The sequence below is a fragment of the Cydia strobilella genome, chromosome 16, assembly GCF_947568885.1.
Source record: "Cydia strobilella chromosome 16, ilCydStro3.1, whole genome shotgun sequence".
Lineage (NCBI taxonomy): Eukaryota > Metazoa > Arthropoda > Insecta > Lepidoptera > Tortricidae > Cydia > Cydia strobilella.
The window spans coordinates 12267117-12510909 of record NC_086056.1 but is presented as its reverse complement, the minus strand read 5'-3'; the positions used below and the strand labels follow the sequence as shown (position 1 = coordinate 12510909).

Sequence of the window (243793 nt, the reverse complement as noted above, 5' to 3'; positions counted from 1 at the left end):
AACTAAACGAATGAAAGTGTTCAAATGATTTTGTTACAACATTATTAAGGATACGTATTCGATTAATTCGTTCAGAATGTCGGTAATTCCGAAAATAAAGCATAAATGCGTCATACTAGTTATATTTTGGAATTCGACATCTACTAATAACGAAACCTGCATACATCTGCGAAGAAATTTAAAGTATATGAAGTCCCCAATCCGCATTGGGCCAGCGCCAACGTGGGGACTATAGCCCCCACTATATATATGGGTCATATATTATCCAGGTTGAATTATTAGTATTATATAAATTGGTAGATTAGGCAATCTTAGTCATTGTCTGTAATTTTTATATCTCGGATATAAAAACAAAGTTTACCTACACTATTTATACTAAGACTTATTACGTAATTGTACCTACTGTATTATTTATTTACTGCATGAGGAAAGATAAAACTATTTCCCGCAAAGCTGTGTTTGCTGTACTGTCTGTAGTATCTTTCTAGACATATTAGAACTAGCTAAATCATATAAAAACTTACGTCTAGTACGCACTAAGCTTGTCGCAAGCCACTTAGGCACCTACTTAGTCTTAGTACTTGTCCCAGTCGCATGATTCAGATATAAAAAATCAGTAACTGTTTTGATTTTTATTTTGATGCGAGCCGATTGGTGCATGCGAAATAAAGTGAGTCGTGCGTGATATTCGCGCCAATCATCAAGACGATCGTCAAGGTTGTGTCAAAACCAGTTCAAAACCATAACAAGTTTTTAAATTAGAATCGGTTCCATTACTTGCGTGTATGTAGGAATAATTCCTATGGCGCCGTGTTGTAATCTTCTTACTCGTACCAACACGAAGAGCCGATTAAGTGAATAAAAGTATTATAGATGCGGGCTTCGCGAACTTTTAAAGCCGTATAATTAAAATGAATGTAGGTACTTTTCATTATGTTGAAATAAATGCATTATCTTTGCTATTGAGGGTTTTCGTAGGTTGATAATGTGCATGGCTAGGTCGTCAGCCACTTGAGAGCAGAGCTCACGACCGTCGCTCTCACTAGCCAGAACAAACTCAGTCGCTGAGGCCGAAACCGGCCGGGACAGGATGATGATGATGATGATGATAAATTGTTACTTGTTAAGTGTTTATAATTTATTCAGTAACTTTCCTCTGCTCGCGAACCGCATATCAGACGTTACAGATGTAGTGCATAATTATTTTCCTTACACGTACGAACATGTCTTGATATTTCAGTCTGGGTACAAAAAGTACTGAGGTTGATTGAAGTAGCATGACAAATACGAACAACGTTTCCGAGAAAATACGAAGGAAAATAATTATGCACTACATTTGTAAACTGTTCGCAACTGTAATGTTCATTTTGTACTCTCGTACTAAATTGCTACTCCATTGCACACCATTAGGCTAGGTTCACACGGCGTAAATTTTTCCCATATACCGTATACGGGATTTTATCGTATATCGTAGTGACAGCATAATTTGTATGGCAACTTTTCGTTCACACGGCTAGACGGCTTGCCCGTATAGACGTCATGTTAACGATTTTCAAAGTTGCCATACAAATTTAGCTGTCACTACGGTACTCAATAAAATCCCGTATACGGAAAAAAGATCCGAAATAAAAATTCTATGTCCTTTTCCAGGTTGTAAGCTGACTGTGTCATCTTTCTCGCGTTGGTCCTGAACTCGCCACAGCTCACGGGAGCCTGGGGCTCGTTTGTACTTATCCCAAGAATTGACATTGGCACTAGTTTTTGCGGAAGCGACTGCCATTTGACCTTCCAACCTAGAGAGCAAAGTATACTTTATTGAGATTAGTCCGGTTTCCTCACGATTTTTTCCTTCACCAAAGTGACTGGTATCAAATGATATATATCGTACATAAAGGTAACGTTCGGATGTCAAACTGGACTGCAGCTGCATTATTTCCTTGAAAAAATGAGTTACAGAATAATCGCGACAGAATTGCGGCGGCGAAAGTTACTCATTTTATCAAGCAGAAGCAACAACGAAGCCGCAACCGCAACGTCACCTTAAGTTCCGATAAACTCGGCATTAGTACAAGCCGGCCGGTATTGAAACCCGCGACCTCCGTATAAAATGCCGCAAGCTCTTGCAGCTAAGCTACCAGCGCTTGTTAACACATAATACATATGTAATTTCTTTTTATTTAAACTTTATTGCGCAAAATATATACAACAAAGTACAAATGGCGGACTTATTATTGTTAGCTTAATAAACTGTATACCAAATCGAAATCCGTCCGGCCGTTTTGGCACATGGACAAAAATCACTCCAAACATACAAACTTTCACATTTCTGACATTAATATGTACGATATTTCATGCTAAGGTAAGGCAAGGGTAAGTTCCCGATTAACGAAAAGGTATTGTTTTAAGAAGAAAAAAGCAAATGTTATAAATTGTTTGTATTAATTTATTTATACAAAAATGCCAGAACATATTATTAGGACCACATCATTGTATGGGACAACTACAACATATCCATATAAAGTCAGTAGGCCGAGCACATGATTGACGCGACAGTATCTCGCCGCGAGATGGACTACCCGTCTTTTACTAACTGTATGAATTAAAGGGGGACGGGTAGTCTATGTCGCAGCGAGATACTCTCGCGCCAATCATGTGCTAGCCCGGCTGTTTCAATGTTAAACTATGTAATAGAATCAACGCAAAATGGAAACGTTTACAAATACTATAGTTACAAAATTAATTCTAGTTTAACATAGCGACGGTAATTTACAATTCGATTTATTTGTAAATAAATTGACAGCAATAGCTTGATCTTATGTTAAACTTTATATAGGTTATATTCGTCTATTAGTTATTTACATTCACACAACCGAGTTTATTAAAATAAATAGTATTTTCTACAAGCGCCAATTATTATTTACAGTTCTCCTAACAATTAATTGTAAATCATCTACTTTGGCTCACAAATGTATAGGCCGAATCTAATATACTTGTTACATTTCAAATATTTAGAAAGAAAATCAAATTTTCATCATCATTTCAACACGAAATGTAACATCGAGATTAAACATACTTAACGTATTTTAAGAAAATATTAATTTTATAATATTTTATTGAAAAGTAACCCCTTAAATATCTTACTCATGGTCAAAATAAATCTTATTAGTAATTATCAGTTTTCAAAACTTGTAATCTTGAAAAGCTAAGACGATACTTAGGCCGTAAAATTATATTAATTAGCACAAAAACAGATTAACGAGAAAAGGCAATCGGTTTAATGCGACTTTTCGTTCGCATTCATAAACGTGAATTAAAAATAAAAATAGCAAAAAACGCATACACACACATATATATACCTATATATAGTATGTGTTATACGAGTAATATTACTCGTATAACACATACTATAACACACGTATGTACGGCTACAAAAATCCACTTTTAAAGGAACATTTATTGTCTTTCATGTTCTATGTCACTCATTATATATTTAATGGTTTTAAGGTGCTTTTGATCAGTCGACATTGTACAAAAAAATATATTATTTCAAGTTTTGTGAATTTTTTGACACCAATAAATTACATAAATTATTCCTGTTAAAGAAATAGTACCATTTATCTCATTATTAAAAATAACAATAATCACTAATGACTTCTTATATTTCGGCATTTTAAAAAAGTTGGTATATAATATAAGTTGTTCGGAATTATCTCAAAGCACCTATAACCTCTGTATAACAGGTTCTCACGTATATGAATACGAACTTCGCAATTACTTAGAATGTCGTTGAATATCAAACATCGTTACAAATTCACGAGAGCTAACGCTGATTCTCTATTAAAATGTTGACATAATAGTTACTTCCCGCGTTGGCTCTTATGAATCGATCTCTAGTTAAACAATAATATTCTACACGCAACTCTCCGGCCCTGGCAAATTCTCTGCTAAAACGTGTTCTCTTCTTCTCGTATTACCTTTCCCTTTACTCCTATGTAAAGTCGAAGTCGCCAAACTACTAGAGCTTAGAGTCGGCCCGCTAAGAGTCAGTGTCTGACTTCCAAACGGCGATCCTATATTGCCATTGGGGCACACAAAGTTGGGGCTCCCGAGAGTGGGGCTGTTAGTAACTACGAAATTAGACCTAAAATTATTAGCTAACGCCGATTGAGCTAGGTTCTGGTTTAGAACGTCTTCCTGTCTACTGCTCGGTACCATGTCGCTGCCGGGTGTAAGCTGTTGATATAAAACAATCTATAAGTATATGAGTGGAGACTTACAACATTTTATGATTAATTAAGTCTATACCACTAATTTATCTATCCCAATTTCATTTTCATGTTATAGCGCGCTGTTTATGGTTTTATGCGATAAACGCAGTGTTGAACGCATGCGATCAACGGAATGCAGGAAAAATTACAATTTACTTACCGCTGCGTTTACCGTTTAAAACAATGTATGGTCATTAGATTATCTGATGTAAAATAGTGTGCGGCAAACGCATGGCGTTTAACGCTGCGTTAATCGCATAAAACAACCGCGCGCTTAAAATAATTAAAACCTAAATATTTTGAGACTTAGGTATGAGTGAAATTACCTGCTGTGGGTGTCCAGAGCTGTCAAGAAGAGCTAAGTCTTCTGCTGAAAATACTGCACCCGCTTTGGTCCACTCTCCTGCAAAACAATGTTCAAGCTAAATTACTCATGTTCCCCGTAGTTCAAATCAAGATATATGGAGTCTAAATCAAAAAACCCGAAATTCAACTTGTAGCTAAGTAAAATCCACACTGGATACTACAACAGTTTATTTGTACCATAAAGTTGCAAACTTATTTACAATATCGAACCTACCGCTTGGTTATACATTATTTACTTATGTATTTTGTTCCAATTTTAACGCATTTGATTCATTCCACGAGAATGTCCCTTACGAAACGCCGTTCTTCTAATAGTTCTGAAAAGGCTGAAAAAATGATATTGGGTTGATTGAATTGGCTGCCATACAAGGCAAAAGCATTTCGTAAAGGCCATTCTCGTGGAATGCCCCATTTTATAAGAATGAGAGTCATATTACGGGTCAATAATTTAAAAAAACAGATTCAAGATACCTTATCGGACTAACTTGTTGAACTAAATTTAGAATTGATATTATTTATTCCTTACCTCGGACTTCTTTTATGCTAGGCCATTCGTCCGCTTCTTCCGCAGTTGGTGGGACGTTTTGGTTTTCACAATCTAGAAAAAAGATGTCATCTGAAATATCAAGGACTTATAATTGTATAATTGTACAGTTGGTACATGAATAATATTCGAAGAGTTAAAAAAATCGGCTTATTATTTGCGATAATGTAACAGGCTTTCGATTGTCCATAAGGGAATTTTTTATTTAACCTTTAGGTATGGTAGTAACATTTTAAAAACAGATATTAGTGTTAACTGTGGGTCGTAAAATCCGGATATATTAACCTTATAACATAACTTAAATTATAATATTTTGGGATCACTTCACTCAAAATCAGGTAATTGAGTTCTAATTTCAGTCGCTGTTCACAGAATGCCGCAATTACTATGACGCCGATGACTAAAAATATAACGTGATTCAATACCTGGGGCATTCAATATGTCCGGCTGTGGCTCCGGCGTCTTTAGCTCGGGCGACGGTTTGATGGTATACGCCACCACGTACCGCCGTCCACCGTCGCTCAGCTCCAACATGTCGCCCGGAGGGTGCTTGTGCGGCGGTCGGGCGCGCCGCCGCCGCGCACAGAGCGCTGCGAAGGCTATGCCGCCGATGGCTAGTGCGGCGCCGAGCGCGGCGGCGACAACAACGCCGAGGGTGATACCGCCCATCGCGCTTTTGCCATCTGGGTAAAGTAGACATGATTGTAGGACACAAAAGACCTTCTTAAATCGCTTGTATGTACTAAATTAGGTGAAGTTAGTATCGCTATTTAGTGATAAGACCGCCTGTTGTCTACCATAGTTTAAATTATATGTTAACTAGCGACCCGCCCCGGCTTCGCACGGGTAGTTCAACTTATTTATACAAAACCTTTATAAATTGTACCTTTATTACCTTCCCCTTGAATCACTATCTCTGTCTATTAAAAAAACCGCATCAAAATCCGTTGCGTAGTTTTAAAGATCTAAGCATATGGACAGACGGACAGACAGCGGAAAGCGACTTTGTTTTATACTATGTAGTGATTATATTGTATGCACTGTTCCAATTAGCAAAGATAGATATAACTATATGGATACAGTCTAAGGAAAAAACGTGCCTCGAAAAACCACGAAAATTTGATTCTCGATCAGAGGGCGCTACTAGCTTTGGCCTACTGTCGTATAGATGGCGTTGACGGTTTCGTTTGTTATTTAACAATTTAAACGCATATAAGTAAAAGAACATGGGTCAAAATCATAGAAATAATTAATGCAAAAAAAAAAAACATTTATCCATATTTAAATACATTTTATCGTATTTTTATAAATCTTCATTTTTAGTTTTAAGGCGTGTCGATAGATGGCAGTGAATTTACTGTGGTTACAAAATCTACTATGACAGTACCGCTCTATCTTATTATATCCTCTTTGCAGTTAGTATTGGTGAGTACTAAATAATATTTGTATTGTATTTTGAACTTTGAGTTCGTCTGCCGCAGGGCCCGCAGGTGATTTTAAGCAAATTTTAACAAACGTACCATCGAGCGCGAAGCTTATATTATTATTAGTGCAACGACATCGAAAGCATATAGCTATTAGATAAAAAGCGTAAACATGTATCAATTACTATATCAAAGCGCCAAAACTACGAACGGATTGTCATAACACGATCAACGCGGCGGAGAGCTAAACACAATCCATCAACACATGTCGGACACGCGCCCCGCGTCGTCGGTCACAGTCACGGGCGACACACGGAACGAATGTCACGTTATTTGCTATGTTATTAAACGATGACGTATGAGCCAATTTTCAGTTAATGAGACCAAAGGTTTTTGAGTTTATATTATTATGTTTTTTGCTCAAATTCTTTTTATCAAACCTTAAATAATTCGTTTATTCGTAAATTTTGAATTAGGTTTTATGTTATTAATGGTGTGATAAAACACAGTAGGGCAACCAATGAGCATCCGATTGCGGATCTTTATAACCGCTAATTTCATAATTTTCCGAATTCAAACAATAAAGCACTATTGCAATTAATTAATTCATAAGCAATTCCTGAGTCTGAACTAATTACTTAAAGCTTTTCGATTACTTTCAATTTAATCCTGACCGTCCGCTGTTTGAAACTTTGCTTTTAGGGCAGCCTACCTACTTCATTATTTCAAAGGGCTTAGGTGTCACATCTGTCACTAAAATATTATATATGTGAGGACGTACTTACTACTCAGCTACTGACCCTCCGGTCAGTAGTAAGTACGTGTTAATTATTGAAACAAATACAGGTTGAAATTACAGTCAAGTGCATGTAGCTTTTACCGTAGGCAATTTTTTAAGTCTTTATACGCTTTTTTACTTAATATGCAGTCCTTGTTTAGTTGTTTGTATATCTAATTTATTGTAATCTTTAAAGACAAATTTAAAAACAAATTTAATTTAATATTGTCTTCGGTTACCGCGATAGTTACTCATGAAATAAAACTATGAAAACGGATTATATCGCGTATATTGAATTTATAATACATCCCGACGTTTCGAACTCTTTACAGCGTTCGTGGTCAACGGGTGACTGAGGAAAAATTACAAAATGCAAAAATACCCACATACTAAAATAATGAACAATCATAGACTACAAACTTTAAGGCTGGTTGTACATGCAAAATCGGTTCATAAGGCTAGTTATACACTATAATTATTTTTCAAGTAAAGATATATATATATATATACGCGATAAAAATAAACTATGCCGGCTCCAACCCTACACCACGGACCCGAGAAGATTTAATTCCCTCCTAAATTGTAGGAGGGTATCCCAATATGGGACCGGCAACAAACTCGGCGGGACACATCTTTTCAAAACATCAGAATGTCCAGCATCATCCAACACTACGGTCTCACAGTCTATGTCTCGCTTGCTCCTTTATCAGGTGGACTACAGGATCCCAAGCTGGTGGTAGAGAAAAGCCATCTTCCCTATTAAAGTTTGGATATTTCTTAATCTCAATGGCCTCGCGCAGCATTCTGGGTATGTAACGCTTCTCCTTGGCAAGAACCAGAGGCTTATCAAACTTGATTGAGTGATTGGCTTTATCCATGACATGCTCACAGACAGCAGACCTAGGTCGACGGTGCTTGACATCAGCTATGTGTTCCTTCACCCGAGTGGAAATGCTCCGTTTCGTCTGCCCGACATATGATAGGCCACACTCACAGTCCAGCCTGTACACTCCTGCAGTCTGTAGAGGGGTATTGCATTTTACAGGCCTCAGGAATTGTGACATCTTCTTCATTGGCTTGAAATATGTTTTTATAGAAGCACGCTTCAAGATGTGGCTGATCCTGTCCGTGACCCCCCTGACAAAAGGCAGAATGGCAGGCCTGCGCTCGACTGTGGGGATCTTAATGTGGGACCTCTGGTTGACCCGCGGTATCCTGAGCTCGTTTGCCTGGAGCGCGCGCCTGGCATGCTGGAGCTCCGCGGCCAGATGCTGGTCATCACATATCCTCTGGGCTCTCTGAAACAAAGATTTGCCTACTGTAACAAGTTGACTGGGATGGTGATGCGATTTGCCATTTAAGTACCTATCAGTATGAGTAGGTTTCCTATACACAGTGCGACCTAGGGTGTTATCAGGATTTCTTTTTACCAATACATCTAAGAAGGGGAGAGAACAGTCTTTTTCCAACTCCATAGTAAATTTTATTTTGCTATGGATGGAATTTAGGTGATCCAAGAAAGTTGAAACACTACTTTTTGGAAGTATAGTAAAAGTGTCATCTACGTATCTTTTAAATATCTTCGGTCGCACAGGAGCCAATGAGAGTGCCCTCTCCTCGAAGTCCTCCATAAAGATGTCAGCGACTACTGGAGACACCGGAGACCCCATGGCCACGCCGTCGACTTGAAGATAGAATTCACCATTCCATAGCAAGTAGGTTGATGTAAGGCAATGTTCCAACAGCTTAGCATATTCCTCTGACATGTTCTGCTCACATAACCTCTTCTTGACAATTTCAATGCAGTCTTGTACCGGTAGGCTTGTAAATAGCGACTGGACGTCAAAACTGACCATGATCTCATCATCAGTCAATGTTAGGTCTTTAATCTCACCGATGAAATGGTAAGAATCCTTTGTATGCGTGCTAGTGTTACCACGTAATGCTGAGAGGGCTCCCGCGAGGTACTGAGCCAATTTATATGTGGGAGCATCTATCTGGCTCACTATGGGACGTAGTGGGGCACTAGGTTTGTGTATTTTTGGCAACCCATGAATGTTGCAAGTTTAGTTCCTGACTGCCCCGTGCCTCCAAAGTTGTATGGGTTGCCAAAAATACACAAACCTGGCACTAGGTTTGTGTATTTTTGGCAACCCATGAATGTTGCAAGTTTAGTTCCTGACTGCCCCGTGCCTCCAAAGTTGTATGGGTTGCCAAAAATACACAAACCTGGCACTAGGTCCCATACAACTTTGGAGGCACGGGGCAGTCAGGAACTAAACTTGCAACATTCATGGGTTGCCAAAAATACACAAACCTAGTGCCCCACTACGTCCCATAGTGAGCCAGATAGATGCTCCCACATATAAATTGGCTCAGTACCTCGCGGGAGCCCTCTCAGCATTACGTGGTAACACTAGCACGCATACAAAGGATTCTTACCATTTCATCGGTGAGATTAAAGACCTAACATTGACTGATGATGAGATCATGGTCAGTTTTGACGTCCAGTCGCTATTTACAAGCCTACCGGTACAAGACTGCATTGAAATTGTCAAGAAGAGGTTATGTGAGCAGAACATGTCAGAGGAATATGCTAAGCTGTTGGAACATTGCCTTACATCTGGCTACTTGCTATGGAATGGTGAATTCTATCTTCAAGTCGACGGCGTGGCCATGGGGTCTCCGGTGTCTCCAGTAGTCGCTGACATCTTTATGGAGGACTTCGAGGAGAGGGCACTCTCATTGGCTCCTGTGCGACCGAAGATATTTAAAAGATACGTAGATGACACTTTTACTATACTTCCAAAAAGTAGTGTTTCAACTTTCTTGGATCACCTAAATTCCATCCATAGCAAAATAAAATTTACTATGGAGTTGGAAAAAGACTGTTCTCTCCCCTTCTTAGATGTATTGGTAAAAAGAAATCCTGATAACACCCTAGGTCGCACTGTGTATAGGAAACCTACTCATACTGATAGGTACTTAAATGGCAAATCGCATCACCATCCCAGTCAACTTGTTACAGTAGGCAAATCTTTGTTTCAGAGAGCCCAGAGGATATGTGATGACCAGCATCTGGCCGCGGAGCTCCAGCATGCCAGGCGCGCGCTCCAGGCAAACGAGCTCAGGATACCGCGGGTCAACCAGAGGTCCCACATTAAGATCCCCACAGTCGAGCGCAGGCCTGCCATTCTGCCTTTTGTCAGGGGGGTCACGGACAGGATCAGCCACATCTTGAAGCGTGCTTCTATAAAAACATATTTCAAGCCAATGAAGAAGATGTCACAATTCCTGAGGCCTGTAAAATGCAATACCCCTCTACAGACTGCAGGAGTGTACAGGCTGGACTGTGAGTGTGGCCTATCATATGTCGGGCAGACGAAACGGAGCATTTCCACTCGGGTGAAGGAACACATAGCTGATGTCAAGCACCGTCGACCTAGGTCTGCTGTCTGTGAGCATGTCATGGATAAAGCCAATCACTCAATCAAGTTTGATAAGCCTCTGGTTCTTGCCAAGGAGAAGCGTTACATACCCAGAATGCTGCGCGAGGCCATTGAGATTAAGAAATATCCAAACTTTAATAGGGAAGATGGCTTTTCTCTACCACCAGCTTGGGATCCTGTAGTCCACCTGATAAAGGAGCAAGCGAGACATAGACTGTGAGACCGTAGTGTTGGATGATGCTGGACATTCTGATGTTTTGAAAAGATGTGTCCCGCCGAGTTTGTTGCCGGTCCCATATTGGGATACCCTCCTACAATTTAGGAGGGAATTAAATCTTCTCGGGTCCGTGGTGTAGGGTTGGAGCCGGCATAGTTTATTTTTATCGCGTATATATATATATCTTTACTTGAAAAATAATTATAGTGTATAACTAGCCTTATGAACCGATTTTGCATGTACAACCAGCCTTAAAGTTTGTAGTCTATGATTGTTCATTATTTTAGTATGTGGGTATTTTTGCATTTTGTAATTTTTCCTCAGTCACCCGTTGACCACGAACGCTGTAAAGAGTTCGAAACGTCGGGATGTATTATAAATTTAATATACGCGATATAATCCGTTTTCATAGTTTTATTTCATAAATTTAATTTAATTTTGTAAATTGTACCTAAGTAATTTGTAGTATTACATACCAAAGTAAGTTCATTAGATTTGCATAAAATTATGTGAAAAGTTGCCAGTTGGTTTTTAACTAGCTATAAACATTCAATTATAAAATTAACTTGCATGATAATATAGTTAGTTCTACATTAATAAATTTCGTTATTTACAAGTTAATAAAAGACTTAAGAAGCACTATCTACCGTTGTAGATAAACAGCGCAAACAATACAGAATGACAACCGCCGCTCCGTACACAATCTCGGTTTTACCTTAATTAATGTTCATATTAAATATTCAAAGGCAGGAAACCGGAACTTGCGTAGTAATTATTATTTAATTTATGCCGGTACTAACTGGAGATTATTTTGAGGGAATTTGGCGTTTGCATTCATCGCAGTAATATGTTTTTTATTACGGATGACCTTTGAAATATAAATAAGGCAATTTTATTTTTTTAATTAACCTATTGGCTATTGTTGTTTAAGTAAATCTTGTCGGTAGAAAAAGGCGCGAAATTCAAATTTTCTATGGGACGATATCCCTTAGCGCCTTTTAAATTTACTAAGTACTGACAGGTTTTGCTTGACCAACTATAGTATCACAGAGATGTTTATGAGACGTCACACCGATACGATAGTCAAGTGACGTTTTTGGTTGAACAAATGTCACCTTTGACACGTCCGTGTCAGTGTGATTTGTCAAAATCAGTATCGTATCGGTGTGACATCTTATAAGCATTGTTCGAATTGGGCCGTAAAAAAAAATGTGTCTGGAGTTTGATAGCTGAAATAGACGTCGTTGTACGAGCCTACCCTATGCCGTAAACTTTAACTGTCAAAAGTGACGTTTGACAATTAAATTACCACAAATAAGCGCCATCTAGTTTAGCTGTTAAACTCGGGGGCACTATTCTTCCTTAGATTTTACACATAATTTACAACCAATAACTATTTTATTTTTTCAATAACTGGAGGAAACGTGGGGAGGCCTTTGCCCAGCAGTGGGACACTAAATTAGGCTAGTAAAAAAACTATTTGATAGTAGGTATGCATACTCTTCTTATTAAGCATGACTCCCAGCCAGAGGGAGGCAGAAATCATGAATTTTCGTTTAATAAGATCCTAGCATTTATATTCATCATCATCACTTAAGAGCTTTGCTCTTGTCGGTTGAGTAATTGCCAGTCCTTTCTTTCCTGAGCCAGTCTTTTGATTTGCTCGTACGATGCATTCTCTTTTACTTGGCTCAGGTATGTGATTCTAGGCTTTCCACTGCCTCTCGTCTTTTCAATTTTTCCTTCCAGGATGTTAAGGAAAAAGTTGTCGTTTCGTATTAGGTGTCCTAACATCTTGCCTCTCCTATTCCTTATGGTATTTAATAAGCTTCGCCTTTCTCCTACCATATTCAAAACCTCTTCATTCGTCTTTCTTTCAGTCCAGCTAATCCTTTCCATCCTCCGCCAACACCACATTTCGAAAGCTTCCAACCTTTTTCTGTCTTTTTGTCTCAGTGTCCACGTCTCACTCGCATACAACGCAATGCTCCAGATAAACACTTTTATCAATCGTTTCTTGGCTTTTTTGGAAATGCGTGCCTTAAGTAGGTCTTTTTTGTTATTGAAGGCTCCTTTAGCCATAGCGATTCTCTGCTTAATGTCTTCGGTGCATCTAGAGTCATTGGTTATCACGCTTCCTAAATATTTGTACTGATTGACTTGTTCTATGGGTGTGTCCTGTAGTATGATGGGTTTGTAAACTTTTGGGCGGTTCGATGCTGTCAGAATGTTTTTTGCAACTGTAAGAGTTTTAGTTTTTTTGCAATTTATTTTAAGTCCGAATTGAATAAAAATTTCATCCATTTTGGAGACTAGTTGCTGTAATTGACTTCGGTTATTGGCAAATGCCGCGATATCGTCCGCAAAACGTATGAAATGAATTTTGTTTCCGTTTACTTTAATTCCTCCTAAATCTGATTCTGTTATAATTTTTATGGCCTGTTCTATGAAAATATTATATTAAAATATTAGCATTTATATTATTTAGCTAATATTAATAGTATGTTATACATAGAACAGCATTTGAGAAGTTGCATAATCTTTGTAGGTAGGTACAGTCACGGACTTTAATTGTTTTGCCATATAGGGTTCACTTTACATTGGACATTTCATACCGTTAGTATTGATAACTAAATTAGCTTGAAACCTAAATGGATCAACAATTAAAGTCAGTGACCGTACGTGTAATGTATTCATATTGAGCACGTACCTGTTTATAAACTTCAGAGGATTCGATACCAGGAAAATGCCATGTGAATATATTCTGACAATATTGAGGTTAATAAAGGAATAGAAAAAGGCGACCTTTTGTTTCAATGCTATACCTCGTTTTTTAGCTTTAGAAAAGACTACACGATCTTGACGAGTCTTTTAATCGCTTTAAAAAAACAGTAACTATTACGTATGAAACCAAAAGAATGTAAGTTAATATATGTTATGCCTTACAATTGTTACATATTTGCTGTGACTTATTTTTCAAAAGTGTTTTTCAATAAAGAGGCAAGTCAAGATCCCGTAATCTTTTTCTAATGCTAAAAAAAACGAGGTATAGTTGGAAAGTATATACGACATTTTGGTACTTGGCTTTTGTACTAAAAATCGTTTCGTAGCAGGCAAATTAGATCGGTATTGTGCGAATTTGGTGCGTACGTGATATAACGACAGGCAAAAAAAACAAAAAAAGAGAGAAATACAGAAGAAAGCAACGCTGAGTTGATTGTTAGCGTTATGTCCGAGAAAAACGGCACAATTTCCCTTACCAGTCCTCCTGGCAGCATCGTTGAACGCGATATTCTCTAGTAAGGTCTTCTCTGACTCCCCCTTGAGGTTCCTCGCGAAGATGAGCAAGTTAAAGGTGGCGCTTTCCATCTCGCCACCGGAAGACAATTGTGATAGGTCCAGCTTGAATGTCACCAGCCCATCTGTTGACAAAGTTGGAATCAAGCTCACAGATATATGATACCTAACGTAGTATATGCAGTAGTCAACATACTTTATTTTTATCGGGGCCAGAGAAACCGTATAAGGAAAATCCGACGTAAATATTTTAGTTAATGTTACGTATGCATTAGTTTTATTTTTGGTATTATCATTTAATTTAGTTTTTAATATCTTTAAGTACATGTCTGTTTATTTTTCCTGCTGTGCGGTACTACCACTTAAAACCGGCCAAGTGCGAGTCGGACTCGCGCACCGAGGGTTCCGTACTTTTTAGTATTTGTTGTTATAGCGGCAACAGAAATACATCATCTGTGAAAATTTCAACTGTCTAACCACGAACTGAACTGTATGTGTCACGGTTCATGAGATACAGCCTGGTGACAGACAGACGGACAGACGGACGGACAGACGGACAGCGGAGTCTTAGTAATAGGGTCCCGTTTTTACCCTTTGAATGAAGCATCTCGAAAATATTCGGGTTTTTAGGGAAGAAATAGATATAAAAAATTTGATAATAGAAATAATAGAAATTATAGGAGCCTATAAATTAATACTATTTAAAGAGCCACATAAAAAAATACCCGTTTTTTGTTTCATAATTCTACATTGTTACCACCTTTTACCGGACCTTATCAGTATTATATTCATTTTTTCTGGTCATATTAAAATATATTTATAGCAAACCAGAGTAAAGAGAAAAGCGTGCAATTTTAGGTAATCGTATCGTGGTAATCGTATCTACCTGGTTTAAGTATAGTTCACCAACTGATTTATAGTTTGTCGGCTATCAAGTTTATAGCCGTTGAAATTGTTATGGCTCCCTATGGAAACTCGTAAACAAAATAACTACCTTTTATACCCTTTTGCTACAAAATGGATGACGCAGATTCTTATTCAATGATGTAAATTTAAACATAATATTTACTCGTATTAAAAACGTCTATTTATCCTCGTTTTTATAAGATTATTAATTTATATGGTATGATCTCTGTGTCTTTCCACTTTGTGCTTGATTGAAATTGGATATTTCACCCTTAAATTAACTAGTTAAACGATATCTCAAAAATTTATTACAAAATATAGATTGAAATTAGAATAACAATTATATCAACACTATGTAAGACCGAGAAACAGGATAATTTGTGAGATGATTGATAGATATTTCTCTTATTATAAAGAATGTGTTCGTCAGCTAAATAACTGTAGATGACCCAACCAAGTAGACTTCAATAACAAACACTAAGGCCCTTCTTGACTTGGTGGTTACTAATCGGCGGGACAAAGTGTTATCTGAAATTGGCACTATACAGACATGTGTTCTATTCCCGTGACCAAAAAATACTGCACTAATTGTGTCGGTGTGTCCTGACAGTTAATAAGGCCCTCCTTGACTTGGTGGTTACTAATCGGTGGGACAAAATGTTATCTTCAATTGGCACTACACAGACGTGTGTTCTATTCCCGTGACCAAAAAAATACTGCACTGATTGTGTCCTTGTGTCATTACCACTAGTATTGAAACAGGCCCTGCTGCTTAAAGAGTCTAAGGCCTCTAGCGTGTATGTCTGCAGCAGTCCATCATCATAGCCGGCTACATAGTGTACGTGCAGCCATCCTCCGTCCGCGCTATTGCCAGTTTGAAGTGATCACTTACTTGAAGTGCACACACAAGCACAATAAATGGTACTCACCTGTGTCATTGACACTAGTATTGAAGAAGGCCCTGCTGCTTAAAGAGTCTAAGGCCTCTAGCGTGTAAGTCTGCAGCAGTCCATCGTCATAGCCGGCTACACAGTGTACGCGCAGCCATCCTCCGTCCGCGCTATTGCCAGTTTGGAGTGATTACTAACTTGAAGTGCACACACAAACACAATAAATGGCACTTACCAGTGTCATTAACACTAGTATTGAAGCGGGCCCTGCCGCTGAGCGGATCCAAGGCCTCCAATAGGAAAGTCTGCGGCAGTCCGCCATCATAGCCGGCCACGCAGCGCACGCGCAGCCAGCCGCCGTCGGCGCTGTTGTTGCCCGTTTGGAGCGAGCAGTTGCGCGGCGCGCTGGGACGCGCTGAGAATGACAGTAGGTATTACTAACAGTACATATGTATGTAGTACAGCCAGTTGCTAAATTGCAGCTCGCTATACATATGATTTTGTAAACGAAGATATAACCCCTAATTCTTAATTTGATGAATAGTTAATGCTAACGGTCTTTTAAACCTATGTCGGTATGTTCAGTCTCTCTTTATGTAAATTCTAACCATTATAACTTTAGCATGCAATAAAAGAGAACATCTTCAAAACTATTGAACCTTACAACGAGTTTCTTCACTTTAACTACCAATTTGTAGCTGCAAGCATTGTTCTCCCGAAAGCACCAAAGTTAACATAAAATAAAAATAAAAATAATCGTAAACACAGAACATGGGTTTCATTCAGATGGCTTACCAAGAATGAGCGAATTGACGGCATGAACTGATCTTTTTCAGCTCTTAGGTAGCCATATTACGCTAAATAAATCGTTAGGTTATAGGTACCTACTAAATGACTTAAAGTATGAGATCAATCCTGCATTTTTAAAATAGATGGCAGTTTCGTACACTTAGGCCAACAAATTGATAAATATTTGTGATTTAGAGTTTGGTTCCTATGTGAAAATCTGAGCATTCTCTCGCGGAGCATAGCTAAGGCTTGAAAAGCACATTATATGAGCGTTTCTTCTTTACACGTCACCAATGTAAGTCCGTCTTAAACTCGAATCTTTCGCTCTCGCACAGCGCAACGTAAAACTTAAAGCGCAGTCAGCAAAGATTTAGACTATTAGACTATTATTACTACACATTCAAGTGGCGATTACTTGAATGTGTAGTAATGAAGTGTGCAACGTAAGCTTAAGTGTGTGGTGGCTGTGGCGTGTTACAATTTAGCGTGTAACTTTTTTTTTTTAATTTATTGAATAAGGAAGCAAATTACAGTTTTTTAGATCATTACAAGACCCATCGTAGGCAAAACCTTATGGAGGTTTGTGTGCCGATGGGGAGTTCGAGAATAACATAAAGAAAAACAATATTATATCCTATATCTTATCATATATCCTATATCATCATAAACTTATAAATGTGGGTGCCATTGTGATTATGAGTGTTTTCTAAAAACAAAACTTTAGTTTGGGCTGCCTCTATGTAGCATGCTTAACATTAAAAAAATATATCCATGAACTTTATACATAAACATATAGGTAACAAGGTTTTATAGTTGTTAACATAACTTATGAACAGTTCGAGGATTAAGTATTTTAGTAAAATTCTTTGTTATTCTGATACATATTTATACAAATAATCAATTTTATGTGTAAATTTTTAAAAGGACCTCAACCTCGATATATTTTTGTGTAGACGGTTTGCGTTCACACACATTAGTATAAGCAAAAACCTATGTAACTCCGTATAAGATGAATACAGTTAAGGAAAAAAACCTGCCTCGGAAATCAAGAAAAAAATATTCTCGTACAGATGGCGCCTACACCTTTGGCCTATTCTCGGCTAGATGGCGTTGACGGTTTCGTTATTTAACAATTTTAACACATAAGAGTCAAAGAACATGGGTCAAAGTCATATAAAAAATATTGAAATAAAAAATCATTTATCCATATATATATTTTTTTAAATATTTTTATACATTTCATTCTTAGTTTTAATCGTGTGTCGGAAAATGGCAGTAAATTTACTGTAACTATAAAATTTACTATGACAGTAACCCTCTATCCTATATATTATCTTTGGTATAAGCGATTATCTTGTTACACGTAGTACTTAGTTAAAATTATTTCCTCAGAGGGATCATGAGTAAGGGGCGACAATTCAATGCGCTACACATATAATAAACGCGCAGATATTAAACTCAGTGCGGAAAGCGGCGAATTTCGTTGCACCGCCGCAGCCGACTCATATTTCCACTTGCAACTGTGACGTGGAGTTATAGAGATGACTATTATCAAAGAAAATGTGGGAAGTATGATTAAAAAATACGGAATTAGCACATTTACTGCTAAATAATTTTAAAAATATTAACTAAGCTTAAAAATAAACCAACAGCGATAAGTTTTTTTCAGAGGATGGTCCACGCGGAAATAATCATTTACAGTACATAAATGGTACTTTAAAGCAGTAGTGCGATAATAAGCTAATTACGCAACTGTCGAAAATATAAAGGGCCATTTATGTAGGTACTGTAAAACGTTGTACGATACATGTGCGAATACGTAATTCGCAACTCGTGTCGACTTAAAACACCCTTTGGTCGTGTTTTGATTTATCGCCACATATTGCGAATTTCCTATTTTTCGCACTTGTATCGTAATGTACTATTATTCTGGCCTGTGGTGAGCTGGGAAGTCACAACCTCTAAGCTGTAGAGAGAGGGTAATATAGACTATATAGAGAACTTTCCATAGGCGGGTGTTTGTGCTTAGGGTCCGAAGTCCGATGAGTTTGTTAGGAGTTTGTGGCTGTGTTTATTACAGCTGATATTTAGTACTCCGTAAGAGTGATGTAGGAGATATATGGTGTTTCATACAAGGTTTCACTATTCGTATAAAAGAGGCTCTACTAACGCCATCTATTAGTTCTTGTGGCACGACGTTGACAGACACGAAGAGACGCCAGAAACCTAACAACCCGATGGACCCGAGTGCTTCAGGGAATCGATCTGGGTATTTGTCTATCGCATGTCTTCGACTACCGAAGTAGGATCTCAAGCAAGGAAAAAACAGGACTGTCAGGTTCGGCTTTAATTGTATATGTACTTAACTGCAGATGCAATGTCACGCCATCACCATGCAGACAGAGAATGAAGGACTTTGGAGCAGGCTATGCGGAACCGAAGGAATTCATAATCCCTGCCCTTGAACTCCATAGAGATGGTCGAAAAAGCTTTTCTAGAGTAAGCTACAGGTACACAAAAGATCCCGATGGGTCGAATGGATGGATGGATGGGTGGGATGGGTGTATGCGCAAGGTCCCCCGAAATAATAACTGCGGAGGAAGTGCAAAACATAATATGTAAGTACCTTGTCTCCCCCTTTGGGAAAACGTCACGTTTTCCCCAGTATCTTTGCGCTAGGAGTTAATTGTTTCCCATCTAGTTACGTAGTCCAGTTATAGTATAAAGGTTCTATAATGGTATAACTAATAAACTGCTTGCTAGCCACATCCAGTTGCTCCGGCGGCCGTGTGCAGTTGAGTTATGAGATTTGGCGTGCGCGACTAAAAGCCGCAGGCCGAAATTAGAAAACGTGCAGCCAATTCAACTCTTGCCTTGTTGATTCAAATGGCTCTCTGACTGGTATTTGTTGCCTACAATCTATTGGCGATTTTAGACAGCAATTTGTGGTCAATTTACCTACTGGCTTTAAAGCATTTGAGTTGAATTGCCATAGAAACCAAAGGAAAGTAGTCGAATTTACAATTAAAATACCTCCCTTCTTATACACATGTGAAGAAAACGATATGTTAAACGAAATAAATACGTTTACGTTGTACGTACGGCACCTTTAATTACATATATCGTCCGCCATTTTGTTTATCGTTTGACGTAAAGACATAAACGGTAGATACCTATTCGGCATACAGGCAATACAGCCACGCTTGAAAATTGTAAAAAATAGCAAGCAACTATAGCGGCAATAAAAGACCTACTAGATAACACTTTCAAAACGACATAAAAAGTACCTAAATTGTAAATAAGTTATTATTAGGATAGGATTAGCAAAAACTACCTAACATAGATAAGTAGGTTTTACTGTACTTAACTAACAAATATGGACTGTAACTTGGTCTGAAATAAATATATATTGATGGATTGTTTGATAAACTATTGTTTTTTTAAAATAAATTATTTAAAATAAATTATAAATAAAATTCAAAGTAAAGTATTTTTTAAAAGTAAATTCATTACGTGGAGACAGGGTGGATGCGGATACTGCCTTGTGCTTTTCAGTTATAAATATAATTTAATAATGGCTTCTGCTACCAAGGCACTTTGCCAATGTTGAAAACTGTCTATTTCCTATCTGAATGCGTAAAACAACTAAAAGTCCTCACGTAGGTATTTCATGCATAGCAGGACAGGTGCAATGGGAGACTAAGTACTTGCATTGACACAAGTGAATTTAAGTCCACATGCAAAGCTCGGGCGTGCGGTTATTGTACTCAAATAAGAATAGGGCCAGTTTATGTACCTTACACAGTTGAATTTTGATAGAAATTAAACATTTATTAGTATATGTATCTATCTATATATCGTTTCGTTTAGTAACAGAGGTCGAATTGAACGAATCGCCAACCGGTAAAAAACCCTTCCTGAAAAGATCTTTAAGGATAAATGTGATCTGGATGTCTTGTCGAGTGAATGGAGGAAAAAACGGTCTCACATTTTTTTAACTCCCAATCGTTAATTTATTTAGTATGGGTTATGGTCGGCAACAAATAACCCGACCAATCAGCGTTTCAACTGCAAATCTTTTGCAGTCGGCATCCGAATGTCACCTTCAAACTATTATCACCTAACAAAAGCATAAAAGGATAGTTACCAGCGGGAACAATTTGGAAGACACATGCGTGAATCTGTTTGCCAACGCCGTTGGTGCCGCGGCAACTAAGCGTGCCGTAGTCGCGCTCGCTCTGCGGCTTGTAGCTTAGCTCGCTCGTGCTGCCGTTGGCTGTGCCTGATAATTAAAATACATTCGTATTAGGGGACGAACTTATATAACTTGACCTAGTCCGATGCAATGGTTAATTGTTACAAAAAGGAGTAATGCTGCTGTTTTAACTCTCGTGCTTATAGCTTGAAGCAGAAGATAAGCAAGTAAAAGGTTTTAAATCTAAAGCGTGGTATCTTGTGTATTGCGAGGGTTTTATGGCACAAAAGGCAAATAAATTTTGCTGTTGAGTAGTAAAACAACCTTTTTCACCTCACCACCCGCGAGGAAAATATTAAATATAAAGTATTATATTACAAATCGAATTTAAATTAATTATTCGAAAACACCAAACAGATGTTTCGTCGTTCAAAATCATCGCTTAAAAAACCAATCTGCCAGTTTAGCTGAAGAAACAACATAAAATTGTTCTTTATGTTGTGGTTAAAAAGCATTTTTTTATAATTGAGACAATGAAGAAAAATGTTATATCACTTTATTTGCTAAAACTAAATGCAATCAACAAAAACAAACATAGATAATAAAACTTAACCTATGGGTAAAAAAATTGGCCTAAATCGCCGTCAACGGGCAAGGTATCCAGAAGGCTGGCCGTATTTCCACGCTGTGCGAAATATTAGTGGCCAGCCCTCTGGTCACTCGGGGCCTCTATTAGGCGCGTCGACATATCTTTATATGTATAGCCGACGCGCACTTGGCCCCCATGGCCCCAAGGTTTCAACGCCAAACGCCGCAAACATGTAGCTGGTTCAAAAACACCTGAAAAACAAAGTGACTAACGTCTTGATAATAAAGGCTTCATTCAGATATTTGTGAACACCTTGACAGCTCCTAGATATCTGATGGCGACTGTACAAGGAAACCTTTGTAGGGATACACGTACCAAACTTGGTAGGCGACACGTCGAGGCTCTCGCCGCTGTTGTTGAACTGCCAGAAGAAGGTGACATCGGGCGGGTTCGCGGTGACTGAACACCGCACTCGTAACGCTTCGTCCATCTGCGCTCCTAGTACTTGAGGCGACGGGTGGGCGCATACTGGGGCATCTGATAAAGAAAATAAATTATTTGAAATGGTATTGATGATTATTTAGAAATAGGCAGGACTTAATTATTAATATAGATGTCCTTTAAAAATAAGAAAATTGCGTGACGAAATATAAAAACAAGTAATTTAGAAGGTAGATTGTTAATTTAATAAAACGTAGTACCTATTGCATATAAATAAATATTATAGGACATCCTTACCCAGATTGACTACCCACGGTAAGCCCAAGGAGGCTTGTGTTATGGGTACTCAGACAACGATATATATAATATATAAAATATAAATAATAATTGGAAAATAAATAATGTGACAAGCAAGTGACAGACAGACTTAATGCTACAACAGCTCGCAAAACAGATCATCGCTGATTCGTCGCCTGAACGGATGGCTGAATTAACCTTGGATGATAAATACATACGGAATGTATAGGTACTCTTCTTAAAGCTATAAAACGATTTGCATAAACTACATCGCCCCGGCAGGTAATAAAAAAAGGTTAAACCTGTCGAGCTTGTGTAATAACCGAAGCGTATAAAAGGCAACTCTTGTTTAACGAAAGCTAGCAAGACCTATAAAATATAGAACATAAGTAAACGTACGTTATTTCATAAACTCATATTATTTTATTTTATTATTATCTCACAAAATAACAAGCGCAAAAGCATTCCTGTTTCGAGTAGAGTTTCGTAAAAGGAAAATTACGACGCTCAGATGCATGGCTCGGTTTTCCCAAAGCGACGCGTTTCAATAACAAGAAGGAATGTAATAATTAACACAAAGACAAAGAGAGCCCGAATTCAGTTCGTTAAATCATAACAGAAGTTAGACGATATTATAAATTTTATCGTCAGACCGTTCCCCCTGAAACCGGCGTAGTCGGCGCCGTGATTCATTTATACACTTACAAAACTGCGCTCCCGCCTGCTTTAGATTTTCATTAAACTCTCAAATATTTGCTCACGTAAAAGCAACCCTCCCTACGAAGGATTACTCGAATATGAAAATATATATGTGATTAAGGTAACACCGGCACAGTCTAGCGATCGTGGCGCGAGTAAATCGCTACGAGGTTAAAATTCGTAACTGAGCAATACAAACAAATATTCGCGAGCGGTACAAAGTACGGAAGTGGAACAAACGAAATGAGGTAACAAATAGCAGCAGAACAAAGCGCGCATTTGTCGTCGTTCAGAATGGTCGTGCGCGGTGACGTTGACGGCGTAAATCTTCGCGGCTCCTACGCCCAATGATTGATGCTTACTCACGCGCTCCCGCCGACACTCGGCTCACTCCGCGCCCTAATAGAACTTGCCCTGTTTGTTGCCACATTGATCAGAACTGCCAGTAAATTAATACCAAAGGATAATAGAGCTCGATATTGATTGATGGACTTGCGAGATAGTTCAATATCAACTTGTGATAAAGCAAAACTTGCCTAAGGTACTAAGTTAGCATGAAATAGGTTAGCGCGTCCCTTGAAAGTGTCGTTTTGAATTTAAATTGATAGGCAGCGACCCATTTAGGGACCGTATTGGTCTGTTTAGTAAGTAGAGGTCAGCACGGCGGGACAGAATCAATTACTCCTGTTTACCGAAAAGCGAATTATTCGTATCTCAATATAAATATTCTCCTTTCAACCCGTAGACTTGAGAGAGACTAATCTTTGTTTGGATCTCTTCGAGAATGATTGATACTGCAGTCGGCGAAAGATTTAAGACCCGGTTAAGATGAAACGGAATTTATTAGCACTCTGTAGACAATAGGGAACAAAATATACTCCAATTTTGATCGGAAAAGTAATCTTTGTCTCAATTTACTTATCGGAGACTTAATTTTTAGGGTTCTTCCGGAGTTTGCGCAGTAAATCCCTATTGGTTGTCGCTACGTTTTTTTATTTTATAGATTAACCTAGCCCCAAACTAAGCAAAGCTTGTACTATGGGTGCTAGGCGACGATATACATACCTATAACTTATATAGATAAATACATACTTACATAAATACATTTATATTGGGTGTTTTCTATGTATATAAGTATATAGTCATGGGACTCAGGAACAAATATTTGTGTTCATCACACAAATAAATGCCCTTACCAGGATTCAAACCCAGGACAATCGGCTTCACAGCAGGGTCACTAACCACTAGGCCAGACCGGTCGTCTGACAATTAATAAATATGTAATTGATTTGAAAAATCATGAAACAATAGTTCTTGTACTATGTCGGCCATGACACAAGATTAGTGATATCACGAGCTGCTAAGTAACAATGTAGAATTGTATTCCGTTATTAATATTGCTTCTACTACACACCGGTTAATAAGGTTTACTTTACGTGGCGTCGTTCATTATAGCTTTCACATTTTTATTAAACCCGGCAGAATAAATAATAAATGCATTAATTATAAAAAGGAGTCTTATCTTATTACACTTATTAGGCAAAAAGCAAAAGATTTTTACTTAATTTGCTAAAATAACTTTGGGTATTCGGACTTGCTTCGTTGATTTTATTTCAGCCTCATTATTGTTCCAAAGTTTACAAACTTTGGATGCTTCCTGAAATTAATCGCTTGCATTAAGACGGCAAGTTACTCGGTTTTACTTAATGAGTTGTAAACGTTGCGCCGATCTATCTATCTTGGCAAAACATAGTTATTTTGATAAACTTAAAATTGGTTAAGTACTTACATACTTAGCTAGATGTTAGTCTAGTTTTAGTTCAGGCATTCAAAGTGAGATTCCGGTATGTAGCGAAAATGTGACGTAGAGGCCTAACAACAATGTAAATAGTATTCAGAATTTAAATCTGCCATGACATTGATACGATAATAATCTAAAAATATTACATGTCAACATAACGAAATACATTTATATGGTTAAATCATTGGAAATAGATTATGTTTAGAATTAAAATTACAATAAAATCGTAATGTCCAATAAATTAAAATTACAATTTATACCGATATATAAGTCAAGTGTATAGTCGTGAGTCGTGTCATTGTCTTATTAATTGATATTGATGTGCGCGAGATGCGAAGTGCAAATCGTGGTAAGGTCGTATAATAACAATGGAAAAAAAATTGAGATTTTCAAAAATACTGGAAAGAAAACTAAACCGAATATTGTTGAACTTTCGTGTAGTGGTTAAGCGCTGCAAATGTTATGTAAGGACTTATATCCGTGTACAAATATAAGCTCATTTTGACGATTCCTCTGCAAAAGTTAGGTTAATGTCCTCGTGTCCTCAAAAGTTGCAGGAGATCTATGTAAGTTGGAAAAATCGAATTCAATATACGTGGCGGGCCTGGCAGCGTTCCAATATAAAGAAAGTTAGCGATGTCTTTATACGTTGTTTGTGACATTATTTTCTTAAATATTTTAATGTTTGCGGTTTTGTATTTATATGTAGCAGTTGCTGCAATAACGTTGTAATAATTTACAAGTAGGTACTTGGTACATTTTGATACTTTAAACTTGGAATACGTGACACCACAAAATGATGATAATTCGAACATCTTAAACTTGATTACACGTATCGTAAAGTAGTCAAAATTTAATGAAAAATGGTTATATTAAGATTTCATTAACACTACTGAAGAGTATCAGGCAGCCAATATAAATTATTGGCTTGATACTCTTCAGTAGTGTTAATGTTAATAAAAGTTTATATGTTTCTAAATCAAAATATGAAATAATCAGATCATTAGACTTATATTAACCGGGATATAGACCGTGATTACCTTTTGTATTATTTGTGAGCTTCCACAAAAAACCAAAACAAAAAATACAAAACACAAAACAAAACAATAATACAAAAGGTAATCACGGTCTATATCCCGGTCAATATAAGTCTAGTGAAACTAACCTTGAATCATTAAAAACTCTAATCAGATCATGAAATCAAAAATCGGCATCACGGCGTTGGTCGATACCGGTATCCGAAAAAAATACTGGAACGGTACGTAGGTATTTAGATTTAACAATTCAGGTGTATGACTTTGCGAGGTATATCTTATGACACGACTCGTACTGCATTTCGTGTGCGCCAATAAGCGCGAGTGATCATATGATATCAATATCAAAACTATAACAGATTTTAATAACTGAACTCTTACCGCTTCTGGTAATAGATAGTGATGTAAATACTGCCACGGAAATAATGTTTAGTTCTATTAAAGACGGGATACAAGTTGATAACGTCAACAATTTTTAACACTAAAACCAACTCCCTCACAGAAATATCAAACCAACGGTCCTATGGTTTAAGCTATGCTCACACTGTATGCTAAGATGCGTGGGCTGGCTGGGCGTCTCGCCGAGCGAGTTGGCGGCACGGCAGTTGTAGTCACCTCCGTGGTCGCGCGTCACCTTCTGCAGGACCAGAGATTTGGTGCTCACGATCACACCCGATGTCAGGTTGTGGACCACTGGCTTGTCCTGGGTACAAGAACAGAAACTAATCATCTTCGCCGGTGTCGATCCAAGCTACTGGCCATAAATCGTTTAAATCGAAGTATAAAGAAAAGTGTTCTTTCTGTGTAGGCTTGTACCTACTTTAACCTACGCTGTTTAACTTAAGTATTTTGGGCAGACGCCTTATGTTAATCGTTTGTGTTTATGGGAAAAGTTTTTGCCAACGTGACACACTTACTTTATCTAGCATATTTAAACTTTAATGTCTGAATTTGAGGAAACTTTTACCTAAGATAAAAGGTGTTTAACTTACATTATGATACCAGGATATCCTATGCTCCCTCGGGTTGGCGCGGACGGAGCACTCAAAGTAGACGTCATCACCCTCCTTGATGTCGTGGGGGTTGAGCGTGCTGCCAAGCGAGAGCGACACCACGGGAGGATCTGTTGGATAAAAACAGTTGAATAAGGTCTCTTGGCTCCTCTACACGACGGGCCATCATATTGGCCACTGTGTGGAGAGCGCAGTGGGTCGGATGGCTTATAGCGCGGCGGAATGGCGATGGGATGGCCACAGTGATGGTGTTTCGTCCACACATCAAAGGTAGTGAGCCAGCGATGGGATATAGTTGCGTTTCAACCATCGCATGGCCATCTCGCTGGTCCAGCGCTGGGTCATCGTGTATAGGAGCCATCACCATTGCATGGCCATTTCACTGGTCCAGTGCTGCATGGGCTATCGAGTAAAGGAGCCATCAAGGACCCTGCATACCGACTGGATGTTTCGTCTAGGTTATTCCGTTGAAGCGCGAAATATAACCTTAAATATTGTTGTTTATTATTTTAATTTACATTTATTTTCTAATTGAGGCCTGGGTCGACAGTGGATCGACTGGATCAGGTTGACAGCGGGTCAAAGCTCGGTAAAGGAACCCTGCTAATGCAAATGTTTTGAGCGTATAAAAAGTTAGTTTTGATTTAAAACTGCCTGGATAAATTATCTAAGTAGGAAAACATTGTTCTAGGGGTTTAAGACTTGTCTAATTAGGATGTTTCCTCGTCTGAAATTAGAAAATTTATAATATCAATATTTTTTTAACGTATTTAAGTACTTAGTATATTCATTGATCAAATATTTATTTTCAAGAAGATCGCAAGTCGTTTGTACACAATAACCAATGAGTCCAATAATAGCAGACGATTTCCATCTTTGGTTTACTGCAGACCACCGGGTGATTTAGTGTACCCACCCCCTGTTGCACAGTGAGTCAAACAATAACATCATAAATCAAATATGTATCACAGTTATTACTCGAGATACGGACATTAGAAAATGGAGTGATCCTGTGTCAACCATCTTACCCTACATACTTATAGTGTGAGACAACATATATGACCAAATCTACTAACAAAAATGAAATACAAAGAAAAGTAAATACGTTGACAACCTATGTGAACACGGCCTTGTAACTCAAGCTGTTTTTATATATAAATGTCTAAGGCTCGGGAACAAATATTTGTTCTCACGGGATCCAAATTTCGGGCACTGAATTCGTTGCCATAACGTTGACACTGATGTCAAATTAACTTAATACGTCAAAATATTATTGATTTGTTTTTTTTTTATCTATTAATCATACATTGTGGAAAAAATGTCCATTATAGGTACGTGCAGGCGATCGTATAATTTTATATTTGGAGCTTACTTTCTTAGTAGAAATACTTGTAATTTAGCATTTTCTCATTTCATGTAGGTATAATATTGTTATGAAGTACCGCGGGAAATCTCACAAACCGGCACAAGCGTTTCATTTGCCAGAAACTTAAGATTAAGAAGATTCATTATAACTTCAAAGACAATTCTGTTCCAAGATTTAATTCATTATTTTCAGCAGACTAAGTTTTAGAAATTCAGTTATTCAGGAGTGTGAAATTATTCATGCATATTATGCCTCACTTATCTTAGTCATCTAGATAATTAGAATGTTATAAGGTCGAGAATGACGCTTACGCTTAAAGATAATAATAATTGACGTATAAGTTAATTGTAAGAACATTGTATTGTCGCTTTCTATGGAGCGACATGTTCACCTCGGTGACAAGCTCGTAAATAAAGACAAAAAAAATATTGACGTGGAAAAAGCAAGCCAGCAAGTACGAAAGAGGCACATTACAAATAAAAACACCGTGACCACTTTTGAGCTGCATATTGGCTGTTAGCGTCAACATGAAGTGTCAAAACGTAAGGTTAACCAGTTTTTCGTTCCATTTGGAGTTGAAACTGCAAACGCTCCATGGGGTCCCAGCGCGAACAAGTAGTTGTTTGCAGAAATCGCGAAGCGTCTGGTTGACGTAAAGTTGGTGACCGAAGAGCTGGCGCCTTCCTCGCACAACGTATCAGCATTGCGATACAGGAAATGCCGCCAGCATCTTTGGTTGGCCTCAAGGGCCTATTTTAGATTTAAGCTAGATATTAATTTCGTTTACGTAATACCACTGCTTGTAGCTTGCAGAAACTTGTATGTTAATAAAGAGGTTTAAAGGTTTAGTCGCACTGTCATAACATCATCAACACATCTCTGTATAAATTCGTTGTCGAAAGTCGTTGCGTTGGGTGAGGGCAACAATACCGATCCTTGTGGAGATCCTTGATGGACACCTTTATCAAGCAACCTGTCGGTTTTTATGCCAAAGCAACTTTTAGAAAAATATCGGAGAAAAAGGAAAGAAAGGAAATGAAAAATTAGTAGAAAAATAGTGAGCTTCATAAAACTTCCTTGCAAAATGTCAAGGGTAGTAGGTACAAACGAATTTCAACGGCAGTTTCAATTTGACATTTGAACAAGTAACAGTCAAAAAATATTTTTGTGACACCTTTTATTGCTGACTATACTTCTTATCATTTGCATGTCTATCAAGAACCTACCTCTCGAGATCTGACTAATGGCCCTAAAATCGATGTGTTTGTGTTTTTGCATCGAGGAGACCCGTTTGCTGCCTTCCGACTGCATCACCAGGTCAGCTGTATGTTAGCATATTATTTTGCCATCGAAATTAAGGAAGTACTCCAACTTTCAAGTGAGTTAAATATAGTATGAATTTTCTCAAATGATTTTTACGCCTCAGACCCTCATCTGTTAAACAAAAGCCGCCGGGTACCCGCCACCCCCGCATGGCCAGCCGCCGGGTAGCGGGCCCAAGCGGTTGAGAGCAAAATTCTGAAACTTGCTCGCAAATACCTGGGTACTGCCAGTAAATCCTCGTGTTACGTCCCGAAAGACGATGAGCCTAAGGGATAAAACATACACCAATGATACCTTTTGGAAAAGACAAGTGAATTATGAAGACTGATAGTCTCCTTACGAAGTTAACATATATTATCTACATCATCTTTCTTGCGATATCCCGGCATTTTGCCACGGCTCATGGGAGCCTGGGGTCCGCTTGACAACTAATCCTAAGAATTGACGTGGGCACTAGTTTTTAAGTAAGCGACTGCCATCTGACCTTCCAAACCAGAGGGGGAACTAGGCCTTGTTAGGATTATTCCGGTTTCCTCACGATGTTTTCCTTCACCGAAAAGCGACTAGTAAAATATCAAATGATATTTCGTACATAAGGTTGCCAGAGCTCAACGAGGGAGTGGAGTGTTAGGGTCGGCAACGCGCGTGTAATATCTCCGGTGTTGCAGGCGTCCATAGGCTACGGTAACTGCTTACCATCAGGCGGGCCGTATGCTTGATTGCCACCGACGTGGTATTAAAAAAAAAAGTTCCGAAAAACTCATTGGTAAGAGCCGGGGTTTGAACCCGCGGCCTACGGATTGAAAGTTGCACGTTCTTACCGCTAGGCTACCAGCATTTTTAACTTATATCTACGTATGTACTGTAAAAAAATGTATGCGTCTTCGATTTCGATTATATAAAAATGACAAGAAATACGACTGTCCTTGGATACCTCGATAACAGTCTACATTAAGTATTTGTCTGTGTACAGAAAGCTTACATATGTAAATAATAAGAAATTGCTTATGTTCATATTGTATTATCTATGTAAGTAAACATGAAGGCGATAACGGAAAATCGAAAAAGGTAGCCACGTGTTTCCACTTTACACGTTGGCTGCCCACCCCACTATAATACACCCACAATATTACTCCCTTAAGATTAGATAAGAGAGAAGAGAAGATAACGTGATCCCGATGCTCATGGCCACACAGAAGATTACGTAATCCCACTCGTGATGCTCATGGCCACACAGAGAAGATCACGTGATCCCACCGGTGATGCTTATGGCCACACAGAAGATTACGTAATCCCACTCGTGATGCTCATGGCCACACAGAGAAGATCACGTGATCCCACCGGTGATGCTCATGGCCACACAGAAGATTACGTAATCCCACTCGTGATCCTCATGGCCACACAGAGAAGAGTACGTGATCCCATCGGTGATGCTCATGGCCACACAGAGAAGATTACGTGATCCCACCGGTGATGCTCATGGCAACCAATGTATTAAGGAAAACGTTTCAGACTATTATCTTCTAAAAAGTAGGTACTTTATAAAGAGAACATCTCTATGGCTACGTAAACTTTATACATAGGTACAAAATTGTTATTTGTGTAAAAGCGAGCGAAATCAGTTTTTGTAATATACTGCAAGTAATGATTTTGCTTCCCAAGTTGAAGTAAAGATCTCCAATTTCACCATTTTGACAAGCAGACCCGTACAAACGATAATACGTTGCGTTATAAGGGAGGAATATTTAGTTTCGTATAGCGTTTTTTTTTTACGATTTTTATTTTGGCTAGTACATACCATATACCATTTTCAGTTCAAATATACTTTATTCACGTAGGTCTAGCAACAAGCACTAATGACTGGTAAGTATTATGTACATATAAGCTAATTATTAGAGCAATTTATTGATGTTAATATTATTCCATAATAATATTGAATTATTATACAGATCAAATTTAAAACTACGAATTTCACAAAATTTTCGTCAAGTATAAAAAAAAGATTATAAAAAATACTAGTCTAGAATGTTGAACTTAGTATTAAATTTGATCTGTATTATTATTATTAAATTCAATATTATTATGGAATAATATTAACATCCTTGATACACTGTCTGTTGTTTATTTATAAATGAAAAACAAGACGGCCTGCAATAAACCGAAGGTTCTTTCACTTTTGCCCGCGAGTCAGTTAATCGCAAACGCATAATAAAACATAAAACGATAGTGTGGTAATTACCGACCGAGGCGCTGAATGAAGGCGGCTGAAAGCGTTTGTTTGCTTCTCTTAAAGTGCAAAGGCAGTTCAGGTGAACACTTATCTGTGGAAGCGGTGACATTTTATTGGCCATTACCGACCTATAACGACGCCGCCCGAAGCGTCGCGACAAATAAACATTTGCGATTCCTGCTTAAATTGTTGCCAAAACGGTTCGCGCCGGGAATTCCCGCTCTAAATGTGTTACGGTTCGTCGGGCAGAAGCAAATAGAATTTATTAAAGTATATTTGGAAATTAATTTCCTTAGTCGTAATAGCTGGCGTGTTCCGTTGTGTCCGAAGTAGAGATCACAAGTTTTTACTAGATGTAGCATATAAGTTCGCGCATCACTCATATTCATACTAAAACAGCATATAGCCTCGTAAGGCCCCCATACGAGGCTATATGATGATATAAGACAAAACTTTCCTATTTTTAATATTAACATTGTTGTATAGTAAATTATGATAAATTTCGTATATTTGAGAAAGATATAAATGAATAAAATGCTACTTTTTGAACCAAATAAAGTACCATTTTATGTAGGTACATTGGGCCTTACGAGGATAGACCGTAAGTATAGAAAAATTCGCTACACTCACCTCACACATACCCAAAAGCTTGCGCACATGACAATGCGCTGGGTTGTACCTATTTAATTTAAGTTACTATGATTTAGACTTTAATATACGCCCCAAAATATCCTTGAAAAAAAATCTGAGAATATTGACGCCTTATCTAATGGGCGGGAATCCACCGTACGAACTGTTCGAATTGACCGCCCCGTTTTCTTTCGTCTTTCGTCAACTTTTACTAATAAGATAAAACAGATGTAAGGAAAACGGCAGCTGCGATAAGCTTCGCTCCGAAATATTAAAATGGACCGGAATAGCGGGTGATGGATAATTAGAAAATTGAATCGAGAAAAATAAACGTAAAAGATTTTCTTAGAAATGATTTTATAATATTAAACTACCGTGGGTAAACTACGAAGGCAAGGTCATATCCTCCCGGTATTTACTGGGTCTATATAAAATACTAAAAATAATATGGGTTTTCGGGGGCGAAAAATCGATCTAGCCTAGGTCTGCTCTAGGAAAACGCGCATTTTTAAGTTTTTATGTTTTCCGAGCAAAGCTTGGTCTCCCAGATATTTATTCTAATAAGTGACTTATTTTATCGCTTTATACTGACTTTCTTCTCTGCACCAATTTTAGTTTCTGTTTGATCCAATGGTTTAATAGTGGAGAATGCCTTAAGGCATTAAGCCCGTCATTTGTACTTTCTTGTGTTGTGCAATAAAGGTTACATGTCGATTATTTTGTTAAACAAAAAGTTTGTTCTCAAACTTTTAGGACGTTCAATTAAATGTCCTATTTAGACAGCCACACAAAGACCAATTTAAGTGCTAACTTCGGTTAGGCCCTATTCGGGCCGCAATAATTATTCTAATAACGTATTTATTTGGGCTTTGGGCTTTGGGCTGTATAGAGGACAAATGTCGAGCACGGGTGGCTTTTAAGCCTTAAGGAGCCGCTGTACATGAAAAAATATTATATTTATGATGAAAACACGTGCTAACAGCATCACTCTTGACTGATTATGGATGGACCTTTTGTCTTTGGTATAAGGTTCACGAATCGTACAAAGAATAAATGTACTGTCAGCCTCAAAAGTAGCGGATCAGATTAATAATAAATATTTGGGGACAATCTTACACAGTTTTTCTTTATACCACGTCGGTGGCAATCAAGCATACGGCCCGCCTGATGGTAAGCAGTTACCGTAGTCTATGGACGCCTGCAACACCAGATATATTACATGCGTTGCCGACCCTTTAAAAACCTGTACACTCCTTTTTTGAAGAACCCCATACTGTAGCCCCTCGGGAAAACCTCGGCAGGGAGCTCATTCCACAGCCGAAGCGTCCGCGGGAGGAAATTCCTCTTAAACCGCACCTGTTTTAGTTACCTACCTGCGGCGCGGGATGAATCAATCCTTTGATACCTATAGAAGTGTCCTACGTCGGCGATCTCGTTGCGAACGCGAACACCGTGAGCCCGCCGCGGAAGTTGTTCGCTTACATAAGACGCAGCGTAAGAGGTTGCGTTGTTCGTTCGTTCGTTGTTCCTAACAAATCGAACAGCAGTCCCACTAAGAAGGACAAAGCCAAATTAATCCTACAAGCCGAGTGACGACCGGAGTCGGTGTAAGCTCCGTCTTTGTCTGCTCTTGACCTACATTTTATTATACAGGATGAAATCTTAGACGTGATCTGAATTAATAATATAAAAAAAATATTTAGGTAAGGAAGGACTCCTTAGAGTCACATGAACCCGCCGCCAAAAAGCCACTCTCGTGCAATCGAAATTACGCTCTCATTTTGAAACGAAATGCTTAAAGTTCATGAAAATTTAGGTAATACATTAGAGTTTTCGTTGCTAAAATCGTTATGTTATCGCTTTAATTTTTATGTATAAGTACAAAATGGCGGTTACCAGTAAAAATGTTTTACTGACACTGGATTGCTACTTATTGTTTAAATTTATAAATTATAGATGAAGTTGACACTTACCTCAATACCTGTTTCAAGTTACCTCTGTATTAGGAGAGTTGAAACAGATCGGATTGATGAAGAAAACAAATGTTTTTAAATAGTTCCAAGTACAATATGGTGTTACTGTTTTGGGTGGTAAATGATTATGAAATTTGCTATCAAATGATACAGACTTCGTAAATCTAGCTTCTAATAAAACAGAGTTATGACCGAAAAAGTAAACTTTGTGTCAACTCTCCTTGATGTCCCCCTACTTACAGTCGCTTCCAAAGTTATCACATGTCAGTCAGTGTCACTGTCACGAATGTAAAAAAATATCTAATTTCCTAGATGGCTTCGCCGCAAGGCATGATGGAAATATTTGCGACGAATAATCTCTCTTTTTTCAACCTTATACATCTGCGAGAGCTACTACTGTCGTGTTTTTCTAAACACCTTGTTATTGGGTATTTCTTCACATTTTAACACTATCTTGAACTGTAACTTATAAAAATTCCACAAACTATATTTTTTTAGATTTAGGGTAATTTGTTTATACGTAGTTAGTTATTAGTATTACGTACATAAATAGTTGAAATTCTGCGCTACCAAATCTCATGTGATAGACACTGGCTCAGTGAATTTGGAAACATTTGTAAGCAAAGGTCCAACTCGTATTAAAAGCTCGTATCAAGAGAACTAAGTTCTCGTAATTAAAGCTGTTAGTGCGACAACACCAACAGTTGACATTCACGCCGAAAACTAAGCCAAAACCTAAACTAGTGGAACTAGCGGTCGCACAAATAGAAAGCTGCACGCTATTTATTTCTATAGAACGTGGTTTGACTATATATTGTTTTGTGTTAGACATTATCCATACTTTTTGACCAGATGAATGGTTCATGATTCAGAATCATTGTCATACCCCAGTTTGACGGGTGCAATTTGGTTTAATGACGTAAGTACAGTAGGCGTATTATGGATAGTTTTATCCACGTGAACGTGATAAAATAACTGTCACTTTTTAACACCGCGGGATAGAAAGTGACCGACACCGTTTTATCACGCTGTCACGTAGACAAGGACAACCCACATGTCCGTTCAGCGGTGGCAGCATGGTTCCATTTTTATCGCCTGTCACTATGCCTGTCACTTTCGCACATATACTTCTTAGAACGTGACAGGCATGGTGATAGGTGATAAAAATGCGGCCGTGGACAGGTGAAACTTACTTTAAATTTAAATTTCGATAAAATGATGACGAGTGATTCGAGTAGGTATTTATTTGCAAAAAATAAGTAGGTACCTACCATAGTTACTTGTATTTATTTGCAAAAAATAAGTAGGTACCTACCATAGTTACTTCAGTGGTATATTTAGGTATATCACAGTTGGTTGCTTATTCTGCTATTTGTCATATACATTTTGTAAGCATGCAATAGAAAATCGCATTGCAACTTCATACAACTTGGTACAGTTTTTGGGTCCTCATTTAGTTAGCATTTAGGGCCGGTACAGACGGACTGCAACTTGTATGGGAACTCGAATCGAATTTTTGTATGGGAACTGCAACCCGACTGTAATTTGTATGGAAACTGCAACCCGACTGCAATTTGTATGGGAACTGCACGCCGACGTCGCAATTGGCGTGCAGTCGGCATGCAGTTCCCATACAATTTCCAGGCAGGTTGCAGTTCCCATACAAATTGCAGTCGGGTTGTAGTCCGTCTATATCGGCCCTTAGGGTTATCCTTAGTGTCCGACGGAAGCATGATTTTTATGCTGAAACCTACCGAAACCGAAAGTTAGGTCGGACCCTACTAAAAAGTACAGTTTCGGCGTGGGCGAAAGGTTCGGCAGTTTTTTGGCCAAAACCAAACCTTTGGCCGTAACATGATTGTTATGCCGAAACCGGAACCGAAATTTCGGTCGGACACTGTTATCCTATATAATTCCGCCTTATATAAAGTTCGTTGCTGCCTTCAGTATGTTGTACCTCGACCACAGAGTAAATTAGACCGAATCAGCTCCAACAAGTCCGATGCGGTTTATCCGTGCGATGGAAAGTTTCGTCGCAGTACAGAATACGCCTAACATCCGTGTTTAGAAACAAAAATTCAATATGTCTAAAAGCCATCTAAATGCGTTCAATTCTCATAGATAGGTACTCTTCGATATGTTCCTTAATAGGAGAAATTCCACAAAGAGAAATCAACAAAATGATGTTTCCAATTACGTCACCACAAGACCTCAATAATTGCAAATAAAACTATATAAAGCAACTTTCATTACAAAATAACACTTGGAAATATTTGGCTACGTAAAATGAAACATATTTTCTAAATACTAAATTTAGTTACAGAAGTTAGCCTTTTGAACTTGATGGGACAACGAAAGATTTATGACTCAAAGAAAACATGTTTTCTAAAGCATTCTTGATTTGCAATGTCGACGAGTAAATTTATAACGAGTAAATTTATTTTGAGATTAGGTTTTTATTTGCTTGCAATGGAAACATTGGACCTATGGACAATCGACACAAAAAAGATCATAAAGGTGTCAGTCCGTTCTTTTCCCAAGGATTAACAATTCGAACGGACACTAATATCAGACTGACATCTAACTGATGTCATTCAAATATCGTGCATTTCGCTTGTACTTTTCCGTACGCGTGTATTGGCGCGGACAAGACGCACGATCCCATAAAACCTTCCAACTATAGGTCAAAAGCTCCCAACTATGGTCCAAAATTAACAGCAATTTATTCGTTCAGGTGAGACTTTTACTGTATTTTTTGTAGTTCTAAGGCAAAGTATGTTTATAAATGAAAGAAAAAGACAGAGTAAACCAAAAGGAACATTGGTATTGATACTTAATTTTTAATACAGTTGCTCAAAAAGTGCTACTTTACGTAGCGTGCGGAAAGTTGGTTTTCGCGAACTAGTGCTTTTTACTTTTCCAATTTTTTTAAGTTTATACTTGTTCCAATTCATGACTACTTATTGATGAGTGTTAATATTAGTTTCCTTTAAACGTCGTAATCAAAAACTTTCATTGAAGTGGGTTCAATAATAATAACACCTAGCTAAAAAAACACCTCTTCATAATGTCAATGTCAATGATGTCACAGAATTAATAATATAAAAGTTTCGAATTCCTTTATTTGTTGTTTGTCTTATTTTTTCGCAACTGTTTTAAAAAAACGTCGTTCGATACACGTGCGGAAATGTCATACTTTCCGCACTAGCATCGAAATGTACTATTTCTTTAGAAGTTGTGGACCATAGTTGCAGTATTGTACTAAAGTTAGGTTTTACGGTAACTAAATAATATGATTCAAATATCGTTCTAATGTCAGTGTACGTTAAAATTGGCCTGTGGCTCTGGCGGTGCAAAGGAGCAACGCAACCATAGCAGATGCGGGTGACTCGTAAGGTGTTTATATTAATTTGATTATTGTATATAAGTAGTATAAGTGTAACTACACTTATACTTATATATAAAACATCGTAAATAAAACTATATTTTTAATAACAAGTAAATATTTTAAAACTTTAAAATATTTACTTGTTATTAAAAATATAGTTTTATTTACGATGTTTTTTATTTATTTCAAAAAAATATTGATATATGCAAAATTCACCGAGACTAAGCTCAGTTTGCCGCATGACTTAGTATCAAAAGTTATACGAAATCCATTACTCCCTGGGAACTAATATCAGACATTAGTCTGAAGGCTTCGTAATATACTTTACGACCAAGTATGATGAGAAACAAATCAATACCTTTGTATATTATCATGTTAAAGTACACACCTAAACTTAAAATAAACCTTTCTAACAGTTACCCGCTCCGCAAATCAAGGCTCGCATTTATGAGCCCGCGGGGGCTCCTTCAAAATAAATAACGGTGGAAATAAAACAAACATTGAAACGTACAAAATACATTTTAATTAGAATCCGGTAGGTGATGCGCGTTCTTACGCAGCTGTGGCAAGCTAAAACTGAGTAGGTATATGAGGGTTACCAATAAATAAATAAAACACATTAAATATTATATTAAAACGGGACACTAATTTATTTTAAGTTGAAATCAACACACTTATTAACGCATGCTCTTGTTGAAGGTCCTCGTTATGAAATGAAACATGTCAAGCAATCTTCTTTTTAACATACGTGAGTGACCCATTTATTAAAACGTATTTCACCTTTTATTGGTGTTTTTTTTACACGTATTGCTTGCTTGACATATATTTAATTGTCGGTGTCTCACGGAGGGTTTGATATAAAAAATATATAATTTTGTATAAACCAAAATACAAAGCAAGTTAGATTTTAATCTTGTGACCTAGATTTTATAAGGGACCGTTGTCGCTTTGTTTAGCTGCGAGAAAAAATGTACACAGAAACTTTTTACAAAAAGCCGGTTCGCATGCGCTGTTCTATGTTTATGTATCCGTTTCAGTGTAAAATATTTGTGTTGTTTAGATTTACGGTGCTAGAATATTTATTTATTTTCGTAATCAAGTCAAAATGCGACAATGTGAAGTTACTTACTTCATTGTGCTTTCGAAAGTGCTTTCTTTTCTCCCTCAATTGCTCCAAGGTTAACTGGAAGAGATCCCTGAAAGGGATAAGTACGCCTTTGTACAAATGATGTTTTTTCTTGTTTTATGTTTCTTTTTGTACAATAAAGAGTTTTGCTGCTACTACTATACATAAATAATAGAATTTAAACTGTCGTGAGACATACTAACATTAAAATAATTATTACGGCATAGGCTCACGTGTTTTAGTCTCTCGCGCGACATGTTTCGGAGAGCCTAATTCTCCTTTCTCAAGTACTATCTAATAGTGCGAGTAGCGTTCACGACGTCCGTGCTTCGCATACTGTGACACGTGAGTCTAAACCGTAATAATCATTTTAATATAAGTACATAAATACTCTAGATGAGATAGAACGCCTATATTTTATTTCTTTATGTTTAAATTTACAGTGTTATGCTCTCTAAAACCTACTTCAAGGACGAGGAGATCGATTAGCCTGATGGATTTTTATGCAGGTATAATTTATTGTCCTACTTAATTAACGAAATTGTACTTAATGCATGTATGCAGAATTATGAATTGGAGTAATTTACCTTTGTCAATTAATTATATCTGACATTATCAGAGATTTGCTGATAGAAAAATGATTCTTTCATATTTACTCATGAAAGTATAATCCGTTTTCATAGATTTATTTCATGAGTAACTATCGCGGTAACCGAAGACAATATTATTTTCATATTTACTGTTAAACGAAATAAAGGTCATATACAAAGGTAATAAAAAACCGGCCAAGTGCGAGTTGCACTCGCGCACGAAGGATTCCGTACCAGTACACAAAAAATCACGTTTGTTGTATGGGAGCTCCACTTAAATATTTATTTTATTATGTGTTTAGTATTTGTTGTTAAAGCAGCAACAAAAATACATCAACTGTGAAAATTTCAACTGTCTAGCTATCACGGTTCATGAGATACAGCCTGGTGGCAGAAGACAGCGGAGTCTTAGTAATAGGGTCCCGTTTTTGCCCTTTGGGTACGGAACCCTAAAAATAACCAAGGGTTCAGTAAAGGTCATACACAAAGGAAAAATTACCGGGGCTGGAATCGAACCAGCGTCCTCCGTTCACATTTACTGTTATTGTAATAATTTTGATTATATTTTAAACATGCATACATAATATCATAATGGTTGTATAGGTACCGGGTTCTGATCTCGCGACGCGCGCCTGCCGACGTAAAATGATGTATTCCGGTTACGCCTCGCGGGACTAATCTCGGTGCTATAAATTATACGTAACATTACGTATATTTGCATCTACGTATAGCATTTTATTCGGCTTTGGCGACACTTGTGTATGTATAGTATTTCTTACTTCGGAATGTTCAAATATTTTTATAATGGGTATCGGGATTAGTGAAAACTCTTATGAAGAAGGCTGAAGACTTTTGAACTTTGAAGTGAAAGCCTATTAGCGAGATATGATATAAAAGGATTATTTAGGGTCAGCTAGGGGTGCATTTGATTATGCGTATTCATGTCAATTTGTTCCAAATGTTTGTTAGACGATATATTGTATATTGTTTTTATCCGATCCAGCATAACGTTGACCCAATATAGCGTGTATTAGAAACGCTGTATGTTAGGTATGAAACTATAAGCATCCACATCTGAAATTTGTATTTTTCTGCTAAATAGGTAAGCCAGTTTTGATACGATTCTTAAACACGACCTTATTGCCAGTGTCCCAGAGGCGTGTAAATATATACTACTGAAACGTTGGCTTGTAAAGATGTGTGTGAACTCGACTCGACCGAGGTGAGTTGTGACAGAGGAGAGTTGTGACATAGTCGAGTCTTTGGAAGCTCGCAAAAGCGCGCGTTTGTTAGTTCAAGTTACTAGCTAACAAACGCGCAATGTTGTGAGCTCGCTAACAGTTAATAGGTTCCAGGAAACGACAATGTCACAACTTTTCTCTGTCACAAGTCACCTCGGTCTCCCCTACCTACCAAAACCAAAATCGACTTGTAGGGGTATAGCATTTGTAGAATAAAATGTGGTGTAATTCATGTACACCTACAATGCGGTGACCTCATGGCCTTCGTAAACGTTTTATAAAGCTTCTCTTGGGTGGCAGTCTATGAATTCACATCTCGTTGTCCCATAAACAACATGTCATTGTTAGTTTGCATCTAGCTTTGATGCTGCCTTTGACTCTGGCAGGGACCAAATTCACAAACGAAATTCATTTGTACCATGCCACTGCCTGGACAATTCTATTTGTGTGGTATCGCATGTGTGTTGGTGTCATAAATGTCATGATGTGCAAAATCGGGACTTAGTTTTATGGCTCCGTATTATTCGCAGATCTACAATGACGGTTATGCTTAAAGATAATAGGAGTGTGTGTGTAACCACTTTTAAGCTTCATAGCGGCTGCTTGAATGTACCAAAACGTAAGGTTAGCGGACTAAAAATACGAAAAACTGTATTCAGGAGATCTTGAAATACTGTTACAAACGGACATCATTTATGCAATCAATACCTACTTAAAATGACACGACATTATTCCGATTTTGGTCGCATTTTTGATATTTAACAGGCAATCTTGTACATTTGTAGACCTGTGGTAATTAAAATCTTCGATAGATGGCGTTGACTAAGCAAGGTGGCGTATATTTTTCGGTACTTGTATTGTCAAAAGAAGTATGTTGTAAAAAAAACATGAGCTTATGATGTTGTTTTTATTGTACTTTTCCAAGGCTCTTAATAAGAGAGGATGCAAGCTAACTAAGTTTATGCAACAAATTAAGAGAATTGTAAAATTAATATGTGACGTTTTCAAGCAAAAGGTACCACATTGTCGCTTGTCGATAAGGTTGATTTCTAATTGAAGCTATATGGAAATAGCGCCTTACTGACAAGCGACAATAAGTAGGTACCGTTTTGATTGAAAATGGCACATATTATCAAGCGGTAACCTTTATGGCAACTACAAACTGTCAGCGCTGTTTTATTTTTAACTAAGTACGTAATTAAAACTGTTGTTTAAATAGTTCACTAGCCCTACCACATTATTACTGAGCAGTTATAATTGTGGGGTAAGCCCACGTTGTGTATTTCGTAAAACTAATGTATACTCCACCGAAATCGAGTCCATAATTTGCTATCGTCTAATATCTAATTATTGAGGTATTGAGCCGGAATGTTCCTTGTTCTAATTAAAGATACGTTGACATTTCCATGTTTAATGTTAATTTCGTCCGTAGTAGAGTTGTGCCGTTCCCGGTAACATTCCCCATTTTGTATGTGGAATGTTACCGAGCGAGAAATTTCCCCGTCCAAAATGGGGAATGTTACCGGGAACGGCACAACTCTAGTCCGTAGTTCGCTCGCCTCCGTTTAACGGTCTTTTTAATAAGTATATTTTGGTTTATTTTAGATCATGTTGTACTTTTACCTCGATCTTTTAATGCCTTTAACTGACTTAATTGAAATTAAAGCGGTGAAGAATTATTTTTAATTTATTTAAAGTAGTAATAGTTAAGTAATAAAAATAGGCATGAGTAATCTTAGTACTGTAATGAGCAGCATCGATTAACAAAGGGAAGCCATATCAACTTCGACATATTTTTGAGAAAAATAACGCTATCGCACAGATTAATAAATAGTTACTACGTAACAGATACATCATTCCGATACAAAAGCGAAAATACCTACGCTATAATAGCCTACAAAATCTTAATAATAATACCTGCTGCTCAGGACGAGAAGAAATGTACCATAAGTACGCGCACAAAGAGTCGAGACTGCCTTGCTCGCCGTGCGAGCCACGTGCCAACGCGTCATCGTAAGAATGCGCTAGGGTTGTATTGTTACTTATGTTATTATTGTAATAAAACGAATGTTGCGAATCAACCATATTTTATATTAGTCAATCAAATATTTAAAAACAACACTTATAATACCTGACTCAAAAAACTCCTTAATTTACGATTTATCTACTTATGTTCAAAGAAATAAATAGTGAAAAATTCATAGATAGATTTAAAATACTACTCATCTTTCTTCGTCTCTCGGAAATGAAAAAACCGGCCAAGTGCGAGTCGGACTCGCCCACCGAGGGTTCCGTACTTTTTAGTATTTGTTGTTATAGCGGCAACAGAAATACATCATCTGTGAAAATTTCAACTGTCTAGCTATCACGGTTCATGAGATACAGCCTGGTGACAGACGGACAGCGGAGTCTTAGTAATAGGGTCCCGTTTTTACCCTTTGGGTACGGAACCCTAAAAAAACGACAAATTTTCTTTTGTTTTTTGACTTTTACACCCATCTACTGCACAATAATTACGTGGTTTCGGCATTTCGAAGCGTAAGCGCGGGAAACGTGCGGTGCGAGCGCTCAGGCGGGCGTTCGGCGGCCCTCTGTCGATTATATCGTCGACGATACACCGAGCGGTAGGCATATAGCACGTGGCCTTGAGCGAGTGAAGGAGGCCTGCTATCGCCTATAACCATTTCAAGATAACATTATACATAAAACTAGTAACCGTCTCGCGATTTAAAAAATAGTGACAGAAACGAGTCTTAAATAAATAATTTAAATTAAGAATAACTCATTTAAAATGTAACAATGCCTAACTAGTGTTTTCTAACGATACCTAAGTTGAAGCCTTGAAATGATAAATCGCAATTGTATGTTGACATAAAAGACACAAAGCGACGCCCACCAGCTTACTCGTATCCTAACGAAAGGGAAATGTACATATTTCTGGGCAACATCCCTAAAAAGACAAGAAGTAATGATATTAAACGTTAGGTGGGGTATATATTTCTCAGCCTATTGTGTTCGCCGGACAAAGGTCCCTTTTTTCTTGTCCGCATCCACTTCCGACCACCCTTTCAACGTACATTCCCACCCTTTTGTCTATCTTCGCATCGCTCGACATTTTCGGTTCCCAGTGATATGCAACGGTACACTGCATAGTTCCGCTCGCACTCTTTATGACTAGCTCTTGCATTTCTTTGTCCGCGTTTCCAAGTTATTGCATTTTCACCTAGTATTCAAGTTGAAGCGATCACGGTACGGCAATAAAAGAGAAATTCTTTTATAAATTTTGCCACGTTTCTCTATATTGCAGCTTCAAGTTTTTATCACAGCATCAAAGAATATCGGGTCATATAAAAATAATTGTCGCTTTATAAGCGGAAGAGTTCTGAGAGGGAGCTAATTTTAGCACGATACTGCAGTTGAAGCTAAAAGACTCACTCACTATGAGATTTAAATGGATATACGTCATTTTTGGTTAGGACGGTAGCTTGGAAAGTGTCGTACGCGGCAGACGCGCTGAGCAAGTGCTAAGTAGCAATGATAATTAAAGTTAACGACCTTACGGATGTGCTAACTGTTCAGGCCCGCACCCCTTTATCGCTTACTGCGCAATATTCGTTCCTAGAATGATGCGACCAGGCACAGATCACTTCTCTACAGACGAAGCATAGTTATAAGATGACTCGCCCTCACCTTTCTTGCTAATCTAAAGGCAAATACCGCTTTTTGCAGTAAGGCTCCGGATAAGTACATGAAATAGTACATCGCTTGCGTTGCGTTTTCTACTTAAATGCGATGTACAGTCAGCATTAATAGTAGAGGATAAAACAAATTGCCAAAAATAGCTGCAGCTACCCTTAATACTCTTATATGTATATGTACACATATTTACAGTTGGCGTACAAAAGTATGTGCCATACTCTGTTTTACTACGGATATTGGGTATATATCTGGTTTTGTAAAGCTATAAGAGAATGGTAATGGTCACATCTATTACTATTGATGACGATGACTCAGAGAGCCGGTTTATTATAACGCGACCGCTTATTTCAGTAGCTACTACGTATACGTGAAAATAATTTACAAATTACGTTTATTTTAAGTTTTAAAAATCCATAAAGGTACAAAAGATTGTGTTTCAATTAGGTGGTGCAACTCGACTTTGCAAGTAGCACTATGTTTAGTGACAGTGAGTTACGTATACCTATATGCTTCATAATCTAGTCTACAGAAGGAAGTCTGCTCCCAAAGAAGTAACGCTAATTCCGTTACGCTCACGGAGTTAGGCAGTTGATTGTCAAAATTATAAAGCAATCAGCGGGCAATTTGCTTTTGGGCACTAGGGGTGAAATTGGATTATGAACTCTTGGAAACAAAAATTGCTTGTAGCTGGAAACTGGCAGTTTGCTATTAGAATCAATAATAGAATTGACATTGATACTTCAAACAAGTCCAGATATAATGTTATATTATGCACATACGGACTACACAGGACAAAATCCGGGCATGCATGATCTGGTATATCTTTTTACCGGATGCACATATTTAAGCGGTTCTTTTATTTTAATAATTTGTAATTATAGTACTATCTACTGAAAATACAACCATATTACAATAATATGGGCTTCTGTAAGTTTTCGCTGAATATATTATTCCATCATACCTTAAATTTTTTGTACCGCGTTTTTTTTTCACTCGTTTCCTGTTACAATGCTACAATTTTATTTACATTTTTATAAGCTGTTGTATGCTCATAAAAATGCGATATTACCAAAAACCTCCTTTTTGAAACTCTTTTCTACTTGAGGTAGCCAGAAAGACTTTCGACTCCAAGACCTGAAAGTCGTTTTTATATGGGAGGCATATTTTTGTGAGTCAAAATTAGAAAAGTTTTAAATATTGTGAAAAGATAATGTTCATTGACTAATGAGTTATAATTTGGCTTGTATAAATAAAAATAATATATTTTTTTATAGCAGAATTAGGTAAAGACTGTCAGAAGACCGTGTACAAAATATATAGGTACTGTGGAATATATAATAGTCTTAGTCACAGACAACCTAATGTTAAATTATTTTTACAGTACATATGGTGCTACTTTCTCGCACTAGTGCGTAAAAGAGCACTTTTCGTGCATATGTCAGAAGTTTAAAGGGCCATATGTACTGTAAAACGTTGTACGATACACGTGCGAATAGGTAGTTCGCAACTCGTGTCGAATTTCCTCTTTTCCGCACTTGTATCGTAAATAACTATTGTAATTTTATTATGTAGTTTGATAACCACAGATTATTAAAAAAAGTGCTGCTTGATAATGCACATTCATTTAAAATATTTACCATATCATGCATGCCCAGATTTTGTCCTGTACAGTCTTTAAAAATATATATTATTATTACGTACTCGTAAGTGCTACTGTCGATTATTTTATAAAATATAACTGGATGCAATAATGTAGGTACACTATGCAATTTTCAGTTTGACAAATAATACGTCAAAAAGTTGTATTGTGTTAATATAATTATAGTAGTATTGTTGATTTTCTTGTCATATTTTTATCATTAATCTAATATACATATAAAAACGCGTCATCGTAAACCTTATCGAAATACACGGAGGTTGATATTACACTATAACCATGCGCGTCTCTTGACGTTTTTGCCGGTCAAAGGGTTAAACTAAAAAGGCTGCATCAATTAATTAATTTACCTCCTTTTTTCTCTTCATGCCAGAACGCAAATTTGATTTATTCATAACTAAATGCTCTAGCAGTCTAGGCCAAAATAAACGATATTCGAATTCAATTAGTTTGTTCCTCGTCTTACTTAAGGCAGCAAAGAAAAATATAAGACCAGTATTAAATTCCGAAAGATTCTTTGACTACAGACAAGTCAGACAACGCATATATTTGTAAAAGCTGAGAAAAGCGTAGGAGTAAACACTAAATTAATGAGACCGCTTTGTTTCGTGCTCATTATTATTCTTAGGTAAACGTGATTGTGAATATCGTGATTGCGCTCAATTTAAATATAAATGCGAAAGTAATTCTGTCGGTCTGTCTGTTACCATTTCATGCTTAAACCGCTTAGCCGATTTAGATAAAATTTGGTGTAGAGATTGTTTGAGGCCCGGGACATAGGACAGTTTTTATCAATACTCATCATCATTCCACGCAGATAAAGTCGCGGGCAGAAGCTAGTGTTTACTTAATACATTTTTACAGTAAGTGGTAGACTTATATACTTTCTTTCAATCCTAATTATAGTACAGGCCAAAAGCATCCAAGACCACTGACGGGGAGCATCGTTAGGGCAGATGGCGGGACGATCTTGACGGATATGATGCCAGTACCTATTCTTCCAATCGCGCGGTGTATAACAGATGCTTTATCGCGTAGATAATAGCGTCTATCATATATTAACTGGACATGTGTCAACGAGGAAGCTAATAAATTGATAATTGATTACGCGCGGGGAGGACGGGCGCCGGGCGCTAGCGAGCGACACGTCGCGCACGTTTCCTCAGTTCTTACACTAAATGCCACCAAAGTGAGGACTTTGTCGTAAGAACTCAGCTCAAGCCTCGGCAAGCCTTTTCTTCCCTTCGGGGTAAAAAAAAATCATATTTAAGGTCTGTGTGACCTTTCGGAGAAGTGGTTATCTGTCAGACCCCAGCGTACTGTAACCTTTATAACGTTTATAGGTTATACTTTGAGAGAACGAAAACTATACATGGTCCTTGTAGGCCAAGTTAAACCAGTACTCACATACGACGTCCAGTTTGAACGAGTCCTCTATACTCTGTCCCGGCAACGCGCTGTTATCGGCCTGGCACTTGAGCTGCGACCCGTCGTCTTCGGGCAGCGGCATGAACTCTATCGTGCTGCTTACCCACGTCTCGTTTTGGGCTTCTACTTTCTAGAAACAAACATAAATGGTGAATTGAATGAAGTTGATGTCGGAGTTCACTTTTATTGGAACTATACAGTCAGTTGGGTGGCACGGTCTATCCCGGTCAATATAAGTCTAGTGAAACTAACCGTGAATCATTCAAAACTCTTATAGGTATACAGTATGGAGAATCAAACGCTTAAGGTCAAATGGGACCTTGTTTTTTCTAGGATATGGCGTAATGGTAAGAGACCGTTCCAGAGTTGTATTTGAGGTAGGTACCTAAAAGAAGTTTCCCGACGGAAGCACTTGCCGAAAACTGACTTTACAAGTTACAAGAGGTATTTTTGTAAGTAACTAACTTAAAAACTAGTTGGCTAGATAAAAATACACAGGACGGAATTCATCTCAGTTTGCAGAAAGGTATGTTTTTGGTGATAAATCTATGTAGACCTTACATTGCCTCTTGTAAACTTCCTATTGTCCTTAAACCAGGTGAGCTGCGCCGCGGGCCGGCTGCCTTCCGACACGCATTTCAGGCTGACGTACCGCTCTGAAGACAGCGTGACTTGCTTGTTCTGTATCTCTACGCGGATCGGCTTCACTGTGAACAAAAGAAACAGTGAACAATACAATAGTAGTCAATATTTAATATCAGGGATAGGTCTACTATGAAAAGAAAACACTTCAATAGATTAAATTGCGTAATGTGACCGTATTTATTTATCTTAACGTCAATTTCCAATTGTCAAGACAAATAGATTAATGCAAAGTTAAGATTTGAAACCCTTTTGAAGCAATACTATTAATCAAACCTGTAAGAAAATCTACAACTTTACAGAAAAATAATAAAAGTATTTCCTAGTTTATACTTATCAAGTTTTCAAAAAAGCTAGTGGTAAATATGAAAATCATTATTCATATAGTAGATACTCAATAACCTCCTATTTCTAGTTAAAAGTAATAAAATTTAACAATATTTAACCAGTTACAAATGTGTTTTAAAATAGTTTAACTTTTATGCGACCAAAAGTGACAGGCAAAATTCCGATTGAAGGTTTCAAAACGTTCATTTAATAGCATAAAAAAGCTCCGGGCAAAGCATCACGATTGCTAGCAAGTCAATAAATGGAACTCGAGTTGAGAGCGCTCAGTCATCTGAATTGTCTATTTGTGCAACAGTTGCATATTGCAGTTACTATATCAATGACTGAAAAAAAAATGGGCTAGTGTGAAACTTTTGCGCTGATTGTAATGTAGGAGCGCTTTATATTTTTTCAACAGTTTTGCACTGTAGCCGTTTAATGTGAATCTAGTTGTGTTCATGTTGTGTATTGGTGCCGGTTGCTTTCATACAAATTCAATCAGATGTTAATAAACGTTTAATAATTACTTAGTAGTTAGAAAGCCTAACAGCCCTTCTGAAACTATCGAGGTTAGTGTTACACTTAAAATGAAAAGAAATGAAAATATTTCAGATTGTTTGTCTCCATTGTTTGTCTATATAGTTAAGACTATGTTAGTAACAAAAATAAATAATATATGCCAATGGTAGTAAAAAATATAATGCTAATTGGATCACACATGCATCGACATCCAATGAGTGATAAGAGGGCTATGAACCCTTTCCGCAATTACATTCAGGAGGGTGTTGGTGCTGCCAACACGCGGTTCCATAGGGGCGCCACCCTCTTTCGAAGCACTGCGTGGGAGCCGACTGTGCTCCACACGGCGAACATCCCTAACGCGCTGCTGCGCCAAGCCAGCCCCAACATGCGTTTACGCATGCCACCTGGCCCGGGGTAACCAGGAGCGATGACGAACTAACCAGTGGTAGGACTACCGTCTAAAACCATCAACGAATGCCAACTCCGCCTTGTAGAGGAGCGCTGCAGGATCACTATCAGCATTCGACTGCGTAAAGCCCCAACCAATCCCTAAAGGCGTTAGGCTCTACCTCAGCTTGATATGTGGCACCTCCAGTAGGACTTCCCTAATAGTTACTAACTCAATTAATCCGGAAAAAAATAGTTTAAATTAATAAAAACTTACGATTCATCTCAAGCCTAACAGTCCTTTCCTTCGGACTGACGAGGTTAGTGTTCGACGCTCGACACTTGAACGTCGTGTTGAGATGACTGCGTTTAATATGCGCTAGTTCTAGCCGGTTGACGACGACGTGTGTGTCGGTCTTCTCGCCGATGTATTGAGGTGTTGGCGCCCCATCGATGAGCCAGAGGACTGTTGGGGCTGGACGGCCTGCGGACAAAATCAGTAAAATCAACTAGTATTCTTTATTGTGCACCATAGCCTAATTATGTTAATAGGCTAAATAAATGACAAATTTTCATTAATGGTATCAATCGATCAGGTTTATTTTTAGGATCAAATGTCTATAATGGACCCATTGCATTAAAGCAATACAAAAGTCAGAAATGATAGTCGTACTTCACTCGCGAAACGCTCCTAACAAAACGATAAGTGAACGTGAAGTCAAGGTCACTGAGAGCTCATCTTAAATGTATGGATAAAATAAAAATAAATGCGTTTTTGTCGGTGAAATATTGCCTTATGTATTAGGTACATGTAAAAAGATGCAAGTCTCGCAACGTCTCATTAATCTTTTTGCAGATAATATATATATATATATATATATATAATAGTCTTGCAAACAAATTAATCAGTAGAGAAAGGTAAAATTCAAAGTGTCTATTATTTTAAATTAATTGCCTTTTTCTAGTGTAAAACAAAGTTTGATACGGATTTAAACTTTCACGATTTTCACACATTAGTATTTAATTTAACATGACTTAATTGCGTATACTTTGTGTGCAAAACGTTCAAGTTGATAAACAAGACTAAGTGCTGGTAGTTCGAAAAATTCGCGCAGCTAGACGGTGATGTGAACTTTACCCACCCTTTACGAAACTTCACGAACGAAAATTAAGGCCAATAATATTCCGAAAACACTTTTTTAAAGTACCTACTGCAGAAGTATTGCGGCTCGATATTACGCCGACTGCATATCTCATCAAAATCGATGTCGCTGCCCGGATTTTATAGATTAGCGGCAGCAATGCAGTCGGCAGCAATGTCGCACCTTGCTGTAGCAGCAACACTGGATGTAGTCTGAATTCGAACGTATTAGATTATTTTAAACCGGGTCACTCACGTATTATTAAGTCGAATAAATAAATAAATAAGTAAATTGGACCGAAACATGTCGAGCTATGCGACTTAATAATACGTGAGTGACCCGGTTTAAAATAATCTAATATGTTTTGAGTCTCACGGGAGTTTTATAGTGAATTCGAACGGTTTAAAGAGTGGTAAGTATATCTCTTAGATAATCCATGCCACATCATATTATAGTATTAAACGATTTTGCAGAGAATTATGGAGTGTGGTGCACTCTCCGGAATAGCAAAACGCTATAAAAGCTCGGGGCACATCAATCACTTTTATAGCAGGAGGGCATTGATGGACGGGCGTTCGGTAATTTACTAAGGATATTATTATGTTTATCGCCTTTGGCTCATACGAATACATTCTAATTTGCCAATTTCTTTTATACTTATGCGCTTTAATTTTCTGGTAGTTTTGAATTACCCATCAGTTGAAAAAAGCGGTTAAAATAAATGATATGACGTTGTGTTCGGTAATTTATGTCCTAGATATGATTAAGTATCTTATTTTATCATATAATATTTTACTTATACTTATATAGGGGCCGTGCGTGTTGGAAGGTCTGCCATCTTGTGGCCTGAATCGGAAACATATACTGCATTGACACTTCACGTCAAAGCAAGTGCTGCCCTCTACAGCTCACGTACGTTTTCTTGTGCAATGTTCTGCCATCTTGTGGGCTACATTGGAAGCTTAAACTTGACATTTACACATTGCGCCAATAAACAGGGGGCTCCTGTGCTGCCCCCTACAGTTCATGCACGCTCCCTATTATGATAAGTAGGTTATATAGGTGACCAAGGGATGAAATTGACAACAATTACTTCATTCATTTCTATATACATTTGACATTAATGTAATTTGTACTGTAATCATATGTTGTGAAATAAATATATCTAATCTAATCTATATTGTAATGTATTGTACTTATTTTAAGTATTAAACGCTTGTAACGACATATACCATGTAATGCACATATTACTTTATGGTGAATAAATGAAAATGAAAGGCACTCATTACTGCCGAGGTAGTTTGGCACTCGAACGCAGTGAGAGAGCTTTACAGCGATATTGTGCGTTTGTGGTCAACGGGTGACTGAGGAAAAACTACAAAGTGCATATATACCCACATATAAAAAATAATGAACCATCATACACTATAAACTTTAAGGCTGATTGTACATGCAAAATCGGTTCATAAGGCTAGTTAATCCGTTTTCATAGTTTTATTTTATGAGTTACTACCGCAGTAACCGAAGACAATATTAAATCCATTTAAAACCAAATTTTAACTGTTTATCTTTAAAAAAAAGAGAAAAAATAGTAGTTGGAATGTTAAATGCTCTAGTGTAGAAACGTATCACTTTCTGCACACTCTTTAGAACAGTAATAACCCTCTTTGACACAAATTGAATAAGCCCTACCAAAACCTCAATAAGGCGTGTGTTGTGGGTACTAGACGAAGACATAATACCGGGTGGGCCCTGTAACACGACCAATTCATTAAAACACAGATTGCACTCTTGAAACTATGACACCTTTTTTCAATATTTAAAAAAAAATTATAAAGTTAAGATTTCCTATTTTCATACAAAATATTGTGTCTTCAACGTACGCCATCATTGTGGTAATGACGTTGCTTGTCACGCTATAAACTTGACAAAATTCGCAATGGATTGCGTCTTAGACTAAACTTTAAAGTAGTCTAAAAATCTAAACACAAGTCATTTCTATAAGTTGCTGAACAAATGTTGGTCAGTTTGAGAAGTGTCTACACTTTAATTATTTGCTTGTTGTAGGCCACACCCGGTATAATAGATATGTCGTGGCCAGATCTTAGTATTAATCATTTCATGATGTGGCAATCACTTCACTTCGTAAACAAGTCAAACCAAACCTAACCTATTCTAAAATGGTATTTCATGAAATGATCAAAATCTATGATCTGGCCACGACAGAGAAATTAAGATAAATAAATACTCAAATCTTATATTGCTCAGCATTCAGCAACAGTAGACGTGCTCATCATAAATAATGAACTTTTTTTACTGGAATTTTAAGAACTACCAACTACATAGGCATCGTCACAACCGGCAAAACTACAAAGGCCGTTATTATATTTGCACAAAACTAAGACTGCATATTCAGGCGTCTGAAAATTATTCCTTTGCACAACTCGGAAGTTTAAACTTAAAACTTAAATCTAAACACTATTAGACATACAGACAGTGCTTATAATTAATTGCAATCCACAGTAGTATCAAAGCAATTGGATATTGACCAGAATATCTGCTTGGAGCTTCGGCGAGATATATTGCGGCCTTCCTTTATGTTGCTGAAACCTAATTCAGAGCAAAATCGAGACCGAATAATAGATTTAGTATGAATTCGTAATGGATCTTAGTGGTCATACACATCCGTTAGTCGGTTAGAAAGCCAAATCCTGCATGAAATTCAGATTTGGTGGTGACTGGATACGAATTGGTAAGTGCGCAATAGTTCCTGCTAACGCTTAACGAAACCTGTAAGCATACATTGAAAATAGGTCATTTCAAACAGTGGCAGCGGCAGCAGATAACAACAAGGTAGGGAAATACAGCGGTCTCGGCGCCGAGTATAATTTTATTCCATTCGGCGTCGAGACCCTTAGTCCGTGGGGTCCTGGCGCTCTGAGTCTCTCCAAATACCTGTCGAAGAGACTCAGAGATGCCACAGGAGACCGAAGTTAGCAGCTTCCTCGCGCAGCGGATTAGTTTAACAATACAACGAGGAAATGCTGCCAGCGTTTTCGGTACTAATATGCCGCAGGGGCCTTTTTTAGAATTATTTTAGATTGATTTAGCCTTATTATCATTTTAGTTTAGGTTGTAATTATAGTTTTAATCATAATGTTTATCGATTTATTTAATTTCTTATAGTGAATTTTCAAACATATTAGGTACATTTTGACATCAAATTGTTGTCATTTTATTATGATTCAACCGTGTATCTCGCTCGCATTGACACGTGTACGGACAAGTATGAGCGAAATGCATTCGCGAATGATAACAAAATGATCTCAAAATGTACCTACGTTTGTTTTTGCCTTCAGATTCAATTTATTCTTATTTGAATAGATTTTTAGATTAATCTGACTAAGCAGATTTGAAGATCGCGCGACAAATTTTGAATTTCAGTTTTATATCTTCTTGGAAGACGTCCAATAAACTCGAATTATTATTTTGATAAATAAAATACAAAAATAATAAAACACATATGATATGATTTTTTACGATTTATAAACTAATGGGGACATCTTCGCATATGAAATACACGGGAAAATTTTATAGCTTACGATAATATGTTGCACCATGTTGCTTAAAAATATTGCTACTGAGGAAAAATATAGCTGCATTAAAACATGTCGCTCTTACATACCAGTAAAATAAACTATAATTAAAATCCTTAAACACTTATTTAGCCTAACCATTAGTCTATCAAGTGTTTAGCATAGCATGAAACCCAGCTGAATTTGCGTAATAGCTAGGTATTATCAGAGCCAAGCTGAATCGTGTAAACATAGCACGAACAAGTTCGGTTGCCCGTGTCCAAGAGACATTCCAATAGCTAACATAGCACCGATTAGTCGAACGTTCAGAAAAGGCATTGTACTAGTAAAACACCACGAAGAAAAACGTCCTTTTATGTACTTCAGATAAAACAAAATAGGTACCTATATTATAATTCTCTGGCACGACCACACACAGCTTGAGATTTTATTTTAATTAAAAAAATGTGTTACGAAATTAAAGAAAATTGATTCGAATTATTGACAGTGTAATTATAACATTTATAACTGAAGCATAAAACTTTTTGTACAAAACCTTACTACATACTCACTTACGGTTCTGAATATTGGGTGTTGAGCAAAAAATATAAAAATTCCTTGTTAGTATTTGAGCGTAAAATACTCGTACTCATTTTCGGAGTGTGATGGAATATGAGAGATGACGAACGGGTTATAACCACGAGCTATACCAAAAGTACAATGAGCCTAACTTCATCAAGGCCATAAAGATCGGACACCTGCGATGGGCAGAGCACGTGTTGCGAATGGATGAGGCCAGAGTACCCAAACGCCTTATAGAAGGCCGACCGGAGAGCCGCAGAGGTAAAAGCAAGCCCAAGCTCAGATGGTTGGACGGCGTTGAATAGGATACCAGAAGCTCAGGAGTGGGTGACAAGTTGGAGAAAGAGCTACGAATAGACCGGACTGGAGAGATTTGCTAAGGCCCACCCGCGACTGTAATTCCTCTGATGATGATAACGGATGGCGAGATACTTAACGTAGTAGTTTCCGAAACGCCATATTATTATGGTGTTATTAATAGACGTCTGTCTAAAAAGCTGTTGATAATAGGGGTTATTACTGCAATGTTCTGCCACCAGAGTGCAGGACTAGCCTTTTTAGTAAACCATAGAGTAACTTATACATACTGTACCTTTAACAGGTTATTGACAAGTTTTCAGAGATAATAAAATATGACATTCATGAACCAAGGCGGTTGGTTTACAGAGGACCTACCGGGAAACGCGAATGCGAAATTTCGCTATCTGCCTCTTTATCGCTCGAATATGCAAGAGTGACAGAGATGTTAGATAAAGATTTTTTTTTGTTTCATGATAGTTTCAGATTGTTGTAGTGGCGCCCTGGCGCCCCCTACGCAGAGTTTCACTTAATATTCCCTATTGCTTATCACTATCTGTCATAGTGTAATTTGTGTTTGATAGAAAGGGATAAATTTTAACAAAGGTGTGCTAGGGTTTATGAATAAGGGGGTTTGCATAGATAGAACAACGTCTACGCGCTAGTACTTTATATTGATCTTTGAACTTGCTTGCGTTTTGGTATCGATCGGAATAACACCTCAGGGCGCGGCTGTGCCATAATTACGTTATCGTGGTCGCGGCACCGCAAAATGTACGTACAGAAGGTCTCTCATGATTTTCAATCGCGATTTAAAAAGAAATACAGAAAACTTCGAAAATACTATAAACAAGAAGGTAAAAAACTTATTTTTTCAAAGATCATAATTTTTATAGCCTATCCAAACTGTAGCCGATTGAATAAAAACACTAGGTAGTTAAAACATTAGAATAAAAACAAAAGCAATTCTTCAAAAAATGCCACGATTTTCAATGCAATTTTTTATGGTTTTCTACTCCGAATCACGAACTCTTTCGATCCTAATAGAAAAAAAATAGTCTAAAGGTATTTTTTCTAATTGACTTAACCATGATTCCATTTACTGTGTAAACATAAACACAAATAAAACAAAATTCATATTTATAAGAAAAACGTACAAAGAAGAAAGTGCCACGAAATGGCCTCATCTCAGCATGTTGCTGGCGACTCCCAGCGCTGATTTATCGATGAGACCATCAGATAACAAAGCAACAAGCCAAAAGAAAAGATACAAAAAAAACAGAAATAAATTACATATAGTGGACAAATGTTAAATAAGAAAATTTATATAGAAAAAAGATGCATCATTACACACATTATCCCAGTAAAATACTTTATCAGTCCACTTATTGCCGCTAATTTGCAACCTTCTGTATTCTACTTTGTAGACGACGACACGACACGACAAAGAGTAATTACAATTTACGAGAACTTTATTAGAAAGCAGCAGAGGCGTAAATTGATTGATCAGACTGCCTAACGTGTCGCACGTTACACTTAACTCGCGGCTGACTTTGCCCCCAACTAGTGTGGGTAGGAACTTTAGTCCTTTGAGTCTGAATTTGTAGAACAGCTCGTTTTTACGAAACAGCGCTTAAAAAACTTCTGAGTCTTTTAAGTCCCGAGTCGAGTCCTTTGTTAAGTTTTTTTTAAGAGCAACTCAAAAGGACTCGAGCCTCCGAATAAAGGCTCCGTCAAAAATTTCATAGGTTTTTTTCTAAATAACAGTAAATAAATTAGACGTTAATAGTATGACGCAAGTGAATGATGAAATGACGGGTGACAGGGATGTATGGAAGAAAAAGACATGCTGCGCCGACCCCAAGTGAATGGGACAAGGGCAAGCGAATGATGATGAGTATGATTTGTGTACCTAAGCCATCAATTTTAGATAAAGACAATGCATTTCGAAATTGTTTGTAAAAAAATCAAGTTCTCTGAAAAGGGCTCGAGTCTCTACAAAAGACTTGGGTCTCTAACAAGTTGAAAACTACTCGAGTTTTGACTTAATTATAAGTCTGAAAACTGAGTCGAGTCTTGAAGCAGAGGACTCAAAGGACTCGTTCTAATCAACACTACCCCCAACCATATTGATCATTCGACGTCAGTTATAATAACTTAGTTTCTTGTTCTTCGAAAACTTTTGTGTACTGTTTCTGCCAGCCACTTAAGGCGTAGTCTACACGATAATTTTAGCTTGTGTTTGTTGATGTTAATTAAGAAAATTTGCGCTTTTTCAGGAGGGGAAAGTTTCAAGTGTTCTTTGCTAAAGTTAGGCGCAATAAGTTGTGTAACTGTGTCACCTTTGTGTACCGTGGCAAGAGGTGTGAAAGTTGAGCATAATACACGAACACGTACCATAAATACAAGTAAATACGAATTATAATTTCTCTGGAAAGCGACGAAAAGGCTTATAAGGCTGGTACTATATCAAGCAAATTTATCCATAATCGCTATATTAAGATTGTTATGCCTTATGGATAATAGTAGTAAGACTTAGTAATCGGTAGTATTTAATAAATCGTTCAATAATTTACTGGCACAGATACTATGTACGTTTTAATTAATGATGATTTGCCAATGTCATTTACAGTTATTATGCATGGTGGGGCATTACAAAATACACTCGAAACTTTTAAGTTTATGGTAGGCAACATTAAAACTATCATTTCTAAGATATGTCGAATACTAAATTTTTGAGCTAAAGTGAGTGGCAGAGTTTCTCATTCGTTTCCTATTTCCATCCACAGATCTCCCAACGGTAAGACATTTTTTGGCATTGTTTTAGTATAAAGTAAAAAAAATTTGATAAAATTAAAATGTCGTTAGATAGTAGTATTATGCAAAAAAAAACGAGGCAAGTGCGAGTCGAACTCGCCCACCAAGGGTTCCGTACTTTTTAGTATCTGTTGTTATAGCCGGCAACAGAAATACATTATCTGTGAAAATTTCAACTGTTACGGTTCATGAGATACAGCCTGGCAGACAGACGGACAGAGGAGAGTTAGTAATATGGTCCCGTTTTTACCCCTTGGGTACGGAACCCTAAAAATGTTATAAAATGCAAACATGATATAAGGCTAGATAACGTTTTGTATGGTATGCATATTCCGTTGTTCGTTTAAATTATTAAAAAAATATTAAAAATCCAAATAGTAAATGCAATAAAATTCAAACATTACATTGACTGGCGTCACGCTTCTAACTAGTAACCAAGAGTTAAGAAGGTAGCTAGGTTTCATCATTCAAACTAAGAGCTGTGTGCTCTTGTCGGTGCAGCGTGAGGAAGTCGTCTCCACCTTGGTCGATCCGAAGCCAGCCCTTTAGTATCCTGGTACGACACGGCCCCTGCATGCTCCTTTACTTGGCTCATATAACTTTTTCTTGGCCTTCCCCTACCTCTCCTTCCGTTTATTTTCCCTTCTATGATTGTCCTGATGAATTGGTTGTGTCGTAGCAGGTGGCCGATCATTTTTCCTTTTCTATTTTTAATAATGTTCTAATTACTTCTCTTTTCCTTCACTCTTTTTAGGACGTCTTCATTGGTAACTTTTTCCGTCCAACTTATTCCTTCCATCCTTCGCCAACACCACATTTCAAATGCCTGTATATATTTTTCATATCTCTTATTTAGCGTCCATGTCCCACATGCGTATAGTGCGATGGACCATATATATGTTTTCATAAATCTCTTTCTTATGTTTAAGGATATACGTGATTTAAATAGGTTTTTCTTCTTATAGAATGTCTGTTTAGCCATTGCAATTCTTGCTTTTATACCTTATTTGGTTATGAGTTAAATTTTACCGTTTTCTTTTAATTAAAGAATATGCTAAAACTTCTTCTTTATCTATGTCTCCATCCCAATGTCGTCTTTTACTAGCCTCTGTGACACACGGTTATTATTCTCGTATTAAAACGATATCTAAACTGAGCTCGTCGCTTATCGCCAGACACCAAGCAACGTATGTAAATAAAATAGCACTTGAATAATAATGCCATTTTTATGACCGGCTGCTTTAAACCAGGGAGTATCTACACAGCCATATGCTGTTTTTCTTGTCTTTGTCAAAATAACTTTTTGAAATCCTTGAAATCCATGACAAGGGTCATAATAGTTATTTACGATACAAGTGCAGAAAAGAGGAAATTCGAAACGAGTGGCGATAAATTAAAACACGACCGCAGGGAGTGTTTTAAATCGACACGAGTTGCGAATTACCTATTCGCACGTTTATCGTACAACGTTTTACAGTACATATGGCCCTTTAAACTTTGGACATATGCACGAAAAGTGCTATTTTACGCACTAGTGCGAGAAAGTAGCACCATATGTACTGTAAAAGTTTTTAAAGGGCCCACTGACTATCAGTCCGCCGGACGATATCGGCCTGTCAGTTGTTGGGAACTGTCAAATTTTTGTTCTAACCGGCAGGCCGATATCATCCGGCGGACTGATAGTCAGTGGGCCCCTTTAGGCTTATTATCTGGTTTAACTCGCGCGCGGCGTGCAGCAGTACGCGACGCGCGATCATCGTGAACGCTACTCACGGACTATTAGTGCTTGCAAATGGAGACCTGGGCTCTCCGACACATGTCACAGCTCATGAGAGCATGGGGTCCGCTTGGCAACTAATCCCAAGAATTGACGTGGGCTAGTGCTTTTACGAAAGCGACTGCCTTCTCAGCTTTCAACCCTGAGGGGAAACTAGGCCTTATTGGGATTAGTCCGGTATTCTCACGATGTTTTCATTCATTGAAAAGCGATTAGTGAATATCAGATATTTCGTACATAAGTTTTGAAAAACTCATTAGAACGAGCCGGGGATTTGAACCCGCGACCTCCGGATTGCAAGTGGCACGCCCTTACCGTTAGGCCACCAGCGCTTGTCTGGACTATAATACCTACGTGAGTTAAACCGTATAATTAGCTAATTGTTAGTATGACTCACGACAGTTAAACTTTAGATTGTTTTAGATTTTTTGCCGATACTCTTCATCGCAAAATCTATTCAACAGATTTATCCAACTTAATACACTTCAATTTATAAAGATATTCACTTCCTCAAAGGGTTAAACAGGATTTGAAGGTTGGTAGGTATGTGGAACATATTATGAGAGTTGATTTGTAAATTCTTAGTTTAAATGTAAGAAAAGTAAACGTACATGAGACATACCTACATATAAACAAAATTATTATAATTAAATTGGCGGATAACCTTTCAAGTGGCATATGTCAATTTGAATTGTTGGAATGTCGATTTTATTTTAATTATTCAAATTTCAAATTTAAATTGTCCGGGCGCCGCTTCCTGCCACTTCGGGATAACAAAACTTCTCCGAAATCACGGGGACAATGCCGTCCTTGAAATGTCGGAGGTAATTACCTATAAACGCTTTCGTAAATAATATTCATGAAAGTTTAAATCAGTGTTGTTACCGTCTATAAATAACCAATTGAATTGTGTTCATTTTCCGAGGCTGATGAATTCAATAAGGGCATAATTGAGGAATTTAATAATCTTGCAAACTGCTTGATATCACGTCAATAAAATTTGTAGCAATTTATCTTAAGGAATTCCGCTATTCGGCTATATAATTTAATGGACCGTTTAAAAGAGCGGAGCGGTCTAAATTCTGTAACCATTAAACACATTCCGGACACGAACGCTAAACTGTATGGGGTAGACGTCTCAGTTCCTGAAATTGCCCTATTTTTAGGCTTCCGTAATCTAAGGGTAAAAACGGGGCCCTATTACTTTGTCGCTCTGTCACCAGGATGTATCTCATGAACCGTGCTAGTTGAAATTTTCACAGATGATGTATTTCTGTTGCCGCTATAACAACAAATACTAAAAAGTACGGAACCCTTGGTGGGTGAGTCCGATTCGCACTTGCCATTTATTAACATAATACTTATTAGTTTTCTGTTTCTCTAAGCGTTATTAATCAACCAGAGAAAATAGGTTATAGGTACTTGTTTGCCTAGTTTTTTATGTCAGCAAAATCCCTTAATTAGAAATTGACGAACAAACAACTCTAGCAAAATCATTCGGAAAGACGCTCGACTTTGAAACTGGAACATTGTTTGTAAACAGAACCTTAGAGTTCTTTTATTAACTTTCCTAATAAGTTCGGAACAGTTCTGGGCTGGCCAAAGTTTCAACTCCAACTTTTACCTTCAGCTTACACGGCCTATAATAATGGAGAAAATTGCTAGTCCGTGAGGGGTGCGGATCACTTAGTTACTAGAATCTAGATGGTTGCGTTGATTTTTTCATTAGATCTGCAAATAAATCCTACTATAACGTTTTATAAATAAAACAAAAATAATACAATAAGTAATTCTGCCTTTATACGTCCCACTGCTGGGCACAGAGTCTCATGCGCGAGAGAGTTTTGGGCTATAGTACCCAATGATGGCCCCACTTCACACACACCCTCTGAATTTCTTTGCTGATGTAAGCAGGTTTCCTCAAGATGTTTTCTTTCACTGAAAAGCTAGTGGTAAATATCACATGGTATTCCGTACAAAAGTTCCGAAAAACTCATTAGTTAGATCCGGATTCAAATACGGACGTTAGGTCCACTCGGCCACCTGCGCTTATTTATAGTGTTCCGTACCCAAAGGGTAAAAACGGGACCCTATTACTAGAGACTCCGGTGTCCGTATGTCTGTCACCAGGCTGTATCTGATGAACCGTGATAGCTAGACAGTTGAAATTTTCACAGATGATGTATTTCTGTTGTCGCTATAACAAATACTAAAAAGTACGGAACCCTCGGTGGGCGAGTCCGACTCGCACGTGCCCGGTTTCTTCTTGTATAAATACCTACTTATAAAAAAATAAAAGTCATGTTTGGCTTGTTTTTGGAAAAGTGGAAAAATTATTAGGGTCTTGAAACATTCTACCACGTCTAGTCTTTGGACTGTCTATAGGAAAATAGTCTATGACCTAAGGTGTAGCTTGTTGTTTTTAGCTTGCCCAGGTCAATACGTAAAGCATACACATCACATGCCAGACTGTGGGCTTAATTGACACAGTAAAATGTTTGAAGACGGCTGTTAAGTCTACACGGTTGTTGTTGAACGGAGGAATTAATTCAACATTCGAAAACGAAAGAAAAACATTGCTGAGTTTGTTTATAATTGTCATTAATATATTTATACACATAGCTACAAAAGTGCATACTGCAATGGAATTCATTTATAAAGTAGGTATGCACTCTTGCAGGTCGCTGTTCATACTGTGAATTAGTTGCTGGGTTACTCGCTAGATGTCTCTTTTTTTACACGCCTCACTTTTAGTTTACCCATAGCTTTTAACGCTGCACAATAAACTGCGGTGCTCCGTAGTCAATCTACGACTCCGATTCCGCTCGGCTCTATTAAAAACAACATTCCATAAAATAATTTTACTTCAATGTAGTAATATAAAAATAATGTTTACTTGGAATACAACGTTGCAAAACTCGCGCTCGTTTCAGTGCTAATGTCCATTTTGGATTGCTATACCACAATGATTAGACTCAGATGTTCTGTAGCAAAACAAATAAAAAAAACATAGTTTATAAAATGTAGCACGTTTATATTTAATTAAGGAAACCGATCTTATAATTATCACTATTTATCACGCACTTTGTAAATGACCGTTTGTTTCTTGTTTCTTAATAAATAAATAAAAATTACTTAGGTACTTACTTTGGCAGGAAGCGAGAGCGAGCAAATCTTATCAAAAAACAAATATAAGTACTATAGAGTATATATCTGGGGGCACGGCCGTGCCCCCGCCAAGACGAGACAAAGGGCAAAAGGCATACGCTTTACACGAGGGACAGATCATAAGTAATGCGATGAAATCAAGGGCCTGACACTCTTTGATAGAGAAAGATAGTCTTATTGCGATTCCTATAAGAGAAAAGAGAAAATAGTGCCATGCTTTCACTTCGTTCACCTTCCTCCTTATCACCGACCGGGTTTTTTTTTCACGGTCGGGTTATGGCAGCAAAGGTAGGCGATGGCGAAATACCGAAATTTATAAGAGTGAAAGAGAAAAAGGATTATGCTGCCATACATTAACTTGTCAATACATGAATATGACTGTCTTTCTCTTACCCCTAGTCGCTCGGTTTCATGTCTATAACTACTATATTATATCTATGGATGAAATGAAAAAGATTTCTGACAACATACAAAAAACAACCTACGTAATTAAGTCGGGTTCATTCTTGCTGGTGGGCTTTGGTGGGGAACAACAAGAATTGTAGTAAGTGTACGGCCGCCATAAAATATATCGGAGCGGTCAAGGTGCTCAAAAATATCTGAACACGCAATCTAACGCCTTGATAATAGAGGCGTGTTCAATATCTGTAAGAACCCTTGGCCGCTTCGATATATCTGATCGTTCCGACGTGACATTTAGAACGTTTTAAAAATAGCCAAAAGTGAACAGTGAAACTATGACAAGGACAAACGATAATAGCGTTTTCTCCGATACTCTTATTGAAAGTTCATATATGAACATCCCGTTCGGACTTGGTATTACAGGGTGGCACAAAAATAGGTTAATTATTTATGTGCATATTGTCGATAATTTTAATAAAGCTTTGCTTTGTGTATCTAAGCCAAAAAGTTATGTTTTGTTTCAGTTATAATATATTGTAGTTTTAATTTCTAATGTAATTATGTTAAATATGTGCAGGTTTTTTGTTAACGTATTGTGGGGTTGCCCGTGTATAGAATACTTGCTTTTAGTTCCAACCACATTCCCCGATTTGTAAGAACACGGATGAACAGAGCCGACCTAAAATTATTTAGCAAAGTCGACCACAGCGCGGCGAGGGATGACAAGCTACTAATCCCTAAGGCTATGCATAATTCCAGCCCGAAACATTAAGCGCTTCGAGGATTAGCAACTGTTTATACGTGAAGATTTTCTCGACTTCGTGTCATTCTACACGTAAATACGTAAACTTAGCGAAAATTCTCCGTACTCATACAACTTGAAAATTACTTCCTTTAGAGCCGTTACGCACTGTCGACTGGTCGCCAGCGACTCAGTCGACGGCAACTGTGACTTTCTATAGTTTGTATAATAGGCGTTTGCGCACTTATTTAGTCGCCGGTCGCTTGGACGACTCGGCGACTCGCTGCGTAGTGGCGACGCACAAGCGACTGCTGGTCGCCGGCGACCACTAGGAACACGGGTTGAAATGGAAGCGTTCACACTGCGAGCAAATGTCGAGACGACAAATTTGTATCCGTCTCTCTCGAACATAGTTGTAAAGAACACAACATGTTAATTTTAGTGTTGCTCGCGCTCGGTTTGGTCTCTTGGCCCTAGTTGCCTATGTTTTTGGTCGCCGAGAGACCGAGTCGCCGGCGACTGGTCGACAGTGCGTTACGGCTCTTAGATGTCGTTATTCTACCGCTGCGTGGAACCACGAACGAAATTCGCTCCAGTTTTATTTTAATGACGCGAGGAAACAATTTTGTATAATTTATACAGCTACGACATAATTTGGCGAATGAAATCGAAAAAGACGAAGCCAGTCAAGGATATAATGTGATATTTCGATTGAAGAAATTTTCAATTTGCGTCGTCCGGGATTGAGCGAGCCCTTTTCAGAATGTTTGCAAATGCGTCGCATTTAGTTTTTGTACATATTTATCTGTTTCAGAGATAATGACGACCTATTTAATGGTAAGACGCAATCATGCGTCTAATTTTGCGTCAGAATCGAGATGTACCCGTACCCTCGTTTCCCGCCCCCGTATCTCGCTCGAGGCAATGGATAACTTTACACCGGGTGCCATTTGGCGCCGATCTCTCACAGCGTGACTTATCGGTAACTTTAAGGGCGATATATCAAAGTAATCGCTTTAATTTCTCATCTCTCACTTGGGAGAGAACTTATGCTTATTCCTTGACTGATACTGTCATGATTTGCGATGATATACAGGTTTGTTGTGATGAGTATCGACAAATTATTAAGCTTCAAAATCTGTTTGCGTAATATTATACAGGTAGTTTGGTGTTGGACTTTCAACGACCCTGTATATTCCCTGGTGCGCGTATAAGAACGCTCAATTGTGTAACGGCACTTATCCTTGAAACTCTCAAGAGCAACAACAAATAAAAGTCTCTTAAACGGGTACTCAAACTTTGCACCTCAATTCAACTTTATATTTACATCATTTTTAGCGTTGCGTACTAAATATTGTACTCGGAACACTTTTGGAATCATTCAGGTTTTATCCGATCACAGTTGTTTTGATCACAACTACAAGTAGGTACAATTGTAATTTAAAGGGGCAAATAATGAATCTCAGAGATAATGAATTTCTAGACAGGTAATTTCGTTGCCGGGCGTCAGACCGTCAACATCTCTTGGGGATGCCTCGTAGAGAGGCGAAACACGTGTCGTGTATTATATTGTATTGTTCTTTTAGTGGTGGTTTGTTGTATTTATTTTTGCGGTGGGTGGAAACATTAATTGCATATAAAAATATGCAAGTAAGTATAACGGGCTAACACTGATTAACTGGTACGTTATCTTTTCGCGGATTAGCAAAGTAATATTTTGGTATTTTTTAAGAGGCAATTCATACAGTTTGGCATGAAAATACGTTGAAGTGTTATTGCTGCGGCATATTGTTGATAATTTAACAAAAGTTTTCGTTTGTACGTTGTACGTATACGTTTTAAACTGAAATAGATATCATACACTAAAGAAAAAGTGACCAAGTCCACCGGTGCCCGAGGCGGGAATCGAACCCGCTCCTTCGGCTTACGCGGCTAACGTCCTGACTACTAAACCAACCGGCCACGGCAGTACCCGTTCCAAATTCTCTGGTATATGCTATCTTTGAAAGGCTAGCCGCCTTTGACCAACCTTTGTGCTTGCATAATACGTTTTGCCTAACTTAAACCATTGCAAACTACAATGCATTGTAGTTTCAAGTTATAATGAAATTTTGTAAAAGACCTGTAAGTCCACATAGGCTACGGTGACTGCTTACCATCAGGTGGGCCGTATGCTTGTTTGCCATCGATATGATATAAAAAAAATTGTCAACATATTGTTGGGCACCTTACATGTAAATTGACAAACAAGATTGTAAATTTCCTGTAAAAACAAAATAGTTAATCAGTCGCACAGAGGGGCTATACAAAAGCTGCAAAGTTTAAAGCATCCCCAAAGCCTCTGGGCCTAGTACCGCGTAATTTTGGCCCAGATGTTCTTTTGCAAATGATTTATTATGAGACGGAAACTCCGCAAACTTCTTTGGCACCGGTATTAAAAATAAAAGTACGAACTCCGCTTTCAAGGATACGACATCGAAATGGCTGCAATATGCTCGGAAATGCGAGTACGTTGAAATTCTGTCCGCAGTTTTAATGGGCTTAGTTTAATTAAATTATTATATAATATGAACATGTTGGTGTTTCGTGTACTTGTATAAGTGTGGCTATATTAAATATGTTAGGATTTTTTAAGTTACTCCCGTCCGTAGTTCAAGGTTAAATGTCTTGTTTTTTATTATTATTTATACTACTTCAGTGGGAAACAAGCATACGGCCCGCCTAATGGTAAGCGGTCACCGTAGCATATGGACGCCTGCAACTTCGTAAATATAATATTAATATGCCTGTTAAACATAATATTAGTATTGTTTTAATTCATATGAATTAAAAACCACATACAATATGTAATTTGAATCATACTAATAATACCTATTTTATGTTTTTGAATACGCCTCTGATACATCGTGAACTATTTCCAAATAATATTACTATAATATTCTACATTTTCCATATATAAGTGATTCACATTCACATTTCGCAGGTGCCTACCGTATTTGGAATTGATGTCGTAAATAGATATTGCAATTTCACGTATTTCTTCCGAACAGCTCGGCGTAGCATTCCTCTCGCCTCGTAGCATACTTCGTAGCTCATTCGAATGTTTCGTAGCACGTCTACGATCGTAGACTACATTGATTTCATAATATGACGTAACGTTACATTCTCTTTTACTTGACGAAGTGGTAGTTTCAAGTAACATTTTTGGATACCATTTTAATCTTATGCGACATATCTCTGCATCATTAGACAAGAAATTCAATTAATGTCCCCTCTTGGTTTCAGTTGTATAGCATTTAAAATAACGCACATAATATACGACTTGACATAATCAGAAATACAGAACCGAATTTAAAGTCCACAAAAAATTACAATAACAAAACACGTTTAATAATAAATCAACGTTTTATACAAAATGTCCGCCGCCCTATTTAAATTGCTCGATATTAATGCTTTTGTAAATGATTTGGTTTGGGTTTGATTAAAAAATTCAGCGAGGCCGGTAGATCATTTTTATCTGTCGAATCGAGGTCGAGGTGTTTATCCCATTGCTTGTTTTTAACACGAGCGATGCGAGTTTCCCAGAAAACTCAATGTACAGTTATCAATGTACAATGGTCAAACCAACCACATAAACGTTAGCCACCTGAGAGCTAACGATCGATCATCGCTCTCACTCGTCAGTACAAACTCAGTTGTTAAATTAAATTAATTAAATTAAGTATCATATATTATTATAAATTTTACTACGCTCTATTAATGAAGGTTATATTTAAAAAAATCAAAATCGTTTCATAGCACTAAACCTACATCTCATTAAATTTTTCGGGTGTATTAAAAATACACACTGCAAACTTCAAAAAAGAAATACTAAAATGAAAAATAAGCTGAGAGATGAAATATAATTCGTAATACGAGTGAGCTCTCGCTGTCCCCGGTTTCACTATGGGATTAGCCAATTGTCTATAACTTTTCGCAGCAAAACTCAAATATCCGGTGCAGAGCTCTCATTGAAAAACTTTTCTGACAGTTGGATTTCTAGGATTTTACGATTTAAAATGGATGTAGAATGTCACACACTCATATTAAGCCTAGAATCGGATTATTTGACTAACTGTTTAACTGTTAAAATATTCTTTTAGTAGGATTATGTGTTTTACAATTTGCAAAATTTTTGTTCTTGCTAGTTCGTAATTTATAAAGTGGCCATGTAATTTTGCGGCTGAGTGTACTCGTTAAGAGAAAAATGGTCGCCTTGCACTAGCAATACTGCAAATTATACTACTGAAATACTGTGACAATAACTTTTTTTCTTATTAGAAAAAGGTAAGGTCTTAAGCAAGGTAAGTCCTCAAACAGCCTGGTGACTCACCTCCTCGTACTTCGCAGACCAGAACAAGTTCATTGCCCTCCTCCAAGGGTCCAACGACGCCCGACACGTCCCGGCCCGATTTGTCGTATAAAATCAGCTGGTGAGGCGGCACTGTAACAAAGAATAGATAGGATTTTATTAAAATATACAAATATCATGTACATTGATGTAGACATTCAGACATAAAAGTTTGACATTTCCAGTAGTTCAAAATAAGTAAATACAAATAACAGTGATTAAACTAAATCTAAACCTAAATTAGCCTGAGGCATTGTTCCCAGGACACTGGCCGCGTTCCCCCTCTGCACAGTGAGGCTGAGCTTCTGCGCAAAAAATGCGCCAGCTCGTAGGTCGCCAGACACCCAGACTAGTTTGGTAGAAATTTCTTTTACTAGTTTTCTGGTGTCTGACATTACATTATTACATTATTATTACATTCATGTACATTAGAAACATTAAGATCTACACACATTAGACCTCCCATACTTATTTAAAGTAAACACAGGATAGTCCCATCCACGTTTACGGCTCATATAGCTATCTAAATTATATATGTGAATAAAAATTGAGTTACAAGGGAAGTTAAAGCAAGAATGGATACGAATGCAATTTAGCAGTGCCGCTTGCGACGTAGTACTTTGAGAATAAAAGAGCGTTTACGTATGGGGAAATGATTCTTATAAGATATAACGAGCTGCAAAAGTACATACCCACTTTATTATAATTTTTTTTTTATTGTAGGTACACAAAAATATTTTCAGGGTTGTTAAGATTAACTTAAATTAAACACAGTTGACAAAATGTACCTGGTATAGAAAAATACAGTCAGGTTACTCTGGTTCCTACACTAGGCTTAGCCTGTCTCGTAGGTAACCCAGACTCGAATGAGTTTAGTTTAGGTATTATATCTTTATTAATATAATTATCTAATGGCGACTGTACAAATACCTACTCATATTAATGTCATTTATAGAAATAACATTCACCTATAAAAATAAATTTACAACGGTAAAAAATACTGTTATTAAATACTAGTCCATTTCTATAAAATGAATAGGCACCGGTATTCTGTAGCTGTTTCAATTATTCCACACAAGTGGTCAGTTTGTTAATATGACACGAAATATTTTGAATTAAACGAGTACTACCACATGTGATCAAAACAAAAGAGCTACAAACTCGCATCGTAAATTAAGAGCCGCTCGCAAACCGAAACATTTCTAGTAATTAAAGCACCTTAGTGACTTTTACTGCAACAAAACAGCAGCCGTAAGGTTCGACCGCAAATTGGAATTACGAGTTTCGGCCCTTTCGGCTATCGGTGGCAGTTCGAATAGCCAGAATGGCCCGCCCGACCGCACGGCTAGTTAGTAGTCATTACATGACCGAACTTCCTCGACGAATCAAAGGCGAATAGCATCCAATTTAAAGGGAATTTCATAGTTGACAGCGTCAATTTTACGCGACATGATGTTTGTTCGCTGTTAACTCGTCCGAGGCAATTTAATTAGAGGTTATTAACTGGTTTTAGTGTTGTTAATTTTGAATTATAATTGAGCATTTAGTATAATTTGTTAATTATTTGTTGGATTGCTCAAAATTTCCCCAATTAACATTATACCAAAGCAGTAAAACTTTACCAAAAAACTCGAATGAGGCTAGTAATAATTACCTTATTAATAAATATACCTAGAGTACTAAAACTATATGTATGTATATATACTATGGAAATATACTCATCATTCGCTTGCCCTCATCCCATTTATTTGGGTCGGCGCAGCATGTCTTTCTCTTCCATATCTCTCTGTCGCCCGTCATCTCATCATTCACTTGCTTTCGTTTCGTAATCATCTCTCACACAGTCCATCCACCGTTCTCACTATGAAATGAAAATGAAAATGAAAATATTTTATTTCATTAATAAAATGTTACATTACAAGGTGGGACTTCATTTTAAATATATTATACCTGTATCAGGAAGCCCCGCTCCTCCGCAGCAACAAGTAATTTTTAGTTTAACAAAAGCAGAAAGAAAACTTAAGCTAATACAATTTTATCTACATTAAATGTGTATGTGTGTGTGTGTGTGTGTGTGTGTGTGTGTGTGTGTGTGTGTGTGTGTGTGTGTGTGTGTGTGTGTGTGTGTGTGTGTGTGTGTGTGTGTGTGTGTGTGTGTGTGTGTGTGTGTGTGTGTGTGTGTGTGTGTGTGTGTGTGTGTGTGTGTGTGTGTGTGTGTGTGTGTGTGTGTGTGTGTGTGTGTGTGTGTGTGGAGAGTGAGTGAGTGTGTGTGTGTGTGTGTAGGTGTATGAGATCGTGTGAGTGCAGGTGGTGAGGTGATGTACTAATCGGCACTTCTTATATATAGGTACTGTAAAGCATAGAACTATGTATCGTACTTTTCTTACACAATAGGTATTTTCTTATACAATAGGAACTGTAAAATGTAAAATGTCATATTTTCTTACTTATTATATTACAACTGATAAGTAGGTACTTTAGAGTTTGAGTTAATATCAACTTTATTTAATATATCAGAGCCTCTGTCTCCTCGTAGTTAAGTATTTTAAGCCACTCGGTTAATATTTTTTTACATTTATATAGTTGTAAATTGTATATATTTAGTATTTTGTTTATTTTATTGTACACATATGCAGATTGCGCTCCAAATTGTCTCTTAGCAAATACAGATTTTGTAGTTGATATGGGGGCAACATTATGTTTTCTTCTACGATTTAGCAGCTGTGGGTTAAATGGTAATGTTTTATGTAGTCTCGTAGTACTATGGAAATGGAAATTATATTATGATAAAGATTTAAAAAATCGTATAAGTATTCGAAATGCTCTGCTCAATAATTAAAAAAAACAAAAAAAAAAAAAACCACTTCGATCGGAATTCACGTCCACGACCTGGGGCCTATTGCAACAGGCCCCAGTTCAACCACCGCTCTAAAAGCTTATGAATACATCCTTAATTTTCCTGTTGTTTTCCCTTAAGGGATATCGCTAGAACCTTTTTCGGCGGTACGGTCAACATAAAACTTTAAACTCTCGCGTTTTGTATACATAATTAATGTCATAACGCGATTAAATCTCATTATTTTACGTTTTTCCGACGAGCTAGGTTGCACTGTGGTCACGGAAGACTCGTCGTGTGGTCGAAATTAAGGTAAAATAATATTACCTTAATGACATTAATTATGGATACAGTCAACACCAATAGTAGCCGATGAAACAATGCGCTAAAAGTATCTGCTCTAAAACTTTTCTAAATATATCTACAGTTCGCATTAGTACTTTTCAGTCTAAACTTGTTCAACTTACAGGTAATTTTTTAACCCTTAGCCCTGACCAGATGTCAATGTTTTTATGGGAGAGCCAAACATTTTTTCGCCATTTCGGGGTTGGTCTAGTTGCTCAGTACCACCTATACAGGGTGACCTTAGCCATTCGACAAACCCTGAAAAAACACGTAGGGTTACTTCTCAGGAATGCTCTAACGTTAATATTTTTTAATTAGAACAAAAGATAAAAATAATAATTTTCAAACAAATATTAATTCCAATGATCAACAACAAAACGTAACATACTGTATTAATCATTGGAAGTGTTTTTGACAACTTGTTCGAAAATGTGCGGCAATGATGACATTTGTCAAAAGTCAGAATCTTATTAATGTCATAAATAAAAAAGATAATCAATAAGGTCGAAGAAGGTTTCATACTATTTATTACCTCAGGAGCTATTAACACATACAGGCTGCTCCAAATAAAAAAATCGTAATTTGTTAATTTCTTCGTAACCGCTACACCGGTTGTTATGATACCTTGTATACTGGTTCTAAATACCCTAATGCATATGTACATTTCGGCTTTGTCCAATGGCTAAGGACAACCTGTATATTCACCTCGCAAAATTTTTCTAAGGTTTGAAAAAGGCCGTTTTTGTTTTGTTTTTATGACATTGGAGGCAAACGAGCTGACGGTAAGCGATTGCTGTTGTCCATAGACACCCGCAACACCGGAGTTGAGCTCTTGGAGAGTCGTAGATAATTTTGCCGCATAGTTTGATCCATTACATTACTTTGCTGACTGTACAGGCGTTCGTATGTTAAATACCGGCGAGTGTATCGCTCGTGGGTCGCACTAAAACTAACATTGTTATATGTGACAAAAGGACAACGCTCATTATGCAAACGTTAATAGAACATTGAATAAGCAGAGAGAGCTTTGCTATTACAACTAGCTATAACGGCGGTTAGTCGAACATTTTGAATGCTTTTCGATTGAGCATCAGCACTCCGTTTCTCCGTATTATCAATTGAAATTATTAGTAGGGGTAAGTAAGCGCCTTGAGTATGCACTTTTGTCTCAGGCGATGATGCTTGGCACGATTGTTCCTTAGGTCAAACAAAGCTGATTTGACTAGACTTATATTGACCGGGATATAGACCGTGATTACCTTTTTTTCGGGAACTCATAAATTATACAAAAGGTAATCACGGTCTATATCCCGGTCAATATAAGTCTAGTGAAACTAACCGTGAATCATTCAAAATTCTAAAGTTGATTTGGCCCGGTAGCCACCAGATCGTACCGTGCATACCCCTCAAAAAGGGAGGGGGAAAGGGTCGGCTCCCCAGGTCCAATCTATGCTATATTTCTTCCTGCTCTTAGCAACTAGGGCAAGTAGTATATCATTTTCATATAATTTAGAGACGAGATATTCATTTTTGAAATAATTATTATACCTTTTCATACAAAAAAATTAAATGTTATGTAATTTTTTGTGACAATTTTGTCTGTTACAATCACAGTGTGGCGATTTGCACTAAACAAAAAAAATGGACAATGTAGCTCATTTATTGACAAATTTCACTTGACACAGCTGTCAAATCATGTTCATAGAAAGATTATAAAGTTCAAATCCTTCAAGCCCTCCTTGATCTGCCACAGCGAGCACAGCGTAGCTAAATCATCCAGCGCACGGAATCATCTACGGTGTTATAACCGTACGTGTTGTTGTATTGATGTATGTACTTATGTGGCTCCGCAAGCCGCGTCAGGTCGCGATGTGTGTGGAGAACAAGTTGCCAGTGCGACTCGTTTACATTGTACAAGCAACATGAACACACAACCAGAGTGGCGCGACGGAAACCTCTCCCGCCCCCACTTTGCGAGACAAGTGGCGTTTATGGCTATCACTTGTAAACGCTTTGTACTACACATACCACGATCCCACAATATAACGTAACAGCCAATTGAATAATGCAACTCACGGGACACAATGGCCAGTGACGTCATCCCTTGAGCAGGGTTCTTTACAAAAAACGTCCCCGAATTGTTATTGGTGAAGCCCGCAGATAATATAGAGTGTTTGGATCCGATTTCTCCGGAAGAAGTTAAATAGTTTTGCGAGCCATTGTCCTGCTTGAGGCTTTTTAGAGCCCAGGATTGGTGTGGATCGAGGATCCCATTTTGGGGTATGCGCATTTATTATCCTTTCTAATTTTATGTTATATAATGTAATTCCTTAATGCCTATACATGTAGAGTACAGCGCAGTGATTTTTCGATATGTGATCATGAAGTGTGTTTTCAATATGGCTCATATTTTTTACGCAATAATGTAACTATTGGGTGTTTTAAGCATTTTACAATACGTTAATATAAAGATTACCTTACTTTGGAACGTACACGCAATAATATTTTTAAAACGTTAAATGTATACCTACGGAAGCGATTAATTGAATGCAAATGTTCGGTGAAATAAAACTATGAAAACGGATTATATCGCGTATATTAAATTTATAATACATTCCGTCGTTTCGAACCCTTTACGGCGTTCATGGTCAACGATGCGGTGGTGGTGGTGGTGTTTCATGTGCAAATGTTTTGATTGATCATATTAATAACGCTGTAAAGGATTACAATAATTTAATTCATTTGACAACTTTGACCGATTTCAATAAATTGTTATTTTTTTCAGACACTGATATATTTAATATAGAACCCTAGGAATTTTCAAATAGAAACTCTAAAAACTTCTAGGAGTAAAAACGTTTAGTCATATTTACTAAATCACTACATACGTGAATGCTTTTAAACCTCCGTATAGTACCTGAACTGGCAAGAGCTCGTTTACAATTTAAAATTCCCTGATAAGCACATGTAGATAGGGGGTATAATAAATTCTCGTGCAGGCAGCTACAACCGAAGTCAAGGTACACAGCGGATTGTAGAGGATGTGAAAAGTTTATGTAATGTTTTTGTAGGTTGAATACAAGAGCAAAGATTATGAGCCTATTTTTATTTATTTATTTATCATTAAGGTTTGCCAACAGGTGTAATAGAAATACAAATGGACTTAAGTAATGAACACAAAAATCATACCAGAGTATTCACCCAAGAGTATAGAGATAGAGTATAGTAGTAGAGAGAGTATTTTGTTAAGAAAGTCTACATTTCAAGGTAATTTACCCTGTTTTTAATGTTCATGCGTATATAGTCGGTGTAAAGCAATGCAGCTGAATAGAATGCTAAGTAGAACATGTAGAAAGAAAAAAGAAAAAGGCCAATCAAAAAACCGCTGCATGACTTTGAACCGCAGATTCGTAATTATGCACTTCTTAAATATCAAAACACTGGTATATGACATATAACAAGCTACTGTAACTAATTAAATAAGAATAAATAAAATGAACATGTTTGTCAACACTTAGCCATTATTCTTACGGGTGATTATATATTTCAGTCATACTGAAAAAGTTGGCGATGTCGAAGTTGGTTCCATAAAAGTTATTATTTTTTTAATATGACTAAGTTGCATATATTATATATTTACTTCAGAAATTATAGGTACTTAAACATTGAGTAAAACACGCACACTATAAAAAAGTAAGTGACCAGAAATTACGTTACTTAATGAGTTTCGCTCCTCACTTAGACCAATACTTTCACGGTACTTATATTATGTTATGTATTAAACACATAAATTTTAGGTCTGTGGTATTAACAGTTGCCCCACATAGCCTAACACTGTAACCCAAGAATGCCAAGATATAACAAAGCTTCAAATAAAAGTTAAATAGACGTTGAAAAAATGGATAGCAAAAAATTAAGTCAAACTCAGTTGGTGACTTGGTTTAATCGGGTAGTAAGTAATTAATTACCTGTGATTACCGTTATTTTAATTGGCACAAAGCAACTCTGCCGAAAAGACGTCTTGCTAATTTCATTATTATTCAATTTGGTTACATTTTATTTTCTCCGGTCTTGTTAAAACATAATTTCGTCGAAATTTTTATCTAAATGAATTGATATTATTATAGAAAAGTTAAAAATAATTTCTAATTACATTTCTTTTAGTCTTTAAAGCTGCCAACAATTCTTTATTAATGAACAAGATGTGGCTTTTCTTCGTGTAATTTGTATTAAGTATTTGTAATAAGAGAGACTTATTTAATTTCCATGACAGATGTGTGATTAATGCGTGACACAAATCTTTTTAATTATTCAAATTCAAAATAATGTCATTATTAAATATGTACATTAAAAACGTAAAAAGGTTGCAATATGAACATGCCCACTGTTGATTATAATGCAATGCTGATATTAAACTAAACAAAACAAGTAAATTGTAACCTTCATGATAATGACTCATGTAAATCTTTCGATAGCTCTGATAAGGTTCACACAACATAAACAGTTCCTTCAACTTGAAAACATAACAATCATAAAAACAGTTAAGTGAAACCATTCATTACATGAAACCAATAAAACATTAAATAACACCAATATGTGTTAAGGGGCCCACTGACTATCAGTCCGCCGGACGATATCGGCCTGTCAGTTAAAACAAAAATTTGACATCCGAACAACTGACAGGGAGATATCGTCCGGCGGACTGATAGTCAGTGGGCGCCTTATGAATAGTCGCAAATAATAATACAATACATTGAAACAAACAATTAATTTGCTAAAGGTAAGACACAAAGTTTAGACACTGGTCGTTTAATTCAAGAATGTTTATAGCCCAACGTAACAACCGCGTAACGTTCTCTACTCCAGGGTGTTTTTCAACAATTTGACCTAACAACCACCGAGCTGGTGGCAAATCAAGCTCTTTTACTTGAACAACATCTCCAAACTTTGGTTCAGGTACAACCTGTGTCCACTTATAAATTTGGATAAAACGTGTAAAATATTCTTGCGACCAACGCCGCCAAAAGTCTTGTAACATTCGCTGTAAAAATTACCATCTTCTTAATTAACTAACTGGCAAATGCTCGTAGTTATGATCAGGAACAGCTAATAAAGAAAAAATGTCCGAGTGTTGAGGACATGGGATCGCCTTGATCTTGGATACATGTCATTGGTCTTGAATTTAGACAGGCCTCAATCTGCGTAAGCACTGTAGTTTTCAAACGTCAGTGTTGAGTTGCCCATTATTCGTTTCAGATGAAATTTACAGGACCCTACACCAGCTTCCAGACCTCCGAAATTGGGCGCTTGTGGTGGAATACAGTGCCACTGTGTTCCGTTTGTAGCCAACCAATCTACGATCTCGGGTAAAAATCTTGATTTTTCTTCGTCTTTTAACTCTCTGGCTGCTCTCACTAATTTGTCCCATTGTCACTGCATAATTCACTGCAATGACCTCGACGTGACACGAACCGCTTCAATGCAGCGAAAAACGCCTGTGAAGTCAAATCGCTCACTGCTTCTATATGAAGGTATAGCACGAGTGGCCATACATACTAATAGACATATGTATCCTTTATAGGATTTATTACCTCGACCTTTTGATACCCGTATATTTATCGGGCCTGCGTAGTCAACGCCTGAATGAAGAAACGCTCTTCTTATTATGTTCACTCTCGGTGTAGCCGCCGTGCAGGTATCGACAACTCAAATAAAACTTCGATTTGAAGTAAACTGATTATATTCTTCCAAGGTACTGCTTTACAAGGGTTACGACTGACGGTTAAAAAGTGTAGAAGTGGTAGTTGTTGTATGGAGGCTGATGAAAGAGTGATCTAGCAAAATTGAACGTTAAAAAAGGTGGTTTAAATTTAGGTGCCTCTAACTGGCCGCGATACAAATTATGCGGAGCGCTCCTATTGGTGCTTTAGAAAAGCTTCCGTATACTAGCCGAGCCCGACGACTGCGTTTAGCTACTGCATGGATAATTTATATAATAAAAGAGTTGCGTTCGCAACACTCGGTGAAGTTAATTGCCCCATCAGTTGAGGTTTGTTTGTTGCTGTGTATCCAATGCAAGAAACACATTTCCAACAATATAATTTAACTATTGATTTAAGACCAATTATGTAATGTTTCTCCCTAATGATGTTTATCATCAGTTGTGCCGCTCCGTGCAGTGTAACCTTGTGTGCATTTCGTATAACGAGTCGTCAACAGCCGAGCGACGCTTTGGTAAAATAATGGCATGCTTCTGGTTTTCATCTAATTCCGCGTAATGCAGCTACCTACCAACTCGGAGCAATTCCGAGTCGTCCAGCTGTGGATTTAGAGTGGTAAGTACTTATACTTTCTTGCTTACTGGTTTTCCTTGCTTAACATCCTTCCACTCCTTAAAGAATACTTGAAATTGACACTTTTTTTCATTATTATTGACGCATCATCAATTTCATTCTTTAGGAGGTACTGATGTATTGGTTGTATTATGTGCCGCTAAAGACCCTGAGTGACATTTGGTAATACCATCTTGAATAATCCTAGCATAAACCTCCGCCCCTAATTAGATATCTATCTTATTCGAAGTGTGATATTCCGGGTAAGCTGTTACGAGTTCTAACTACGGCCATGAGGTGATTGATATAGCAGTTGAAGGTAAGTACCTCGTCACTTTGTCGACGACATACGCTGAAACACGAAACACGCAACCTGGATTGAGACGTGAACTGATATCACCTCCCAAACCTGATATATGTATCTGCCCTGGTTGGTGTGGTTTTCAATCGAAGTAATTGAACTGCTATGAGTGGTGCCAAATATGCAAGAAGAGGCTTCTTGCATATTTGGCAAGACGTGTTGCTTTTGCAGTGTTTTACTGAATGATTGTTACCTAGACAATTATTGTTTGGACAAAGTTACGCTTGTTGTCAAGATCACTGTTAATAAATTATTTACAACTCCTAAGATGGTGATCTTGTTTGCATAAAGTACAAATTTTCTGAGCTACATAACACGTTAATCGAGTTTGTTTTATTTATTTGATTACTGTGAGAATTAAAAGTGCGCTGTTTCTGAACAAAAGTGTTTGATTTTGAATCTAAGAAGTCCAACGAATGGTATTTTGTTTACAAAAACTCTTTCCTCCTCCTAGTATTCCGTATCCTCGTAACACCAAACTAAAAAGTATGTACTAGTTAGGTCACTGTAATTAACTACGTTAATCAAGGCATGCCGCAATCGTTTCTCTACTTCACTATTAGCTAGAAAACCTGTTTGTTTTTTGCAAGTACACTTATAATTCGCCGTTTAACTGGCGCTTAAATAGTGATGTTACGCGGAAAAAATCCCACGTGAACAGCGAGTTGCAAAATCTCATGAACACATTATGAATGGAATTCATTCATAAAGTGGTCATGTCAGTGTGAGTCAACAATGAATATGATAATTATAAGAGTAGTTACGTTAAAATCGTAAATATAATTTTAATAACGTTTTTGTTAAGTTATTATTATTGGGGCGTTCTGGGCCTTGAGTGTCACGTCGACCAAACAGTGATCTATTGTGACGGCCCTTTAAAGCTCATTACTAATGCCCGGTGAATCCAGAAAATTCCAGTTTTTTTTTTTGTTGTTGCTTTATACATCAAATTTGAAGATTTCATTTAATTTTTAATCATTAAATATATAAATACACCCAGTTTTATATATTTTTAGAAACAAAAAATATACGTACATAACATGCTTTGATAGATGAACCTTTAAAATACGAGTATGTTACATTAAACTTATTGCAACCATAATTTTATTTTCGTACTTATCTAAAAATATTCCCAGGCTTAGGTAGGTACTCCCACGGCACATCACTACTTGCAATTTATACGGTCCGGCGTGTAATGTATCTGCGTTGGCGGACGAACATCCGCGGCCTGCAACGTACTTCCGAACGTAATTCTTTCTCAGCCGGCTTTGAGTTAAGCGAAGCAATATGTAACAGTTAAGTGGGTGTAGCTCGCGATCGTAAGTCATGGCGTCGACGCCGCACCAAGGAATCGCACACACCACACACCTATATACGTCATATTGTTTAAACAAGCCAGCTTTATGAGTCAGCTACTTGTGCGTAACTTACTTGAACAAGTTTGCTCGCTTGTTTGATCGATGCTTGTGTAGAATCTAACGCAGCGTACTACGTAGGCGAACAACACGTAAACGCGAAGCGAAGCGATGCGGCGCCGGGTGAATCAATCCTTTGATACTTACAGAAGTGTCGTACGTAATCTCGTTGCGAACGCGAACGCCGTGGGCTCGCTGCGCCGCTTCGCTTCGCGTTTGCGAGTTGTTCGCTTAGGTAAGACGCTACGTAATACGTTGTGAACGCGACCAGAAATGACGACTTGATGAAGAATTGAAAAATAACTTTTATAACGTCTGCTTCACCTTAAGGGGATCCCATGCCCCAATGACCTTCGATTTGAATCCCTTAGTTTTCTAATGTTCTTTGTAGCTTATCATATTAACAGCAACGGATTTTAGCAATATAGTATCCCATATTTACTTCAATGTTCATTGTTTTCGAAATATTTGGCATCAAAGTTGAGCAATGGCCAAAAAAACTGGTTTTCTGACCATAACTTTTGTGTTAATTAGTTTAAAATTAAAACCTTAGACAAATTTTTAGAGACGTCTAAGACGAACCCAAATATGTAGATTTCGTATAAGTAAGATCTTTCACAGCAATCGAGATACGAAAAAAGTGTTTTTTTAGACAATGTTCAGAACAATCATAAATAAATAAGTATTCATTTTTTCACAATCCGGTAGACAAAAGTGGGGATAAAAGATTGAAGAACCGATAGCCGTTTGTCTTATAATTCTATATGTAGTGCAAAAGTAGGAGATACTGATTTAAACTTTCACGATTTTTACTCATTATTATTTACAACAACGGGACTTAATCGCGTAAAATAAGTATTAAACCCACCTCCGACGTTTCGAGGACGGCGTTGTCCCCGTGGTCTCGGAGACCACGTCTCGTGGACCGTGGTCTCGTGGTCGTGGTCGTGGTCTTCTCCGAGACCACGGGGACAACGCCGTCCTCGAAACGTCGGAGGTGGGTTTAATACTTATTTTACGCGATTAAGTCCCGTCGTTGTAAATAATAATGAGTAGGAGATACTATTTAAAACTTGTCAAAAATCGATGAAAACCTCAGGTAGCCCCTTAACGATGGTGATGACGAATTAATTGATAATCACATTTATGATTAAAAATTGAAATATTTTAGCATTCTATTTAGATGATATTTGCGGAATAAATTCTTAAAGATGAAAACGAATTTTTCAAAAGCACTACTGGTTAATATCTTTGTTTTTTATAACATGTAGAATTAATTATGAGTTAGCAATCAATTTTAAACACGACAAGGGTAATTTCTGAGTAATTATTAGAGATTACCCTATAGTATAAATTGTACAGTTTACGTCGACATAAAAAAATATTGCGTCACAACACGATCGCGATAGCAACAGTTACTTTCTCAAAAAAAACACGGTTGCTGTCATGTGGGGATGAGGGCCTACCGCGAATAACGCAAAACGATATTTCGTCATCTGCCTCTCTATCGCACGAATACGGAAGAGCGATAGAGAGACAGATAACGAAATATCGATTTGCGTTTTTCGCGGTAGGCCTCCTGTTTGGGAAATTATCATGCGACGGTTCTCGTTTTCACGAACGTTTTGGTTCTTTAAAAAAATAAAAGAATGGTTTCTTTAGGTAAAATGTGCTAACTTAAGGTTTTAAGGCACTTTCCCTGCAGAGCCCATTATTTTTTCACCCTGTATAACAGATACTATAGATAGATATAGTAGATATACTTAAATACATAGAGAACACCCATAAGTCAGGAAGGAATCTGTGATTGTTTATAAATAAACAAATAAATGCCCTCCAGGATTTGAACCCGGGACATCCTGCTACTGGGCTAGGAAGCCATTATAACATGAATATAATAAACTCATTTCCGCTGAGCCGCGATCAAGATATACGTCAAACTTCAGTGAAAGTAGGCGGCATGAATACAATGGACGATTTAGCGCAAAACCCGAAGTTCCACATATTTCCCTTCCAGTATCTGAAGAATGTCTGAAAAATTATCCTTGAGTCCCAAACGAGCTTGCAAATATTTCAGCGTGCTTCGGCTCAAATATGTTTTCAGTTCAAATTATTAAAATTAATTAAAAATTAGGAATGGCATATATACCTACATTAACACCACTTCTACTTGTTCTTTTTACATTTCGGCACTTAACATTGCCTATTTGAGGAAATAATGTGTAACATTTTATAGCCACTAAATCTTAAAAATTCATAAACAAACTAATACTAAGCTATAGCGATAATAATGTATCATCACATATATAATTATTATCGCATCTAACGACAAGCAAGGTTATCATGTGAAAATAATGAGCAATCATTAAGCGACGATAGAAGTAAAGTATCAGTTTCCTTCATTACGTGAGTTTGGCGCGTCCCATACATAACAGACGGGCCAAGTTGGAGCTCTGAGAAATGTGATTATTTAGGGAACTTTACGAGAACGTCTAAACATGAACTTGGAAACTTAATTGTTGTAATATAATCGGTTTAGCACTCAACTTTGCTTTTATGTTACGATACGACTATGTCCCATGTTGATATCTTGTGTTACTTCATTAACTTTCGTGTTTGTAATACATTTAGCTTCGAAATAGCATTATGATAGACGTTAAGTACTTTATTCGGAGACTAAAAGACCGGATTCTTAAAGATGTTTGTAAAGTTACCTACCTTTCTGATGCTTAGTATTCTAAACACGTATCAAGATACCGCATAAGTTAATCTGCACTTAAAATAACATCAAAGAAAAATAATCTTTTATTTCAAAGTTTTATTTAGACTTTATTATTGTAATATTTTTTGGAAAAAAGCACTTTTTTAAAGCGAACTCATAATTCTCTCGTAGCTTGCGTATCGTCCTTCAAGCTTCAACACCAAGCAAAAAGCCCCTCAGTAAGCCAACGGTTGTTTACGACAAAGCCTTATTGCTCGCTGAAAGCAGGAAGAAAAATAAAAGCAAACATCTGTACTCTCTCACACAATAAAACTTGTCAATTATCGCAATCTCATATCGCGAAACCCTTTCCGACAGCTTCGGAATTCGCGAAAACTTCCGTCCGACGTGGATACGACAAGAATATAAAAAGCAGCCGAGTCCCGACGTGCGGGGAGAACGCTTCGCTGAATTAATAAGTACAACACGAAATTTGAATTTAATGAAACAACTTGGCGGCAAGCAGCTGAGCGGGTATCGATTTTGCTTATAAGAAATGAACTGCTCGATGTACTCGTAAAACGTTCGGATACTCGATTGTGCATTTAAAACGGTACCTTATTGTGGCGCTATTTCAGAGATTTTGATACTGATTTATGAAAATTGTAAGGTATATAATATTCAAGTAGTGACTATATTTGACAGGGACCCCGTTGTTTGACATAATTATTGAAATACATAATGTTACTTATATTTTAAATTAAAATGTGTTTCAAATCTTTACACATGTACTAGAAGCAGTTTATACAGACTACATGCTTAAACACTAATTTACTCGTAAATTTACCGCCCGTGACTGGCTAGTTAAGGTAATTTCATGTTCTACAAATCATATTATTATTAGCTTTACAGAGTATGTTATAAGATTAATGTGAGCCACCGATCCAATTAAGTAAATATTTATTGATATCAAACACTGAATATATCAACGCTTTATAACGTATTTATCATTGACCGAGCGATACGAAGGCAAAAAAAAATTTTCTAAATCAACTGTAATTCGCTTTGTCACTTTTTCTTCAATATATGACATCTCTTACAGTTTATAATTTATATAAGTAGTGTGACTACTTAAAGTTTTTCTAAGTCTGGTTGTTCTCGATTATTGGTTACATTTCTCGTGAAAGTTTGTGAGCCAGTTCGATAAGTATAGGTCCACAGCTCACAAAGCTATTACGTAATACCTTATTACCAATAAATTATGTCTATGTCTATTAGTTTCAGATCAATGACTAGCCCTTTATGGACATTTAATATTATTACATGACTTTAAAGACCCTACAATTTTTCTAAACTCAAAATTGGATCAGCAATTTATCGATACCCTGAACCGTTTGTCGCCAACAACTACGCAACACATAAAAATGGGATAGATACGAAACATGTTAGAAACGCGATAAAACGTTGAGTTCAATAGTTTGTTGAACTGGAGCATCGTACACACTGAAGTGCAAATGGATTAAAAGTGAACAAAAAATTTATTTTGTTTTCATAACCTCTCTCCGTGAATCATGCGTCATTGATTGATACTACTCTTGTTTCCGTTGACTCTTTTGCTTCTAGTTACGAGTATAATATAAATAAAGACAATGAATACACTTGGAGGCGTATTCTGATTGTATTCAGTTTATAAATTTGATCTAGATTTGTTATCCAATATGATTATCTGTCAGTGCCAAAAGTGACATTTTCACTTCTGATTCTACCGATAACAAATGCAGATCAAATTAATAACCTGTTTTTGCAATAAGAATACGCCTCCTGAATGATCTAATGCTTAACATTCCTAGAAGTTTTCTAAATATGAAATGCCTCTTTATTTAAGTAGTTTCTATTATGGCGGCGCTACAGGTTAGACCAGTAAACGTTCGCAGTGTTAATTTTATGTTCGGTATATCAATCTGAAAAAAAAAAACTAACATACTTATCGCAGGAACTGAAATGAAATACTGTGTACTTAACATTAAAAAAAAAACAGGTATAGTCGATCCTTTTTTTTTTCTTTACAACCACATGTAAACCAATACGAGCTCATCCAAACCACAGTAGAAAGGAAGCCTTACGTTTAATGTGGCTATAAATCGCATAGCTCAGACTACAGTTAAAATTATGCCTCCTGAATTATGCATTGACTAACACGGTAGAGGTAGTAAAATACTTGATGGCAACACAGTTAGGTTGAGGCAATTTGTATACAATTTGTGACGGTTTATTACATGACGATGTGGGCTAGGTTGTAGGTTAGTTTCTTTGATAGTCGTGTGTTGAAATTAGGTAACATATAACAAGTTGTTATACTGTTTAAAAAATAATCGAGCGTTGACGGACGAAAACGTCACTGCAAAAAAAATTATACTTTTGTTTCCCAATTTTAAAAGTAGAGAGCGTTTTTGCTAGTCGTTTTGACCCATACATCTCAAGTTTTATTTACAACAGAGTCGTGAAAAAGTGTCAAATTAAGGACAGCTCAGTTTATGAGGTGAAACGGCTCTTGAAAAACTGGCTGACCGGATTGTCGTACGACGAAACGGAGGAGTTACTAAAGTAATTTTACTAAATTGGAACTTGGTTATTAATTATCTACTTTAATTTTAATTCCCCTATGCTTATTTAACCTTTTGTTTGTAGTTAAAAGTTAATAGTAACATGTTTAGTGTTTTGCCGTAAGTATTTCGTAGCCCACATTTAATTATTTCCATTTGTTTTATAATTTTTGTTTTTCTCTTACATGTTTTCCAAAACACTAGTTTTTTTTTTTTTTTTTTTTTCACTTGACTGTTGTGTCAACCGACCTTACCCTATCTGTACCACACCGAGTACTGGCCTCCGCAATACAGGCTTGCCTAGTGCGGGGACCACCGATACCGAGTTTGCATAGCATGTTAAGATAAGTTTCTTACATAGTAAATTAGTGAATAAGTCTGTAAATATAGGTTACTTAATAAGTTTATTGTACCTACTTATCTTAAATAAATATTTTTTCATTTTCATTTTTTTCATACTTTACATGTATTTCTAAACGCATATTTTGTTAACCTCATAAAAGTTTTGACAAAACGGACAAAACATACGATGATCAAAACTTTTTCACAAAAATAAACTAGTGGCGGCAAGGACATGCAATTTAAACTTTTCAACATATTAGTCTATAAAAAGAACACAGCAGGACAGGGTATTTATACATTTACTCGTATTATAATGCTAATTTGTTCTGATAATAAAATTTGATAAGATAAGATTCAGATTTAAAATCTATATATGTAATATGTATTGGTAATTTGAGCACCAAGCACCATCTATCAGGTTTTTAGGATCTGAATGGCGTGCTATTAAATATGACTTAACCTAACCTAAACGAACACAAAAAACGATTTTTTTGCCGAATAAACCTTAGTCAGATTAATTTTTAAATTTTCTGTAAAACTCTTTTACCTAATCACAGACCTACACCAGAGGACTCTAAATCTACAGTGTGACATTTAAACAACATAAATTGTTAGTATTCTATAAATTTACCTACATTTCCATATGTTTCAGAAAGTTTGAGCTTCCTACTTTATTCGCTTGACTGTACAGGGAATTCTAGGAGTTCACGACAAAGTTCGCCTTGTGGCGGGGTAAATTTATTAGGTATATTTTGTGCCTCTAGCTTCCTATGCACTTCTTTAGGTCACGAGCTCACACTGATTTAGATGCTAATTTCAAATTACGTGTGCTGTAGAACTTTTCTTCGGGGTTTAGTATCTCTGCTATCGGTAGCATTCTCAACGACAGTTTGAAACAGTTAGTTATATCTTTCAGAATTGAGGTGCCGTTAGAGATATATAAATAAATGTGGTGTATGAAGTTTATCTAACTAAAAAGTTAAATAAATTATGTTTTAACAAATTCTTACTCTATTTATTAATATATTGTACCTATTTAATAATGTGGTCTCAATTAACAATGGATCTTTTAAGGATTCAAATCATGATAAAATTATATACAAAGTCAAATATGTAAGTATTTTTAAGTAAATTTTATTTAGCTACGCATTAGTTTTATTTTATATTTAGTATTACATTGAATCTAGTAGTAGTATATCTTTAAGTTTTTATTTTGTTAATTGTAATTTATTTATGTAAATAAATGTAAAAATAAATAAATTTATATAGACATGTAAAATATATGTGTTTGGTAAATACCTCATATAGCAACATCATTTATTCTTGCTATAAGTTTATCAACTATTTGTTCAAGCACTATCCTTTGGCCAAGTCATCGTCCCGATCATTGAGTTACGAGAAAAATATGTTTTCGTTCGCAGGATAACACGTTTAAGGCTCTCGCACGGCACTAAAAGCCTCTACACATGGTATCGCCGTACATTATTGTAATAACACCACTCTGGGGCTTCTTTGATGGGACGGCCGTGTGTAACCTCTCATTTTCCTTACCGAAATTCAAAGGAGCGAAATTCAAAGCTTTGTTTTGCATCGCTCGCGCGGCGAAAGCCGTTGAAAGACTGGCTTTTTAGATAAGGTTCGCTTATAAATTTTCAGCATAGGGCAGACATTTTGCGCTAAAGTTTTTCAGTGTGAGAATGTGAGCAGCTGCTCGGTACTGAACATTGCGGGCTTGGGAAAGTTATCTGCGGAACGATTTAACTCGTTAAGTGTGCTTAGTTATAAGTATTTTTGTGTAAAATTTCTGTATTCACACCAATTTTGATGATATTTGGTAAACTCGACGGTGATTTTCCGGAAAATAGTAACTATAGTCGGTCAAACCAAATTGGCAGTAAATAAGAACAAAAAACAAAAAACAAAAAAATATCCTTTTCTTTTGTGTGCTAGTACTAGTGTAAGACAAAGATAGTATGATTCTCTCTGTCTATGTTTGAAATGATACAGTCCTTTGACAAACTATACTTACATTAATATATTATTTTACCTTGCTGCCTTTCAAAATAAATTATTTTACTCTACAGATATGTCAAGTTCTAACATTGTTTTACACGTACACATTTATTTTCTCAATTCGTGATCTAATCTGATTACTTTTCTTTGTATTTTCTCTTTGATATGGACAAAGATAGTTCTTTTTAATAGCATTTTGACATTAATAAGCACACTTATTTTCTATTATTCAATTTAAATATTTAATATTAAATTATTTCAACCAAATAAAAGAAAAGGTTCAGGTCGTATCATACCAGAAGGTTAAGGAGTTGGCTGAGGACCGGACGAGTTGAAGACAACAGAGGGAGAAGACAGAGGGAGAGAGCGTTGGTGGCCTAGCGATAAGAGCGTGCGACTTTCAATCCGGAGGTCGCGGGTTTAAACCCCGAGTCGTACCATCGCCCACACTGTTATCTGTCCATAGGTGGACCTTATGCCTTTTGTAATAAGGTCCACCGATGTACAGTTAAGAGTGTTGCTGTTTGTACCAATGAGTTTTTCGAAACTTATGTATGAAATATCATTTGATATTTACCAGTCGCTTTTCGGTGAACGAAAACATCGTGAGGAAACCGGACTAATCTTAACAAGGCCTAGTTTCCTCTCTGGGTTGTAAGGTCAGATGGCAGTCGCTTTCTTTAGCAAAAACTAGTGTCTCCGCCAATTCTCGGGATTAGTTCCCAAGCGGACACCGGGCTTCTATGAGCCGTGGCAAAAAGCCGGGATAACGCGAGGAAGATGATGATGATTGAATACAGTGATTGGGTTTTGAAATTGTGACTAAAAATACTAATTAAATTCCTAAAGGATTCCAAACGGGTTATTTTAAATTTCCACTGAAAAAATGTAACGGCCTCGACTATTAAAGCAAAATAAAAAGCTGAATTGGAATTTTCAGAATATTTAAGCGGCTGTGTTGAATGTTAATGAAGGTTGTGTCCTTCCTTCGTCACCAGCTAAAAGGGGCTCACACAACGGCTCGGCCAATACATAGCGCGACTGGCGACGGCGGTGGCAGCCACCATAGGTGGGGACGAAAGGTCCGATCGCTGTGTCTTGCTCCAACCTATGGTCACAGAATATATAATAGTACTAGGTACAGAAAATTCACTCCCTAACAAAACGCGTCTATTACGCGCAAGGCGGCGCAAGCGCGTGCAGGTGTCCGTTCCATGGCGGTGTGCGGCAATTACTATGGCAAAACCTCAAAATTGAGGCGGCCGCAGGTACTTGTAGCGACGCGATGAAATCGCGGAGTGAGACACGCCTGCTATGCATATTGCCGCCGCCGCCATCGCCCGTCGCGCAATGTCGTGGCCGAGGCGTAAAATTTTAATAAATTTATAACGATGAGGTTACAATGAATACTTTAAACAAACACTCAGGGAAATTATAGTTTATGGGGTCCGTGAGAAATATGACAGTTGTATTGAGATGTCAAGTTATGCGCCCTTTCTCACACCGTTTAGTAAACAGAAGCTCCGTATTTATTGTTATAAGAAACATTTCTCTGCCGTCAATTTAAGGTGCACTTAAATTTGGTCATACACAAGGTCATAAAGTCAACTTTTTCCGATACTAATAGTTTATTTTATAAAGCTCGAAGCTTTAAACATTTTATAAAGGGTTAGAACACTAGAGTAAGACCAAGATAAGACTGCAACGATTTTGATAGCACGCGCAGTGCTTAGTGCTATTTATACGTTATAATTTCATAGAAGTTTGACGTTTAAAATAACACTTGCACTACGTGTGCTATCAAAATCTTTGCAGATTTTTCGTGGTCTCTCTATTCTATTTGCAAGAAGAGCGCGGGACCGAGCATAGTCAAATAGTTGTGCAGTTCCATGTCAAAGGCAAAGCCTCATTTTAGGTCGCTGAGCCAATAAAGTATTACCTAAGTAAGGAAGAAGATACTTATAAAAAACTTACCGATAACAGACAGCCGTATTTGGAAGTTCCTCGTTGGTGAGTTCTTGAAGTCGACGCGGCAGCGGTAGATGCCTTCGTCATCCAGCTGTACGGTGTCGAGCGTGAGGGCCGCTGGGCGCGCCACCGTCGCGAAATAAGCGCGTGGACCGAACGCGTTCGGGTCGGACCATTGCAGCGCCTTGTTGAAGGAGCGGCCGCGGACGTCGAAACTGGAAAGAGAATACATTATTAGCTATGAAAACAGGCTATATTCAGAAACAGCAACCCCAGATTACATATTTAACTGTGTTGTGTTTTTGATGAATAAGTGTTCTAGACCTTCCGAGTAGGACATGATTTTTTTTATTTTCTCCCGACACGCATCTTACGTCGGATCCCTTTGTTTGACATAATTATTGAAAGTCATAATGTAATCATTAGTCATAATTCTGAAACCGTTAACTTTTCAGTATTTTCGTAAGGTTATCCTATAGATAGGTTAGGTTAGGTTTGTTTTATGGCAATCCTGAAAAGTTACGTGTTTCTGAGAAAAACCAAATTGTGACTAATGAAAATGCGGACAAACAATACATGACTTAAAAGGTTATGGGAAACAATAGAGACCCATCCTACATGTTTAAGGATAACTCACGCTAGGGCCAAGGCGTCCGAAACTCGGACGGATCGGTGATCATGAAATGCTTTCTATAGAAAACTGAAGTTTCGTACGCCTCAGCCCAAACCTGGATCGTCCTAGCGTGAGTCATCCTTTAAAGGGTTGGCAGCGGTATATCAATACCCAAATTTGCAAGCACCCATAAGCTTCCACGGTGCCCGCTTATTATAAGTTAGACCATACAATCGTTTTCCGCCTTTGTGATATAAAATAAAGAAACTTCTGCGCTGTTTACTCTATTTCAATCCACGTAATTATATTTCAAAGCAACGGTGCTTCGAAATATAATTATGTGATTACGGTAATTACGGAATCATCGAGTATTAATTTTAACCGTCAGGTAGGTAATCAACTTTTTCATAGCGGTCACTAACGGTAAGTAATTAAAATCTTAATTTATTAATATTGACTTTTAAATGGCGTTGAGAGAGCTTGTTTCGTTCACGCTAAGCTCATTAAAGTCGGGGTATAATTCTGTGGCCCTAGTGAATAAGGGTACAAGTCTCGGGTAGCGCAGGACCTGGACCTGGTGTAAAAGGGTGTGTTCCACGTAACACTTATGCTATTTTACACCTAAGCTACGCGAGACTTTTCACTAGGTAAAATTCAAACTCAAAATCTCTCTCTCTGCAACTCAAATATGTTAGTAAATGTGACGTGTAAAATTATTATTTTATAAATAAATAAATTGAATTAAATTGAATAGTGCAGTAAGATTTTATTTCTATTGCTGCTTAGCCTTATAATCTACCACTTAATGATCCACCAATGAGATGGATGGACTAGGTCAAAGCTGCAGTGGATGGATTGGCACTCGAGTGTTCCAGCAAGGCAGCCAACATAGACCATAGAAATGGCGGGTATGGAGGCGTGTTGTGAAGCTCCTCACCAACCGCTAAAATGATGTGGTCACTTTGTCAAGAGTAAAACGACAAAGAAGAAGAGAATGATCCGCCCCGAAACAGGCAACACTTTGTTTATATGTATGTTATAACGAAGTGTATGTTCTAAGCCCTATGTTTGATAGCGCGGTAACGTAACGTTATACAAGGTGTGCGTGACACGGAAGCCGCTAGAACTTCGCTAAACTCGCTCCGCCGATCACTTTGTACAACAATGTTAAATATATGTATACATTATTGCCGTGTTTAAAATAAACTGATGTTTAGAATTTTAAAAAGACTGTTCATTAGTCTGCATCGCACGATTTGAACCAACATATTTTACAAGCAGGCCAGAAAATACGTTGTTTTTTTTACTGTGGTATATTTTGTAATGTTAAACCAAGTCGGTATTTTAGTCAGTACCTACCGGGGGTGTCCACAGAACTCGATTACCACCGACTTGACTATTTTATAACCGTGTTAATATAGCCCTAATTTTAAAACACGTACCTAAATGTAATCTGTATCTGATGAGAAACATAAGACTAATTAATTTTCAGGGGTTTTGTTTTCCCCTACCAAAATCTTAAATTTAATTTCCAAGCTCATTGACTACAAATACAAGCAATTCCGTCTAAGTGAATTGCTAATCAAATATATTAGGGAAATTGTGTATAATTCTTGAACTTAAGACTTTATTTATGACAAGGATAGGTACATAATTGGTTTAACGGGAATTGAAATTAAGCGTTGTTGCCTTCTCAGGTAGTAGCTGAAAATGTTGTAAGTATTTTATTTTAACTTTTGCTGCTTTTTTCCGAGGGGCGTCTATTATAAAATGAAGTTATCTTGTTTTTAAGCTTTTAAAAGTATGCAAAATAGAAAAGTGAAAAGAATACCTATATAAAAATAGTGAAGTGTGCGTTGAAGGGTCCACCTAAATATACATAATATGTTTATAATGTACTAATCTATTAGTTTGAAAAATAACACTGGTTAAACACATTTCAGAAAAAGGTCACTTCGGTGTCCAAATTATCAAAAGTTAACGACCCGAGTTCGAATATATCACGTTTTTCTTATTAGTAGTGAAGAAATATCCCGCCTATTAGGGTGCACTTCCAAAATTCTCTTAACTTTGCGATGCGATTGCGATTTTATAAGCATACAACAAAATGTGTATGACCGATAAACATATTAAGCTGCAGAGATAACTGTTTGCAAACAAACAATAAAGAATTCATTTCTGAACGCTTTCATGTAATTCTGTTAACGTTGCCAACACACCATAAAATTATTAAAATCGCATTCAAAAATCAACTCCCTAGGTATTCCTCAATAATCGATGTACAATATTACCCCGGATTCAAAGTAAATCCAGTTCATGGCACCTAGTCCATGTACCAGGACTAACAGTGGGCAGTTGCCCCGCGTGCCCGTACTCCTGCTTGTAATCTGAGGCGCGCGTGAACCACGTCCGGCGTGTTGCGCACTTGTAAATTCGTACTTAAGTGTGACAGGGAGACATCACGTTGAACGTGTTACTTACTTTCTATGCATCTCGCTCGTACTCGCATTAGTACGAGCGAGATTTATAGGAACTATAGGAAGTAAATTACGTAGACGAGACGTTAGCGTATATGTCAGTTTTGACACTGTCCTGGTACGAGTACTGATGTCAGAGTACGTTAAAATTGGCCTGTGTGTCTACACAAGATATATATAATAGGTACTTTCTAATCGAACGTTAACTTGTAAGGATTAACTATTCTTTCAGATAGGTAATCACAGGAACAGCTAATTTACTAAAACCCTTTTCAAACCCCACATCAAATAGAACGTTGAACGCTTATCTTTGAAAAGAGTTAATATCGTACATACTAAACCGTTATACGGGCGGTGGTCATTAATCACTCCGGTGAAGCTATTATTAGGGCAAATGCCGGTAGCTTTAAATATCTACCTCCTATAAAAGCCAGTTATTGGCATCACGTCGGCAACTATGCCATAGTGGTTTTATAACAGTATGTTAACTTTCAGGACAACTGTTATAAAATCTTCATGTGCCAATTGGGCATTTGGTTACCTACTAATAATTTATAACGCCTTTGTCATAAAGGTCCGAATTGAGTAAAACGTTAGATAATAGATATCCTCCGCTACACTGCCGCTGTTGGTTCATTTGCAACTTGACTTGAGGCTAGCGCAGTTATGGCAATTGGCGATTTTGATGAATTATAAATAGAAAATGACACGAATCTACAGGTAAGTAGGACTAAGTAGTACATACAGTAAATAAATATCGAGAAAAGGATGGTACGGCCTAGCCTCTTTGTTTTGCTCGATTTGGCGGGGGCTTTACCGTGCCCCCAGATTTGGGGACATCATCCACAGATCGATCGACCTAGCCCCAAATTGAGAAAAGCTTGTACTATCGGTATTAGGCGACGATATATCTACGTATATATATATGTATATATATAAATACATACCTATAAACATATAAAACAACCATGACTCAGGAACAAATATCTATGTTCATCACACAAACCCGAAACCGAACAAACAAATTCGAATCCGGGACTGTCGGCTTCATAGGCAGAGTCACTACCCACTAGGCCAGATCGGTCGTCAATTTACAAATTACAAAAGTAACATATTTATGGTAGCGAGTATATTTACGATATTGTGTTGAGTTGGCTTAACTTTTTGTTCCTACTACACAATAAATAATATAATTTAGAGCTTTTGTTTAGAGATAACGTACTAACTAGTAAACAGGCAGAAACGTAAGCATACACATTTTATATAACGTACGTAAGTTTGTAAGCATGATAGATACTTAGGTACTTTATTAGTTGTGTATCCAATTGTTACTTTTGTGTATCTTCCTATTTATAGGCAGTGCCGAACAAGCCCTGTTTCTACTTGTTATCAATATCAGTATGTTGTATTTAATGGAACTATGGTCTAATTGCATATCTGCAGTGACTGTTGGTTTCCTAAATAAAAAAAAAAAAAATAGTATGCTCGTCTTTCCTTTAGACATCGCGAAGTTAAGGGAGTCTATTTAAAGCTATTTTTTACGCTGCACCCTTAGAGGCGCGAGATTTTTTATCAGTAAGTAAGTACTTGTGACTCAAATAAGTAAAACAAGATATATATATATGTACCAGGGTCGTAAACTTTTATTGTATTGTCCACAGAAGTGACCTTTTTCTAAAATGTGTTGGACCCTAAACTGTATCTACTGGTTTCCTATTTTCACTGTGACTATTCGTCGCCACTGATTGAGCCACGCGAATCGTATTCGCCCCGCGTTCGACATTTTTCACAAATGCTCGAATAAAAGCGAGAATTTCACAATATTTTTGACAATTTCTATCGCAGACACGTACTAGGTGAATATTTAATTAGTTTTCACCGAAATAAATGTTTGATTCACTGTTCGGTTGTTATGGGTAACTCGAGTGATTGAATCCCCCCAATATACAACACCTGGTAATACTTAATTAAATTGTTTGGTGAAAATCTAATTGAAATCATGCTATAATATTTTGAACGATATAAAACATTGATGAAAAAAAACCTTTTAAATTTTTTACACATTATTATTTGGGCATTTTTATTTTAACTTGTACTTTAAAGCGCAACTTAAGTCGTGTTTCAGTAACGTCTAACCATCACATTCCTGACAAAATGCATGGAATTTGACATTGACTGTCAGTTTTGTGATGATTGCTAACCGGCCGTTTATAGTACACAGTTAAGTGAAAATGCCAATTTACGAAAACGGGACTTAAGCCGTCGACATTGTCTCCGATACCACGGGGGCAATGCCGTCCTCGAAACATCGGAGGTAATTTTAAAACTCAATTGATACGCGATTAACTCCCGTTTTCGTAAATAATAATGAAACACTGATTTTCAACTTATTCATGTTATTCCATTCCTCTCTACTATTTCACTGAATAACGGAAGGCGGAGATATATGTAACTGCTCCTAAACCGGGCTGTTCAAAAGACAGTAGATCAAAAACCAAAGTACCTACTACAGCTGTTTTAAATTGTAGAATTACAAATTGTGGATTACTAGCGAGATTCGAACCTGCTACTTGCTGGTATAAGAATCCGACTATGTATTTGCTCTCGAGCACAGAGCTATCGAAGTTTCTTTCGAAATCATACAATCACTTCCCACTGTTCCTGTTTATTCTTGCTGTGTTGTATTACCTATACTATATGTATACATAATTATTACAATACTAAATAAAAGTGATATTACGAGATGGGCTAAGAATATATATTGAATTCCAAAATCCGTCCGAATTTCAAAACATAATCTCAAAATAAAATAAGTCCCAATCGGATTGGCTGACGCCGGAACCCGGCGATCCGGATCTCCGGCCGGACCACAGTAAATCAATCCGCCATTTTTATCTGCGAATACTCGCTCATATTTCATATTTATCTTGGCATTAGTGCGATCTTGGTCAGGTAAGCCCAGGTGGTTAGTTATATGAAGATGTACGATTGATATGATGCATTATTCAAACGATTGCCCTAACAAATAATGGTTTAGATAGGGAAGGAGACTTTATCCATATTTACACACTAGTGATTTCGTAGTAATCAGATATAGCTTGCAGTGTACATAAAAATAAATTCAGCATTAAATATTGTGAACTGATAGCCAGTTGAAATATAAACGCTGTAGAGCTTTACTTAGAATGGAATTTTTGAAATGTGACCTTAAAAAGTGGTGAAAATGCAGCTATTATTATTTAATTCGGAGGTAAGTTTTAAAACTCGATTATACGCGATTAATTCTCGTTTCTCGTAAATAATAATATGCAAAAATCTTGAAAGTTTAAATCAGTGTTCTACACGGGACGTGAGCGGGCGGCTAAATAGTATGTTACATTAATTGGCCCTTTCTCATCTACCTATTAGCTAAGTTACCAAGAGAGCTTGCATGCATTGGCTGTAGTCCTTATCGTCTGAAGCGACCAGTGTGAGCAAGATCTCCGCTTGCACCTAGTTCTTACGTATTTCAAATCGCACTATACTGGTTACTTGCTTAGTAAGATGGGAATAAGACGACTGCAATATGAGCTGTAGTATTAATTACATGAGCTCAAACTGCGATGGAACTCTGTACAGCTCTAATGAGGAACGCAGCGAATGAAGAAATTTACCTGCGAGTAAATTGCGATGAACTAAGTAGGTACCCACTTTGAACGCTGATGCGTAATTATCAGGCTGTAGATTTATATTTAAACACATACTAGTTCTAGAATAGTTTGTATCAAAATGCACTCCCTAATTTTATTTCCTGTTAACGCCTATTTTATTTTCTGTTATTTAGATAAAATCTATAAACTTATTGACGGAGTTTTTATTAGGATGCTCGAGTCTTTTGTGCACTTGAAAAATACTATATAGGTCTCTACTCGTGACTCAAAAGTTTTTTAAGCGCTGGGTTTGGTACAAACGAGTTGGTTCAAGTTTCTACCAACACTAGGTCTATGATGAACAGTCTACAAACTGATAGGACTCACCTGTATAAAGGTTTCCCGCCTGTAGCCTTGCCGGCTCGAAACCAGAGCACCATGTACACCCGGTCCTCAGCAGCGTCCGGCGCGACGTCGCACGGTAGTGAAGCCGTGCGGCCAAGCACCGCGTCCACATCCACCGTGGATACTGCAACAATTGAAACAGTACATTTAAATAGATGACATAGACTTAAAAAAAGACCAATGCCTTCAGTAGCCGAGAATATACTTTCAAATGACAGATCAAACTATGAAACAAAATAATTTGGGTTGTTCCATTGTTGTAAAGGAAACTGTCTTAATCTACTAAGGTCCGCTAGGATGACGCGCATTAAAATGTGAAGATTAGTGATTATATGATTTATTTCACTAAAAGATAGACTATTCCACAAGAGATTCACGTCCAAATTATTGAAATATATTGCCAGTACAATCAACCCACGGTAGATCATGCTAATGTAATAATTAGGTTTATACCGGGTGTTTCCTGTAACAGGAGCAATAAATTAAACTGGAGGCTGTACGCCTCAAACTGACCAACATTTGTTCAGCAACTTTTTAAAATTATGAAATTTTTAGATTATACCTTTTTCATACTAATTTAATATTATTTTCAATGTACGCTGCCATCTGTGTATTTGACGTTGCTTGTCACCCTTTAAACATAACAAATTTTGCAATACATTGCGTCTTAAAATAAACTTTAAAGTGTAATGAAAATCAAAACACGTTATTTTTAAAAGTTGCTGAACAAATGTTGGTCAGTTTGAGGAGTACAGCCTACAGCTTAATTTAATGCTCCTGTTACAGGAAACACCCGGTATTGTTTAAAATTAAGTCAATATTTTGAGGGTTTACCACAGGATTAGATTTTAATTAATGCCGCATCAGCTGTGAATGTTTAACCATAGGTATGCGGCTTATATTTTAGCAATATTCGTCTGTGGAAGCTGATTAATAATTATTATAAATTTAATTTGTGTACTTGAATGACTTCCATAAATTTATGAAAATAATTAGATATTAGCGACTGAATTTAGTGGGATAATGACTTTTTTTTTAAATGTTAGCTTTTCATTGAATAGGTACCATTGTACGTCCTCACGACAGACAGTTACTGTCTGTAGGTCTGTACCTTGCAAAACTATTTCCATAGTCGTACAAACCAAACTAGACCAATTTTTTATAGATAATTAACACCGAAAATTATTCAGACGCGCAAATCAGTATCATATATCGGAAACAGATTGAATAAGCAACTAAAACTTGAATTTATTGGCCTGGCGGTTCCGCAAGCAAAACAAAATTCATCCACACTTTGCGTGTAGGAGAGGACACTCAAATTTTTTTTTAAATATTTTCTTTGCCACTTTGTCGGCGTGATTGATTTATAAACCCATACCAAATTGCAGCTTTCTAGCACTTATAGTCAGTGAGCCAAGCCACGGACGGATATATAGACTTTAGACAGCTAAACTATAGATAGTTGACTGCGGGACCCTAAAAATATCTGATTGCGCCACAACCAAAATTCGGAAAAGTAAATAAATTGCTCTGGTCATACTTTTGATAGTTTTTGTTACATTTAGTTAAGTAAGACACATAAAAGCATTCTTAATCTTATCAATTACAAAGTTTTTAAGGATCATCATATGAATAACTAGGGCCTTCAATTATAATACGACGCTTCTGACTTTTATAAATCGAATACTCATATATACATTAAATATATTGTACAATACTCATTGAACATACCGAACTAAGTTACGGAGTTAGCTAACCTATTAAACCGCAAAGTCACCGAGTCAAACTAAATACTGTACTCTTAATCCTGCACTAATAACATAAAAAATAATGCTCTAACTACACCTACTCTAACATACCTGGCGAAACTTGCAGTTTTTACTGCTACGAGCTCCTCGAATTGTTTTAAATTAACTAGTTAGCTGCAGAAGTGTGTCGTAAACTTTATAGCACTCTCAAAACTCTACAAGCCATTCGCTCGATACCACGTGCAAGGTTGCCGAGACCAAGTAATCCATCTTTATTAGGTTAGTGTTCACAGGGGTAAATTGAAAATTCCTCCTAAGTATGACTGATGGTGCATATTACTTGCCCCCAACACGACGACAGAGCGAAAAAAAGAAAAAGGGATTATTTTGTGGCGTGAAATGGCGCTTTAATATTACGTCTATTTATATTCATGTCTTTGTTGGGAAAGAAATCTAAAAACCATAACGGTGTAAGACAGAGATATTCACTTAATTCTGTGTTGAGAAACGGAAGTTTGCCGAGACCCGAGTAATGTTTTATGCATACGATTTGGCAAACAAATTAGTTTTTATTTTCTGCAACTGCGCTATAAGAGGTTCTTTGAAGTGTAAGATGCAGTGCGGGAATTTATTCTTGGCGAGTGCATGCATTTTAAGAGGCGCTTTTATGCTGCAAATGAAAGAAATGCGTTTGTGAGTGGTTTGAAATATATGTGGACTCGACGATTTCAGTTTCTTAAAAGAGACAAAAGTAAGTAGCGATTTTCAATGTATATTTTGTCTCATTTTCTATGGTAAGCCCTAAGTAATATTGGGCGATTGACTTGCAGCGCTTAACGCAATGAATTTAAATTCAATTTTTTTGTTGTTAATAGGCACATTAATGTCAATGACACTTTAATGCCTGAAAATAAATCTTAAATTCACTGCGACAATGAAACCAAAGTAATGTTTTGTTAGCAGATGGTTTATAAAATTATATATAATTAGTGCCAGTTGCACCATCCGCACTTGACAGACTGATTAACGTCACCCGGCGCGCCGCTGCGGTTTACTATGAAACTTTCCATATAATAAAATTTTGCGAACTCTTTAACGATGACAAACAGTTTGGTGCAACCGACCCTTAATGTCATTAACGGGTCTAACGCGATAAAATTTCATTATTTTACCTTTTTTCCGACGTTTCAGCTAAGTAAAGTTGCACTAGCTGTGGTCACGGAAGACTGACGTCCCAGCAAAATGTCAATTGAGATATTGGTAAGCAACACTAAACTACCCGACAATATGAAATAAAACTATGAAACGGGTGACATAGTTTTATTTCATGAGTAACTATCGCGGTAACCGAAGACAATACCCGACAATAGTTTATATATATAATATTGAACAATTGTGCCATTTCGTTCACTCGAAAAAGCCCTTTAATAAAGATTTAAAAAAAAAATATTGTGCCATTTTCAACCAAAAGGGTACTTATTGTCGGTTGTCAATAAGGCGCTATTTCCATATAGCTTCAATTCGAAACCAACCCTATCGACAAGCGACAATGTGGTACCTTTTGGTTGAAAACGTCACAATTTATCAATAGAAGACGAATGCGCTAGTAGAAACATCTTTAAATCAAAAATTAAGAAGTTGCTATTGGGTACAAGGCATGTCTAAATAGATAAAATAGATAAATATTGTATATTATTAGATACAACTTACACTGTGTTAATGTGATATAAAAGTATGTATTAACCTTAGTTATTAAATTTAGATTAAGGTACTAACGTTGAAAATGAGTGCATCATTTCGCCGTTAAACGCAAGTTTGGCGAACCCAGTATAAGTTTAAATAGTACCATACTTTTTTGAAAAAAAAAAAAAAAAAAACAAAAAAAATATATATAAATTTAATCGCGTTAGACCCCTTAATGACATTAATTATATGTACAAAACGCTAGAGTTAAGTGTTAAAATAATGTGTTATAGGTATTTGTATACTATATCTTCTTTGCATCACACAAAACAACCGATGGCTTGACAGTAGGGTAAGTTGATTGTAGCAGATAAAACTAATTCATTTTATAACTCCTTGCCTAACTGGTTCGGATCGTGACTCCATTAAAGTCTATCAACGACATTCGGCGTTTCACTTCCGGGTTAAGAATTAGCTTAGCATTTAATAAATTACTTATAGAAATCAACATGGCGGCCTTGGCTCTTTCTAAGAAGGTCTTGCCTCAAACGGACACCAGGCTTATAATCATTTTGAGTTTCCGGGTTGTTGAGGTAGGTATACAAATCTTGAAGTAGCTTGAGTTCAGAGAAAAAATAAATTAGAAAGTATTTCAAGTTTTATCAGTGCGTATATCCTTTCCTTATTTGGGCAAGTTCGCTTTTGTGCACCAATTTCTATAAAACTGTAGGTATAAAGCTTACCTACTTTGAGTTGGTACTTGGTAGCCTAGCGGTAAGGACGTATGACATTCAATCTAGGGTCCCAGCAGGTTCAAACCGCGGCTCTTACTAATAAGTTTCCGGAACTTAACTAATTAATAGGAAACAATCTCAAAATCCAATAAAGATCCAAAAAGAAATGGTTTTCCAATAATTTTATAATGAACCGGAAAGCTTTTAAGGTTTGCAACTATAGATCCTGCAATTTTAACTATAGAACTCTTGTGAGACTCAAACATAATATTAAATTACATATACATACATACATATATAACACAGACATACATTACATATTAAGTACACGGCGCGCTCGCGACCAGTGAAGACGTGTCGTTGCTCCGTGAAGAGGATCCTCATAAATTCAATCGAAACATGTCGAGCTATACGACTTAATAATACGTGAGTGACCCGTTCTAAAATAATTTAATATGTTCTAACCTGCATTTGTCAAGAGCATTTAGTGAATTTTATCCCTATTAACATATAAAGAATCTGCACTCTTATTTAATGCATAGAGTAACTTATACTAGAGCGTTATTGTCATAGTAAATTTTGTAACCCCAGTAAATTCACTGCCATCTGTCGACACAATTTAAAACTAAAAATAAATATTTATAAAAATACGATAAAATGTATTTAAATATGGATAAATGATTTTTTTATTTGCATTAATTATTTTTATATGATTTTGACCCATGTTCTTTCACTGGTATGCGTTAAAATTATAAATAACAAACGAAACAGTCAACGCCCTCTATACGAGTGTAGGCCAAAACTAGTGGCGCCATCTGATCGAGAATCAAATTTTCGTGTTTTTGAGGCACGTTTTTTCCTTAGACTGTATCCATATATTACGGAGTTATATCTATCTTTGTTTAATGCAAGGTGAAATGTAGTTTTCAATGGCCTCGTGCCCCTATTCATTGTTCTTGTGTGTAGTTAAAGCGTACAAGTTAGATACATCCATTCTGCTTTGTGAAACCTACAATAAAAAAAAGGAAAACAGAAATCCCACCTAACGCGACACAACGCCGCGTCGCATTAAGATAAGAGGGAAGAAATGAAATTCCAAATCAGCCCCGCTCCTTTATTCGATGTCACCGCCGCGTTTGACTTAGAATAATTTCACAATAAAGCTGTTCAGACAAGTCGAGTTTCGTCGGTAAATGGCACGCATAATGTATCGGAAATATAAATCATATTAGATTGGGGGTTTGCGTATAATGGTTACGTGTCGTGTCGTGGGGCACTAAAGAATAACGCCTGGTGTCGAACGTGGTCGTGAGTGGTGGGAGCGCGACACGACATGTGTGGCTCGTGGGCCTCGTGGCTCGTGGCTATGCGACCCGCCTAATGACGACCCGGACTACCTTCTTATAAAAATAGACGTATGTGTCACATGTATTCCAGTGACTTAAGACCTTTAGGAATAACACGGTAGTACTCGTATAGTTGGGGTCGACCCGACACAACCTCACGTTCATCTCACTACATTTCGCCGCTCTGATGTCGACGAATTCCAAAAGCTCTATGCACAAATTTTCTATTTCCCTCGACAATTTCGGAGAGTTTTTGTGTCATTCACATAGCAGTGTTTACTTTTTTTTTATTGTTTTCATTATTGTCAAATAAATCGTTTGGGAATTCTTTTGACCCGTCAGTTAACGCCGTGTTGCCCGTCTTAGCGCTTGTTGTGCTTTTGGTCGTACTTTTATGTACTTTTGAATACGTATAAATGCAGATTGCGACATATTCAATTACCTTTGGTTCTGTCGTCGTGTACCACATGAAATAAAATCGAACTAACTTTAAAATATTTTGATTTTATATGAACATAACTATCATAGAAAAATGGATTTTAAAATCTGAATGACGTTCCTTGTGTATTCGTCAGAATAAGCATGAATTGATGTATCTTCTGTACTTACGTTACGTACTGTCATCAGAGAAATAAGTAGGTACCTGCTCATTCTTTACATGGCTAATAATAAGTTGTATGGGAGGTTTGGTAAAGCTTATTATTAGTTATTATGAAACTTTTATTGCGAACTGTCTTAACTAGCTTTTGGAATCTTAATTTAGTTATCGTGTAAGCAAGCTAAGCTTACTTATTCCTCTATGGTACTATAGATTAATAACTTACAAATAAAGTAAAACAAGAACAAAGTAGAACTAACACAATCGGACTGATCTACATATCATTAATTTCGTTCATTCTATCCACACTAGCTTTCGTGAATTCAGCAGTAACAGTTTATGTGAAGGTAAAAATAAACTATCACGTCATAAGCAAGCGGTAACTTGGTCATGGCTTATTTAATGGCCGGGGGCAGTAAATCACGTGAACAACATTATTTCCTATTTCCCTCAAGTACATTGTGAGCAAAGGGTAAGCTGAATTTTTGTACAAATTGCATCGCTTTATTTGCATACTGTCAAGCTATGAAAAATGTTATTATTACTGGCGACATGCAACCCGTGAGAGCATACTTAAACTTCGTAATTAACAAAAGTTACAGTTCAAACGCTTTCACTTAAAAAGGAGTTCGTGCTTTTCGTGTAATGTTATCGTACCTACACTTTGAGTTAACTTGGTTACCTAATTTAAAGTTATGTCTCTTTGGCTTTTTGCGAGTTGGTGGAGGTTAGGAATTCGTGTTAGCTAGTCTAGAATTATTTTAGTTACTTACTTTTTAGGACGGTTTAGTTAAAAAGGGGTTTGGACCTAAACCCATCGAAATGTAGTAGCAAGTTTAATTTTTCGTCTGTTTGAGGATCCTGACCGAAATTTTAATTCATATTTTTGCATTATTTCCGAGAACGATTTTTTTTCCCGTTGCGAGGGAGGTTTTTGGATTATACTGAGCAACTTTTATTATGAGACCAACCCCGAAATCGCGAAAAACATTTAGCTGTTTCATACATTTTGGCTGGTTCATTTTCTATGGGAGGGTTAATTCCTCAACCCACCAACGGAGCGGCAGCTGACGTTCACGAGGGTTCATCATACATAGCCGTTAACCGCTATACGAGTTTTCGCCCGGGAGGCGATGACTGACGAAATTTGCGCCTGGCTCGCGGTCTAATACTGGAGCACAGTATTCAGCCGTAGAATAAACCTGTGCCATTGCCGTGGCAATTTATAGATATAAGTTATTACAACCTTTTTGCTGAAACTAAGCAACGATCTACGACAAGCTTCATACACCCCATCTATCCGCCTAAAGTGGGCTAAAAAAATGCCATCCAACGCGAAAATCCTCCGAGCCCCTTTTGTGAGGCAGGCTAATAAAAAACATCAGCTCCGTAATATAGTCGACAGTTTCCACGCGTTTGGTGATGACAGCATACCTCCGCCGCCAAATTGTTCTACTCTACATATTTGATAGTCATGAAGAAAATTGCTCGATATTAAATGGTAATATCTTTTTAGGGTTTATTAGCTTTATTTGGTTAGATGAGCATACACTGATGCGGTTCGTGTGATCATTAGTCTGTAAAATTGTATAAGGGCAATTTATTGAGTATGTAATATTGTCTTCGGTTACCGCGATAGTTACTCATGAAATAAAACTATGAAAACAGATTATATCGGATATATTAAATTTATAATACAGCCCGACGTTTCAAACCCTTTACAGCGTTCGTGGTCAACGGGTGACTCCGTAACGGGTAATCCGGTTTTATAATTTTATTTTATTAAGTATGATTGATATATGCGATGGTTTAGTGTGAGTTAGGCCCCGTTTTTAAACAGGTTGTGCGTCTATAGCGACCTGATTCAAACTTTAATAAAACGCATTTAACTGATTTGCAAGACCGAAGTGATCCCATAAGTGTTCCGTTTGTCAAAACAACGTTTTGCACGGAACACTAATACATCAAAAATTAGCTCTAGATACGATATGGATCGGATATCAGTGTCAAAAGTGACGTTTCTTCAAACAAAAACGTAACTGATTCTTCAAGGATAATTCTCAAATTCGAATAATATGCAATGCACATAATGCTTCCATATTTTATATGTCACCGTAAAATTGTAAACACTCGTCACCCAACTAGCAAAGTAATACTTTTTTTTTATTCATCATACATCATATCAGCCCTTTATCGCCCACTTCTGAGCATAGGCCTCTCTTCCAGTACGCCACTTGACTTGTCCCGGTCCTGAGCTAATCTCATAATCTGTTTATTTATTTATTAATAAGTATTTACTAATAACGATCTCATAAAGGCATTGTTGTAGACTCTTTTACTAATAACAGCATTGGACAAGCTTTAACATACTCAAGAGCATTAATTTATATATTTTAGTCCCCTATTTTACTAAAAGACAAGCTCACAAAACAGTTACAGGATACTGTTACTAATAGTAATATTTTACAAGCGTAAATACTCTCAAAATCATTTTGTTTTTATTTCACACTCCTATAGTTTGCTACAAGACAAGCGCACAAAACAGTTACAGGATACTGTTACTAATACAAACATTGCACAAGCGCAAATACTCTCAAGATCATATGTTTTTATTTCAGAATCTTCGAGTTCCATACACGATTATCCTTATAAGATACTAATATTATAAGTATTCTATAATAGTATGAAATGAAATGAAATGAAATGAAATGAAATGAAAATTGAATGAAATGTATTTATTTGTCAGAATATGGTACATTGATGTGATCTTAAGTTAGAATTAATGGACCCTTGGTGCCGTATTGGCACATTTGGCGCCTGACAGTTCCGAGAGGCCTATTGCATTACCAGCCAGATTTTTAAGGAACCCACGGCGATAATCTTTGCAGTAAAATATTTCCATCAATATTTGTATGGGCGTCAGAATCCCATTATTTTAAAAACTGATCACCGTCCATTGCATTCCATTTTTGGAAAGAAAAATAGAATTTCCAGAATTTTTATGCTTTTTGTATCTCACATGACCTACTTACCACCCATCTAGTAATGTACAAGCCGAAAATTCAGTTAAAAGTTGTAAAAAACATTCATATTATTTTCAGACAGTAACAAAACAACATGATTCAAATGAAAAATTATTAAGGTTCATTTTTAGGGTTCCGTACCTCAAAAGGAAAAAACGGTACCCTTATAGGATCACTCCTCTGTCTGTCTGTCTCTCTGTCCGTCTGTCACAGCCTATTTTCTACGAAACTACTGGACCAATTAAGTTGAAATTTGGTATACATAATTATGTAAGTTTGTGACCCAAAGACGGACATGAAAACGGAAATGACGGATGCGGATTAAATAAATTAATTTTAAACATCGGGGCCACTTTTGGGGCGTAAATGAGAAAATAAAAAAATAAAAAATTTCAAACTATATCGTGTTATATATCAAATGAAAGAGCTCATTTTGAGAATCTCAAATATTTTTTTTTTATAATTTTAGGATAAACAATTTAGTAGTTATTCAAGAAAATAGGCAAAAAATGACCATCTCCGAAACGACTGGTTCTAAAATTTTGAAAAAAAATACACAAAATAGATCTTTCTTTTTTAGATTACAGGAAAACCTATTAGAAATTGCAGTCAAGCGTGAGTCGGACTTAATTACTTAGTTTTTGATCCGACCCCCAGGGGTTTTTTAAAGACATTTCACTCACGTTTCACATAAAAAATACATTTTTTAAATTGTGTAATGTACGGAACCCTTGGAACGCGAGTCCGACTCGCACTGGGCCGGTTTTTGTATCTCACATGACCTACTTACCACCCGTCTAGTAATGGACAAGCCAAATAATCAGATAAAAGTTGTAAAAAAATTATTCATATTATTTTCAGACAGTAACTTAAAACAACATGATTTAAATGAAAAATTATTAAGGTTCATTTTTGATTACAGGAATACTATCCATTGTGCTACAGGCAAAACTCCAGGGTCATTTATGCTGGGACGTGATTTAAGATGTAGATTAGATTTAGTTAAACCATGTAAGTCAACACGCAATGTTGGGTCAGATAAACAATTAAAGCTAAATCGATGTTTTGAATTGGGCGAAATAGTTTGAGCTGAGGTTTAAAGGTCAGAAAGGTTATTATGTCGATAGCGACAATATTAGATTGTATAGGTAACCGAATGTTTTCTATAAATTTCAGGATAACGATGTTATCGCGAAAAGGCATATCGACCAAATAATTAAATACGTAGGAAATAAGAATCACTCAGAAACTATTGAGCCAATTTTCTTAACGCCGCCTTCTATATTAGACCAACGAACATCCTCAGACCCCATTCTACCGGCCCCTGAAGAATCGCAAGAATTGAGCTCAGGCTCATCTCCTCAGTTGAAGGTTAATGTCGAAACGGAAATAAGGAAGGGGAAGAGAATGATGAGTGGTCGGAGGCGACCGACTAGCCACGGACGCTGTGTCGTCAGGGTCAGGCATGCCTATCGATTGCTCAACAAAAGGTCGCCCAAGGAAAAAGGTTGACTATAAACAATATTTTTAACTTATTTCTTTGTATGTTATAGGTCTGAAAATAATGGTGGAGGAAGGTGGTATTTTGTCTATCTACCCCAATCGTCAGTAATAAACTAGTGTCCAATGAGTACGGTCGTTTGCCTTATCGACACTTAAGCTATACCTATATATAACATTTTTAAAATTATGATAGTTTCATTAATAAGTCTTATGTAATTTCCTAAGTTTTGTTTTTAAGTAATTTTTTAATCACTAATCACAAAACAACTAAGAAAAATGTATAAAACGTACTTATAATACAACTAACAACTTAGAACATTACTAGTGCATTATAAACAAGATTGTTTTAATAACAAACTTATATCTATAATTAATAAGAATATTTGTATTGTCTTCGGTTACCGCGATAGTTACTCATGAAATAAAACTATGAAAACGGATTATATCGCGTATATTGAATTTATAATACATCCCGACGTTTCGAACTCTTTACAGCGTTCGTGGTCAACGGGTGACTGAGGAAAAATTACAAAATGCAAAAATACCCACATACTAAAATAATGAACAATCATAGACTACAAACTTTAAGGCTGGTTGTACATGCAAAATCGGTTCATAAGGCTAGTTATACACTATAATTATTTTTCAAGTAAAGATATATATATATACGCGATAAAAAAAAAAAAAAAAAAAAAACAGACTGCAGGAGTGTACAGGCTGGACTGTGAGTGTGGCCTATCATATGTCGGGCAGACGAAACGGAGCATTTCCACTCGGGTGAAGGAACACATAGCTGATGTCAAGCACCGTCGACCTAGGTCTGCTGTCTGTGAGCATGTCATGGATAAAGCCAATCACTCAATCAAGTTTGATAAGCCTCTGGTTCTTGCCAAGGAGAAGCGTTACATACCCAGAATGCTGCGCGAGGCCATTGAGATTAAGAAATATCCAAACTTTAATAGGGAAGATGGCTTTTCTCTACCACCAGCTTGGGATCCTGTAGTCCACCTGATAAAGGAGCAAGCGAGACATAGACTGTAAGACCGTAGTGTTGGATGATGCTGGACATTCTGATGTTTTGAAAAGATGTGTCCCGCCGAGTTTGTTGCCGGTCCCATATTGGGATACCCTCCTACAATTTAGGAGGGAATTAAATCTTCTCGGGTCCGTGGTGTAGGGTTGGAGCCGGCATAGTTTTTTATCGCGTATATATATATATCTTTACTTGAAAAATAATTATAGTGTATAACTAGCCTTATGAACCGATTTTGCATGTACAACCAGCCTTAAAGTTTGTAGTCTATGATTGTTCATTATTTTAGTATGTGGGTATTTTTGCATTTTGTAATTTTTCCTCAGTCACCCGTTGACCACGAACGCTGTAAAGAGTTCGAAACGTCGGGATGTATTATAAATTCAATATACGCGATATAATCCGTTTTCATAGTTTTATTTCAAGAATATTTGTGTTTAAAAATGTATAGCCTCAAAACATTATAGGAGTAATTGAGCTTCTGTAAGAGTATTATAAGGCTTAGTGACATTCTGCATGTTGATTATAAGATCATTACCTCTATAAGTAAGGAATGCTCCTGTAACTGCGCCCAAATCCAGGTTTGTAGCAAACCACAGGTATTTTATAAGTACAAAAGAAGTAGGCTTAAAGAATACTATAAGTAGGTACCTATTTTGCTAGTTGGTCAGTTTACATTCTCGCTAGTTAAATTATAAACTGATGGTAGGAAGATTACATACTAACCTACATTCGATTTTAAACTTACGGGTGCACAATCTTACGGTGTCACGTACAAATAATTATATAATCGTGTCATGCGCCTCAAGCAATAATAAATCATCTATAAATAAGGCTATGACAATAAATGTCTTTGGTAAATGACCCAGTGCTTATCGCTACCTCATTAGTAGCCACCAGCGACAGAATATATATTATATAGACGATGCTCCTAGTTCATTCTACACACTATAAACTATTTATCAGTAAGTCAGATTTAAATAAGCCATTTAAAAAAATATATACTATAAGTATTGAAACATTACATATAATATTCCAGTAAAGCAGACCACTTAAAGTGTTCCTAGGAGATCCCTTAAGTCCAGTTTACGACTAGCGTGAAACCAAACATTCCAACTACCAACATTTTCACTTACTAAAGTAACTTGCAAGGTTTTAAGAACACTAAAAGACGCTAAGCCCCGTCAGGAGAAGCCAAGGAAAGCTCTTACGTCTCTCGTCCTCTCGATATATCATATTTTTTCCCGGTCTCAAGATATACGAGCGGCGGCTTCGGGCGTGACAGGCTTCTGAGGGTAATATTAATAAAATTATTGTGGAGACACGTCGGGCCTGACCTACCCCGCAATGTGGGAGGCGCAGTGAGGTAAGATTTTGTCAGGTTTGGTAACAATGAAATTATGCCAGGTTTCAAAATGTTTTTAATCCGATTTGAACTTATTAAAGTGTGTATTTTTTTAAACGAATTATTCAAATGTATTTCCCATCATGGAACAATGGTGCTTCGAACATTAGGGAGGCATGCGCGGAGCCAAAGCTGACACGTAGAGGTCCTTTTGACACTATAATGAGATTAAGTTTAGTGGTACACCGAGTGGATACTGCCCTTGCCCTGTCATGGGACGCATGCAGAGGCAGCACCCGCCAGGGTGTAAGGACTATTGAGAGTTGATGGAATCTAAAATAAACTATACTATTGGGTAAGAGCGATGGACAATTTTTTTTAATTTTTTTTTATTGAATAAAAAAACAAATTACAGTTTGGAAATTAATACAAGACCCATCGCAGGCAAAACCTTAAGGAGGTTTGTGTGACGATGGGGAGTTCAAGAATATAAAGAAAAACAATATTATATCCTATACAGGGTGGGCACAGGGATTCCGACAGACTTTAACCGTGGATTCCTGGCAGTGTTACGAAAGAAAATAGTTATTTGTGCAACAAGAGAGGAAAGTTAGTTTTTCTTGCGAGTGTTTATTTTGAGTCCCGAGAAATCGAAAGATTCTATAATTGAATCACGAGCGAAGCGAGTGATTCTAAGGTAGAATCTTGAGCGTAGCGAGGGACTCAAAAACACGAGATGTAAAATAACTTTTCTCTCGTGTTGCACACATAATTTTTCACCTCAGTAGTGAGAACATATTAAAGGTTAAAATGCATTTCGAATTACACAGAATAAACAGAAAAAAAAAGTATTATAATATGTACGATACGATAAGACGAGAGACGAGACCGGACCGGACCGGACTGGACCGGACCGGACCGTACCGTATCGTACCGTACCATACCGTACCGTACCGTACCGTACCGTACCGTACCTTACCGTACCGTACCATAAAAAAAATGTAATAAAAGTATGAAGTTCATGGCCTTCACTAAATTAAAAACCTACATTGTTTCACTCCCTGGAGTGAGGAAAGTCGCACTTTCCTCACTCCAGGGAGTGACGAAAGTAGGCTTGTTCGAGCTGCTGAGGTGAAAATGTTATATCAACATGGGTCTAAAATTGCCTAATTAATTTACTTAATTTCTGGAACAAAATAAATCAATTAACGATAGTACTAACTTGTGAACGTATCTTTAGTTTGAAAGAGTGAAAAAGACAACATGCGACACCAACTTTATAGTCTAGTTTATAGCAGGTGACAGGTAAGTTTACTATTTTTAACACTTCTGCTTTGCATGTGTGATTGTTTGTGTCTTGGTATGTATGATTACGTCACATAAGGGCGTGTTAGCCTTGAGTTTTTTTAACTTCGAAATTACTTAAATAATTGAATATCTCGTAAATTAGGCTTTCTATGGCATTGTTATATTACTTTTTTTTATCCAAATAGGCACTAGAATTCATGGTTAAAGTGTGTCGGAATCCCTGTGCCCACCCTGCCCACCCTGTATATCTTATCTTAAGCAGGATTCTTAGTATACATAGCTTGTCGTTAGTTTTTAATAAGTTCATTTTAATGACTTTTATATGTTTACCATTTAAATAGTTAGCACAAACATCTTCTGGCAGATCATTTAATATTTTAGGTAATATATACATATGTGTATACAGCCTAGTTCCATATATGTTGTTATATTTGGGTATACAATATTTGAAGGGTACACGGAAATAACATGTCTAGTCACCTAAGTAACATTTTGAGTAATCGCGGTTTAAAAATTTGGAACCATGTCAAAATGTATGGTAATAACGTTACCAGGTCTTTTTTAACAAAAAAAAGTTGTGCTATTCCATGCCGCTGTCTTTGTCACATTTCGCAAGAAAGAACGGGAAAGAACATACGCGCCAAGTGTCAATTTTGATCGAATTTTGTCGGTTTATTTTTATTTTAAAAACGTTACCGTACAATATCGAAATTCTAAAGCTATGAAATTACTATTTATGTTAAGATTGTTTTTTCTTCTTCTTTTGTTTATAGTATCACATAATAAATAACCGAGTAAAGTAGGATTAAAAGTCCGAGTTAGAGGTTACTTTGGGAATTAATTGTATCGAGCGAAGATAATATAGTCAAGAAGTACATATATTTTTTCCACGTCTACGAATATCAACGCCTCTTAGAAAACATGATCATATAAGGAGATTTTTCGCCTTCTGGCTCAGGGAACCGCCTTATACAGTGGTAGCAAAATATTTATAACTAATCGTTCATTAAGAGCTCTACATTTTAAGACGAAAATCTCATTTTCCGAAAAAAAGTGACTAGACATGTTCTTTCCATGTACCCTACATCAGAATCAGAATCAGAAAAACATTTATTGCCACAAAAAAAAATACCTTAAGAACTAAGTACAAATATAAATCTTAAATACTAAAAATAGGTACAATTTAATTAGAAATTTAAAACATTTAATATTAAAGATTGGGCAATGGGCTCCAATCTCAGCATATGCGAAGCACTCCAAGTAGAGGGCCTGGCGCTGGTTTTCAGATTGGACCCTACATTTGTTTATTGTCTCTGTAGACTTCTTAGTTTTGTACATTTTTTGTATTCTTTTAGTTTAGTTACATGGTGATATTCTTCTATACGGAGCTATGGAATAAAAAAAATCGGACGCCTGCAATTTTGTATCCGGCAGACGGTGACTCGCCCACGGCATTACGGCCCAGCGACATCTAGGATGGGCTCAAGGGCAACACCGGTGTTAGGGCTGTGGGTAGAGAGGGGTCACTGGACTTTAAACATATAGCCAACTCGCCCTCCAGAACGCAGCTAATTATAATATGTACAGTTTAGTATCATAATATAATTATGTAAAATTATTCTAACATAAATAAATGCATGCTTTCTTTTCCTTCTCTTCTACTAACAATAGAATAAGTCACAAATGTAAACATTTAATTAAGTAAGAATTGAGCGCGGCGCGCCAACAAACTGGTTACTCCAGTTTGGCGCATTTATAGTATATGTGTAACTGTGTAACTGTATTATATGAATAAATTCATTAAAAAAAAAAGTACAGTTGTATTCAACTGTACACAGTAACAAAAGGCATTTGTATCACTTTATGGCAGCTATTTTGACTTGATAGTGAGTTTTTACACAAATATATAAAAATGATAATAAATACAATAATAAAATTATTCAATCCATTACCAAAACTTAAATTATTATACGTCTTTATATTTATTTGAAGACATAACTTCGACTAACTATTCTTATACATATACGAGTAAGTACCTAAATTAGGGTGTCTACTTACCTGCCTTGTCAAGTTGACAGTGCGGAATATACACATAATATAATCTAAAAAAAATAGTGACGCTACTGTTAACATCACCCTGTGCCACACAAAACCCGCACTACTCGCAGTTAGTGAGTAGAGAAACAGCTGCGCACATCATTATTCCAGATCGTTCACTCACTGGGCTGATGTATTTAATTTTATTATCTTTATAGGTAAATACGCCCTCTTACTGCTTATCATTGGATGAACTTACCTATTCATCTTTATGTCCTAACAATTATTTTATGAATCGACTGAACAAGAATCGACTCGATAAAATGATGTACTTTCGTCTAAGGGTGATGGATGGAAAAAATATTGAATCTGAAAGTTGGACATTTATGTTTAAGTTTTGTACCTATATAGTTTAGTTTAAATAAATAATAAATAAATAAATAAATATTATGGGACATTCTTACACAGATTGACTAAGACCCACGGTAAGCCCAAAGAGGCTTGTGTTATGGGTACTCAGACAACGATATATATGAATAATATATAAATACTTAAATATATAGAAAACACCCATGACTCAGGAACCAATATCTGTGCTCATCACACAAATAAATGCCCTTACCGGGATTCGAACCCAGGACCATCGGCTTCAAAGGGAGGGTCACTACCCACTAGGCCAGACCGGTCGTCAAAGTCAAAGTTTTCATGGATAATTAAGTGTAATTTACATTTTATTTATTTCTTTTCTGTCCAGAAACAGTCATCTATAGATATACCGAGTGTTTCCTGTAACAGGAGCATTAAATTAAACTGTAGGCTTTACTCCTCAAACTGACCAACATTAACTTGTTCAGCAACTTTTAAAAATAACTTGTGTTTTGATTTTCATTACACTTTAAAGTTTATTCTAAGACGCAATGTATTGCAAAATTTGTTATGTTTAAAGGGTGACAAGCAACGTCAAACACACAGATGGCAGCGTACATTAAAAATAATATTTAATTAGTATGAAAAAGGTATAAACTAAAAATTTTATAATTTTAAAAAGTTGCTATATAGTTGTATCGCAATGCTGATACGTTGTGCGAGGAAGCCGCCAGCTCTTCGGTTACCAGTTACGTCAATCAGACGTCTTGCGATTTCTGCAAACAACTTGTGCGCGCTGGGCCCCATTTTATTTAGTTGATATCTTTATGATTATTTATTCCTCAAGTAAATATTTAATAGAAGAAAAATTAATAATGTCTTCATTTCGGAACGATTAAATAGAAATAGTCATGTGACTTTTCGTGGCATTTGTCATCTCGATACATTTTTAGGGTTCCGTACTCAAAGAGTAAAAAGTCGTAGTAATAGGGTCCCGCCCTATTACTAAGACTCTGCTGTCCGTCTGTCTGTCCGTCTGTCTGTCACAAGGTATCTCATGAACCGCGATAGCTAGGAAATTTTCACAGATGATGTATTTCTGTTGCCGCTATAACAACAAATACTAAAAAGTACGGAACCCTCGGGCGAGTCCGGGTACTTGTCCGGTTTTTTTTTGTTTGGCTTTTGTATTGCACGACTGTCCCCCCAGAAAGAGTATACGAATAAATATCAAAAGTTTGGGTAATATAGGTATATTACTCGTCGATATGATCTGGACCAACATATTATAATATCTTTTTACGCGATGGCTCCATTTTACATTTGTTTTTGATAGAGGATAAGTATATTTGCGAGGTTTTTAGTCTTACCATCCATATAAGTTTCTTTGGTACGTAGCCAATGGCTAAGATTTTTTTGTGTCTCTTTAAAAGTGCTAAATTTGTAATTTATTTGTAAAACTTCTGCGCGAGAAAGTTTACATATAAATGGCTTTCATAAATAAATTTTAGTTCGTTAACTATATTTTAGTGAGTTTCGAAAACTTTTGCGGCTTAATAAATTTCTATCCAATCGTAATATTAACTTTTAAATCTGCTTACCTACTTATCCTGTTTTTTAATTCTATATATTTGTGGAACAGATTATACCTAATTAAAATTATACCAAAATGGTGGTTTATGTGAGATAATTTTATTTTATAGATCAGCAGTATTACTGTTGCGACATAACTGCCGCGTTGTTCAATAGTAATGCAGCTGCAGGTTACATCTGAATGTCATCTTTATGAGCGTTTAGAACTTCAGCGGAATGACGAGTTCACAATTTGTTTATTTATTTATTATTTTATACTGTATGGCCAGGATGGGCAAGTCGAAGTTACGCATCTATTCAGTTCCTAATATTTTAAAGATATTCAATATCTTGACAGCTTAAGGGACAAATGCAGCCCTCACTATTAGTCATGCCAATCAATCAATCAATCAATGTCTTTATTTTGCATAAAAAGTGGTACATAATAGAAGTAAATAAAATATATTTATAGGTTCTCAAAATTTACTAACATCTGGCATGCAAAATATGGCATCTGGCAGCATGCCAGATGATGGTATTGCATCCTCGGGAGCTCATCAGGCAACTCTTTGTCTTACTCACCATCAGGATTACAATATTGTATACCCAGAGAGTTATAACTGGATTGAGCCATTATTCATACTCGTAGGTGAAACAACCAAAACATTTTTATTACATCGCCGTTCGATGCCGCACCTCGCAATGAATCGTCGAAGCGATCAAATGAAACAAAATGGAACAAACTCAAGTGGGAATCGCGCTCAACCCATTAAACCCGATTGCTTGTCGAAAATGAAAATGGGGAAATATATTTTCGTTTGTTTGGCTCGTTATTCCATGTTTTTTCACTGATTTTTATGCAATCCATCGGGAGCCACGTTTACACCCGACCAATTGCGCACTTTTGATTGGGAGCAGCGATTATGAAATTGGCGTCCGGCGGCGCCTTTGGCTCATAAATCGTTCGCTATTCGATAACTGCTGAAGTTGCTTGACCCGTAGGTAACTAATTATCTACAATAACTTTCTAGGAACTTCGGACAGATAAAAGGAATTTGCTGATTCGGAGTAATTAGTACGTGGGAAGAACTTTCCAAGTTCGATTTCTCGTATGGATGGCTGCGAAAGGAGCAAAAAGAGCGGCCCAATTAAAAAGTGTTCATGCATGGGCGGCTCTATTCGGCTCCAATTTTATTGGAACGATTAATTTTATTGCAAAAATTTCTGGACAGCGGAACGAATGGGAAACGAGTGTCCAACGTGGCTCCGCCGACCTTTTGTGGTTGCGCGATGGATGGGTTTGTTCAGTTCAGAATCTAATCAAAGAGCAGAGAACCGAAAAAGCCCTCGTCACCCAGTTATTGGCCGTGATGAATGAATTTTAAATGTAATTGGAAACTGCTGATGATTGAGCTTGTGTCAACACTAATACGGGGCATGAAATGATACCTAATAACCTACCTGTTGAGAGAAATGTGTACCTAATTGAATAGGGTTTCTTATTTTGTTATCTTGTTAACGTCGGTAACGTTGGATATCTTCACTTGTTCACACTTATTTGTATGTTTTGCACGTGTAAACAATAAGTCGAATTGTTGTGAATTTATTCATGTGTATGAAATTAATTGGTCTATTGTGATATTTTACGTAAGAAATAATAAGATATATATTGTTATTTATGTTTGGCGACGCTTAATTTTCCTTTTGTTATATTTTTGTCGCTTATATAGTTGTTAATGTATATTTACTTAATTGCTGGCATATAATATGATCAAAGTTTGTTTGTTTATTCACGGGAGAATCTTTTATTTAGAGGTCCGCTTAAAATAATTTCTCTTTCAAACCATTTCTTGTTTAATTGTACCCTTTGTACCTACCTACAAAATAAACAAAGTTAAACTATTTTATACATTTTAACGATAACCGCTTGAAGGAGGGTCGAGGGTCTTTAGTCGTATTTCAAACATTCTACATAAAAAATGGAATTAAGTTTAACAACTTGACAACCATCATCACATTAAGCCGCGGCACTTCAGACAGAATTTGCTTTAGTAATTTTATTTGAAACGAAATTACTCGTGGGTTTTGTTACTTCTCGAAAATACTTTGATGTAACATAAAAGGCATACGACAACACGTGCTCATTATGTGATAATTGGTTCGGTTCTCCGAATAATAATATATCGTCTTTTATTGTAGCCTCGGCCAAAAGTACCTATTGAAATTTGTTATATCAATGAACATTGGCATATTTAAGGCAGATTTGCATTTAAATAGTTGTGGAATGAGGTACCTTCTGAGGTGTTTCCCTTGCGCTATGACACGGGGTTCTTCAAAAATCAGGTATTTAGTTTAGTTTTGTAAAAATAAAAATAAAACGGACAAGTGCGAGTCGGACTCGCCCACCGAGGGTTTCGTACTTTTTAGTATTTGTTGTTGTAGCGGCAACAGAAATATATCATCTGTGAAAATTTCAACTGTCTAGCTATCACGGCCTGGTGACAGACAGATGGACAGCGGAGTCTTAGTAATAGGGTCCCGTTTTTACCCTTTGGGTACGGAACCCTAAAAATTGCAGTGAAGACCGACACAGTGCAAGAACTCTCGTACGTTTCGTATTTCCACCTAATTCGTACGATCGTTTGTGTACGAACGTCGCTTAGCCGGGCTAGCACATGATTGGTGCCAATTATGTGCTAGGCCTACAGATACAGTCAGAATGGAAGAGTTTCACTGCTGCTCTACCGAGCTTCTGTAAATGGAGTATGAGTAGAAACGCAAATTAAAAGCGACGAAAGAGCGTGAAAGGGACTTCTATTATAGATGGTTTTCACCACATTGACTTTAATTAAGAAATGGCTACTACTTTCGCAGGTTACATACGACAAAAGAGTGCTTAGTTGTGACTAGAGATGAACTATTTAATTTTGTATAAGTAAGTGGTTGTAATGAATAAATAACTATTATAGGACATTCTTACACAGATTGACTAAGTCCCACAGTAAGCTCAAGAAGGCTTGTGTTGCGGGTACTCAGACAAGGATAAATGTATAATATACAAATACACAAATACATAGAAAACAACTAAGACTCAGAAACAAATATCTGTGCTCATCACACAAATAAATGCCCTTACCGGGATTCGAACCCAGGACCATCGGCTTCACAGGCAGGGTCACTACCCACTACGCCAGACCAGTCGTCAAATGTCGTGTAATAAATGTTATTAAATTATGGATCACATCGCTTCCATTGCGTGTCCATAACATTAAATCTGGAGCTGTGTTGCATACGCATCTTACATGTATCACAGGCATTCCTTTAAAGTTTTTGATAGCCGATGCCGCAGGCGTATGATAGATGTGATAAAGCAAGCGTCATTTTTAGCAGCATGATAGCCGTATCCGCAGGCGTACGATAGATGTGATGAAGTAAGCGTCATTTTTAGCAGCATGATAGCCGTATCTACAGGCGTATGATAGATGTGATAAAGAAAGGGTAATTTTTAGCACCGCGCGATCGAAAGACAGGATACTGTTACTATCACGCCATCACGTACACACTAAAACCATACAGGGATAAGTTCGCCTTTGTTGCATTTAATTTACTCTGTAACTGTGTTTCTCGTGTATTAATTTCTATGTATAATAAAATATAAACATACATACATAAACTAAGGGCCTCTTGCCCCATTCACTAACCTGGGGTTAACCGGTTAAACCTGGAGTTACCATGGTTTTCAGTACAATTTGAAACTCGGTTTACGGTTTAACCGCTTAATCTCGGGTTAGTGGGATGGTGGAAGTGGGCCTAAATAAGTTAATAACTCTTACCCAAGTCTTCGGCATCCTCGCTCCACTCCCCCTCCTGGGCCCAGCAGGCCGCCAGCATCACCAGCAGCTGCAGCCACTTTACCGAACACATAGTTAACTATCTTACATTATGCCTTTAGCAATCACTTCACAGCACAGTCCACACTAAAACCATTATTAGTTTTGCGCGCGACAGTTGCGCCTACCTGTGGGAACAGAATAGTTAATCTTTATTTGTGTTTTTATATCAACTTTATTGCACAAATGAAAAGAAATTCATTTTAAATCGTTACTTAAGACAAGGGTAAAATGAGTTTTTGCCAAAAATATGAGATTTTTTACCCTTGTAGATTAAAGGGTTAACTTAAATTCTGTAATTGGGTCAAAATTATTTTCATTGTCTTGTTTCTGACCACTGTCACGCTTCTATTTTTGTCTTTTATCAATTAAATAAATAAAGTTGAGGGCTGTGGATTATAATTCTCTTGAGAAAAAAATTTACCCCATACAAAAAGCTCTACCCTACATTTTGTGGAAAAAAAAACAAAGAGAAAATAATTTTGACCCAATTACTGTTTTAATTCGCGTTAAACATCAAAGCGTTTCTACGGCGCCATTTTCCTGACAAATGTTGTTACAATTTCGGAAGAGATTGTTTTTGTTATTGATGGGTCGTTTTTTACAGTGATTTAAAGTTGAATGGACTTTTCAGTTCAAACGTGATTTAATAAGGAATGGTGCAAGAAACGGATTTTCAGTAGAGGGTGCTCTCATGAAGGCAAAAGACTGATTATTATATATTTTTTTATACACACATACAGCCATTTATTTAAATTGCACGTTAATTGAAGCGACGCTTAGGTAAATACCCACGCACCCGCAAAATTGTCAGAGAATCGCCTAATCATTATACCCAATAAAATTTAAATTAGTCGTATATTAAATTACGGAAAGTTCTGATTTAATCGTTCTGTGTCGGCATACATGTAAAAGGGTCCCCCCATCCCCTGTCAGAAATATAAAACTTTGACGCTAGCTCCATACACGGGTAAATAATGTTTTTTAATCTGTTCTGGAGCGGCTGACCCTTGTCCCAGAGAATAAAAGTTCCGAGAAAGGTTAGCAACAGTAACAAAAAATTTATTCTTCGATTATGCTGTACAATGTCCGCTCGAATGAAAGGAAAACCGAAAGTTACCACGACGATTTTTGTATACTGTACGGCCATTTATCGTGAGGTGCTCCATAATTTAGTCGGTTGTTAAATTTGTTAGCCTTTTGGTAAAGTAAACGATGGCTCTTTTTAGGGTTCCGTACCCAAAGGGTAAAAACGGGACCCTATTACTAAGACTCCGCTGTCCGTCTGTTCGTCTGTCCATCAGTCCGTCTGTCTGTCTGTCACCAGGCTGTATCTCATGAACCGTGATAACTACAGTTGAAATTTTCACAGATGATGTATTTATTTCTGTTGCCGCTACAACAACAAATACTAAAAAGTAAGGAACCCTCGGTGCGCGAGTCCGACTCGCACTTGGCCGGTTTTTTTGTAAATAATAACACTAGATCTTTACTTATAACTCTATTTTATATTTAATCAGTCATAGAAAATAACTCCTAATATATGTTAACACGTTCAAGGGCACAGCGCCATTCTCGAAACTGCGTGATGCTGATATGACACAGGTAAATCACATACATATTTTCCCGTCTATGGACGGACTGCCACATCGCATTTTCTATAAAAGTTGTGCCACATATTGACAGCTTAGTTTGTATGCATATTCATATAGTTGATAATGGGTAATACAATGTCATATTTCTATCATTCTTACTAAACTATAAAAACTGTAAACGCATAATAGTAAGCGATCTGACCATCGGTATTTAATTTTAACTTGTATATACAACCAACCTTTGCTGAATTGCTAGAACTATCGGTGGTTTATTCTCTGATCCCTATAAGACAGGTTTACCTAGTTTAGGACTAAAGACACTATTTCTAGGCTGTCTAACAATAGAATACTCCTAAAAATGTAATTCTACTATGTAATAAGCTGCATTTTTGATACATAAATAAATCATTTTTCATTTTCATACAAATTGAAGAGGCTCGTGATAAGGCATCTCGTCTATACAGGGTGACCTTAGCCATTAGATAAACCATGAAATCCCACGTAGGGTTACTTCTCAGGAATGCTCTAACGTTAATATTTTTTTTATTATAACAAAAGATAAAAAAATTAATTTTCAAACAAAAATTAATTCCAATGATCGACAACAAAAAGAAACATACTGTATTAATCATTGGCAGTGTTTTTGACAATTTGTTCGAAAATGTGCGGCAATGATGGACATTTGTCAAAAGTCAGAATCTTATTAATGTCATAAAGAAAAAGATAATCGATAAGGTCGAAGAAGGTTTCATAGTATTTATTACCTCAGGAGGTACTGACACATACAGACTGCACCAAAGTAAAAAATCGTAATTTCATGAAATAAAACTATGAAAACGGATTATATCGCGTATATTGAATTTATAATACATCCCGACGTTTCGAACTCTTTACAGCGTTCGTGGTCAACGGGTGACTGAGGAAAAATTACAAAATGCAAAAATACCCACATACTAAAATAATGAACAATCATAGACTACAAACTTTAAGGCTGGTTGTACATGCAAAATCGGTTCATAAGGCTAGTTATACACTATAATTATTTTTCAAGTAAAGATATATATATATACGCGATAAAAATAAACTATGCCGGCTCCAACCCTACACCACGGACCCGAGAAGATTTAATTCCCTCCTAAATTGTAGGAGGGTATCCCAATATGGGACCGGCAACAAACTCGGTATAGTTTTATTTCATGAGTAACTATCGCGGTAACCGAAGACAATATTAAATCGTAATTTGTTAATTTCTTCGTAACCGGTTATTTTGATATTTTGTATACTGATTCTAAATACCCTAATGCATATGTACATTTCGGCTTTGTTCAATGGCTAAGGATACCCTGTATAGTCGTATAAGTGCCATAACGTCCTCAGCCGTGTCGTGCCACAGCATGCGTCAGGGCCATACACTGGTGATGCAAAATGTCGGTAAGTCACTCTGAAGACTTTTCTGTGACACTAGATTTCCTTGTGGTATGCCTAAAACTGCACAAGCTACTCGACTTTATTATAATCCTATGAAAATTCTGTATGTGGACGGGATTGCGGTTTTGTCAAAGTAAAAATCATCGGTGCCATATCACGAGGGTCTTCTTTTACGTATCTCGATGGACTGTCCGTGAACGTGGTAAACAGTGCTAAATACTAGTAAGTCACATTAAATTAGAATAAATCTAATTATATCTAAGTTTAGACGCCATCTTAAAGGGCCCTCTACCAAAATGCACAGCTGATTACCTCCGAGTAGGTGAATTAACGTACGTTGGCATCTGGTCTGCAGCCAATCCGGACGTCTATGTAATGGTCTCGAAAACTATTATAGAGAATAGAGAAGGCCCTTAACGAGAACTTGGTATGGGAACATTGTTACGATCATGCCTATATTGTGCCTCGCTGGCAGGTAAGGAATGCTTTAAGCATCCAACAACGCCTTTACCTCTAGCTATATATGTATAAATAGTATAGGTAGCTACTTCTTCGTACCTAAGTAACTATACACGGTGTTTTTATTAGATTTCATTAACTTCGGGGTATGAATTAGTACATTTAAGGAAATTAAATAGCATAGTAATTTGTCGTAAATTTGTATTAAAAAAATGGTGCATATAGCGTTGTAACATGGGCATTACAATTAACTCGGCCAAACAATCAAAACTATGACATAATCAATGTAGTACTTGCGTTTAGCAGCAAATTTATGAAATCGTAGTAAACACTAATCAATATGTCAACAGGCCTAAGACAAGTGTACAAGCTCGTAAGGGCCTTATCAGATAGAAATAAATGATTGATTATTTTCAAAATGGACTTAATTATTTAGCTCGGGAATGAACTTTTAAAATTAACGGAGCTAGAAAAAACACGTAGTATAATAATGTTCCTGACTAAGTCCTATCGCAAGTACACGTTCGGAATGTTGCACTACTCGTACACCAGTAGGTAACAAATTACCGGGCGTGGTGCAATTTGCGATCTTCCTTTTAAAGAAAAACCCATTTTCTCGGCTACTGCAAAAACTTTTCCAAACCTGCGTCTGTATGTCAATTGAGCTTTATGTGGGTACCTTATATTTTATTGAAAATAAAATAGCCTTTCTCTTATCCGATCGGGTTATTTATTGCACAAGTTTGTTTTTGACCGCCTCACGTACTTTATAGGGCGAACCTTCCTATTCCGAATTGCCAATTGCTATTTGATGTATACTTTATTTTGTAACTTTGCGAACCCATACATATTTCTTTTATTTTCGCCCATTGCGTTTGTGATTTAAGCGGCAAAATATTTTTGATATAGAGGGATTTGATTTTTCAGGCCTAAACTTGTAATTTAAACTCAGACTTTGAATTAAGGTCAAGGTTGTCACCTCTATCCAATTGTCTTTGTTTCTGTACTTGTTTTGTAGTTAAACTTTGTGAGGTGTGCAAATACAATATAATACTCTTTGTATTGTATTGTATTTGTCTCTAAAGGTAATAACACTAATCAATGTGTAAACAGCCCCACTTACCCGTATTGACCTAAAAAACAACGTGATAAAATTAGTTCGTCCAAATTTTTAAGCAAATATATGAACATTGTTAAGTTTATTATTGTAGAAAAATGTGTAATATAAAATAATCGCTTTCATAACCCGAATCACTTATCATTTTCATTTAAACATTCAGAAAGTAATTAAATATTTTTCGCATGCAACAAACTCTACATTTGTCTGCCTTCAAAACTTCTACATATTCAGCCGTATACGTATAAATGTAAACAAAAATAATTCTGAACTAAACCCAAGCAATTAATGATTACCCGGCATTTTGTTTCCCCCACAGACCGCGCCGGAAAAATACCCATATTAATATTAACAAAACAGAGGGCAAGGGAGCTGATTAAGCATTTGCCGACTCACCGATTCCCGAAATCGGCCCGCACGTTTTCAGAGGAATTCAATTTTTGCTCAGATATTCCACGTGGCCAGATATAGTGGGATTATAGATCACTTGCAGTCACTAGATAGAGCAGTTCGAATAACTTTCACTACACACTTGCTCTTTTATAGATACAAGTGCATAATTATTTTCCATCGTATTTTCACGGAAACGTACGAACGGGTCTTGCTATTTCAGTTAGTCTTCGTACAAAAAGTACTGACGTTGACTGAAGTAGCATGCCAATACGAACTTTTCCCAGAAAATGCGATGGAAAACACTTATGCACTACATCTGCATCTATCTACTCATAGATACTTTTATATTGCGGCTGGACTCATGTTCAGTTGGATCCACATTTAAGTAAAATCTGTTTAAATTCAAGATATCAATCAATATTAAGTTAAACACAACTTGGTAGTTGGTTTGTATGAGGTATGGGATGCAACTGAGCATTGTTTTGTTGTTCAAGTTTTCGTGTTGTTCGCCTAATACAGTTTTTCATATTTTCCAGTCCGCTAACCTTTCGTTTTGGTACATTCAACTATTGAGCTCAAAAGTCACGATTTTTCATTTGTATTTAATCTACCTTACTCGTTTCTCATAAAATGTTCATATACGTGATGACTCGTTTTGCACACTAATTATAGTTGGTCAAGCAGATCTTGTCAGTAGAAAAAGGCGGCAAATTTAAAAAAAAATAGGCGCGAAAGGATACCGTCCCATAGAAAATTTGAATTTCGCGCCTTTTTCTACTAACAAGATTTGCTTGACCAACTATAGATAACGTCCTCATTCTAGATTTGTGCTCATCCCAATACATAAAGGATTGTAATTTTGACTATGGCCCCTGAAGTTTTCATATATATTTTCACACTGCGGATTCTCAAGGGAGTAATCTATGAATGGTCCCGATCGATAAAACTACGCCCTGGCAAGGATGGCGTAATATCACAACAGATGTCCACGACGGTTATGTCAACTGAGCGTCCATTCACGAAACTAATAAAAGATTCAGCATTGTCGTTTGCAGAAAGAGGGTTCTTCCAAAGTATTGGCGCCTATTTCAGCCGTAGATACGTAGACGAGGACACAAGTGAAACAACCGGTAGCTAGTTATGCACTGCTTTATTGTCGTATAGGTATCGTGGTGGGCGCAGCCACGCACACATGCAAGCATACGCTAGACGCATATATATCATCCCTCCACCTATTAAACTATTAATATTTTAACCTAATTTCAAATTAACTAGTAATATTTTTTAAAATCTATTTTGGGACGGGGACGCCTCACTCTCCGTGTCTCGCCTGTTGGCGGCCTATTGTCGGATTCTGCCTCATAAAACTCTTCCTCGTCTTCCTCTACGGGGTGAGTATGGCTTGACTCATTCTGGTGAGGCGATGGCAACATCAACGGTTGAGGCGGCGGTGGCGGCGGCGTTGGCGGCGGCGGTGGCGTTGGCGGCGACGGCGTTGGCGGCGTTGGCGGCGGCGGCGGCGGCGGCGGCGGCGGTGGCGGTGGCGGCGGCGGCGGCGGCGGCGACGACGAAATAGAAATTGGCGCAGGCGGTGAGTGCGTAAGTATATCGTGATCGTCATAGTCCCATACATTAGCATCTCCCAGGTAACCTTTATACAATGCTAGTTGGTTTACATGTTTTCGATAACTTATTTGAGAATCCCAGTCTTTAATTAAATACATAACTTTTCCTATTCGCTTTTCTACCGTTCCTTTACTCCACGTAATTTTATTATTGTTTACATTTTTCGTATAGAGTACAAAGGTGCCAATTGCGAATTGTTTCCGGTTAGTTACATTATTATTATCCTGTGAGCACTGAACATCGGGCTTATCAGACTTTGGAGCCGCAGACGAGGGCAGCGGTGAGGGTGGGGATAATAGATCTATACGTGACCTCATTTTACGTCCGTAGACTAATTGCGCGGGGGAGAACCCAGTGGTAGTGTGTTTCGAATTACGGTAATCAAACAAATATTTTAAAAGTTCCATTTTCGCTTGTTTAACGTTACTGCTCGACATAAGACTAGACCGTATTCCTTTTTTAACTATTTTCACATATGATTCGGCTTGGCCGTTGCTTGCAGCATGGTACGGCGGTGACGTGACATGCTTAATTCCATTAAGGATACAAAAAGATTGAAATTCTTGGGAACAAAAAGCTGTGCCATTGTCCGTTACCAAAGTTAGCGGTATACCGAATCTGGACATAAATTCATACAATTTATCGATAGTGGCGGTGGATGTAGTTGTGTTGGCCATGTCGTACACTTCTGGCCACTTGGAAAACGCATCGACCAGCACTAGGTACATTCGACCATTTATTGGGCCGAGGAAGTCGGCATGGACACGACTACAAGCTTCCTTAGGCGGTGTCCACGGAACGGGCTTGACTCGGGCTGGCGCTGGTCGCATCTGTATGCAAATATTGCAAGACCCTATCATTCGTTCTACTGCTTCGTCCACGCCCGGAAACCAAAATCTAGACCTAACCTCCGCCTTAGTCTTCACTATACCTAGATGCGATTTATGGAGCTCCGACAACACTTTTTCACGTAACGTGTCTGGAATTACAACCTTATGACCCCTCATAATGCATCCGTTTTCGTATGATAGCTGTGTTCGACATAAGTGGTAAGGTTTAATTTGTAAATCGTTAACTTTGTTTGGCCATCCCTCCATTATATATTTACGTACCTTAACTAAAATAACGTCATTACTGGTTTCTTTGCATACGTCCGAGAAGGTGACAGGCAGACTACCACTTAGAACGAAATGTACATAAGCGGCGCGATCGCACGGTTCCGCGCCGACATCATCAGCACATTCCTGCGCCGCGCCCCGCGCGCCCGCGCAGGCCGCGCGCTCGTCTGTCGGCGCAGGTGCCGGCGCCGGCGCCGGGAGACTAGCGCGAGACAAAAAATCAGCGCTGTTGTCAGCACTTCGCACATACTCAATGCAATAATTATACGCACTTAAAAATATTGCGTATCTTTGGAGGCGATTTGCTGTCACTTCTGGAATACCCTTATATGGTCCAAAAATCGATACAAGGGGTTTATGGTCTGTGCGAAGGACGAACGGCTCTGATTTTCCATACAAATATTGGTGGAAGCGACGCACACCAAAAATAATAGCAGTAGCTTCCTTTTGAAGCTGTGAGTATCGTGTTTCGGCTACCGACAATGTCCTTGAGGCAAAAGAAATCGGCCTCTCTTGGCCTCCGGGGTCCAGTTGTGATAAAATCGCACCAAGGCCCCGGGGTCCAGCATCGACTGTCAAAAATAGCTTAGCCCCCGGATTGAAGTGAGCCAAAACCTGATCTGATGCCATACATTTTTTTATCTCCATGTAAGCGGTATGGTGTGCATCCTTCCATTGCCATTTAGACCCCTTTTTTAAAAGGTCATAAAGAGGACACAAGATTGACGACGCATTTGGTACAAAGTTCCTGTAATAATTTACTAACCCCAAAAATGATTGGAGCTCGCTAACATTATTCGGAATGGGAGCCTTTACTATCGCTTCGACCTTATCGGGTGACTTATGTAAGCCGTTTTTGTCTATAACATAGCCTAAATAACTAACTTCATCTTTATAGAAATCACACTTTTCTTGTTGTAACGTCAATCCTGCGTCTTGCAACCTATTGAGCACGGCGTTTAACCTGCGCGCGTGCTCGGCGTCGTCGTGGCCCGTGACGAGCACGTCGTCGAGCAAGCACAGCACGCCCTCCATGCCGGCTAGCACGCCCTCCATGGCGCGCTGGAACACGGCCGGCGCGCTGGCGAGACCGAACACCAAACGAGTATACATATATAGTCCCCGAGATGTATTTATGCAAGTGTACGGCTGTGACTCATCATCTAAAACAAATTGGTTGTAAGCCATTGATAAGTCGAGTTTAGTAAATTTAATGCCACCATATAATTTTGCAAATAATTCTTTTGCTGTTGGCAAGGGGTACTGGTCGACTATCAATTGCTTATTTAAAGTAACAGAATAATCTGCACACAGTCGTACACTGCCATTCCGTTTTAACACTGGGACTATTGGCGAAGCATACTCGGCATGGTCTACGGGTTTTAAAATGCCTAATTGTACTAGCCGGTCGATTTCTTTGTTTACCTTATCGCGCATTGCAAATGCGATCGGCCGCGCTTTAATAAAAACCGGTTTCGCGTTATCTTTGAGTCTCAGCCTGACTTTGTGTTTATTGAAACAGCCTAATGAATTTGAAAATAATCTAGGAAATTTTTTTTGTAGCTGTTCAACTGAAGACAATTGGTGACAGTGATTAACTCGTACAAGTTCCAATTGAAAGGCTGATATAAAATCCCTACCTAGAAGAGACACTCCGTCGTCTCGTACGACATGTATGTCTAACGAATGTGTGTAGTCATCGTAGCACACAGGCAACCGCACAACGCCTACACATGCGATGTTATCGCCATTATAAGTAACCAGCCTTCTTCGCAACGGACCCAATGGCACATCTTTAAAGTATAATTTATAAATATTATTTGAAATTACAGTTACGGCGGCACCGGTATCTATCTCAAAATTTAATTTTGATCCGCGAACAGTTACAGTGCCTACCATTGGCTCTCCCCGCAAGGAACGTATAGTAAATACCTCACCATCGTCCCCGAAGTCCTCGTCTCCGGCTCCATTGTCTACGTAATTCACTTTTGATGGACACACCCTACGTAGATGGCCTTTAACGTTACACTTCTTACACACATAATCACTATACTGACACTCCGCGGTCTTGTGGTTGGTATACCCGCATATGGTACACTTAGGCTTTTCTACACGGCTACTCTTTGTAGCGGCCGATCCCTTGGCACTAGCACTGCGTGAAATCTTTAATAGCGGGTCCCGCGCCGCGGCGCCCGCGGCAGATGCGCCAGCTCCGCTCGCGCTGGCGGCGGCAGCTGCACGCGCTGTGCTAACATTCTCGGCGTACTGCACAGCTTTGCTAAGTGTAAGGCCAGCCAAATCTTGCGCGTAGAGCTTTTCTTTTTCGTAACAAGCCCTCATTCCCATAATAAAGCGATCGAGTAGCGTTTCTTCCACATTATTGAAGGCACAAAGCGACGTCAGACCACGAAGTCTCGCGGCCCACTGCGAGTGAGATTCGCCTTCTCGTTGTACCGCTGCGTAGAAATTATGCCTCTCGCTGAACCCAACTTGTTTAGGGTTGAAATGGGTATCCAAACTATTTATGATATCGTCGTAGGGCACCGTTTGTACATCCTTAGGTAAAACCAAATCTGCAGCGAGTCTGTACGTACCCTCCGTGAGTGCACTTAGCAATATAGCTCTCCGCTTTGTTTTAGTCGCGTCTGTCACATCGGTGATGTCGTTTGCCACAAACCACTGTGTCAGGCGACTTTTGTATGTCTTCCACTCCTGTCCATTGTGGTCAAAACTGGTCAAAATTCCAAATAATCCAGTCGACATGTTACTTTTTTTTTTTTTTTAAATGTGGGTATTCGTCGCCACTGTTAGATACGTAGACGAGGACACAAGTGAAACAACCGGTAGCTAGTTATGCACTGCTTTATTGTCGTATAGGTATCGTGGTGGGCGCAGCCACGCACACATGCAAGCATACGCTAGACGCATATATATCAGTTTTGAGGTCAGGCCGGACCTTCTCCATTATTATGTGATATGGTTTTAGGAACATGCATGCTGATGTGATGTAATAGTTATTGAGGGGATCCTTAGTGCGATACTTGTGTAAACTTTTTGAAGAGTATTTTGTTATTTTATTTTATGGTTTTGAGGTCAGGCCGGACCTTCTCCATTATCATGTGATATGGTTTTAGGAACATGCATGCTGATGTGATGTAATAGTTATTGAGTGGATCCTTAGTGCGATACTTGTGTAAACTTTTTGAAGAGTATTTTGTTATTTTATTTTATGGTTTTGAGGTCAGGCCGGACCTTCTCCATTATCATGTGATATGGTTTTAGGAACATGCATGCTGATGTGATGTAAAAGTTATTGAGGGGATCCAGTGCGATACTTGTGTAAACTTTTTGAAGAGTATTTTGTTATTTTATTTTATTTAATAATGTATTTGCTTTTGTGACCGATTTTTTAATATCATTGTGATGAGTTTAGTACGATATAGGTATATTAGGTATTCTATTTTGTGTAGCTCTTTTTAGAAGAGTATATATAGAATACCAGCGGCAAGATTTTCAAAACCATGGACATATTTTGAGTCCCCGGATTTTGATAAAATTTGGTTAAGTTTGAGAGCTCATTCTGGGCGGAATAAACACGAAATCCCAATTGGGACAAAAATAATGTAGGTATGTAATGTTTCGTTGAGTTACGAATTTTCCATACATTTTTGGAACTCAGAGGAAGTACTTTTAGGACATACGGAGAATTTGCGCTTATATTGTACAAAATAGGGAAATTCACCAAATAGAAAAATAAACACAACAAAATTCAAATCAGCCCACAAACGACACATTTCGTAAGAATTCGCTTGCCAAGTCCGTGCAGAGTTAGCTTGGTTTAACTTTGGGTCGTTATTTTTTCTATTTACATTAGATTAGATGATTAGATGATTTATTTCATGAAAGACAATTACATTATAAGTTTGCATTAATGTCAAAAATATTAGAATTTCTATCATGATCGTCAAAATAAAAATGAAAATAACAACAATACTAATGAAATAAAATTATAGCTCCAATAAGGATTGTCAACACAATTAGAATAAGAGTAAGTATGTAAATACTTACAAATCGAAAATATAAGTAAATTTACAATGTCAAAACTTACACTAAACAATATAAAATAAATTAAATTTATTTTATTTTAAAGTGGGCACTTTACACTCGCACTCGTATGTACATGAGTCTAAAGCCTAAAATATAGTAAAAATAAATTACAAAACTTGTTATCAAATCCCATAGTTTGTTAATTACTACGATATACTAATTAGGAATTCAAGCCCCAAAACAGCCGTAAACATAATTTACCTACACGACCGGTTACTAACCGAATCAGATATCTATGCATAAACCATCACTTCGCAAATCGTCGGTCTAGACGACCCTTAGAATTAAACAAGTGTCCCAAGGGCCGAAAAGGCAACATTTCCTATCCTATACCCATACCCTCAGAGTTTTTCCCCTGAAGGCTAATTAGAATAAAAGAGTGTTAAACTTGGTCTTAACTGATGGCCGCATTTGGGCAAAGCTTTTGCAATATCCTTCCCCAAGGGAATACCTCAACTGTTGTGGGTAGCGTTATACATTCTAAATGTCAAATTTATTTGCACGGATATGATGAATTGGCTCAGAGATTGGAACTGAAATTCGCAGTTATTTATTTTTGTTGAAATGTGTCTCGGATTGGTAAATAATTTTTTGGTAAGGCTTTGTTTGAGTTTCGTAAATATATTTTATGAGATGCAGATTGGTAAATAATTCTCAGTGATGGCTCGTACTGAGATTGCTCTGAGGTTATTACAATCCACGATATTTGTTATCAATGACAGAAAACTCATTTTCATTTCATTTTATTTTTGATAATAATATGATCTTGGTTTAATATTAGTCTCGGAGAATATCGACCATATTATGGATTATGATAATCACCTTTAATGGCGATATAATCAAGTATTTAATATCAGCGCTTCGTGACTAATGGCAGTTATCCACAGATTTAATTATTAGACAATAAACATACTGGATTGGCGTCCGCGTACCGGAAGACGAACTGCCGGTAGGCCTCCAACGAGATGGAGTGACGACCTGGTGAAGGTCGCGGGAATTCGGTGGTTGCGAGCGGCACAGGATCGGTCGGAGTGGCGAGCCTTGGGGGAGGCCTATGTCCAGCAGTGGACGTCTATCGGCTGACATGATGATGATGATGATGATGAAACATTACCGCATTAAAATACCACGTGTAGGCTAGGATACCACTGCCCTTGGAGGCTTAACGACCGTAGAAGTCGGCCCTTCAGGATAAGGTTATCACGGAGCCCGTTGCATGCACTAGTTTGAACTGGGAATTCCGATTAGGCACTATCCAACTCTACTGGATCCTATGCGTCCTTCCTCCAACTCGCTGGATGCATAACAAATCAAGATCAGAATTGAAAAATGGAAGATGCCTCTTTTAGAAATATGTTAAAATATTATTTGACATTCTTCTTCAAATATAACCTTCACGAATCACGTAATGTGGGGCTTTTATTTTATTTGACAGAGTAATCTTAGAATACAGTTTGCAATAAAATATGTTAGTGAAATTTTACGTACGATTCGTTTATCTATAATTTATATTTCATTTTACAAAAAAATATACAATAAAGTTATAAACAATACAAATTAATTAGGCAGCTTTCTGGACTAGGCCGTAAAGTAAATCCGTCACCAGCTCATTGAACGGCCAAGGGATTATTTTTATTTCCCGCCCGAGATTTATTTTCCTTAGATTAGCATTCCTCTTATTTATGCTAATGTAATTTTAATGGCGAAGTCTTTTTCGGCTAATTTCATTTTCAAAAAATCTCCAAGGATTTATCCCTTAACGTGGCTTATTAAGTTGTCTTAGATAACGATTTAAGTTTAATAAATTATGAATTATCGTATTGTTTGAATTATATTTGCTTAATAGTTTAATTATGCAAATTGGATTGCGAGTTTGTGTGATTATGAGTTATAATGGGTTGTGATTTTTTTGTGGTTTGGTACCTATATTCTAGAGATTCCTATCAATCCAGTTCGCCGGATCGATACCATTCTGGATCCGCTTTAATTAACCGGATCCAAACCGCATTTTTGGAAACACCCGCACAAGCAAGAGAACATTAAAAAATATAAAAGATCTTGATATGTAAATATGTATGCATCTAAAGTTATTTATTGTACAAAACAGAAATATGGCAGTACAAAGGCGAACTTATCCCTTTAAGGATAAGTCAGGGTAAGTAATGACAACGACTATTTGAACTGATCTGGTTTGCAAATACCTATTCTCTATATCATATTTAGGTTTGCATTACTAAAATAATCTTAAAATAGGTATTTTTTACATCTACCTCTTTTAAGTACTTCAAAGTAATATGACAAATAAAAAAACCTTTTCAAATTTTATATTAATATTATTTTACACAGTCTTATGCAAAAAAGTTCGAGATTAACAAAGCAACATAAGTCAAAAGTCAATCTGTTTCAAATAAAATTGTGGACTGCAAGAAACAAAAACTGTGCACACACGAATATATGCTTCAAACAATTTCATAATGGAAGCACTGTTATAACACAATACGTCTTCATTCCTAACGTAGTATTACAGTGTAAAAAGAACAAAACGCGAAATGTCCCGTCAATTCCCGACACGGAACACAACACGAGTCAACACAGTCACGAAGGCTGTATCGGGAAATCGGATTGAAAGAAATAGTGTGCGGGCCGAAGCTGCATTCAAACTAGGTTTATTTGATTTGACATTAGTTGCAGTTATTTATTGTAGGCAGGAAAGTTAAGGTAAATGATTTCTAATGTAAAGGAAAAATAATATCGTTTATTCTTCAACTCAGGCAATTACAATGCGTTTATGAATCTGGTAAGTGTCAAAAAAAATTGCATGGTCAATACTGCTGTTAAACTTACTATCGGTACACTCATTTTGTACTTTGTCATAGTGACAATAGTATGAGGTATCTATCTACTTTCATATTGATTGTCACTGTGACAAGGTACGAAATGTGTCGGGAATTTAATTCTTTGGCTGTACAATCAGTCCCTGCGCCTAATTTCAGAATCTCGCCGTCGTTACATGACATCAAAACTTAGAAAAAAGTTGTTTTTTAGTTTTACTGGAAATATAGTTGAAGACAACTTGATATAGTCTATGACAGACTGCATCAAAAAAAAAATAGTTTTATGTCTGTGACAGGTAAAAGTTTTGATGTTAAACTATTAAGATCTTTTATATCCTTATTTTATCTTGCTAGCACCAATAACCAAGCACCGATGTCCAGGATAGAGCGAAGTGGAAGGAAAAAACCGGCCAAGTGCGAGTCGGACTCACACACGAAGGGTTCCGTACCATTAACTATAAAAACGGTCACCCATCCAAGTACTGACCCCGCCCGACGTTGCTTAACTTCGGTCAAAAATCACGTTTGTTGTATGGGAGCCCCACTTAAATCTCTATTTTATTCTGTTTTTAGTATTTGTTGTTATAGCGGCAACCGAAATACATGGCCTGGTGACAGACGGACAGACAGACGGACAGCGGAGTCTTAGTAATAGGGTCCCGTTTTTACCCTTTGGGTACGGAACCCTAAAAAGTAGGAAAGCGGACCCCGTCACAGTACGGGACAAAACGCTAGGAGGGTGTTGAAGAGCAGCAATAACCAAGCACAAGCGGAATACACTGAGAGTGAAATCAAACCAATATCGAATCAAGAATAAAATATGGACGTTTGAATGTCACTCCCTGGCGAGGAGAGCGTTGTTGTTGGCGCGTAATTGTCTTCTACTTGTACCGCTACCGTTTTATTGTTAAGTGGTTTGATGTCCATACCTCATTCAAAAACTACAGGGCAGAAATTAATACATACCTATAGAGGACAGTCGGTTTTAACGTACCACTTTTTACTTTTTTATTTATTTTATATTTTTATTTATTTAATAAAATACAGAGTATTCATACAATAATCATAGCATAAACTCAATGATGAGTTTAACTGTGGGGTCATCAGTCTCTAGTTACATATGTACTTAACTTAATTTTATAGTAGTGCAATTACTACAAAATATTGAGGTAGTGTATTTTTAACATAGATTTAAATTTAGACTTCTTATTTTCACATCTTATGGCTTCGGGCAAACTATTAAGCAAATATGGAATTCTTTTCCTTGAACTTGAACTGGTTTGTTGTTTTAGTAAAAAGTGGTACGATGTATTTGATGTGCATATACAATTTCAGTAGCTTGGTTACGTTAAGTATGAATATGAATATTCTGGGATTATAAGATCAGATGGGGTTAGACAAAGACTGGAGCAAGAGTAAAACTTGTAGGGAATCGTCATACTGTTACTCTTGTCTCGAGTAAAATAAACTATGTATGTCTTACGCCATTTGACCTTAGCTGACAGTATCGTCGACTCTCCCCTACCTGGTGAAAACTTAAAGTAAAGTATTTTTGGCAAGAGGTGCATATAAGTGGTTAAATTAAGTTCATGCAATGTGTGGTTCTACAGATAGACATCGCAAAAGGTGACTATCAGCATTCGTATCCATAAGCGTAAGTATATAACATCATAGAAATATAAATATGACATATTTAATTAGCGCGATGCCGCATACCGTGATATAATTTCATTGTTTTTACCTTAAAAATCCGACATCTGAGTTGCAAATGTGTACAAAACGCGAGAGTTTAAAGTCGTGATACAATATAAATATTGCAATGTTTTACAAAAATAATTTATTTAAGTACTTCTTAAGAATAACTACAAATGTATATAAAATAATTTATTTTAAAAGACCTCCGCGAGCTGTACCGGGTGCAAAGGTACCCATCACACTTGTCGCGTTACCACGTTGGATAGTGATGGCCAGTGGAAGTCCCTTTCTAACAAAAGCTGTCAAAAGTAACATCCGCTTTTATTACAAGTTACAAGCTTCTGAGAAACGTGCCCCAGGTACGAACCCGCGCGAGCATCAAAATAGACAAATGAATATCAGCTCAATCTATCACACTTATATAGCTACAGTCTTGTGTCTAGAGTAAAGCAAGCCCAAACACTAAAGACGACGAAACACAAGTCAACACGGAGTCTCTGAGGCAGTATCGGGAAATACGGATTGAAAGAAATTCTATGCGGGCCGCTCTGTGGCGTGTTTGTCGACAATTGTTTTCTATCGCTACTCATGGGCAATCCTGTTTTGTCTTTGTCTTTCAAATATACAATTGTAACATTTTATTCTTATAAATAAGTAAATAACTAATAATTAATAAATTGGCATAATTAATAAATTGGCCACCTAACGCGTACCAACACGTACGAACAAGATGCTTAATGACATGTTTATGTTTGCATTTAGTGAAAGTGATATAAAAACAAGTTCTAAAGCCTAACATATGGTTCTCAGATCAAAATCGGCCTCATGGCATAAATTAACCTTTTTTATTTATGTGGTAAAAATCATTGGTTCAAACCTCAGTCGTGCCGTATAGAACAGAAGAACTCGTCCGAAAAAAACCGAAAAAATGTCTGAAAAAGCCATATCAACCAAGGTTGAATTGAATGTGATACAAAGATATGCGCATACGCAGCTACGCCGTAGCACTGTCATTGCTACGCTCTGTCAAGGCGTAGCGTCAGCAATGCTCTACGGCGTGCCGTAGAATTGTTACAAATCTACGGTGTAGTGCTGGAGCGCATTCAAACTTTAAATAACTTCGGCTAAATTCGTAAACCTCGTAACTCCTAAGGAGTTAGTTAGTTGGTAAGTGCTTCTGGGCTTTTCCGCAAATCGACAACCATTGTGCCTAGTTACTGATGTTTGCAACTTTAGGTATTTTTGGCTGAAATTGCAAATCCCTAGTGTGTAGGTACAATAACGATGTTGACGACTGGTCTGGCCTAGTGGGTAGTGACCCTGCCTGTGAAGCTGATGGTCCTGGGTTCGAATACCGGTAAGGGCATTTATTTGTGTGATGAGCACAGATATTTGTTCCTGAGTCATGGGTGTTGCCTAGCTATGTGTATAAGTATGTATTTATCTATATAAGTATGTATATCGTCGCCTAGCACCCATAGTACAATCTTTGCTTACTTTAATCTGTGTAAGATGCCGCTAATATTTATTTATTCTACAAAAACTAACATGTTCATCAATCAGAAATGTACAAAAATAAATACTTATTTGAATCCAGTACCTAAAGGCCAATTCAAACGCACGTTTGTATAATAAGAAGTTCTCTAAAAAAAACGTTTATTCAAAAATCTTGTTTGCTGGCAGACGAGGCTCCTTTGTTTGTGTTAGCTATTTATATGTAACTTAACTTTATCTTAAACCTAAACTTACCTACTTAACCCATTACTGCATGCTAAAGAAAAGTACCTAATAAAGCTGTTCCTAGAAACTACTTTTTATACTTGACTACCTAGATTCGGCATTTTTTGTACTTAAATTATAATTAAAATAGCAGGGTTCCACTCAGCATACCCGCTTTGATCTACCTATACTGTCATCGTTAGGTATTATATTCTCAGTTCAGTTTTTTTTTAATAATTATGAATTATATTGGTAACTTCATTCCCTCTCTTGCCTAAGCAAAAACAATATCAAGCGGAAAGCGCGTATAAATTGATCTAATATGAATGGAATTGTACGAAGTAGAATGTAGGCCTTGTTCGCTGTCTTAAGTGGTTGATAATGGCCCGTTTCCTGGTTTTGACTTTCATTAATTATCTTTATTTAGGGTGTGTTTTATACACAGCTAGCTAAATTTATACAAATTGAGAAAATGTATAGGGAAGCGAATATTTTAGCATAAAGTAATAAGTAACTTTACTTATTACTATATGCTTTAAATGTTAAACCAAAAAATTACATAAATAAACTAATTTTTCCCCTAAGAACAAATTAAATTATTTTCTATGAAAATATTTTAATTTGTGGTTTTTGGTCATTTTTTCCTTCGTATATAACATTTATTTCAGTTTCAAACTAATTTTTGTTAAAAAATCCAAGTTTTGAGGACAACAAAGGGTCTAAGTTTGATTTCCATGAATATTAACATAATGAAAACAGAACATTACAATTACTATTCGTGTAATTATGTACTTAATAACAATAATTAATTCTTAAGCTCCATGCAAGGTAAGTGGAAACTTAGCAAGGTGCACGGCAGTGCATCGCCAAGTTTGAAACAGCCGTGGGTACCAGACACTTAGCATGTTTGAGTTTGTGGAGTTGTTAGTCAAATCACGCTAAGCAAAACTAAACTAAGCTCTTGTGGACTGAAATGGCCAAGGATAAACTTCGTGAAGTATAAATTAGTTATATCTCCGTAAATTCTAAATTAGTCTTGGACAGTGAAACTTATTGGTGAAGATTATTCGGTTATTCTTTTGTTACGGTTTAAATCTTGCTACAATTAAGGCGGCTAGTGTCGTGGAATATCCCTACATAATTAATTAATTCGAAAGTTACTCTGTCTGTCCTCTTCACGCTTAAACCGCTGAACTGATTAAGATGAAATTTGGTACAGTAATAATTTGAGGCCCGGGAAAGGACATAAGATAGTTTTTGTTAATCATCATCATTATCGTTACACGCAGACGATGTTGCGGGCAGAAGCTAGTTTAAAATAAGTATTTATTTATTTAGTACAGCTTTGATGTCTACCGTTCTCCAATTCTCCCTCAATTGCTCAAAGGTAAACTGGAAGAGATCCCAAAAGGGATAAGTTCGCCTTTGTACAAATGATGTGTTTTTCTCTAGTTTTATGTTTCTTTTTGTACAATAAAGAGTTTTACTACTACTAGTACTAAACCTTATTGCACGATATAAATTTGTACAAATGCCGGACTTAATACTGTAAGGCATTCAAAAATCAATTCTTACGTTACTCCGACTATACGCAACCCCTAGCTATGCCCTCAGGCTTTTGTCGGGATAAGACATAGTCCCTCAAGATCCTTTCCCGAAAAGGCGAGTACCTTTTAATGATATTAAATTATGAAATTTTGTCAATGTTCAGGTTTGTTCCTCAGTCATGACACAAATGGCTAAACATTGGCATCCAGATCGCAACACGCGATAGCAGCAAGACGAGCAACATCCATATAACACCACGTTCCTAACATCTCGTGCTTTTTTTATGAATATTTGTTTTCATTTTAGATACAAGATCACAATAAACTTTACGTATAAAATCAGTCACCTACCTACTTTTATGACACTATCGTATGCACAAAAGTATAATTAGGGCATAATAAAAGCATGACTAAAACATATTCTTATTTATCATCATCTTCCCCGGTATTTTGCCACGGCTCATGGGTCGCTTGGCAACTATTCCCAAGAATTGGCGTAGGCACTAGTATTTACGAAAGCGACTGTCACCTGACCTTCCAACCCATAGGGTAAACCAGGCCTTATTGGGATTAGTCCGGTTTCCTCACCATGTTTTCCATCACCGAAAAGCGACTGGTAAATATCAAATGATATTTATTACATAAGTTCCGAAAAACTCATTGGTACAAGCCGGGGTTTGAACCCGCGTCCTCCGGATTGCAAGTCGCACGCTCCTTTCTAATCTACCTAGTTTTAAGATTTTTAAATCTTTTCTAAGGGCTCAATCTACTATATTTACGCTGTGAATCTACTTTTGTGAATATAATTTCGACCTGTCAATTATAATTTTACGTTTTAAAATTATAAACAGCATTAGGGTGGCAGTTTTCATTAGCAAATTACTAAAATGTACAAAAAAGGGTATTTATGTCATATACAACATTGACGATTCCCGCGGACTATGCAACGGGCTGTGATTCATCATCATCATCAACCTACTATCGTCCACTGCTGGTCATAGGCCTCTCCTATTGCACGCCATTGAGCACGATTTGCGGCTACTCTGATCCAGCTCTTGCCAGCCACCTTGCGAAGGTCATCGCTCCATCTAGTTTGAGGGCGTCCTACGCTACGTTTGCCGATACGCGGTCTCCACTTGAGAACTCGTCTACCCCTACGGTTATCGGTTCTACGGCTAATATGACCTTGCATTTCAGCTTGCTAATCCGGTGGGCTATGTCGACGACTTTAGTTCTCTGACGGATGACTGCATTACGAATACGATCCTGAATGGAACGGACTGTCATTCTCCTTTATTTACTAGACTCTGGTTGTATATAAATCATAAATAAAATCATATATACTCGAACACTAGGCAAACACAGGAACATTGCCGGCAAATATTGAAATATGGAGGTGTAATTAGGCCATATTCGATTTGCATAGCAACCATTAACGCATTGGAACAAGTTCGAGCTATTAATCAGTGCAGCTGCTTATTGCCAACAAGCATGTCCCATTGTGGGCTTTGTTATATGAACAATGATGGTGATGATGATAGGGAATTGGTAAGGCGTACGATTCTCTCTGAGATCCGGAATTTACGGCCCAAATCCTTGAGATGAAGGAAAACCTTCCCTGATCTATTTCTTTTTAACTTCTTGTCTATGTTTGATTAGGTTAGGATCCTGACCTAATTCTTAGTCATATAAGTCACATTTTCGAGACCATTTTTATTAGCTCTATACATCATACATCACAACAGAATTTTGAACCCACGATTTTTGACGACCTTCAGTTGAGTAGATGCGATAGACATGCGCTGGACCGATACCATGTGACTTTTTGACTAGTGTTATCGGTTTTAATAACAAAACTTCCGTGAGGCACTGACATATTAAATATATTAAACCGGGTCACTCACGTTTATAAAGTCGATGATTGCTCGACATGATTCGCTCCATAACGAGGAGCATTATCAAAGAGCGCTCGCGTTGGTGGCTCGTCGCCACGACGACCACGTATTTAATAGTGTTATCGGTTTATAATTGATGAGTTGCAACAACTTCTATATTTGTACAACAGACCACTTATATAAATAGTAGGTAGGTAGCATCTAAAATAAATATTAAAACTAAACTAAAGGTCAATAAAATGTGTGGCAGAGTTCTGTGACATCCGACTTTCAATCCGGAGGCCACGGGTTCAAATCCGGACTCGTATCAACGATATTTTTGGATATTATGTACGGTCATTTGATAGTTAAGTACCACTAGCATTTCGGTGATGGAAAACATTCACCATTCATAAGTGCCTACATGAATAAAGTCAAATATACTTTGAACTGAACTTGAACTGCATAGTGCATACATCTGCGAAGTAATTCAAAGTGTATGTGTAGTCCTCAATCCGCATTGGGCCAGCGTGACTATTATAGCTCAAACTCTCTCACGGACGAAAGGAGGCCCGTGCCCAGCCCTGGAACGTGTATAGGCTACTTTATTTTATTATTGACATATGTCTACACCTATTAAACAATTGTCATAATTATGTGATGAAGTAAATAACAAGATGGTAAAAAGAAACGTATATGATAAACAAATATTTGGAATGTTATTTATATTAAAATGTAGGTACACCCTGCATATCCTAGCAATTGTTAAAATTTATAAAATATGATTCACATTACGTGTAAAAAATACATAAAACAAATTTAAGCGGTTAACGCAGCATGTTTTTATATTTCGACACTTTTTGTATTTTAGTATAATTTAATGCCGAAAACTTTAGTTCAAAATACAAAAGAGGACTACAAGCTGATGTTGATTTCATAATATGAAATATTTTCAAAATTAACCCATCATAACAAAAACAGTGCAAGAATTTTACCTCCCACAACTATTAAATTAACTCATTAAATTTACCTCCATAAATCAAGTTAACTCCATTTCAAAAATTCAATTATACAACACAAATCAGTGTGACTAATTGTTTCACAGAGCACAATTTTTCATTTATGTTCATTAGCAACCGCGAGCAGGTGGTTCCCGCGAACGCGCGCCACACGACCACTCGCCACGCGCTGCGAGCAGGCACTGATTCGGCATTGGCCGTTGGTGTCCAAAGGTGAGGGATTCGGGCACCCCCGGATGCCTTCGGGACCTCTCGGCCGCATCCCGATTCGATTGTGAAGAATTTCTTATTTAGATAAACGTATCAAATTCTATTAAATTTTCAAAAAAATTGAAGTGAGTGCATTAGTCTCTTATTGAGTTATTACTTAGCATAAAAGTGACATTCGGATGCCAACAACAGCTGTGGCCTCAACGCCACCGATGTATCTGTCACTTTCCTTGATAAAATGCCGCCGCATTAAAAATAAAGTTGTAAACTTTCTAATTACATATTTATTTCCAATTTTCCTGGCGGGGAAAATTCCATTTATCTCGACCTAGTTGCTCACGGGACAGAAAAGAAAATGTCACATTCCCAGGGCCGAAATGGATCACTTTCAGCTCGCACCTCAGATAAACAATGTCCCACTTTCAAAGCATGAGATTTTAAAACTATCACTAATGTTAACTAATTTGCATCGTAGTCATTTGCCAGTAATGTCCCCGTGCCCCCAGATGTAAGCATTGGTTATTTATTTATTTTTCATAAAATTAGGCCAAGCATTTTCAGTAAAATGATATTTTCTACTTCTTTTCAAATCTCATCAATTAAGGGTAAGAACGGTGTACTTAAGACAATATGAATAAGCCGTCTGTTATCTCATTTAATGATCCGTTGTCGATTGTTTTAACGTAAACAATACATTCGCAGGCGAGGAACAAGTTCAGTGATAGCTTCTTATGTGAGAGAATTTCTATTTAAATTGATTGTATAGATATAGTCAATTGTTTGCGTATTAGTATGGATAAAGTACTTACCTACAATTAATATTATAGTTGGGATCCCATACATGAAAAGTACCGAATTACAGTTTGGTATACGAAATCTTAATTCAACCATCAGTCGACGAGTGAAAAAAAATATACTAAGAGGGTAACTACTACATCCGTACTCAAATTTTAAGTTTGGAAACTTCGAAAAAGTGCAAGTGTCTTTTTATACCCAACACGACATTATCGTTCTAACTTTACGGTTAAGTAGTTACTTTCTTGTCGATTTTTTTTATGTTTTGATGCCATTGTTATTATCAGTTATATTTCTAAAAATATTTTTCGTTAAAAGATGAACACAAACCATTCTATTATTTATTTTTCATTTTGACCTAGGGTTTTAATGTACGTCTGAAAGACAAAAGTTTTATTTTGTTTCCTTTTTTCCCTCACAAATGTGATGAAAACCGGCCAAGTGCGAGTCGGACTCGCGCACGAAAGGTTCCGTACCATTACGCAAAAAACGGCAAAAAAATCACGTTTGTTGTATGGGAGCCCCCCTTAAATATTCATTTTATTCTGTTTTTAGTATTTGTTGTTATAGCGGCAACAGAAATACACCATCTGTGAAAATTTCAACTGTCTAGCTATCACGGTTCATGAGATACAGCCTGGTGACTGACGGACAGACGGACAGACAGACGGACAGACGGACAGCGGAGTCTTAGTAATAGGGTCCCGTTTTTACCCTTTGGGTACGGAACCCTAAAAACATTGTGTGTGACACAGGCGGTACAGGAATTACGAACTCGTGTCGCCTTCGGCTTCGAGCTTCAATTCACACTTGTTCGTAAATGTTTGTTTGCCGCCCTGAATAGTCAATGTACTGTTTTTAACCCCAACCTCACTGACCTGATGACAATTAAACTACAACAGCTGTTAGGCAACCGTAACATAATAATTACCCAATGATGGACCCTCCCACTGACTGCTAAGTGTTCTGGCATTTACGCCCACATGTGTCGCGTTTACGGCCGTTTGTAGCAGCTGAAGTAGTTAAGCGTGTGGTCCAAAGTGACCTAAGCTGAACCTTATTCTTAGCATCATAAGATCTTGTGTGAACCACTGTGAATACCTTCCCTGCTTATCTTCTGTTGCTGATTGTACTAGGCTTTAGAAGTTTCTACTTAATAATTCAACAACCCAAATACGAGTGTCATGTTACTTTATATTATGTTTTAGTTAAGTACAGGATTTTTTTATTTTATCAACTGTTATGAAGGCCATGTCTTTAAGCGCCACATGCACCATCCGCATCCCACTAACCCGAGGTTAACCGGTTAAACCTGGATTTACCATGGTTACCAGTACACTTTTTATGGCGATTTGGTTTTGTTCGTACATCAGCTATAGGATTGACAGAGCAACACACCCAAGGATTGTGAATGTGTGTGCGTCGCGCTACTCACGCGCCAAAACTAGGAAATCGGCGTGTTATGAAATCACAGTTTTCTTAGCAACCCTACTTTTCATCTCTTTGATTTAACATACCAAAGAAATGATTCAATTACTCGTAACCTAATTACTTTAGTAAATGTACTCCCAAATGCTCGCGCAAACCAAACAACCGTATATAACCAGGATTTAACACTTGATTAAAACCCGTCATCTGTTATATTTCATGTAAACAAGCAAAAATCACTAACCCGCCGTAAGCCCCTGCCATGTTGGCAAACAAACAAATTTAATTACGGAGGTGCCCTTGTGCGGGAAATGTTTAATTCCAAATCAAATAACCCTCGAAATAAAAATATAAATTGGCTATTGGGTATAGGAAAATACCTACTGAAGTGAGCAGTTTATAACAAATAATGTGCATAAAAATTCAAAATAAGTGTATTTTATCGGAATTGATACTTAAAGGGGCCCACTGACTATCAGTCCGCCGGAAGATATCGGCCTATTAGTTTTGACAGAACAAGAATTTAACAGTTCCGAACAACTGACAGGCCGATATCGTCCGGCGGACTGATAGTCAGTGGGCCCCTTAAGAGTCCCCGGCAAGCTCAGTTCTCCATACAAACGTAGTTACGCTCTCATTTTAAAACGACTAGCTAGATTGCTCTAAAACTTGGTACTTACAATAAGATAAGGTATATCTAGGTCTGTAATTAGTTTATGTAGCCTTAGACACCATAGTAAAAAAACAGCGAATTTAAGTTTTTCATACAAAATTTGTTTTTGCTCTATTTCGTTTCTTTATAAACTGGAGCTATATAAACTAAATACAGACCTAGATATACCTCATGTCACTGTATATGCAAAGTTTCGTTACAATCTAACATGTAAGTTAAAACGAGAACGGAACTCCGTTTGTATGGGAAAGTGGAATTCGGCCGAGCTTGCCGGGGGACTCTTAATAATTATTATATTTTGCAGTTCATAATTATTTTATTATAAGGTCATAACTTTAACGTAACAATGTTAAGTAAGTATCAATTTCGAATATAATTTAAACCGAATCTAGTAGGTATTTAATTTGATAACGGTAATAGTTAATGTAAGAAAGTAAATCGCTTGTGGCCTAGCGGTAAGAGCGTGCGACTTACAATCCGGAGGTCGCGGGTTCAAGTTCAAACCCCGACTCGTACCAATGAGTTTTTCGGAACTTATGTACGAAATATCATTTGATGTTTACCAGTCGCTTTTCGGTGAAGGAAAACATCGTGAGGAAAGCGGACGAATCCCAACAAGGCCTAGTTATGAGCCGTGTATGTCGGTATAACGTGAGGAAGATGATGAATAGTTAATGTAAGACCTCTCATTTAGGTATACATGGCGACTGCAGCAGCTGCTGCAACGTTACTGCTGCATCGTTAAGGCGGGCGATGTCACTGTCAATTTACTGCAACGCTGACGCAAAAATACTGCAAGTGTAATGTTTGTTGCGGTCGCACTCCAAATATCACATTATATAGCTCTATAAGTATATTATTTTATCCGATACCTAAAAATTTCCTTAGTGGTGGTCTGGTGGTTATTTAGAAATAAGTTTTCTTGTCATTAATTCTTGTAATACATATATATAAAGCCAACTATGAAAGGTCGCAGCTTTCATAGTTGGCTTTATATATATATATGTATTACTAATTTTCGTCATAACAGGCGTTTAGCCGTTTCACGCGGCGCGATTCGGGAAATGAATTAGAGATTTAGGTACTAGATATGAAATAGTAAAGATATGTGACGTTCCATGGCAAAAGGTACCTTATGGCGGCTGGCACTTACGTCGCATAGCGCCGCAACAATTTGCGGGTTTTTAACACACTGTGCGTTTGTAATAGTTATACAATTAAACATGATTATAATAAAGAAAACATCACAATCAAACTATTTTTGTTTTTTTTTAACCAAAATAGTTCTTAGTCTTAAAATTATTCAATTCAATTTGTTTTTAAGTTTACGTCTAAATCCTATTCTATAATGATCCTTAATAATAACAAAAATCATCCCAAACAACCTCTTACAACATTTTATTTACATTTGTATTAAACCTTTTTATTTATAGGGCCTTTATTTTAAGTTTATTTATACCTAGTTTGTATTTCTTCTTAAGCCTATCTTATTCTTTTTAAGCCTATTTGTATATATAGGTATAGTTTTTTAAATAAATAAATAAATAAATATTTCTTTATGATGAAAAAAATTAAACCTTTAATTATTTATATATAATTATATATAAATTATGACTACTTATAAAATAAAACGACTAAAACTAAACCTACCTTAAAAATAAAAATCCCTATAACAAACCCTGACCTCTTGGCAAGGTGCCCAGCACGCAGGCAGCATTGTATATATATACCTTGAATTACCTATTTAACTATTCGTATCTATTACAAATTAGCCCTGTATAGGGCATCAATAACAACAATGTTATTGTGTACCTTGATAACTTTTCTAATACACGTATCCGTAGTCATGGAGTATCCCAAACATTCGGGAAATCACGCGCTAGGGCGCCACCGCAAAGACATTTCGGTCCCGCACCCATTCGAAATGAAACCGTCAGAATTGCTAACAAAATTCCAATCACTCGGACTACTAAGCAAATAAACAACTAAAATATTGGTTTTGATTTAACCGGAACAAATGTAAATGGGAAATAAAGCAAATACTTATTATAAGACATTAACAATATCGGGCTTTTCTCATCGGTATGAAATTTAAATTCTGAGAAATATAGGAATTTTAGTCTGAGAAGTTAAATGGGATATTACAGAACTTTAGTAACAAACAGTTATCTGGGCATTTTCACTTAAAAGTGTACCATTACCTTTTTTTTGAAAATCTTTATATCTTTATAATTGCGTGTGTCCCGACTGACTGACTGATTCATTAACGCAGAGCCGAAACTACATAAGACAGTAAGTTTAAATTTGCACACCAGGATGCACTTATAAAGTGTACTAGAGATAAGAAGCGATTTCGAAAAGTTCAACCCCTAAGGGTTGAACGTTTGTATGGCGTTCAAGTTTTATTTTATGCTAGGAGCTTGAAACTTAGTGAAAAGGATTTATATTGAAATAGAAGAAAACTAATTTTAGCGTTTTTGGAAATTCATCCCCTAAGGGGGTTAAAAACGAGATAAAAGTTGGTATGGGGATCAAGTTGTATATTAAGTTAGGAACTTGAAAGTATGTAGTATTTTCTTTTCACTTTGTACATTTGCATAGATAAATATATTGTTACCTAATCTTACAGCAAAAAAGCTGTATTAAATGACATCACCAAAAAATAACATTTCGTTGTGATTCGAGTCACCGTTTTTACCCATGGATCTATTTCAAACTAAGATGAAGACGAAATAAATACAACTTTGGGGACAGAACAAATTATTTTATTAAATATGTATCTTGATTTGTTTTTTTTTTTGTAGTCACACTATAATATATAAATTAAAAACTGAATGTTATCAATCCCTCCAGAGACAAAAACCTACCCAAAAAATAATTTAGAATTCCCCATATAACTGGACAAAACGACCATTAATGTATCTAATTATATAATTTATACAGACAAAAATAAATATGTTCCTTCATAATTTAAGCAAAGAAATTCATGATCAATTAACCGGAACGCCAAGCCCAACAGCGGTAAATTATAAAAGATAATATGAGGCGAAATTCAGGCTTGTTGGTTAACCCGTCGAGATAAGACACGTCCCGTGATAAGTCGAGACCTTTAGCCGAGCGCCGTGGCTATAAATAAATCTCCTCGAATAATAGTTTGTGTCACCATCCATCATGCAAGGTTCTCAAGTTGGTTTTAGCCGGTTGGAACACGTGATGAAATGATATAGTGGTTTGGTTTGAGTCATTAGGGAACCATTGATTGGTGAAGCAGGCTCGGCTGTCAGGGAAAAAATATTATAGTAAGTATAAAGGAAAACGAGAAATGATAAGGGAAATATTTTCTTTAAATTGTACTTATTCAGGTATCTGCTTTATTAAGACTGATAGTGTTTTTAATTTAATAATGTCGAAAGTGTAAAATAAATGTTATTTGTTTACCTACAAATTGACTACAAGTAGAAGTGTTTTTGCATTTTTGTCGGTTCATAATACTAAGTCTTATGCTGAAAGTTATCCAACAAGTTTGCGTAAGTCTTTTATTTGACTACGGCGAAGACAAAAGTGACTTCTGACTACACTTATAAATACCCTCGTCAAAAACTACTATTTAGGGCGATTTGGAATGAACGAGGTGGTTTTTTTCTTTTCAAAAAGGAACGAAATCCATTACTAGTAGGTATGTAAAACATCTTACTCGTGTAAAGATTCACCAGGGTCTTGTATAACACAATCGCAATGTTTTATAACAGAATCGAAGCTGACACGCGTTTATTTTGGGTGACGTCGAGAATAGCCTGTATGTATCCCAAACCAAAATGTTTTGACGCAATTTTTTGTACATCAACCACAGCTAAGCCCCGTTTGAATTTTTTCGAATTTTAAAATTATAAGTTGTATGAAATCTGTTTTTCGCTCCTATTTTTTACAATCATCAAAACATCGAAAAAGGTTAAAAGTAGGGGCATAGCTATGGTTAATATACATCAAGATAGGTAAAAATATTTTCCATAATGTCAATATTCAGAGCAAAAATGGGGACTGCGTTTGTATGGAGAAGCGGCCGTCCCCCTCTTAAGTACACAAACATCACATGCGGGATCATTAGTCCGTGTAAGCTAACTTTACATCGACTTGAACAGAACAACGTGAGGAGGTGTCATTATAAACGTAACATTTTCATTAAAAAAAATATGACATTGCCACACATTGTCATTGCATATGCCACGAAGAGTTAACTTGGTCCGCCTCTACCTACAAGGCTAATCAGTCGTCAAACATCAGAAATGGAATTAAGTCTTCGACTGAATACCACACCGTCCACACCCAACACCAAGGAGAGTTCTAAAAGAACTGTTAACAACCAAAGTTTGTAATTAGTCCGTCAGACTGGATGGAGGCGTAAAACTTAACTGGCGAATCATTCGAGCTAGTTGGAATGAAACCAAAAGGAGCTCAGACTAAAGGGTGGTTCGGACCACAGAATAGATAATGGTGTTTACATACAGAAGGTCCACTGGCGTCAACTTTGGTGCCGCTGTAGTCCGATTATGTCACAGGTCTAGAATGTAAAAGATTGCTTGTCAAATGAAAAAATGACGAGTGAAAATGAAAAATGGGAAATGAAAAATTATTTATTTCCTTACTAAGCCAAATTGCCATAAGTGGTTGGGTCTTCCTTTTAGGTGAATGAACCTGTATCAGGATGCCCCGCTCCCCTATAACTAACAGTCTTGTTATTTTAGGAAATATTGTACACAATATGAAAGTTACTTATTTTTATTTACAAACTACTTAAAATATTAAGTTATAGTTTTAGGTATTTATGCTATTAATTATTATTCTATTAATAGCTTATTTACATTGTTGTAGATGTACCTATGCCGATTGCGCTTTATATTGCCTTTTGGCAAACATAGATTTACCTATAGCTTGATACCCGGCAACATTGTTTTTACGACGACGGGTAGGGTTAAAATCTAGGGTTTTATGTATCCTGAGTGTTAAAACATACCGCTTCCTGATGGTTAATTGGTCACTGATTTCATATAGTTCTTTTGTAGGAACACATCACCTTGAGCAGACAGCGTTACCCTCTCTCCTAAAATTTAAATAAATATATTTAATTTATTTATTGTATATACTCTCTAATAAAATTGTTGTTTTGGCAGCGTCACTCCAGACATACAGTATTTTATTTATTTTATTTTATTTATTTGGGGCAATAAATATATTATTTATTTTATTTTATTTATTTGGGGTATTAAATAATTTCACGGTTTAGACACTTGTTTTAGTCACTCGCGTCGCGTGAAATTATTTAATGTTAGTATGTCTCACAACAGTTTAAATTCGAGTAATACAGTAGCTCATGACAGGTTGTGCCAATGTAATAAAGTTGATTCAGTAGTTCCTCAAATATTTATCAAAAGTGCGACTAAAATTGGAATGATGTCAAGTGGCTTTGGAAGTATTGAATTGAGAGATAATATGTGATTGCGTAAATTAAATTCATTAATGAAAATAGGTCATTCTATAGAAATTTGATGTAGTATGTAATTTAATGTAGACCAAGTGTAAATTAGGTAGGTATATTTTATTGCTCCGGAGTGTACTTTTTATCGCAACATGTGGTAGCTTTTGGGTTGCAAATTTTGCGCGTTATCCGTGCCGCATCATATTCAATACAAAAAGCGAGTGTTTAAATTGTAATTTAAAAATAGTTAGGAATATACAATAACAGTGTAATGTATAATCGAAAAATAGCGGAATACTCGAAATCCACGCTATTTTATCTTAAAACCGTTTCAGTGGCGCCCAACGTGTTGGATCTACTTTAATTAGAGGCAAGACTGTGACCTGTGCCAAACATACGGAGCGACTGTAGCGTGGTGTGGTTGCCAGACACTGATCCTTCTACTCGTAATATACGGTTGTGTTTCGGTTTGTATTGAAACTACAATTTATGGTGCAGCGAAATGGAATATAATGATAGATTTTTAAGCTCGTCAAGGCCGAGACAAACCTTACTGGATTAACGGTACTTTTGTAATTCAGTTGTATATTATGTGTATTTACCTGATTAAAATAAATAAATAAATAAATAAAGGCAATTTCGTCGATTTTACCATGCGGTTCTGAAATAAGGTCTCAAACATATTCTTATCCTTAAATGATTGACAATGGAATGACAAATGCAGCTGCATGACGGTTGCGACTTTATTACAGCAACGTTAATATCGCCGCTGTTTTAGTAAATTTCCTTGATAATATGAGCGACGTTTGCCGCCGCATTCCTGCTGCGATTATGACATCCATTCTATCACTCGTTTTATCAAGGAAAGTGACAGATATAGCAGCAGCAACAAAGACGCCGCGACAATAATGCAGTTGCAGTTGAAATGCGAACGACATCTATACGAAAAACCCGGAGCGGGGATCAAGGTTCTTCATGTATTTTATATTATTATCATTCTCTTTATTTATCTTTCATCTTAGGCTAGGTTTTTATAATATGGATATAAAAGTAAATTACAAAAACACTTACAAAACATTACAAAAAATATATAAACACATTATAAAAAACCTAACCTAGGGTACCGCCGGCAGCGGGGCAAGGCCCAAGCTGCCGGTGGTCAGGGCCGCAGAGAGAGGAACCGGCGGACTATCCGCGCCGTGTCCAAGATCACCACCTTCTGCATCTGACCCTTGATCCAACCACCCAGCGAGAGTCTCTTTAGGTGTTGGTCGAGACTCTTCGCAATGAGACCGTTCGCTGACACGACTATAGGAACAATGATCGTCGAGTCAACATTCCACATGGCGGTTATCTCGTGAGCCAAGTCTAGGTACTTGCTGGACTTGTCCTTCTCGGCCTTCACGAGATTCTCATCATGGGGGATGGTGACGTCGACGAGCACAGCCCGGCGCTGCGTTCGATCTATCAGCACGATATCAGGCTTATTGGCTACAATAGTCCTGTCAGTGATGATAGACCGATCCCAATAGAGCGTGGCACGACCATTCTCGAGAACTGGCACAGGTAAATACTTGTAGTACGGTACTTCGCGGTCCACAAGGCCATATAGAAGAGCAAGCTGCTGGTGAATAATCCTGGCTACGAGATTATGTCTGTGCAAGTATTCGCCGTTAGCAAGATGAGAACAACCGGAAATGATATGCCTGAGTGACTCTCCGGGACGGCGGCATGCCCGACAAATGTCGACCGTACCGTCCTTCAGGATATATTTCCGATAGTTGTTCGTCATCATAACTTCGTCCGCAATTGCACAGGCAAAACCCTCGCTTTCTCCGAAGAGGTCCCCGAATCGTAACCAGTTCACCGACGCGAGCAGGTCTACATCGGGTCCCGTGAGGGCCTTGTAGAACCGCCCGTGTAGCTGCTTATCCTTCCATACCGCCTTGCGGTCCGCAGTACTTTGTACCACAGGTTTGTGCCAATTCTCGTTTGCCAAGTAGAGCGGCGTGAGTTTCCTGTCTACTGCCACCACGTCACAATGTATCCCACCCTCGTTGTTAAGGAAATAATTCCTGAGATTGCACACCTCGCGGTTGTGGAGATCTCTGGCGTTTAGGAAGCCTCGGCCTCCACACATCCGTGGGATGTACAATCACATAACTGACGAGCGTGGGTGTAACATACGGTGTGTGGTGAGCAGTAGCCGGACCCTCCGATCCAGGGCATCTAGCTCGGTCTGAGTCCACCTTAGTATGCCAAAGGAGTATATGAGTAGGGGCATTACCCAGGCGTTGAAGGCGCGCACTTTGTTGCCTCCTGACAAAAGACTGTTAAGGACTTTTGTGAGACGACTGAAAAAGCGCTCCTTCACCGTCCGTCTAATACCCTCATCCTCAATACCTAACGACTGTGACATACCAAGGTATTTATAGGTTTCTGATTCAGAGATAGATCTGAAAGACATAGTCTCAGAAGTCAGAAGTTCAGTTTAAGAAGTGTAACACTTACGGTAGATGTCGCTAGGGTCCCCTAGACCCATATAGTGGGAAGATTTGCTGACTATGGATGAGGTCTTGGTGGCTCAGTTGGCAGAGCGCTGGAATATCGATCCAGAGGCCGTGAGTTCAAGTCTCACCCAAGGCAGTATTTTTTCCACTTTTAAATTTATTCTAAGCTTAATAGCATCGATCGCAGACGTTTCTGCTTGTTAAAAATTAAATTAATAGTCTCAGAAAGTTGTAAATTTGTTGAACTTACAACCGTCCCCCGCTGTACATGCATAACCGCACACTTATCGACACCAAACTCCATTCTGATGGCGGTACTGAAAACTTCTGTGGTTTTCAGACGCACCATCAAGTCTTGGTTATTTGGCGCAAATAGTTTGAGGTCATCCATGTACAGAAGGTGAGAAATGACTTCACCCTCTCTCCGAAGCCGGCAACCTAACCCTGAATCCTTCAGCAGGGTGCTGAGGGGATTCAGAGCTAGGCAGAACCACAGGGGACTCAGACTGTCACCCTGAAATATTCCTCGCTCGATCCTTATAAAGTCCTACGGGCCAGGACGGTCATCCCCACCACCTGGTTGACGAAGGACTGTGATCCACTGCCTCATACATGCACTTAGGAAGGATATTAAAGCTGCATCAAATTTATACAACTCCAATACCCTTTTCAGCCATGAGTGAGGCACCGAATCATAGGCCTTCTTATAGTCAATCCGAGGGGGCCCCCCGTTCCGACGAACTTGTTGGCATATGGTCATGTCTATGAGGAGGAGCTCTTTAGTACCACGGGACCCAACCCTACATCCATTTTGAGCGAAGGCCAAAATATTGTTTGCGACAATATGCGCGTTAATTTTTGCTCTCAAAATGGATGTAAGGAGCTTGTAGAGTGTAGGCAAGCATGTGATGGGTCTGTAGTTCTTCGCTTCCGTGGTACTACCGGACTTGTAGAGCAGGAAGGTGACACCAGTTGTTAAGGAAGGTGGGAGAGAACATCATTATCGGCGGCCCGACAATCTACAAAATTGGTCCTTCGAACCGGATTATTATTATCATTATCATTAAGGGAATACTAGAAAATTTCACGATCAAAGGATAAAAGCATCGGGTTGGCCTATAACGAGGTCCAAAAATAGCAGCTATTAAAACTTGGAACCAAGTTCGGGTCGTTAGAGCGCTGTACTTTTACTAGCGTGGAGCTAATTTATACCCACTGCCATCGTCGCTAGCGAGCAAAACATAAAATGATAATGTACAAAGTCAGCAGCAGAAGCTGCCAAGCGGGCGAGGTGTTTAAAATTACCTTGATACGCTCTTATTCTCTTAACAATAAATGTTGATGTAATAAATGTTGAATGTGTTGATGTTGTGTCGACTGAATACTGTGTCTAACTATTTGGGGCATTTCCTATGAAAAGGGACCTTATTGTCGATGGCGCTTACGCACAACTTCGCGCGGCATTGTATTTATATCGGAGCATCGTTTATAATGGCGTATGCGCCATCGACACTAAGGTCTCTTTTTATAGAAAATACCACATTTTATAAGATCTGATTGTTACGGATTCAAGCAAATAAATATTTTCTATTCTATTCAAAGTCGCGTCAAGATCATTTTGAACACCTGGATCCTTTCCCGGGCCTCAACTGATCTGCATACTAAATTTCATCTAAATCGACTAAAGCGTGCAGAGGACAGACAGACAGTTACTGTTGTATACTCCGGTAGCCGTTTAAGAAGTGTAATGTTCTTACGGTAGATATCACTAGGCATCTCGGCGCATATGAAGGATATTGTGAAAATATTTGCTGTCAGCGGGTAAGTCTTGGTAGCTCGGTGGTAGAGCGACGGCGGGCTGGTATCTCGGAGTCGCGAGTTCGAGTCTCGACAAAGATAGTGAGTTTTCTAATTTACCTTTACTTCTAAACAAGGCGCGCTGTGTTGTTATTTCCCACTTACGTTACGTGGTAAAAACAATCTTCGTACTTACCTATTTGCCTTACAAACGCGTCGCTCGTATGTCCATAGCGGATGCAAGTAAGCGCCAACGTGACGTGCTTTGTTTAACAATATTAGGTGTTTCTTTTAAAGTGTACTTAGTTCGTAGAGTTCTAACGGAACTTCCCCCGGGTCGTTGCGAAATGTCTGAAAGATGCAAAAAGTACTATCTCAGTTAAACCAGACGTAGCAACAAGCAATTAGTTGGAGAACAAGTGAATTTTGGCACGGTTACGGAATGGAGTAAATACTTAATCTTTGTTTTTTCTACTCGTCGACTGTAATGGTTGAATTAAGATTTCGTATACTAAACTGTAATTGGATAATTTTCATGTACGGGTTTCCAACTCAACTATAATATTAATTTCGAAATGGTTTAGTCAACTATAATGAATTTGAGCAATCACGTGGCACCGCGGTCCAGTGTAAAAGACACCAACGCGTGACTATTTCATGAGTAATACCTATTCATATATTATGCACTCGTTAATGTCTTTTGTACTACTGAGATACTTACATACCTAATTTTCTTTAATTATTTAGGTTTTATAGTAGAAAAATCCCTATAGCTCATCTAATTATTTAAGTATTTGTAAGAAACACCATCTAGTCCCATTGCAAAAAAGACGTGACATATCTGATATTACCTTTCTCCTGAACATCACCAGTGGTGTAACTGACTGTTCCGAGCTACTTAGTAAACTTTCTTTTATTACCCCCTATCGCTCTAAAAGGTACCATCCCCCAATATCTGTTAAGACTGCATCCTCCAAATATAGACAGAATAGCTTCCTGGTTCGCGCGAGTCGAAGGCTAAATGAGCTATCGAAAGAACTTGATATCGATATATTCAACTGTAAAGTTCCTAATGTGAGGCATAGTTTGGTTGAGCGGTGTTTTATGTGAGCGACATTTCTATTAATGTAATGTTACTCGTAGATGTAATCTTTTTTTCTTTTTTTTTTTGTTTCGTTTTCATTACGCGATGAAATGCATGGAATTTATCAACTTAGTGTATTGGCGCCTTGTCACTAAATATGTATTCTTCATTTGAATCTGATCAATTTTACTTTAGAGTGTTTTTTATCTGGAACTATGTGACCTCTGTTGTTATTGAATAAGTATACCTATAAGTAGAAGCCCCTAGAGGGGCTAATGAACTAAGTGTTCAAAACTTAGGATTATTGTAAGGCTTCCATCGCCATTAATTTTCAATTTGGTATGTTTTTTATTTTATGTTATTTTTTCTCTCTTTTTTGTACGCATGTGTGTGTGCGTAAGTGTTAGCATTAGTTTAAAATTGAATATTTTGTTACTACCTGTGAGTTCCTGTAATTGGCTTCCTGTTTTAATCTTGTTGTTTATTGTAAGTGTATAGCTGTTGGTTCTCCTTAACATAAATAAATAAATAAATAAATAAAAGTATTATTTTAGATGACTCGTAGAAAAAGTATTGTATACAATAGTGATAATTTCAAGCTTTTCAATCTTGTACGTTCATTAGGCCACTCAGCAAGCTTCGTGGTTTAAACACCGGTACTCGACTGAAAAGCTCTCAATTATATCACGATTGTATAAAATACTACTTAATTAGCTTGTATTTCTTAACCGCATTTTTAGTTTGCAACCATCAATGGTCTCTGGGATGGGTAGTAGACAAAGTGGAGTTCAATAGAAATGGCAAATAATTACTCTATTTTATGGTAGACGTTTCACCCTCTTAGATTAGGCACCTAACTAAAAAGACACTCATTGTATGTAACATATATATGTAACCAAGTTAAGCTAAGCTATTGCAAGTAAACGCTTACGAACAAAATCTAGCACGTTCTCAAGACTAATTAGTTAGGTAGCTAAGCTTTTAGCCAGTTATTACGAAGATAGGAAATGCACGCTAAACAATTCATAAGGAGCACAAATATACTTAAGTCAAGTAATAACGAATGTTGAAACAGTTTAGTTTGCTTCGCGGGAGTTCTGCAAAGTTATGCGAAGTAGAAGTATGCACATGGGTTATAAAATTCAGGAGTTAGACTTAGAAGTGGAGACGACACTGAAAAAACAGTGGTACCAGATTCACATGCGACTTCAACGCTTCACTTCACAAGTCGTACTGTGAAAAGAAGTTGGATATTTGTACAAAAAACAAGTACGAAACCAGATGAGATTTATCAACGTTTATAATAATATAATCAGAGTATTAATTCTAGATTATATTTGAATCTTTAAGTTATAACTAATGTAGGTTATAACTTAAAGATTAGGCCAATTTATAACCACCTATCGATATTTTTCTCTATAGCGAGAATAATCTTGAGTTTCTGTCATTTCTTCTTCTTCTTCTTCCTAGCCTTATCCCTTTTACTTGGGGTCGGCTCTCCTTTTATATGGCGTTGCCAGGAGCGTCTTTCCTGGGTCGTCTCTGATGTTAGGTATTCAGTTTCTGTCATTTGATGTTACAGAAATTTGTAACTTAACAATACCTTTTTTAGGGTTCCGTACCCAAAGGGTAAAAACGGGACCCTAATACTAAGACCTCGCTATTCGTCTGTCACCAGGCTGTATCTCATTAACCGTGATAGCTAAACAGTTGAAAATTTCACAGGTGATACATCACCTGTGAAATTTTCAACTGTTTTTTCTGTTTTTAGTATTTGTTTTACTAAAAACAGAATAAAATAAATACTTAAGTGGGGCTCCCATACAACAAACGTGATTATTCGCCTTTTTTTGCATAATGGTGCGGAAACCTTCGTGCGCGAGTCCGACTCGCACTTGGCCGGTTTTTTTATTGTATAATTTTATTTTTGTATTTAGATCAAAGTAAAAATACTGGAAACTTCTTCAAATAAATTTGTAGTTATATTATAAATTCAAGTAAATTCCTTGTTTGTAGTCAAACTCCTGCACTTCATAAATTTATGTCCAGAGGTGCAGAGTTTACAAGATTTACTGGCTCATATGACTCAAACGTGACACGTAGTTTATGTCCGCGCGCCATCTCCCGGGTGATGTTGAAATCGCTTCCATAAAACGCTTACTACTTGAATGGGTAATTTTCATACAGACATGAAATGGCTAGTTTGGAACTCTAGCAAGGATTCGTTTGTGAATTTTGTGACATTTAATTAAAAATTTTAAACCTATTGTTTTCTAATATTGTCTTCGGTTATCGCAATAGTTACTCATGAAATAAAACTATGAAAACGGACTATATCGCGTATATTGTTTCCTATTTAATTTATTTCTTTCCTTTTTAGGGTTCCGTAGCCAAATGGCAAAAAACGGAACCCTTATAGATTCGTCTGTCTGTATGTCTGTCTGTCCGTCCGTATGTCACAGCCACTTTTTTCCGAAACTATAAGAACTATACTGTTGAAACTTGGTAAGTAGATGCATTCTGTGAACCGCATTAAGATTTTCAATTTTTCACACAAAAATAGAAAAAAAAGCAATAGAACTAAAGCTCAAATTTTTTTTTCCATCAAACCCATACGTGTGGCGTATCTATGGATAGGTCTTCAAAAAAATGATATTGAGGTTTCTAATATAATTTTTTTCTAAACTGAATAGTTTGCGCGAAAAACTCATAATATAATGTAGTACATAATGTATATAATGTAATAGATAGGTACTTATATAGTTTAAGAAATACATTTTAATATTTACATGCTGTTTGTGGACGGTTGAATTAGGAGAAATTTTATGTAACAAACTTTATGTACTAATACGTAACAACTGTAATCTGACCCTATTCATGCAAATAAATAATTTATGATTTATGATCCCAACGCACCCTTCATACGAGAATCAATTCAGCAGTATGACCTTTCATTTTAATCTAAGTCGTCGCTTGGTCTAGAGTCAGAAACAGCTCGGATGTTGTCATATCCCTATTGTTTCAGTCAATGCATAATTTAAAGTAATCCTATCAGCTGCTGTCTGAGACAAAGATCGAGAAAGAGATCACCGATTGTAGCCTCTGGCAGCTGCCTACACATATAGTTTGTCAAGGGACTGTCTCATTTCGGGCGTAGAGAGTCATACTGTCTTTGCCTTGCACTGGTGCTGGCGCCCAGAAGAAGGGGATGAGTGTAGTTTTTTTGTTCTTATTTTCTGACAAGGTTTGCTTGACCAACTTTAAAAACTCGCCAAGACAAATGAAATTAAGATTTTTTTTAAATTAAGATTTAAAATAGAATGGAATGGGAAAACTTTTTATAGGCCAATGGGCAGCTAGAGAATAGAAAGAATTACTCTACACGATTATCACATAATTAGTTTACATCACACAAGTTTCTGCTACAGTAACTATACAATGGTTAATCTTGGTACGCAGGTTATGCGTACCTACTTACTTATTTGTTATTCGATCTCACAAGGAAACTCTAAGTAAGCCTTGTTGCTTTGCACTTCGAGGAACTTTCGACACCTTTGTCATCAGACGAACAATAGTATACCGTATTAGGCAAGAAGTTAAAATATTAAAAAATAAAAAAATCAAAATAAATAAAGTTTTATTTCAGGCAACACGTACAGTTGTACACCCATATCGACATACAATTTAAAAGTTACAATGCCAAAATACTTTTCAGATTAAATACTTTTCAGATTCCTCTTCAAAATTGATGACATTAAAATTATAATATTACTATTACTGTTTGGAATTACGTTTATTTAGGTACAAAAATTTAACATAAAAATAAAAAAAATTGGAAAACATTCTTATAAATACTTACGTAGGGACTAGGGACCTATTTACCAAAGGCAAATAGCCCTTATAGCTAAGAGACTTCCGTGCACTTCCATCTAAACTCATAATATACGATGCTCACTCGATTTACAACCTTATTGCCTGGGTTGATACGGTTGGCAAAGTGTGGCAAGTGCCAAGTACACAAAGGAGCTAATTGTTTGCGACGGAACGGGCATCAGCAAACAAGGGTAAAAACATCGCGAGCAACGACCATTTTTTTGTTTTTTTTTACCTAGTGATGGATGTGGGGGTTGAGGAGCGTTTCTTCGACTTCTGAACGCAATTTATACATCTGAAGTGCTGAGTGTTTTATTGTTAACTAGTGTACGAAAATTATTCTGTCCTGCTACAGCTGCTACTAAAATCGTATAGCTTTCTCACAGACCACCTCAACAACTACACGGAGCAAATTGAATAGGATAATCGGGATCACCACACGACGTAGTCGCTCCCGTACAAATTTAGTATGCAACCGCTTATTTCAGTTGTCTACAATAGGGTTGTTGACACATGTTGAGTTTTATAACTAAATCTAGTTAAATAGATAGATATTAGCATTTTATCACAATAAATTGGAAACAATAAATATATGGGAATAATAAAAAATACAAGACCTGTTTAAAAAAAAGTACTTCCAAATAGGAAAAAAATAATGGTACCATTCGGTTCCTTACATTTCATATTAAAAAAATTATAATATACATAAACGTAATATTTCACCGGCAAAACCGCAATTACCTTGTTTTTCATAAATACATTGAATCGGTTTCTAAGCAATAGCGACGTAACATGGTGACGTCTCGATATGTATTGCCATTTTGCTAGAAGCGTTTCGTCAGTAAAGTGCGGGTGCCAGTGCCAGACTTTGACCATCATTTCGTGACTTTTGTATTGCTTTAAGGCAATGGGTCCCATTGATCCTCAAAACAAACTTGAGCAAATGATACCATTAATAAAAAAAATGTATAATACCCTATTATAATATATGACACGTGTAAATTAAAAATATTTACAAAAATTAAACTTGAAGTGTTCTAGGATTTTATTGTATAAAAATAGTGTAGAATACAACAGTTGTGTTGTTCGAAATGTAGCGTTTTCCAAGTATAATTGCACCTATGTGTGCCTATGTGTGGTGACCTTGTGCTTTGTAAACGGTTCATAAGGTGGTGTGTGTGTGGTTTGTGGTCTTTATATATCTTACTTAAAAGCAAACTCAAAGCCCTGCCAAACCGATTAATTTTCGAGCGACGTATGAATAGCTCATTTGGTATAGCAACATTTCCCAGAATATTAAGTAAACGATTTCGATTAACCCTTCAAGTGGTATACGTCGTATTTTAGTAGTTGGAATTTTGATTTTACCCCAATTATTCAAATTTTAAATTTAAATGACTTAATTGACCACGAGCTGGCGCGGCGGCCTGCCACTTGAAGGGAAGCAGTTTGTATACTGGGAGTTCCATTTGAATTGAGACTGAAAAATCTTAGACATAGTATATGATGATAGTTTTTAGTTTAATTCTCTTTACAAAAAATAACCTTCAATATGTCTTCTAAGCGCAATTGCTTGTAAAGAAAATTACAGCTTCACTGACAATAAAACTATTGACAATCCTATTTCCCCGTTCGATGTTTCCAAATAAGAACTTAATATTTATGAGCATAAGACAAATTTTACAGTGGCAATCATTTGTTAAATACGAGCTTGGCAAAGTAAATTGTATGTTTCTTACATCGCATAGTGTTACGCCGTAGTGATATTGCTGGGTAATGGCGGTCCACGCTCTCTCTTGGACTTTAAGTACCGTATTAGGAGCTTAAGATGTGTAATTTTGATAATATTTACTAGGTACCTATTATAAAGTCAAACTTTATGCACTTTAGAGATTACGGTCTTGTCGTAGGTGACCCGTTTATTTAGCAGGATTAGTTTACTGGGTATGACTACGTGACTTAATAAATCTACGCAACTGACATTTGTATGTGATCATGCATGTATTCGTATGGATGAGAATATTTTAAAGTTAGATTATTGCCTGAGCTGCTGGTTATTACATTTTTAAAAATCAGATCTTCAACATGCTTAATGCAACTATCGGCTTAAAATTGAGGTAAAGACCGTGTGATAAAATTAATTCAACAAGGAAAATGTTTAATAAAATTAATGTCTACGGTATTTTTTTATAATCGGTCTGGTGTATGTCGGGCTACGCATAATGGAGGGTTCCATTCGTTTATACGAAACAAAAAAGCCCAACAAGCAAAAGGGCGTAACATCTTGGCAATATAATTATCGTGGATGGATGTATTAACCTCCTTAGTCTCAGAATCGTTAGTTTCGTTTTTGAATTTGGAGCCGACTTATTTAATCAGTCTCGGTAAAGAGTACCATTTTGTAGGTACCATTTGGAGTTGAAACTCTAGGTCCATGGGGTCCCAGCGCGCACAAGTTGTTTGCAGAAATCTCGAAGCGTCTGGTTGGTGATGGTGACCGAAGAGCTGGCGGCTTCCTCGCACAACGTATCAGCATTGCGATACAGCGAGGAAATGCCGCCAGCATCCTTGGTATACCTACAATGCCTCAAGGGCCTACTTTAGATTTAAGCTAGTTATTAATTTCGTTTAGTAAGATTACTGTATATATATCTAGTATATAAATAAATGTATTATCAATCAAAGGTAAAATTACGTTTTGGAATAAAACCTTTATAAGGACCTCTGGGTTAAAAAAGCAAACAGCTCATATTTCCAAAAAAATACGTTTTCTGTCCTTCTATTTTGTGTACCAAATGAAATCATATGTACCTTCGAAATCCTCTCTAAGTTAAAACAAACAATCCCAAAAGAAGAGAGCTTACTCGTCAAACAACGAGCAATCTGTTTACATACAGTATTTAAGAGTCCCCGGCAAGCTCGGCCAAAATTCACCTTCCCATACAAACGGAGTTTAGTTCTCATTTTAAAACTATGAGTGGGATTGTAACGAAACTTTGCATATACAATGACATGAAGTATATCTAGGTCTGTAATTAGTTTATAAAACAAACGAAATTTTGTATAGAAAATTTAAATTCCCTGTATGCTTTTACACCTAGGCAGCTGCTCGACCTTTACCAAGCACAAGTCCGATCGTGTGTAGAATACTGTTCTCATCGGTGGGATGGCTCTGCAAAGTACCAGCTCGAGGCGCTCGAGTCAGTTGAGAGGAGGGCCAAGAGAATCATCAATGACAGCAATCTGACGAATGCTCGACTCCAAAGTCTGGAGCGGACTTCCGGTTCGAACGCCATCTTGATAGTAGCCTCGTGATTAATTCCTTTGTTTTTTGCTCATTAATATTGTTTAAAGTGTAATATCGATAACTTTATTATACAATAATCTAATGTGGTAGTGTGCAGTGAATGGAGAATTAATCTCAAAGCGTGTTTAACCACCATTTTGGAGTCAACGGCCGGTAGTCCACGTGCTTCTCGTAAAATCCAGCTATCGGTTTTACCAGACAACTACAACAACCACCGAACAGCGTCGTGCTCTAAGAGCATTTATTTTGTTCCTACCCTTTTACGTGACATTGGCTACGGGCAACACCGCCCTCAAGTCCATCAAGAAAAGAAAGAAAGTCTGGAGCATCGTCGCGAGGTTGCCAGCCTGTCGATCTTTTATAGGATATATTTCGGAGTGTGCCGAGAAACTGCACAACCTTATTCCCCCGTCCCATTTTTACCATCGGACTACAAGACAAACGGCACCCCGGCATCGCTTCTTGGTAGGAACTCCAAAAATACGCACGAAGCGTTTTGCTTCCACATTTCTTATGCGAACTGCCAAGGAGTGGAAGAGTCTGTATTTCAGCATGAGTACAATCTGGGGCTCTTTAAGGCAAGCTTTAATAGGTATCTCATAGGTAAGCGTGCTCCACCGTAGACCGCATCATCGATGGTAAGTGATGATGCGGTCTACGGTGGAGCACGCTTACCGCGGAGGTGGGATCGTGGTCAAACGCCTGCCTATTCATCATTTAAAAAAAAAACTTTTTTCTATGGTATCTGAAGCTACATAAACTAATTACAGACCTAGATATTGTAAGTATAAAGTTTCAGAGCAATCTAGCGAGTCGTTTTAAAATGAGAGCTTAACTACGTTTGTATTGAGAACCGAGCTTGCCGGGGGCCCGCGTCCTGCCCCGGATCGGAAGCTGCAGATTTACATGCCATTGACTGGATTGTGCCACATAAATCAGGGTAACTACTTGTTAGTGTTGTTGAAAAAATGTTGTTTAAATTTAGAATAGAAATAGAATCATATTTCTGTATGGGAATCGAAATTTTCCGTTTCGAAAATAAATTGCCTTGTTTTCTGTTAAATTTTAGTCAAATTTCTGAGAACTTTTCCACATTTTTAGAAACTTCGAAAGTTAGAGTGGAATTCCACCTGTCCAATTTATTTGTCCAATGTCATTGCGTCTCACTCTCTCATTAAGCAAAATGTGAGACGCAATACACATTGGACAAAAATATTGGACAGATGGAATTCCAACCCTTACACGTCTGTAACATTACCGAATGACCGCAATGGACACCAAGTTTCACGTTTTTGGCAGGAAGGTACCTAAATATTACAAAGTTCTGTCTGTCCGCGATGTTAGTTTTAGCACAGAATAAATAATGTATTACGACAGATATGGCCGCTAGGTGGCGCAAGCGCGAGCAGGCGTCCGTCCCGTGTCAGTGCGCGGCGACTACTATGGCTAGACACCAAAAGTTGTGTCGGCTGCATGTACTTGTAGCGACGCGACGAAATCGCGGAGTGAGCCACGCCTGGTTTTAGTAATAAAAAGCCATTAATAATTTGACAGGATGGTATACCTACGAAAACTGATTTAAACTTTTACGATTTCTACACATTATTATCCTCCTCGAAACGTCGGAGGTAAATCTTAAAACATACGCGGCTACGAAAAATAGTTTAGACCTAAAGCCCCATTTAAAAGATTTAAGAACTTGCGTAATTTTCATTACTTTGCGGTAATTGTTCGATCGACTAAATTCATTATATTATACTCTGTAGTTAGAAACGTATCGCATGCAAGTCCTTGAACCGTCTAAATGGGGCTTTATGCTATTTTGTATGGAGACCGGTCTGTTTAAGTTTACACGGACTTCATGTTACGTTGTAAGTACCTATGTAACTTTACTTTTGAGGGGCATTAACGTGAGACACTTCATTCTGTTCTTGTCTGTTTTAATTTATTGTCTTTTAATTACTTATATAACAATTCAAGTCTTGGAGACCCTTTACATCTCTAAGGATAATTTGATGATCGTTTTTTTATTATATAAATTTTATCTGTGGCACCTAAAGACTTTTACATCTCTAAACAATTTTAGTATAGTTAACGCTATCTCTACTGAGCTCGTTCACTTACGTACTAACAATGGCATTCTGTTAAACAAAAGCCATTATTTTTTGTGTGAGCGCATGGCCTTTTTGTGCCTGAGGCTCACACACAACGGCCACACGCTCAGGCACAAAGGCCATGCGCTCACACAAAAGAAATAATGGCTTTTGTTTAACAGAATGCCATTGTTAGTACAGGTAAGTGAACGAGCTCAGTAGAGATAGCGTTAACTATACTTGCCTGTTGTTTGTATATTTTTTATTATAGTTTTTTTTTGTGTAATTCGACATTAGAGACTGGGTACATCTCTAACAAAGTATGTAATATTTTATTGATTCCATATTTGTAATTGTTTTTTGTAATTTTTGGTTATGCTGTGGCCTATTTGCTGAATAAATGTTTGATGTTGATGTTTTTACGACATAACACTTAATCTTTTTTTCTGTCGTATCAGCTGTTAGATTGGTTAGTATTTGTATATGCCATTAAAATAATAGGTTTCTACGACAAGCCATTATTGATTCATCAAAAATTTTATTTTAGAGTTTTCGTATCGCTTTCTCTATAAGCTACATTTGCTTTAAATTTGTATTAAAACATATTTAATTATTCAAATTCGTCACACCAAATTAATTTCCAATATATTAAATCTACCAATCACGTGTTGTTCACCTTAATATTTAAAACCCAACTCAATCTAAATCGTTAATCCTCCGAAATTGATTTCATAATACGGGGGTAAAGTTTATAATTAAGTTCCGGAACACCAAATCAGGTAATCTCGTTTTGATTCAACAGATTTGAACTAAATCACAATTTTCACAAACACCCCATTCTATCCGACTTTGGGTCGGTAATTACAATAAATTTTCATCACATAATTAGGGTAAGAAAGACAAATGGGTCCGGTTGGGGTTGCTCTGTCCCGATGTCGTAATGGTTATGTTACCTATGCGGGTAGTTTTAAATAGTAGGCCGTATTTCAAAACACTGGTGTAAATAGTTTACCTTAAATTTAAATACGTTTATTTCACGTGCTATGATTGTAAACATTTCAGTAGGTAGTGTTAGTGCAGGGGCTCGTTTCTCAAAAGCTTGTAACTTGTAATACAAGCGGATGTCACTTTTTGACAGCTTTTGTTAGAAAGGGAATTCCACTTGTATTACATGTTACAAGCTTTTGAGAAACGGGCCCCAGGACGCGACGCGATATGTGGTACCACATTGTCGCTTGCCATAAGGAGGTTATGACAGGTTTTTCTTATAAAGATACAAGCAATTTTCGTCCATATGGTGAGCGACAATGTGGTACCTTTTCATTGAAAACGTCACATATTGTGATTGCACACTAACCTTTTGAAGATGAATGCCCAATGCATTCGAAATATTCAAAGGTGACGTACGGTTATCAACTGCAGCTGCGATACTGTTGCGGCGTCGTTGCTGCTGGTGCTGTATCCATCGATTTCTTTTAATTTCGCCGATCAGTTGTGTCGTTCACCGCCGCATTGCTGCCGCGATTACGACGTTCGTCGACGTTGTCACTACCATAATTCTGACTAATTCAACACGTCATATGTCTAAAACCGTCCAACCGTTTTTGCTGTAGGGCGTGCCAAATAAATGGACATATATTCATACCCACGCTGGAAATACATTACCCTCCTTCCGATGCAGTCGGGTAAAAATTGTACTACTACTGGAAACGAATTTTTACCCGACTACATAAGAAGGAGGGTAATGTTTTTCGAGCATGGGTAGGTATGTATTTATTTGGCACGCCCTACAGCCCAGACGTCCGGACGGATTTGACACATGAGGTGTGGTTGAATTCGTCAGAAGGTAGTAGTGACATAGGCTTTATAAATTTTGAAAATGGCGCCCGCTAATTATAAAAGGGATGAGGTGATTGTTTTTAGGGTTCCGTACCCAAAGGTTAAAAACTGGTAGGGTAAAAATTTTTGCTCCCGAAAAGACGGGGTATAAAAATGACTGAGAAGAAGAGGCATACTTTTATTTGTAAACACCCTTGAATTTTTACACACAAATTAACAAGAGCCTTTTTAATATCCCCATAACAACCATAAAGTGAAAGCAAACATAAAGTATCGGACCCTTCCTAATTATCCCTTTGCAGATGCCACTGAAGCGTTGTATGACACATAAAACTACAACCCAGCCTTGCGCATTTACCGTTGAAAAACTGAAAAGTAATGGACTTTGATCCTTAATGCGTTCGAAGTAAAGAGTAGTTGTGGAAGGGATGGAAGTAAAATAATGTTGGTTAAGGCGTAGTTTTATGGCTGGATGTTTGGAAAGTGCAAGTGTTCGGTGGAAAGAAGGCTGTTTATCGCCTAGGTTTTATTCGCATTGCGTGCTGACCGCAGGCCTCGCTTGCGGTGAACCATTATTTGGTGAACTCCGATGCCATAATAGTTAGCTTGGGATCAAGTCTTACTTGAAATGGTCTTAGTCAATTGCTTAGTAAGGCGTAGAAATAGCCAAAGGCCGGGTCCACTCGTTACACGTACCGTTTATGTACCTAATGTACGGATTGTGAAAGCTTCGCGTAGTTTACGAATCAGATAGCTGTCGTGGTAATACTGCTCTTATATTTTGTTACAGAAACACTGTTTTCCTGTGGCACGATGAAAAGTAATATGTAAAATTTATTATATTGCTTTAACGTTATTTTCTTTTTATAAAATTAAATAACTAAATAACGCTTTAAATTATGTATGTGTTAGGGCGCTGTTGATATTTTTTATGTTATTTTGACTGCAAAGGTGGCAAGCGTATAAAAATACCTAGTTCCTAATAAAACCAAGCAAAGTTTGGCATGTTGGCAATATTGAGCGAGTTTAATGTACAGTCAGCATATATATTCGCTTAGCACCTTTGCATACAAACTTCTATGCAGGGGGGGTACCTTTTCTCTGCATCTGACTGTACATAGGTGAAAATAATAAGAAAACGGTCAATAGCGAGTTCATTTAACTCGCGCACCCAGGGTTTTACAAAACACACAGGGGCTACAAAATGTCAATTATTTCATGCAAAATGCGAAAGATTTTTGACCAGAAGCATACAGGTACTTGTATTGTAGTTGTATTTGGCACATCAGCTCACTAATTTGCGGGACCTAATGTATGTAAGTATGTTAGTTTTTTAAGGATAATAAAATTCTGTATTGTGTGAACCCATTTCAAATTTTATTTATTTATTTGAAAGAACATGTGTGTGTAGCGTATCAAATATATATCAAAAAAAATTAAAAAAATATAAACACACGCAAAGGCGGTTAAACTAAGTTCGGAAATGTTTTTTGTTACTTAATAATTAAAAAACGAGTTACATGTGTGTTTATAAATTTCCTATAATATTTCGACAGGTGACAACCAAAACTCACTAATTACTACCACAAAGTTCACCGCCATAGTGAACAGTATATGCTAGTACTAAAACAAAGTTGATTTTTGTTAAATATTTTTTACATTACAATGGTGATACTTTTCCGCACTAGTGCGTAAATTAGCACATTTCGTAACTATGTCAAAAATTTAAACTGCCATATGTACTGTAAAACGTTGTACGATACACGTGAAAATAGGTAATTCGCAACTCGTGTCGATTTAAAACACTTCCTTCGGGCGTGTTTTAATTTATCGCCACTCGTTTCGAATTTCCTCTTTTACGCACTTGTATCGTAAATAACTATTTCGTAATAATTTATCGCCACTCGTTTCGAATTTCCTCTTTTACGCACTTGTATCGTAAATAACTATTTCGTAATTAGTGAGTTTTGGTTGTCACCTGTTGTAAGTATAATAATGTTAATATTATGAAAAAAAAAAACATTTATTTTCTTTGGCAAACTTAGGAGGTAAGGGACACCTCCCTAATAGCTTAAAAGTTATTTACACATAATAGACATACAATGACCGTCTCCCCCCCCCTCCTTTATCTCCGCAACTACTGGGTCTAAAATTTTGAAAAAAATACAAAATAGTTCACCTATAAATTACAGGAAAACCTATTAGAAATGTGCAGCCAAGCGTGAGTAGGAATTAATTACTTTGTTTTTCATCCGAACCCTACGTGTTTTTAAAGACATAATTTCACTTACGTTTCACATAAAAAGATACATTGTTAAAAATGTGTAATGTGCGGAACCCTGGAACGCGAGACCGACTCGCACTTTGCCGGATTTTTTTGTACTGTACTAAACTGTTATTATTGATGTAAAATAAATGTTGTCTACCTACTGTTCACGTGTCCACGTGTAAGGAAACTACAATTTATAAGGAAAACAATTACTTTACCATTTCGATAACAAGCCGCAAGATGATAGAATAACAAATTATATTTCGATCGTCTTCAATTTGTGATAAATTCTGACTCATGATTATTATTGATAGAATTAGATATTACTCTGTTTCTTCCCTTGTATGGATACAATCTACACGGTGAACCCCCATTTTATACGCAGCTTATACGTTCCCTATGAATTCCTTTACATCGAAATCTAGCACATAGCTTTGCACAGACCACCCCCTATAGACCGAGCTTATAGGACGACTCGCGGTCACCGCCCGTATGGTGTATAGGTCTTATATAAGATTGCTCGCGCGCCGCTCCGATCAGTTGCGCCCAAGAATACGACCTATTAGCAGTGTGCACGTCTGTACGAAAATAAATCCAAAATAATCGAATTCGTTCGCAAATAATTTATATTGCAGCATAAAATGGTGGCAAGTCATCTAAGACTTCCAAATACAAAACAGATGGAATTATTTTGATGAAAATTGTTTCTTGTCCGCGGGGTTCATTTTATACTGGTCAATTCGGTTGTACTGAGCAGCAACGAAGTATGCCCGTCCTTTTTCGTCAACATGAAAATGCAATGTGCTATCCCTTTCACGACTAGTGATGCGAAGGTGATGCTTTCGTCAGTTGCGGAAACTTCGTGGTTTCGTTCGTACCGTATTGTAACATTTTAAAAAATATAAAAGAAAACTGGGATTCTTTTTTATTGATAATAATTAATATGTAGAATCTGTAGTTTTATTTAGTTGGTAGTTTATCTTAGTAGGTAGATACCTACGTAGTTTAGTTTTTAGGGTTCCGCGTACCCAAAGGGCAAAAACGGGACTATTACTAAGACTCCACTGTCTGTCCGTCAGTCAACAGGCTGTATGTCATGAACCGTGATAGTAAGACAGTTAAAATTTTCATAGATGATGTATTTCTGTTGCCGCTATAACAACAAATACTAAAAAGTACGGAAGTTGGAGTTACTCAGAAGCACCTTATTAGGGTTCCGTTCCCAAAAGGGTAAAAACGGGACTCTATTACTAAGACTCCGCTGTCCGCCTGTCCGTCTGTACGTCTGTCCGTCTGTCTGTCACCAGGCTGTATCTCATGAACCGTGATAGCTAGACAGTTGAAAATTTCACAGATGATGTATTTCTGTTGCCGCTATAACAACAAATACTAAAAAGTACGGAACCCTCGGTTGGCGAGTCCGACCCGCACTTGTCCGGTTTTTTTTTTAACGCTTTTACGAAGTACATATTTTGTAAATCTCATGAATGTAAATTTCACCACAAAATGTATGCAACACCGAGTATTAAATTTCATACATATTTTCTGGGACCCTTATTAGGTACTTTACGTTTAGAATCTTATATCATTAATATACTAAGTAATTTTTTTAGATACATTTATAAAGTACCTACTTAATGAATTATTATATTGTTTTAATATTATTAAGTATTGTTTCTGTAGACTTTATTGAGAACAATTTTACCATAATAAATTATGGTACAACTGGTACGTACCACTGCCTGTAATGAACATGTCCCATCCCTACGCTTACACGTGTCGTTAGGAACGACCAATCACAACGCCGTGAGCACCCGCCCCGCACCTCAGAGGTTGGTGATTTCCGTCGCGAACAAAATGGCCAATATTAGGCTTCTATAGGCGGTTTTCTGTGTAGCTTTATAATCAATTGGAATTGGAAGTAGGTCCCACGTACAAAGGTTCAGCGGTCAATTGTGGCCATGGTCCGAAAGAACTTCTTTGTACTCGTATTCTAGGCAAGTCTACGGATAACGATTTATTATTTACTCAATCTCGTATCCTTACTACCAACGTAATAGCAAAATCGGACTTATTAAATACAGCGTAAATCACAAATTGGAATGTAGAGAGATGGTCGAGAGATATGAAGGTAAGAAAGATTGAAATGATAAGCTGTTCTAAATGTTACGCGCACAATGGTTCTATTATATATTAGCCAGTGAAGCTGCTCAGATGATTTCTTAGATTTCAACTACTTGATATACGGGAACAAGTAATTTTGGATTGGTTCTATTTAATTTGGGTGAAAACAAGTGCTAAATAACAATGCTCCACCTTATTCAAATGAGGGGCGATGTATAAGTATGTCATTATTGGAAAAGTTGATTTGACTAATTTAATAAAAAGAAAACGACTTCACAAAACAGCGTGAAATATTGTTACGGTTTTCAACAGCAGATTTTTTTATCTAATGTCATTTTCCTAGAGAAATTATTTATTTATTTATTTTTCGGGGAACCAACAGCTATCAATTGTATACTAGTTATATGTATATTATGTAAATAGCAAAGAGCCAATTATAGGTTCCCACCAATAGCAACAGGTTAACACATAATTGGTGGTTAGCACTAAATTTTACAACGTGTTCAACGAATTAATATTCTAAATGTGAAAATGTATAATACGAGTTCAATTATTATAATAAATCCCTATAGGTTTGCTTATAATGTTTAAATTATTTCCTCTATTTCTCGATCAGATTCTGACCCAAAAATATGAAGTAAGTATATAATATCCTTTCAAACAATAAAAAAAATCCTTATCGGCTCAGCCTTCTTCGAGAATAGCATCAATAGTAGCGGATCAAACAATGCCCCAAAAGTATCTGTCATCCTGGAATACAGTTCACGTTCCAAATAGGGATATATCTCTACAGTTCACGTTCCAAATAGGGATATATCTCTACAGTTCATGTTCCAAATAGGGATATAATATCTCTACAGTTCGATACCAGTCTAATTGTTTTACATTATAGAGACATACCTTTTTGTTAAGCTATAGCGAATGGAAGATATAATTTTGACGGGTCCTTCCTGATGCAAAGATTGTCCATCGCGGTTCAACGTGGCAACGCGGCGAGCGTCATGGGCACCTTTGCATCGCGGGGGTCGCGGGACGATTTTCGGGACGGCTGAAATGTGACTTATTATTATTAGTGTTAGTTTCTAGGATAGTATAGTTTAGAGTAAGAGTAATTTGTTATTGTGATGTATAATAGTATATTTGATTTAATTTAATGTAATTTAGTATAATTTTTAGAGTTTGAAAGATTTTGACGGGTAGTCTGATCCGCTAGGTACGGAATGTTTCGTGTGCAAATCATCTCCCATTTGGCCGGTTTTTTTATTTCAGTTTTGCTTTATGCTTTATACCACTGCTTATTCGTAAAATAAAACATTTGACTGCATTCTTGCAACTAAGTAGAAAACGTATATATAGTAAAAGTAAAGTAACCGTGCACACTTGCGAGAATTTAACGCGCTGAGACATTCCACTATTTTAAATTTTGTTTGAAGCAATAGTTGGCAAGAGTCACTTGTCAAAGGAGCAGAGACTGAGAAAATCATACTGTACTTTTAGGATTCCGTACCCAAAGGTTAAAAACGGGACCTTATTACTAAGACTCCGCTGTCTGTCTGTCTGTCCGTCTGCCACAAGGCTGTATCTCGAACCGTGATAGCTAGACTGTTGAAATCTTCACAGATGATGTATTTCTATTGCCGCTATAACAACAAATACTAAAAACAGAATAAAATTAATATTTAAGTGGGGCTCCCATACAACAAACGTGATTTTATGCCGTTTTTTGCGTAATGGTACGAAACCCTTCGTGCGCGAGCCCGACTCGCACTTGGCCGGTTTTTTTATTCTACTGTTACTGGTTTGTCAGACTTTCTTTGTCGCTCACTGCTGAGCATAAGTCTCTCATCCAGTACGGTCATGTGCTGATCGCATCCAGAACTGACCTACAATCTCCCACTTTCCAAACCTTGCAAGCTGACTGACCGAACGACGATTCTGTTACTTATATAGACGCCAATATCGGTAAAAAAATTTGGTCCCCGTGTTGCTACCCACACGGCCAAGTAACATGCCCGCACAATGGGCTAAATGCATGAAAAATGGTTTATAATATTGGTTTTACAACCATGTTTAACAACACGAATTTAATGTAGAAATGTGTACTCCGCAATTTTTTGTAATATTTTTGTAGAGATATTCGAGTAAAAATGTAAAATTATAATATGTATTATATATATGTGCCCAAACATGGTCGCTCACCGAGAGTCAGAAGTCCAAATTGAAGGTTTGCCAGAGAGCAATGGAGCGCAGCATTCTAGGTGTCACAAGGATGGATCGCATCCGAAACACTACACTGCGCTCCAGAACAGGCATAGCTGACGTAGGGGAGAAGACCGCTAGGCTGAAGTGGGACTGGGCAGGTCACGTCTGCCGCATGCATCCGGATAGGTGGGCTAGTATAGCCACCAAGTGGATGCCGCAAAAGAAGCGCGGACGTGGCAGGCCCAGGCAGAGATGGCGGGACGACTTAGACACCTTCACTAATAACTGGCCGGAAACAGCTCAACAACGGGAGTCATGGAAATCTAAGGGAGAGGCCTTTGCCCAGCAGTGGGATACTACAGGTTATTAAAAAAAAAATATATATTTATAGCCCTATGTGCAATTTTATTAGATTCCGTATGTTATTACGAGAAAAAAATGTAGGGCGACTATATACTTAAACGCATTTTTTACAAAGTAAATAATGAAAAACTCATTTTTCATGATTATTTTCTTACATTTTGGCGCAGCCGGTGCGCGCGGTGCTTGTAGCTAATTCCACTCGAGCTTTGTAACCGCACCATCTTTACTTCTATTTCTATTTATTTATTTCAAAATATATAAGCATTACAGTCAACAGAAACCAAGTCGCTTATAGGACAATTCATAATATATACATTTAGATAGAAATAATCACAAAAATAATACAACTGTCATAACAACTAAAATAAAAATTAAAGTAAAATGTCACAATATACATTACATTAAAATTCGTTTTAAAATTAAATTAAAACCCTGCAAAAACTACACACAATTATTATTCAAATAAATTAAAAGTTTTTGACCAAATCCACCAACACTGTCCGCAAACACGTCTACATGTGGGGCGTCGATGGACATGGCATTGAGCATAGCCAGGGCCCTCGCGGTAGGCGCGTTTCCGGCGCGGCGTGTGCGCACTGCGCTCGTCGCGAAGAGCCTCTGCGGGCGTCTAGCCGGCAACGCACTCAGCCCCACGGGACAAGGGCGCGCATTCGGCACAAATATACCCAACCTCTCCAGCACACACGAGTTATTTACTGTACCATTGAGAATTCCATAATAATGGATCAACAGTAGCAGTTTGCGTCTCAGGTTAAGAGTGCTGAGTCCCACCATACCCAGCACGAAAAGAGAGGGATATATACTTATGCTCTTTAGGGTAACTAATAATAAATAATAATTATTATTTCAGTCTATATACGTCCCACTGCTGAGCACAGGCCTCCTTTCATGCACGAGAGGAATTGGGCTATAGTCCCCGCGCTAGCCCAATGCGGGTTGGGGACTTCACATACACTTTTGAAACTAGTGTCTAGTTGTAGTTTCGTGTAACCGCTACATCAAATCTTGATATTTGTTACTCAGTTTCAGAGTAATGCTATTTTAAAATAAACGCTTTAGAAATAAACAGCTGCTTGCAAGTCTGTAAGTGGCTTAAGGTTACACAATGTTTCGTCGCTTTGCATGTGCGATATTTTCTTCAAAGAGCTTGAAGCCAAACGTCTCATAGTCGACTTTAACACCCACATCTGAGTTTTATTGTTAAGGTTTCTTTCTAAAAACGCGTGTATGTCGTACTGAAAAGCATTTTATTTTAAAAGATACACTTAATCATTGTAAATGTGTATGTGCTTTTAGGTATACACGTTTATGCCAATTAAAAACAAATGTTCAAAAAGCTTTCACCGCTCTTAAGAGGAAAGGGGACAATCTATTCTCCACACAAACGTAGTCCTCATTTTCCTCCCTCGATATTGACATCTTCCCGGAAACAAGGAAAAATCTTCCCTGATCATGGGTCAAATGATATGCTTTAACAAAATGAAGAACTGGTTATCTATTAAAAAGATAAAAGGAACAGCGATACCAAACCTAAATTCTACTTAACTATGACAAAAATCTTAACCTAAATTATACTAAATCCTAAACTAACTATATTATGAAGAACTTGGAACTTAAACAAAATCAATAAAGCTAAGAGCCAAAGCAATAGAAAAAACGCTTTTCCACCTCCCAAAATTTGGTCAATATTTTTAATAACCAGTAACCCTATAGTGTTGATGTTTCGTGAATTTTCTCTGTTTAACGGGTTCTAACACCTACAGAACTTTCCAACTGATTATGTTGACCGAACTGCTTGTTCATTAAAAGTTTGATTACATGTAACGGATAGGTGGGTGAAGTTTGAATATTTTTATGAATCAAACATCAAACATTTATTCAGCAAATAGGCCGTAGGGAAACTTTTTCATGTTAAATTTTACAAGCAATAAAAATAACCAAACATTACAAAATACAATTACAAATTGGAATCAATGATATACGGTACTTTGTTAGAGATGTATACATTCTCTAAATGTCGAATTACACAAAAAAAAATACTACAATAAAAAATACAAACAACAACAAACAAATAATAAATATCAAATATTTGTGAGCATCTTGTAGATATATTTTATACATATCCGATTGCGACTGTATAACTGTGTAAACTACCAGACTAATGTTAACACAGCAATACAGGGCGAGGAGATAAGAAAAGTTACTATTGGTCATGTTGCCGCGAATATACGAAACTTTCCGAAGGGACCGCGGCCGCAAGTATCCTGAACATTTAAAAAATGCGTCGCACGCCTGAAAAACTAACGCGAAGTAGGGTAATATTGCAATAAAAGTACCCACGGTGCCCGTAGCCAACTATTTCTGTGATCATCCACAGTAGTATTGGAAAAGTTTTTCGATCTACTGAATAGTGAGGCGTACGTGGGACATAAATGCTGGTATTCTCACTAAGAAAGACGCAAATGATAGTATTGTTCCAGTGACATACGTCCTTTTAGAAAGAGAGGCTACATGGTGCAGATGGGCTCCGTTATCCACAACACAATGTTGAGCGTTTTACACTCGTCTTGTTGCGCTAAAATGTTGGTTGAAAGGTTTCTTTTAAATAGGGAGTAAAGTCGCAGTTTACTGTTGATTGGATATTTTTGTGACTTGTCAGTTTGTTGTGCTATTAATTTTTTTGAAGTAAAGGAACGTACTAGTTTGTATTTCTTCACACTACCTACTAAATTTTTTTTGTCGTAACATTGTCTGCTTTTGCAATTTAGAAATAACGATTTCCCATTCTTAATTATATAATTTTATCTAAGGTAATATTTTAACGGATACAATACTATAAAATTAAATATTACACAATACTTAAAAAATACCTAAGAACTAAAAATTATCTATAAAAAAAACCTTAACTATAAATAAATCTAAAGTAACCTATAAAAAACTACTCGAATAACCCACCCCGCATCGTTCCCGACGCAAAGGTGCCCATCAAGCTCGCTGCGTTTCAGCGTTGAACCGCAATTGACAACCTCTGCGCTAGGAACGACCCGGAGCGGGGGTCTATTAATTATCTATATACTTACTTACACTTTTTAGGGTTTTGAATTCGGATAGGCATATGTTCGTTTTAGGTAATTATTTCTTGGAACGTATAGACAAAATGCCATTTGATATAAGAGCGTTTTTACATTGTCCGATCTGATATCGGATGTAGGATCCTACATCTGCGTAGTCAGGCCGCGGGGGCGACTACTACAACAAGCATTATGCCTACACGTTAATATATTTTTTCCATTTTTATTGCACCACGCTACGCATTGGACCGGCAATCCAAGGATGTGGGTTCAAGTCCCACGTTGACCAGAGATGATCATCGTTGATTTTTTCATTGTGATTGACATCTGTATATACAATTTATAGATTATGCCTACACATACGCACACGCACAAATATTATCGGTCCGACAGCTGACGGGGGGCTCCGACATGGCTGAATTTATCGGAAGCGCCTTTCCGATATCGAATGTCGGAAGGCGCCTATGACAAAAACAGCTGCAGGAGAGTGCCATTGGCATTAAGTCCGCCTTTTTTGCGTAATTTAACGTTTTTTAGTAATAATGATTTATTAAATGCATATATAAATACAGAGAAACACATATATCTTATATTTTACTTCCTTCCGACATCCGATATCGGATCGGACAATGTGAAAACGCTCTTACCGGTAGAAACCTGCCCTAATCCTAATACTACCAAGTTTATTCTTTGGGTGGAATGAAAAAAGATAATTTCTTAAATAAAATAAGTCATTATTGTCATTAAATACAAATTACGACTCATTACGCTAAAAATTAAGCACAAAAAGCGTACCAACAGCGTTAGTTCAAAAGCTAAACATTTCAATGTGTCAAAGTAACGACTAAGCTAAACTGTAATGGTACGACGTGAACAGCGCACAAAATACTAAAATTACCCCAAATTAATTTTCCAAATATTAATAAATACGGAATAATAACGTCAATTCAGGCCATGGAATTCAGGACAGGTGTTTTCTTGAGGGGAAATTTTCGATTAATAATCTTTTCGTCGCATTACAGGGAATAAAGGATTGAGCAGGCGTGAGATCCAATTTGTTTGAATCCTCGAGAAAACGTTTTCAAATGAAACACTTTGTTCGTGGGAAGTTAAATTGTATTTCTTACAAGGCTCGGTTGGGCTCGTTTGCCTCGGATGGAACTTAAAGTAAGCCGTTTCAATACCTTTCCAAGTTTTAAATGACAAATTCCGTTTGCTTGAATATTTTGGTTTTGCTTATTCTAATGACATAATAATATAGGTCCAGGCCCATAATATAGGGTTATAGACCCAGTGTAATTACGTACACACCTGCTAATATCTGATTTATGGAATTTAATTCCCAACGACCCACGCACGTCAAAAGACTACAGTGCGTAAAAAGGCAAAATAAGTCGGTGAACCGGCAGCTTGCGCCCATTTGATTTAAATGCGAACACATTTGCGATTCAAATCTTTTTACTTATCATAAAGTATTCAAATTCCGAAGTTAATATTTCCGACACGTCGGTCGAGGCGCCGTGCCGATGGCGATGCAATGATTCGTTATGCGGCTTTACAATTTTATATTAATATACTTAAAAAATGCTGGGTAGGATCGCTTACGTAAAAACTAAGGCCCACTTGCACCATTCTACTAACCCGGGGTTAACCGGTTAAACAATTTAAGTTACCATGATTACCAGTAAAATTTGACACTAGGTTAACGGCTTAACCGCTTAACCCCGGGTTAGTGGGATGGTGCAAGTGGGCCTTAGTTTTTACGTAAGCGATTGCCAACCTACCCAGCAGTTAAGTGCATAGGTTGCCGAGAAGACTAATGCCTAAAAAAATACGTGCTGTACCCGTGACTGTCTGCGCGGAATTTGGTTTGTGTTATTTCTCCTACCTAACGGGCAGTCTAAAAAAAAGTACTTAACCTTTGTTAACCTCTAGTCTAAAGATTAAGATTTCTGTGAAATTATTTGAGTTATTTGTCCGTGAAATTTCTATAGAATATTATTAATAGGTATAGACTACCTCAGTAGGTATCAATTTTAGCACAAGACGTAGGTAGTTTCATCGACCCCAAAAATCTCCACGGGGACTAAGTTCTTCCAACCAAGAGGCAAAACTAGGTCTTGTCTAGATAGAGCAACGAAAACTAGTTTTATAACTTTGATTAGTTTATCATAATTATAACTTTCAATTACCTTTTAATGAGCAAGCTCTTATTAACGATGATTACGAAATATCCCATTAAATCACACCTAGAGATCATTATGTTTTATAATTTTTCATTTTGTTTTGATTCGTCGTGACCCACGCGACATCAGTGTGAGCGGCTCACGCGTTAACTCTGGGTTAGTGGAATGGTGCAAATGTGCAAATGGGCCTTAAGGTCGTATCAAAACAAATCGGTACATAAAATTCGGTTTTGTGATTCGAAATATTTATCGCTTTTTACGCGTGAATTCATCGTGCGTATATCGTCGATATTATGGGAATATTATTGATGTTATTATATTGTATAAGCCATGGCTTACAGCGGCGTGCTGACCCTATATCTCCAGAGAATATTATTTTACCTGTGTGTAACCGCCCAATTTAGGCCCCGAACGTAAATATGGGCTATATTTTTACAAAAAAAAATAGGAAACCACGCTTGGAAAGGTTCTATAGGGTCATAGCGCTAGTTTCCGTATTGCTCTAGTTTTCGTCCACTTGGCGAAATTTGAATATAAACCTACCTTGCCGCACAAATCAGAACTTATTGCAATCCTCAATGTCTAAAGTCACATAAACTTATCTATCTACATAAAAAATGTATTTTGCAAGAAGCAAATTAAAAATGAAATATATTAGTTGCTACTCCGTTAAGTGGACGAAAACTAGAGCCTGATGGAACGCAATGACCCTCTATGCATTCATTGTAAACAATGGGAAAATTAGTTTATATTCACCATTGAAATATTAACCGGTTAACCCCGGGTTAGTGGGATGGTGCAAGTGGCGCTAATGGTTTTTCATTGAGTAACCCTAACACTAAATAATCAATCTTATAACATCCTTGTCCATGTCCACGATACGCTCCTATCAGTGATTACTGACGACGATCGCTCATCTGACGGAATTATACGTACCATAGACATGTATTTGAAAAGAATGCGTACGTGCTGTGACGTCTAAGAAAATTAAGCGTGCTTAATCCGCAGTGACGCGTGCGATGACCCTCAGTCATCGCACGCGTCACTGCGGATTAGGAACGCTTAGTTTTCTTGTGTTGTATTTTTAAGAATAAAACCGTTTTATCAAATAAAATCAAAAATATTTATGTAAAAAAACAAAGGTACACATATATTAACTAAAGATAATATTATCTGTCCATTCTGTAGACATAAAATATTAAGTATCAGGCATGAAAAGTGTTGGGCATAATTTGCAAAATTTCGATACAGACACCTTACCAGACAAATGAGACAAAACCCTTATAAAAATAGTTTCCTGTCCAGTAATCGCCCACACGTTGTGCTTCTCTTCAGTGCTCTCCTTTATAAAACAGAGAGTCGCACCATAACGGTTTCTTTTAATATTTTTTTTTGTTGCGGAAGCCTGATAAAAACGAATAATCATCTATACGAGTAACATAGAAATAAAACTTATAGCATTAGATTTGACGTCAAATATAATACTTAACTCTACTGAGCATAAATATTAGTTTGCAAATGAACGCCTACTTACGGCCGTATTCGAACAATGCTTATAAGATGTCACAACGATACGATACCGATCTGTCATTGTCAAAAGTGACATTTCTTCAAACAAAGACATCACTAGACACTGACAGATCGGTATCACTGTGATATCTTATAAGCACTGTTCGAATACGGCCGATAGTCAAGATTATTTATTTATTACTCATATAAGTGACACAGCATTACAGTAAAAACCAAGGCGCTGTGAAACTACAAGGAAACAAACAAAAACCAAAGACATATTAAACATTAGATTTGGGCGAAGACATAACAGCGTGGCTCCGTTTCGTCTGACTTGTCGTTGATTATATGTCTGTGTTTACCGTATATCAACGAATGCTCTCACAGTCCTCACTTTAAGGCAACACTACTTCCCGCTATTCGATAGGAATGAGGCCCGAAGGAAATGACGAGAGTGGCGGTGGCCCATCAACGTAATGTCATCCGACATCAACGCTTTGAAAGCTTTTCTGATACTCGTGTATTATTTATTGAAATTACTGTGTAACTTGAGCCTAGTAAGGAATGCTTTTTTGGGTTCCGTACCCAAAGGGTAAAAACGGAACCCTATTACTAAGACTCCGCAGTCCGTCTGTCTGTCACCAGGCTGTCGGTGCGATTCGGGAAATGAATTAGAGATTCACTAGATATGAAATAGTAAAGATATGTGACGTCCCACGGGTAAAGGTACCTTATGGCGGTTGGAGCTTACGCTATTATTAACGCCGCTCCAATTAATATTGGATGGAGCTCACGTCGCATAGCGCCGCAATAATTTGCGACGCTATGCGACGTAAACGCCAGCCGCCATAAGGTACCTTTTGTCACATATCTTTACTATTTCATATCTAGTGAAATTTTTGTTCTACCTGACAGGCCGATATCGTCCGGCGGACTGATAGTCAGTGGGCCCCTTTATATTACATCTGTATATAGGTAATATCACATCCTATAGCAAAATGCAATGTTTTTATTAATAAGCAATTTTTTATGCTCAGCCCGGTTGGCAGCTTTAAATTTTTCGAAACCTTTCGAACCTGAAAAAGTTATGTGATAATTAATTTTAAGTGCTTGTGTTACTGAAACTTGTATTAAAAATTGGCTTTTATAATAATTAACGAACAAAACCTTTAATAGAAGCCGATTCTGTAAAAAGCGATAAGGTTTACTACGGTTCTACTGTAGTCAACTAGGAAGCTAGGAACCCTTACATATAGTTTCGCCATGGCTGTCTGTCCATCCGCGGCTTTGCTCCGTGATCGTTCAAACTAGAAAGCTGGAATTTGGCATCAGATCTATAAATTAATCATGCCGAAGGTAGCAAAATAAAAACTAGACAAAAAAATTTGGACTAGGGTAAGATGGTTGACACCAATCCATCCATCACCCCATTTTCTAATGCCCGTATCTTGAGTAATAACAGTAATACATATTTGAATTATGAATTATTGTAGACATACCTACTTTATTCAAGTTTAATTATGTTATACTTTAAAATCTAAATTTCGAACGATTTAGTGCCAGCACGATTAAGCTTTTAATGAAAAATGGGAATCGACTCAATCGACTCACTGTGCAACAGGGTGCACTGAATCACCTTGGTCTACAGTAAATCAAAGATGGAAATCTTCTGCTAAATTATTGGACTCGTTGGTTTGCGATCGAGGACTTGCGATCTTCTTTAAAATACATATTTGATCAGTGGATAGACTAAGTAAATAAGTAAAAATAAATATTGATATTATAATTTTTTTAATTTCAGATGAGGAAAAATCATAATTAGGCAAGTCTTAAGCCCATAAAACAATGTTTTCCTACTTAGGAAACTTCTCCAGGCAGTTTTAAAACAAAATTAACTTTTTATTCGCTAAACATTTTTGGATTGTCAGGATTCCTTCAGCGAGATTTGACGCACTGTCAACCTGATTCATTCGATCCATTGTCGACCCAGGCCTCAATTACAAAATGGTTCAATAAGTCAATACAGACTTCTATAAAATTTACAAGGTGTAACAAAAAATAGTGGGGATTTGTTTAAGTAGAAGTTTTTTTTTTTGACGCGGCTGATTGGTCCGTACATCGTAATCAGAAGTCATCTCATAAGGCATCTTGCTCGCACTTAATAGTGCGCGTGAGATGCTTGATGGCAAAACTCAAGGTCTAATCAAAATAAGATCAAACCTTATCAAATTGTTAAAACAGAATCAGCGTTATATTTGAAATTCCTTGTTTTATTCAGCAATATCCCGTAGCGGTGAAACTACGTAATAATATTGTAGGCCGGCCTCTTTGGGGCGGAATCATCGATAGTCATTATCGGAAAAGCGGGTTTAAGAGCCGTCCCAGCCCCAGTGGGACCTTTACGGAGGTCTCATCCCGCGTTCGATAACTATGCTAATGTTATTTGCGTCGACGGGGTAGAAAACAGCGGCAGCCACTAGCTTGCATATCGACGGAGGTAGGTTGAGTAGACGGCCGATTTCGTAATGAATATTACAAAATATTTAGCCAAAAAAATACAATTTTAGCAGAGTATGTAGTGCTTATTGTTATCAAAACTTGAACGCCTTAACAGATTCAATCGTTAAGAATTACGTTACGTTAAGAATTTGATTACAAATTTCATTGAATGTAAGCAATAGAACGGTAACCAGTTATATTGGTGGCGTAGTGTAAGTAATCTGTTATATAAAAAATCCCATAAACTAGGTTAGTTGCCTATTTTGAGCATTTTTTTCTTAAATGTTAAATTTTCTGTGATATTTATGTCATTTCTAATCAGAACCCCGATAATTTGTTAGACCAAGTAGTGAAAATGTTACAGTATGTTATATATTTGTGATCTACTCACAAAGCCCTTTCATTTGGTACCCCACATGGCATGTTTAAAAGAAAAAAGTAAAAAACTTTGTACTGCCGACTTTATGACGTCACAGCAACTACTCCCACTACTTTCGCGCTTGTCATCTTATATATTTGTGTTCAGGACATCATACTGAATGTACTGATACCAAATATATCCATGTCTGCGACGACATGAGCGAATAGTAACCTAAAGCTTGTTCCGCCAAGCTGTGCCGTCAGCTGCAGACGCATGAAGTAGGTATATGACATTTATTTTAGTTTAAACAAATCCCATCAAAAACATTACACGTAAAAAGATGTAAGTGTCGCAACGCAATTCTTCTACTACAAAAAAGTTTTGAGCTGTAATGTGAAACCAAGTCGGTATTTTAGTCAGTGCCAGGGGTGTAAAAATCGTATCAATATTAGATATCTTTATTTTTTAATACATATAATATTACAGTTTATAATTTATATATAGTAGTGTGACTACTTAAAAAACACAAATCAAAATATTTAATAAAATAATTTGATTTGTTCCCAAAAATTGATTATAACTGGAAAATTGGTATTTTTACAGTGGCTTTGTGAGCCGTAGATATCGCGAACCCTCATGGCTCCGCTCTTTGAAAAAAAATATGCAAAAATTCGCTAAAACTAGTGGAGAAATGTGACCTTTATAGCCAAGGTGACAATCGCTTGCTACGACAACGAAACGCTTTGTCTCTCTATCACTCTTCCATATTAGTGAGGCAGTGACAGTTGCGTTTCGTTCTCTACGTAGCATAAACGATTAGCACAATATGTATTGTTGGCTACGCACCCTGTAGAGGAGAACAACCGGACAGACATACGAAATCATTTAACGGAAACGGAGATGCGCTCGCGTTAGCTCTGTCAATCTGTAAATGATACCGGCACTGTAGCCACTGACATGATTCCGATTTTAACAAAAGGTGCCCTGAATTGCTCTGACATTTTGCAGATACGACGGCACAGTGACATGTTATTTTCAAAAAATGATAACTTTAATTGTACTGAAGCATTTGCAACGATTCTTTCTATTTTATAAAGATAACTTATATAACAAAACGAAGAAAATTATTTTTATACTGTAGTTACGTGCTGTTATAATAAGAATAAAAATAAAAATACACCAAATCGACCCAATAAAATATTAGTAGAAAACTATTTTCTATAAAAAATCTAAAGCGATAACATATCTTTTTTTGTAAGTACTCAATTTAAAGAAGATTTACAGATTAAAACTAAAAAACCGCATACACTCCCGTTTGGTAACTTGAGCTGCCATGATCATTTTAGAAGTGCGCAATGTTGGAAGCTCTAGCCGCCAGAATCATGTGAGTGGGTAGTGTACAAGTCACAAGCCGTATCACAAAGTGCCACGGACCGACATAAGTACCTAACATAATGGGGGCACGTATATGAACGCGCGTCGACAACGTTCGACATTCCATACAAGGGGCTTATTATGAGTGTTAGAATAAATATTAACATCAAATATATTTTATATAATTTCAATACCACACATTAAACAGTCGTATACAAGTTGGACGCAGGCCGTATCACAAAGTGCCGCGGGCCGACATGTGACATTGTGCGCGCACGTATATTGAACGTCGACAACGTTCGACATTCCATACAAGGGGCTTATCAGTGATAGAATCAATATACCATCAAACATTTTTAAAATAATTTCAATACCACACATTAAACAGCATACAAGTGTCACGCAAACCGTATCGCAAAGTGCCGAGGGCCAACATAAGTGACTTACGGCCATATTCGAACAATGCTTCTAAGAGATCACTGCGGTACGATACCGATCTGTTACTTTTGACACTAACAGCATTGTTCGAATTGGGCTGATAGTGGGCGCATGCATATGAACACACGTCGACAACGTTCGACATCCCATGAAGATGTTTATTATGCAAGCGTTTAGATATAACGTCAAATATGTTTAAGATGATTTTAATACCACATAATCAACAGTCCACAAGTGTACAAGACGAACTTAAGCCATATCACAAAGTGCCGCGGAACGACAGAGACAATATCAAATATGTCAGCCGTTCGTATTTATGTAACTAAAGGATTTTTTTTCTGCTAAAATTTATTCCATAAGTACCTACCTATAAAAACCATTGTGGAAAATACAAATGAGGCAAATGTTTTTTACAAGGCAAATACATATTGAAGGGGTTTGACATGTAAGTCAAGTACTAAATTAAATCAAATTCATACTTAGTTAAATTAAATATAAAGTACATTTTCAAATTCAAATTCAAATTCAAATCACTTTATTGCCAATACAATACAAAAGTTCTAGTTTAATAACGCCCGCTATAATACTTATTTAATTATTTATTTTAAATGGTCTAGTAAGGACTAAGGAGTCAGAAGTAGTAGAAAGTCGCCTAAAACCGCTCGACATTTTCTGTTCCATAGTTTTCAATAGTCCCCTCCAAGCGTGAAGCGCATACCGGGCGTCATAGCCGAGAGCATCTATTCTATCTGGCAATGGCAACTATTCAAAAACGACACTAACGTAGATATTATGTTTACTACTTTTTTTACCAGATTTTCTTGATTTTACAAGCTCTGTCAACATAGGTACTTACAGACAAATTATACCAATATTGTAATAGATTTGTACTTATAAACTGAAATAAATGTCATATACTAAGAAAAAGTGACCAAGGCCTCTAGTGCCCCGGGCTAGAATCGAACCTGCGTCCTCTGCTATCGCGGCAGGTGCCTGTGCCATTCGGCCACCGGTCCACAGCGGCATAGGTGGATTTTTTCCAAGTATATGCACTTCTTACTGAAGGCTTATGGCGCCCCTCTGGCCATCCCTAAGGTAAAACTACTGTGTTTCTACTTAAAATAATAAAAACAAATTAAAATATTTTCTGAAAATAATTTAATTTGTCCTAATACTTGTTAGGCATTTTTTTCTTATGTTTTATCTGCCGCACGTTTACAATCCTAGAGACGAATTTATACGTACATTTTGATATGTAAATGACGTCATTTGCTATCATTCGCGCGTGTATTTCGCTCGTACTTGTTCGTACATATAATGGCGCTAGCGAGACGCACAATTGAATAATAACTTAACAATATCATTCATATTTTAAAATTCGATTGGCCTCCTAGTGTCAGCGTATTTTTTGCCGTTTTAATAGGCAATGGTACGGAACCCTTCGTGCGCGAGTCCGACTCGCACTTGGCCGGTTTTTACTTTAAATACTATTATTTGTTCTACAGTTACTGTTGTGTAGTTACTACCTATTTAGGGACGAGTGGGACGAGATATCATTTGATATTTACCAGTCGTTTTTCGGTGAAGGAAACATCGAGAAGAAACCGAAATAATATCAATAAGATCTAGTCCACTCTGAGTTGGAAGGTCAGATGGCAGTCACTTTCGTAAAAACTAGTGCCTACGCCAATTCCAGGAATTTGTTACCAAGCGGATCCCATGCTCCCATTAGTCGTGTCAAAAAGCCGGGTAAACGCGAAGAAGATGAATTTGCTTTAAGAACAAATTAAATTACTTTCTATGAAAATATTTTAATTTATTTTATTTCTAGTAGACACACTACTATTTATTTATTTCGGTTTTTAAGTTGAATTTGAGTTAAAAACTGTAATAAATGTTTTTTTAATACTACGTCGGTGGCAAACAAGCATACGGCCCGCCTGATGATAAGCGGTCACCGTAGGCTATGGACGCCTGCAACTCCAGAGGTGTTACATGCGCGTTGCCGACCCTAATACCCCGCACCCTCGTTGAGCTGTGGCAACCTTACTCACCGGCAGGAACACAACACTATGAGTAGGGTCTAGTGTTATTATTTGGCTGCGACACCGATGTCAACCGATGTGACTGCTTTTTGCCTGACTACCTACATCAAATTTTCCCGTTCAAGCCTTAATTACCTATTCTTAGGCTGCAAATTGCTCGATTAAATTGTAACTGTTGATTATAGAGCTTCGAATATTAGAGGCAACTTCAAATTCGTTCACTCCGCCGAGCACAATGTAGAAACGCTTTAGTGATGTTACATTTTATGGAATATTCTAAAGGTAGGTAATATTTTGAGTATCGTGAACATTTCTGAGAGTAAAAATAGAATAGTAAAAAGCCATGGCAAAATGCCGAGACAACGCTAGTCATCCTAGCGTTGTTTCGGTTTCGTGAGTACCTAGTACTATATTGTTTGTTCATACAAATAAATAGCTCATTGTTTGTAATTGTATAGGGTATTTGATAAATTTTTATTAATGGTATCAGTCGATCAGGTTTGTTTTGAGGATCAAATATCTGTATGGGACCCGTTGTCTTAAACTTCTTAAAGCAATACAAAAGTCACAAATGATGGTCAAAGTCTGGCACCCGCACTTTACTGACGAAACGCTTCTAACAAAATGACATCGTGACGTCACCATGTAATGTCGCTATTGCTTAGAAGTTAGAAGGCGAAATTGTGAATGTGAAATATTGCGTGTATGTATATTGTTGCTGTACAATTTTTTTTAATAAAATGTAAGGAATCGAATTTTGCCATAGGTCTTGTATTTTTTTATTATTCCCATATATTATTTAGATTTCCAATTTATTGTTATAAATTGCTCATTTTCTATCTATTTAACTAGATTTAGTCATAAAATTCAACATGTGTCAACAACCCTATTTAATCAACATAACTTTTTTTAATAACAGAACTTCCACAACTTTAAAACTACTTAATCGCGTACAAACTTATAAAAAATAATAAAATAAAATAAAAATGTTTATTGAGTTCGCACAAACAAACGTAATTATAACTGGGCAGGTGCCTCTTTTTAAGCGTACAATGACACTTGTGTCAAGAGACACCGCTCTCCCGTAGGTGGTAACAGAATTTATATAAAAGCAATAGCTGTGGCTTAAAACGAATGTTTCTTCATAATAACTAAAAATAGAAAGAAATTAAGTATATAAAGCTAATTTTAACAAAAATCTGTTCTTAATAGAGTACCTAAGCCTTTTTCTTTATATGTAAGGTACAATGAGGTGGACTACAATTTTAATAAAGTTTTAATAATCGAGGGGATGTGTGTGTGTGTGTGTGTATGTTTATTAAATTTAGGTAAATTTTCTGTGTGCGTGTGTATAGGTTCTGGATGCGTAAAAATTAATCTGAAGACCCATGCATTAGCTACAGGAATATATTTTTTCTCTATATGTAGTATACAGTATACAATTAATATTAGACGACAACTAATATATTTTCAACATCAATATAGCTTTTAGTGTTAATCCATGTATTTAGTTTACTTAAACATTCTTTACAGCTTGCGGGGTAAATATTTAAAAACTTATTTATATAATTATACAATTTTACCGACTGAACTACGTACTGCCTCTTTGCGAATACGGATTTAGGTACAGGAGCGGATATTACGCCGGGTTTTCTTCTTTTAGATTTATTATCGTCTGTTTCAGGTTTGTATATGTATAATTTACCATAGGCCATAAATAAACGTAAGTTTGTACGCGATTAAGTCCTGTGTTAGTTTTAAAATTATGTGTGAAAATCGTGTTAGTTTAAATCAGTATACCTAAACTTCCGTGAGACACAGACATATTAAATATATTAATAACGGGTCACTCACGTATTTTAAGTCGAAAAACGCTCACGCTCGACATGCTTCACTCCGTACCGAGGAGTGTCATCAGGAGCTTGCGTTGACGGTTGAGCGTGAGCGTTTTTCAATTTAAATTGCGTGACCCGTTAATTTTTTAAACTTACGTTACAGTTTACTGGTAACTAACATTATAAGAAACAAGGTTTTTCTTTAAATTATAAAATAAGTCGATTTTATATGATGCGTAGAAGCGTGGGCGGGGTAGGTTCAGACGTAAATGGCGAGACGATTTTGATACCTTCCTTTACAACTGGCCGGAAGAAGCAATAATTCGAGTTAGTACCAGAAGCAAGGAAGAGGCCTTTGCCCAGACGTCAGGACTAAAAAAATAGTTGTATTTAATTCCCAGTAATAATACCATCACAACACTAGCCGCGGTATCAAGTTAGCGTAGTCTTGCAGTAATAATTAAAGGCAGCGTGAGGAAGCTGCGTCTGACTGGCTCAAATTAAACTTCACGTCATAGGGAAGGAATAAAGTTGTAACTACACCTTTGTCACCGTTAATAGTGACAAACTTAAGGCATCCCCTTGTAAAGCCAGGAAATTAGAAGAAAACAAAAGATATGGCGCTCCGCGCGAAACTTGCGACGGAAGACATACCCGTTGCGCGGGTGTTTACCTTTTTTTTTAATACTACGTCGGTGGCAAACAAGCATACGGCCCACCTGATATTAAGCAGTCTCCATAGCCTATGTGATAAGTCCTACCACACAAAGCGAGATGACATTCACAGTGCCCATACCTCTCTTTTGGACGTACATAGTTTAAGGACATATATATCCGGGTCCGGGTTTATCTCAATTACTCTGAAAATATACTTCATGCTTAAAATTTTGCACGTCAGAGCTAGTGATGGATATAAGTAGTCACCAGTCATCTGTACATAGTTTTTGCCGAGTTTGACTTTTCTGTCTCTTAATACCCAACCCTGTTTCTGCCAACCCATATCCAGTATATCCACCGTTTAATAAACAGATGAAACTAGCGTTTGGCATCGCCGCGCCTTGGCAAAGAGCGCATGAGACAAACCTGCACATTAGACGCGCAGGGAGGCTGCCAAACGTTCACAGTTAGGTGAATAGCGGTGAGGAGCGAATCGGGATCTTAGACTTTAATTTTAAGGTAGGAAGTTATTTAAGAAAATTGGTGAAAATGTATCATTCCCAACCTTCGTCATCTCCGAAACTACCAGGCCTACATTTTAGAAGAAAAATACAGAAAATAGTTTATTATTACTCATAGATTACAGGAAAACATAACAATCGTGAATCGATTTGTAGGAAAAAAGGATGTGATTACGGTACCCTTGTTTTTAGCTTAAGACCACAAAAGCACTTTTTAGCAGAACTCACCTGACTCCATAATACAAATTCATGCCGATCTGTATGTGTCGCGTGAGTCAATGCTAGCCGGTCCTGTATATGTGTGAAGCCGCCGCTTGTAATAATTGAAATTAAGAAACATTTGAATGTCAACTAAAAAATTTAATGTCAAGTAAAAATCAACTTCTTTTTTGCATATTTCTTGAAACGAGTAGACTCTCCAAGCGACATTTTACCATCTCGAAAAACCTATTTCGACTTAAACTTTGTTACTTTAATCTAGCTCTTAATAACTGCACACCTCTTATAGTATTAGGCTTCCTATGCCTTATTTACAAACCCGTTCCAACTTAATAACTAAAATTAAACCCTCAACCGTAACAGAATAAGCCTATGTTAAACGGCTAAATTTGATTTATACAAATTAAGCTGTCGGATCTCGAATGTTATCAAAGTGACTCTTTGAATTAGGATTTGCTGCGGACTTACTAAACTGTTCCGCTCGGCCGACTTTATGATCTTGTTATTTGTACATCGCAAGCTTCGGTGATCCGGCCCGTACTGCGAGTCACAACTATTTAACAGTGTGAAAAACCGTATTTTTCATTTGTATATATATATATATATATATATATATATATAGTTCGTCTTTTCGAGTTTGGGAGGTGCCTTTCCTCAATCCATCAACGGAGTCGTAGCTGACGTTCACGAGAGTTAATTATACATCTCGCTGTGTGACAGAGAGGAAGATAACAGAATGTCGATATTCGCGGTAGGCCCACTGAAATTAATCAGATCCAAATGTATATGATATAAAATATTTTCTCACCTATTTTACGAAGATCAAATAAAAAGGACCAAACAAAAACAAAGTTACTTGCGGGAGCGATAAATCTGCTAACAGAACTGTATCTGGTGACCTAGTTTTTGTTATGAGATTATCTTTATACAAAATAGAGGGTGCTAGACAGGTAAAGTTGATTGCGCGCCATTAAATGAGCCCTTAGGCGGACGTCACGTGGGATGACTAAATATTTTAGTAGGTACACTAAATATTAGTCTGAGGTTATCGAAAGGTTGGCTTTATCTATCTACTTACAGTCATCTTAGCCTAACGTTAGTAGCTAGGAGGTCGATTCTAATGTACAAAATTGTTATGGTTTTGCACTGGTTTTGATATGACGAGCGATATTTTGAGGATCGACTGGTAATTAGATCGCATCTCACGCACGACATTCAGTTCATTTCGCATACATCAATGAACGTGAGAAATCTTCAAGGTCATATCAAAATAAGATCGAATCCGTAACAAATTGTTAAATCTACATCGGGCTCCAGTGGTAAAGGCGTGTGACTTTCAATACTACTATATTTATCATCTTTTCGTGTTATACCTATCCCATCGAACGACCACCATACAACCAAATAATGCAAAGCCATTGAAATTGAATTAAAATCTTTATTGTTATATTGTGACTTATAATGATCTTAAAATTATGTCAGGGTAGAATCATCACATCACATATTGTCAACCGCGATGCGGCGTACAATATTAATACTAAAACTAATCTTACAGCTAAATACTTATACAAATATCATGTCATTACATTATGATGTGATGCGAATAAAATGATTAGCTATGTCAATACAATAAGTGAATAAAGGCCTGTTGCGGATATCATCATTGGTATTTTTGGGACGAAGCATGTTGCTGATTTGCATTTGTAGCCATAAAAAAAAAGTGAATAAATAAATAATGTGTCATAGGTACTAATTATTGCTCGACGACATAAAGTGGTAATTTGACCCATATTGATTATACACGTCTAGTACTGAGTCGCTACTACCCAAATTGAGTTAGTATCACACGTATCACTAGGGCGCTCCACGGTATAAGTAATGATACCCTCATCTGTTCAGCCGTTTTTGTATGAACAAAAGTAGGCAACCAAAACATTAATTTTCACTCGCCGAAACTCTTAGTAGCGGACATCCATTCTCGAGAAGGATCTAAACTTACGAATTTAATTATAAAGGTCTCCACTATTTAGCAAGAGGGCTCGACATTCCGATTTGTTTAATGGCCAGATGTTGATTGCCATCTAAAAAGATGATTTTAGTGATCAATGTAAGTGAACTCAGGTAATACGATTTTTTCAATACACTTGCTCGTACCGTGTAAATTATTGAACCGCTTTTAGGCTCATAATCCGAAATATTACGCACGCGTGCTTTTTCATTATACTATCGCACTTGTGCTGTAATGTTTGATAACCCGATCGAGTTAAGATTGTAACTAATTGCTAATAATATGTATTGAGACGGACAGACCTTCTTAATTGGTCAAGTAGCTTTTACAACAAGGGCGCCCGGCCGACCGCCTGCCAAGACCCGGCCGCAACAATTAATATTTGATTAATATGTAAATTTTGTTTTTGTCCTCGCAAGTGTGTTGAAAAACTTCGTATGAAACGCGTGTGCATTATATAGGTAGTTATTTTATTACACATATCGGCTTTCTTTTTGCGCGCTCGCTTTTCATATCGCCTCGTGTGTCATGACCAACGTAGCACACTTGTATCACAATGTACTATTACAACACCAACTTGTGAAAGTTTTCACATCACCTTTTAAAGAATAAAGAAAGCCTTTGCAAGCTGGTCTTGATCTTGATCTTGTTTATCAACTTGAACGTTTTGCACACTAAGAATGTCACAATAGGTTAGATGTTATGCCGCGCGTAATGCGTCGTTTTCGTTTTGTAGTCGTGCCAGCCGCACAATTGATTAATTTATCAAACAATACAAAATAGTAAAATGTTAGAAATGCACGTGCATTACAACTTCGTAACTCAACAACAACCCACAGGTGCAGCTACATTACATATATCTTTGTATTACCTCAGAATGGAATCACGTAAAATATGATTTTGTCGAACGTGGAACAGAACGCTACGAATACAGTCCATGTGTATTGCCTTTAGTTACGTGAGCGAGGATACTGGGATTTTAGGAACCCATTGTAACATGAAACACGACTTCTAGATATATAAATATGTATTTGGAGATAATAATTTCAAGAAAACTTCGAATTCGTATTTACAAAGAGGGTAAATAGTATATTTTCCATGTTTTTACGGATGACTCATGGAAAGCGCCACGTGATCACCGATCAGCCTTCGTAGAAAATTACATGTCGGACGCCTCGGCCCGGGCCCGGCCCGGTCTAGCGTGAATCACCCTTTATTCTACTTACTTGGAATACGTAATCTTTAAAATTCTCAAACTATTTTGACTACTTGTTGGTATCCATTTTAGCAAGTGAATACTATTATTTTATTTATTTTTTTAGTCTAGCATTTTAGTAAGTGAGAGAGTTATGTGAGTGAGTTTTACTGGTGAATGAAATATTATGAAGGAATCGATGCTGATCGGATTGTTAAGATAGAAATTATCTATATAGAAGCTAGGCATTAATACAAGGCAATCTGACATCATATTCATGGGAGCACTGTCGGCGCGGCTGGTCGACACCTCAGGGGACCCAAGGGCTGGCGCGTACCTCTTTCAACGTATTTCCCTTGCGATACAGAGAGGTAACGCCGCTAGTGTCATGGGGTCCATGCCGCAGTCCGACTTGTTAGAAGGGATATTCTCTTTGTAATTGCTTTTGTTTTTCTAGGTATATTATTTAGTTTGTGTTTTTTTATGTTATTTGTAGGTTTAACATTAGTTTTACTTTTGTAATATTATAATTTAATTTAATTTAATTTAATTACATTATGTGTAGTCTTTGTATATTATTGCATGTTGTGAAATAAAATCTGACATTAGCGTCATATAGCGGCACCTTAACATTAATATTAGCGTCATACCTAATATTAATGTTAAGGTGCCGTGGGTTTCGCCAGCAGCATTTCAGATTACAACTATTCATAACACGGTTGCCAAATATGAATTGCAATCTTGAGGCCTTTCTCTAAATAATAACTTCATCGATTCAAAACCTGATTAAAGAACTTTCGCTCAGTAGAAAATAAATCCTAAAAATGCGTAATTTTATTTTTGATTGAACTCATCGATTACTTTTCTTTGTTAGAAATAACTAAAAATATCCATTTAATTAACACAAAAAGAAATTACACGTATATAATGACAGAAAAAATGTTTCACCTTTAGTTACCTACTTTTTTTTATTTTAACTATTTAGTAACGGCTTACAAAATACAACCTATATTCTAAATTTCATTCAGATATACATTAAAGGCTTGGCCAAAAACAAGGCGCGACGCAGCCCCGCCGTAACAGGTTAGCGACGTCAAACAGACTGCGTCCCGCCGGCCCCTTGCGTCCACACGGCGCGGATGCGGCGCTGCGTCACGCCGTGTGTTTGGCCAAGCCTTAAGTATAATAAATGGCTGTGACATACTAGCAGACGGACATGACGAAACTACGAGTATAAAGGTTCCGTTGTTTCAAAAATGACAAATCGGAAAGTGCGTATACTTGTTCACATGAGCCCCGGCTCGCCTACGGTCCTTAGATGTTAGGAATAACATTATAACAGTACCATACGTGTAACAGAGCACCTGCAAGTGAAATGCGCTTACTACAATCACGTTCAAACAGCCAATACAAGTTGCGGTGGAAAATGAAAAAGCTGTTACTGTCCAGGTTTGGCAAACGTAGGGAAACTAAATATATGTATATGGAAATTGAAAATGGGAATTCTGAGTTGAGGGGTTAAAATTTTGTAGTCAATAATGAGTAATAATATTGGTAAGTAGTTTAGTATATTTAATTATTTATATAGGTACCGCAGAAAGGATGACATACGGCAAAACGGTTCGGGACCAGGCCGAAGGATCCGACCAGTGTTGGCCGAAACATTAATGCAATTGAACATTAACCACTACAAATTTAACCTTAGACTGATGTAACCGTCCGTTACGGTTTACGGTTCAATCTGTGATGGTTAATGGTTAATTGCAATTAAAGTTCGGCCACACTGGATCCGACTCTTCGTTTAGCGTTTAGCGCCGCAGCGGAGCCGATTCCGAGCCTCGGTGGTCATTTGATGATTTCAATAGAAAACGAAGTGTCTCAACCCGGACCTAAAGCAATGTACAGTCGCCATCAGATATATCGGAGCGGCCGAGGTGCTCAAAAATATCTGAACACGCACCTAGCGCCTTGACAATAGAGGCGTGTTCAGATATTTGTGAGCACCTTGGCCGCTCCGATATATCTTATGGCGACTGTAATATAGAAAGTTAGTTAGGTGGGTCAATATGATCCACTATGCTGTGCAAAACTTTCATCACCGGGTTTAATTTTAAAGTTTTTATTGCCACAACCTGTTCAAGCTGTAAAAAGCTCACTGTCATATAAAACACCTCCGGCTGAATAAAGCTAGTCCGTCGCCACTTTCACAAGACACTTCCGCCATAAGAAATCCAATTTAACTTTGTCGCCGAACAAAATGTTCCAATAGAAATAATTTCGTCAAGGACCAACCGCTGTACAATTCAATCAGAGGACTTATGTTTTTCCCGCGTAGTATTTTTGTCATAAAAGTTGGGTAATGTGTATTAAGTAACAGTAACAAATAATGTCGGAAGTAAATTGAAATAAATCTGAGTGTTTTCAATTTTGTTTTGTTACGCTTAGTAATAGGTTTACCAATTATCGTAGGCGATTGATAAAGTTGAGTTTTGGGCTTAAAACTAGTTTATATATTTCACTTACTTAACATAATCTAATACTGTTTCGACCGCGTTGTCGCAATTTGTTTGCGCTGCCACCAGTACGAACTGTGTCCCGCCGAAAATCACCGCTTGTTCACGCCTTGCACCTGACAAACTCGCTCCGAGAATCAGCACCAAGCTGTGATGTTTGCGAATGTTTGCGAGTGGATGGTTGGACGTATGTTATGAATGCTTGAGGTTCTGCGAGACGATGAATGAACGACCTTCTTGTTGACTGGTGTACTATATGTATGAAATTTCTATTGGTTTCACAGTGCTTTGGAATACTGTTATGCTGTGAAATGTAATGAATAAAAAAATAATACAAATCGGTTTCATGCTGCCAAGCCTTTCCAAACCAACTTGTAACTGACAACATAAAAACTTCTTACCAACCACCACAGTTAATCTGTAGGTGTAGGCGAAGCCTTAATGCCATGAAAAAAATCACGCGAAAACAATTTGCAATATTTGCAAGGGCAAACTCCAACCATAACCTCAAAACGTTAAAGTTGGCTTGATAGCAAATTAAAAAACCGGACAAGTGCGAGTCGGACTGGCCCACCGAGGGTTCCGTACTTTTTAGGGTTCCGTACCTCAAAAGGAAAAAACGGAACCCTTATAGGATCACTCGTGCGTCTGTCTGTCTGTCTGTCTGTCTGTCTGTCCGTCGGTCACAGCCTATTTTTTCCGAAACTACTGGACCAATTAAGTTGAAATTTGGTATACATAATTATGTAAGTTTGTGACCCAAAGACGGACATGTAACGTAAACAAATTAATTTTAAACACGTGGGGCCACTTTTGGGGGGTAAATGAGAAAATTAAAAAATAAAGTTTGTCAAACTATATTGTTAGAATCTCAAAAAAATTTTTTTATAATTATAATAAGAGCTTTTTTATAATTTTAAGATAAATAGTTTAGAAGTTATTCAAGAAAATAGGCAAAAAATGACCATCCCCCCCCCCCCTTTATCTCCGAAACTACTGGGTCAAAAGTTTAAAAAAAAATACACAAAATAGATCTTTACCTATAGATCACCGTAAAACCTATTAGAAATGTGCAGTCAAGCGTGAGTCGGACTTAGGTAATAACTTAGTTTTTGATTCGAACCCTACGGGTTTTTTAAAGACATTTCACATAAAAAATACATTGTTTAAATTGTGTAATGTACGGAACCCTTGGAACGCGAGTCCGACTCGCACTTGGCCGGTTTTAGTATTTGTTGTCATAGCGGCTATCACGGTTTCGCGGTTCATGAGATGCAGCCTGGTGACAGACAGACGGACAGACAGATCGACGGATGGACAGACGGACAGTAGAGCCTTAGTAATAGGGTCCCGTTTTTACCCTTAGGGTACATGGCTAATTTACATTTTTTTAATACGCGACTTAATCTCGTAATCTTACGTTTATTATATTATGGCCTGGTTTATTCATATTTTTTTCTAAATATATATATATATATTAGTATATTTTCAGCGTAATTGAGATAAAAGGTAACCCTGCACCTGCGGCCATTTCTTTCGGTGCAAGTTTTACACGGCACGCGATATCTTAATCAAAACATCTTTAAATCAAAAATTAAGAAGTTGCTATTGGGTACAACGCATGACTAAATATATAAGATAGGCAAATATTGTATATAAATAAATATGCTTTATTGCACCAAAAACATACATTTTACATACATGTAAAACTACAAATAAATTCTTAAAGAATAACAACAACATATATACCTACAACTTACACTGTTAATGTAATATAAAAGTATTAACCTTAGTAATATAAGTTAATCATTAAATTTAGATTAAGGTACTAACATTGAAAATGAGTGCACCATTTCGCCGTTAAACGCAAGTTTGGCGAAACTTGTATAAGTTTAAAATGTGTTATACTTTTTTGAAAATAAATTTAAAAAAAAAAAAAAAAAAAAAAATAATATTTACAGTACATCTGGTGCTCCATTACGACATCCTGTGTTATAATAAGCACATTACGTAACTACGTAGAAAGTTACTACGGCCATATGTACTGTACAACGTGTAATATTCGCCACTCGTTGCGACCTTAATATTTTTCGCACTTGTATCGTAATAACAGAACTATTCTTCCCTTTCTAATTTCCTTTCCCTTAAACGTGTAATATTGAGAAATCTAAATATTAATCTTTCGCAAAATGTGCATCGTAATCTACATTTGTATTGCCGCAATTCTTGAATAGAAATTGCTCACCATTCCATGGACTTGCTTTCAACTTATTTTTCCACTTCACTGCTTGGTTTCTCGGACTTGTACCATAGGTACTCAATCAGAAGAATACGGAATTTTATTCTATTGTATAAGTTAGAAAATCGTTTTTGCTGCCCCTTAACTTTTTAACTTTTTAAGGTTGAATCAAGGATTTAATTTAGTAGGAGCTGTTACCCCCTGGTGAAGGAAAGATTGATCTTTCCTTCACCAGGAGGTATTATTTCCTCCTCCTTGCGTCATATTCCTCAGTATTGAGGGTCGTGACCTCCCTTTTGTATCACTTTCTTTCTTACGATCTTTCTCCATCTGCTTCTGTCTTTGGCTGTGTGGAGAGCCATGTGAACTGTGGAGTCAAGAGCGGTGCGGATCTGGTCAGATCAACGTATTGGACTGCGTCCCCTTCCAGGTCTTTTCCCTTCCACTTTGCCGGAGTCCATGACTCTGCGTAGACATTCGGATGACAGCCGCGACGAGATTCTGAGTTCACGCAATATGGAGACGTTAGTCCGGAATGCTGTCCAGGGGATACGAAGCATCTTTCTCCAGCACCACATCTCAAAGGCGTCAATGCGTTTGCGGTCAGCAGCCTTCAATGTCCACGTCTCAGCGATCGAAAGATTGAGAAGACTAGAGTCCGTACCAGGTATTATTTAAATAGGTTTTAATTATATTGATTTAATTTTAATAGTATATATATTTATAAGTATTTCATTCGATATAGGGTAAACTATCTATTATTTACTGGCCACGTTATATTAAAATAACTAAATTAAACATATTTATTGATATGTATTTATTCACACAATTCAAGTAAAGCAAATACTTACCTAACATTAGTTCTTAAAATTTACTTGGATTGTGTAAATATTAAACAGAATCCTTTTTAATATAAGGTGGCCAGTTATTGTAAGGTGGTCAGTAATAGACGGTTTACCCTATTTACTTTTAAAGCTAAAAAAAACTATTTAGATTCGACTGTCCCTAGGTGTTATGCGCATTCGATGTGAATAAAACAATTGCATACAGTATTTGCTGACCTCTGATTTAACCATAAGTATCACTGTATTAAACTTCAACAGTTTTACTGATAATTATTAAACGTTTCGCATTACTAAGATCTCTTCTTCTTCTTCTTCCTGCCCTTATCCCATGTTATGTGGGGTCGGCACAACATGTTTTTCTCTTCCATTCTCCTCTATCTTTCGTGACCTCAGCACTCACTCCTTTCTTTCTCATATCCTCTTTCACACAATCCATTCATCGCTTTTTGGGTCTACCGTACGCTCTCCGTCCATCAACATTCATCCCTAACATTCTTTCGCATTACTAAGATATCTCCACTAAAGGACCTTTCGATAAATTTAACTTGTCCAACTCCAAGAATGCGGCTCGCCGACATTTGCTTTGGTTTATTACACTAAATAGAAACAAAAGTAATTCTCGAATACCTCGCAGAGAATTCTAATTGAATTACAAACCCAGCCCTTACAGCTAATAATAGACCTTTATATAAACTTGTATTATTCGAAGAATTTTCAAGGATTTGTCGCTCGGTTTACAATCCTAAATATGCGTTGGGTTCCCGATTCCCTTTAAGCAGACACTAAGGTATCTGCCCGATGCCGCTAAGATGGCCCGGTTCTGAAGCTTGCCTATTTTCATAATTTTATTATTTTATAAGCGTGAATGAGTAGAATTTGCGCCCATGTTCGCTAGTACCATAGACAAAACGGCAAATTCATATTAAAAATAAGAAAAAAAAACGATGGTCCTTCTTAAGCGCAAGTAATTTAGATGATTAAACATACATACAAAGACAATTAAGGGTTTTTACACTTAATATTGTTTCAAAAAATATGGCAGCGGGCCACTTCCCTAACAAAAGCGCACCAGATAATATAAGTATATGTATTGTAGCAGCAAATAGTCCAAAAAATATTTAAATTTAGTGGACAAAATCGATAAAAACATTAATATCTGGTAAGTATGTTTATAGTTAGATACCACGCTTTGAGATCTTTCTAAAATATCTAGGATAAAATAACACGACAGTGGAGTATCAAGGGTTCCATTTTGAATTTTACCGATGGGGCTTTCACCAACCGCAGACATGTTTAGTAGTCGTCAAATATATGTCTACATTGTTGCACCTTATACCATCGTCACAAGGTACAAAATCTTGACATATTTTTGAAGTCAAGCCTTCAGCCTGAATGCTTGAACAAAAACACTCAATGGCCGTGGATTTCATCAAAGCTAATTGCAAAACGCAGCTGGTTAAGCCGTTTAAACATAGATAAGTGTACGCGCTTGGTCAAAGCGTCCATATTGACCAAATTCCTTATTCATAAAACCTTATTACTATTTTTAATTTAAACCTAGTTGTCTATAGTCAATTGAGAAACGTTTGTTTTAGAAAGCAATTAAACAAAAAAAATGCAACTATATTTAGTTTATGAGATTAGTTTTGAATTAGATTGTAACGGAGTGTACATTGGGACTTACGAGGTTTATTCAGCGGTTTTATACACTCATCAGCCATAGAGCATTCACCACAAACGCTGTAAACGGCACAATGGGGCAGTCTATGCAGCCTTTGTCGAGCACTCGCGGGTCAGATGCGGCGCTGATACGGCACGCCGCGGCCGCGCTGGAGTTCACTGTATCTATTCATTATGAGGTGCTAATACGGATATTTTTCATTTTAAATGTAGGGACAAGACAAGGAAAATTCTTTTAGCGCTTTGTTTCATCCGCTACTATGAATGCTAACTGTATAATCTTCTCGAAATGCATGCTTTATTCTTCATGCAATTATCGTCATAATTTTTAAGTTAGACAAGTGTTAAAATTTTAGTAGAAAAATTCTAAAGATGTATCCACTTATGTAAAACATATGTAAACGTATGTCAAGGATGTGTATACCTATACAGTGTATACAAATCAAGAGTGTATAATGTATATACTCCTAACAAATGCCGCAATAATGTGTATGAGCCTGTATTCCTGTAAACACATTTAAAATCAAATTAAGACTCTTATCGGGACCCTTCTTTGATGTGATTTGAAATTAGATTAAGGACTTGTAGAACTTTAAAGTTAGGTCCCAAACGGTAGAGCTAAAATCCATTTAAATTTTGTATCCATAAATTATACAAAGGCTGATATAAGTACTTTACCAATTTTAGGTTTCTAATCTGAAAGGGTAAAAGGTATTTGTAGAAAATACTTCAAAACATTCCTTTTTCATTTTGAAATAGGTGATTGTTTATTAGCTTGGTTTTTGATAGTACTAATTACTATTAGTAAAAAATCTTTCTTTTTTGATAAATCTGTACTTGTACGATATTTGAATGTTTTCTAATCACGTTGTACACTACTTGGCACTCACAAAGTTTTAATAAAGAATAAGTAAAAATTTGAGGTCAATCTTACACATATATATCAACATAGTCCCAATCCCAAACCAGAGGAATAGGAAACGTTTTTTCGTGGAAATCGTTCTCGATTCTATTCATGTACCTACTAAATATCATCAATTGCAGATTAATACGAGAAATAGAAAGTTATCTTATTATTTATTTGGAAACACCCACAAAATAGTACTTTATACAATCGTTATATAATAGAGAGCTTTTCATCGAGTAACATGTTTAGGCCATGAAGCTTGTTGAGTGGCCTAATGAAAGTACGCGATTGAAAAGCTTGATTATATCACTACTAGCTTTTGCCCGCGACTTCGTCTGCGTGGACTTAGTAACAGTAGCTAAAGTAAGTGTAGCGCCTGGAAAAATTCTCATAGCAAACATTCAATTTGAGCATATTATGCACACAAATTAGCAGGCACTTCATTAATTATCTCAATTCCACCCCGCTTTTTGCTTTCCTAAGGGATTATTTTCGGGATAAAAACTATCCTATGTCCTTCTCAGGGACTCAACCTATCTCTATGCCAAATTTCATCTAAATCGATTCAGCGGTTTAAGCGTGAAGAGGGAACACACAGACAGACAGACAGACAGACTTTCGCATTTATAATATTAGTATGGATTGTATACAATACTTTTTCTACGAGTCATCTAAATTAATACTTTGTCTACTGTAAAACCTAAATAATCAAAGAAAATTCGGTAAGTATCTCAGTAGTACAAAAGACATCCACCGATAATATATGAATAGGTATTACTCATGGTCGCGCATTGGTGTCTTCTCCACTGGATTGCGGCGCCACGTGATTGGCCAAATTCATTATAGTTTCGAAATAAATGTTATAGTTGAGTTGGGAGCCCATACATGAAAAGTACCCAATTACAGTTTGGTATACGAAATCCTAATTCAACCATTACAGTCAATGAGTAGAAAAAGCTATTTTACAAGTCAGTTTGTTTTTATGATATATGAGGTAATAAAGTTTTTTAAGTAGAATCTCGTGTCGTTCGTATGCTTTACTTTACTTCCGTATATTTACTTATGCTTTACTTTACTCTATCGTATGTTTTACGTACCATTACGCAAAAAACAGCAAAAAAATTACGTTTGGTGTATAGGAGCCCCACTTAATATTTATTTTATTATATAATTATAGCGGCAACAGTAATACATCATGTGTGAAAATTTCAACTGTCTAGCCTCCATGGTTCATGAGATACAGCCTGGTGACAGACGGACGGACAGCGGAGTCTTAGTAATAGGGTCCCGTTTTTGCCCTTTGGGTACTACGGAACCCTAAAAATTATTACTAAGAGGTTTATAAACATAACACGGAGAAATTGGATGGTTTCAAAACAGTAAAACATTTTAATCTGCGTAATTAAACTAGCCTAAGCCCCAAGTCAACATTTCACTTCAACACACAAGAAGTTGCGGTAGTGACCCTAGTGATGGGGTGTTGCCAGGAACGGGTATATAGGTTCAAGTGAATTTCGAATATTCATTTCTTTAACAGCATAGTATACGGCCGCTTCTTCGTACAAACGTAGTCTTCATTTTCTTCTCTTCTATAATGTAATATCCTAATATATAAATTGATGTTACTTAAGCAGTTTTTTTAGAAAAAATGTAACTATGTTTATATTAATTAATTTATTTATTTATTTATATGTAATTTTAATTTGATTTCTAATGTAATGACAATTTATTTTATGTATTATTAAGTTTAATTTGTAATTTTAATCTATGGGTTTTTTGCCTGAAACAAAAATATTGATTGATTGAATGATTGATTAATTATATTTCAAAGACCGTGGCCGTACTCGATACATGATTTATCGATAGATAGAAAACACTTGCAAAGATTGGTCTTAAAATCACCATTATAAGGTTCTATGCCTTTATGGGTCTGCAATAATTAAAATCACAATTTCAAAACATTTGTACCTAAACAGCTAACGAGTAATATTACACAAATAATCCACTTGTTTATCCAATTATCCAGTTTTCTTATTATTCCTTTGCCCAGGCTCAGTAACATGCGACAGTCTTATTTACTCGGATACAAATAGACAGCGTGCTCGTTTTAGGCATTGATGATGATTCCTCTTAATGTACTCATTAGAAGTCGATGTAATTGGTGTAAGATCATAATTATGAAAATGGATTTGTGATTTGGTATTTTGGCGTCTGACTAAACTTCGCAATTATGAGTACTATTTTCAATCAGCTCAATATATGCCTATATAACAAGGCTCTGTACCTACATAAAAGGAGTAAATAATGCAAGTCATCCTAGTATTTTTAATGAGTATTCCAAAACGGTCCGACAATTATCTTCCATGCGGAAAAGTTTGACGAATAATTATCAGTGATCATTAATTCCAAAACAAAAAACATTATAAAGTTTATTTCTATATTTTTATATAACCTTTCGTATGCGCATGTCAAAAAATTGCCATATAAATAGCAATCGTGATAAATTATTTTTAAGTTGGATATACACGGTGTTTCCTGTAACAGAAGCAATACAATTAGAGTTTTGAATGATTCACGCTTAGTTTCACTAGACTTATATTGACCGGGATATAGACCGTGATTACCTTTTGTACACACAACACAACACACACAACACAACACAACTTTGACACCCACCCGCTATCTTCAGTCACCCGTGAACATGATGCATGTAACTGCGTCGAAATATCGGGAGCTCACAAATAATACAAAAGGTAATCACGGTCTATATCCCGGTCAATATAAGTCAGGAGCAATACATTAAACTGGAGGCTGTACGCCTCAAACTGACCAACATTTGTTCAGCAACTTTTTAAAATTATGAAATTTTTAGATTATACCTTTTTCATACTAATTAAATATTATTTTCAATGAACGCTGCCATCAGTGTGTTTGACGTTGCTTGTTACCCTTTAAACATAACAAATTATGCAATACATTGCGTCTTAGACTAAACTTTAAAGTGTAATAAAAATCAAAACACGTTATTTTTAAAAGTTGCTGAACTAATCTTGGTCAGTTTGAGGAGTACAGCCTACAGCTTAATTTATTGCTCCTGTTACATGAAACACCCGGTATATGGAGTATACGGTATACGGTATACGAAATTTCCTCAGCATACGAAAGGTTAAAAGATTCAATGTTTCAGGAATATTCCCGAAAATATAAATCTAAAGGGCCGTCACTAATCGACCCCGAACTAATCGCTTAATATTGATACGTGGTTTTGACATTTCCTTACTTAGTGACCCTTGAGCCACATAAGAGTTGCCAAACACGGTGGCGGGTCCCGTCCGCCCTTTTAGTCGGCAACTTTGAATGGCAATGTTGCCAACTTTGAGGTAACTTCAAACCACTATTAGTTATATTAATAATAATCGCTATTTGTGTTCCTAATATATCCGTTACAATGTCTTTGTAATTTCAGCTTATTTTGCTAAAATAACTTATCGGTCCTTCCAGAAAAAACATCTTTATCATAAATGGTAAATGTAACAGAAACGTATCACAATTATTTCGATAATAATTATGTACCATTTACTACAAAATTGCGATATTTATTCTACTCCCGTCGATGCTGAACATGATGTCAAATTAAATTACCTACATGTCATTTAAGGACTCACTAATTAAAATCATTTTAACAGGACCCGGCCAAAAATAAACTGAATCTTCATATGGATGTTCCATTATATCTGAAAATTTTATCGTCTCGATTGAGGTAATTGAAAGCTTAAAGGAATTTATTTCCAATTTCCAATATATGAGGTTTTCCGCCTATTCGAAATTGCGTCAGAGGCATCGATATTAAATTTATAACCTGTCTCATATAATTTTAACAACGAAAAACGCTTCGGGAGCGTTAACGCTTGATACTGGCATTTAAATGGCTAATTCGTTGAGATGATCTACTTATAAAGATAGAGATATTTTATTGTGTAAATAATGGTGCTAAACTACCTTAAAGGTGCTACTTAATGTCGAGTAATAATGTCTAACATTGTCGATGTTGAGAATCTTTTTGAGCTTAGAATAAATTTAAAAGTAGAAAAATTACTGCCTTGGGTGTGAGGTGGCCGTGAGTTCAAGGCAGTAATTTTTCCACTTTTAAATTTATTCTAAGCTTAATAGCATCGATCGCAGACGTTTCTGCTTGTTAAAAATTTATTTAGAATGGGTAGCACATCGTAACTGGTGAATTTCCAAGATGATTTGGAACTCCGGTGGCCGTTTAAGAAGTGTAACACTCTTACGGTAGATGTCGCTAGGGTCCCCTAGACCCATATAGTGGGAAGATTTGCTGACTATGGATGAGGTCTTGGTGGCTCAGTTGGCAAAGCGCTGGAGTATCGATCCAGAGGCCGTGAGTTCAAGTCTCACCCAAGGCAGTAATTTTTCCACTTTTTAATTTATTCTAAGCTTAATAGCATCGATCGCAGACGTTTCTGCTTGTTAAAAATTAATCTTTTTGAGTCTATTTGATACTGTAAGTTTCTTATAATGACTATGTACAGCTATATTTAAATAGAACCATTTAATTATGACTTACGTTAGAACGGTCCGGGTCCGAGGCGTCCGACACTTCAGTTTTCTATATTAATTAATTAAATCGTATAGCAAATAATATTCCAGTCGCTTATATATTAAATTTAAAAAATTAAAGGGCTATATCTAAAAAAATGTCTTCGCCCATCATCCAAAGCCCAAGGGCTGCCTCATCACTAGGCGCGAGCAGGTCCTTCCTCCTTCCATCCTTTAAAGGGCATATGAAAATCATAATCTAAGTCATAGCACAGGCATACCATACATGCCTATACATCTAAATCGTTAATTATTTGACAATTTAAGAATATTTAACTTAATTTGAGCTGGGAGCGAAAGTTGGACATGATCATACTCGTATTTACAGAGGACAAATATATACTTGATACAAATATTTTGTAAACCAAGAGATCAATTGTATAAAAGAACTCAATATGATCACTAGCAACAGCGGCTCAACCCTTCACTACATGAACCTTTTCTGTTTACGACGTACTCATATTTACTATGAGCATAAGCATCAATCATATATTACTGCATAATATTATTACACCTACAATTTCCACCGCAAATACAATTCCTATTCCTAACACGTCAGTCAGTATTTACTGGCATAAATACATTGATTAAAAGATTTTGGCGCGTTTGATGGCGTCATCAATAATCAACACGCGTCACAACCGTACAATAACAACGATTGCTCATAAATCATTGATATTCGTAACCTGTTATCGTATGTCATTACTGAGCTAAATTTGGGTCATTTTGCGCAATGCGATTCAATTATTTTCATGTGATTTGGGGGGAATAATTTTTGAGGAAATTATATGGTAGTACCTAGTTTCAATTAGGTAATTTGAGCTGAATTAGTTTTCATGAAGGTATAATATAACGACGTTTTGTGTCCGCAGTAAGCCTGCTTATGAAACTGGGGGCCATGGGGTCAAATACCAGCAATATATCTTAGGGCCAGCAATACGTTGCGCCGCTTAGTTGTAGCTCCGCTGATGGCTGTAGGTATTATAATTTGTCTATTTTAAATTTAGCAAATCATATCTTAAGTACTTGCTTAATTGAGCTGAGAGTGCAATGGCAATTATGCTATTTTAAATTATTACTCATTGAAATCGATTTAAGGATGACACTCCGACAATTCATTGATTGATTGATTGATTGATTTTTTTTATGTTTCAAAGCGTTTATGAGCCATCTTGTTGCTTGAATTAAATGAATACAATACAATTTTCCTATTAGAAAGCATCACGGAATCACCCATCACCCATCATAGAAAACGAAGTATCGGAAGCCGCGGCCCTGACCCGGAGGGTTATATTTTTAGTCATCCTTTAGGCATTACGAATAGTTGTTAGTTGTACAAAAGTATATTGGAAATAATCTCATAAGAACATAACCCACATATAAATAAATATTGCTAATACAATGAAAGCTTTTATAAATGCTACAGAGATTGTACAAACGTGCACGGGGTTGGATTTTACTAACGCTGTTTTAAATGTATCTGTATGCCGACGCACAAAAAAAGTTGATGCAGAGTTTAGCCGCAGGCAGAACATTCTTTATTACTTACTGTTGCTTACTTTTACTGCGGTGAGGTCAGGAAAATACAATATTATTTTTAACGAACCAGATTTTAAGGGCATTCGTTTAGTAACGCTATGTCCATGGCCTGAAGTTATTTAGATATTATAAACCAGCTGTAATAACACCTCAAATTAAGTTAACTATTCTTAAATTGTCCAATAATTATTGGTATTTATTTTATGATATAGGAGGTGAACGAGCAGAGGAATCACCTGATGGTAAGCGATTACCGCCGCCCTTGGATACCCGCAACACCATGTCACCCCCCCCCAACTATTACTATAAGCTACTCTTATGCTAACCACCTCTTAAGAATTTACCCCTAAAATTTGGCAATGTGATCGTCTAGATAGTAGTTAGAACCCCTCGAAGTGTACCGCGGAACCCTAGATTCTTTAATGAGTATCGACTAAATTTTGGACTCCGGTATTATTCTATTATTACCTATATTTTAAGGAATATTTATATTTATGGTTCTGAAGATATATTAATATGAAACTAAAGGAATATTTTAATAGTTACAGTAGTAGAAATAGTAGATTGTGTCGCTAGGGAAGAAATTGACATATTTACGGTGAGGCCGCACATCAAATCCTGAACGAAGCGAATGATTCCATAATTGAAAACTGAGCGTAGCGAAGCATTCTAAAATAGTATTCCGAGCGTAGTGAAGAAACTAATATTACAATTTTGTTAAATCTATTTGTGTAATGTAAATGCTGTTAAAGGCTTACTATATATGACGTTATTTAGGTAATTGCAGCATACATGGTTAATATGAAGTTAAAAATGTTATTGGAAAAATGAGTTTAAAAATGTTTTTGGTGAAGTCCCGCTACGCCTATTAAGCCTTCGGGATAACATACGAAGCAGCACTCCCAGGATAAGCCCATTTACACCCTAGCTTTTTAGGAAAAGTTATAATTATACTATCACCTTCTAAACGATGTGTGAGTTCACACGTACTGCTTCGCATGCTCGATGCGGGTCAGAAGGCCTTATCCCGTTTTAAAACATCATTCGGGTCACCTATCCTAACATTGTAGCCAGACGGGCTATGACCAACGCTTCGCAACCTAAGCATTCCTAGATGATCTGATGAAAGAAGCGCCAAGTATCATCAGTCAATCAAAATTACTTCTTTTTTTATGTTCAAAAGCTAGGGATACTAATCCCAATTCCCAGAACTAAAAGTATAGACTAAATTTCTAGTCTTTTAGATGTATAAACGAAGCACTAATGTTATTTGCTATATTTTATGAGACTGAAATATCAAGTTGAGCATTATTCCACTCAAATTCCCATTGGACTGCTCTTGCCTGCCAAGGGGTCTCTAAAACAAACCATTCTTCTATCCCAGAACGATCTGTTTGTCTAAACCCATCTTGATATTTTAAGAATTTATTTTGCAAATACCTTAGAAACCTGATTGCAAAACTCAGTACCTCGTCTTTACTCCAAAAACCAGAAATTTAATAGATAAAAAAATAAAGATTTCATAGGAATTTAATTTATTTTCCCCAGATAAATTAAAAGTTTGAAAGATTTAGGCAAAAGAATCCTTTACCTTTTAAATACACATATTTTAGGTTAATGAAGCCATATTTTTAAGTCTTTAAAAGAAGAATTTATATCAATCATATCGACGACAACAACGTACAAGGTGCAAAGTGCTAAAAGGTTCGAACTACGTCAGCTGTAGCATAATGATCTAGAAGTCGAAACCTATCGCCTGGTATAAGAATTTTCTTAAAATGTCACTTAGTATAGATTTTTAAATGACGCATACAGTGCCATCTGAGTCGAAAATCTGTATACTAACACGAACACCATTCCAAGTGCCACATCGAATCATACGCGATGAATGCCATCTCACTCACTCGCGCGTACGGAGCGCTATTTACCACATCGCACTCAGTTCGCGGCGGACCGGCTATTCAACGGTTGTGAATGCTTCGATCGTTTTCTAGAAAATATTAACATGTTATTACGTTAATTTTGTCCTAATTTTGAGTTTTTGTAAGAATTTTGTTGAATTCATTCGATCGATCAATTTACTACAAATATAAAGTTTGTTAATCATGACAGAAACGTGCGAGATGGTTGGAATCATTAAAATCAGGAGCAAAAAGATCGGGTACGGATTACATCAAAACAGAACTAAATAAATCGACCACAATAAAATGGAGGTATGTAATATTTATTTACATTTTCTTTATATTTTTATGTTTATACGTTTAAAAATGTGTAAAGTGTTCGATGTGACATATAGAACTACATACGCGAAAAGTATTATTTAAGAGAATTACGCACGCAGGACTATCTGCCACTTAGAACTGTTTACGCCATTTAATCAGTCACTTAGAACTATTTACCTTTTTTTTATTTGTTTTTGAACACACTCAAAATAGTCATATCTTTCATTGCAAGTGCTAATTTAAATAATAAAAAGCTTAAGCGTAATATTATGTTATAATGCTATGCTATGTGTAATAAAATAACTATCCTGGATGAAGGTTTTATACGGGCAGTTTTGTTGTACCTATAGCTAATCCTTATTTTGATCACTGTTTACATTGCACCACTAATATAGCTTTACGTATGAATATATGCACATAATGTTAAAGCTTAATCTATGTTGCTTTTAATATGCATGGTAGGTATTTGACTTTCAGAGTCACCACTAAGGATGGACGAAGCATCATGCGAGGAATTATATTAAAAAAAAACAAAAAACATTGTCACCCCAGTTAGCAAATACAGTTCCAGACAGGCAAGACAACCAAAACTTTGATTGTATGAATAATTTTGAAAATATTAGAGATCCTTCTTTGAATGTCACGAATTACGTATTGTGGCTTGGCCGTTTCGCTACCGTCACATGGACGGAAGGTGAAAAATTTATTCATTATTCTTTATTATACAATAGTTCTTGTAGTAACGAAACGAAAAATTTGACTAAGATGTAGAGCCCTAACTACAAGTAGGTCTACCCACAAGTAGTTAGAAGCTTGGCTCTACAAGAGATCTGATATTAAGTTTTTGACAGTGCGAGCCTAATGGTTTCTTTCATCTTGGCAACATTTTACATGAAAATGTTTTTGGTGGGATTTCACTTCTATTTGTAAGTTGCGTATGACAATTTTTCATCCCCTAATTTAAAGGATTGGGAGTAATTTACTATTAAAAATCCTGAAATACGTATCTGAAGGCATATTTTCCACAATCTGCTTTTTACTGATTCCCCATACAAACTTCAGCCCCCTTTTTTCCCCTAACACTCTTTTCCACCCCCTTACGGGGTGATTTGAGGGTTGAAAACTATTACTACAAAATACTACCCCCCTTTTCACCCCCTTAGGGGCTAAAAATTTCAAGTTTTTGAATTTTTCTGTTGTTTGTGTACTAAGACTATGTTATATACCAAATTTCAGCTTCCTAGGATTTCGGGAAGGACCCTAAATGTTTTGATGATCATCAGTGAGTGAGTGAGTGACGAAATTGTTTTTTTTTTAGATATGCATAAAATCTATAGTAAATAAGAGTTATGTAATTGAAAGTGTTTATGCTTACTAAGTCTACTAATGACATCATATGCCGAGAATTTTGTTTATCTGGTATAATCTAAACCCAAGTAATGAGGGTTCAAAAAAACGACAAAGCGCTTCGAGAAAAGGTAGGTAGTGCGCTTCGCTTTGCTCGTCTTGGCGGGGGCACCGTGCCCCCAGGTTCTTCGCGAAAATATCTTGATCCTGACGTTTGTTTTTATTTTTATTGTAAGACTATTTATTGTAAGATTATTCATTTGATTGAATTATGTCTCACAATTGATTGATTCAAAGACTTGTTTGAATACGTAATTTTGTCAGAAAGACTGATAACTCACGTGATATTAAAGAAGATTTATCAATGTGATAGTAAACCCTAAGGTAAATAAGTAAGAACCTGCTCCTTTTTTCCTGACTAATTCCGTGATGTAGACTGATATGTAAGGTGTTAGTAACAGGTTTACATTTTTATTACATAATATTGAATAAACAACACATCTAATAAATTTTAATAACAACTAATAAACTTTTAATTTTATTTAGTACTTTCTACATAATTATTAAGTTATAAAACTAATGTCGAATATGATTCTATCTGCAAAATGTTTCAAAATTATAATTATTCAGATTAATATAAAATAATTATGCAACCAAAAATAAAATAAAAAATAGTGCGTTAAAACTATGTTATATAATTTAAAAAAATAATCGAAACAAATGACTTAAATTTGATGACTTACTTCACACATATAATCTTTTACAGTGAGTCGGACACTTTTTTTACCAAGTATAATATTCTAAGTTCCAGATAGACCTACATACGAAGATTTGATAGAAAATTACAACCAAGTATAATGTTCTAAGTCCCAGATAGACCTGCTTACGTAGTTCTTAAAGAAAATTGAAACCAAGTATAATATTCTAAGTGGTAGATAGAACGGTATACACAACGGTGAGCAAATCGTTATAACTTAATCTAGTGGGCTATCTGCATTTTCTCGAAAAATACCATTAAATTGAGTTATATGAAAATAAAATAAGCAATAAAATAAAATTATAATCATGTGTGCCAAATTTCAGTTTATCATCTTTAACACAAAAAAAATTATAAGGATTCTACTTATGATTTGCTCTCCTGTAAAGTTGTCATTTTTCAATTAGAATCATATACGTTGTTGTCGTCGATATCAGAGTCTTAGACCAAGCATAAAAGAGACCCTACACACAAATACCTACAGACAAATAGTGTATGACTCTACCCTATTTATAATCCTACCCTCTGGCCCTACTCTAGGTACACCCAAAGCACAGATCGCACTTACCATTGACCTAGTGCCTTGGAATATACACAAGTGTATCCCTACTAGAAGCTGGAAAGTTCGGTAGACCAAACCGAGATTAGCAAAACTAATGGTCCGTGTATTTGACTCCCCCTCCTACGCCCGCGGGCTAAAAGAAGTAGGAAGTAAGTCGCCCTATTCCGTGTCTATCAGTGGATCGGCACCCTTTGCACACACCAGCACCAACCACATGAGAAGTCCTGCCGCAACTAAGACTAAGTATATAATAACAGTCACGACAGAATCCTTCCCCGCAATCAGCACTAGCATGCGCCAGAGCACCGAAATATATAAATATATTTAATAGGGGACCAGATCCCAATTACTGCCGACTTTAGTGAGCTCAGATTACTCCGAATGGCACGCACGTGATGCCCTCACTTCCATCTAACAGCTGGGCTTTGAGACCTGGGAGATAGTTCATCTCTTATGTTGGTAAAGAAGAGATGCCAGGCCCTCTCAAGCCTGGAACTAAAAGACTCCTAACCACCCATCACCTTTAACACCGCCAGGCGTGATGAATGTTTAGTTGGACAAACTGTCAGTCCAAGCAATGATCTGGCTTCAAAAATAGCAAAAGACCCCATAGAAAAGACACTAAAATAACTAAGAGTAATTTTACTAGTATAATTTCTCACAAAACAAACAAACTAAATAAAGAAGTGAAATTCCCTTAGACATCATTATCCAAGCTTAACATTACGAAAATTACTTCTCGCAAAATTAAACCTAGACACAATTCCAAGTACCTGCTATGCAACGATATTGTCCCTGCATAACGTGGCGGCACTTAGAACAATACAGTGTAGAAAATTTCACTTCACGGCACTCAACACTACACACAACACATCAGTAAAGAATCTCCACTATAGTCCAAGTTTAGCGTTACGACGATATTGTCCCCGTAAAACCAAACACAGACCAATTCCAAGTCCTTGCTATGCAACGATATTGTCCCTGCATAACGTGGCGGCACTCGGAATAATTCAGTATCGAAAACTTTACAATAAAATAAAACCCATACATAGCAGCAAAGAATCTCCACAATAGTCTAGGTTCAGCGTTACGACGATATTGTCCCCGTAAAACCAAACGCAGACACAAATTCTAAGTTTAAATTTACCAAGATAATTCCAAGTAAAACAAACACAGAAAAAGTAGCAGAGAAACTTCGCTTACCAGTACGAAAATTACGCCCAAAAGCCAGAGTCACGACTAGTCCGATGGTTGAAGAATGAATGAATCCCCCCGTGCCCGCTCCGGCCTTTTATACCTTTTAGTAGCGACAGGCGACTTGCGACAGGCGACAGGCGACAAGCGACAGGCGACCGGCGACCGACGACAAGCGACCGACGACTGGCGACATAACAATAGGATATTGACGACAAGCGACCAGCGACAGGCGACCGGCGACCAGCGACAGGCGACCGGCGACAAGCGACCAGGGACAAGCGACCAGCGACAAGCGACCGGCGACATAACAATAGAATACTGACGACAAGCGACCAGCGACCGGCGACAAGCGACAAGCGACCGGCGACTGGCGACAAGCGACCGGCGACATAACAATAGGATACTGACGACAAGCGACAGGCGACCGGCGACAGGCGACAGGCGACCGGCGACCAGCGACCAGCGACAGGCGACAAGCTACAAGCGACAGGCGACCAGCGACAGGCGACAGGCGACAAGAGACAGGCGACAGGCGACAAGAGACAGGCGACCAGCGACAGGCGACAGGCGACAAGAGACAAGCGACAGGCGACAAGAGACAGGCGACCGACGACAAGCGACCGACGACCGACGACAAGCGACAGGCGACAGGCGACCAGCGACAGGCGACCAGCGACAGGCGACAAGAGACAGGCGACAAGAGACAGGCGACCAGCGACAAACGACCGACGACAAGCGACAGGCGACAGGCGACCAGCGACAGGCGACCAGCGACAGGCGACAAGAGACAGGCGACAAGAGACAGGCGACCAGCGACCGACGACCAGCGACAGGCGACTTATTAAGACAAACATTATCCAAAATGTACCAGGATACCAGAATTGAGAAGGAGGTCGTTCGCCCCATGGCACATAACGGTGCTCGACTCAAGGAGAAGGTCATATGTCCAATAGTGTTTACTAATCCTTACGGCCTATATCTTAACGTTTACAATCACTAAATGTCGATTCCCCCGATATCTATCCCTTTCACGCATGCGATGTTTTAGAAGGACAGAGACATTTACAACGACATCCACATCTCACGCACACATAGATAGCAGTTCAGTTTGAGGAGCCCAAACAAATAATAAAAGAAGGAGCGTTCTGAAATCCATTACGTATGAACCTGATATATTATTTTACTTTATGATAAATTTAGTTTATTTCCGAATTCTTCGCTCACTTCAACGTGTTTTACGTTTATTAATAACAAATATGTTTAAAACAACTTCCGGAAATTAAGATTTAACTATATTTTACACGTAAATTTTACGATCAGAATGTAGTATCAAAAACGTTATTGCATGTCATATTGTACCAGGAGCACCTAAACGTCAGTTCGACATCCTGTCAAGCTGTCAGTCTCCGTGTCATTGTCAGTGCGCTGCAATTTGTTATTGAACCTTTCTGTTTATTTCTAAGTTAAAATACGGATCAATTTAACGAGAACACTAGTGTTAAATAATAAAACATGGAATTAAGTGTTTCAAGTTTCATCTGTCAGAATATTTAGTGGAATTATGAACGAAATATGCGACTGAAGAGGATTTCAGTTTTACAAAGGTATATTTTCCCATCTTCTATGTTTTTGTAATGAAAAATGAGCTTAATACTAGGCTATTTGGATAGGACCAGTCACAACCAGAGGGGAAAGATGGGAGTACTCTTCTTGAAGGTCTGAAGATTGGTCGTGGTCGTATTTAGCACAACATTCACATAAAGACAACCGTCACACAAACACACACACAGCGCATCCACGCTTCAACATCCAACAACTTGGTGGACACTTTATTTCTTTTTCAGAGCAAACTGAACACAATCGGATGTCATTAGTGTTATTTATGTGAGTTCCGTGCCGCGGACGTCAGGTTACGTGCCTCCAATACTAACACGGTACACTTATTTTTTATTGATTGTTTTTTGGATGATGTATGCATTTGTATTTTAATCGGTTTATTTTGCTTACGTAATGAGTTAACTAGTCTTTGCTATTATTATGAGTAGTAAGCAAAGACTAGTAACTTATAAAGGTGCATTGCGGTAACTTCGGAAGCGAGATAATTTTGAAAATAGCAAATACCTACTAAACAAAGCGTTGCAGTAGCGTGTTCCTAAAGTACCTATAAAATGATTCTGGTTTTTTACATATTTGCCATTTTTCAAAATTAGGTACCCCGCTTTCGAAGTTATCCCAATGCACCTTAATTACATTGTTCTAATAAAGTAAGGAAACAACTGAATTGTTATTATAATCATTGTGTTCCTCATTATAAAAAAAAGGGGACATCTTACACAGATTAACCTATATAGCTCCAAAACTAAGTAAAGCTTGTACTATGGCCGCTATAGTCGACGATATACTTATATAAATAAAAACATACTCACATACATAGAAAATACCCATGACTCAGGAACAAATATTAAATTTGTGTTCATCACATGCCATGCCCTTACCGGGATTCGAACCCAGGACCAACGGCTTCACAGGCAGGGTTACTACCCACTAAGCCATCAGTATATAGTCATTTATAATGCTATATAAAACAAATATATATATCAATAGGTTAAAGAGGAAGAGAGTAAAAAAAAAAACATCGCTCAATAATAATAATGATGATACCGTGAACTTGCTGAGTACTTTCAGTAAATTCATGCTAACATGGAAAATATACAGTCAGTAAGAACTTAATTGGTGTTAAATTAAAAGTTGGAATCAACTCCTGCATACTCAAAGCAAATACGGAATGCAATATAACTTGTGGAATTTAAAGTTTGTTTGCTTTTAAAAAAATGTGTTTCAGTCGCTTTGAAAAAATAAGTTATATTTCAGTATACTAATGACAATGTAATGTACGAGATTATTTAAGTAATTTTTTTTTAAACGTAAAAAACGACATCTCAATAGTGTTAAGTTGATAGAATTATACAAATATTTTTTGTTTATATTTTCCCACCAAAATGTTTTTTTTTTGCGGATGTATTTTGTCTGTGCTGTTTATATTTTTTTAGGGTACACGCTTATAGGGCTTTCACACACTAGCTAAAATTAAGAAGGAATCTATTCTATGGTTACTCGATGAATTCAGAGGATTATGAATATTGTCTATGGTCTCTGGTTATATAAAAGGAATCATAACTCTCTGAATTTATTCAGTAACCAACGTAACATTAGATTAATGGTCCTTAGACAAAAATGACGTTGTGCATTGAAACAAAAGAAGGTTGCCTTAACCGTAAATTTTGTATGAAAATCCCATTACAATCCCCTCGAGCTACTGCGCCCGAAACGGGCTTCTTGGAAGCCTATTATAATAAGGAATATAACGACAATATTTAATTGCATGTCTCAGAAAAAATCTTTGAAGTCATTGTCAATTCAGTGCTGCTATTTTTATCAACAAATATAAGTTTATAGCAAGACATTAAAAATTGAAAGTGAAAGGGATGTGCGGGCGGAACCAATATTGCGTATTGCTAGTAGGATTGCGGTCGGTCACGATCACAAAGGTCTTTGTCGTGGCTTCTATACCGCACAGTGAACAAAATACAGTAGCGGCAAAAAACAATCATGCTGCTAATTTTTGCAGGCATTCATGCAGTAGAACAGTAGTATAATACAGGCAAATTCAAGTTTTAGTTATTCGATCTGATTCCAATAATACTAATCTCTCAGTGTCAATAGTGACGTTTTTGGTTGAATAAATGTCACTTTTGACACTGAAAAATCGGTATCATATTGGAAACAGATCTAATAGTCACTAAAAGTCGAATTCTTCGTCACCTTTTACATAAAAGTTGTTAAACAGGTAGGTAGGCATCCAAAATAAAATACGGCATATTTATATTTTTAGATGTAAGGAAAATTGAGCTATTCATTTTATTTAAGGAAATAAATTAAATTACAATAAAATGTACGATGGCATTTTGTCTACAAATTACTCGTGCTCCAAATTCCAAATCAAGCACGTATTTATTCCTCAATATTTGGAAATCTATAAATAATTATTCATAAAAGAGTCTTGCCATTCGGTTTTACCCTAAAGGTATCCCGCGACACTTATATTTTTATCTTAACTAGTTACATGATAAAAAGTACAATAAATGCCTCCTTTATCTATCAATCATATTGGTAACATAAAAAATATTCGTTTGATGTTTTGATTATTTTTATAGTTTTTCGTAATACTAGACTTTTAAAATGTATCGCATCTTTTTCAAATGGTTTAATGGATTGAAATTATAATATCTCAATTCAGACATATTACAATGATTTTAAAAATAAAAGTATGAGCAATAAATACAAATGTTCAAACATACAAACTTCTTTATTTCAAACTTTCAATACTTTTTTAGGGTTCCGTACCCAACAGGACCCTATTACTAAGACTCCGCTGTCCGTCTATCCGTCTGTCCGTCTGTTCGTCTGTCCATCTGTCCGTCTGTCTGTCTGTCACCAGGCTGTATCTCATGAACCGGGATAACTAGACAGTTGAAATTTTCACAGATGATGTATATCTGTTGCCGCTATAACAATAAATACTAAAAAGTACGAAACTCTCGGTGCGCGAGTCCGACTTGCACTTGGCCGGTTTTTAATTTATTTATATGGTTTACCAAAGTATATTTCCAAAAGAAAAATAAGTTTTCTATGTGTGATGTACCTACATTAAAAAATAATATGGATTCAATTATTATTTTTGTTCGAAAGGTCGATTCTAATAACCCCCCAAAAAAAAGCTAAAAAATTTTTTTTTTACCGGTTATTTTTGTACAAAGATTTTTTGGAAATCAATCTGTATGCCTAGCACATGATTGTCGCGACAATATCTCGCCCGCTAGATAGACTACCCGTGTTTTTCTTATTGTATTAATTAAAGAGGGACGGATAGTCTATCTCGCGGGCGAGATACTGTCGCGCCAACAATGTGCTAGCCCAACTGCTGCCTTACTGTTTTCAGTAGTGTGATATGCATTTGTGCAAGCATTGCCGGCTCAATATCGCCTATACGAGCCTGTGGTCAATCGTGAAACTTTCCGGCCGCCCAAGGAATTTGTACGTCAAACTGTTGTTTGTGAAACTTCTCTAATTAATTTGGAAATAAATTGGCCTCATTAAAAACTTTTATAGGACTTTTATTAATTTGGTCAAAGTGTAGAAAGAAAATACCTACTATGATGTTTAAATTTAAAGGGCTGTTATTATTATTATTTGTATCTCCTTGTGGATTTCACGGGCCTACAAATCCCGGTCTTTTGATAGGCTTGCGTGGGGATATTGATCCAACACGTAGAGGCCCCCTTGGAGAGCTTTAATGTCATGTAGAACGCCTGCTGGAACCCGTTCACAGGTGCAACAATAGACACCCATGAACCGGTCGCAGCAGGCATTGGGACTATTGTAGAAAAAAGTGAACTGTATACCGGTCTATGGATTGAAGTTTGGGTGGACAATGAGACTGGGCTATTGTAAAGACGTCCGGACACCTGCCATAACAATGTTTTTACAAGTTATCGAGACAGGTGGTGACTTGCCGCTGACTAGATGGGCCCCTGAAACTGCCGTCGTAAAGACGACCAGGAGCAACACCCTTCCAACACCATTCAGTTTGCGGCACCCTTTTGATGTTTCAAAAACAGCTAATAAGTAATTTATGTAGTTTGCATGTCCGATCTATTGTTTAATATTTGTGTTAAAATTTCAACACAAATAGCTACCTACTACTACATTGGCTTAGGGTAGGTACAATAATGTTCTTACTATTTTTTATGTAGGTACAAGAAGGGTAAGATAAAGACAAAGCGCATATTATCTTAATGTTGACTATAAAATATTCCTGAAATGGAACCGACTCGTATCACAACAAATAACAGTATAACAATGACACGTCACATCAACAGTCTTATCCTAACACAGCACCACATTTTCCTCCTAAATAACAACATGGCGGCAATCCGTCTCCATACAACGTGAACGAGAAAATCCTTAGTTTTCCATTCTTGCTTCACTGCGATTTACCCATAAAATTCATCAATCTAATGGCATTAACAGCCTGTCTAGATAAAGTCTCGGCACTATCACTGACAACAAATGCAGGTGCTGCCTAATTACCAATGAGGAAAAACGAGGCAGCTATATAGGAAACAGCCAGTGTCAAATAAGGATAGTCGTGGACGAGTCAATCTGTCACTGTCGTTTTAGGTAATCTTGTAAGGGCGAATAATAAATCCGGTAGGCGTTGACTGGTGATTTTTGCCGTGTTGACATGCGTTGTGTTCCATTTAGAAAGTAATATGTTCTGGCTAAGAATTATTGTTTGTAGCGTGATGTCGAAGTTCATAAATCAAAACGCGTATATTTTTTTGTACGATTTTTACACGATATTGCTACTAGTAGTATAATGGCTAGAATAGAAGCATTGTGTTGCCGAACGTAGGTATATTTCATTTATTTGATTGACTTCGTCCAATATAAATATCGGATGTCAGACATTTTCAGACATTCATACCCAACGAAAACTTAAAATGTAGTTTCACTAGAAAACATCTTTATTTCGAAGAACAGACTTCATAGTTGTTAGTGACAAATTAAAACAAAACAAATAAACTTAAAGCTAAAGGTAATTAATGCAAAAAAGTAAAACTAAATTATAACAAATACAATATTACCCCCCACTCTGATTATCCCCCGGACCAAATGTGCCAAAAATACTGGCGGCATTACCTCGCTGAATGGCCAATGTTTCACTTGTAAATGAATTTAATTTCATTAACTTGGTTAACTGTTTTTTTTATTTTTGATCGGCATAGTAGTAGTAGTAAATCACTTTATTGTACAAAAAAAAATTGTTAACATGAATTTCATATAAATTATATAAAAAATATAAATTAAGGTACAAAGGTATCATAATATATGTGATACAAAAAAATATAAATATTAAAAAAATACTATTCCAAATCGACCGCTCTAATAAAAAGTCTAATCAAAGATAGATATAACTCCGTAATAGATGGATACAGTCTAAGGAAAAAACGTGCCTCGAAAATCAAGAAAATTTGATTCTCGTTCAGAGGGCGCTACTAGTTTTGGCCTACAGTCGTATAGATGGCGTTGACGGTTTCGTTTGTTATTTAACCATTTTAACGCATATCAGTGAAAGAACATGGGTCAAAATCATAAAAATAATTAATGCAAATAAAAAAAAAACATTTATCTATATTTAAATACATTCTATCGTATTTTTATAAATCTTCATTTTTAGTTTTAAAGTGTGTCGACAGATGGCAGTGAATTTACTGGGGTTACAAAATTTACTATGACAGTACTGTACCGCTCTAGTATAAGTTACTCTATGGTCTAATTGATCGAAATAAATTATCTTGCACATCGTATTAAACAGTGTAGTAAGGTAAATGTTTGACGATATTTTTGTAAAATTCTTAGTATTAAATTTGATCTGTATGTAAAATGCTCTGATAATTAGATTAAGATAATATATATATATGTACATATTATTCACCATTCATAACTGCTTGTAGCTAGACCTACATCAATAAAGTATATTTTGAACTTGAACTTGGAAAGACAAAATCTGAAGTAATTTTACCTATGAGCACAAAATACTTTCCTAGAAAAATCAGTGCCACTACATTGGCAACGTTGTAGATCGTATATCTGACGTAATAAGTGCTTAAGAGAGCCAGGTTACGAGCTCACAGCTGCGCCGAATTTACACATTCGCGAAGAAATACGGCGTTGCTTATTAGTTCATGTATTGTGTGGATTTCGTTCGACTTCGCCGACGAAGCGGGCTTGGTTACACATTGTTGGGGGTTTCTGTGCAACAAACCTAATTCTAGTTTTTAATTATGGAAGGTCAATAAGGGTAAGTATGGCTGCGGGATAAGTGTGACTGGCCTTCACATTGGAGCCTGTTTACATATTGATTAGTGTTTATTGCGAGGTCATACATTTTCCACTAAACGCAAGTAGTAAGAGCATATTCATGTATGAACCTGCAATAAACATATAGAAGTCTAAAACAAGCGGTTCGGTCAGCAATAATAAAACCGTTCTTGCAACTCGACAGCTTTTTATTTTCCTTCATAGAGTATTTACACAGAAAGTACAGAAACAGTTAGGACGTAAATTATTCCTGCCGCAGCAGAGCGCTAATAGTATTTAAAGATTTAAATAAACGATTAGGCGAAATATTCTAAGACAATTTTCTCGACGTGACAGAACGTAGACAAACGAGACAGCACAGTCCTGATTGCGCGCATAAGCCAGTGCTCGCCACAAACACTAATCAATGTGTAAATACTGTAAACAGGCTTCAATGTGAAGGCCAGCCAAACTTACCCGTATTGAACTTTATCACTAGCAGCTGAAATCTGTTGGATGCAGTCAGAAAACGGTCATTGTGGATGTTCTAGGGGAAAGGCTTTGTCCAAGATCATGTCTTCCTGCTGTTAATGAGTACTTTCCATAATTTTTTTATTGAAGTACTTATAGGTTTATGTTTGTTCCTGTGAGTGTTTGTTTTCTTAATTAAAGTTAGTAAATTTGTAGTACCTTATAGCGCGATTCGTCCTTAACTTGTAAAAAAAACCCGGACAAGTTTTAAGTATTTGTTGTTATAGAGCGGCCACAGTACTACATCATCTGTGAAAATGTCAACTGTCTAGCTATCACGGTTCATGAGATACAGCCTGGTGACAGACAAACTGACGGACAGTGGAGTCTTAGTAATAGTGTCCCGTTTTTACCCTTTGGGTACGGAACCCTACAAAAAGGTTGTTAACCACAAAGTCCGTGAGTAGAGCATAAACATTTCTACTTTAGGATCTCCAATAATGCAACGAGTTGACTCACTCTCGGCAAACTTCCGTGAGTTACGGACTTACGACGCGCGTGTATTGCAACTTTCCGTAGAATAATGTGACACTGACTACGTACACATTTTGTAACACAATATTTAATTAATAATATATTTTTATATATTTATATTTTTAATTAATTTAAATTTATTATTATATTATTATTTATTCTAAACCGAGGTAAGATAATTTGTTACCATATTAATGTCATTGCAATTTAAACTTATTTTAGACATTGGGTATAGCCATAGTGTATAGAAATCATTTTTGCGAGCATACAAACAACAATGCACTTAACACATCACGCATCGTACATCCTTTTTTTGATAGAACTAAAACTATTATTGTTATTATATTTAATTCAAACGCACGCAAGTTGTAACCTTAGACGCAACAAAAAACTCGTTCTACATTAAAATACGAGAGCTAATTAACGCGTGATGAGCGACAGTTGTCTTAAGGTACTGTTCAGATTCATTCATATTGCAGCGCGACATTACTGCCGACTGTATTGGTGCCGCAATTGTGAAAAACCCGGGCAGCAGTGTAGTCGGCAGAAATGTCGCGCTGCAAAACTGATAACTGCCGCAAATATCAAAATGAATAATTATACATTTCTAAACATATAAAATTAAGTTTTGACGCTTCCTGCAGCAATGCAATCGATTTCATTACTGCAGCTGTATTGCGGCGCGATTTTACTGCCGACTGCATTGCTGCCGCAAAAGTCAAAGTAGATGTTGCTGCCCTGATTTTTGCATTTGCGGCAGCAAAGCAGTCGGTCGGTCGCGCTGGAATACTGCAACAGTAATGCTGGTGCAGTCTGAATTCGAACGGTTCTTTTAAACGCTCCATCTAGTATAACTTCCGCTGAGTTACGACGCAAGTATTGGAACGTCCCATATAACTTGATACAGAGTTACGCGTACATGTATACGTAGGTACTTGAGTTACGCGTAAGTAAACACGCGACTTACCGGTCCCGTAATTAAATGCCAGTTGTAATTTGTGATAGGGTTAGAGTGATTGTAGCTCAGTATCGTAGGTGAGTTATCTGTAGGTGTAGACGTAAGGTTGGTAATAGGGATTGTGTTCTTGCTGATTCGTTTATAACCTACATCTTAGTGTATTGCAATGTTTGACATGTGTTTTTGACATTAAAGATTGATTGATTGATTGATTAGAGACTTTGACGCTTCCTAAAGACAGATAGATTAGAGTCGGATCACGCTACGTTTTCATGCCAAGATGCTACGTCAAGTATTGAGCTTATAGGCATATCTGCCGTCTCAAGGAAAAAAACCATAACTGACAAAAAGTAAGTTTCGAGAAAAAGCCAAAAAACTTTGCGCTCCTGTTCAAATAGGTTAAATTCTAAGTACAAAGTTGAAACTTTTGTTAATGAACAAAGTAATAGTGTAGAATTTTTATGCATTATAAATTATTCGATTATCTATTTATTTAAATAAGTTATTTAGAAAAAATAGTTACTACCTCGTAAAACAAATAGAATAAAAATATCTTCACTAAGATTAAATGACATAAGTGCGTACTTATGTTTTTTTGTGTTAGTTTTGCACTATGATGTCTAAGAAATAAAAGCACAAGTACACAGTTGTGCTTATGTTACTAATCGATCTAGAAGCTGAAAAAGCACAATTGGGTACTTTGTGGTTTTTTTGCTTAGTTAAAGTAATCAAAAATATGATTTATCTCGTTAAAGGAATTCATAAAAATACGATGAGGAATCAAAATTATTTATTAAAAGAAAACAAATAAGATACTTTTAGAAATCTTTGAGTAATAATGTAACACAAAACTAAAATTAACCACAATTTGATTGTACTAAGTAATTACTAATTCTTTGAGATACCCTTAATAATAGTAATAATGTAATACAAAACTCAAATTTATTACAATTAGATTCCACTAAGTACAGATGCTTTTAGAGATCTTTAGGTAATAATGTAATGAAAATGAGGTACAATCTAAAGATCGATAATGTCACTACTAGAGGAATTTAAAATAAAATTGCAAGTGGTAATACAAGAATTAACAAAGGATACATTATCGCAACTCATAAAACAATTACGATCATCGCCAGGCTCAAATCAGAGTATCGTCGACTTACGAAAATTGCTTCCAGAATAAGAAAAAACCAAAAACATTAAGATCTCACACCAGTTATGCTCCGTATTACGAGTTTAGAATTTTTTTGTGGTGGAAATTGGAGGAGTTACGATGAACAACTGAATTGTTATAATTACAAGTTATTACATGAAATTTCGGAAGAAAAAAAGGTCTCTCTCTTGATAACAAAATTAAATAGTAACATTTATGACACATTGCCATTAGGTGCTCCAAATATACCCAACCCAAATTTCGTATTCTAGACAAGCTAAATATGATAGGCTTAAATAAATGTGCCAATTTTCATATGTGCAGGTTATATAAAGTTTTCAAGTTATGAAGGGGTCAAAAGTAGCTCGAAATGGTTTGTGTAATATTACACACGGTTGCTGCTTTTTCTTTTAACTTGGCTGGACACGCTGCCAAAATTTTTACCTGCAAAAATGTCCTTTTGTATTAAAATCTAAGGTTGAAACAGGATGCGGTACACCAATACACGTTAACACTTCTCATGTTTTTCAAAATAGGCAGGAATATTAATACGTGCTTACTGCGTCGTACTCGCAACGTCTTCCAAAGGAAAAAAACCGATCAAGCCGCGCGCGCCAAGTGAACCGCCCGAAATCTGTTTTTGAGGAGACCGGAGGGGGACTACCTACTAGCCTGATAAAGCATAACTGACAACAATGTTTAAGAAATAAACCACAAGTTCACTGTTTTTGAAACCGACACTAAGCAGAAAAAGCATAAGGAAGAGTCATACGAGACAGAAAAAACATAACGTGCAACTTATGTTTTTTTAGGTTCCAAGAGTTATGACTAATAATATTTTTTTACTAACAAAATGAACATTTTAGTCAACTTAAGGGTTTTTTACATATAAATTTTATGTAATACTAAACTATGGTTTTTCTTCTTATGAAATAGATGTTGGGCTTAAATTCAACACAAAAGGGAAAAAAAACACAAGTCGTCACTTTAGTACTTTTCTGTCTATGAATATATACTTATGCTTTTTCTTTCTCAAAAAGGAACTAACTTTACCAAAATGGCGTGTAGTTATGCTTGTCTAAATCTTGACCTGTTAGAGATAAAAAAATAACTGCTAGATAGAAAAATCACATTTTTCTTCCTGATTTCGAGGGTGTCAATAACTCAATTTCGCAAAAATTGTCACTTATGGTTTTTCTCCTTAAGGCGGCAGATATGTATGCATTATTTTTTAGTTTTTAAAAATAAAGACCAATTTAAAACAGCCAGACAGAATGTTCGTAGGAATTTTAGAATTAAGTGTTAGTAATTAAAAGTAATTTTAGATATTTTGACAAGAGTTTACACAACACCGCAGTAAGGGTGTATAATAAATTAGATAAAGATATAAAGGAATGCCAGGATCTAAAACCATTTGAAAGAAAACTGAAACAATATTTTATTAGTAAGCCCTATTATTCCATCAAAGAATATTTTTCTAGAGCTTTAGATTAATATTAATATCTGACATTGATGTGAATATGAATTAACTGACATATAATATACATATAATCTAATATTATTATTATTTTGACCATATATTTTATTTTATTTTATTGTAATGTATTTCCTTTGAGATTGTGTAATTAATTTCGACATTACTGGTGGAGTAATGTGTCGTATAAATGTATTTGCATGCATTATACTATGTTTTATGTGCAAATAAATGATTGATTGATTGATTACTGCCAAGTTTGAGAAAAGTGTATTTCATAAATAACTTACTAGAAACTCAATTAATTTTGTACTAAGCAGAAAAGGCTGCAAGCAATAAAAAAAAAACAATTAAAGGATAAAGGAATCTTGCCCGAGGCGATGATTTATTCTATTTTTAACAAAAAAATTAAGATAAAATCATGAAACTCGTTGGTATGAGCACGACCTCCGCCGAATTGGAAGCCGAACGCATTACCGCGGCTTAGCCTAGTACGATTCGAATTTAACATTTTTTATGGCTTTTAATTGGTTTTGATATTGTTATTCACAGCGACGGGACTTAATCGCGTAAAATTAAGTTTTAAATTTACCTCCGACGTTTCGAGGACGGCGTTGTCCCCGTGGTCTCGGAGAAGACTGGCTAAGGTTGACATCAACTTGGTCTTGGTCTTATGTATCCACTTGAATAACAATGAGTAAAAATCGTGAAAGTTTAAATCAGTGGTTTTGATATGACCCTGAGATAGATAGATAGATGCACCAATCAGCGTGAGTAATCTTCAAAGTCGTATCAGAATGAGACAAACCGTAACAATTTGTTCAATCTGAATCCGGCTCCTAGGTTCCCAGGTAGGCCAGGCTATTGTAAGATGTCATTGTGATGTGATCATTGTCATTATTGTAATATTACATTGGTTTACTTACCCAACTAAATACATGACAATACGGTAAGTAATCAGTTACTTGTATCAATTCATATTTATGTTGCCTATGATTTGTTATTGCGGCAAATTAGGTCATTTGCAATTCCATTATTCATGACAGTATTAGCACAGACAATATTGTAGGTAAATGTAAACAATACAATAACCAATATAGTGTAACGACAAGTCAAACAAAACTAAAGGTGCCACGGGAATATACATACGATATTTGCTTATGTATATTTAGGTCGAACTGAGATTTATGAGCTAGTATGATTTGATATTTACCAGTTGCTTTTCGGCGGAGGAAAACATCGTGGGTCCGGTTTCCACGCTAACTAATCTCAAAAAAGCTTACGTTTCCCTCTGGTGATATATCAGTTGCTTTCGTTAAAACTAGTACCTACACCAATTCTTGAGATTCATTGCTAAACGGACCCTAACGGTCCAATTCGAACAAAGAACAAACAAAAGTCACAGCGATACGATACCGATCTGTCAGTGTCAAAAGTGACGTTTTTGGTTAAATAAATGTCACTTTTGACACTGACCCCGATCTGTCAGCATCGTATCGCTGTGACATCTTATAAGCATTGTTCGAATTGGGCCGTAAGCCTACTATCGCACCGTATGAGCCGCGCTACAACGATAAGGAAGAGAAAGAGACTGAGATTTAGGAGTTAAATTGTTTTTCATGTATGCTTCAAAATTTGGCTTGGCATCAACTTCTAAAGATATCACTTGGTACCGCATAAGTATACCTACTTAAGACGAAAGTGGAGAAGCCGTGCGAAATCGCCTTTTTATACAAACGTGGTTCTCATTGTCCTCTCTGAATATTAACATTATTGATAATATTTTGACACAATTTGTTGTAAGTATATCAGCCACCGTACCGTAGGCGTAGACGTTTGATTTTACGTATGAAAACTGTTTTTCGCTCCTTATTTTTGCAATAATCAAAAAATCTCAAAATGTCAAACGTAAGGGGCATGGGTTAATATACATCAAATTATGTAAAAATATTTTCCATAATATGAATATATTATCCAAAGAAATAAAAAATTAAATATATATATATATTGTTTATTTATGTAGTTTATAACGGTATTATAGTATATAAATATTACTTGTTTGTATATTGGCGTTAGTATTAGAATTCATATTTAGAATAAAAAAAATCGCATCGCACTGCACCCACCTTAACTAATTTCTATTTGGCCCAGTGGTTGACTGGTAGAAAATGCCTCAAGGCATTAAGCCCGCCTTTTGTACTTGCTCTTGTGCAATAAAGTTTAGAATAAATAAATAAATAATATAGAGGAAAACGAGGACTACGTTTGTGTGGAGAAACGGCCGTCCCCTTTCCTCGTAAAAAAATATAAGTAATATTTTATTTTCTCCTTTTTGTAGTCGGTTTTATTTTTTTCGTGAAAAGTTTATTAACTATAGGTAGTAATCCCCATAAACCTAATGGCCCGAAAACATGACAACTGAAGTGAAAAGCAGCGATAAAAGTAATCAAAGTGTCGTTAAATTATTGTTTTAGTACCCCATCATTTGGTGGATGAATTTTCTATAAGTAAATTCGTTTCTTCGACGAAGTTAAAAGTAAAATCAAAAGTTTGTTGCACGTGCCGTTGCGTCCTTAATTTAATTTTGAAATAAATGCCGTCTAGAAAATTTACCTCCTCGAATTTATATAAAGATATACAAAAGAACTCGTTTAAATTGCTCTCCAGCGTGTTTTGTACAAATTTTAGTTGTTATACTGTGGGTTAGTCAATTTGCGTAATAATGTCTGATATCTATTTATTTACTTGTCCGTATTATTTCTTCTAACCTAATTACAAACTGACTAGCGGTACACTTATTCCTAAAGCACAATAATAATTATGTAAAAAGCAACAGATTTATTAGTTTATGCGATCGGCCCTGTGATCCGATTCGCCTCGGTCTACCCCACGAGTGATTTACTCCAATATCATATGTCTAAGAAATTACACTATTACCGCCCGTATTAATATTCTACCCAAGCTTACCACCCACGCAACTACAAATTACGCAAAGCGCTAAAATCATAAGCCAGAAAATTACAATAGGGTTTCGCATTTGTTCAATATTCAGTAAGCGATGCGAGATGAACTCTACGCGAGTGTATCATCGCCCTGTCACTCTCCCGTTATTTATGGACCAGTAAACTGGGAAATATATTTTCCCGCCGCCGGTCTCGTGTCCATTTCAGGTTAAGCCCCTTGGGCCAAACACTAGACGAGTCGAGTGTCATAAATTTGAAAACTGTTTCGCAAACGTGAAAAAATGAAACAAATATTTGAAGGCCGATCTTCGGGTTTATGTACGATACTTTCACACTGATTGCTTCGTGGTTCCTCAGTTTCGCAATGTATGTAAGAAACATTTGGCGTTTCAATGAATTTACTTTTGAAGGTATATTTTTTGGCGGATGTTAAATTAGATTTTTGATTATTTAGCCTAGTTAATTTTAGATGCCATCAACTCTCAATAAGTCCTTACGCCCTGGTGGGTGCTGCATCTGCGTGCATCCCATGACACGGGGCAAGAGCAGCATCCGCTCAGTGTACCCCTTAAATTTCATTAAAGTGTCAAAAAGGCCTCTGCGTGTTGGCTTCGGTTCCGCGCGCGCCTCTCAAATGTCCGGAACACTATTGTAACATTTGTAGCAATATTAACAATAGTATTTTCCGTGGCGGTTAACTGAACTGATTTAGATAAAATTGAGTATGACCATAGTTTAAGACCCGGGGAAGGACATATAGGATAATTTTTATCAATCATCATCATTCGATGCAAACGAAGTCGCAGGCAGAAGGTAGTCTATCAACAAATTACAAGTTACAAATCTTCAACAAATAACAAATCTTCGCTTAAGCCATTTCACTAACTTGCACTTCATTGGCATTTGTTGCCCCTCGCGGCTTTCCAGTACCAAGTTAAAAGTTCTCAACAAAACTATCCAGACTTACGTTTTCACAGCCACGGCTGTATTTTATAGGTTTCGCAGAATCGAAAGCACTAAATACTGTTCCCAAGGAAACTTCCTTTGTCCCACACTCTTTTGTTTACTCTGCTGAACAATGCAGAAAGGTCCGAAAACGCTAACAACGTAGCGTAGTAGCCAAAGTTTTAATTGCATCCGAATAAGTGTAGCTAACCCCAGTTCCCGACCAAGTTGGGAGGAACCTAGATTAATTGAAAGTCATTTGCCTAAAAGGCTTGAATGTTTATAAGAAGTACCATGGGCTACAGTAAAAATAAATATGTACTGCGGGAGCGCAAAGTTTCGAGGAGTATTTACATGAAAATTCATACCGGATTCAGATAGTATTGGAACGAACGGAAATTATTTATTTTGATATCGGGCTCGTTGCTGTTAGCGCGGATAACTTTTGATGAGTATTTCAGAGCTTTAGAGAGGTTATGTTTACGGCGAGGAGTTTTTAAAACAAAATTGTTAATTCTAATAACAAAACTTCCGCGAGACACAGTTAAATATAATAAATCAGTATCTAGAAATAAATGTGTTGTCGATTAAGACACGTCTGGCTACTTTATCTTGTTACCGCGGAAGTAAAAAACGTATTATTAAGTATAAAAGTATAATTAGTATAAGGACCAAATAAGTACCATCAGTCATTTTTCATCTGCTTAAAATTATCCCGTTGATTTAGTACCTGTTGTAGGTTGAGGAATAACTCATAATATACTAAATACTGTGTGTAAGTATAAAAATAAAATCGCTAATGATAATTATATATGAGCACATCAACGTTTTAAATATGTTATCTTTTTACGAATTTATTGCTAACATAATGTAATTTTTTGCTAAACTAGCAAAGCACTACTAGAACCTTATTTGCCAAGTACAATTTGCTCACTAAATAGCAAGTATTTCGTATATAGAATTCAACAGAGAGATCTAATTTCCATTAGCAACGTCACTGGCTACGAATACCCTAAATAATTGGTTACATTAGAGAATTAGAGCATTACCAATTTCAACATACAAATACAATAAAAGTACTTATTTACTCCGTTGGCTCAGCGATCCACAAATGAGACACACCTTCGACACAAGACAGCGCCACTTTTCTCGGTGCTATGCGACCTCTCGCCAATTGGTGACTCGAAGTTCGCGCATATCCGCCTCCACCATGTCGCACCAGAGATACCTAGGGCGTCCGATAGGACGTCTTCCTACTGGGCGGCCTAGGTATGCTCTTTTACACGTTCCGATCTTCAGCCATTCTCTCAAGATGGCCCAACCAACGGAGTTTGTGAGCAATAAAAGTAACATCTCGTTAATTTTACTGAGTCTAGAGTTGTCAATTGTCTAGAACAGAAAAGGTGAACTGAAACTGATCTGATAAATACGCCTGGCCGTCGATTTTTATTCAAAAATAAGTTTTTTAGTTTGCCTCGACGATCGTTTTGGTGATTGCGCGCATCTCACGCACGACTTTCACTTCATTTCGCATGCACGAATCAGCATGAGCTATCGTCAAGGTCGTAACAAACAAATTTTTAAACCTGGATCGGGCTTCTGACCTTTTATGCAAAATACCGCTAACTTAATTGCAAATAGCTGCCGATAAGACAAAAAAATACAATATACTTCTTTTAATCACGTTCGCTAGTGTACCCATATCCTAAACACTCAATAACAGAACAGGTGAAACGTAACGAACTTTATGAGTACCGGCAGCTGCGCTCAGCTATAAATTTCCAAGTAAATAACAAGTATATTTATTAACACTAGTAAAACGTTCCGCTGTATGCCAGACATGAAGGATTTGATAGCTTTCCAGGATTATAACTTTTTGGGTAAATTATTTTTAAAGCTGCGCTTTAACGATTTAGCAGATCAAACGAGAGAAGCAAATAACTACCTATAAGTGGAAGTTATGTAGAATTAATGTACCTAGAGTTACAAATCTGTATTTGTAACTCTAGGTACATTAATTCCACATAATTTCCACTTCCAATTTGTATTTATAACTAATTTCTGTTTATCATACTATCCTTGGTACAATGCCTTGTATGTGAATAAAGAGTATTAAAAATAAACCTAGAGTTAGACCAAGCGATTTTGATAGCCTAGACTACGCAAGTGGTATTTTAAATGTCAAAATTCTATGAAATTATGGAGTTTAAGTAACACATGCGCAGTCCGTGCTATCAAAATCGCTGCCAACTTAGCTTGGTCTAACTCTACCTACATTCTAGACAAAATTAAAACTATAATCTATTATGGACTTATCCAAAATTTGCTAATTGAAATGGATTAATGGATTTAAATAATAGTCAATCGATGGACTTGGATCATGTCGCTTTAACTTGTAATTTATGTCGTAAGGTGATAACCTAGTGGGGCCACAGGATATTGACTTTTCTTTTAAATAAATATTCTTATTCTAAGGTAATTAGTTTATTTATCTTTTCACCCCAGCATTGTACATAGTTTCTTTATAATCTCCAACACGATTTACAGTTCCTGGGCTGCCGAAACGGAACACCAAAAACGATGAGAAACTCGTTACTGTGGACATTAGAGCACAGGGAAACTGTATAGTTTGAAAGAATAACAAAAACTTAAGCACATTTTCGTAATCCGGGCATGTCCGTGGCTAAATGTCTGCTATCTTATAAGTTGTTGAAGAGTCGTTCGTAGCCGTTCTTAGTTCGGTAATGAGCGCCAATGTTCTTTTGCTTTCAGTAGTAAACATATTTATTTGTTTTCGTATTTTCTGAGTTTAAACGCCCTTTTTTATCTCATGAACTATAAAGAGAAAGACTATGTGGTAATATTTTTATAAGTGTAGGGTATTTTGTTATAATTATTTGTATGTTAGGTGTATTTGTAGTTATAACATCTAGCCGCCCAGATATCAAAATTTGCCAAGACAATTGCAATTTTGATTTCTCAAAATACTTCGTCGTAGGTCGTATGATTTCCCTCACGGGACAGGCTTTGCCTAGTGTGGGGGTCAGTATAAACTGTAAATGCTCTAATGTTTCTGGAAATACACTATTTGTTTGTTTTTTGTTTGTTTGTTACTTTCAGAACAGAATGGAATGGGAGACCTTTTATAGGTCTCTGGGTGGCTATAGTATAAATATGTCTGTTATATGACATTATACAATTAGGGCGTCTCATTTATCAGAATTATTTGGTAATTTAAATAGTTAAAATCGTTACTGTTACCAATTTTTAACAATGTCGAGTTTATTAAAAAAAAATTAGTACGATTCAACACATCATAAAAATCATCATTTTAAAAATTATCATTAGGTATTTACGAAAATACCCAACCAAGTAAATCACATCATCGCACAAAAATACCCAAGCGCAGCAAAATCCAATTTGCCTATCTAACGTTTTTGTTTAAATATAAACCATGCAAGGTCCATCGCAGACGATGCGGGTGGGTGCGATAACTATGATAAATGACTGTTATGACACACGCTTCGTCCATTCGATCGATACTATCTCGGCTCGGCACCACAATGGCCACTAAATTCCGTGGATGAGAACAAACGTTCGAGATGACTGCATTGATTGGTGTAAGATGCTTGGGTGTGGAGCTGTTGATGATTCGGTTTTGGCTCAATTATATTATATAACTATAGATAGGTCATACTTAGATATGAGGAGTACAAAAAATACTTCCATATTCATTTGCATTTTATTACCTACGTATGGATCTGTTTTTGTTGATTAATTTTCTCTTTACCATTATTTTTATGCAATAATAGCTATACTAACACTCGTTGTTGAAAGTAAGCTTGTAGAATCTGTGCGGAAAGAGAAGAGCCGTGGAATATGAGGGGACTCTAATCTTCTCTTCCCGCACAGACTCCATCTTTCGGTGTGCGGGAGCTCGTTAGCGAGTGCGTACTGCGTAGTTATAAGAGTAGCTTGCCTAGGCGCGACTAAAGAACAACTGGTAAAATTTGTAGGTAGTCAGCAAAACTATAAGCTTAGCACATAAACATGTATGCAAGGGTGCTAAGTTTTGCTGATTGTGCAATTTAAGCGCTTCAATTTTAGAACGCTATTTGGAACCTTTTCGCATTTTTACCGCCTGTCGCCATGCCTGTCACGATCTAACAAATATGTAAGTGCGAAATTGACAGGCATAGTGATAAAAATGCAACCATTCTGCCACCGCTGGAGTTATAGTGTCATTGTATTGGTATTATTTTAATGATGAGCTTATCTAATTATTCCTTGCACTTATCTAACCATTGTTCATAATGATGATGCAATCAGTTATGAACCTATATGGTAAGGGTAATAGGCGTGATATTTAGTCTGATAATAACAGTGCGTATCTTTTTCAATTGCGCGTAAAAAGTGATTTCGATTTAGCTTTTTTCAGACTACCTTATTTTTATATTTCTACATACCTTCTCAATATTACAGACTTTATAATACATTGAATTTTAAATTCACGAGTGTTAAAGGTTAACGGGTAAATTATACAAATATATTATTCAATTTAACCTATAAAATCCCTTATTCAATTCAATACGAATGAGTAGCCGAGCGCTAAAAATATTAAGTGTCTAATAAATTTATACGTCTTAATAAGACTAGTTTATGTCTGAATTTTATTTTATTGTCTACCTAAACGGTTTTTAAACACTGAAATAGATATCACACACTAAAAAGTGACCAAGTCTACCGGTGGCCGTGGCGGGAATCGAACCCTTTTCTTTAGTGTGTGTTATTGTTATCTATTTCAGTTGATTATTTATATAATAAAGTAGTTCGACTACTTAAATAAAAACCGGCCAAGTGCGGGTCGGACTCGCGCACGAAGGGTTCCGTACCATTACGCAAAACACGGCAAAAAAAAAACACGTTTGTTGTATGGGAGCCCCACTGAAATATTTATTTTATTATGTTTTTAGTATTTGTTGTTATAGCGACATCAGAAATACATCATCTGTGAAGATTTCAACTGTCTAGCTATCACAGTTCATGAGATGCAGCCTGGTGACAAGACAGACGGACAGACAGACAGACTGACAGACGTCTTAGTAATAGGGTCCCGTTTTTACCCTTTGGCTACGGACCCCTAAAAAACAAATCAAAAAATATTTAGTAAAATAATTGAACTTGTTTCCCTACTCGGTGTTAAAAACTTTTCGTTTATTCATCTACCATTTTATTTTACCAAAAACGTGTATGTCAGTTTAAATTTTTGACAAACAACTCATTTGGCCCGGCAGGTGGAGTAATTTAATATATTAATTAAGTCATTTAAGTCTGCGGCCCGGAATGTACGTTTCTGCTATGAAACTGAATTGCAAATTATATGTAATTAGGTTTTAATGAATAACATAACGTTCAGTTTAGCATGACATGTGCCTCCGGGGTTGGTTTTCGTGGCATTCAAATTTTACCGAAAACTGGTTACTTTGAATCGCGGGGAAACATTCACGCAAGCTTAAAAGTGGTGATGGAAGCATTAACCTAATCCTTTTAGTATAAAAAACCGGACAAGTAGCCCACCGAGGGTTCCGTACTTTTTAGTATTTGTTGTTATAGCGGCAACAGAAATACATCATTTGTAAAATTTCAACTGTCTAGCTATCACGATTCATGAGATACAGCCTATTGACAGATAGACGGACAGCGGAGTCTTAGTAATAGGGTCCCGTTTTAACCCTTTGGGTATGGTATCCCAATTTACCGGTATTAATTTTAACGTTTTGCTGTGGAGGAGGTAAGGTCTCATTGTATTTTTACGCCTGCAACTCCAGAGGTAGTCATGCGCGTTGCCGACCCTTTAAAAACGTGTACACCTTTGTACCTGTATGTGTGTGTGTGTAATAATATTCTACCTTATCAACATGTACATAAATTAAGGTGATTCGGATAACGACCGTAGCATCGTTGCTGTCTTGCTTGCCGCAGTCGCCATCCTAGATTTTGCTGTACACACATAAAAAAAAAGAATAATAAAAAGAATAAAAAATAATAATAAAGAATTTTGTTCAAGTTAATTCCTTAAATAACAACATGTTCAGGAAATCGATATAACAACGCGTAACTGTCAGTTGAGCAAATATTATCAGAAGTACTAACACACCAACTCCACCGAAAACTTCTTGAAAGCGCAAGAAGCGTAAATATTTTGCTAGACTGGCTAACTAAATTAGTAACTTTTCAGCTGCAAAACACTTCGGCAACGGCAATAAATGAAGTGGCTATTAAGATACATTTAGAGAGAATTAATGGTTGCGTAATAGAGTGCGAACTGGCAGCCCACAAAAGAAAAGTGGGGGAGACGGTTTCTTTGTTCTTCGTAAATCGAGTACTGGAGTCGTTTGTCGACTCTATATCACGTTGATTCGACATTTATGGCGCGCTCCAAAGATATATATCTTTGTAGAATGTCGCGTGTAATGCGATTTCTATGAAAACCAAATGCGAATGTGCCTCAAGTTATGTGATATCATTAGGGTATCTTAAAGCTTGGAACATGGTTACATGATTTCATGGTTACATTCATATTCATAAATAAAAATGTATAAATATCTTTTTATAGTTTTTTTCAATACTGATAGTTATCAATATTGTTGATTCAAATGTCCACAATTTTGATATTATGTGGAAGTGTAGTCGCAAGTCACAGCCAGAAATCAGTCTCCAATATTTTCAACTGTAGAGACACCGGGTACCGAATTACAATAATCTTTATTTTCTACCATGTATGATCCAATATTAATTCAAGTTAGAATAAGCAAACCAGAAATTATATTTTACAATAATAGTCAATCGAATCTAAAGGGGCCCACTGACTATAAGTCCGTCGGACGATATCGGCCTGTCAGTTGTTCGGAACTGTCAAATTTTTGTTTTAACTGACAGGCCGATATCGTCCGGCGGACTGATAATGAGTAGGACCCTTAAAACAACTTTCAAAATGAGTTAAAAATGGATTTAGGTGACCGTAAATAATGAGCTTGGGTATGATTGGGCCCGGGCGTGAAAAAGTAGGCACATTTGCGGGATCAAAATCTTAAGAAATATGTCTGAAGCTCACCCTCACTGTCTGACTGTAACTCTTGATTTGAAGATACTTCGTTATTATATTACTGGGTAATCTTCGTGTGAGTTGATTAAAAAATGTGCGTGGAATATTCTAGACGCTTACGTGGATTGGCTCATAATTTTATTATAGCTTTATTATATTATTAATTCACTTCTTTTACCAATAGTTTAAAAAAATTTCACTTAGTCCCGCTGAGCTTTTTTGTGCGTTTTAAATTCAGGTGTGCATTATTATCTAATATTAAAATTAAACGACATAGTGAGATGATAAACTTAAATAGGCAATCGGATTTTCAATAGTAGACCGCTACTTTTATCATGCATGCCCATAGACTCTAAATGTAGATATTTTGGTAATTAATGTTTTTTAAAGTGTAATATTGATAGCTTATTATGTAGTGAAGTAACGTGCAAGTGTGGACCTATATAATAATTAGTTTTGAAACGCGTTTACCCATTTTTGAGTCATCACCTGCAATACACCGTGGTTACGAGCACACTTTTGACATTGGCAAAATTGTCATAAATATGATAGAAACCATTTTTACAAGCATACAAGCATATAACTTCACCTGTCTGTCCCGTTGTCTGTAAGTCTGTAATCAAATCTTGCAAAAAAAATTGACCCGCTGCCTGGTTTCCGATTGAGCTGAAATTTTGCATATTATGGTACCATCGAGCTGAGCTTATCTGATGATGGAGATAAGAGATAATATATGAGAGATATTGTCCCATATTACAGGTACAGTTACTACTATCTAATGTGTAAGTAAATTTTAGTTATTTTTAAGTATAAGATTGTAAACTGAAGCTTTATTCTAATTTTGCCCCCAATTTAAAAATCTTGAAGTGATTTTTTTCTATAAAAATAGACCTTCGTATTCTTACAACTTATTAATATTAAGCATTAAACTTAAGCATATTATCTGTATCTTAGTTACATAAACAATCTTTCAATTTACACTTTTACGCTATAAATACCCATTAAAAATGTGTCCGCGCTTAATATGGATACTCAGTCAGGGCAAAATGAAAATGAAATACAATATTAAAAGCGTTCAAACGATGCACATTGTCGCTCCCCACATATTTCATAAGCCATTCTCAAACGTGCGCACTAGAATCCGCACTTAACTATTTGTCAAGAAATATGAAGCTACAAAAATTCATGAAATCGAGGTGTCGCCAAGAAATTTTCACGCTATTTATGTGTACCACTAGCAGGAAGGAACCTACCGTTGGCAATTTCGCAGCGCGAAATAAATTCAAGCGTTTTCCTTAGTAGTTTTTAATCTGGAATTTTCTTGGATCTTGGCTGAAATAGAGATTTCTGTGTTAAATAAAGCCACAATTAACATTTCAAGGTAGGTAAATATTATTTATGTATTATAATTTAATGTTATAGCTATTTAAACAAGGAGGCATTCAGATATAAGTATCAACTTGTTACGGTTTTATTTTGATACGACCTCAAAGATTGCTCACGCGCTGATTGGTGCATGCGGAATGAAGTGGAAGTCGTGAACGATATGCGCACCAATCACCAACACGATCGTCAAGGTCGTCGAAAACCATCAAAACTATAACAAATTGTTATAATTTGTCAAAGGACTGTCTCATTTCAAATATAGACAGAGAGAATCTATCTTTGTCTTACACTAGTACTAGCACCCAAAAGAAAATAATGAGTATAGTTTTTTGTGTTCTTATTTACTGACAATTGGTTTGACCAACTATAAATATGAATCGGGCTCAAGATAATAGTCTGCAGACATACGGCCGTATTCTAACAATGCTTCTTAGAGATCACTGCGGTACGATAACGATCTGTCAGTGTCAAAAGTGACATTTCTTCAACCCAAAACGTCACTTTGACACTGACAGATCGGTATCGTACCGCAGTGATCTCTAAGAAGCATTGTTAGAATACGGCCGTATGTCTGCAGACTATTATCTTGAGCCCGATTCATATTTATAGTTGGTCAAACCAATTGTCAGTAAATAAGAACACAAAAAACTATACTCATTCTTTTCTTTTGGGTGCTAGTACTAGTGTAAGACAAAGATAGATTCTCTCTGTCTATATTTCGACACTATCACGACACTGACCTGATCTGAGACATTTAAGTTTGACTCATAAACTGCAATAATGCTTTTTCACCACTAGTCAGTAAAATACTACGTGTATGTAGCAAAGACTTACGTGGGGTAAGGCTAAGAAATAGGGTGACTCCAGCACGTGCAAATAATTGGTTCACCAAAAACTAAGTTCAAGAAAAGGTGGCTGCCCTTCTTACAGCGCGTCATGTACAGACTGTACACGATGAAACCCGGCCACGCATGATGTGGTATGGCATCATGGCCGGGTTTCATCGTGTACTTTATCTTTAATTTTATCATCAAAGCTTTAGTAATATCTATCCAGATCATTAACTTTGATATTGTCCATAGAAAAGATGCCAGTTTATTCAAGCGTTTTTGACCCATTTTTCATAGTAGTTATTTCTCTTATCTTCACGTTTTTTCCAGTTAATGTGAAATTCTAATAGCAACTGCAGCAGCATTATGGCTGCAGCCTTAAAGTTACATTACGGCTGTGACTGTTGCAATGTTACTGCTATAGCGTTGACGCAGGCGATGGCACTGTCAATCTACTTGATAAAATGAGTGACGGGTCGAAAGAACATTCTAAACCTGGCCACTGACGAGCCTTCCAAACAGATGCCGTTACAATGGATTCATCCAAATGGACGGCATCCAATTATTTAGTACACTGACGATCGATCCATTTCATACGTCCATAGGTGCTCTTGCATCACTTGCTTGTGTGTACTTTATCGGTACCGTATGCAAATGGATTTGTTACTATTGGAAACTGTGGTATTTATGTGAAAAGGCTTATAAAACCAAGAAGGACATGGACGAATAAATGGTTAAGAAAAAGGCAATCCTACACTCAACAACAAAAACTTGTTTAAATAGCGCGGTATTTCTTTTATCCTTGTTGTGGTAATCGTTTGTGACTTGCCATAAACATAGATGATTCCGATACTCCTCTATTACCGACATTTTTACGAAGAATTCGTTGTCGTGCCGTTACTTGGTGGCAGCGCCATGCAGACTGAATAAAAATGGACGTAGTTTTGCACATTCACGGAGCGTTTAGAGTGCGTCCAGATTGCGTGGCACACGTATGGTGCGTTTCTAGTATTGACGGTCACTCCAAAGTCGCCACGCCGATACGTCCAAATGGAGTGGTGTTTAAAAAACATTATACGTTTATGACATTCACGGACCGATTTTGGAATGCAGCCACGCTATTTGGACTGTTGGGAGGCTAGTCAGTGGTCACCTTAATTGTGTCAATAGTGCGGTAACGACAGCAAGGCAATTTATTAAGGAATTGACATTGACATCAACAAGATTCGGTTCGGCAAGATAGGGAATTAGAGTTTTTTTATGATGGCATATTAAAAAGTTTTAGACCCTAATATTTGCTTTGTTCCTGAAAGTTAAAAATACTCGAGCGATGTCATTATTGTCATGGTTACCCTTAGCGAATACTACGGGACGATCTGCTTGTTGATAGCTTCTCCACATTGTACGGCATCATCCCATTTTCTAATTGACGTGCTTGTCATCCATGAGGCTAATTCGAACGTGCACCTGACATCGAACCGATATTTGAATCATATCAGTTAGCTGTCATTCGCGCGGGCGTCTCGTCGCACTAACGTACAAGTTAGAGCGAAATGTATATAATTCCAATATGATTATTAAAATATCGGTTTGACGTCATGTGCACGTCACGCCACTTTCTTAGTGCTCCTGTTTGAATCGCGATTTTTTTAGTATTAGTTTCTCTTGATACTTGCCAGTTTGAATATGAATTTTTGCAGTTTTTTTTACGTCATACGTAAGGCATGTGCTTTTGCGCATAAATGTGCAGCATCGGTATTCAACATTTGGTGGTTTGCAATAAATTATAGGTAAGTACAACGTGTTACCAACTACCTAGTAGTGTCATTTATGTATGTTAAATTAACTATTGTGTGTAAGCAGATACACCCGTTTTAGGGTTCCGTACCCAAATGGTAAAAACGGGACCCTATTACTAAGACTCCAATGTCCGTCTGTCCATCTGTTTGTCTGTCTGTCCGTTTGTCTGTCACCAGGCTGTATCTCATGAACCGTGATAACTAGACAGTTGAAATTTTCACAGATGATGTATTTTTGATGCCGCTATAACAACAAATACTAAAAAGTACGGAACCCTCGGTGCGCGAGTCCGACTCGCACTTGTCCGGTTTTTTTTAAAGTCGCTAGTTATTCGTGACGTTTAACGTCACGAATAACTAGCGACTTCCGTACTTTTTAGTATTTGTTGTTATGGTCTGGTTACCTACAATATCTTTTTTTCATGGGAAACAAAAAAAATCTTCATATCATTCTACATTCGGTACCTACCTAATTAATATGAGGTTTGTACCAAATATAAATTGTTTATTGATATTTTTCATGTGTGCGTCGTTAACCATGTTAATTTTAATTATAAACTTATTGTATCGAACGCATACCAATATTAATCACGAAAGCATTAGCAAAGAAGTTTAGCTAAGTGCGGTTTATAGTATACTTTTACTTACGGTTGTTTTAAGGACTTTTTACGTGTATAAAAGTATCAAGCTAACAACACTATTTCCCAAGCCAGGCGCGTGTAAAAAATATTATCCATAAAATTGTCGCCGCTGGCACTGCACCCACGCCCTAAAGGAAGCCATTTATTTTATTTTCGAATAGGTCTCGCAACTCGCTCTGAAAGGTGAAATACCTCTTCTATTCTCAGACTTATCAGCGTTTTTGCGTTCGTATAACCACAATACCTTAAGCTAGAATCCACGCTAAAGGAAAGGAAACTGTTGACTATGCAAAGTGCTTAGATAAACATTCTTTCTAGCTTTCTGTATTTGGAGAAATGCAAAATGCTTCGTGTACTGAAAATTACATGATAATATTGGGTACACAGTTTTATGTTTACCTGATTCATAGTTGAATATACAATGTAGGTACATTAGAGTAGATGATCATTTTATTGAAGAAAATTGTCCGAGTAGCTGTTTTACATATCTGCAAAACATCTTATCGCTTTATTTTCTTTTTAGCAACGAAAACAAAGATATATGTTACGCTAATGGTCATGCCAAATTTTATGTAATTTAAGCAAGTTGTTTTAAAATGAGAGCGTTACTTCAATCGAAGTACAATCGTATGGGAGCGGTTTTTTGTAGGCGGTTTCGTGTGACTTTTAAATGTCTTCAATCAATAACATCATTCTTGGCACAGAGTCTATATTCATAACAAATCCAGATCAAATTATAACCTGTTAATTATTCATCAAATCATCATCACATCAGCATTTTATCGCTCACTGCTGAGCATAGGCCTCTCTTCGAGTACGCCACTGATCCCGGTCCTGAGCCAATCTCAGGCAAAACTAACCCGCAGGCTTCCGAATGTCGTCCACCCAACGAGCTAATACAATAATACAATCAGTACAATTAATGTATTGTTAATTATTACAATCGCATACGCCACCACGTTAAATTAACTTGAAATATGAACGAGAGATGAATTGTGTCGAAACGCCTAGCAAAAACTTAGGGAGATAAAACGCTTCTATAAAACAACCAAGTGAATGATGTTCGAATTGAATAAACTTCGAAAAAAGGTTCAGTAAGCCCGATTCGTTAATTCGGCGCTCAAGCTCAACACCGATTAAGTTGTTTCACTCAAACAGTGTTGCTTTCTGTTTTGTTTCCATTTGCTTTGCCGAGCACTTTACCAGGTTTTGAGATTCAGTGCTGGGGGTAAATTCGGAAATTTGGTATTTGATACCAATTTAGTGCGTCACGCTTTTATATTTTGCGTTGTTTTTTTTTATATTTAGGCTTTAATTTCGGACAACACAGATCCATAAGTGGTTAGTTACAATTTAACTTATGACTATGTTAGCAATAATTAACAAACCATACATATTTACATTAAAATTTATTTAGAATTATTTTATTAATATTAACATTAAGTCATTTATCTATTCGGTATACAGGGACATGCATTGAGGACCAACGCTTATAAAAGGGACTATCAAGTCTCTCACCAATTTGGTTTAGCAGCTGTGTTATCGGCTACGCTCGTAGCTAAACTAAATAATATATTTAATTGTTCTTTCACTGTATCTATAAGTATTTTGATTCCGAATACGCCCTCTGCTTAGTCATTCAAAATGTTCCAAGACTGTTGAGCGCATGTTATTCCAATCTGCTCTTAATTAAGCAACGTTATAATTAGCAATTCTGTGCCAAGTTTTAATATTTGCAATTGAGAAAGTCAAGTTTAGGAGAGTTGCTTAATTGTTATTTTTAATTGCCGTTTAGAATTTACACCTAGAGGAAATCACGTTACGATTGTTCGTTTCCAGTTTACTTTGGAACTGTTTAACACACCTTTTAAATTAAGTACATAAAGCTAATAATTATAATCAGAGGAATTTTCTTTGAACGTGGAAATTACTCCCTGTCTTTGTTCTCTCATGATACCTACTACTAAATTAATAGAGTTATTTAAAAATATAGTGTATAGGTTTTAACAGACTTAGTAACACTCATGCG

The 243793-nt window shown here is 36.9% G+C and overlaps 2 protein-coding genes across 2 annotated transcripts; both read right to left on the bottom strand.

Annotated features, from left to right (window-relative positions):
• Positions 1 to 3698: 3698 nt before the first annotated feature.
• On the bottom strand, positions 3699 to 141362 carry LOC134748595 (neural cell adhesion molecule 1-like). The gene is made up of 18 exons (XM_063683386.1): positions 141187 to 141362; positions 118588 to 118772; positions 96441 to 96582; positions 89341 to 89549; positions 68401 to 68511; positions 49804 to 50010; positions 48210 to 48355; positions 47628 to 47778; positions 26977 to 27107; positions 26528 to 26687; positions 22088 to 22249; positions 21076 to 21210; positions 16375 to 16554; positions 14307 to 14468; positions 5604 to 5861; positions 5161 to 5232; positions 4595 to 4671; positions 3699 to 4233 (listed from the first exon to the last, which is right to left on the bottom strand). Exons 2-18 carry the CDS (start codon positions 118676 to 118678, stop codon positions 3910 to 3912), a joined length of 2718 nt encoding a protein of 905 aa, XP_063539456.1. The 5' UTR covers positions 118679 to 118772; positions 141187 to 141362; the 3' UTR covers positions 3699 to 3909.
• LOC134748132 (uncharacterized) lies at positions 125444 to 129313 on the bottom strand. The gene is made up of 2 exons (XM_063682836.1): positions 128318 to 129313; positions 125444 to 125495 (listed from the first exon to the last, which is right to left on the bottom strand). The coding sequence occupies exons 1-2, from the start codon at positions 129141 to 129143 to the stop codon at positions 125482 to 125484; spliced, it is 840 nt and encodes a 279-aa protein (XP_063538906.1). The 5' UTR covers positions 129144 to 129313; the 3' UTR covers positions 125444 to 125481.
• Positions 141363 to 243793: the final 102431 nt, after the last annotated feature.

Excerpts from the sequence above, each read along its gene's own strand:
- LOC134748595 (XM_063683386.1), bottom strand. The coding sequence starts at position 118,678 with ATGTGTTCGGTAAAGTGGCTGCAGCTGCTGGTGATGCTGGCGGCCTGC. Across the intron at positions 89,550-96,440 it reads GGCGGGAAACCTTTATACAG|TTTCGACGTCCGCGGCCGCT; the intron begins GTGAGTCCTATC and ends TTCTCTTTCCAG. Across the intron at positions 14,469-16,374 it reads TACTAGTGTTAATGACACTG|ATGGGCTGGTGACATTCAAG; the intron begins GTAAGTGCCATT and ends CTTTGTCAACAG.
- LOC134748132 (XM_063682836.1), bottom strand. The coding sequence starts at position 129,143 with ATGTCGACTGGATTATTTGGAATTTTGACCAGTTTTGACCACAATGGA.